Source organism: Plecotus auritus (assembly GCF_963455305.1).
Source record: "Plecotus auritus genome assembly, chromosome: 2".
Lineage (NCBI taxonomy): Eukaryota > Metazoa > Chordata > Mammalia > Chiroptera > Vespertilionidae > Plecotus > Plecotus auritus.
The window spans coordinates 24,005,347-24,214,473 of record NC_137771.1 but is presented as its reverse complement, the minus strand read 5'-3'; the positions used below and the strand labels follow the sequence as shown (position 1 = coordinate 24,214,473).

Here is a 209,127-nt window from a genome sequence, read left to right as displayed (position 1 = left end):
GCTCCGAGCCCATACAGCGTGTTTATTTTATACAGCGAGAAAAACAGGAAGTTTTACTAAAAGTCAAGACAAAGGAGATTATTCGCATTCTAGGGTGGGCCTGGGTCATATCCCCGGCACCTGGGCAGAAATGAAGGTCAAGCTGACAACACTTCTGCCTTTTGGCTGAATTTCAGCTGACAATTTTTTTTAATATATTTTATTGATTTTTTACAGAGAGGAAGGGAGAGGGAGAGTTAGAAACATCGATGAGAGAGAAACATCCATCAGCTGCCTCCTGCACGCCCCCTACTGGGGATGTGCCTGCAACCCAGGTACATGCCCTTGACCGGAATCGAACCTGGGACCTTTCAGTCCGCAGGCCGACGCTCTATCCACTGAGCCACACAGTTAGGGCTTCAGCTGACAATTTAAAGAAATGCACATGTGCCTTCCCAGGCACTCTCTACAGTCCTTGTGTTGGCTTTCCCTTCTTACCTGTTTCATTCTCCCTCCTCCCTTGCTCTGTTCCTGGGATCTTCCTAAAATAAATTGCCCGTATGCAAGCCTCATCTCAGGCTCCTCTGTGTGTGTGGGACTGGGGGAGGGGACCGGGGGGGGGAGAGGGGGAGAAACCCAGGTAAGGAAGAAGGGAAGGGGGAAATGCTGTTCCTTGCTGCTCCTTTCCCTGCTCTCTCCCGGAAGGCAATACAATAATAACAGTGCCTGTCACTTACAGTCATTTCCCATGTGCCAGGGCTCCTTCTCACAGCCCTGTGGAGTAGTATAGGCCGTTACCTCCATTTTACAGACAAAGAAACTGAGGCTCACAGAGGTCCAGTAACCTAGCCAAAGCCACACTGCGGCAGAAAAGCATTAAGCTCCGCTCTGACTCCAGAGTCCAAGGCCTTAACCGTGCCCCTCTGCTTCCAGGTAAACAGCAAGCTGGCACGATGGTGGTGGGGCTGGGAACCTGGAGCCTGGCCAGAGCTGCTCTGATCATCCTACTGCTCCCCAGAAGTGAGTGTGGCCGGGTGGGTGCTGTGGTGAGAGGGAGCTGCAGGGAGAGATTTCAGGGTTGGAGGAGAGAAGCATGTTCCTGCACTGCCACACGGCCCCTGGGGATCCTAGAGAATCCCAAGAGAATGAGACTGGGCCACAGATGTGGGGTAGCTGGGCTCCCATCACAGACTTCTGCAAGCCGCCCCCCAGGAGGAATGGTGAGGGGACCTGAGCTGGTCAGCCTGGAAAAGGCGGGGGGTGGGGGGGTGGGGGTGGCAGATCTTTCTGCTAATCTCTGCCAGGCTGTCAGAGGAACCTCTGGCTTCTGTGCCGTCTTCACGGGCAACAAAGGGATCAGGTAGGTTTCATCCTGAAATAAGGAAGCCCAGGCAGAGCCCTCCTACTACAGAAACTCTGTCTTGAGAGGTGAAGACCCTCCCATCTCTGGGGGCGTCCAAGTTGAGGCCAGGATTGACAGGGATGCTGCAAACTTCATCTGACAGTAACATTCAGGCTTTGTAGGCCATGGGCAGTCTCTGCTGCATGTTCTTATTTGGTTTTGGTTTTGTTTGTTTTTAACCCTTTAAAAATGTAAGAACCCTTCTTAGCTGGCAGGCCATACACAAACAGGGGACCCTGGCCCTGCTGTAGAAGACGTAACATCAGGTGGTGCCTTGAAGTAAACAGTTTTGCAAGGCTCCTTCCAGTCTGAAATTCTGAGTCCGCGAAGTGCTAGGAGTCCCACAAACTTGCTCTGTGACCCTGGACAAATTGTTCCTCCTCTTAGGGCCTCGACATCCCCATCAGGAAAATGGGCCGAAGGACACCTGAGAGAGGAGAGAAGGCATGGTGGGCAAAGCACAGCGCTTTATTCTATACATGTTCACCTGGGGCTACTCTGCTAGGCGCTGGGAACACAGCAGTGAGCAAAACAGCGAGGTCTCTGGCCTCACGGAACCGCGGGTCTAGCTGGGGGGACAGACAAGCAAATAATCACATGGCTATAATTATGAAGGACAATAAGAGCTTTGGGAAAGTTCAGGGGGCTTGGCCTGGTCTGGTTACATCCAAGATGCCTAAAAGTTAACCAGGTGAAAGAGAAGTGAGAGGAAAAGAGCAACAGCAGGTGCAAAGATGCTGAGATTGGAGAGAGCCTGGGCGTTTTCAAGGAATTGCAAGAAGCCAGGGTGACTGCAGCTGAGAGAGGGCGGTCTGAGCTGGAAGTGGGAGGATTAGGCGGAGCCAGGCCTCGCGGGCTGTGAGAGGCTCTGTCACTGTTCTAAGTGCCTTACACACGTGATCACACCTAATGCTTCCGTAGAAGCAGTAGGACCAGGCTCTAAACCTAGGCAGTCTAATTCCAACAGCCTTGCTCCTACCTGTAAACCGTACTGCCTTTCCGAGCAACAACGTGCCACGGCAGTGCTGAGATCGAGGTGCGGAAACAATCCGAACTGAATTCTGAAAAGCAGGCTGCGGGGCTCTTATCATTCTAATCACTGCTTCCCCCCACCTCCCCCCCCCCGCCTTGGGGCGGGTGGTGTGCCGCTGCAGGCCTGCAGGAGCTAACTGCACAACTCTCCCAAGTTCCCATTCAGGAGTTTCAGGGATGTCACACTGGTAGCTTGCCACCAGCCATGGTGGGAATATTCCACCAGGGAAAGCAGCCTGTACTACAAATCAGGATGGGTTTTTCCCTGCACAGCCGGTTGATAAACTTTTATGCACACACCACTGTCTCTGTCTCCTCCCCAAGAGCCTCTCACAGTCCCAAACACAGCACCCCACTCCAGCTCCCACATCTTGGGATGGGGGAGGCCCTGAGTCTAAGAGTACAACGGCCTAGCGTATAGCCTGGCTCTGCCAGGCAGAGGAATCACTCATGGCCCATTCTCTTCCATCCCAGGCCTGGAGGAGTGCGGGCGCATCAGCGTCTCAGCCCCCATTGTCCACCTGGGAGATGCCATCACGGCCTCCTGCATCATCAACAGGACCTGCAGCCACCTGGATCCAGAGTCACAGATTGTGTGGAAATTGGGAACAGAGCTTCATCCCGGGGGGAGGCAGCAGCGCTTGCCGGATGGGACCCAGGAATCCACCATCACCTTGCCCCACCTCAACGACCCTCGGGCCCTTCTCTCCTGCTATCTGCGCTGGGGCAACAGCCTGCAGATCCTGGACCAGGCTGAGCTGCAGGCAGGCTGTAAGTCTCCTGCTCTGCCTCCAATGCCCCCCGCCCCCCGACAATACTAATAAGAACTACTCTTCCTGGAGCTCTTGCTCAATAGCACTTTATGGGCTCCATATTAGGTCATTTTCCCTACCAGTGGATAGTGCTGTTTGGCTCCATTTTACAGATGAGAAAACTGAGGTTCAGAGAGGGTAAGTAACGTGCTGAATGAAGGTCACAAACTAATAAGGATGGAGCGAAGATTTATACCAGGCAGTGTGACCTGAGAACCAGTGTAGTAACTGCTATTCTATATGGCCGCCGAGTAAGCCCAACTCCCCAGCCACAGGAGGGTGTGCCCAGAGAAGACATTCTCTACCAGCTGGAATTGCTCCCAGCTTCTCCCCCACCCCAGTCTCAGCCTTCTGCACAAGCTGCAAAGAATGGAGTTTGTGCCAAGCCAATGCATAAGAAAAAAACAAACAAAGACAGACCAAGGTTCTTGTGTAAGAATCAATAATAGTGCTCTGAGCACTTTACATAGGTAAGTCATTCCGCCCTCACAGTAACCTAGGGGGCAGGTACATTACCATTACCCCCATTTTACAGATGAGGAAACAGAGCTGTTAAGTGACTTCAAGATCACACAGCTAATCAGTGGCAGAACCAGAGTGAAACCAGACACTGCCTGTCACTGTGAAAGGGGGTGGAGTTGAGGGGTTTGAGGCTCTGTGAAGCCTGTCCCTGTGCATGCCTGCAACTCAGTGCCCGCCCCCCGCCCTTGCTGCACGGAGACAGGCGAATAAACAAAGTGGCCCCAGAGTAGGGAATGACCCAGCGCAGGGAAACAAGCCGGTTGGTCCCAGTGGGAGCTTTCTGAGTGTCCTACCCAAAGCCCTCACTCTCCCCACCCTGTGCACAGATCCTCCCGCCACACCCCACAACCTGTCCTGCCTCATGAACCTCACCACCGAGAGCCTCACCTGCCAGTGGGAGCCAGGACCTCACACCCACCTGACTACCAACTTCACCCTAAAAAGCTTCAAGTGAGTAGGGTCTCTATTCCAGCCCCATTCCAGGGGTGGGGCATAGGTAGGACGGTGGGGTGGGGGAGACAGAGACAAAGACGGGAGGGAGAAGGGAGCCTTGCTTTCTTCCTCTGCTTGACACCAAGCCTGGCCTATTGGCAGGAGCCGGGGCAACTGCCAGGACCAGGAGGAAGCCATCCCCGACTGCGTGCCTGAGGACGGGCAGAGCCGCTGCTCCATCCCACGCAAACACCTGCGGCTCTACCAGAGTATGGGCATCTGGGTGCAGGCAGAGAACGTGCTGGGGACCAGTGTGTCCCCGAAGCTGTGCCTGGATCCCATGGACGTTGGTGGGTGATGCCCTGGGTATGGGGGAGGGAAGAGGCTCCCACAAAGGGTAGACCCAGAGAGGCACAGAGAGGGAAACACAGACCCAGAGACAGACAGACAGACAGACAGACAGACAGACAGACAGACAGACAGACACTGGAAGACCTAGGGATGGAGGAAGAGAAGAGAGACGGAGGCCAAGTGGGATGCAGTTGGAGACAGAGCTGTGGAGACACACACATGGAAGAAACACAGACACAACGAGACACATTCATTCCTTCGGCAGATTTCTTGAAGTGCCCACTAGGTGCTAGGCACTGTTCTGGGCGCCAGGGATGCAGCAGTGAACAAAAGAGCAAAATCCCTGCCCTGGAACCTTACCTTCTAGTGGGCAGAATAAATAAAACAGACTGGCAGCTGGTGATAGTGTGATGGGGACATGGAAGCGGAGGAGGGTGTGAGAGCTGGGGGTGGGGAGCAGTTGCTATTTCAGTAAGGTGGTCAGGAAGGCCTCACTGAGAAGGTGACATTTGAAAAGATCCTTGAGGGAAATGAAGGAGCAAGACACTGAGTCTGTGGAGGGAACGTGTTCCAAGAACAACCAGTGCACCCTGGGGTGAGAGTATGAAACAGACCCAGAGAGAAACAGACACATACACAGAGACAGACCCACAGAAACACGGTAACAAAGAGATGAAGAGAAAGAGCAAGAAAGAAAGACACAAGACCCCACGGATGGAGACCCAGGGAGGAAAATGGAACCACAGACAGGGAGAAGAGGGAGCTAAGGCAGGGCCTATCAGATGGGGGAGGGAAAGGGTCTGACAACCCATCTCCCTGCAGTAAAACTGGAGCCCCCCACCCTGTGGGCCCTGGACCCCAGCCCTGAGGTGGCCCCACCCCAGCCAGGCTGCCTACAGTTACACTGGGAGTCATGGAAGCCAACCCTGTACATAGACCAGAAGTGTGAGCTGCGCCACCAGCCACAGCCTGGAGGAGCCAGCTGGACCCTGGTGAGGTGGAGGGCAACCTCAAGAGCCTGGGGTGGGGGTGGCCCTGAAGGGCACAGGAATCCAGGCTCAGAGCCACGCCTTCCTCCTCCAGGTGGGCCCCCTGCCCTCCAAGACCCTTCAGCATGAGCTCTGCGGTCTCCTCCCATCCACAGCCTACACCCTGCAGATGCGCTGTACCCGCTGGCCCCTGCCTGGCCACTGGAGTGACTGGAGCCCTGGCCTGGAGCTGACCAGCGCGCAACGGGGTAAACTGGTGGTGAGGAGCTGGGAGCAGCCGTCAGGACCCAAACCCACCTCCAAAGCCCTCCCTGACCAGCACCCCCTCCTCTCACTCCATCCACAGCCCCCAATGTCAGACTGGACACATGGTGGCGGCAGAGGCAGCTGGACCACAGGACAGTGGACATGCAGCTATTCTGGAAGGTGACCCTCTGAAGCCACCCCTGAGGCTTCCTTCAACCCACACTGACCCCTGTGAGCTGGGGCTCAGGACTCCACCAGCTCTGGGTGGCTTGGATGCATTTGTGTGTGATTTGCATGCCCTTTGCATGTGCCTTGGAGGCTTCTGAAGAAGTCTCTGTTAGCAGACCCCGAAGAATCTACCTGGCACATACTAAGGCAGGACTCACCTATGGCAAAGGGTTGGCTCCACGGATAGTTAAGTGCCTGCTGCACACACCAACTTGCTTCTTCCTTCTCTCCCTCCTAGGACCTGGCACAGGGCAACAGAGGGAAACAGGGAGGAAGGGAGGAAGGCTGGCCTTCCGGGGGGTGCTCAGCTCCTGTGGTCCATCCACCCCATCAAGAAGCTCTCCCCCTATCTTTTTCCTCCTATGCCCACCACAGCCAATGCCCCTGGAGGAAGACAGCGGGCAGATCCAGGGGTACCTGGTCTCCTGGAGACCCTCAGGCCAGGCTGGAGCAGTCCCACCCCTCTGCAACACCACCGAGCTAAACTGCACCTTCCACTTGCCTCCAGAAGTCCGGGAGGTGGTCCTTGTGGCCTATAACACCGCCGGGACCTCCCACCCCACCCCAGTGGTCTTCTTGGAGAGCACAGGTAAAGGGGGCTGGCAGCTAGTAGAGCATGGTGGTTAAGCATGTACATTTGAAGGCTCAACTGCCTGGGTTCAAATCTAGTCCTGGCACTTGCTAACGGTGTGACCTGGGCAAGTTACTTAACCTCCCTGGCCTCTGTTTACTCATCCAGCAAATGGGGATGATACAGCACCTACCTCAAAGGGTTGTTGTGAAGATTACGAGTTAAGACATGTGCCTGGCACATAGTAACTGTTCAGTATGTGTTAGCTATTATTATCATGAGCCAGAACCAGGTTAAGTGATGGTGGTGCCTACACACACACACACACACACACACACACACACACACACACACACACACAGTCCATTCTGCCTAGGAAGATGATAGAGAAAGCCCTACATTTTTCCAACTGGAACACGGTCCCTGAATTAATTGGCCATTCTCCAGGGACCAGCCACCACCACCCCCAGATTCCCCTGAACATGGGTCCTCACAGGTGTGACTAACAGTAACAATAGCTAATATTCCCACTGTCTAGCTGCATACCTCAGATGTTACTTCACCTCTCGGTGTCTGTTTTCTCATTGATAAAATGGGGACAGTAGTAGTGCCCCCGTCATGGGACTGTTAGCAGACACCATGGTCTTAGGCTCTGTCGCGACCCACAGGTTGAGAACCGCTAGCAGGGTCACCTAAGACCATCGGAAAACACAGATATTTACATTACGATTCATAACAGTAGCAAAACTACAGTTATGAAGTAGCAACGAAAATAATTTTATGGTTGGGGGTCACCACAACATGAGGAACTGTATTAAAGGGTCGCGGCATTAGAAAGGTTGAGAACCACTGCTAAGGGAAGGACTTTTATCATCATTTCCATTTCACAGATGAGGAAACTGAGGCTCAGATATTGACTTGTAAGTAGCAAAGCCAGGATTTGGACCCAGGCTTCTGGCTCTAGGACCTGCATTCTTTTCACCTTCATCCCATCTTCTCCTACTCTGTCTCCAGGCCCACCCCTGGGCAGACTCCATACCATGGCCCGAGACCCTCACAGTCTCTGGGTGGGCTGGGAACCCCCCAGCCCTCCACCTCAGGGCTATGTGATTGAATGGGGCCCGGGTCCCCCCAGCCCCAGTGGCAGCCATATGACTTGGAAAATGGAGCATAATGGAAGCATTGCAGGGACCCTGCTACAAGGTGAGGCAGGCCTGGGGGAGTGGGCAGGTGGGCAGGGCTGGGAGATGGGGAGGCAGTGGGCCAGGGGCGACCTGAACCACCCTGGACAAATAGATTCCCAAGTCTTTCTTGATCCTTCACTGGTCTCACCTCATATCCTCCGAATCAGGAAGTTCCTCTTATAGTCTAACTGGATCCTCTCTTGCTACAGCTCTGACTCTGCCACCTTTCTAGCTCTCTCTTCCACTTTTTTCCCCTTACCCCTACCAAATGATCTGAAGAAGAGGCTAGGCCCAGGTTAGCCCCAACTAGAGGTCTGGGGTTAGCTCCTGATCATCAGCAGAGGTTGCCCCTAACCAGGGTGCCTCCCCATTTTCTCTCCACAGAGAACATCCGGCCCTTTCAGCTCTACGAGATCACTGTGACCACCCTCTACCAAGACACCATGGGACCCTCCCAGCGCATCTACGCCTACTCCCAAGAGATGGGTTCGTCAGCCACCAGGCCCTTCTCAGAATCTCCCCTTCTCTATCTCAAGGCCTGCCTAGGTCCCACCCACCAGGAGCAGGAGGAAGCATTTCCTTCTTCCCTGACCTCTGGCCCAAGGAGGGTTCCCCCAGTCCTAAGATCACCCCTGGCTTACACTGGACCCCTGCGGCTACAAAGAAGTCTGGTGGTGGGGTGATAGAAATCAGGCAGTGAGTTTGGCGGAATTCAGGGAGCAAGTCTGGCAAAACTCAATTGTCCTGACAGAAATAAGGTGTCACATGTGATAGAAATAGAGAGAGGGCCTGGCATAGATTCAGAGAGTGAGCAGCAGAAATCGAATAGTGAGTAGGACAAAATCAGGCCTGGTAGAAATCAGGGAGTGAGGCTTTGGAGTCAGAGAGAACCAGGTTCAGATCCTGACTTGGCCACTTATTAGCAGTAGATGGGATTTGGTCCAAGTTCCTGAGAAAATGAAGCTTGGATGGGCATCCCCTCGGACTCTGGTGTCATCCACGTCGCAGTATGTCCCAGTTCTTGGGTCTGAGGAGCCACGAGAAGTCCAGCTGGGCTCTCCACCCTGCCCCTGTCAAACTGCACCTCTCTCTTCCGGCAGCCCCCTCCTACACCCCAGAGCTGCATCTAAAGCACATTGGCAAGACCTGGGCCCAGCTGGAGTGGGTGCCCCCAGCCCCTGAGCTGGGGAGGAGCCCTCTTTCCCACTACACCATCTTCTGGACCAATGCTCAGGGCCAGTCCTTCTGTGAGTCTATCCTCAGCCCCAGAATGCCCGGGAGGGAGCAGCCTTAGAGGGAGCCTCGGCATCAGGGTGACCATTCTTCTCTGTTCCCAGCCACCATCCTTAATGCTTCCTCCCATGAGTTTGTCCTCCCTGGCCTGGAGCCTGCCAGCTTGTACCACGTCCACCTCATGGCTGCCAGCCAGGTGGGGGCCACCAACAGTACCAGCCTCACCCTGATGACCTTAGCCCCAGGTAAGGGGAGGAAGGGGCTGGCCAGACAAGGCTGTTGGGAGGGTGCCTCAGACAAAAGCTCTCCATTTTCAGAGTAGAGGAGACTTGCCTGGATCTCCTCCAAGTCCGAGGGAGGAGACCAAGCCCTACCCGTGAATCCTAATCTGAGAGAGGAGGACCAGCCTTATGCGCATGCACTCTAATCTCTCCTGGCTTTCCCCTCACCCCAGGGGAGTTCGAGCTGCACATCTTCCTGGGCCTGTTCGGCCTCCTGCTCTCGCTCATCTGCCTCTGTGGGGCTACCCGGTTCTGCTGCAGACCCAGGTGAATCCAGAGATCTCACACCCAGATACCCCTCCCCACAAGGAACTGCAGGCCCACCCCAGCCTTTCAGGCCTCAGGGCCCATGTCTGGGAGTCAGGCCCTCCCCCTTCTCCTCTCTACACTAAGCAGCCATGCCTTCAGCTGCGGGGGGGTGGGTGGGAGACCGGCTGGAAAGATGGGAGGGCATGCCTGGCCCTACCTTTACCTGCCCCCTTCTCCAGCAGGAAGAATTCCCTCTGGCCAAGTGTCCCAGACCCAGCCCACAGCAGCCTGGGCTCCTGGGTGCCTAGCATCCCTGCGGAGGTGAGAACCCTGGAGGAGGAGGGACATGGGACTGGAGGTGTGGGCCCATGTTCAAAGTGAAGAGCTGCCCCTCTGAGGATGAGTACTCAGGCCTTCCCTTCACTTCCTAGCAAGATCCACTCCCTTTGGAGTAAAGCAGACCTGAGTTTACCCAGTTTATCCCAGCTCTACCCACTTCAAAACCTCAGACAACCCACTGTGAAATGAGACTAATCCCACACAGAACTGTTGGAGAGATTCACCAAGATGAGTCTGAACAGCACTTAGCGCATAACATGAACCTATGAGGTGCTTTGCAGGTGCAAGTCTTTGAGTTTCAACAGCCACAGGAAGGTCCCCACACTGACCCAACTCAGGAAGGGACAGCGGCTGGGGCAGACATCTGAGATGAATCATGCCCTCACCCCATGTCCTGTGTCCAGGAGATCTTCCAGCTGCCCAGCCTTTGGGACACCAGCATGCCACCCATCACCAAGATCACGGTGCTGGAGGAAGAAGAGAAGAAGCCAGGGCCCTGGGAGTCCCATGAGAGCTCAGGAACCTGTGGCCTTCCCTCCCTGGTCCAGGCCTATGTGCTCCAGGGAGACCCAAGAGCATCTACTATCCAGCCCCAGTCCCAGCCAGGCAACAGTGACCAGGTCCTTTACGGGCAGGTGATGGGCAGCCCCACCGGCTCGGGACCAGTGGACTACATCCGCTGCGACTCCACTCAGCCCCTCTTGGGGGGCCTTACCCCGAGCCCCAAGTCCTATGAGAACCTCTGGTTCCAGACCAGCCCACTAAGGTCCCCAGAGCCTCTAGTCCCCCACCAGGAGGATGACTGCGTCTTTGGGCCACTGCTTGACTTCCCCCTCCTGCAGGGGCTCCAGGTCCATGGGGTAGAAGGGCTGGGGGGCTTCTAGGGCTTCCTGGGATGCCCCAGCTGGGTCTGCCTCTTGAAAGGCTTGGGCCATCAGAGAGGAGGCGAGGGTCAGAAAGCCGGTCACTAAAAAACCACCCTGCTCCAGGAAAGGCAGAAAGGCTCCCTGTTTCCCACTGTCTGAGGCCCCCAGCATCCCTCCCCATTGCCCAGTACCCAGGGGCTGGGCCTCCCACTTTAAAGCCCTCCCGGCCTGTCCACTCTAGTGCCTTTTGTGCCTCTTTCCTGTCATTTCAGTCTCTTAAACTGGTTTATGGTTCCGTTTGATTTAGTTTTATTTTAAGAAACTCTTGTGTGTGCCTGAGTCTCTGTTCTTTTTCTTTTCAGGGCCCTGGCAGTTGGGGGCGGGGGTCTGTACCTCTCAGAATTGTTGGTTGGTTGATTTTTCCCTTCATTCATTCAACCAAAATCCTACTGGCAAGCAGAGACTCAAAAATGCCTTGGCTTAGTCCATTCTCAGGGAGCTCCATTTCAGTGGAGAGTTGAAAACTGACCACTAGGACATAGTGGCCAGGGTTACCTGGAGGGAGTCACAGAGTACAACATAGGGTTACAGACCTCAGAAAAAAGTAACTTCTGTTGGGGAAATATAATTCAAAACAAAGTCTCCCAACCTAGAAAAACTTCTCTACAAAGGCAGAAAATGAAGAAGCCAGTTTTCTTACTGAATGAGCATTAAACCAGAATGTGATGTGCACCACAGTCAATTAGCTAAAGGGCTTGCAAAGACAAGAAGCAATCATACTCTTGCCCGGATGGTGTTGCTCAGTGTGTGAGCGTTGACCCATGAACCAGGAGGTCACAGTTGATTCCGGGTCAGGGCACATCCCCAGTGTGGGGCGGGCAGGAGTCAGCCGATCAATGACTCTCATCATTGATGTTTCTATCTTTCTCTCCCTCTCCCTTCCTCTCTGAAATCAATAAAAAAAGAAAGAAAACGTTTTAAAAAATCGTACTCTTTTATATAGCCAAGTGGATCTGGCTTAATGCATATATTTTCTCAAGATAAACAATAACTAGTTCTTAAGCAAGAGGACTTGACAGCACCATTTGTCACACAGGGGTCATTCTAAAGTCACCTGATAAATGGGGTAGTCACCTGTATTTGCTAACTGCATTTATCCAAAAGAAAAATAAATTTCTCATATCTTTATGAGAGGACGTAGGTTTGCAACTTGGAGCTAGGCACTAGCTGAAGTTAGGCTCCTAGCCTGCCTCCCACAGAAACTGGCGGGAGATAGGAGCACTATCCTCCTTAATGACTGCATTTCAAAGAGATGGCTCCGAGGTCCTAGAGAAAGGCATGCCCGGGTTGTAAAACTGGCAAGAGGCTTACTTAGCTTTTTATAAAATGTACACACATTTCAAAAGGGCAGAAAGAATTCACAATTAACAAGTATTCTTTTCTCCTTTTTGCAACAGGGAGAATTAAATTTTATTTCCCCTACTTTTAATTTGGATTTGTCCTTACATTTCACAAGTATTATCACTGCTACTACTTATTGGATGTTCACTATATACCAGGTGCTTCGCACACAACTGCCTCAATTAATTCTCTAACAACCTAAAAGACAGATACTGCTATTGCCACCCTCCTTGGATGGATGAGTACACCGTGGCCCAGAAAGGCTGGGTGACTTGTCCACGGAATCACATGGTGAGTAAAGGGCTGAGGTAGGATTCCAGCCCAGAGTCTGATTCCAAAGTCAGCGACCTTAACCACCAGGCTACGAAGCTGCCAGAGAGGAGGCTGAAACCCAGGGCCTCATCCTGGACTTGGGGGGTGGGGGGGCGGGGGTTGAATACTAGGAGAGAAGGCTGCAACAGACCCCACGGAAGCCCCCAAAATAATCGGGGCCGAGATCAGAAAGCAGAGTGGGATTAAGGGCGGGGTGCGTGCCCGAGAAAAAGTGGCATCTTAGAGTGTATATGGCACCGCACACGACTAACGCGGTCAGGCAACCACCAAGTCCCCCATCTCAAGCGACCACTAACTGGACTTCTCCGCTCGCGCCAGCCCTACGTCATCACCGAGTCCCGCCTCTGCAATCAGCCACTCGGTCCTCCTCTGCTCCGGTCTCGCGGCTGCACTCGATTGGTCGAGCCTGAGCCAGCATGGCGGCGCCCATGTAACCCGCCCTGCACCGCGAAGGCCACGGCGCTGCCGCCCGCTGGGGTCAAAAGATACCATGCTGAGGGCGGCGCGGAGGATACTGAGTGCCATCCGGACCCAGGCCCCAGTCCTCGGGCTGCCAGGGGGAGGGTGCGCCCGGCTTCCTTCCGACCCCCGGGTCCTCCCCTCCCCTCCCCGCGGTGAGGAGCTGAGAAACGGGACTGCAGGAGTAGGGAAAGGGTTCGGCGGAAGTGGAGGAGGGTAGGGGGGAGAGAAAGGGTGGTGGGTAGGGAAAGATTGAGACGAAGTGGGAGAGACACAGGCCGCGGGATGCAGGAGAAATGGGACGGCGTTTTGGCGTGGGGGTGCAAGCCATGGAGGAAGGGCCATAGAAAGGAATCGAGGCTGGACTATTAAGGCGATGGCCTCAGCCCTCTCTTCTGCACAGGTCTCCTCCCGGCCGCCCGCGGATATGCCATCCAGAAACGAGGTAGGAGCTCTCGGATGGGACTCGGGCAGAACTTGGGGCGGAAGAGAGAGTGCCCAGGTTTGGGGTGGCGGAGAGGCTGGAGGCGGCTAGGTAGCCACGAGGTGGTAGCCCGAGGTCCTAAAACAACCGCGTCCACCTTGTCAGCCTGAAGCCCGCGTGCGGGGCGGGGGCAGGAACCTCCCGCCTGGGTGAGAGTGGAAGTGAGCCAGGCAGGGGGAGCCTTCCCAGGCCTACCTAGGATGCAGCACCTTGCCCTCCTGAGGTTCAGGGGGTATGGTTTCCCCTCCGAGGCAGTCTGCACATTGATTGGTGAAGAGCTCTCTTACTAAGTTAATGATACTAGGCAATCACTTCCTCTCTGTCTCATTCTAAAATGAGTGTAGGAGTATCTATTTGAGCGGATCGTTGTTAGGACTCGATGATAACACATGAAAAGCATCCTTAGTACTGTGTGCAATAACGGTAGCATGTACTTGTATTTATTGCTATTCTTTGCATAGCGCAGAGTAGGGTCTGACTGGAGGGGACAGGTTGTTCTCCCCCATAGCTCTCCCTCACCTCCAAGCGAAGACACCAGGGCTGCACACACTAGGGCTGAGGGTTTCCTGTATTTGGTGCTTACAAGTGTCCTAAAGCTAGGGTTTCCTCCTCAACCCCCTTTCTTCATTCATGCAGTCAGCGGGCAGTTGTTTTGTTGAGTGCCTGTTCTGTGCTGGGCTATGGATCAGTCTGGGGGTGGGGGTTCAAAGGAAGTCACATTCAGTCCGCATCCTATTGGGGATGTGATGACCGTAGAGCCAGACAGGTGTGAGAGGTGACAATACAGGGTGTTGGGAAAGGCCATCTACTCCCAGCGTGAAATATCGGGGCAGGTGCCCAGGGAGTTTGCAGAGGAGAAACCAAGCCCACAGATATCCATGCCTTGCTGGAGACCCTGGGTGTCTCTGATAGAGTTGGTGAGAAGAGTGAAGTCTGGGAGAATGGGCAGTAAGAGTTAACTCTGGTTTTCCATCCCTCCACTTGACAGTCCCGCCCAGCCAAGATGATGACCCGCCCCCTTCCACGCTCCTCAAAGATTACCAGAACGTCCCTGGAATTGAAAAGTAAGCAGGAAAAAAGTCTCTTTGGTGAAGCAGGGGGCCCTGGGAGGATTGGCGAGGAGAGGGGGAAGATAGTGGCTTCGAGTCCCAGCCTAATATATCTGAAGCTTGATTATAGAATAGGGCCGAGAACTGTAGCAGCCCAAGCATGGTGAGGGTGAGTGGGCAGCAGGGACAGGTGGAGCTTTTGGGGCTTAACTGATTACTTTTTTTGTGCTCTGGGTGAAGACGCTATCTATTAGATACCAAGGAGGCAACATGCCTCAGGTTTTTTAGAAATCTCTCATGTCTTGATCCTCCCAAAAGTGTCGTTATAGATTATCAAGCTGCCCAATGTCATACAACTCCGATGGGACAGAGCTAGGGTTTGAATCCTGAGCCAAACGACACCAAGGCCGGGATCCTTTTGCTCGGCCCCTGTTGTAAGGTCGTAGCTGGGCAGTCCCTCCTGCCCCTCCCACTGTGCAGTGTGATTTGAGAAAGAAACAATGATTATAGAATTCAAGGGTCTCAAAACAGATTGAACCATATTCTAGCTAAATGGATATCCTTTCACCCTCCCGATGACGATCCTGGAACACTTGAGCTGACAGCCTCAATTTTCTGTAGCTCATTCCATGTTCTCAGCCCAGCAGATCAGATGCATGTTGACTTCTAATCTGTGGGAAATGGCTCCCGACTTCCAGAGAGACACATTTGTTGTAAAAGAAGTTTTTAATCATCCATGCTTTGCCAACTAAAATGAAAACAGCATTGCTTCCCTTTTCCCCTCTACCCCAACATCTTTCTCTCATTGCTATGACTTTTCCACAGGGTTGATGATGTCGTGAAAAGACTCTTGTCTTTGGAAATGGGGAATCAGGTGAGTGGCCTGTGCCAAACCTTGGCCTCCCTCGGTCCTCTCCTCTGGCACTCCCTCCTATCCTGGTAACAGCTCCCATCCCATCCATGCTTTTCAAGTAGCAGCACTTACACCAATGTCATTCTGTGTCTGCTTATTAATACCTCGAGACTGAGCGTCTCAAGGGCAGTGACAGTCTTGTTCCCCATTACACCCCTAGCACCTGACAAACAGTAGGTGCTCAATAAAGATCTGATGTCTGAATGAATGAGCAAGCTTTAGGGACATTCATCAAACAAGCCATTTCTCCTGTCAGTAGCCTTGGCCTTGGGCTCACCTGGATGTGAATAGCCATGTGGTTGGCCAGAGGCTAGGTCCTGGTAGCAGAGTGAAGTCAGGCCCTGAGCTTTATGGCCTCGTTGCTATGACTGAAGCCCATGGCCTTGGGGGTGTGAGGACCAGTTCTTATGATGGGGCAGCAGACTTCATAGATTCTCTCTATCTTCAACAGAAGGAGAAGCTAAAAATCAAGAAAGAACAATTGATGAACAAGGTTGTGGCAAACCCCGAGGACACCAGCTCCCTGGAGGCTCGAAGTTGGTTAGGGGGCTCTTGGGGAGCGGGGGTAAAGGGTGGGGGAGCTGCTAGCTGGTACTTGATCCAGGGCCCTCATCTGCAAGTACATAGGGATTAGATGTGGCTTATTAAAGGAGAGACAGGAAGAACCATGGGTAATGAAAACTGGACTTTGTATCCTGAGCTGTGTGATGTTGGAGTCAGTGCCCAGGTCCTGCCTCATAGCTCTGTGTGAGCTCAGGCAAGATTCCTCAGGAACCCAAGTTTGTCTCTCTCTCTCTCCACTCTGCAGCTAAGGTGGTGTGAAGGGACCGTGTGGTCAGAGCCAAGGTTCCCACTGCCCTGAGTACTCCAGAACTCAATGTGTGCACAGAAAGGGCCTACCATAGTTACAGCCTCTCCTTGGGACCACCTTCTGCTTTTGCCTTTGCCCATCTTTGCAGGAATCAAACAAGAGGATACCTGAGGAAGGATATTCTGGGGCTTTAGGAGATGAGTTGGTGAGAAGAGTGAAGTCTGGGAGAATGGGCAATAAGATACTTGATAATTCTGAAAACTCATTAGTTAAAAACATAGGTAAGGGTGGTAGCTGGAAGGGCTCTGAGGCAAGGAGTAGACCCTTGACAGTTCGGGAATGTCATCGTATTGCATTGGCTAGGACCTCCAGTGCAATGTCAAATCATTAGCCATGATAGCATGCATCCTAAACTAATTCCTGAATTTAATAGGAATGCTCTAAAGTTTTACTGTAAAAATGCTTGAGATGTTAAAAGTCAGTGCTTTGGGAATTACAGAGAGCTGTACAAAAGCCTTGGTGATTGTTATTCCTTGAGGTCTTAATACATAACCCAGGCCCCAGGCCCGGGCCGTTCCTTCCTCTGTGCCCAGCTCTCATCCTCTGTGGTTTGTGGTTTCAGTTGTTGCCTTGACTGTGAAGATCCGCAATTATGAAGAACACATGCAGAAACATCGAAAGGTAAGCCTTGAGCATCGCTCACAGCTAAACACCAGCAACTGGGCCAGAGGAGTCTAAGAGGTAAAGGGCTCTGGGTCCTAAGAGTCAGCTTAATATGCCAGGAGGCTATAGCACCAGAGTGCCCACTCCTCAGTGAGGAAAACATTTCCTTTCTGCCTCCAGTAGAGAAATGGAAGCCTTTCAGGGCTGTGCTGCATGTCACCAATGGTCAAAAACACAAACTTTAGAGCATGGTCACAGTGTCTGGCACCTAGTGGATGCTCAGTAACTATTTGTTGAATGCATGAATAGGGTTAAATTGCTCTGGGTTCAAATCCAAGCTCTGCCACTTCCACTTAACTAGTTAGGTGATTCTAGGAAAGTTATTTTACATGTCTGAACCTCAGTTCTGTCCATAAAATGGGGATCATAATATCTACTGACAGGATTACAAGGACTATCGATAATAATAAAAGGGTAATATGCTAATTAGACTAGGTGTCTTCTGGACGTCATTCCAGACATCCTTCCTGACCAAGCCAGGGCCAGAGGAAAGCCAGCCCGGGTCCCAGGTGCCTGCTGGTGGCCGGAGGAGGGAAGCCCAGGTCCCAGGTGCTGGAGGGAAGCTGGTGCAGGCAGCCAGAGGAAGGAAGGCCTACTCTTGCACGAATTTTCATGCATCGGGCCTCTAGTATGACATAAAAGCAGCCAACATGATGCAAATAAAGTATTTAGGCTTCTTCCTAAATATTTTACATGCATTAGCTCATTTAACCTTTATATCCATCTTTCTATCCCATTTTACAGAGGAATAATCTAGGCCTGGAGTGGTTAAGTTATTCTCAAGGCACAGCACTAGGAAATGAGTGCTAGGACTTGAAAGTAAGTCATCTGATTCCAGGGCCCATATTCTTAACCATTATGCCATATCTCAGCACAATGTCGGGCATGGAGCTGCTGTAATTAGGCAGTTGCTAGTATTCTTAATAAACACAGCTTGTGAATACAGACTGGTCCAGCTCCAGGCTGGCATCTCAATGTTCTCTGGAAGCTGGTTGAGCCTGTTCCTTGGAGGTCAGAGTTTTGTTCTAGAGTGTGGAACACCAAGTTTTCTCATGGAGCAGTACCTGGCTGTGGGTAGGGGTCTCCAAGAGAGTGAAAGTTCTTCCCTCCTCTCCACTCCATCTGAAAGTTTGCTGAGTTGTGGAGAGGCTGAGTGAGTAGTGTAAAGTAGAGAAAGAGCATGAGATTTAGAGTGAGACGAGTATACCAATATTCAAGACCTGATAACATTGTTGAGCCTTTATTTTCCCATCTGTAAAATGGGAATAACAATAACAATACCTACCTCAGAGTTGCACTAGTATTTGCAGGAGATTGTTGGGAGACTTCAGTGAGGTAATGAAATTACTATATGAGTGGTGTGCCACTCATATAGTATTATATAAATAAGTGCACCACTTATTTATATAATACTGAAAGGGATACCAACCTTCTTACAGGACAAAGCTCTCAAGCGCTATCTGATGATGAGCATTGACCAGAGGCAAAAGATGCTCAAAAACCTCCGTAAGACCAACTACAATGTCTTTGAGAAGACGTGCAAGGACCTGGGGATTGAGTACATCTTCCCCCCTATGTACTATCGAAAAGCCCACCGCCGCTGGGCAACCAAGAAGGCTTTGTGCATTCGGGTATGAGTCCAAATTGCTGCTTTGGTTGGTCCGTTCTGGGACTGTGTTGGAAAAAGCAGAAAGGAGGGGTTGTCTCTTTCTGATAAAGGCATGGAACTGGCGTCAAGGCCTTAACCCCATGGAGAAGGTTGTGTTGACCAGCTGGGAGAGTCAGTTCCCAGCCCATTTGCTCCCAGTCAGAGGTTTTACACAGAATTACAAAGTCTTTTCTTTGTAATTTCCAGGTTTACCAGGAGACTCAAAAGCGAAAGAAGCAAAAAAGGGCCTTAAAAGCAGCAGCAGCAGCCCGGAAACAACGCCTGATGAACCTAATAAGCTCTGCCAAAGCTGAACCAGAGGCAATCAAGGAAAACCAATAAATTTTGTTCAAGTTTTATCTTTCTGTCTTGAAAAATAATAGAAGGTGGGGCTCTTTGTGGCCTGAGGAGGAGTTCATTCATTGTCATTCAGCTCTAGGATCCAAGGGTTGTCTGAGGCAGAATTCCTGCCCTCGCACATCAGGCAGGACACAACTCTCATAGCATCTCACACATGCACAACTCCTTGCCATCCAGGTGGTATTTCAGTGGAGATAAGACCACAGCAGCACAGAGGAAGCATGATGGCTGGCTTCTGGGTGAGAAGGCCAGGGAAGTGTAGATGACTATAGAAAGGTAGTTGGAGACAGTGGAGTGCCCTGAAGGCCATCTTACCAAATAGCAGGAAGACGCTGAAGGGATATGTCATGTTGAAAGTGGTGTCTTCTGAAATTTAGCCTAGCAGCCAGTATGGCTGGAGGAGAGAAAGGAGCAGTAATATGGAGGAACTTAGCAATGCAGACAGAGAAAGAAATAGAGGAAAATAGGAGAAAGATTTTGGTGGAAAAAGCAGAACTTGGTGACTGATAATAGGACCCAGGGCGATAGAGTTGGAAGCCAAGGCTCAGGTTTCAAGTCCGAATGACTGGAGGGAAAAATGATTAGGTCTTACAAATATTGAAATTTTACAAAAATGGTTGCTCATCAACTTAAAAATGTGCCGCAGATGAAGGAAAGGTGATCCTGGAACGCAAGATGGGGGTGAAGGATGGGAAGCTGCTTAGCAGCAGAAAGGAGGGGCGCTTGGGAGTCCCCAGCACATCCTCCAGGAGCGCGCCTGGTTTGCTTCAGGGGATATAGACCAGTGGGGCTCCACTCCAAGAGGCACTAGGGAGGAAATGCAAATAATTCAAGGACTTCTGATCCTTGCCCCATCTAAAAGAAGAGTTAGTTACCATTAGTGCTTTCATGGCACTTGACAAGATCTCATTGATTCTACAGCAACCCGATGAGCTGGGTGTCCTTTCCAATTTAAGAAAAAGGAAGCTCCGCCTCTAAATGGCTGCGCGGTCGCACTCTCGGCTCGGAGAATGCTCTAAAGATTCGCCTGGGTTGTCCTCGTTCTCGGGCACCTGCGCACGCGGCCGGGCTGGATGAGGGGTGTCACATTCCTCGGCGCCAGCCCCTGTCGCCCACTAGCCTTGCCCGGCCCTAGCCCCTCCGCGCAGCTTCCGAACGTCAAAACCAGCGCTCCCGGCCGGGGCCCGCCTCCGGCTCGGACCAATCCACCTCGTAGGTCTCGGGCACCCAGCCCAATAAGCGTCCTCCCCCGGGCGCCTCCCAACAAAGGGCCTGCTGATTGGCTAGTTTTGCCGTCCGCGGCGTTGCCCTAACAACCAGGTTAAGAAGACGCGGTGGTCGGGCCTCCAGGTCTCTGGCTACCCAGCTTTGAGTCTCTTCGCCAGCTCTACGTGCTTTCGGCATCATGTCGGTGCGGACACTACCGCTGCTCTTCTTGAACTTGGGCGGGGAGATGCTTTACATCCTGGACCAGCGGCTGCGGGCCCAGAACATCCCGGGAGACAAGGCCCGCAGAGGTGAGAGACTCCCGGCCTGCACAGCCAGCCCCATTATAGACTGACCAACACGCCTGCACACTGCACTCTTATAACCCGGGACCCTTCTCACTACGTCCACAGGCCCATCCAGTCAGGGCCCCTCAGGAGTCAAATTCCCCAAAAGTTCTTTTCACAGCAAAGGGATTTAATACCCTCATAGGATATTATTACGGTACCTCATGCCCCATCCCCCAATTCCCTCCTCCCCTCAAATTGGCGAGGTGATTTCCCAATCTCTCTTGACAACCGGTCCCTCCCAAATACCTGGTGTCATGCTCTTTGCTAGTCCAAGCATCCTCTTACCCTGCATGGGACAGGTTTTGACTCCACTCCTCTGTGTGGTATCCTTCTTTATAAACTGGAAGCCAGTCTTACTAATTTCAGAAGCTATTTCTAGAAAGGTGAGGTCCTGAGATAACATAGATAAATTAGAAAACATAAGAAAAGTATAATTCTTTCCCATCCCAACTGTTGGAAAAGAATACAATTGTGTAAATAATTATATGACAGTTTCTAACATGTAAAATCTGTCTCCCATATACACCCCATCTAATCCCCAGAGAAATGGCCACCCAGAACTCTCTGCCATCCTTTTTCTCTGCCTCTTTTCCTCCCTTCTCAACCAACAATTGCTTTCACCAACTTTCCTAGGATTACATATTATATTTCAAGGTAGAGGAAGAAAAGTTGATATAAAGGTAACTGACATGGTCACAATTAAAACATTTATTCCCTTCAACAGTATCTGTATGCTCAGTTGACGTTAAGCATACATATTCAGATATTCACTATTGGGTCTGTACAATTGAGTCCAAGTCCATTCATAAAGAGATAAAAAGAGCTCCCTATAGCACACCCCCTCCATCCATTTCATACCCTGTTGCCAGTGAGCTTTTTGAAATGTAAATCTGTCCATAGTCCCAGCTACTTAAAATGCTTTGTCAGCTTTCCACTGCTGTCTGAGCAGAGGCCAAGTCCTTGGCAGGACATTTCAGGACCCTTCCTGATCTGATTTCTGTCCACCTCTGAAGTCCCACCTTCCACCACTGCCTGCCTGCCTCCTACTTTGTATATTAATACCAAACTGCTTGTAGGTCTCCATTTAAAGCATGTTCATTTCTGTTTCCATGCTAATAATCTCCATTCTAACCCCAAATCTCCCACTTCTGTGCTAGTAACTCTCTTTTGTCTTGCATTATTCTGCTTAAGATTTCTTTTCTTTCCCACATGGGAAAGAGCCTGCACATACTCCCATAGCACCCGTACGTGTCTCTCTACCTTATCACTGAGCATTTTACCCTGTATTGGTCTATGTATGTGTCTCCCCCACATGATTGTCTTATTCATCTTTGTACTCCAGCCCCTAGTATACCTAGACCAGAATAAATTGGTGCTCAGTAAATGTTGAACTGATTATTTAAATTCATTGTTTTGTGTAACATTGCCACTTCTTCTTCTAGAAGGTTCCGTTTTCCTTGGCGCCTATGTTGTGTGATTTCATTTCGGCGAAGGCATTAGTGAGCTCACAGTCAGTTCTTAGATGGGTAGTCTACATCTTGGAAGGCAGTGTAAATTAGCAATTAAGAGCATGCTCTCTGGAGTCATATAGATATGAGTCCCAATTCCAGCTTTGCCATTTAACTAGTTGTACGACCTTAGAATGTACCCTGTTCCTTTTTCCATAAAATGGTAATAATAATACATAGTATATAGCAAGTCATAAGGATTGAATGAAATAATGTATGTATTTAATATATTTAGCATAAGAAATAGCAGATGTTGGGTTTCAAGAGGAGGTCTGGGCAAGACCTTGTGAATACTGGGGGACTGGCTTATTTGTCTTCAGGAGATGTAGTCCTTAGGGGTTCTCTAGATATAGCTTAATGGAGTGTCAGCCATCTTTGGTCATTCACATTCATAGACTAATTCCTTCCACAGTTGGGATGAGTGTCAGAATACACGTGAGATGCTGAGTGGAGCATGATCCAGCCCTTCTGCACATTCACTGGAGGTAGTGCTTTTGATCAGTCTGGTTCAGTAATTGATTCTAAGAACTAGAGAACATAGCTTCTTCATGACAACAGCAACAAACATTAAGCACTTACCATGAACCGAGGACTTCCCTGAATACCTTAATCCCCACAACTATCCTATCATGTAGGTAATACTACTATCCCCATTTTACAGATGGGGACACTAAGGCTAATTTGCCCGGAGTTACATAGCTGGTAAGAGGAAGAGTAAAGAATTTGAACCGAGGCCATCGGGCTCTAGAGCTCATACTCTTAGGCACTGCACTATACTCCCATATCTGATGGTTACTGTACCAGAATCTTTGTGGGGGTTGGAAGGTCAGGGGGAAAGGGAGAGGTTTTGGAAAAATATATATATCCAATATACCAACTGATTTTTTAAAAGAAATGATAAAAAGTATCATGGTTGGCTGATGGAGACTTGTAGAAGATAGAGTGAAAAAGCAGGATTGAGAGTTTGGGATTCAAAGTTGAGAAACACTAATCCATGCCACTATAGAGATGGTGTAGCTACAGGAAGCAGGAGCCGCTGTGACAGATGCCTGTGCATAGAGACCCATAAAACACCCGACACAGTAAACTAGACTTCGTTGAAGCTTTGAATTGAAACCATATTTCTTCTAGATGTTTTCATTATCTTACACAGCTAAGTGGTCTCCTGGAGACCATCCTGCTCCCACAGGCCAGTACAGATAGTGCAGTTTTCCCCCACAACTCAGCCTCTGGCTTTAGCATTCAACAGAAAGGAAGTGCTCTCTCTATGGAGCAACTTCTGAGTGTTGCCTGTTGAAAGTTGTCCCACATTTTAAGCAATAGTGAGAATAATAAAACCTGCCTTTGCCTCATTCCCATCCTCTTAAAAATACTCATAAATAAGACCCAATTACATTTTGTTTACATTCCTCATCTTACAGAAGGGGAAACGGAGGCATAGAGCCATTCATTGATTTTTCCAGTACGTGAAGATCACAGTGTAGTACTGAGCAACCAAATGGTTGAGGTTCTGTTTTTATTCTTCTAGTTCCAGTTGAACAGGCAGCTCTGGATAGCCTTGGGCATGCCTCCCACTCAAAATATAACTAAAATGGGATTGTCACAAGCAAGTCTTCTGGAGAAATGATGGAAAAATAGGACATTGTTTAACTTCCCCTGGATCTTCAAGTGGACAGGAGCCAGGAGCACACAGCACGGCAGAGACCTCTGCTGGAGCTGAGCTTCATTGCCGGTGGGAATGCCTCCTACCCCTGGGCATGCACTTGCCAGCTTCACTTTGTCAGCAGCCGTAGTCACTGTCCCTTGGAGTAGGTGAGCCCCTTGCAGCATCACTGTTCCCAAACACACCTTCACGAGGGTCGCAACTCCACCTTTCTGAATTCCCACAAGCCTCTTAGGCAAGACCACCTGTAAAATAAATGCCACAGCAAGATAGCAGATGTGGGCATTATGCTACAGAAGCTGGTATCTGCTTTAAGAAGGCCTTACTCTGGGTGCTGCTTCCCCAGTGTTTTCTCTCCAAACACTTGTGACGGTGAATTTTCCCAGAGGAGTCTGATCTTACAAAGGGAGCCCTTTGCAGCCAATCAGGGCTCAGTACTGGCTGTGCTTCCAGACTGGTCTCTTAGGAACTATTGGTATTGTGCATTGAAGACACATGTATTTTTTTTATTATAACTGCAAAAATAACCTTTGAAACAATCTAGTGGCAGATGTTTTCAAGGGGGACTATTAGTTATAAAATGTTTTTTAAATGTGGGTGTGTGTAGAATTCTGTTTAGCTGGCAGTGGTTTTTCTAGATTGAAATCTCCCCAAAATATATAGAAAGGGGGGAAAAAAGTCATCTTTCATTCTTTATGGGTAGTGTCCAGTGTCCTTCAGTAGAGAAAGAGGAACTAAAAGAGAAGCCAGCTAAGTGCTTGATGTTTCATATTTCATCCTCACAACAACCCTATGAGGTAGGTTCTGTTATGATCCCATTTTACAGATGAAGAAACTAAAGTTAAACAAGTTGCTTGAAATTATATAGCTAGTAAATGGTAGAGCCAGGTCTCAACCCATAAAGGTTCTTAGCTCTTACAGATGTCTCTAGACAAGTACATTTTTCCTTATTTGCTTTCCTTTTGATGTCCCCTGATTGCTTTTGTCCTCAAGGCTTTTCTTTACAGTGGCCCCATCATTACTCCCCTCTTTTACCCTGGAAGTCACACATCTATGTATAAAAAGTAAGTCAGAAACAAATAGACATTTTTTTTCTTTTTAATGCACATCTCATGTTTTCTAATTTGAGCAGTTCCGTATGTACTCTAGACAGGGAAATCTTCCTTAATAAAAAAGGAACTCCTTTGTCTTCCTGTTCTTAGAATTACTCTTCCTCGTGGAAGTCAGTGTTTTTTGAAAGCCTTATTTTGAATAATATGTATTCTCGTGGCATTAGAGAGGACATCTGCTTGAGCCCTTCAAGACAAACCCCAGGGTAGCTAGTCAATCTGAGTTTCCCCTCCTCCTAGGCCACTCTCTGTAAGATAGAGCCTCTGTGGCTTTTTTGGAACTTCTTTCTCCATCATCCTTTTAAAAGTTTCACATGGAAGGTAGAGTATTCACATTAGACATTGATGCAAACATGACAAAGTTTCATAGACCAGATAGACCATTGGAATTGGTATTTTTAAAGCCTCCTTGAAAATGATGTTTTTGCTTCATGAACTGGTGTTTTCTTTTTGTATGCTTCATGTAGATGAATGGACAGAGGTGGACAGAAAACGAGGTATGCTATCTTTGGGTTGCATGTATTCAGTCTGCATCCACAGTTCAGCCAGTCCTTTATCAGTGGGGTTTAAAGTGGGACCACTCTCAATATTTTAAAGAAAATAGTCATGAGTTTCTCTTTAGCTAAGACATTGGTTATGTATTTGAACCTTTTATGTAAAGACAGCATGTAAGATGAAAACCAAGCAAACTTAGGCACAAGGCCATATTGCACCTGAGGTACCTTTTCTCTCTTCATCTTCTAAGTTTTGTGGGGACAACTGGGGCAGTAGTTACACTTCTGGGTAGGTTGTCCTGTAGTGTAGTCCTTAAAGCAATTCTGTGATAGTATCATGTTACCAAAGAATTGTGGTTCAACATGAGTGACCTGCCTTGAACCATTCTCCTTAGCACACAGAGGTATCTGTTGAGCAACTGAGGAAAATGGAAGCATGTGGCTGCATGGCTGCCAGGGTTGTGGGCAGAAGGCATGATATCACGCATGCAGTATGGCCCTATCATGCCAGATATTCAGTTTCCCCTTCACCTACAACCAGCAGCAAACCTGGAAAAGTTGCCAGTTCCTCAGAGCAAAGCCTTAGCCTTTCTCCTCTTTAAGTGTCAGGAGTAGCTCTCATCATTCGACATTTGGGTGCAATTTATGCATGTCATCAGCCATCGTCCTCAGTAGTCTAAATGCTCTCACCACACCGAGTATGCTGAGGAGATAACATAAAAGATTTAAGAGGAAGGGAAGTAGAATCAAACAGCCCCATTCTAATTTCAACTCCAGCACTAGCTGTGTGACCTTGGACTTTAACCTCTCTATAAGACTCAGTTTTCCTCCTTGATAGAGTAAGGATAATAATCCAGAGTTGTCTTGGGGGTGGTTAAATGAGATAATGCATGGAAGCTTCTAAGCCCAGTGCCTGGAACATGGTAAGGATTTGAAGCCTCGTAACCATCCAGAAGTAATAGCTTCTCTCTTTTACCCTAGGTTCCAAATGGCATGTTCCCATAAACAACAGAGGTTTCCGTTAACAGAGATTTATTAAATACTCCGTTGCTTTCATCAGGCCAGGCTCAAAGAAAAGCCCAATAGGAGTGGTTGATATGCTTTTATCATATTTCACAACCATCTTTGGCCACTTCTCTTGAGCAGGTTTTTGCCCACCCCTTGATGTGTGGCAGAATTTCAGATGAGAAGTGTGGATTTTGAGGGCTTTTTGCATACATAACTGAATCACTGGAGCTTATTTTAACTTAAACATTCCAAAATAGTGAGCAGAAACGAATTTCATAATCTAAACTCAGAATGCACCTGTGAAAAGTCACTTCACTCCCTGGCCTTAGTCTTTTCCTAATGAAGCCTGGCTCCTAGAACGTTCCGGCCTCATGAAATGATGCAAAGCTCATGTGACTGCTAAACACTCACACTGAAATAGACTGACAGGTGTGGTTAGACCCATTTCTCAGGTTTAACTGAAATCTGACCTGGACTGCTTCTCCAAATGAAGGACAACATGTCCTTCCTCTGCGCCCTGGTGTTTACCTCAGCGTCTGGTACGTAGTAGGCCTGCCTCATCCAAGTGCGAGGTGAAACGTTGTGAGATGTAGGCTTGTTCCCCCATATTCTTCTGTGGCCCCCACATTCTTTCCAAAGAATTGTATGAGAGGGGGACCCTGGGTTCTGGGGCCCAACCATAGAACTGCCGTTTTCTCCTTGGGGACATTTGTGGTCACTGCTCTGCCCACAGGGAGAGGGCCTGCTGTACTCTCTCTCCAGCCAGTGAACTTCCTGGACATTCCTGTGCAAAGAGCCGTGGTGACATACAGCTTATTCCCTTCCCAGAGGGAAAGGCCTCGTTTTGCTTTGCCAGAGTGGCCCCAACCTCCTCGAGACTTTCTTTGTTCTAGCACTGACTTATTTGGGGGTAAGCTATTTTCCTAGATCCTGCTAAGAGCTGAAAGACAGCAACACTTAGCACCGAGGTGAATGGCAGCTGTCTGTAAGCATTAACACAGCCAGAGTGGGTGTGATTCTTTGCCTTGAATTCTTCCTCTTTGGCACTCCTCCCTGGCCCACAGAAATCTGTGGAAAGTTCAGACTCTCTCCTTGGAGGCCTTATGTGTGGGTTTTCAGTTGCACCTGTTTCCTTGCAAATCCTGTATTTCATATAGGCTGTAGTAAGGAAGAGTTTAGGAAATCCCGTTTACGGTACCGCAGGTCCTTGCTTGTTTAGGTCAAAGGTCAAAGGACTTGGAGGCAAGTCCGGAAGAGTTATGTCTCCAAGCTGTCCACACTGGGGACATGTTAGCGTGCATTAAGGGCAAGCTGCGGTGGGTTGAAATGGTCAGAGGTGAGGGATACCCTGTTTTGGAATGGATGTGGTTCTTCCTCACTAATGGGAAGGAGTCCAGAATCAAGTCCAAAGGGCAAGTGTGAGTTCAACACGTCAGTAAGAAGTGTTAGTTCTTTTGTGTCAAGGTCCTTTCCCCCCTCTCCCCTTCCTCCTCTCTCTGTAGTTCTTCCATTTAAGATTTAAATACATATAGAATTGTATACCTGAAACCTTTATCATGTTATTAACCGAAGTTACCCCAATAAATTCAAAAATCAAAAATAAAGATTTAAATACAACCAGCCCTGAGCTTCCCCTGCCCACCCCCAAAAAATGCTCTTTGACATGTTTAAAAATGCTGGCCTGAGCCTTCAGGGTACTCCTATCAGTTACTTAAAGGTAGAGAGGGTGCCTGAAATCACAACCTCGCTGCTCTACCTTGCCTTTACTCTCTTAGATATATGGCCACAGCCAATGCCTGGTGTGTCCTTTTGTGGCAAAAGAAAGAGGCATTTGTATCTTTCAGTAATAATCACTCATGATTAATAATTGATTTTGTGTAATTATTTTAAGTAACCAGTTTTCTTTCAAATTTTAATTTCTATGAATGTATATTTTTTAGGCAAGAATATACATGGTTTCATTAAGAATAATCTGTGTTGAGCCATCCTTGTTTCTATTTCTTGTACCAGAGGGTTTTCCTAGCCCTCAACTAATGATATTTGAGTAGCAAAAAATGTCTTACTGAATGAGTGAATGAAGGACTAGATTTATAGACACTTTGGTTTGCACACATCTTAGGACCTTTTATTCTCACTAGATGAAAGTTTTCCATTTGAGCAATAGTCTGAGACATAGCACTACAGTGTAATATCAATATTAGAAATCAAATGTAAAAATTAAGACATTCTAAAATGGTACTTATATGAAGTACATGTCTTGTAGAAACATTAGAAACATTTTAATTTCTAACCAGTGGGTAGACTTGTCAATTTTCATAACATGTTTTGCCAAAAATAGTCAACTTACCATTATTGGTCCCATTTTTATAAAATTTAATTTTAAGTAAAAATGTTGTAAGTTTGCTAAACAAACAACAAGAGTGATGTTGTTTCTCGCATTAAGGAAGAGATCTAACCTAAAATGTTTATAGGAATATTTTTTAAAGAAAGAAGAAACATTTCCCCTATCACCAAGTGAGAGAAGTATGTAAAGTGATTTATAACCTCTCACGACACATTTGTACATTGTCACATTTATGTTTGCCCTGAGATGGCCTCATCAGGCACTCTGGACCCTGCCTTCTATTGGAACATCTGTGTGCTTTCTCCCCAGGGAGCAGATCTCACCAAGCACATCAGCATCCCACTCTGAGTAGGCTGGCTCCTCCCTCCCATTTGTACACAGAGAGCATCTCCTGAATTAAGCTTCCTCCAGTACCTTGCTTAGCTGTGTATTCTCTCTTGTCGCTACAGTTCTTCATGACATCGTCTTAACCATGTTCAACAAAAGCTTTATAGAGGAATTGTTAAAACCCCAAGAGCTCTACTCCAAGAAGGCCCTCAGGACCATCTATGACCGCCTGGCTCATGCCTCCATTATGAGACTGAACCAGGCCAGCATGGATAAGGTGAGCAAACAGTTGCCTCCACCCCCTTGATTGCATGTCTTGTATCTTTGGTGGATGATTGTAGACTGGAATCAAATGAGATGATGTACACAATGGTGCCTGGTAAAAAAAAAAAATGGCCTTGTAAATATTCGTTGTTGAGTTTCAGAGTTGGAAAGGACCTCAGACATCATCCACACCCGTCCCTCTATAGTTTATGTCACTCCACCTGCCCAAAGAGAGTGCTGGTCTTCATGCCCATATTTATGAACACCCAACCCTAAAAACTTTAGTTCTGCTTCGTTCTTGACAAATCTCAGCTCTGACAACCAGGAAGTTTTTGAAGCAAATTCAAAACTGCTCAGCCTTTACTTACAACAGGGACATATATATCTTTTTGGGGAACAAATTATTAGGGCATTCTGATTTTTTTAAGTTAAGCCTATACATTTTTAAAATATGTTTTTATTGATTTGAAATAGAGAGACAAATATCAATGTGAGAGAGAAACATCGATTGGCTGCCTCCCACACAAACCCCAGCCCGGGATTGAACCAAGCCTACATAGATTGGGGTTGGCAACCTGCACATGTGCCCTGACCAGGAATCGAACCAGCAATCCTTTGGTGCATGGACGACGCTCCAACTAACTGAGCCACCCAGCCAAGACAAAAACCCTTTATTCGTTAATGTCTTTTCCGCAGCTAGTTTTGTAATATCTTTTTGCCATTTTTAAATTAAGGCATAATTCATATGACATAAAATTCACCCTTTCATAGTGTACAATTCAGTGGTTTTTAGTATACTCATAATGTTGTATAACCATCACCACTATCTAATTAGAGAACATTTCCATCAGTCAGTAGTAATGTCTTTTGTTTCATTTCTGATTTTAGTAATTTTAGTTTTCTCTCTTATTTTCTTGGTCAATCTAAGTAAATAATTGTCAGTTATTTAGCTAAAGGTTTGTTGATCTTTTCGAAGAACCAACTTTTGGTTTCATTGATTTTTATCTACTGTTTTTCAACTCTTCATTTCACTGATTTCAGCTCCAAGCTTTCTTATCCTTCCGTCTCCTTGGTTTGAATTTAGTTTGACCTTCTTTTTCTAGTTTCTTAAGGTGAGAGGTTAGGTGTTGATTGGAGAAATGCAGTCATCTACTGCTGTAAATGTCCCTCTGAGCGCTTCGTTAGCTGCATTCGAGACTATTTTTTATGGATGCAAAAACTCAGGCTCAGAGAGATGGGAGGACTTCACCAAGCCCATTCACCTAGTCAGTGGCAGTGGAGGGCTTGATTTCGGGATTTTGCTCTCCAACTCCAGCACCCAGTGCAGGGCCCCACAGCTGCCAATATTGTTTTAAACATGTTCCATCAGCAATAAGCTGACCAGAAATCCTGGTTTGCCCAGGAATGTCCTGGTCTAACCCTGTTGTTCTGGCTTAATTATTAATATCACCCCCCTTTTACTCTCAAAAGTATCTTGGTTTGCTCGGCTGGTGTGGCTCAGTTGGTTGAGCATCATCCCATACAATGAGAGGTCGCCAATTCGATTCTCAGTCAGGGCACATGCCTGGGTTGCAGGCTCGATCCCCAGTATGGGATGTGCAGGAGGCAGCCAATCGATAATTCTCTCTCATCGATGTTTCTGTCTCTCCCTCTCCCTCTTTCTATAAAATTAATGAAAACATATATTTTTTTAAATAACTTGGTTTGAGGGATAACTGATATCGTCACCTGAGCTGTATGATATACCCAATACTGGTTTTCAGTAAGTGCTTGACTGCTTCATTGTGTGAAGGTTCTGACATCTGCTTTTATGATCCCATTTATTTTGTCCGTGTATGGGTCAGCAGCTCTATGACCTGATGACTATGGCTTTGAAATATCAAGTACTGCTGTGTCCCCGTCCCAAGGATGTGTTGCTGGTTACTTTCAACCATTTAGATACCATCAAGGGATTAATCCAAGACAACCCAGCCCTCCTGCATCTAGTGGATGAGACTCTCCGGCAGCTGATTGAAGTAAGACACCATCAGTTTATCACCTCGGAGCCCCATACTTGCTCTCATTCCTCTGTTAAGAACGGAACGAGCCAAAACCGGTTTGGCTCAGTGGATAGAGTGTCAGCCTGCGGACTGAAAGGTCCCAGGTTCGATTCTGGTCAAGGGCATGTAACTTGGTTGCGGGCACATCCCCAGTCGGAGGTGTGCAAGAGGCAGCTGATCGATGTTTCTGACTATCTATCCCTCTTCCTTCCTCTCTGTAAAAAATCAATAAAATATATTAAAAAAAAAAAAAAGAACGGAATGATTCTATGGCAGAGAGAACAGGATGAGGAATGGCAAAGCCTGCCACTCTCCCAGAAAACTCTAAAAATCTCCCAAGTATCCATTTTGGTCATACAAGAGGCATTATCATCTTAGGACCTCTTAACGGTTGCCTTCAAAATTGGGAAAGCAATGATCCAGAGCCTAGCATTTTCTCCTAACTTTTCAGAAAGGGGGTTGGTGGTGGATGTTCTGCTAAATCTTGGGGAACGGCTTCTCTGGGTCTGTGGGGGACAGGAGAGGTGGTGTGCCCTGCTGGGTGTGGCATGATGGGGTCTGTGAGGGGGCAGTGCTGGCTCTCCTGCTGCCCTTCTCGCCCCAGCAGCCGAGTCCTCACCTTGCTATGGCTCCCATCCCTGAGCACCCACCTACCCCTACCTGTCTGCACTTCCCACTTCTGAAAGTGAATCGCTTCTTGCTGCTTTGCCTCTGCAGGTATACGGGCGTCTCTCTGCAGGGGAGTTCCAGCTGATCCGGCAGACGCTCCTCACCTTCTTCCAGGACCTGCACATCCGGGTGAGTGACGGCAGGCCCAGGAGCACCCTGCCACTGCTGTCCTAGGGAAATGGGGTGCCACACAGACAGGCAGACAAGGGCTGAGCTTGCCCAGTTAGTGGTGTCCTCAGTGTTTGGCTCCATAATGAGCAACTTTCTTTTCTTTTTTTAAAAATATAATTTTTAATTGTTCAAAGTATTACATATGTCTCCTTTTTTCCCCCATTGACGCCCTCCAGCCCATCTCCACCCCAGGACCTCACGCCCATTTTCTGTGTCCATGGGCCATGCATATATGCATACAAGGACCTTGGTTGATTACCTCCCACCCTCCCCGCCTTCCCTCTGAGGTTCTGCACTCTGTTCCATGTTTCGAGTCTCTGGATCCACTCCATTCATCAGTTTATTTTGTTACTTAGATTCCACATATGAGTGAGATCATGTGATACTTGTCTTTCTCTGACTGACTTATTTCACTTAGCATGGTACTCTCCAGGTCCCTCCATGCTGTCTCAAATGATCCACTTTCTGATGCAAATCTCAGCAGTTTTTAAATGGACCAAGGAAGACAATGAGACTGCCACTCCTTCCCAGTTACCTGTGTTCCTTGGTTTCTTCCCTTCTCCAGAGGACATGTGCCCTCAAGGCCCCCAGCCTGATGTGAATTGCACAGCCTCCCCCAGACCTGTCGTCATAGTGACTCTCCAGTATCTGAGGCTGTGAGAGACTGCCCTCCTCCAGGAAGCTCTCACCTTCCTGGTGTCGGGCACCATGCCATCCTGGCCTTCCCTTACCCTTTCCATCTCTGTGCCTCTCACCCCTTCCTCTCCCTCTTCCTGTCTCCAAACCTTCTCCCCTCCACCCGCCCCCTGCTCTTTTGGAATCGCTTCCCTCCCCACTTTCCAGCCCTTTCACCCAGAGTCTAACCTCCAGCCCACCCTTGCCCCAGCCCTGCCATCTAGACCAGCATCTCCACCTGAAACTCTCCACGGGGATGCCCACCGGTGCCTACAATTTCGTGTCTGTACCTAAACTCACCTCCAAAATTCAAGTCCTGCCTCAACTTCCTGATTTCTTTTGAGAGCAACGTCATTCCTTCACTCACTTCTCTCAGAACCAGAGCGCCACCTGTGATTCCCCTTCTCTGGTCTGTTTTCCTTTTTTTCTTTTCTTTTTTTTGTTAATCCTTACCCAAGGACATTTTTTCCCATTGATTTCTAGAGAGAGTGGAAGGGAGGAAAAGAAGGAAGGAAAGAGACAGACAGACAGACATCAATTGGTTGCCTCCGGTACACACCCCAACCAGGGCTGGGATCAAACCTGCAACCCAGGTACGAGCCCTTGACTGGGAATAGAACCCGAGACTCTTAGGTGTGCAGGCTGACGCTCTGACCACTGAGCAGCACCGGCCAGGGTTCCCCTCTCTGCTCTTCATCTAACTGCCTCTGAGGCCCCTAGAGTCTGCCTTTTCAATGTCCACGCCCTCTTTCCATTTCTGTTGCCACCAGCCTGGCCAGGCCCTCATCCTTCTTGTTGGCTGCTGCCTCCCAGTTGATGCTGCCTCCTCCTGTCATGTCTGCTCCAGACAACTGTACACCCTAACTTTTAAAAACCTATTTCTGAGCTTCTGAATGCGGGGCCTGTCTCTCTTGGACAGGACTTTGTTCCTTCCCATCATTTAACACACTGATGTGGGGAAGATGGCTGATATGGCAAAAGGATCCCGGGGTCTGGAGTCCAACGCTCTCGTGTTTGAGTCAGCACAGCTCCATGGCCTCGGGCACATCACTTCTCCTGATGACATGATGATGGTGACCATTTAGCATTTGTTGAGAGGATTAACTGACACAGCGCATGTAACGTATATGTATTTGCCAACATATGCATAGTATAGAGTGCTTCTGGAAGGATGGGCAAGAAACTGGTCACAGTGGGTGCCCTGGGGGTACAAGAGAGACTTAGGTTCCATTGTATTCCCTTTGAACCTTTGAATTTTGTCCATATGCATGTGTAACATACCCACAAAACAGAATTCACAGAAAAAGAAGAACTAGAATATGTCTAGCCCCTGATTGTTATTTCCCTTCCATGGACTGGGGAAAACAAATAGATTTCAACTCTGAGGCCAATTTTATTATTAATCCTCATGAAAAATTATATTTGCTATGGATGGAGCAATAATAGCATCAATATAAATTAAGATCTCTAATAGTCATTGATTAAAATAAAAAATAGGAAAGTACAAATATGATTAAGTTTTGCATTGCTTTAAACTATTGGAAACTCTGCATCATGTTATCAAGACTGCACGCTTGGACGTTATTTTATGCTCTGTAGTAACATAGCAGCCATAATGACTTCTCAAGTCTGACAAGATCAAATTAATTATAATGAAAAGACACTCTTAATAATATGTCTATAACAAAAATATTAAAATATATTAAACCACAAAATATATTAAGCTTTAATTGCTAAAATGGGCAAGTAATGAAACATCAGAACATTCATCAAGAGAAATAGGATTCCCACCTCCTGGCAGAATTCAGCCACTGATCTGTAGCATTTGGCTGGTTTTCCAAGTCTGGTCTTGAATGGTATTTAGCTCGGCTGCAATTTGTGATTGCCTATACAGATCTTCTCTGTTTTCAGCAGTCTTGATAGTCTTTAGATTTGCTAGCAAAACCAACTAACTAAATGAAGAAAACACAGCTCTGATCTATCATTTCCTTGTTCATTGTTTAACCAAAACTCCTCCTCTGATCACCAAAGCTTTCTGCATTATCATGAGTCACTGGAGTGCTCTAATGCAGCCCAGGCCCTGCCCTGTCCTGCTCTCGGGCCTGGCCAGAGAGCCTGCCCAAAGACCACTTCCGTTTGGAATCCTGAGCAACCCCTCTCAGCCCTCCAGAACTCCTCCAGAGTTACCTCCTACAGGATGGGCCCCTCAGGTCACCCACCCTCTCCCGCACTCTCGTTCCCATTCACACATCTTTCCACCGTGCACTTTCCTTGTGTTCTTCTGTTGTTGGAAAACATCGTTGCCTCATCCTGGAATGTTCCTTATATTTCCACTCCACTATCCACTCCACTTGGAAATGTTTCATGCCTGGAAAACCAGTCTAACAAATATTTCCTAAGTGCCTACTCTATGCCAGGCAGTTTTCAGTGTTGGAAATAAGTAAGTGAGCAAGAAGGAGGCCTTGCCTTAAGGGGGTTCTCTGCTAGCAGGGAGAGACAGAGAGGACAAGTCAATAATATTCTGGTTCTGACCACTTCTAGGAAGACGGCAACATAGGATAAAGTCATAGAGGGCAACTGGGGTGGGATGTTGATCAGACCAGCACTGTGCAATAGAGCCTTCTGTTGTGATGGAAAAGCCCTCTATCCCTGTTGTGCAGTATGGTTGCCTTTAGCCACATAGGTCTGGTGTGACTGAGAAACTGAATTTTCAATTTAATTTTAATTGTAATAACCACACTTGACTAGTAGTTACTATACTGGATAGCACATCCTTAGATGATAGAATCAATTACAGCCTTTCAGAGAACAGACTTTTTTTAAAAATATATTTTTATTGATTTCAGAGAGGAAAGGAGAGGGAGAGAGAGATAGAAACATCAATGATGAGAGAGAATCATTAATCGGCTGCCTCTTGCACACCCCCCACTGGAGATGGAGCCCACAACCCTGGCATGTGCCCTTGAGTGGAATTGAACCCGGGACCCTTCAGTCCACAGGACAATGCTCTATCCACTGAGCCAAACCAACTAAATGTGAACATGTCTCACTGTCCACAGGACAATGCTCTATCCACTGAGCCAAACCAACTAGGGCTGAGAACAAACATTTTAATTGAGACTGTGACTAACAACAGAGATCTCAGGAAAGGGCATCTAAATGGAGTGACAGCAAGTACGAAGGCCCTTGGATGGAAAAAAGCATCAAGTGTGCCTTGGACAAAGAGGAAGCCAGCATGATCGAAGCTTGTAAAGGCCAGAATGATGGTCCAAGTTTACAACCTGTGCAGCACCGCACTGACTCGTCATAGAAGATGCCAGTTATATACAAACTGGTCCCTACAGTTGACTTACCTTTAGACCCTAGTAAGGAGTTTATTCTAAGAGTGAAGAAAAGATTTGAAGCATTTTAGGGTGATCTGATTCGTGTTCTGGAAGATGAACTACATGAGATCAGGGCAGAAGTAAGACAGCAGTTGGAAAAGTGTGCGGAAATTAGGTAAAAAATGAAAGTTCTTGGATTGGGTGCTACCAGTAAAGACAGTGAGACATGTTCACATTTAGGATACACTAGTACCTTCAGAGCAAGAGGAATAAGACTTACTAAGAGATCAGATGCATGTAGGGGGGATAAATTGTGATAGAGACTTGATTTGGAGTGGTGAACACACCATACAGTGTAGAGATGATGTATAGTAGAATTGTGCACCTGAAACCTGTATAATTTTGTTAACCAGTGCCACCCCATAAATTCAATAAAGGCTCTGAGAGAGAGGGGGGCGGGAGGTCAGATGTGGGGAATGAGAGAAAGAAGAATAAAGAATGAATACTAAGCTTTTGTCCTGAGCAACTGTCATGCCTATTAGGCATCCAAGTAGCAATATCAAATAGGCAGTTGGTTATGCTGCAAGCAATTGAGCTCGGCTGGAGCATGGGGTCACGGAGGAGCATGGCTGTGGAGAAGATCGGGGGCCAACTGGAAGGTATATAACATACCAAAAACCCAGAGCCGAGGAGTGGCCCAGCTAAGATGTACCCTAGACAGTCCATTGTCACAGCCTAAACTGGCAGCTTACAAATTCTTTTTTTTTTTTTAATATATTTTATTGATATTTCACAGAGAGGAAGGGAGAGGGATAGAGAGCTAGAAACATCAATGAGAGAGAAACATCGATCAGCTGCCTCCTGCACACCCCCCACCGGGGATGTGCCCGCAACCAAGATACATGCCCTTGACCGGAATCGAACCCGGGACCTTTCAGTCCGCAGGCCGACGCTCTATCCACTGAGCCAAACCGGTTTCGGCAGCTTACAAATTCTTGTCACTTTGCATTTTCTTTTCTTTTTTTATTTTAATTTAATTTATTGTTCAGATTATTAAAATTGTTCCTCTTTTTTCCCCCATAGCTCCCCTCCACCCGGTTCCCACCCCACCCTCTGCCCTTTCCCCCCACCACCGCACTGTCCTCATCCATAGGTGTACAATTTTTGTCCAGTCTCTTCCCGCACCCCACACACCCCTTTCACCCCAAGAATTGTCAGTCCACTCCCTTTCTATGCCCCTGATTCTATTATATTCACCAGTTTATTCTGTTCATCAGATTTTTTTTATTCACTTGATTTTTAGATTCACTTGTTGATAGATATGTATTTGTTGTTCATAATTTTTATCTTTACCTTTTTCTTCTTCTTCCTCTAGTTAAAGAATACCTTTCAGCATTTCATATAATACTGGTTTGGTGGTGATGAACTCCTTTAGCTTTTTCTTATCTGTGAAGCTCCTTATCTGCCCTTCAATTCTGAATGATAGCTTTGCTGGGTAGAGTAATCTTGGTTGTAGGTTCTTGCTATTCATCACTTTGAATATTTCTTGCCACTCCCGTCTGGCCTGCATAGTTTCTGTTGAGAAATCAGCTGACAGTCATATGGGTGCTCCTTTGTAGGTAACTAACTGTTTTTATCTTGCTGCTTTTAAGATTCTCTCTTTGTCTTTTGCTCTTGGCATTTTAATTATGATGTGTCTTGGTGTGGTCTTCTTTGGATTCCTTTTGTTTGGGGTTCTCTGCGCTTGCTGGACTTGTAAGTCTGTTTCTTTCACCAGGTGGGGGAAGTTTTCAGTCATTATTTCTTCAAATAGGTTTTCAGTATCTTGCTCTCTCTCTTCTTCTGGCACCCCCATAATTCTGATGTTGGTACGCTTGAAGTTGTCCCAGAGGCTCCTTACACTGTCTTCATATTTTTGGATTCTTTTTTCTTTTTGCTTTTCCGGTTGGGTGTTTTTTGCTTCTTTGTATTTCAAATCTTTGACTTGATTCTTGCGATCCTCTAGTCTGCTGTTAGATCTCTGTATAATATTTTTTTATTTCAGTCAGTGTATGTTTAATTTCTAGTTGGTCCTTTTTCATATCCTCAAGGGTCTCACTAAATTTATCGGCCTTTTCTAGAAAATTCTTGAAAAACCTTATAACCGTGGTTTTGAACTCTATATCCAGTCTTTTGCTTTCCTCCATTTCTTCCATTTGTGACCTGTTTCTTTGTCTCTGCATTTTGGCTGCTTCCCTGAGTTAATAGAGTGGCTTTGTGTGCTAGGTGTCCTATAGGGCCCAGTGGCTCAGCCTCCCCAGTCACTTGAGTTGGACACTCTTGGTGCACCCCTTTGTGGGCTGTGTGCACAGTCTTGTTGTAGTTAAGCCTTGATTGTTGTTGGTATCACTGGGAGGAATTGACCTCCAGGCCAGTTGGCTGTGAGGATCAGCTGTGTCTACGATGGGAGAACTTCTGTGCTGGAGACACTCTTATGAGACAGGACTTGCAAAAGCCTCTGTGCTCAGCTTGGATGGGGCGGAGTCTCAGGGCAGAACAGACAGCATTGGCTTCCCATCAGCCCTGCCCTAATAGGCCCCTGTGTCTCAGTGTCCCATGGTGGTAATTGCTGCAAGCACCTCTGAGAGAAAGCCGCCCTCGAGTTCTGCCCACTGCCAGACAGTCCAGTTTCTCCCCGAATGAGTCTGGGTCCCCAGAGTCTCGCCTGGAACTGGAGTTCAGAGCAGTCGGGAGCTTGTGTCTCCCTCCTGCTTGAGAAAGCCAGCTGCGTACTCAGTTGCCCACCCTCTCCACGCACGCATCTCGGTACCTCTGCCTTCTGCAGTTCCTCTGAGTCTCAGTGTACTTTTCTCTTTCCTGACAGTCCCGTTTCTCCCCATATGAGTCTGAGTCCCCAGAGTCTCACCTGGAACTGGAGTTCAGCGCAGTCGGGAGCTTTTGTCTCCCTCCCGCTTGAGAAAGCCAGCCGCGCACTCAGTTGCCAGTCCTCTTCACGCGCGCACGGCGCCTGTCTCAGTACCTCTGCCTCCTGCAGCTCCTCTGAGTCTCAGTGTGCTTTCCTCTTTCCTTCTAGTTGTAGAAATTCCACTCAGCCAGCTTCCCTGTGGTTCTGGATGATGTCCATTTTGTCTTTTAGTTGTAGTTTTGAAATTGTGCGAGGCAGCAGTTTAGGTGTTTACCTATGCCGCCATCTTGGTTTCTCCTCCCACTTTGCATTTTCACTGCCTGGCATACAATATCCTTGATGATATTACAAATATAGTCTCAGAGTGTGAAAGGACTTTCAAGTTCATCTTATTTCACAGATAAGGAAGCTAAGATCCAACAAAATTAACTGCAAAATGTTTATGGGATTTAGTCTGACCAAGACCTCAATACAGAGTGCACAAACCCAGGAGTAGAAATAAGCATATATGGTGTTTTCAGACACATAAAAGACCTTCAAACCATTGCCAGCTGGATTCTCCCTCTCCAGCCTCTTCTCGTCAATCCAGCACGGGCTAAGAGTTTGTGCTCCAGAGTCAGATACACAAGGGCCGGCTTAAATCCTCAACTCTGCCCCATGAGCTGGCTGACCTTGAGTAAGTGTCTTAATCTCTGAGCTGCCGATTCCTCGTCTGTAAAATGGTGATAATGAGGTTCTTACAGCTCGAGCCTCACAGCTATATGGAAAGTTAACAGGGAACCAAGGAATGGGCGTGGAATTTGGAGTCAGCCTTGGTTTTGAATCCTTGCCCTGTCTCTTATTGTTCTCTTTGGGCAAGTCACTTTACTCTGTGACCCTCGGCTTTCTCATCTTGAAAACAGGGGTAAGCCAGACCCTGTGGCACAGTGGTTGAGCATTGGCCCATGCACCAAGAGGTCACTGGTCCGATTCCCAGTCAGGGCACATGCACAGGTTGTGGGTTGTAGGCTCGATCTGGGGGGGTGGGGGAGGGGCGCGTGTAAGAGGCAGTCAATCGGTGTTTCTCTCATCGATGTTTCTATCTCTCTCTGTCTCTTTCTTCTCTCTCTAAAAATCAGTGAAAACATATTTTAAAATAATAATTGCTAAAAAGGGGGAGAGGGAGTAATGCACCTCACCTAGATTTTCTGTGAGGCTCAAACGAAGTTTTGTTTGTAAAAACACTGTAACTCTGCAGATGTTAGCTATGGTGAGTTTTCCTCTTATGGTTATAACTCACTAGGTAACATCCCCAACGCACTGCACACTTTCCATCCTCACAGTGCTCATGTCTATGAAGATATACCAGGAAAAATGACAATACGTGTATTTTTTTTCCAGGTGTCCATATTTCTAAAGGACAAAGTTCAGAATTCTAATGGTCGCTTTGTGTTGCCAGTGTCTGGGCCTGTTCCCTGGGGAACTGAAGTTCCCGGACTCATCAGGTGAATTCTCAGTAGTAATTGTCAGACCATTGTCTGGGGTTCTGTGAAACCAGTATGTGGGCCTCCACACAGAATGCAGCTCGGTGGGCCCTTCCTTTCCTCAGTAAAGCACGGGAGTTAGGGGGTCAGGTTCTAGTCCCAGCTCTGCCACTTGGCAGACACTCACGGCAAACCACCCCACCCTCCAGCATTCATTTCCTCATCTATTAAATGGGCTCATCATTTGTCTTCCCAGACCCGAGGATGAATAAGATAATGATGCTCTCACATGCTTACATAGCACCTGGCACATAATAAATATTATTGCATCAATATTATTACCACAACCGGCACCTTTATCTTGAAAGAGCCCATGAACTCCTTTTTGTCCCACAGTACAAAGAATAAAGCCGCCTCCAGGACTACCCAGGCGTGGAGAACATCCCATCATGTCATACTTTGTATTGCAGAATGTTCAACAACAAAGGCGAAGAAGTGAGGAGGGTGGAATTCCCGCATGGTGGAAACTATGTCACTGCGCCAAAGGAAGGTTCTTTTGAAGTTTATGGAGACCGAGTCCTGAAACTAGGAACGAATATGTAAGCAAATCCTCCCTCCCTGAATGAGTTCAAGTCCAAGGGAGTCACCTTATTTAGAAAGCCAACCTGACTTCTATCGTGAAATCCTGCTGACAATTGCAGTGATTTCCCCTCAGACACAATGCATGCCGCGCCCTCCCACTTTCACAGGGCACCTAAGATTTCCAGACATCAGGTTTAAAAGATAAATAATTTTAAGCCCTAGCTGGTTTGGCTCAGTGGGCAGAGCATCAGCCTGTGGACTGAAGGGTCCCGGGTTTGATTCTGGTCAAGGGCACATGCCCAGGTTGCATGCTTGATCCCCAATGGGGGCATGCAGGAGGCAGCCGATCAGCGATTTTCATCAGTGATGTTTCTCTCTCTCTCTCTCTCTCTCTCTCTCTCTCTCTCTCTCTCTCCTTTCCTCTCTGAAATCAATAAAAAATATTTTTTTAAAAAGATAAATAATTTAAGTGGCCCTGGAGATTCAGAAAGGCGAGGTACTTCCACACAGCTTCCCAGGTATTTTTTTTTTGGGGGGGGGGAGTAAAATTTGAGCAGTTGACAAGCACTTACTTGTATTCTGTACTCCCAGCACCTTTCTGGATACTTTTAAACATCTCAAAATAAAAGCCGCGAGCTAGCCCAGCTGGCGTGGCTCAGTGATTGAGCATCCACCTCTGAACCAGGAGGCCACGGTTTGAGTCCCAGTCAGGGCACATGCCTGGGTTGCAGGCTCAATCCCCAGTGTGTGGCGTGCAGGAGGCAGCTGATCAATGATTCTCTCTCATCCTTGATGTTTCTATCTCTCTCCCTTCCTCTCTGAAATCAATAAAAATTTTATTAAAAAAAAAAAAGCCATGAGCTATACTTAGGGGTTAGAAGGAAGTCAGTTTAAAGGGATAAACAACATTTTCACAGTTTTCTGTTGACAACCAGGTACAGTGTGAACCGGCCTATGGAAACCCATACATCTGGAACATCAAAGAACTTAGCTTCACAGACACAGGTGAACCTCTGCCTCCTGTATTTATTTATCTTCTGAGCTTACTTCTAGATACAAAAGTCCGGATGGGGAGAAGGGTGGGAACTCGATTTCAAAGCTAGCCAACATTTCCCTCATTGTTTGCAATCTTCTCGATTCAGCCTTATAAGTACACAGGTTTTTAATTGTAGTTTCCCATGGAGACCTCCAGTGATCTGACTAATTAGGTAATTTTAGGCTTGGCTCAATCACCATAATTAAGTGGAACCACACAGCAGGACATGTGAAATTAGCATCAAACCAGTGCCATCAGGTCCAGGGCTGCTGACTTCAGCACCTGTGTGCACCCCGACCATTAAAATGTCCCTTTTCAGTGCTCCCCTTTATAGTGAAAGCTAAGTTCAACATGGGTTTTTAGGTTCTCTGAATTCCATCTTTACAAATTCTCAATGAACTACCTACCAGCTAGCTACAGGACAAATCATGGAATATTCCGTTATTTGGAAAACATTCGTTGAACTACTTCCATGGGCTGGGTACCCAGGGACACAAAGCTGGCTTAGATGGGGTCTCATCCTGAAGGGGCGTATATTGCTGGGAAGACAGCGATAGAACAAGTAACTTTCACTCAGTGGAGGTTCTGAACGAAGTGCTGTGTGTTCTGTCCAGTGGGCTGGGATCAGGGGACCGGAATCAGGAAAGCTGTTCAGAAGGAGTGACATTCAAGTGGAGCTCTAGAAAGGATAAGATACTCAGCAGCCGGAAGGAGAAATGGGCGTGCAGACCAGGTGACAGTTTGGGCAAAGTCACCAAGGGGCAGGAGAGCATAGTGTTGGGGGAGCAGGGAGGCAGCATCTCTCCCACATGACTAGATCACGGCCTAATTGAGGCAGGTGGCCAGAGGTTCAGCTGTACAGGGACACCTGTACGGGGCCTGATTAGGAAGGAGCGTAAACAATTGGGACTTTGTTATTTAGGCAGGAGACGGAAGGGTTTATTTCGAGCAAGGAAGAGGTGAGAGGAGAACTGTGTTTTAGATAACTGGCGGCAGAGTGCCAGAAGAGGCAGAGCGGGGAAAGGCTGGGTTAGAGAGCCATGTTAGAAGGGGGAAGGTCGAAGAGGGCAAGCCTGAGAGGAGGGAATGGATGCAGGGTGTGTTCACCATGGTCACCACCAGAGGGCAGCGTGGTAGCTCCTAGGCAATGAGTGCCTTGGGACCTGGGGCCCTCAGTTTGAGGGAACCAGACTGACTGGAGAGGAAGCAGTGTTCTTCAAAGAGGGAGGTAGTTTGAGGACAATGGGATCCCTGGGGCCTTCCACTCATCCTGAAAGCGTGAAAGTGTCTGGTTTGCTGCCCTGCTAGAGTCCCTCTGCTTCTGACGCAGATTGTTCCTCTGTTGGTGAAGCCTGTTTTCTATGCTTTATTTGGACCCAGTTCTTCCCAGAAATAATGTAAATAGTTATTGCTTTGCCTTGGTTTATAATACCACCCTGGGTCTCTGGGTCTCAGCAGGAAACATGATCACTTTCATGTGGCTAAAAATCATGACATTTTTTTCTGCAGCAAAGCATTGCTCCAAACCCTCTTGCTAAAGAAGAGCTGAATTTCTTGGCCAAGCTGATGGGAGGAATGGAGATTAAGAAACCCAGCGGCCCTGAGCCAGGATTCCGGTTGAATCTCTTTACCACCGACGAAGAGGAAGAGTATGTTTTAAATCTGTTTCTTTAAAGACTTATTTATATAAAAATCCTGAGTGTGCTAAGCCAAAAAAGTGACCACTCATAAACCAGTGACACTTATAAATACAAGTGTAAAGACCACAAATGACATGCCGGCAAATTCAATAACCTGGTTAAAGAAAAGCCTCCCCTCCCCCCACCGCCGAAACCGGTTTGGCTCAGTGGATAGAGCATCGGCCTGCGGACTGAAGGGTCCCTGGTTTGATTCCGGTCAAGGGCATGTACCTTGGTTGCGGGCACATCCCCATTGGGAGGTGTGCAGGAGGCAGCTGATCGATGTTTCTCTCTCATCGATGTTTCTAGCTCTCTATCCCTCTCCCTTCCTCTCTGTAAAAAATCAATAAAATGTATTTAAAAGAAGAAGAGCCCCCCAGTGTGAAACAGCCGGAACCTGCTGGATTCGTTCACAGCACAGCTGAACAAGAAGTATTAGAAGTCAAGCCCTAGCCAGTTTGGCTCAGTGGATAGAGTGTCGGCCTGCGGACTGAAGGGTCCCAGGTTTTTTTCCAGCCAAGGGCACATGCCCGGGTTGTGGGCTCGATCCCCAATAGGGGGCGTGCAGGAGGCAGCCGATCAATGATTCTCTCTCATCATTGATGTTTCTATCTCTCTCTCTCTCTCCCTTCCTCTCTGAAATCAATAAAGAAGTATATTTTTTTAAAAAAAGTATTAGAAGTCAAGATAATCAAGTCGAGGAACGTCTGTTTAGAAGCCAGAGGAGGGAGGTCAAAGAATGCTATCTTTGAGATTAGATGGCCTCCCCACAACCAGTAGTGGTAGTAATTGACTGAGATTTATAGCGCTTTACAGTTTACAGAGCACTTTTGCATTCATTATCTCATGTGATCCTCCTCACAACCAAATATTTGGGGGTGGGGATGGGGGTGCCTTCTATTTCCCTATCCATTGAACTGACTTCTTTTGTGTATGTCTGTATGGTAGGTACTATGGTAAGTGCTGGGGACACAAAGATGGAGCATGTGACCTAGGGCCTGTCCTCGGGAGCTCCCTGCGCAGTAGGAGAATGAATGTGTACATAGGCCATGTCAGTGCCGGGTCATAAGTGTGATTGAAAGAGTTGGCATCTGAGCTGGGTCTTGGAATTTGCCAAGTAGAGGAAGGGAGAACCATTCTTGGCAGAGTTTAGTATTTGCAAAGGCACAGAGACATAAAAGAATGTGACTTTCTGGAGTGCGGGGGCATTGGTTGGGCATATAGGAAACAAAGTTGAAGGGAAATGGCAGGAGATGAGGCAGGAAAAAAAATAGATTGCCAAATTATCAAGTGCCAGTTTGTCACGCTGGCAGGGAGAGAACTCTAACCTTTGACCTATTTCTCTACCATCTCATACAGAAAAGCAGCGCTAACCAGGCCAGAAGAGTTATCCCATGAAGTTGTCAACATACAAGCTACTCAGGTGTGTCCGGGGGACTCCACACCAAACCTTATTCCCCTCCTCACCCTGTAATAACCTTGACCTTCCAAGGCCATACCTTCTCTAGTCAGTGTGATGAGCTGAAATGCATCACAGCGGTGGGATAACAATGAAATACCAACTGCATGTCTCATTTCTCAAACAGGACCAGCAAAGGAACCAAGAGCTGGCTCGGATCATGGGGGAGTTTGAGGTCATGGACCAGCCAAGGTGGAGTGCCAGCAAGGGGGATGACTTGCTGGCCATGATGGACGAGTTATAGCGGTGCGGACCAGGCACACCCCTCCGCTGCGGGAGAGGCTGCCTGATGCGGACCCTGGAGGATGCAAAAGGATGCTGCTAGTTTCCTGCTGAGTGAAGAAGCCATTACCTCTTGTTCCTATTCATGTTGGAATGGACTGCTCAAGTCTCTCAGGAAGCACACTCTCTGGAAGGCTCGCACATACACATCTGTTCCCGTTTTCCTTCTGGTTTAATGACAACCATGCAAGCATCCTGGGCCACAGGTTCAAGCCTCGGAGTTGGTAAGGGGCGCTTCCTGCTTTCCTGTGGGGACCTACAGCTCACAGATGCCTGTGAATCGTCACCAAACTTCAGAGCTTTCTAGAATGGATCCTGCCTTGTGAGTCTGAAATAAGTGGAAAAGGCAGTTGCCTCATGCAGTTGGGGCCCAGTTTAGACAGCTCTCCTCTCCCTGCACCCTGGGAACTGTAACCTCAGGGGCAGGGGAAGCAAGGCCGTGTGACGGGAGCATGCATCTGGGTCCCACACAGAGCACGTGGGCACCCGCAGTTCTCTGCACAGCTCTCCATCCATACGTGGCGGGGGCTTCTCCCTTATGGAGATGCGCACCAAGGAAATAGTGCTGCATCCCCAGAGCCTTCCTCGGCCACTTAGTGTCCTTGCCTCCTAAAGACACCCAGCATGGTGTGCCAGGACACCGTCTCCTCTGCCTCTCCACCGTGGCCAAACAGAGCCTTAAGTTGGATTCATGGGAGGCGCACGTGGTGAGTCATTTTACCTTCCGTGTCCCAGATGAGCTACTTCCCTGGGCACAATGCCAAGTGTAATTGGGATCCACATAAAATATCAGACTGGGGCTGCCTTCGTTGTTTCAGGAAGGCCTGGGACTGAGTAACTGGTGGGCTCAGGGCCAACTAATGTGCAGAGGTCAAGGTCCATCAGCCCTGTGGAAGGAATATCCAGAATGGCAGAGGGTAGGAGAGAAACGGAGCTGCAACGGTCATCACCTGAGATTGGACCAACCACAGGGAACACTCAGGCCCTCGCACCCTGGCAAGAGGGGAGGCACACACTTCTGGAATATGAGGGCCAGGGAAGCTGTCCCTTAGCTTGCCTAGTGTTTGGTCACAAACAGGTAAATCACCAAATAAATGTAATTTGCCGCCTGCCCGTGAAAGTTACACTTCCTTGCCTACAAAGACGCCCCGAAAGGTCCTTTGGGGAGGAGAGACGTTTGCTGTAAAACACCTGTTACAGGCTTGCAAACTCCTTTAGTCTCTTTCAAGCACTCTGGGTGCTGAATGAAAGGGAAGCTTCTGTCCAGTTCTGGGTCTGGCTCCACCGCGCTGCCACAAACCTGAACTTCACTGTCTGCTCTGAGCATGTCCCGGGACCTTGGAGGTTGGCCACAAGCTGCTGAGAAGCAGTAGCCTCCTCCCTCCACCTACTGCAGAGCAATGCCCAGGGTTTCAAATGTATCTGTCCTCTCGGTAAATCAACAAGATACGGATCTCTGGTAAGGCAGCCTGGTGATGAGGCAATCTGAGTTTCATGTCTCCAGACTCGCACAAATATTGAGACAAACAAGTTGAAGGGCATGGTGGTTCAGGGCAACCAGAAAAAGCAGGGGAGTCGGGAGGAGGCAAAGAAGAAAGGAGATGGGGAAACGGGCAAGTGTGCGAACTGAGGACCAACAACACATCAGTGTTGGTTTAAAACGAGGCCACGGGGAACAAGGGTGTCACACACAGTGCCCAGTGCACTTCAAGGGGAGGCATGCTGTGGTCAAGGCAGGACACTGGGTTCAGGTTCCATTCCTGCCCCTAATTCACTAGGCAGTGACCCTCCCGAGCCTCAGTGCCCCATCCGTAAGAATGAGAAGGAACTAGTTCACAGGCTGAAGCAGGCTCACCCACGTAAGTCATTGACTTTAGTTTCCTAGGGCCTGGCCCAGGTGGGACCTGGGAATTGGAATGTTTACCCGTGCTGGCCCCAGCTCCGTGCTTCGGGGTTTTGTCTGCTCTCTCTCAGCTCCTCTGTGCCTAATCTCTTCCCAACTAAGTTTCAAACTGTGGCGCTCCGTGTGGGATTGCCCTACAGATTAGCAGGCAAAACTCTAGAAAAGCCTTCGGAATAACAGTTCTTTAATGACTCCCAGAAGAAAGATGTAATAAAAATTGAGACTGAAGAGGGAAGACAAAAGGGGGCAAAGTGTGTGTAGCCCTCAGTTGTAAGAGGCAAGTCACCCCATGTAGCCCACATGGGCATCTAACAATTTTTAAAGTGAACTCCCTTTTTGCGTTATACGGATCTAGATGCTGGTGGGCAAGGAACGAACCTCAGCACAGTCACCAGACCCTGGAGACCCCACGTCCAACCAGGATCAGGCTCCCTCACCCACTTCATCTGGTTTATCACCATGGTTTGCATCCCATGAGACCAACTCGAGCCACAGGAAACCGCAGAAAGAGAAAAGCAAATTTTAGAAAAGATTGATCGCCATAACTAATCATAAAGACCCAAATGAAAATCTGAAAACGAATACTACCATTACCTACCCCTAACGCCCTTTACATAATGCCCTGGATAACGCCTCCTCAGGTGCTAACTTCCTGGACAGCTGATCACAGAGTTCACAGGGAGCGGCCCGGAAGCCCCTCCGCAGCTGAGGCTTCCCTGCACAGATTCAGCATTTGGTGAGAAGTAACTTCTCAGATCCTAACTCGCCCCTTTTCAAATGAGAATGTCAAGATGCATTCCAAGGACCAAGGGAATTACTGTGGGTTATTTGATTACCTTAACCATCCCCCTCATCCTCCCCCACCGCCCCCTCCCCCCGACACACACTACATTCTTTTTGTTTCTGGGGAGTGGTGCCTCTGCTGACAAAAATAACATTACCTTCTCTGTTAGTTCCCCAAACTGCATGGACCCGCACCTCGAGCACAGCCCGGAAGAGAAGGGGCCGAGCCCAGGGCTCCTAACTCCTGGACGTGCATGGTTGTCTCAGATGGCTCTCCCTCCCCTTTATAAAACCCCCTCACTTCCTTCCCAAGTGCTGGGCCTCCGCGGTCTCAGGTTTTCCCTCTGGGGAGTCATGGTGTCCGCAGAGAACGTTGGACCCAGGTGTCTGGATATCCCAAAGACCTGTCGGGTTCAATTATCATTGAGAAGATAACACTTGTTTTGCGTGATCTCCCTCATCTCTCTGCCTCAGCATAATGTTTTTTACACTCTTCCCCTCCTCAGTCACGCCAGCCTTCTTTCTGCACCTCAGATATGGACCCAGTGGCTCCCCTCCTCCCACCCTGCCCTCACCCACACCTTCACCCTCTGCTTCTCCAGGGCCGCTCCTCTCCATCCTCACTCTCTGGCTGCTCAGTGTTCCTCTCCCTCCACTCACCAGCACTCCAGGCGTCCTTGCTCCCTCCCCCTCCCTCCCTCCTACACCCTAGAGCTCCTGTCACCACACAGACCCCAATTCTGTTGTCTCCAGGCCCTGGCTCTACTAGACCCCACAGCCTTTTCTCCTCCCACTCTCCTTGGCTTTTGTAAGGCCCTAGGCCTGCCAAACACCCTTGTCTTCCTAAAACCCTCTCACCTTCGCCCTAGAGCCTCTAATCATACCACTTTCTGAATACACTTCCCCTCCCTTCCTCGGTGGCTTCTGAATGAGGGTTGCCCTGTATGATACATTTTTAAAAGGCTGGGTCATTTGCCAGATGACCTTTATTTCATCCCTGGCTTTCTTCCTGTTCCTAACCCTGATCTCAGCTCTCACTCTCACTCCATTTCTCTCCCTCACCCTCCCCCTCCCTCTGACCCCACTACTACCCAGATGTTTTATGTGCCCCCTCAGGGCTTAGTTTGCATTTTTCTGCAAATTGTTTTGCATCCCTTCTCCCCCCACCCCCCCACCCCCGCCCCTCCGCAGAGAGGCCATTACTTTCAGCCATTACTACTGACTCACAAATCCCTGCACCCCCTCACCTGGGCTGCAGGCTCACTTTCCCTGGGATGTCCCATATCACCTCACACATCAGTGTCATCTTTATTTAGTACATTTACTTCACTTTCAAAAGGCATGAAAGAACCTAAATATGATAGGAAATACCACAGTTTTCCATTGAAAAGAACTGAAAGTGATGGATACCAAAGACTTCATAACAATGGAGTCAGTAACCCAGCGAAGAAATGAGTTGCTGGTCCCTGGAGTGGATCAGGTAGTGGTATCACGGGTGCTGTGGAGGGGATTTGGGCGCTGGGTGGCAAGTTGAAGCAGGAGACCTGGGAGCCTCCCTAATTCAGGATCCTGACCATTGGAAACGGAAGCACCACTGAGTTCCTATAAAGGGAATGAGAAATTCAGTCTCCCGAAGTGAACTTAGTTCAGGTGGGCCTTGTCCTGGTCTGGGTGGCCAGTTACAAAAAATTGAAACCAATTCTGGCTACTTAAGTAGAGAAGAAGTTTACTGAAAAGGGATCAGGCAGCCCACAGAGTTGCTGGGAAGACTGGAGAACCATGAGAAAATGGCCAGAAACCAGGGAATGGTAGGCAGGTGGGGAAGGACTCCAGCACGAGCAGCCCCCCTTCCCGGGATGAGGCCCTGAATGACTCAGACACCAGGACAGAGCCTAAACAGTCCCTGCTGGTTTGTGCCATGTGCTCCAGATTTAAAGTCAGATAATGTCTGAGTTTAGGTCACATGGCCTTGTTCACAAGAATCAGAGACAATGTCTTACCTTTATTTTATTTTTATTTTTTTTATTTATTATTTTTTTTTATATTTTATTGATTTTCTACAGAGAGGAAGGGAGAGGGACAGAGAGCCAGAAACATCGATGAGAGAGAAACATCGATCAGCTGCCTCCTGCACACCCCCCACTGAGGATGCGCCCGCAACCAAGGCACATGCCCCTGACCAGAATCGAACCCGGGACCCTTCAGTCCGCAGGCCAACGCTCTATCCACTGAGCCAAACCGGTTTCGGCAATGTCTTACCTTTAGATCATCTGTAGTGGGAAGCCGATTCTCACCTGCCACCAAAATTCACAGAATGTCAGATTTCCTCAAACATGGGGAAAGGAATCCAGTGGCTGAGTAGCCAAAAAACGAGGTCTCCTCCACAGGCATGACCCCCACCCCAACCCTCTCACTCCTATCAATGGGCCACCATCTCCTTGGATACCCAGTGTTACCATTTAAATAATTGATCCCTTCTCCTACCACCCACACTGATTAGCTGTTTTCAGGGTCTTTAACATTCATCCCTTTTTTCCATTCCCACTGCTGTCTTCATTCAGATCCCTATCTTCTCTCCACATTCATAAAACCAAGGTTCCTCATGCAACTGTGGTTTGTAGTATGAAGCACATCTGTGTGGCTTCCTAAGGCTTCTGTGTCCCAACACCCAGGACACCAATAGGGGAGGTAAGATTTATGCAAATAACTATTAAGAATCTGCATGCAAAAAGCAAACAGATAGCAAGCAATAAACTCTAGGGATCATAGAAGAGATATCACTCCCAACTGGAGTAAGCAGTGAAGACTTCAGAAAAGCAAAGCAATTGAGACAGGTGGTCTTTGAAGGAGGGATTGGACTTAAGATCCAAAGATAAATGAGAGAGGACTCGAGGCAGATGGAGGAGGCAGGACAGCAAAGGCAGAGACAAAGTGTAGGGTCTGTCTGGGGGTTGCTGAGTGGCTGAGTCTGACTAGAGTAGGACAGTGGGTCTCAGATTTTTTTTTTTTTTAAATATATTTTATTGATTTTTTACAGAGAGGAAGGGAGAGGGAGAGAAAGTTAGAAACATCGATAAGAGAGAAACATCAATTAGCTGCCTATTGCACACCTCCTACTGGGGATGTGCCTGCAACCAAGGTACATGCCCCTGACCGGAATCGAACCTGGGACCCTTCAGTCCGCAGGCCAACGCTCTATCCCCTGAGCCAAACCGGTTAGGGCGGGTCTCAGATTTTTGTGCATACTGTTAGATGTGCAGATTCCCTGGCCTCCACTTCTGATTCTGTAGGTCCGGCGTTTGGTTTAATAGGTTTTCCAGGTAACAGTGAGGCAACTGGTTCCCAGACCACACTTTAAGAAACATCGGTTAAACTCGGCTGGTATGGCTCAGTGGTTGAATCGACCTATGAACCAGGAAGTCACAGTTCGATTCCTGGTCAGGGCACATGCCCGGGTTGCAGGCTGGATCCTCAGTAGGGGTCATGCAGGAGGCAGCTAATCGATGTCTCTCGTCTCATCAATGTTTCTCTCTCACTCCTTCTCCCTTCCTCTCTCTAATATCAATAAAAACATAATTTAAAAAGAAAAAGAAAAACACTGATTGTAGAGTTTGTGCAGAGAACCTGAAGCAGATCCAGCTGCAAGGTAGGGTGGAATCAAATCATGGAAAGCCTTACATGTCAGTATCAGAAGCTTTATTCTGCCAGATGATAAATGATAAGATCATACCTATGTACTTTGAATCTGTTGGCAAAGGCTCATGAGACACAAAGGCCAGTAAGATGGTTTTTATAATGATCAAATAAGGGAAAAAGGATCTCAACTAGTATGGTGGCAGTCAGAATAAAAGGCAGGTAAAGGGTGGGAGACAGGCTTCAAAGAATCTGCAGGGTTCAGTGGCTATAACAGGTGTGGGGGAATCAAGAACTGATAGAAGTTGCCAAGTTTATTCAAGGTGCCCAACATTGATAGCTGAAAAACGGTGGTAACAACCATAAAGATAAAAAAAAAATCCAGAGCAGCAAGCGATTTGGGAAGGCCTTGGTGAATTTGCCTGTAGACATGCTGAGTTTCAAGTACCAGTAAGACATATGGGAATAAGTAACAGACAGATGGAAAGTGGCGCTCTGTGGAGCAGTCTGGGCTGGAGACCTAGACAAGGGACTCAGCATGTAGTAATAAATGGCATGGAGATATATGTGCCCATGAAGACATCTGGGCTGGGAATACAGCCCCAGAGAAAGCATATTTGGGAGCAGGAGAATGAAGTGGAGGGGAGTGGGGTAAAGAAAGAAAGAAATGGAGAAGAAACCATCAGGAAATGTGGAGGCAGGGGTGGTGGGGGGCAGAATGATACAATGTCCCAGAAAAAAAAAATCAAAGAGGAGGAGGATGGGCAATATGGTCAAGCAATGGGGAGGATCATGGAAATAAGAGCTAAGAAAGAAGCTAACAGTTTTATGAACACAGAATCATTAGTAATCTTTGCCAGAGAAATTAGTGGAATCTTGGTAACAGAAGCCAGATTACACTGAGTTGAGAAAGTATGTGAAAATCTTCAGACTAGACCTAACTGGTTTGGCTCAGTGGATAGAGCGTCGGCCTGCAGACTCAAGGGTCCCAGGTTCGATTCCGGGCAAGGGCATGTACCTTGGTTGTGCACACATCCTCAGGAGGGGATGTGCAGGAGGCAGCTGATCGATGTTTCTCTTTCATCAATGTTTCAAACTCTCTATTCCTCTTCCTTCCTCTCTGTAAGAAAATCAATAAAATATACATTTTTTTAAAATCCTCAGACTAAAGCAGCAATTCTCAAACTTTTCCATGTCAGAAACCCTTTCTAATCTTAAAATATATTGGAAACTCCAAAAACCTTCACTCAGTTTAAAATAACAATAAGAAACTCATTTTCACATTTTATACTAAAAATAACTATATTTTCTCCAAAAAAATTGAGTGAGAAGTGACATTGTTTTATATATTTTGCAAATCTCTTTAATGTCTGTCATATGGTAGAAGACAGCTAGAGTCTCATATGTGCTTCAGCACTTTTTTTTCCAAACAAACTTGAAAAAAATATTTCATGATATATAGAACTAAAATGAATCCATGCAGATTTTTTAAAATTACAACTATTTTACCCCTTTTGTCTTTTTCATTAATATATTTTCTAATATATATTTTAAATTATAATGCCTTCAAGATATATAGCATATAAAGCAAGATCATTTTTATCAATAATTTCTCTTAGCCCTAGCTGGTTTGGCTCAGTGGATAGAGCGTTGGCCTGTGGACTGAAGGGTCCCAGGTTCGATTCCGGTCAAGGGCACATGCCGGGGTTGCGGATTTGATCCCCAGTAGAGAATATGCAGGAGGCAGCCAATCAATGGTTCTCTCTCATAATTGATGTTTCTATCTTCCTCACCCTTCCTCTCTGAAATCAATAAAAATATATTTAAAAAAAAGTAATAATTTCTCTTGGGGGAAGGTAAAAAATCTTAAGTTATAACCCTACAGAGAAGCAAAGTAAACTATGAAGCAAAGAATAATCACAAAGTTCTCAAAGTAGGAATGTGTGACTTAAAAACAGGGGCCCAGCCGGCCAGCGTGGCTCAGTGGTTGAGCATCGATCTATGAACCAGGAGGTCACAATCCAATTCCCAGTCAGGGAACATGCCTGGGTTTCGGGCTCCATCCCCAAAAGGGGGTGCGCAGGAAGCAGCCGACAGGAGGCAGTGAATTGATGTTTCTATCTCTCTATCCCTTTCTCTTCCTCTCTCTCTAAAATCTATTCCACTACAAACTGGGAACAAAGTCTAACTTGTTCCTCATTAAATGTGTCACAGACACACTAATAAATGTCAATGAAGTGATAAAATGCTAAATTTGGTCTTATCTTCCACATAAATTAAGATGGAAGGGGAGGCACTGGTCAAAAGTACTTAAAACTTATTTTTTCCTAGAGATTACTTAAACACCACTTTTAGCATTTTGCACTAATTTACACAGGGCACATTACCATTTACTATGTAACATTAAATTTCCAGTTAAGAAAACAGTCAACAATGAGATTAGAAGCAGGGGGGAAAGCCAACCTGCTTAGGAGGATAACTGAAGGGAAAGACAGAAGGAGGGAGGATCCTTTATGATATAGTTTAGGCACTATACTGATTCTGGAACAATCTACCTCCAGATCCTTACCATGAGAGATAATTAAATGCCTTTAGGTTGGTTTGTTGTTGTTTATAACCAAAAAGGAAGAAGGAGGAGGAGGAGGGGGAGGAGAAGGAGAAGAAGAAAGTAACTGGCCATAAACTTTTATATGACTAGAGGCCCAGTGCACGAAATTCGTACATGGGTAGGGTCGCGAGGCCTGGCCAGCGATCAGGGCCGATCTGTGGGGTGACCAGCAGGGTGATCAGGAGGCCCCCATTGGCACCCACCTTGGACAGCCTGGCGCTGCCCGCTCGCCAGCCCTGCCCCCCGCCACTGGTCACCTCCCTCTGCGGGGCGACTGGCAGGGCGATCGGGGAGGCCCCCACTGGCACCCGCCGTCGCTGGCCTGGGGCCTGCAGGCTGGGAGAAGCTCCTGTGTTGAGCATCTCCCCCCTGGTGGTCAGTGCATGTCATAGCAACTGGTCGTTCTGCCTGTCATTCCACCATTCGATTTGCATATTAGGCTTTTATTATTTAGGATTGATTTTTTTTCTTGATTTTTATTATTTTTAAAAATATATTTTATTGATTTCAAAGAGTAAGGGAGAGGGAGAAAGAGATGGGAACATCAATGATGAGAGAGACTCATTGACTGCCTGCCTCCTGCATGCCCCCACTGGGGATTGAGCCTGCAACCTGGGCATGTGCCCTGACTGGGAATCAAACCATGACCTCCTGGTTGCTAGGTTGAGGTTCAACCACTGAGCCACGCCAGCCAGGAATATATAAGATTCATTTTTAAAATATTTCTTTTCTTGGAACAAAAATGGTTAAAAACTTGAGTTTTCTAAAGAGACTTGTATGAATATAGAGCTGGGAAGATACACAAAGCTGAAGTATCTGGAATCATTTTGCTGCCTGTAGTCTTCAGAAAGATCACAAAGTGCTCAAAAATTCTTTGACCTTTTCAACCAGACTGTTTGTCTTTAACGTCTTCATTAACATCCAGTGTTAAGACAGGCATTTCTGTAGATCAAAGCTGCCTTTCAGCATTCTGTGCAGCTACCAGCTTCCATGCTTATGGTGAAGCTTCTGTATGAGAGTGAAAGAATCAAACAAGCCTAACTCATTGAGTTTCTCCTATGTGCCAGGTGCTGTCACACATTAATGAAGGCCACTCAAACCTTACAATTCTCTGAAATCAACATTAATTTTTTTCCTAATGAGAAAGTTGGGGCTGAGAGAAGACAGAAACTTTTCCAAGGCTATACAGAGTGACCTTTCAAAAATGTAAATCAGGTCATGTCACTCCCCTTTGATAGCCTATCATTGCACTTCTAGTAACAGATGAAGAAAGCGGGGCACAAAGAGAATAATTAACTTGTCTGAAGTCCATTTGCAAAGAGCACATTTGAACCCTGGCACTGCCTCCAGAACCTACACGCCTAACCAAGAAAGCCAAACTCCTTACCTTGGCTTACAAATCCTGAATACCTGGCTTACAAATCCTGAATACCTGGCTTACAAATCCTGAATACCTGGCTCTTGTCTTCCTCTGTGATCTCTTGTCACACCGCTCTCCCCAGTCTTACTGGCCTTTCCGTTTTTCCAAGTTGACAAGCTCATTTCCACCAGGTCTTCACACAAACCATTTCCTCTGCAGTGCTCCTCTGCTAGTTTTCACCAGGTTGACTTTATGTCATTCATCTCAGTTCAGATGTCACCTTATTAGGACATCCCTGATCATTCAATAAAAGGCCACCTAATCTCTATCACATTACCCTATTTCAATGCTCTGAAGGACTTTTATCATAATGTTCTGTTTTCTAATTGACATCCCTCCCTGCCCCCGCCAGTAGATTTAAGAGTCAACATATCAGGAAGCTTGTCTCTTTTGTCACCGCTATGGACAGAGCCTTGGAAGGAGCCTTACACAATGAATATTAGTTGGATGGATGAATGAATGAATGAATGAATGAATGAATGAATGAATGAATGAATGACTCCAATGAGAAAGAGAAGGAGACCTTTCAATGAGGTATGCCGGGGGTTGCAAAAGCGCGAGTCGCGCGGCGCTCGCGGGGCATTCTGGGGATTGTATTTCAGGCTCGGCCCGCGGTGGCGCGGACCTGCGCACTGAGCGCTATCTATGCTCCCTGAAGCCAGAGCGGCCTGGTTGTTGCTATGGTTTCTAAATCCCGCAGCTGGAGTAAGGCCGCCCAGCTAGGCGCCCGCTAGCTTCCGCTTGCGTCCGGGGAACCCGGGGGCGGGGCCGGGGGGGAGGGTATACGGAACCGCGGAGGGCCGTGGGGAGCAGCGGAAGCAACGTCTTGCCGATTTGCGGAGCGTAGCTCATCTCCCCAGTCCACTCCCAAGGCTCTGTGAGTAAAGGCTCTTCACCATCCCCATTTATCAGTGGGCTAACTGGCTTGAAACTAAGTGGCTTGAGAGAGGTCTCCCTTCCAGAAAGCGGCTGAGCCCGTCTTAGAGCCCATGTCTGACTGCAGTCACTGTGCAGCCCGGGCGTGTGTGCTTGGGCGCATGCTCCTGGCGAAGCTGGTGGGATGCTAGACCCTTCCCGCCCAGCTCCAAGCCTACCTCATCTGCGGCGTGGGCTCGCTTGCCACACCGTGCCACCCTGTCAGCCCTGTCGGGATTCTGAACGAGGTCTTAAAGTTCCAGCACCTTCCACTCAGAGTCTGAATGTAAGGATAAGTAAGGCAAAGTTACATTAATAAAATATCAGGGCATGTTGAAAGCAAAGTCAAGTACATTCAATATGGTGAGATTCTGTTAGCCTCACTTAGCCTGTGGTTTAATAGATGTGGGATCAGCCCTAGCCGGTTTGGTTCAGTCGATAGAGCTAGAGCGTCTGCCTGCAGACCAGAGGGCTTTAGATTCTGGGCAAGGGCACTTCCTTGGTTGTAGGTTTTTCCCGGGTCAGGGCGCTTGCAGGAGGCAACCAATCAATGTGTTTCTCTCATATCAAAGTTTCTCTTTCCCTCTCTCTTCCACTCTCTCTAAAAGATCAATGGAAAAATAGCCTTGGGTGAGGATTAACAACAACAACAAAAAAATAGATGTGGAAACAGTGTTCAGAGACATTAAATAAGAGTCCTAGGTTTACAGAGTTTGTGGGTGGAGTGGAGATTCCTACCTAGGTTTCTCTGCCTTCAAAACCTGTGCTTTATATGCACTTTTTTTAAATTAATGAGCTAAATTTCTACTTACATGGCAGCTGCATTATGTAGACCTGAGGACCTCTTAGAAATGCACATTCTTGGGCCCCACCTCAGACCCTCTGAGCTAGAAATTGGGAGTGGGGCCCAGCAATATGTTTGAATAAGTCCTCCAGGTGATTCTGATGATTGAGAACTACTGGTGATTTCACCCAGGGTTCATGTTAAAATGCATGTCAAAAGGTCTTGGGAGAGACTGGAGATTCTGCATTTCTAACAAATGTCTGGGTAATGCTGAAACTGCTGGTCCATGGACCCGTGTTTTGAATAGCAAGAGTATAAACTACATCTTAGAGCAGTGGTTTTTAAACTTGGATGCACATTAGAATTACCTGGGGAGCTTTTAAAAGATAGGATACCGGGGTCCCACCCCTGACCAAATGAATCAGAACCTCTGGGGTGTAGCGGCTAGGAAAAACCCACTGGGTGATTCTAAGCTATGGTGAGGGTTCAGAACCCCTGGTGTGTTTTGGAATAGGGTAGCTATGGATTTGAATCCTAGCACCTCCATTTATCAACTGTTTGACCTTGGGTAAGTGACTCAACCTCTCCTGGCCACATTTCCCTTGTTTATAAAATGAATATAAGTAATCCTTGGCTTGCAAGGTGGTGAGAGGATTCTCTGAGGTGTGTACATGAAGCACCTGGCTCATAAGGGTGCTCTAGACTCAAAAATTGGGAAGGTGGGCAAACTTGGGGAAATCTGTGCTGGGGATTTTATACTATAACCTGATGGAGGTGAGTTGGCAAATGCACTCCCCTAGCCTGCTAAAGCTCGCATCTGTGTGCTCCTCCCTCAAGCAGCCAGCAGTGTGGGAAAATGGCAGTGAGCCACTCGATGAAGGAACGGACGATCTCCGAGAACAGCCTGATCATCCTGCTGCAGGGCCTCCAGGGCCAGGTAACCACTGTGGACCTGCGGGATGAGAGCGTGGCCCATGGACGCATAGACAACGTTGATGCTTTCATGAACATCCGCCTAGCCAACGTCACCTACACGGACCGTTGGGGGCGTCAGGCTGAGCTGGATGACCTCTTTGTAACAGGCCGTAACGTCCGCTATGTCCACATCCCAGATGACGTGAACATCACCGAGACCATTGAGCGGCAGCTGCAGATCATCCATCGTGTGCGCAACTTTGGCAGCCTGGGGCAGGGCCGGCGGGAATTTCCCACCAAAAAGCATAAATGAGCCTGTCCCTTCGGCAAGCCCTAGTCACCACTCAGGTTCCTCCAGAGTTCTTCTGAGCCAACTGCCTGCCATCTATCCCTGCCCAGAACCTGGGAAGGGAGTAGGGCCAGCCCAGAAACTGGTATCTGGCAGACAACACCTATCACAGCTGCCTTTCACAGTGTTACACCTCCCAGACTCACCCTGGGATCCACAATCCTATTTATCTGTGGCCTTGGGGTAGATGACAATCCCCCCTTTTGACCATTTGCATCTGAGTCGATGATTTACTGATTCAGGGAATCTGTCCGATTGTTTTCAACCCTCTCCCAGTGAGGATTATTAAATGTGCTCAACCTCAGCCACCCTAAGTGTCCCCATTTTTCTTGCAATTGTGTCTTTTTTCTTATAAAATTAAACTTAGACAAAAACAAGTGTGTGCCTCATGCATTTCTTGATGAGTATGGGCTCCCTGTTGGTCCTGTGTCCTAGAGTAGTGGTAGGCAAACTCATTAGTCAACAGAGCGGCAAACCGCGGCTCGCAAGCCACATGTAGCTCGTGAACCGCAGTTTGCCGACCACTGGTCCTAGGGTGCTGGGTCTCAAACTTGGCTGCACATTGGAATCACCTGTCCCACCTTCATCTATTCGGATTTCATTGGTATCGGGGATGGCCTGGGCATGGGATTTTTGTAAGTTTCTCACACAGTACTAATAGTCAGCAAAGTCTGAGAGTTGTGATAGGAGAGTCCCTCAGTCTGGTTAGATAGAAATTGGCTTTTCTGTTCAGATTCCCTGCTGAGGGGGCTGTTAGTCTCATTGCTGTTTCCTGAGGTGGAGTAGATGGAGTAATCCTGAGCCTTCCCCTGCAGTGTGGGAACTCATCCAACAACAGCACAAAATCAGGCTCCAATTCTCAGAGTCTTTGGGTCTTCAGGGAAGAAGGGTTCTGGAAATTAGAATCCAAGTCTTTGTTGTCACTGCTTTGCAACCATACCAGCCCTCCCACAGGCAATCAACCATCTCAGTAAAAGCAGCTCTGTCCTGTGGCACTAGCAGGTTTGTCTTCATCAAACAAACATCAGTGCAGCCGCTGTGGGCCAGGCCTTATGCTGAGTACACATTGACAGTAAGATGTGGTCCTTTCAGGAGAGGGGCTCATAATCTAACCAGAGGCCCAGTGCACGGATTCATGATCGGGTGGGGTCCCTCGGCCTGACCTGCGCCTTCTCACAATCCGGGACCCCTTTGGAGGATGTTGGAGACCCGGTGCACGGATTCGGCCCAATCCCTACAGGCCAGGCCGAGGGACCCCACTGGTGCACAAATCTGAGATTCATCAGTCTGTTCCATGTTTCCATGCCTGTATGTTGAGCGTCTGCCCCCTGGTAGTCAGTGTGTGTCATAGCTACCGGTCAAACAGTCACTTAGGCTTTTATATATATAGATGGAAGAGGTGGTCAAGAACCACAGAACTGAAATCCAGTCTGAGTTGAGTTAGGCAGGGCCCTTCACCTTAAGATGCTGTTATTTCTTGAGGGAGATTTGATAGGAGTGTTCATTTGGGCACTAGCAGCCCAAGGTCACTGCATGCCCTTCCAGCACAGTCTTGGTCAAAGTGTTGTCCTTGGACTACCTCATCAGAACCACACACACACATACCACTACCACCACTTTTCTTGGAATTGGTTGAATTCTAGGGCACTTCCTTTCAAGATGCCAAAGCATGGGAAAGGTAGTCTGATCTGGTGGTCACACCGTCACATTAGCATCCACTGAGATGGCCCGTGTTGTTCTGGCCTTTTGTTTTCAATGCACTCAGGTTGCATAGGTCCACGAGGGTTCTGTTGTGGTGTTTGGTCACCAGCCCACTCAGGTTGCTGTTGAGTTGCTCCTCCCCGACCAAAAGACCTCCTGACTTCCCCTCCAAGTGTAACCCATCTCCGTCTCAATGTGCAGATTTTTATCCTACTTTTCCCAGGCCAGCCAGGCCTAAATTCTTTTTTTCTTTCTTTATTGATTAAGGTATTACATATGTGTCCTTATCCCCCCTCCCCCAGGCCTAAATTCTTAAGGTCTCGGGTTAGTTAGGCCCTGTGTGCCCAAATGCAACATACAGCTGTTTCTTGACAGGGTTTTGTTACTTCTTGGCACTCCACCAGGAAAAGGGGCACAACTTTTCCTGCTTTCCAGTCCCTGAGGCCTAGCTGATCCCCTCCAGCTACAAGGCTGAGGAGAATCTTTATTCTCAGGGACTACTGCCCCCAAGTCAGTCTCCCAGAGCCCCTGTTACACGGTTTTCTAAATTTGTATCTGCTCAGAAATTCTTCCCATTCCTCCCTGAAGGCTAGGCCTTTAGAATTCAGAAGCTAAAAATGAACTCTGCATTCTGTTGTATCAGTTGTTTCCTGACGTAAGGAATGCAGATTAACCTAGCTATCTGCATAAAGGCAAGGCCCAGGGACACCGAGGGAAAGATAAAAGACATATTTCAAATGTCATCACCCCATCGGAGTTTGGGTTTTGTGAGACTCATGTTGTAGCTTTTGTGCAAGCCCGCATGTACATCAATGTGGGGGGCCTCATCGATGACAGTCCTCAGGAATTGTGAGCGTTCAGGTGGTACAGCATGTCCCCTCCCTCTCCTCCTGTTCCTGGAGAGAAGAGTACAGGGGTCTCTCTCTTTCATTGGCAGGAGGGGACAATTACCATGGCTCAGAGGAGAGCTGGGTGGGCAGGCAGCTTGACATTCACATCTCCCTGATACAACAGCTCTAGCTCAGCTGGAGGGGACTTGAAGGAGAACATCCAGTTCAGTGAGTTCCAGTCTGGCATCCCTGGCTGAAGGATCCCTGAGGGCAGTAGGGGTCCCCTGAGTTCTTATCAATGTTCCAGAGGGACCCAGAGAAACAGTACAGAGTAAGTGAAAAGTAACCAAGCTAGCTTGGTCTCTGCTTTGGGCTGGAATTCCACCAACAATATGGTGGTCACCTGGCTTGCTCCTCATGATCACAAACTCTCCTGGCTGTGACACGAGGCTCTAATTAATAAAAAGGGAGAAATGGCTTGCTGCAGGTTGTACAGGAGACAAAATCTTGCCAAAAGTGAGGCTCTTGTGGAGAGAAAATACTAAAAGAAGCTTTGAAGTGAGAAGGTTGGAAACCACTGATCCTGTCTGACTCTGTCATTTGTGTGTGTGTGTGATAGATGCTCAATATAGCTTTACTTTACATATTTTCTCAACCTAAACTTTAACAGTACCCAGGAACAAGTACTACAGAAGGAAACAGTTTTAAAAGATTAACTGCATGCCCAGCCAGTATAGCTCAGTTGTTACTAGTAAGCGCCGACCCATGAATCAGGAGGTCACGGTTTGATTCTCAGTCAGGGCACATGCCTGTGTTTCAGATCCCCAGTGTGTGCAGGAGGCAGCCCATCAATATCTCTCCTCTCCTTTCCTCTCTGAAAACAATAAAATAAATATTTATTTTTTAAAAAGAATGAGACTGATTGTTGTTGTACTTTGAACCTAGCAAATGCAGTTAATTTTGCTTTATGTTATTTTTAATTGATTTCAGAGAGAAGAAGGGAGAGGGAGAGAGGGACAGAAACATCAATAATGAGAATCATCGATCAGCTGCCTCTTGCACACCCCCTACTGGGGATCGAGCGGGCAACCCAGGCATGTGCCCTGACTGGGAATAAAACTGTGACCTCCTGAGGCACACCAGCCGGGCCATTCACGTTCTTGAGACTCCACTGTGTTAACTCTGACCCTGTTACCCACAGTTGCAGGTAGGTACCTCATTTTTGTATTTCCTGTGGGTAACCCTGTCATTTCATAGTTGAAGAAACAGGCCTAGTTTCCTCAGGGGAGGGGACTCTCCTCAGCTCCCATGATTAAGTTAATGGCAGAATGCCAAGATGATCATCATAAGTAGCTATGGATTGTTGAGTCTCACTGTGTGCCAGGCCCTGTGCCAGGGCCCTATGTGCTACGGGAGAGCAGAGCTGTATGTAGTCTGTTTGGTCCCACTGGATCACCAGTATCTGGCTCAGTGCTTTGTACCTAGCAGGCCCCCCACAAATCTTTGTGGAATGAAAGAATCATCTCATCACATCATTATAACAACCCTGGAGGTATATATTAATAGCCCCATTTTACAGATGAGAAAACAGACCCAGAGAGTTAAGTGACTTGCTCAAAGTCGAAGAGCTAGTGAACAGCAAAGCGGGGATTTGAACTCAGGTCTGTATGACTCAAACGCCATGATACTACACTACATTATTCTGCTCCCCAGCACCCCTGACATCACACAGATGACAGAGTAAGATAAGCAGTGCCCTGCTCATCTCAGTGCTGGATCCCAGTCACTCAAAACTTGCCATACCCAGGCCTTGGGGCTTGGCCACAAAGAGAAGCCAGAAGCCAGCCAGTAAGAAGGATTTGCTGGGTTTAAGAAGGCTGAGTAAGCTCGTCGGGGTTGAAGGTCTCCTCCTCTCCTTCTGCGATAGGCAGACCTGCCTATACCTCATCAAACAACCATCTCATGCTATTGTCACAGGCATCACTTTGTTTTGGCAGTATTGTCTACCAGTATGCCCAGAGTTGGAGAGTATGTCACCATGGTTGTGTGTGTGTGTGTGTGTGTGTGTGTGTGAGACACAACAGTCTCATGATGGTGTCCTTTCATTTCCTCTGGCTGGCACCTTTAGTTTCTATTCACGACCTCTTCTCCTCCCCACTTTCTCTTCCTCCTTCTCTCCTTTGTTAAAATCCTATATTTTGAATCAGCTGAAAGTCTCCTGGGGGTGGGGGGTGGGGAGTGGGGGGGTGTCAGCTCCTAGTGATTCATTAGCTGATAATTAGAGCTCTGGAAAACCCAAAACTCATTCCTGTCAGAGTCAGGGCTTCCGGAATCCCTAGGCTTTTCCCTTTGTCAGAGAGGAGAGCTTTGGGGGCAGGGGCTGGCTTCTTTGTGCCTGACTTCCTGTCATCCACTTCATCAGAGCTCTGTAACTGAGGTGCGGGTAAAGCACTCTTACTCGCCAGGTCCTGTGAGAAGCTGTTTCCACACACTGAATGCTCACAGTGATCCCCTGAAGTGTTATCCCTATTTTGACAGGTGGAGAAGGTTGGGGAACTTACACTCATCAGTCAGCTTGTAAGGAGTGAAGTAAGAATTCAAATCCAATCTTTTCACAATCTGCCAGAGTTGGTTCAGACCACAGCCCTGCCATTATAAGCTGTGTGTCTTTGAACAGGTTATTTCCCATCTCAGAGATCTAGATTCTTCATCTGTAAATAGACTCCTAACCTGATGTCTCTAAAGTGCTCCACACGGGTTGTGACCCCCAGTGGGAGCTGTTTTGATGACTGTTGTTATTCAGCCCCATCTGCTCAGTGAACACCAGGCATTCAGATAGACACAGGAGGAGGCAGATTCATACACCAACTCTCATGTCCTGGCACTGCCTGTATAGAGATGACAAATGCACATACAGGTAAGTGCCTGGCCACATGCCCTCGTAAAACCCAGCAGTGCACACAGGTTTGGACACGTGTGCCCACACATGGATGCAGAGTGACCCAAGGGACAGCTGGCAAGACACCCAGGAATCAGGCAGTCATATGCAGCAAGCTCCCCAGCTCGCACCTCTGAAACAAAGAAGTGACGGCCATGGTCGCGGGTGCTGCTGCCACTGAGCCCTTTTAGTTGCTTCTGCATGCCAGGGGAGGGAAGCCAGGCTCTCAGAGGGCCCCAGTGAGTCACCAGCCTGATGCAATCAATCCCTTTAAAGGGCTCATCTGCTGGTGTAAGAAGCTGATTCATGGAGGGCGTGGTTGCTGGAGGAGGAGGAGAAAGGGACCGAAACTGCAACAGGAGGGGCTGAGGTTAGATGACTGGAATCATTAATAGAACTGTTCACTGTAAACCTCCCTGGTCAAGACTTCAGGGATCTTCAGGTTGAAGCGGGTTTCAACAAAAGCGAGGGGCCCAGAGGAAAAGGAATTGTGAGGGCTTCGACAGGAATTCCTGTCATTTATTGAATCTAATCGCAGCGCTCTCCGCACAGAACTCCAGAAACCGAGAAATGGGGATCTAGGAAGAACCATTTTTCTGATAAATACACTACAACTGGCCGATCTTCCAACTACTGGAGACTTCTCCAAACCTGGCAGGGCGACACTGTAGGGCACGCGAGGTGCGGTGGAGTCGGGGCGGGGGCGGTGCCTCAGGCCGAGCCTCTCCGCAGACTTAGATAAGCGGTAAGTACCGCCCCTTTAGCATCTCAGCCTCCAATCGTTTCACAGGTCTCGGCCGGACCCCACCCCGAACCAATCCTCATTTGGAATCTGGCCTCTAGCCTGAAGGCTTCCGCCCATCGTCAAGATGGTGGCCAATCCCAATGCTGTGAGGCCGAAGACACGGCCGAGGGGCGGGGCCCGGAGAGGGGGCGGGGCTGCGGTTAGGGCAGGGAGGAGGGGGCTGTGCGTCACTTCCGTTGTCAGGTGGCGGCGCCGCAGCCATGGAGCGAGGCGGCGGCGGTGGCGGCGGCGGCGGCTCGGGCTGCTGCGCTGGGAGGCGGCGGTGAGCGGATCCCACGCCCCCGGCCCGGCCCCGGCCCGGCCCCCCGCGACGGAGCTCCGAGCAGTCCCGGCTCCGGGCTACGGACTATGGGCGAGCAGCGCTGAGCAGCGGGGGAAGGTGAGGGCGGGGGTCCGGGAGCGGGGATCCGGGCGGAGGGTGCGGGTTTTCTGGGCGGGCCTCAGCGGCTGTGGTGATGGGACTGTGGTGACAGCCCGAGGCCGTCTGGCTGTGACAGAAATGGCAACAGAGAATGCCCCCCCTTCTGCTGGGGTCTGCCCTTCCCGGGCTGCGGGGGCGGGAGCTGCTGCGCGCCGGGTCCGGGGGCCTCGGGGACCCTAGTCCTGCGGAAGCCCTGGGAGGTGGACACTGCCAGCCTTGCCCGGAGTCACTCCGCCCGCAAGTGAAGGCACCGGCGTTTTAACCAGCCAGGTTTCCCCTAAGAGATCCCTCTGCCTCTCCATGCTTCGCTCCCGATCCGAGAGTGACTTGAAAGTTAGGACGAGTCCCCAGGGTGAGCCAGCCAGGGCTTCCTCCGGCAGCCCTCACCCGTTGGCACGGGCACCATCACTACTGGGGAATTTTCGCTTCCCCGGGCGGCGTTCAGGTGCGGGTCAGAGCTACCTGCTTGCTAGTGCTATGTTTTGATCGGCCTTTTTCAAGGAGAGTGCTGTGGTCAGTCTTTCACCTGTCTTGTCGGGTCAGGCCCGCCCATTCCCACGCCACTTGGCCTCACCTTCCAGCCAGTAGGTGGGGGCGTTGGGTTTCTCTGCGCACCCCCACTCCGTAGGTTTGATGCCGGTTTGTTGGCGGAAGGAAGAGATGACAGCCGCCTTCTGTGGCAGGATAGACTTTGCTCTGTTTTAAGTCACGGGAGGAAACCGGTTGGCTTTGCTCGGTTTTGAGAGCAGTGGAGAAGAGGGTAGTCACTCTGGGTTGGGCTCCTTTCCCTCTTGGCTTAGCTTTCATGAGATAAGGAAGAGCAGAATATTGTTTGTAAACAGTGCTTCTGAGCTGCTTCAGTGCTCTGATGGCCCTGCTGTGCCAGTTGTTTGTGGGTTAGATCTAGACAGTCTGGAGATAGCCCTCATTCATTCATTCATTCATTCATTCATTCCCACATGACAACAACAGTATCCTTGCCTGGAGAGGCAAGTAACCTATATTATAGTGGTTAAAAGTGGGCTTTGGAAGCCCTGGCCAGGTAGCTCAGTTGATTAGAGTGTCCTCATTATATGCCATGGTTGTGGGTTCAAACTCCAGTCAGGTACATACAAGGAGCAACCAAGGAATGAATAAATAACTGGGACAACAAATAGATGTTTATCTCTCTTAAAAAAAATCAATCAATACCTTTTTTTTTTTTTTTTTTTTTTTTTTTTTTTTTTAAAGAGATGGCTTTGGAGCCAGATTTCCTGAATTCAAATTCTGGCTCTGCAGCTTTCTAGCTGTGCGACCTTGGGCATGTTGTTTAACCTCTCTGTGCCTCATCTCTAAAACGGGTGATAACACAGAGTTGTTAGGAAGATTTAAAAATTTAATACATGTAAAACACATAGAACCACCATCTACCACATAAGAGTTCAGTAAATGTTAGCTATTATTCTTATATGAAGAAGCCTATGATCTGGTAAAGGGAGACTGCCCTATAGACAGATAGTTGAATGTGGTTTGAAAAAGCTAGTAGCAGCAGGAACAAGAGGCTTTGTGGGAGTCCAGCAGAGGAAGCTGCTAGCTCAGCCTGGGTAGGGGGAGAGTCTTGGGAAGGTTTGGCCAAAGTGATTATGTGGGAGCTGTATCTAGAAGGATGGGAAGTCCTAGCCAGGTGAGAGTGAAGAAGCAAGGTGTCCTACTTAGAGAGAGACCAGTACACTCATAGTTTATTCCAGAAACCTTAGACTGTTCCATATGGTGGCATGAAAGTCAACATGGTGCAAGGTAAAGCAGTATAGGTTGACAAGGGAACACCATGTTAACAATTTGGGACTTTGTGCCAAGGGCCATGGTGAGCCTGTGAGAAAGTTTTAAGCAAAGGAGTGTCATAATTGGATCTAGTTTTAGAACTGTCTCCTTTGAGTCCCAGCGGAAGAGGAAGGAGGAGGAGAGACTAAAGGACTGCAGACCTCTTCAGAGGCCATTGCAGGCCTCTAAGAGTGGAGTCTTGGTGCTAGGGTGGTGGGTCTTTGCTGAGAAAGCACTGTATGCTACCAGTGGCAGCTGACAAGCTCCCTTCACTGCCCTGGACTGCTCTGCTAATACCACATGCTCTGGTACATGTGGCCCTCTCTTCCTGGGATTGCAGGTTGCTTGAGCAGCTAGAGAGGTAAGCTGCCCTCTCAGAAGGCCAGTTGTAGGGGGTCCTGCATTTGCTCCATTGTGCCTTTAATTTGACGTTTTGGGAAGGCAGCAGTTTGTAGTGGTTAAGAGCCTACTTGGCTCTGCAGTCATATCTGGGTTCTAATTCCAGCCCTGCCAGTCACTAGAGGGTTACTTATTCTCTCCATGCCTGGCTTTCTCATCTGTGAAATAGGGACAGTCCTCAGAGCCCCTCCCTAGTAGGGCAGTTGTGAGGGTTAGTAAGATGTGGCAGGTTGCGCATTTAACACACACCAAGTGTTAGCTGTTATTACAAGCTGCAGAAAAGAACTTCCAAGAACTAGTCAATGCAATTAGTGGCAACTAGAACTGTGTCCCATTGAGCTGTCAGAAGTGTCCTAAGGCATCACAAAATCACAGACTTTTATTGTACTTCTTCTGAACAGAAAATCTGTGGGGAGTTTACCCAATCTGTATAGGAGCCATTCGAATGATTCAGCTTGGCTCTTTAAAAGAACCATTTTTTAAAATAGAAATAGGAATGCTGAGAAAAAGTATTTAGAATTTCTTCCATGTGTGTCCTTATTAGTGACCTAGTCTGGTATCTGAATTAATATCAGCAGGAAACATATTGCTGTGTGTGATGGCTCAAAATCCAGAACTTGAGTTCCACACACACAAAGCTCCCATGTGTTGCTGAGGATGTGCTAGGTATAGGGTGGAGGGGTGATGGGGGCAGAAGGAGAGCAGAGCGGTAGGCAGCAGGGACAGGGCAAGCTCCTAACCAATTATCACTTGCATAGAGCTTGGCAAGTCTCTCACAGAAGTCTGTGCAGCATATAGTGGGAACCCAGAGGAAAGACTGATTCCCCTGGAAGATGAGGAGATTGGGGAGAACTTTGGAGAGCCCTTAGAGCTTAAACTGGATCTTGAAGGGTGAGCAGAGTTTTCTGAGGGTGCATGAAGCACTCCAAGCAGGGGAGCAGCAGGGCACAGGCCTGGCTATGTGCTGGTGTGTGTCCACTTTAGGAACCACAGAGGTTCAAGCACAGGGTGTGAAGGCACCTGGCTGTAGGACATGCTGTAGGAGTAGGCACCAGGGCTAAACTGCTTGAACTAATTATTCTTTTGGTGATGGGATGCTTTAAGTGGAGGAAACATTAGACTTGCATCTTCCCAAGAGCTGCCTGGCTGTGGGTAGAGGATGGATTGGGGAGAAAGCAAGTCTGGAGTACCCATAAGAGGTTGTTGCAATATTCAAAGCAAGGATTAGTGTGGGGCTGGATCAGAGGCAATTGGGATGGAGAAGAAGGACAAAGAGGGCTGTTTGGGGGGAAATCAACTAGACTCTGGGAGTATTTGGAAGTGATGATTAAGGGAGGAGCAATGGTGACAGGTGACTCAGAGGTTCCTGGCTTGGGTGACAGAGTGAATAATACTGTAGAGATAGGATGGCTGGGAGAAGACAATGACCAGTGAAATCTGCCAGCTCTATTCAGTAAGCCCTGCGCACACTCTCACGGGACAGTTGTGAAGTCTTTGGCACCCTGTCTGGCTTTGGGCCAGGCTTCCCTCTGGTTTGGCGTGAGTCAGTGCCTGAGAGAAGGGCAGCTTCCCTTCTTTCACCTTCCCTCCATGCCGATTTGCCTGGGGAGGTGAACTCTTCAATGTTTCAGAAACTCAAGTGGCTGAGTCTAAAAAGCTCCCATAATTTCTTCTGCCTTCAAATGGCCCTTCAGTCTGACGCCATCCAGAAAATTCAGCAAAGGACAGTCTGATGAGGTCTTGCACAGCAGCTACCCCCAGGAGGATGGCTTTCCCTGCTCCCTGGAGATCTTATCCAGAAAGAGACCCTGAGATTGCATTTACTCCAGAGGCTGGGTCAGCGGACTCAGTCCCTCTTTTCAAGAAGGAGAGGTATCAGCCAGAGGCTCCCTGGGACTCACTCAACCATAAGGGAAGTGTCCTTATCCCCCTGAGCTCAAGGGGAGTGTAGAGCTAGACTTGAATGGAATTGGGCTCTGGAGAAGGATGTGCTGGTCTGCAAGGCTTCAAACAGGCCCTTTGGAATTGTGGAGCTCTCCACAGAATTTCTCCTTGCATTTGTGGCGTGGAAAAGAAAGTGGCCTGAATAGGAGCATATCTTTCTCCTCCATCTGCTCAGGTGAGACTGTGGCTTTGAAGGTCACCTGGCCCACAGCAGCGCTGCATAACCTCTGGGATCTGTAATCAATATCCCTAAAAGGAGAAAGGATGCTATTGCTTGCTTTGATTTGCTTACTATGTTAGAGGTGGTGCCGCTTTGGTACATGCACGTCTGGATCATTTGAGGCTACATTGTGTCTTCATCTGTGTGTCATTTATTCAACAGGCTCTCTGCTGATGTACTTAGGTTATTTTCTGTCTTTTGCTCTCCAAACAAAGCTGAAGTAACTCTCTGTATACATGTGATCTTGCCCAGCTTAAATATCTGCAGGATAAATTCTAGAAGAGGGGTTGCTACTTCAAAGAGGTCTCACAATCCGGGACCCCTCAGGGGATGTCGGAGAGCCAGTTTGGGCCCGATCCCCACAGGTCAGGCCAAGGGACCTCACTCGTGCACGAATCCATGCACTGAACCTCTAGTATGCACATAAGATCTTTGGTTAATCTCTTCCCGCCCTCTCCCCTGCCCCGCTTCCCTCTGAAATTCATAGGTCTGTTCTATGTTTCCATGCCTATGGTTTCCACTCCTGCGTTGAGTGTCTGCCCCCTGGTGGTCAGTATGTGTCACAGCTACTGGGCTGTTAGCTGGTTGGCCGGTCACTTAGGCTTTTATATATATAGGCTATTAATAGAATTTCTAGTCACCCTCCCCCCCATTTTTAAAGGATTTTTAAGAATTTATTTGAGCCCTGACTGGTTTGGCTCAGTGGATAGAGCGTTGGCCTGCGGACTGAAGGTATGTACCTTGGTTGCGGGCACATCCCCAGTAGCGGCTGTGCAGGAGGCAGCTCATCGATGTTTCTCTGTCATCAGAGTTTCTAACTCTGTATCCTTCTCTCTTCCTCTCTGTAAAAAATCAATAAAATATATTTTTTTAAAAAAAGAATTTATTTGAGCCAAAATAACAATTGCCAGGAAGCAAAATCTCAGTGGGTTGAGAAAATGCTCCCTGGGCCCCTTTTAATAAGCTGAAGCAGCCTGCTTTTCCCCCAGAAAGCAAAAGTAAACTTTTGGGGTTGAGGGCCTCCTTCCTAAGGGGGCTACAGCCCAGTGATAGTCATTCCCTTTTGGCTAATGGCTGTCTGTCCTGGGTGTGAGTCTAGACTCCCTAATATAGCAGTATACAGGCCTGATTGATTCAAAGAAACTCTAATTGTCGGAAAGCATAGAGGTAGCAAAAATGAGGTCTCTTGTCATTCAGAATGAAGCTGTCCCCTCTGAATATGTTGATACACTGCTGTCTTCTTGGCAAAAGAGATAGAGGATCTCTAGCCTTTAGGGAGTCCCTGACCCCAGGTACCAGATGGAAGAGAAAGTGGCCTGGACATTGCCATGGGAAGTGTCAAGAACAGGACTGGTGTTCTTTTGTCATTTGTTTTTGGGTTCAGGGCAGAGCTGGTTTGAAGTGTGATCAGGGAACAGCAGGTGCTTTGGGAAGAGGCTCGGTTGAGTTCATCCCCTTGGGAGACCTTTGGAGTGCTGTAGCCCAAAATTCTGTGGGGCTTTTGGAGCCCCACTGCTGGCATCTGCCAACTCTGGGGGCAAGAGTCCTACTCCGTTTTGCAGTTGATAATGAGCTCCTGGCATTACTGTGTTTGTGGCAAGTTCCACAGGGTGTGCTCTGTTCTGACTCCACTCTCAAGGTGGTCTCTCCTGAAGGAACAAAGGAAAACAGCCAAAAAGGAAGGATCCCCACCATCTTCCAGGTCCTTGGCTAAGTACTCTGCAGTACATATTGAATTCTTCTCACATTTAAGGAAGAAGGAGTTATTTCTGTTACAGAGGACAACCCCCAGGCTCAAAGGGGTTAAATAACCTGTACACTGTTACACAGCCAACAAGGAAGAGCCAGCCCACACTTGTGTGACTCTGGAACTCATGCCATCCCATTCCTTCATCCTAGCCAGACTCTGGTCCCAGGGAGCCAGCCACATGGAACCTGGACTCAGAGAGCCGTAGAGCTGGAAAGGACCTTGACAAAGCTGAAGGAATCCCTTCTTTGTCAGAAAATGGAAACCGCCAATGCCTGGAAACAATCCCCCCTCCCACCCCTCCCACCCTCGAGACACACACACACACACCCACCCACACACCCACCTGCCTGGCCCTTTGACTAGTGGATTAGGAGACTTTCAACCATGTCAACCAGCAGTTCTGCCACTTGCTAGTTGAGTGACCTTGAACAAGTCACTTCCTATCTCCAGCCCCAGTTTCCTCCTCTATAAAATGGACATAATGCTTCTTACTGCTAAGGTAGTAATGAGGATTAGACACGAGTGTTACTGTCTATAGCAGGTTCAGCTAGTGTCTGGCCTGCAGTCAGCACCCAGGGGTTAGCACTAGTGAGAGGCCCAGATGAGCTCTTCGCTGGCAGGTCTGTAACTGTCCCAAAAGCTGTGTCATGAGCCAGCTTCCAGGTATCCTGTTTAAACTGTTTGGTGGTCCTCCCAGCCTTTTTGGATACCAGGTGGCAAGCAGGAAGTTCCTTATGTTTGCAAGTTACCTGGGAGAGCTTAAGTGTACCAGCAGTGGTGATTTTGTCCCTCCCACCCCCCATTCTCCTGATGTAGCCTGGGGTCAGCACACAGACCTGTACATTTAGGGCACTTACACTCATACTCATGTTCTCGGGCCATACTCCCTCTGTGTGCCTTCTCGGAGGCCCCGCCTCCCCTGATTCCATTACTGCTCTTAACAGTTTTAATGGATTCAGAAAATTTTTAGAGTTTTATAGTAGTCTATGGTAAAATAGTTATGGAAGCATATAAAAGAACACTCTCCCTCCTCTCCTTAAGCCCCTAGTACTGTGTGGAAGTATCCATTGTTAAGTTTCTTCTAGAAATTTCCTATGTATATTCAGAGGTGTATATAATCTTTATTTTAATCAAATGGGATTGTATTATACAAATAGTTCTGTATTTTGCTTTTTAAAAATGTGGTGTGTCATAGACATCTTTATCAGCAGGTGTGGCTTTAGTCTTAAAGACTACATAGTATTCCATTGTCTGGATGGAACACGATGTAGTGAACCAGTCCCTTCTTGGTGGACCTGTCTGAAGGTGTGTGTGTGTGTGTGTGTGTGTGTGTGTGTGTGTGTGTGTGTTTGTCTTTTGTGATTTTTTTTACTGCTACACATGAAGACCCTGGAGCAATTAATCTTTGTGAATTGGTGTGAGTATATTTGTAGGATAAATCCCTAGAACTGGCAGTGCTGGGCCCCAGGCATGTGCATTTTCTTTTACTTTGTTGGCTGTTATTTCATGCATGTCTTCTGCACACCTATTGGGCCTGTGCAGGATTCTCAGGTGGACAAGGCCCCAGGCCTTGCCTGTGTCACCCTCTCGAGAGACACAGGCAAGCAGACATACAAGGAGCATTTGCTTGCCAGTGTCTGTCCCTGGAGGCTTGCGGCCCTTGGGATTGGCCATGGCTGGCCTCCCAGGGGCGAGCAGGTGAAGCCCTCGTGTCGGCCCACCCCTCTGAATGGCCCACTGAGGGGCACTCTGATGGCCAGGCCTGCCGTCTGCCTCTGTAATCCTGCCCTCTGAGCAGCCACTGCTAGCAGTATTCAGTAAAACCACAGTAAGTGAACTGTATTGTTCATTGTCAAAATTGTGGAGTTTAATTGAATTTAATTTTTGATAGAGGCAGTTAAGGAAAGGCAGTTTGCTGGCCCCAGTCCTAATTGCCTTTCTCACCAGATGATTGTAGTGATTTCTGCTATTAAAAACAGTAGAAAAAGAGAGAATCGTTGCACCTAGGCCAGGCCTGGGCTCTCCCGTATGTCTCTCTGGAAATCTGGGGTAGAAGGAAACTTAGCATTTGTCGAGTGCCTCCCACACTCTGGCTCCCAGCAGTCCTCAGGGAACCTGTGTGAATCATCACTGTCTCTCTCTCTAGGTGGGAAACAGGAGCAGAGAAACACGTGTCCAGGTCACACAGTGGACACAAAGGTGGCCCTCAGACTCAGCCAGCCCTCCTTTAGTCGCTTGCTACGTACTCCTGCCTGATTTGGACCATTGTGAGTGGCAAGAACCTGAAGTCCACATGGGACCCTGTGGCAGGCCTTCTTGCTGGGCTTTGTCACTGCACAAAGTAATAAGTGATGGTTTGAGTTGAGGGACCTCCCTGTCATCTGTTCATGCCAGGGTCCCCTAGTTGTAGGGAGGCTGGCATGCTGGTGAGGGCTCTCAGTGACTCAGTCTGCCATCACTGCTCATGGCAGAAGCCCCCCTCCCCTGCAGAGCCAAGAGGCCGCCAGGAATGTCTCCCAAGACAGTGTTCTTCGCTGTATCCCCAGGCTGCTTTGCTGGAGGGGGAGATACCAGGGCAGCACAGCTTAGAAAGAGCTATTAAGTCTGTTCCTTCCTCCTCTGACGAGTTATTTGTTGTCACATCAGCTGCTTCCGGAGGCCCTTGGGAGGGGTGAGCTGGTGATGCTGCCCTGGATTCTGCTCTGGTGGCTTTTTGAGTGGCGGCTGGTTGAGGTCCTGTGACCCATCTGCAAGAACTGGTTTCTTATGCTGTTTATCTTTTCCCCAGAGGGGTCTACGGGTCCACCTCTGTGTGCACAGCCCTGGAGCCTTTTCTCCAGAATCACTCTGAGACACGTTCTCCTGGACAGGGGCCTTTAGCCTCCAGTCTGTCCCCCCAGCCTTCATGGAACTCACAGAGGAGCCCAGTGAGGATTTCTCGGGGCAGTGGGGTAAAGACGGACATCACTGATTACGGTGTCTCCTTGTGTGCGTAACCTTGCCTCCTGGAGGAGACTAGAGCTGGACCGTGAGCAGCAGACATTGGGCTTCTTGTGAGTGGCGGGGTCTTCAGGCCCCTGCAGGCCCCCAGGACTGCTGAACTCAGCATGCTGTAGTCCTATGAGGAAAGGCAGTGACCGAGGACTGGGGGAGCAGCTGGGCACAGAGCCCTCTTTCTGACTGCCCCTCCCACTTCCCACTGGCTGAGTCATTTCCTCTCTGGCTGCTGCAGGTACTCACCCCCAGGCCCGAGAGCAGGGCTTCAGGGGGTGGGGTTCACCCTGAGCAACAAGAAGGAACTCTAGTTGAACGCAGCAGTGCACTCCGTACCCCTGAGGCAGTGAAGCACGGTTGAAGAATGATGTGATGTTATATATTCTTGACAAATTAGAGCTATACATATCCTGCATTTTAAAAAGGAACAAAATCATCACACTGTTTTGGAACAGTGACGATGACAGCACAGGCATGAATCTTTGTCATCAGGGAGTCCTGGCTGTAGCCTAGGGACTACTAATCCGCCTCCTCACCCCCAACATCCATCCTGAGCGCAGAAGCAAATGGCTTCCAGGGACTTCCTAGGGAGATTGCTTATAGCCTTCAGGCTGCCTAGGAAAAGGTTCATGCCTGCTTCAGAAATGGCTGTCACTCAAACTCAAAAGAAAAAGCCCTCAGACAGAGCCCCCTTCCAGGCAGCTAGCGGGAATAGAGAACAGACCGCAGACAGCCTCCTCCAGGCAGGTGAGCAGGGCCAGGATCTCTGGGCTTTGACTTGTCATCAGTAAAAGGGGGGAATCTTTCCCTCATAAAGTTGTGAGAATTGAAGAAAATCTCAGGAACACTAAGAACAGTTCTTGGCAAGCAGTAGACGCCCATTAAATGATAGTTTAAAAGGTATTTGCTTGGAGAGACTTGTCACCAGGAAGGTTACTCAGCATGGAACAGGGAATGCTCACCTTTCATCCAGCATAGCCCTCGAGACCACCACCCACAACATCCTGTCTGATCCTTCAGTCATCCCACTTTAGAGATGAGGAAACTGAGGCCCACAGAGTGGAGGTGACTCTCACAGAGGATTGGTGACTGTTTCAGGGTCACAAAGCAAGTGAATGAGGCAAATTGAAATTTGAAACCGGGCCTACCTGACCCCAAAATCCAACTTGCTTTCCCGTCTGGCATGTGAGTAACTGGTCCATCATCTGAAACACTTGGTTCTGTCAATTCCTCTTGGTTCTCTGGGCTGGCTTTGTCGACGGAGAATAGGCCTGTAGGGAAGTTGGTGGCGCTGGTAGAAGCACCTATGTGTGAATATCGAGGTGCGGTGGGGGTGACTCCCAGAGTGTGTGAGTCAGGGGGGTGTGTAGGACACTGCCCTGTTGGCTGGTGGGAGGATGTGTCATTAACCCTGCCTTGGACTCAGCCCTTTTCTCCAGGGGGGCCCTGAAATGCACCTCCTCCAGGGACAAGCATGACCCCTCTCTCCCTGCTCACCTGCAGTTTTCTGGCTTGACAGCTCCCTGATTCCAGGAGAATAATTGCTTATAAGGAAGTCCAGAGGGTGCTGTCCTCTCTGGTTGGCATGCTAGAACCACAGCGGACATCAGGTGGAGAAAGCAGCTAAGGAAGCAGTGTGGTCATGTAGAAATATGTGGGACTCAAGAGTTGGAAAACCTGTGTTCACATAGGTGAACTCTTTCAACAACTAGCCAGGAGACTAAGCAGGTCTCTCAGTATTTCTGAGCTTCATTTTCTTTTTCTAGAACATATATTCTGGGGGCAGGGGCCAGTCAGTTACAATAGTGTATCTGAAAGTGCTTTGTAAGCTTTTAAAGCCTTGTACAAAGTTAGTTAATGTCAGGTGGGGCTTCCCAGTAGGTTGAGCCCAAAATTCACCATCCAGAAAGGGGCGTAGGAAGTTTTCGAGGAAACTGTTTTCCCTCTCGTGTGGAGGGGTCTGGTCTATAAAGCATGGATCCACAGATCATCTTAGTTGGATCGTGTATTCAGGTTTCACCCTGCTCACCTCAAGTCTCATCATTCATTGCAGGTACAGTCAGCTAAACACAAGGCTGGGCCAGAAGTTCTCTCTTCTGGGGGAAGTAAGAGTGGTAGGAATTTTTCTGACCAACAGAAGAGCCTTCACACTGCAAACCTGGAGTGGCCAGGAGGACTGTCACTGGTGGAAGGGGCAGTCCAGGCTGTCACTCTCGCGCTCCACATCTTACTGTGGGAAAGCAGATCTTTTAGCTGAATTCAGCAAAAAGGGGGCTGGTCTGTCCTTCTGCCTGTGAGGGGGTGGGCCCAACTGTAGGCATGCTGTGAATGGGCTTCATTCCTCAGCACTGTCTAAGCACAGCCTCTGGCCATCAGCCAGCCTAGAAAGCCTTGCCTCAGGCACTCAGACATTTCTGACACGAGACTTTTCCTGGACAGACTCTTCCCAGCACTACTACAGCCCAGTTGCCTACCACTATGTCGTCCCCCGACCCACCATCTCTCTGATCCTGGATTCTGTCTCCTACCATGAGCTGGTAGGCCATCCATGCTTTCTTCTGGGTCCCACTCCAACCCCTGACTTCTAGTTGGGTAATCTCAAGCTCTGTCCTCTGCCCCATATGGGCTTTAGTGCCTTCTGGGTATACAAACAGTTCTGCACCCTTCGTTTTCTCATTCAGCAGTTTTCCAGGTACTGGGCGAGGTGCAGAGAAGCAGAGATGAATTGGGGTTGCTCCCAAAGGGTTGCACACAACCTGGGGTAGGGGCAATCAGGAAGGTAATCCAGTGGTACAGCACAGCAGGAGGGGACAGGTAGGCTCAGGTGCCCTGGGAGCTGGAGGAGTTGAGGACTTGGTGCAAAAGGTGACAAGTGAGGACTAAGGGAGAAAGACAAACCAGACAGAAAGAATAGGGCAGGCAAGCCTGTTCATTGCACACTCAAGGAATTGTGTCATTTGGTGCAACTGGATGTAGGAAGCATATAAGGGCAGTGACGCTGGACAGGTAGCCTGGGTCTAGCCAGGCTCACTGAGGAATTTGTTTCTTCCTGAAGACCACGGGAATATTGGAAGACCCCCACAGCAGAGACAGACAGATACTGCAGCCCCAGGTCCCCAAGCAGGGGACCAAGTGCAGCCTGCTGGAATCTGTTTGTCCAGCCCCAGTTACATAGGCAGCTGAGGTGGGGCCTTCTAATGGAGTCATCCCTGCATCTTTCCTGATCAGCATCCTGGAGAGCAGTGCCCCATCCTGGTGCCAAGAGAAACCCTTTGAAGATGAGCTGCAGAAAGACGCCACCAGGTGGCAGACCTGGAGATTGCACAAAGGCATTTCCCCCACCCCCATCCCCATTCCTTTAGCACAGTGTTTGGGGTGGGGAAGAAAGGGGGTCAGGACAGAACTTCTGTTCATGCCGGGCTGGCTCTGCCCAACAAGTATGAGATTCCAAGTTCTGCCACTGTGGGCTGTGTACCCACCAGAAATCCCTTTGAACCTGTGAATCTGGACAGCATATTCCTCCAGGGTCTGGGGAGCTTTTTCAGCAGGTTGCACTTTCTCCTTTGTCTCCAGGCACCTGAAATGAAAGTAAATTACATCATGACCCTTCACCCCCATACACTAGCATCTGTTGCCTAAAAAACAAAGACCATCTCCTACATCCTGTGCTATTCCACAATACAATTTTCAAATTCAGGAAATTTAACATTGACACAATACTGTTATCTAATACACAGTTCATATTCAAATTTCTCCAGTTGCCTCATCATATTCTTTTTTTAAATTTTTAAAAATTTGAGAGAGAGAGAGAGAGAGAGAGAAACATCAATTTGTTGTTCTACTTATTTATGCATTCATTGGTTGATTCTTATATGTGTCCTGATCCGGGATCAAACCCACAAACTTGGGCTACTGAGTCATATTATTTATAATTCCCTCCGCCCCACTCCCACCCCAGGATGACCCATCACATTGACTTGTCATATGTCTTTAGTCTCCTTTAATCTCAAATAGTTCTTCCGCCTTTTAAAAACCTACCCACCATTGATGTTTTTGAAGCGTATAGGCCTGTTTTGTTGAATGTCCTTCAATTTGGGTTTGACTCATGATCAGATGTGGTTTATGCATTTTTGGTTAAAAAAAGTAACATAAATGATGTATCTTTCTAAGTGCATCATATTAGGAGTAACATGATGTCAGTTCTGCTATTGGTGGTATTAACTTTGACCATTTGGTTAAGGTTGCAGCTTGCTTTTTTATTAATTTATTTACACACAGTGACTTTCACAGATCTTTTAATTGTACCATTCAGTAATTTTGACAAGTGCAGAAAATGACAAAAGTTATGTCCTTAGATAGTATAAGTTTTATGGCCCAGTATATGTGCTCTGTCCCACTCCCCCAGTCCCGTTCCAGGAGATCTTGGACTAGAGCAGGGGTGGGCAAACTTTTTGACTTGAGGGCCACAATGGGTTCTTAAACTGGACCGGAGGGCCGGAACAAAAGCATGGATGGAGTGTTTGTGTGAACTAATATAAATTCAAAGTAAAGGAGCGGAGGGGAGAGCAAGAGAACCGGATAGAACAGCCGGATCCGGCCCGCGGGCCGTAGTTTGCCCACGGCTGGTCTAGAGGCACTAGGTCTTAATTCCATCACTGGATCATAATGAAGGACCCATTTGAGATGGCCTCATCCTCCTGGGGTCCCTTACTGTGCCCAAGTTGATAATTGCCAGCTGGTACTCCAGCCTTTGCTTTCCCCATAGACCAATGAACAAAACAAGACGATGAGGTGAGGTATGCCTCTGCCCAAAAGAGTAGGTGTTCCCCTTGGCCCACAAGGCAACTGTATTCTGCCCTCTGCTACAGAATGCACTGGCCCTGCCCACAGCGCTCTACTCCTCCACAGTGCACCTAATGCCCAGGCCTCTCCTTTCCCCCACACTGAGTTGAGGATGTCACTCAGGCTGGCCATCAGACCCCCGGCCTGTAGTCTCAGGCTAGCAGACAGCAGGTTTAAGGTCTCTTCAGCCTTTAATCTGGTTACCTTCCGTCTGCTCCCCACCTTCCTAACTCAGTACTTAACTATCCCCTTCTCTTTGGGCAGGAGAAATTTAAAGCTACTGTGTGTTTGTGTGTGTGTGTGTGTGTTTTAATTTCTTTTTTTATTATTAATTTCTTTATTGATTAAGGTATCACATATTTGTCCTCATCCCCCCATTCCCATCCCAAACCCCTCCCCACGCATGCCCCCACCCCCCTGTTGTCCGTGACCACTGATTAGGCTTATATGCATGCATACAAGTCCTTTGGTTGATCTCTCCCCCTTACCACCACCCTCCCCTACCTTCCCTCTAAAGCTACTGTGTTTTAAGCGAACAGCACAATTCAAATGCTTACAATGTGCCAGTAGGTACTCTGCTGAGCCTGTTGTGTGGACTATCTCACTCCATCCTTAGACCAACCTTGGAAGGTAGATATTGCACACCATTTTGCAGATACAGAACAAATAATTTTTCCAAGATCTCATCACTACTAAGTAATGGTGCTAGGCTTTGAACCCAGGTTTTGGCTCATCCAACCCTTGCTCTGACTCAGAGGTTCCCAACCAGTTGGCTTATGGAGGTCAAGATAGTGATCCCTTCAGCCTGAGCTATAGGAGGGGCCACCCACAGGACAGCTGGAACCCCCAGTCCTTTCACCCCCATGTGCTATACGAGTTTCTCTTGGTTTGACAGGTAGAAGACCAACACACGTTGCTCTAACCACTTTGCTCTGCTGCCCTGGTGTCCTGTGAGCAGAGACTCTCTCTGGCCTCCTCCTGGGAGCTGCTGTGGGTTTAGACACGCAGCCGCTTTACCTGTGGCAAATAGGATTGAGGCTAGGGATGGGTGGGAGTTCTGTGTGCATTTCCAGGTGCCAGGTGGGCTGGACAGAAGTATGGGGCCCTGCTTCAGCAGGCACTGCCCCAGGTACAGTCCAAAGGACAGAAGTCTGTACAGCTCAGGAGCTTTTTGTTTGTTTGTTTTATTTTGACGGACCCAGGAGACATGGGAGTAGGGATAGGGGCTGCTGACAGGAACGGCTTGAACATTGACGGCTTTGGCTCAGCCTGATCCTGCAGTGTAGGCACAGTCCTTTGGCTCCTAGCAGGAGCACAAAAAGAGGCTGCTGACAAATTGTGGATACCAGCTGCTGTTGTCACACATGCACACACAGCAAATGCCGCACTGGGCCGAGGTCACAGGGACTGCCCTTGCACTCCGCCTTTACCGTTTGGTTTGCAAGGTCACACATCTCTCCAGGAACCCAGAGCAAGAAGCCTAGGATGAGGTTGAGTGCAGAACTTTCTGCACATGGGAGCAGCTTTGGGGTGACATGACCTTAGCCCCAAACTGACAAGGTAGGGTAGGCCTCCCCTCTTTTGGGCATGCCATGATGGCTGTCACAGAGTTTATTCTAAGGCCCACAATTTGCTCCCTAGGCTGGGCCAAGCAAACAATACCCCCCTGCCTCCCCCCTCCCCCAGCTCCCACTATTCAGACTGAGGAGCACAACCTGCAGGAGGCAGGGCTGCTACGCTGGGTTCTCTTTCAGTGCCTCCTTCCCAGCCTCCACCCCTCAGCCCCATTGCTGCCTCCCTGAGCTTCCTGTTGAGTCCAGGTTCTAAGGGAACCAGCCATCATATGGGAGGATACCACACGAATAGTTGACAGATTTAAAGCTCCAGAGACTTCCAAGCCCAGATTGCTAAGTTCCTGGGGAGCTGAGCAGTGCACCCAGGAAGCACCAGCAAATGGATACCCCTTAGCCAGGCTGGGCCAGGGCTCTTCACCCCACCTGAGGACCAGTGTCTCTGGAGGAGCCTGGCCCCAAGTCCTTCTGAGACCAGAGTAGCCAGAGCTTCCACATTGCAGATCTTGCTGTGAAGCCATAATACCCCCAGGAAGCATTGGTACCATTTGCAGGTGTGCCTCTGAAGGGGGACACATCAGGAGGATTTGAAAGTGGGGCACATCCTCCCTGTGCATCAGTGGAGGGGGGAGGCACGAGGGTCTGTCCTCAGTCTTTGCTCACCTCATTAGTGAGCCTGCAGCAGCTTCTGCTTTTCCAGGCGCCCCTCCTCACGCTGCTTCCTTTGCATCCGCCAGCTCTGTGTGGCAAGAAGGGATGCTCAGGAAGGGAAGCAGCCTTGCTACCCCTCCCCTGCCAGCAGCATCTTTTTCCTCTCCCTGCCCGTCTGCTCCCAACCTTCTGTCTGCCTACATTTTGGAGCAGTTCCCATGCCATTTGCTTGAGTTGAATCTTGAGTGGGGTGGGTGGGGTCAGGCTGAGCCCACTCATTGTCTGTGCTGCAGCTGCTCGCAGCAAACTGTTGTCTAGTCTAGACCATGCCTGTGCGTAGGCGCCTCAGCAGCGTCTATACAGATATGATGAGGCCTCTGAGGTGCTCTCCAGGGAACCAGGGAAAGTGGGGAGGCTTAGTGCTCCGTTAGAAAGGGGACAGGGCCACAATGGCGTGAAACCAGCTTATCTACCAGGACAGCTCAGGGCTGCTGACCTGTGAGAACCACCCACACCTGGAGGGAAGACATCCAGCCATCGTGGGGTATCTGCGGGGCCAGGCACTTGGGATCCAAGGGTGTGTTTTTTTCTTATGAAATTTTTTGTCTAGTGGTGGGGGTAAGACATTAAGCATATAAACACACAAATAAATATATAACCATAAAATATGGAAAGTGCTACAAGTGAAAATTACAGGATGCCAAGTGAGACTAGCTGGGACCCACTGGTGGTGGGGCTGTCCAGGAAGGCTTCTCTACGGAAGTGATACTTAAATTGAGAAGGATGCATAGAAGTTAGCCAGGCAAAGGACAGGATCACTGTTCTAGACACATGTGCCCAGCTATGAAGTCTAGAAGCTGTTTTATTTTTCCCTGCTTTTGTGTGAATGATTTTGGATTTGTTTCCAGCATGAGCTTTGGGAGAAGTCAAGGCTGAGCCTAGCCTGGTGGCTTCTCCATCTGTGGACTGTCAGGGCCTGCTGCGTTACATGGTCCCAGCTTCTCTCATAATGAAACCCTGGGGCTGCTCCTCAGTGACACAGCTCTGAAACAAACGGGCTTGATGGGAAGCCAACCTGAGAGGAGCGGGAAGTACATTAGGCCATCTCTCCTACTTCAGCTCACTGCTGGAGTCGGTCTCCTGGGATTTAGAAGAAGGACCAGAATGACAGCATGTAAAGAGTTAAAGTAACCTGACTAGTGGATCCACACCTGTTCTCAGATTAGAGACTGTCTTCTAGGAATAACAGCAAAAACAAGCTAAAGGAAAAGAGAACTGTTTAATTACATAGACATTTAACCTTTTTTTTTTTTCATTTTAAAAAGTTAAAAGATTAAGAAAAACAACATCCTGTGCCAGTTATATTCTTTTTAAAAATTCTTTATTGTTTAAAGTATTTATTACATATGTCTCCTTCCCCCCCCCCATTGACCTCTCCCCTGTTGTTCCCAGTTATAGTCTTAATGTATAGTTTCTAAAAACTAGTGTAACTAATACACAGCAATAAAAAAAATAGAAAAATATGAACTGGAAATTCATAAAAAATAATACACGCAACCAGTAAGCATGTGAAATAAGTTCAACCTCATGAATAACTAAGGAATTATTAATTTAAACAATGATATACTTTTTATTGCCCATCAAATTGGCAGTCTTTAAAATAAGGACATAGTCCTGGGGCAGTTCCTGGGCCTTACTCACCCACACCGCTGATGGGATATAAATTGGCTCAGCCTCCCTGAGAGCAGCCTGGCAGTGTATGTGAAACACCTTTAAAACATGCTCCCCTTTTGACCCTGCAATTCCACTTCTTAGAGTTTATCTTGAGGGGGAGAGACAAGTATTCCAAGATGTAGGTGTATGGCTGTTAACAAAAATATTTAAAAATGGAAAGAGTAGATGTCCATGAATAGGGGTGTGGTCCAGTAAATCTTGATATATTCTTACCAAGGAGACTGTGCAGCTATTTCAAGTGATGCTACAGAAGAATATTGTCATGCGGGGATGTTAATATGGTGTTTTATTTTAGTTTGTTTACAGCTTTAATGAGTTTACATACCATAAAATACACCGTTGCAATGTATTTTAGGTAGGAGAAATGAAGCTTACAAATGGTATGGCAGAGTGGTCCAAACTTTTGTAATGAACACTGTAAGCACACACCTATACAAACATACCCAGGAAAGTCTGCTTGAATGTTAACAGCGATTACATCTGGGTGGTGAGGTCATGGGTATCTTACTTATTTTTGCATATCTGTATTTTCTAGTGTTCTGCAGGGAATGCCAATTACTTTTGTATGAAGAAAAAATTACAGAAGTTTAGGGCTGAGTGTTAAACCTCTAAAGTTTTCACTCCTGACATGGCCATCAGGTCCCCTAGATGTGGTCCTGGCCCCTCCTCTGGTCACCTCTCTTCACTCCCTGCTGCACAGTGTGTACTCCAGTGACACAAACTGCTTGGAGTTGGCTGCTTATGTGCCATTTCTTACCTTCGTACGTTTGCTCACCCAGGTTCCTCTGCCTGGCCCATTCCAGTACCACCTCCTCAGAGAAGTTTCCCCTGAGCCCCCTCACCTACCCCGGGCCAGAGCGTCTCCTTGGGATTGGGCAGCCAGCCTTCCCTGGGCATCCCTGTGGCCCTCTGCCCGCTCTGTGGAACATATTTGTGTGCATCTGTTTCCTCGCCTCACCTCCAGAACGTTGCCTTCCCAAGATGTTAACTATAGAGAGCTAGAAGGAGTGACTCCTTTTTTAAAATCCATTCTAGCCGGGCCAGTGAGGCTCAATGAGCGTCAACCTATGAACCAGGAGGTCATGGTTTGATTCCCAGTCAGGGCACATGCCCAGGTTGCGGGATCAATCCCCAGTGTGGGGCATGCAGGAGGCAGCTGATCAATGAGGTTCTCTCTCATAATTGATTCTATTTCTCCCTCTCCCTTGCTTTCTGAAATCAAAAAAAATACATATTTTAGAAACAAATTAAAAATCCATGTATAGAGGTGTACATCTTCTAGCATCTGGCTCCTGTGTCAACCTTTTGTTTTAACCCTGGAGGAGATAGGGATTACCAGGCAAATCATAGTGATCGTGACCTCCATTGGTGTTCTTTATCTGGCTCCTGAATGTACAGTATTTTTCTTAAAAGAAAGGAAGGTTAACCCTCTCCCGCCCCCGCCCCCGCCCCCATTGACAACTTTGGGATGTTCTTCCATCTGAGAGGACTTAAGGGTCAAGGGGAGTTGGAGAGAGGAGATTCTCAGTAGTAACCTGTATACTTTCTGGGCATAAGAACCCCTGGGCCTCATGTTCACCATTTCCCGGGGCCCACACCCCACCACACCGCAGAGGTCATAACATTGGGGGTGGAGTGGGACCCAGGAATCAGTACCTCAGGCCACTGGCTATAAGAAATTGGGGGGAAGGCCTTACTTTGGGAATAGTAAATTCCCAGCCAGCTCTCCTCTCTGTGGTGATCTCTTGGGGAACCCAATTTGCATCTGCACAAAGCCCGGTGTTCTCTTCTCTGCATTTTACCAGCCCCTTTGAGGCAAGCTGGCTGCCCACCTCTGTAACCAGTATACTCCCTCAAGCCCCTAATTAATCCCAAGTAAAGGAGCCCTGGTTCTTTGTCACCGGGAACCTTCAGTTCTCCTCTGGGAGGGGGAGGAGGTGGCAGCAGCAGCAGCAGCAGCAGCAGCTGTGTGACGCATCCCCAAGTCAGAGACTTGGAGGCTGGGTTAGCGTAAGGAAACGCGCTGGCTTCTCAGTGAGAGGGGCTCTTTCTGTCTTGTCTAGAGCTGAGGATGAAGCGGAGAGCATCAGACAGAGGGGCTGGGGAAACGTCGGCCAGGGCGAAGGCTCTAGGAAGTGGGATTTCTGGAAATAATGCGAAGAGAGCTGGACCGTTCATCCTGGGTAAGCCTCTCCTCTCTGGGTGAGCGGGTGCTGGGGCAGGGGCAGGGCACACTGGCATGCGCAGTCTGATCCGGGATGTACAGAGTGAAGTGACACACCCACCACAGTGTGGGATCCTGACCAACCCTTGGTCTGGCCCAGCCTCACCTCCTTAACTAGAGTCTGTTTATGCCAGTAGAAGATCCGGAGCTTGAGGTCACCCTGTACCAAGAGTTGTCACCTTTGTTGTAGAGGCACCAGCCTTAGATGAGTCTTAGCTGAGAGCTAGACTATATGTTCCCCTACGATGTCACCCACGGGAAACACACAAGCTGCATTGAATCCCAAGCGCCATCCAAGTCACTTTGTGGACCACTCTTGGAGAGTGCGATTAATTTCACAAAGTGTTCAATATAGTCCCTAAAACTTACTGTAAAGTTGGCACAGAAATCCTTTAGAATTGGGTATTCCCAGTGGTCCAGAGGAGCAGCTGAGCCTTTTGCATGATGTTAGAGGTCCAGCAAGTCCCAGTTGTTTATGCTCAGGGTTGCAGGTGGGGTGGGCTCTGGGGACCCTGACTCCCTAGCAGCCAGAGGCTGGGTGTGAGTTTTGCTAGGGGAACAGCATCTGGACTTATGGATACAGGAGAGTTCCAGCTGCAGTCATTCAGTGAGTCAGTGGTGCTCACTCTGGGCCAGACCTGTGCTGTTTGCAGGGGTGCAGCAGTGAATGTGACAGACCAGTCCCTGCCCTCACAGAACTTAGCACTCTAGTTGCAAAAAGAAACAGTAAACAACACACAAGATCATCACTGGGAGGCCCAGTTGGTGCCTTTAAGGAAGTAAACAAGGTGATGCGAGAGTAAGAAGGGCTGGGAGATAGTATAGATCAGGAAGATTCTGTATGAGGAGATGACATTGAGCTGACACCTGAGGATAAGAAGGAGCCAACCATGTGAAAAGCAGGGGTAAAGCATTCTAGACAGAAGGAATAGCAAATGCAAAAGCCCAGAGGCAGGAAAGGGCTTACTGTCTTAGGAATTAAGAAGCCAGTGTAGCTAGAGTGTGGTGAGTGGAGTGGGAAATACAACCAGTTAGAAAGATGGGTAGGAACCAAATCATGCAAGACCTTGGATGTCCAAAAAGGAGTTTTGATTGCATAGTAAAAGCTGTGGAGCACTGTGACAAGTTGTTAGCAGTGCAGTGACATGGTGACATCATCTGCTTTATGCCCTGAAAGCTCAGGCAGGGTGCTCTCACAGGACAACAAGCGGTATACTCTCTAGAAATACGAAGTTCCCCAAAGCTGGTCCTTGGACCCGGGCCAGGTGGCTCTGTCAGGCTACCGTGGGAACCTGTCAGAACTGTGGTTTCCTGGATTCTCACCCTGGAGTTGTTGATTCAGAGGGGCATGTTGCAGCCAGGAGCTCTTTTTGACACATGCTCCTCAGAGAGTCCAGCCTGCACCCACTGTTGCAAACCCCTCTTTTTTAGAATGGGACTATAAAAGCCAAGTGTACCTCAGGCAGATGCATACATACCCTCCATTTTTGGAGGGAAGACCATGAAAACTCCCCCAGGAGAGCTGTTGTGGGGTGAGTTCAGTGGTGCCCACTGAGGAGAACTAGCCAAAGACCCCGTGGTGATGGTGCCACTATAGATAGCCTTTTGAGCAGTAAGCCAGCTGCTCTCTGTGCCGCAGGTCCCCGTCTGGGCAACTCACCGGTGCCAAGCATTGTGCAGTGTCTGGCGAGGAAAGATGGCACAGATGACTTCTATCAGCTGAAGGTAAGTGAGGCACTGGCAGCCAGGGTACCGGAGACTCGGGCCATCCTGCCAGCTCCCTTTTCTCTCCCTTCGCACCTGCACCACTTGTGAGCAAGAGTGGCACCATTTCTTCCTGAGAAGCAATCAAGTTCACAGCCTCTCTCTGAACAACTCTTGATTAAACGAGCTTTATCTGTGCATAAATTACGTTGCCATCACATTAAGAAAAACTGTTGCACTTTGTAGGTGTGTGTGTGAGTTTGTGTGTGCAAGTATTGCATGGGAGAACGTGACTCCCTGCTTTTCCTGTTCTGGTCACTCTGCTCTGTAAAGTAAGGTTTTTTGGGTTGTTTTTCTTTTTTGTGTTTGTGTGCCTTCCTAAAGATCCTTACCCTTGAGGAGAGGGGGGACCAAGGAATAGAAAGCCAAGAGGAGAGGCAAGGCAAGATGCTGTTACACACCGAGTACTCTCTGCTCTCCCTCCTCCACACACAGGATGGCGTGGTTCACCACCACGGGCTCTTCCAGGTGAGTGGCTTCCTGTCCCCTCCTTTCCCTGACCCCTCTACCCTGGGCTGGCACTTGCTAGGGCCACACCTGTACTTGGAGCAGCTCACCCTTGTGACACCTGCGTGCTGGATACTCATGACTTTCTGGGCCGGGCGGACTAGAGCAGCAGTTGCCAACATTTCAGACCTCACGGGCCACCAGTGGTCTGCGGCCACCAGTGGTCTGCAGACCACCAGTTGGCGACCGCTGGGCTAGAGGTCAGACTGGGTCAGCCCCACAGTCCTGCTGTGATGATCACAGCCTAGCAGGAAGGCACACAGTTCGCATCTTCAGCCTTTCTTTGAAAAGCTGATTTTCTGAGAAAAGAAGAAAGCAGGAAGTCATTTAAAGACACAGGCTCTTTCTACTGTTTTGTCAGGATTTGGCCTGGCCAGGGTAGAAGGGAGGGCTGTGAGGAAGAATGGGCACTTTGAGCCACCTCAGTTGTTTTGGTGCCATCAGTCCTGTCTGCCCAGGCATTCCAGTTTGTTCAACAAGTGTCCCCGAGCCCGTGCTCCGATGTCCCAGGTCCCTCAGGAAAGGTGCTAATTAGCAATGTGTACCCTGAAAAGAGCCCTCAGGGTGGAACTGAAATTGTGTCTTCAGAAGTAGAGAAGCGGCTCAGATGCCCAGGAGGCCGCCTACTCAGGACTCAGCAGGGCCTCTGCAGTGCCCTTAGCCAGACACACTGGCCAGGGCCCCTTCTTGCTCCGATGGACCTGGTACAGGAGGGCAGCATGGTGGCAAGGGGTGGTGCACACAAGTTTTGGAGCCAGCAATCCTGGGGTCGGGTTGTATGACCTCGGGCAAGTCACTCAGGTCCCCTGGCCTCAGATTCCTCATCTCTGACCTGGGGATAATGACAATGATGCCCACCTTGTTCGGTGGTGGGAAGATGAATGAGTGTGCAAAGCACTGAGCTGCCCCATTTGCACTCTCATCGTGGCTGTTATTTCAGGCAATAAAAACTCCTTGTCGGCTTGATTTCCTGAAATAAAATAAATTAGAATGCCTCTCACCCGCACACATACACTCCACTAAGGTCTTCATTCTGAGGTGCACAATTACAGGTAACTCAGTATCATTAGGCAACTCTGAAAACTAGTGTTTCCCTTAAGCATGAAGTCGAACTGAGGGAGATTGTGATTTCTTAGTACTTCCTTTCTGCCAGCTTCCAAAGCTTGGCCTTGGCTCATATCATTGTAGACAAGGGAACCTGGGTGATTAGTGTTTCTAGAGTTATCTGCATGCCAGACCCTGTTGGGTCTCTGGGGAAGGGAGAACAAGAGGTGTGGATGTTCAGTCCTGGGAGCTCTCAGGGGCTGGATGACACCGAGGGCCTCCTCAAGCTGGTAGGATAAAGGTCCCCGTGTTGTACCTGTTTTTTTCTTACTTGAAATGCCTTTTCAGCAAGGGAGTGGGTCCAGAACTTGCAACCGCAAGTTGTGCAGTGTTGGTAGCAGGGCCCACCTACTGAGCCTGGCTGGGGATGGGGAGAGGGGTGTCTAGCACTCAGCCTGGTTGTCTTACTCCCAGGGACCTGTGAGGCAGGGTTTACCGGCTCCCATTTGCAGGTGAGGAACCAGAGACTGCCCCAGGTCCACAGCCATACTCTTACCCACTGTTCCGTGGCTGCCCATGAGTCCCTCTTTCATGTGAATCAGTAGTCTGGGACACACAAAACACTTCAAAGCCACCACTTGGACATTGGAAGGAAGTGTGCTGTGGTCGTTGCTGGGATCCCTGGAGTGCTGCGGAGGGGAGAGTGTCCAGGGTCCTGAGTTTACAGCCTGTACTCTGGTCTCAGGGGACCATTTGGCTTTAAATGCTCAGCCCTGATCCAAACCCTTAGTATTAGAGTCAAAGCATGAAGCTTGTACCTGAGCTACTGTAACCTCATCCCCTGCTCAGCTTGGCACTGGTACATGGGAAGCCAAGCATTGCCCCATGGTCCATGCTGCCCAGGCCTCAGGCCTTCATCGCCTGCACACATGCAGGCTTCTCCCAGGCTCCCTCACTGCTTTGTGTGTTTGGCTCCAGAGGAGAGTCCCAAAGCCCTGGCCCCAGCTCCATCAGCCCCCTTGCCTCCCAGGACCGTACCTGTGAAATCGTTGAGGACACAGAATCCAGCCGAATGGTTAAGAAGACGAAGAAGCGCATCTGCCTCGTTCTGGACTGCCTCTGTGCGCACGACTTCAGCGACAAGACCGCCGACCTGATCAATCTGCAGCACTACGTCATCAAGGAGAAGAGGCTCAGTGAGCGGGAGACCGTGGTCATCTTCTACGACGTGGTGCGCGTGGTAGAAGCCCTGCACCAGGTGAGGCTGCGCCCCTCTGCAGCCCCTCCTCGGGCCCGAGAGCATCCTGGGTCCACAAGCCACAGAAAGCCACCTTTCTTGCTGCTGCTGAGTGGAAGCAGCTCTGTCCCGCCCGCACCCAGGTGTGCTTTGCAGCTGGAATATTTGGAAGTGTGCAGAAGGAAAATGGCCAGATGACATGTATGCCTGGGGAGGCACGGTGCTGCAGGCTTCAGCCCACCATCCGGGGGGTTGGGAAGCGGGGGTGCTGCAATGGGCACAGAGCAGAACCCAGAGCAGGGATCCCTCTCGGGCGAGGAACTAAACATGAACCTCCCATCTTTGGTGATGATTGTGAGATATCCACTGGGGCCACAGCCTACCTCTGAGCTTTTCCTAGGATTAGGGGTGTCAGGTACTCCAGTGCCCAGGTTAGGAGAGCCTCTTGCAGGCTCACAGCTTCTGTAGGCCAAGCCTGCAGACTTGGGCTCCAGAGTCAGGAGAGTCAGGAGAGTTCATCTCTGACTCCGGCTCCAGGCAGATGCTTAGTTTTTTGTTGTTTTTTGTTGTTGCTTTTCATTAACATGTTTTTTTTTTTGTGTTTTTTTTTTAAATATATTTTATTAATTTTTTACAGAGAGGAAGAGAGAGGAGAGGGATAGAGAGCTAGAAACATCGATGAGAGAGAAACATCAATCAGCTGCCTCCTGCACACCTCCTACTGGGGATGTGCCCGCAACCAAGTTACATGCCCTTGACCGGAATCGAACCTGGGACCTTTCAGTCCGCAGGCCAATGCTCTATCCACTGAGCCAAACCGGTTTCAGCTTTTCATTAACATGTTTGATGGGGTGGAGAGAGGACTGGGTTTTCCCACTGGCTGCTGCCCTGAGGGGAGAAAGCTGGGAACTCATCCTGGGTGGGGCAGCGATTGCCTGGACTCACCTATTACCCCATCCATACACATGGCTGATGAGATCTTAGAATGGTCCTGGTCTGCCTGTGGCTTACAAATCAAGGCAGAGCCCTGGCTGGTTTAGCTCAGTGGATAGAGCGTCGGCCTGCGGACTGAAAGGTCCCAGGTTTGATTCCGGTCAAGGGCATGTACCTTGGTTGCAGGCACATCCCCAGTAGGAGGTGTGCAGGAGGCAGCTGATCGATGTTTCTTTCCCATCAGTGTTTCTAACTCTCTATCCCTCTCCCTTCCTCTCTGTAAAAAATCAATAAAGTATATATATTTTAAAAACAAAACAAAAAAAACAAATCAAGGCATAGCCTTAAAAGGCATGTCACAGAGTTTTATCCTACCTTCACGCACCTTCATGATGCAAACCATTTTGTTGTCTTCCAGAAAAACATTGTGCACAGAGACCTGAAGCTCGGGAACATGGTGCTCAATAAAAGGTGAGACCTGCTTTTCTTCCTTCATGAGGTAACCGTGGGGTTGGAGCAGGCTACATGCTACAGCTACCAGCTATCCCATGCCCTCAGGATTCCCGTGGGGATTCTGGCTTAAAACAGCCCACTTCTCCCAGGAATCCCAGTGGTGGAGGTGGGATGCCTGCTTCTATTTTCTTGCTGCATAGAATATGAGGAAGGATTCTTCAAGGCCGCAGACACAGCTCTGGGAAGGAGTGCAGAGATCCTCCCTGGTCCATTCGTTGGCCATGCCTGGTGGGTGCTCAGTAGGTGACTGTAAAAAGACACATGGGTGAAGGAATGACAGATGAGCAAAATAGGTCAAGGTCCCAGGAAGCAGACTCAGATGTGTGTGCAGTGTTACTGGGAGAGCTCTCAGGGAGGCGGGGCGGGATCGGGCAGAGGCAGACGCTGAACTCTGGTACAGTCCTGACATGGTCTCAGCCTGGAAAGCTTGAGAGCCAGGTAGCCCTTCAGATGTCCCAGATCAAGGCAAGGGGCACAGGGCCCTGCACCCACAGCCACTGAATGTGGCCCATGCCCGGGGTGGGCGTAAGCTTAGGCAGTCTCCTTTGGATAAGGGCACTTCCCCGAGAAGGACACAGCTACGAGTAGTCAGAAACCAACACTCCCAGCAGCTGGAGAGAGGGCCTTGATCTTGGAAGGGATCTGGTTGCTCACCCCGAGGGTGGCAGGAATGCACATTCAGGGCTCCTGCACTGTGACCACCCGGCGCCTCAAGCCTCTTAATCTCCGCCTCTCAGCTCTCTAGGCCCCTTCAGTCAGGGAAGGTAGTCCGAAGGTCACACCTCTCTTGAGTAATGCGTGTGTGTGTGTGTGTGTGTGTGTGTGTGTGTGTTTCCTCCAATTGCAGAGGACCAGTACCTCATTCAGACCCTTCGTCTTGGCTGTAGTCCTTTAATCCAGTGGTCGGCAAACCGCGGCTCGCGAGCCACATGCGGCTTGCGAGCCATGGTTTGCCGCTCTGTTGACTAATGAGTTTGCCGACCACTGCTTTAATCTGACAATCCCTTCTGTGCTGGGCAGACAGAGGTTCTGGCTACCTCTCCCTTGACTCCCAGCTGTTCTGGAAGAGGGCAGAGTGGTGTGGTGCAGAGAGACCCACACTGAGAGTCCAGAGCCCGCCCCTCTCCTCTCCAGACCTTGCTTTCATCCTTACAAAGTCAACCTGGAGGCGCTTCCACCCCTTCATGCCCCTCAGGCCAGGCCCTAACTCCAGCTGGAGAGGCAGGCGGACAAGCTGGAGGCCTTGCCCGGTCCTCACAGCACAGGGTGCTCCCGGGGGAGGAAACGGGAGAAGTGTTTGCCAAGCAGCACAGTGGCAAGTTCGCCCTGCTGTGGATGAAAGGCGCGGGTTGAAATCTGAAAGCCCCTTTTGGGGTTATGTGAGGTTTGCTGTGGGTTCCTCTTCCTCCTTTCTTTTTGGGTAGTCAAGTTGCACACCAAGTTCCTAGAAAAGGAGAATAACACTGTGGTAGCCCAAAGGGCCATAGCTAAAGAGTGACTCACTCAGAGCGGATCCTGCTGACACAGAGCTCCCTTCATCCCTCACTTCCCTCGCCCCTCTGCCAGGACTGACGAGCCTGGGGGGTCTGGACTCCCAGGGATCTGTGTACCACCCAGCCAACTTGGGAGGTGGTGGCCCGGCAGGGAGCGTCGCCAAGTTTCAGGAGGTCTTGGAGCTGACCATGTGGTTTCCTGTGGGAGAGGCTCCAGGGTCCTCAGCGGGCAGAGCAGTGCAAGCCAAGTGGACCCTGCTGCCCGCCCTGCAGAGTCTCTGGCGCGTTTTCCTCCAGCCTCCCACCCCGCCCCACACATACTAGTAGAGGGCTGGCAGAGGCATGTGGACTCCAGGGCCTGTGGACACAAAGTGGCACCTCTCTCCTGCCCCCTCAGACATGGTGCCTTTCCCAGGGTTCTCCTTTGGCAGCTTCTGCCCACTGTCGGGGGATGACATGCTCATCTGAGCTAGCAGTTAGTAATCAGTGACTGTTCGCCAGGCCCTGGGCCCAGTGCTTTTCCTGGGATTAAGTTCTCATCTTGTTAAACCCTAACACAGTCCTGGGAGTTAGGTGCTAATATCTTCCCTGTTTCACAGATGAGGAAATTGAGGTTTAGCAAGAGACTAAATAACATGCCCAGGACCACACAACCAGGAAGTGGCAAAGCCAGGAATGGACCCAGGATCTGACTCCCAAGCCCACCAAACTGCCCGCTGCGCTGTCCTCCCCCAGTGTCCCAAGCCTCAGAGAGTGCCGCAGGAGGCGCTGCAGCTGCCGAGCCATCTCTGAGCGGAGAGGAAACCCAGTGCCTCTGCTCTGGGGACCGTGCACTTGAGAGGCTGAGCAGTCCCATGTTCAGGACAGTGACATGGCGGTTCAGAGCGGGAGCGGTCCATGGCTTGATGTGCTGTGATCCCTGCCTGGACCCTTTGCCTGCTCTCTCGGGCTCCAGCTGCCCTAGGGCCACCAGTCCGACTTCTGTGGCATTTGACGGGCGGGCCTGTGTGGAGAGGAGAGTCGACATTTCCATTTGGAATGCAGAGCACAGACTGGCCTTTGTTTTGCACCAAGCCCCGTGCCAGCAGAATTCCCCAGAGAGCTGAAAGGCTCGGGAGCCTTTTGGACGCAGCTTCTGGGGAATTCCGCCCTCAGTCCCACACGACCTGCACTGAGCCGACTCTCCTCCATCCTCGAGAGGTGGCCCGCAGCCCCTCGTGTGCTTCCCTGCCAGCGACTGACATCGGAGCCGGGCAGTAGCCCCTGCTCGTCTGTGGGCAGAGAAGCACCCTTCCTCACTGGCCATCCCCTCTGGGGCAAAGAAGCCTTTCCTGGCCTCTTGGAAGGGGACTGCCCTCCATAACCCCCGCCTCCGTGTGATGTGAGGTGTCCTCTCTGGGCCATTTTGCTCACATTGTGAAGCTCCTAGAAAGGATCAGAGCCCAGAGCTGCTCTCAGCCACAACTCCAATGGGGGGATCCATGGCTTTCTAGGTCAGGGGAGAATCTGAAGGGCAAGGCGGGGAATGAGAAAGTTAGGGACTGGGGTTGTCCAGGACACAGTGGGCACCTGAGTATGTTAGTCTACAGGGCAGGCCCTAGGGTCAGACAGACCCGGGTTTAGATCCTGTTCACTGCACACTAGCTGTGTGACCCTGGACAAGTCCCTGCATTTCTCTGTGCCTTAGTTCCATTGTCGTTGAAATCCCTCCTAGGGGTGTGAGTGAAATCCCTCCTAGGGGTGTGAGTGAAATCCCTCCTAGGGGTGTGAATGAAAACAGTAATCACCAGGCACTGAGGCCAGTGATGCCGATTGATAATGACATGGGGGTGACCAGAGGGCTCAGCAAAAGGAGACAACAGTGGCACCTAAGGGTGGGCTCCACAGCTCTGCTGGCTTTTCCTCATGTGGAAATGTGGGAATTGAACTATCCCTGGTCACTCCCAATCTAGACGTGATGTGAGGTTGTTTGGGGACTCCCTGCAAATTGTTCCGAGCCAAAAGCTGTCCCCCCTGAGACTCAGCTAGGGCAGCAGGTTCAGGGGAGCCCCCCTTAAACACTCACCGGTCAGAATGACTCAGATCCCTGCCTGGACGGCTCAGCAGGTGGCAACCAAGAGTGCATGGCCAGAGTCAGCACCACGGGCACTCTGCACACAGCCCCGGGAAGGCAGCGAGGGCCTGGGGAGCAGAGAGGGTGTGGGCATGAGTCCTCTGCTCCCTGGACAGGAGGTGAGGGCAGCAGCGGTGCCATGGGAACCAAGGTGTGTTCACTCTCTGCCTCCCACTCCCAGGACGCATCGGATAACCATCACCAACTTCTGCCTCGGAAAGCACCTTGTGAGCGAGGGGGACCTGCTGAAGGACCAGAGGGGCAGCCCCGCCTACATCAGTCCTGACGTGCTCAGCGGTAGGTGCGGTGCGCAGGCTGTGGGCCCAGGCCAGCACACAGCCAGGCCAGCACACAGCCAGGCGCCGCAGCAATTCGCTCCTTCCGCAAACCCTATCTGTGGGCTTCCAATGGCTTTGGCCAGTACTGTCCTTGGGGCCTCATGGAGGAGGAAGACAGCAGTGGCCACACAGTGCACATTTAGTTACTCTCCGAGATTAGTGCTTGGCAGGGAAGATTTATGTGCGTGTAAATAAGGCACTTGAAGGACTTCCCCAAGGAAGTGACATTTGAAATGAGATGGGAAGGATAAGTGGGAATCCTGGGGAGTGTGGCTAGGTGGAGGCAGCACAGCACATTGGAGGAGAACCGACTGAAGGCCCCTGTGGCTGTTGCTCAGAAAGTGAGCCTGGCTCAAGGCCAGAGAGGTGGGCAGGGGCCAGACTATGAAAGGGCTGATGGAGGCCTTATTGAGAAACGTCATCCTTTATTTCAAGTGCAAAAGGAAGCCATTGAACAGGTCTTCACGAGGGTGCCAGGATGAGATTTGCATTTTAGACATCACTCCCTTGGTTCCGTCATTCATTCACTCGTCCTGCTGGTATTCCTTTTTACAGATGAGAAAACCAAGGCTCAGAGAGATTAAATCTCTGTCCAAAGTCACAGCTAATAGTAAACCCGGAGGCTGGATCCCAGGGCTGCCTCCTGCCCAGGCCCAGGCTCCTGTTTCACCAGAGGTTTTCTTTCCTTTTCCCGCTCATTCTTTACCAAATTGGGTCTCTCCTGCTGATCCCATAGGGGACCAAGGGCTTATATCAGCGGAGTCTCTCCCATGTGAAGAAGGTCCAGGGTTGGCCCCCGGGGTGTGTAACCACCAGCACACACAGGTGTACCCTCCTCGCAGTCGCAGAGTCGTCCTTGCCTTCCTGGGAAGCCGGCTACTGTAATTTACCATAAGCATCTGTAGTCCCCTTAGAGGCCTCCCCAGCCCAGGCTTTTGCTGGAATGCCAGGGCTACCCGTCTGTAGAGGGTAGTGGTACCATTCCCCAGACCTGGGGTGGGGGTTGGAATCCCTTCGGCCTCTGCTGGAGGACTCTCTGGGCAACCCCCAGTCCAGCTGGACACCCTCCATGAGAATCCCCAGAGCATCTCTATAGGTGAAAGGAGCCAGGAGGGAGAACCCGGTCTATGGGGTGTGCGGCCTGAGGGTGGCAGGGCTCTCTGGTCAGGACTGCCCTTAGCAATGCCAGGCTAAGGCGGCCTCCATGTGCAGTCACTGGCTGCTGCCCGTGGCTTCCCTCTCTGGTCCTTCCAGACTCATCCCCATCTTGCAGGATAAAACAGAGACACCCACTGCACCAGAAAGAGACCCAGACTGTGAGACCAGGGCCCAGGCTCTGACACTGGCATTGCCAATTAACAAGCTGTGTGACCTGGCCTTCACCCCCTCTCTGAGCCTCAGTCTCCTCATGGAAACAAACGGTCCTGCCTCCCACATTGTTCAGAGGATGAAGTGTGATGCTTAAGTACAAGCTTGCATGTGGGTTCTGCTCTCAGGTCTGCTGCTCCATTTACACTGAGTGGCCAGATTATTATGATCTCTGAACGCATAATAATCTGGCCACTCAGTGTATATCCTATTATATAATAAAAGGCTAATATGCAAATTGTCCCCTCGACCAGGAGTTCGACCAGCAGGCAGGCTGGCCAACCGCCCATGTCCCCTCCCCCTAGCCAGGCTGGTCGGACCCCATCCATACACAAATTCATGCACTGGGCCTCTAATATATATAGATATATCTATATATGTGTGTGTGTGTGTGTATACACACAGATACATATATATATATCACACATACACTGAGTGGCCAGATTATTATGCGTTCAGAGATCATAATAATCTGGCCACTCAGTGTATTCTGTGTGCCAAGCACAGCCTGGGCCTTGGGCATGGAGCTGAGTGAAGGCAGTCATGGCCTTGCCCTCGTAGAGTTTATGGTCTGGTTAATAATTGGGACCTTGTGAGAGTTACCTCTCTGGACCTCAACTTTCTCATCTGTAAAGTTAGGAAGCTAATAACACCTACTTCATTAGGTCCCTGTGGGATTAGATGAGGCCTTAACCTCGTGTCTGGCTCAGTAAACATTAGCTGGCATCATCGTTACTAAAGGAAAGCTTGAAGGTTAGTGTTTCCCCAGAAGCCAAAGCGCAGGGAAAGGTCGCCTGATGGTCAGAGCTTGTCTGCTGGAGGCGGCGCCCGGCTGTCATCTCTGTCCAGGGCAGAGCGGAAGTTCCTGCTCTTCCTGTGGGGCAGCTCGGGCTGGCACAGTTCCCCTCCCTCCTTGGCTGAGGCTGCATCTGGGCATCTTGGTGGGGACCACCTTGCTGCTGCTGCAGGAGAGGTAATACCTTCTGTGGAGCTGCACAGAGCTAAGCGCAGTGGCCCAGTGGACTCTGTTGGTTTCCCATGTGGTGGAGCAGGGCCTGGGGGCAAAGGTCAGGGCTGGAAAAGAGCAGGGCCGTGCTGCCTCGGGGAGAGAGCTGGGCAGAGGCTCATCTCCACACAACTGCCTGCTGCACCAGCCTCAGCGGCCTCATGGGGTCGATGTCTCTCTCCCCCACTTAGAGAAGAAGTCACAGGCTTGGTGAAGGGGGTCCACGGTACCTTCTGAAGCGCAGGCTGAGGTCTGACAGCGCCTCCATACACAGTCCCACCCCCTTAAGCTTCTTGACCTTCAGTGGGCCTGGGGGGCCCTTGGAACCAGTGTCCTCCACCCCAAAGGCATCTCCAGCCACCCAGGAGGCTTGGGGACCCAGCGGAGGTTGTCCTGGTGCCCAGCAGTGTCTCCTCCACACGGGAGGGCTGAATTGTGTCCAGGGAACCTGGTGCCGCGGAGCCTGCTGGGGTCCCAGGCACTGGCAGCAAGGGCTCTCTGAGGCTGGCGTTGTTCCCACATCCTAGGTGTGGAGGTCAGGCAGCGGCTGCACGTGTGGGGAGCTCTGCTGCTGAGGGTGGATGGACAGATTGCCCTGGCAATGGGAGAAGCAGGGCATTTCCATCAGCCATGTGACCCTGGACAGATCACATCTCTAGGCCTTGTTTACTCCGTGGACAAACAGAAAATATCTAACTCACAGAGCTGTGGCAGAGGTTTAATGAGATGGAAGTGTTTCTTCCAGTGTTAGCACCGAGAGTTGACCCAACTGGACAGCCATTCCCTTAGCCAGTGAGAGCCCATGCTGGGTGCTGGGTGCAGGGCTCAGCAGGGAGCGAAGCGGAGGCCCCTGCATGTGAAAACGTGCCTTCCCATGGGGAGACAGGGACAGACAAAGAAAGGGGTCCTTACAGTGCTCAGTGCTATGAGGGAATCATGATGGGAGTGGCTGACTGTCCAGAGCCGCGCAGCTCTGTTCCACACGCACATTGCCCGCCTGCTCTGTGCCACTCTGCCAGGAGCTGGGCCGAGAGCTGGCAGCCCGGCTGGTGCTTTGAGGAAGAGGCAGGAGGCACGCCCGAGGTGGGGTATCACCCTGCCGAGCTGGGTCTCCAGAGCAAGAGCTGAATCTGCCTAAAGAGACGGGACGGTGCGGGGCGGGGGAGGTGGAGACTGGGTAAGAGCTCGCTCTGGGAGGAAGGGTGACCAGAACTGAAGGTGGCAAGGTACAGGGGTCCCTGGATAGATTTCAGCAGGTAGCTGTAAGCAGTGGGAGGCCCAGGGCTGTCTCTTTCTGGGGTTTGTGCTAAGTGGGTGCATCTGTGTGCCCATAGGCCGGCCGTACCGGGGCAAGCCGAGTGACATGTGGGCACTGGGCGTGGTGCTGTTCACCATGCTCTACGGCCAGTTCCCCTTCTACGACAGCATCCCCCAGGAGCTCTTCCGTAAGATCAAGGCCGCCGAGTACACCATCCCTGAGTGAGTCCTGGTCCCTGGGGACGGGGGGAGGCTCTGCTGCTGAGACTCATGGGGCAGAGACAACGCAATGAGGCTTGGAGTCCTGGGTCCGAGAACCAGCCCAGCTCACTCACCTGAGCCTCCCCCTCTTCCCCTCCTGCATCAGGGATGGGCGGGTTTCTGAGAGCACCGTGTGTCTCATCCGGAAACTGCTGGTCCTCGACCCCCAGCAGCGCCTGGCTGCCGCCGACGTCCTGGAAGCCCTCAGTGCCATCATCGCTTCGTGGTGAGTGGACTGGTGCAGGGCTGGGTCCTGCCCATCCTGCCAGGAAAGAAGCTGGAGGTTGGGCCTGTTTCTCTGCCAGGCAGAGTCCAATTTCCAGATTTTCCCCGGGGGCAACATTTGGGAGGGTCCTGGCAGCACTTGGCTCTAGCACAGCCGTGGGCAAACTACGGCCCGCAGGCCGGATCCGGCTGTTTTATCTGGTTCTCTTGGTCTCCCCTCCGCTCCTTTACTTTGAATTTATATTAGTTCACACAAACACTCCATCCATGCTTTTGTTCCGGCCCTCCGGTCCAGTTTAAGAACCCATTGTGGCCCTCGAGTCAAAAAGTTTGCCCACCCCTGCACCTCCTGTCCGCCATCGATGCCAGGGATGGAGGGCATTATCTCACTAAGTTCTAACCACACACAGCCTGTAAGGTAGAAATTGTCCCCCATCATTGGATGAGAAAACGGAGGCTTGGAGAAGCAGAGTTGATCACATCAGGAAGGGGCTGAGTTGGGACCCAACCCGGGTCTTTTGACTCCAACCAAGTTTTAGAGCAGTGAGGACCGGGGAGCAGGGGCTGGGGGCTGCTTGGAGCCGAGCTGACGTGTGACGTGACTGCCTCCCCTGCAGGCAGTCCCTGTCGTCTCTGAGCGGGCCTCTGCAGGTGGTCCCTGACATCGACGACCAAATGGGCAATGCAGACAGCTCCCAGGAGGTGAGTTGGGAAGGGCAGACGGGCTGCTACCCAAGTCCTGGGGGACCAGCCTGCAAGGAAGGCAGGCCAGGCAGGGACAGAGGTGGCAGCTCCCAGCAGGCTGCAGGGCCTTCTCAGCTTTGTCCCCAGCTCTTAGAGTGGGAAAGGGAGACCTCAGTCCTCTCCCTGTGCTGCCTGGGGCCTGCCTCGTGTCCAGCTCAGTTGGTGGTTCTGTGGCCTGAGAAAGGGCAGTGAGGTGGAGGCCCCACAGCAGCCCAGCCTGGCCCTCCCTCTGCTTCCTCTTCCTGCCACGGGCTGGCCCTTTAAACAGTCACATTTCTCTGCCCCTCTGACTCACATGGTTCTCTCTCAGCCTTCCTGCTTTTCATTTTCCAAATGATTCATTTTCTCCCTGTTTTCTCTCTTCCTCTGTTCCCCACACTGGAGAAAGTGCTGGACCCAGAGTGAGGGCAGAGACCTGGGCGCAAGGCAGCAGCGACTGGGTGATCTTAGGGTGCCCCCTGGAGGACAGAGCTTGGCCAGGCCCTTGGGAGGGATGCACTGGGCAGGGAGCACCAGGAGGCACCAGCCTGGGGCCACGACAGAGCCTCCTGGCCCTGGGAAGAGAGCCCCAGGCTACCCCCCAGCTCCCACCGGCCCCAGGATGTTCAGCAGCTGAGAGGTCACTAGTGGCACATGAGGAATGCCCACACGCATGTCTCCTTCAGTCCTGTGTGGCCACGTTCTTATCCGCGTTTCACAAGTGGGAACTGAGGTTCAGAGAGGTAAATAGGTTTCCCAAAGGCACACAGCTTGGAAATAGTGGAGCTGAGCCTTGAACCCAAGTTGATTCCATAGCCCTGCTTTCCCCCTCAGCTGATTAACACCAGAACCTTCCACTTCAGTTGGTCCCTGTCTACCTGGGCCACTCCGGGGGCTCGGTGTGGGGCAGGATAAAGAAGCACAGCTGCCCCAGGCCTTTTTTTTTGTTAATCCTCATTGAGGGTATTTTTTTAGAGAGAGTGGAAGGGAGAAGGCGGCGGTGGGGGGGAGAAACATTGATATGAGAGAGACACAGATTGGTTGCCTCCTGCACATGCCTGGACCAGGGCTGGGGATCAAACCTACCACCCAGATATGTGCCCTTGACCGGAAATCGGACCCGCAACCCTACGGTGCAAAGGCTGATGCTCCAGCCACTGAGCAACACCGGCCAGCCCCAGGCTCTTGACAACCTCTCTGAGGGAAGATTATTGTCCACTTCACAGGCGAGGAAGCCGAAGTTTTGGAGTCAGTGAGGGGGATCTGGTTCAGATGCCAGGTCTGCTTCAGTTGGAATGACACCCAGGGTGGCCAGCAAGGCGAGGTCCAGGTCGGCTGGGGGCTTCAGGGGCCCACACACTGCCTCGGCTGGATGGGGTCCAAGGGTGTGGGACCTGGGGACGGACCTCTGGAGCCAGGCGATCTAACACTCACTCCCTGCTCTTCGCTGTCCATCGCCCCACTCCTCTCTCCTGTCTGTCTCTCTGTGCCTCGCAGGCGAAGGTGACAGAGGAGTGCTCCCAGTACGAGTTTGAGAACTACATGCGGCAGCAGCTGCTGCTGGCCGAGGAGAAGAGCTCCATCCACGAGGCCCGGAGCTGGGTGCCCAAGCGGCAATTCGGCAGTGCACCACTGGTGCGCCGGCTGGGCCACGACGCGCAGCCCATGAACCCCTTGGACGCAGCCATCCTGGCACAGCGCTGCCTGCGGAAATAGCAGCCTCAGGCTGGGGCACCGGCACCACCCAACACCTCTTCCCGGCCCCCAGCCAGTGCCCTGCTTTGGGGCAGGGCCCTGGAGTGCTGAACTCTCTCCCTCCGGGCTGGCACAGGGCCGCCAGGGACAGCCCAGGTCACACATGGGGTCAGCAGAGGTACCACGAAGCTACCTTTTGGAATGATTGCTTGATTGTTTGGTTTTTTAATCAGAGAAGCCTAGATAACTAATCTGCTTTTAATCATGACGTTTTAATCTACCTCTGTCTCTCCAACCATGCTGTCTCTGGACTGAGTGAGAGGGAGGAGGAGGGAGCCCACCAGCCGCCGTCCCGGCAGCTGCTCCCCACAGTCCAATAAGCTGGAAGTGCAGCTCGCTGCTGGCTCTCCAAACGAATGCCCACTCCCCACCGCTCTCCCTGGCCCCTCCCACAGTCACTTTTCCTCCCTCCCCTCTGACCCCAGACCCCTCAGTCCAAGCTTGGAAAACCTTCACCTCATCTTAAGTGGAATTCAAATATATTTATTTTTATACTGAAACCAACTTCTCTCCCATCGTCAGGTGGCTCGGACCATGGTTACTCCCTGCCCCCAGCTGGCTAGACAGCAGGGCGTCCACAGCTCGCAGATGGGCCCTCCTCACCCCTGGGCTCAGAAGCCCCTTCTTGCCGGCCCCTCTCCACCTCCAGCCCACCAGTCCCTCCTCGCTTCTGGTGATGGGGAGGCCTTTCTCCACTTGGCTCTCTTTCTCCCATCAAAGTAGCTTCTCTGAGGTGCTGCACACTCGCATTAACCCTGGTTTCTTTCTCCACCCTCAGCGCGGTACCGAGGTAATGCCAACATAGATGTGAAAGAGGTGCCGGGGGCGGGCTGGGGAGGGTGTGCAGGGCTGTCCACGGACAGGTGCCCTGCTGGCACGCCCTCTCGCTCCCCACACCCCACTCTGTTCAGAGAATGGTGGGGACATCGCCCCTCCTGCCCTTGCCTCGTAACAGATGTGGTGTCGCCCAGCAGACTCCGGCCAGGGTCCTCCATGGGGCTGCAGGGCTCTTGGGAAGAATTGTGGGAACTGGGGGCCCTGTCTGGCTTGAGAACAGCCCTGCTGCCCTTTTTGAGCCGAGATTTTGAAGTGGATGCCTGTCTTGCCAGAAATGCTGTTCTCACCAGAATGCCCCCGTCCCATGCTCCCTCACTGGACTTGGCCCTGCCCAGTGCCAAGCAAAGACCTTCCCCGGCCTCCCCACCATCCCCCTTGGAAAGGCCAAGTGTTCCCCTCCAGGCAGCCCTGGCCCTTGGGCTCTTCCTGCCTGTCCTTGCTCCCCAGTGGGAAGTGCAAGGTCTGTGTGACCTTGTTTCCCAGTGTGAGCTGCCCTCTCCCAAAAGCTGACTCACTGTGAGTGACTTGGGCAAGTTCCCAAACCTCCTCGTGCCTCAGTTTCCCCATCTGGAAAAAATGGGGCCACCTCTTGCCAGCAGTAGCAGGGCCACCCATGCCCCTTCCCCCCATACCCCTCTCCCAGCACTTGGGCGTCTCGTGCCTCTGCCTCAGTGGGTCTGAGGGAGCCCGCCCGAGCCCAGCACTTACTCCCCGTGGGCACCAAGCTCTGCTCTCTCAGCTGCCGCTGCTGAGAGCCAGGGTGTCCTGCTGTGGGGTCGGGATGCCCTCTTTCTATATTTATTTCAAAAAGAAGTCTCCTAAGGGAGTAGAAATGCAGTCCAGCCCAGGGCTCCCGCCCCTGTGACTCCCTCCTGTGAGGGCTCAGCTGTGCCCTTGCCCAGCAGCCGGCCAGACCCTCTGGGCTGCTGGCCACGTGTGGTCTTTCTCCTCCTCTTCAAAGCAATATTTCTCCAGGTCTACAAAGCCCTATCAGACAGAGTTCAGCCACGTGGCTGATTACATTGCTAGCTAGCAAAGCAGACAAGAGGAGGTTGGGTCTGCCCTCACTGTCACACGCTGAGAGAAGTCCAATTGTAAAGAAACAAAACAGAAAAAGTCACAAAAAAAATTTGTATAAAGACATATTTTTGTACTACATGGGGACTCTTCCTGCATGTCAGCAATAAAACTTCCTGATCTGGAGCCACCGTGGCTGTACCGTCGTCTGCTGTTCTTGCCCTCACCTGCGTCTGTTTCCCCCGCCAGCCAGCCTTTCTCCCTCCATCCCAGCAGGTGGGGCAGGATTCCTGCAGCCCTTGGCTCTGCCACCAGGTGCACTGGATAGGCGCCCCCCTCCACCCCCTACCACCACCATGACAGCCACCTGGCCACAGGCCACACTGGCTTGAATGGGGGAAGGGCCAGAACTGCCCAGCATTCTCCCGACAGGCTGGTCCAGCCTCCCGCAAAGTGCCCAAGGGGAAGCTCCCTGCTTGGCCTGGCTCAGCCGGGACCTGTGCAGGAAGGAGGCGTGGCTGCTGCTTGCAGAGTATTGATCCTCTCCCTGCCAAACCCCCATCTGGGATGGGGAGGACTTAGCCAGACAGAGACCACCCATGTGCTCCCATGCCCATCCAGGGCAGCTAGGGTAATAAGGACTAGGCCAAGCCCTTTCCTGAACCACCCGCTCCTTCCCCCCTCCCTCAGGAGCCAAGGGGCTTCCTTCCTCTCTTCTTTCCTTCCTTCCTTTGCTTAAATTTAGACTTTGCAGATTGAGCAGAGCATTGGCGCAGTGAAGCTAGAGGTAGTCTGGCCCCTCCCCAGGCCACCACTGGGCCCAGGCAGACTTACCTTTGTGTCCAGGATCCACACAGGCCCAGTCACAGGCCCAGGTCACAGCAGGAGCAGAGGTCCTTGCAGGAGAAGCCCCTTCCCAGTCAATGTCCACACAGCCAGAGGGGGGCACCTCTCCAAGATGTGAGAAGACCCTGCAAATACTTCAGAGCAGACCCCCAGGCCTCATCCATGCCTTCACTCACAGCCCCACACCCACCCCAGCATCCATGTGGCTCCCCATCTTCCTGTGCCCTCCTGCATGGATGGGAACTTTGCCCACTTCACCTGGCCCACATCTACCTGCCCTACATCTACCTGCCGAGCTGCCCTGGCCGCACCTCCCTCCCAGCCCAGCACTGCCAGCTGTCGCCCTGGCCTTGGCTCCATTTCAGCCTCCCTCCCATCCACACCTGATCAGCCTCCCTCCGTTCTGTACCTGGTATCTCCTAAGCTCCTACGCGTCAGGCTTACCTTCAGCAATACCCAGACGGCAGGCTGCATGAGGGCAGGGACTGTCTTTATATGTACATTTCTTTGTTGATTTCAGAGAGGAAGGGAGAGGGGGAGAGAGAGAGAAACATCAATGATGAGGGAGTCATTGATCGGCTGCCTCCTGCATACCCCCTACTGGAGATTGAGCCCACAACCCGGGCATGTGCTCTTGGCTGGAATCGAACCTGGGACCCTTCAGTCTGCAGGCCAACGCTCTACCCACTGAGCCAAACCCGCCAGGGCGGGCAGGCACTGTCTTGCTCACTCTTGTATCCCAGCACCTAGAAGGGCACGCAGCTCACACGCCAGAACCATGTGGTCAACAGCCTCGTATGCTCCTAAGAAGTCAAACAAACAGAAGCTTCTGCCAGTTGAAGCCACTGCCTGGTCTCCTGCCCTCAGGGGAAGCAGTTTCAGAGAGAAGCCAGCCGGCTGCCCTGGGAAAGGAAGTCAGGAGATGGCGTCTCTCTCCACAGCTGAGTTGTTCAGGCTCCCAAGCCAAGTCAGCTGTGATCTTTGGTCTCTCTCTCTCCCACACCCCCTGGCCTCCCTGCGACCACCCATCTGAGGTCTGAGCCCCTTCTCTCACTTCCTGTCCTCCCTGTTCCCTGTGGCAGCCCAGCCACCCAGCAGTCAGAGTGAGCCTTTAAACGGATTATTTCCCTCTCCTCTACTCACACCCCTCTGATGGCCTCTGCCCCGTGCCACCCAGAGGCCTGTCTGAGGCTTAGAAAGCTCTACACCACCAGGCTCTAACCTGGCCTCCTCCCTAACTTTTCAGCCCCTCACGTCTCACCCGGGACTCAGTCACATGGGCCTTCTTGCTGATTCTGACCAAGCCAAGCACAGCTTCCACCACAAGGCCTTTCATTGGCTAGTCTCTCTGGAAGGCTCTCCCCTGAGATTTGCATGGCTCCCTCCCTCACTTCCCTCTGCTCAAAATGTCAGCTCCTCAGAGATGCCTTCCTGGCCACGTCCACCTGCTCTGTAGCCCTTTACCCTCCTTTATTCCTCATTGTGCTCAGCATAGCCCAACATTGTATCATCTATTTGACTAGTGATTGTATGTCCCACCTGCTCGAATGTTGAGCTCCCGGCAGGCAGGAATCTTCTCTGTGTGTCCATGTGGGGCTGGGGGTTTTGGGGGCTGGCCGTCACTGTGACTTGGGGGGGCGGCTGCCACTGGCATTGAGAGGGTGGGGACCAGGGACTCCAGACAACCCTACAAGGAAGGCAGATTCTACCTCCTGCACGACATGGGTGAAAACTTGTTTATAATATCCAGAGCCAAGAATCTAACTCTACTTTACACATAAACACACAAAGGCCTCGTGTGTACATAACGTACACTGAATTCTCGAGGAATGCAACTACTGTGCAGAGTGGAAGAAGTCTGTACTTTATGTTGTTCAGAATTTTACCAAGAATTCTTCACCGTTTCAGACACTACCACCTCCACAGTGTCCCAGTAGGAGTGAATCTGCACTCAGAGCTGCCGCCTTCCCCGCAATTGATCACTTCGCAGATACATATCGTTACCCTGTATTTCTTTTATATTATGACATACATGTGTGTGTGCATTTTAAATTAGATGTGGAGGTGGGTATATTAGCCATAAATTTCATTCAGGAGCATAAAAGGGGCAGCACAAAGGATCGTGACAAGGCAGCACGGGCTGACGGTGGAGAACCGTGACCTGTGAAGATGGTTGGGAACAGGGCTCTGAGGTTCGAATTAAGGCCTCACCTCTTACACCCATGTGACCGCACATATATGCCTCAACCTCTCTGAACCCCACTTTCCTCGTCTGTAAAATGGAGTCACCCCACAAACTACCTGGTTCCTGGGAGGTTGTGAGGGCTTGGCAGCGCAGCAGTTAGCAGAGTGTCAGGTGCCAAGAGTTTCCTCAGTAGCCATTACTATTCTTCATTTTGTAAACTCTCAGGCTGCCCTCCTCCCAGCAGCTGTCCTGGGTGCTGGGGCGGCAGTCAGAGGATGGGCTGGTCGTAGGAGCCCTTGAATGAGTCCCTTTCTCTCCCCATCCAAGACCTAGGCAGCCTCTGACCCCCCAGTGGGGTGAGGCCCCAGTGTCAGGAACAGAGCAGCTGGGCCAGCAGTCGGCTTGGCATTAGGCCCTGAATATGCCGGCCCCCTGAGGCCCCACCCAGAGACTCCGGCTCTCTCAACCCCTGACCTCCCACCAAGACCTGTCTTTCCCATGATTCATCTGAGGATCACTCTCTGTGCCTCCCAAGGTGACAAATCTCTATTCTCACACCGACAAGAGGGCAGAGAGGCGGCCAGCAAGTGGGCAGGTGGGCAGCAGCAGGTCAGCCATAGGCCAACAGACAGGGCAATCAGCAGGCAGATAGAGGGGATGCGAGCCAGGCAGGCAGGTGACAGACATGCAGAGAGATCAGAAAGGTCCCGGTCAGCATGCCGGGAAAACAGGTGGCTGGGCAGACCTACAGACGGGCCAGCGGGCAGGGAGAGGCAGGCAGAAAAGCAGATAGGCAGGTGGCCAGGAGGACACGTGGACTGTGCAGATGGCCACACGGGCCAAAAACTGTGGGCATCTCCCCGTGGGTCCCTAGGAGCAGCCACAGCCTCTTCCAACCCTCCAGGGCAAGGCGGTCACTTCTCCCCCTGGCCTGGCTTGGCCACATGCATCCCCCTGCCATGTGTCCCTCCCTGGAGGGACCAGCCACCATCTCAGCCCCACTCTGCTCCAGCATGGCTACCTGCCTCACCGGGGCTGAGTCATACCTTACCACGCCAAACACATGCCACCACCAACCAGACACAGCTTTGCCTGTAGATAGTGATGCCCAGAGATCTGCACAGCACAGGGATACACAGAAACAGCTTAGCACAAACATACCCAAATCTCACAGCTGCCACTCACAGAGAGGCACAGAGGCACATGGAGACAGGCACGTGTATGTGCCACGCAAAGGCACACTGCCCCAACACCCAGGGTAGGTCACAAGCACAGCAGAAACACATTAATCTTCACATGGATGGTAGGCATTCAGCACATTGGTACAACCACGGACACCCACCAATATCCCAGCCAGGGGTCAGATTCTGGCCTCGCCTTCGCCTCTCCACCCAGTTTAACATGGCTGATGGCGTCCTGGTCCTGGCCAGGTCTTCTGCCCCCGTCACTCGTCTCTCCTGCCTGACTCCTCCTCCCCGGGACCCCTCAAGGCTGGAGCTTCCAGGGTTCAGGCTTCAGACCCCTTCTCTTCTCACCCACTCCCATGGTGTTCAATCCATCTTGGGTGTTAAGCTCGCAAACACATTTCCAGCCCAGACATAGGGCTTTACCTCCCTGCCTCACCCGGTATCTACTGGACATGTCAAATCTATCTAAAAAGAAACTCAGATTGCCCCACACCTGCTCCCACCTAAACTTTCCTCAGGTGTGTGGGCCCAATACCAAGCAGCTGTCCCATATTCCTCTTTCCTTGGCGTCCACATCCCATGCAGGACGTCCTGTTGACACTCCCTTCAAAACGCTGCCTGAATGGATCCTGTCTCCCTCCTCCACAGCCCATCCCGGTCCAAGCCCGCTGCCACCGCGGGCCTGGAGGGCTGCCAGCCTGCGCACAGCTCTGCTTCCATTCTCGCCTGTGTGGCTCATCCTCACTGAGCCTCTACAGGGATCTCTCCAAAGCGTGTCACCAAACCATGACACTCTCCTAACTCCAGGGGCTCCCCGTGACACGCACATCTAGCTCCTCCACAGGGTCCAGGGACCCTAAGACGTTCTACTTTAGGCCCTCGCCCTCCTTCCTGCCCCACACTCCGCCCCAGATCCTGCATGGCTGCCCCCACAGGATCTAGCTCTCACCTCAGATGTCCGCCTGGAGAGCTGCCCAGGAGTTCCCCATCACATGGCCCTGTTCCATCATCCTCCGAGCACTCAGCAGCACCGGCGTCTCTCCTTCATGTACTATCTGTCCACCTCAGTGTCAGCTACATGAGACAAAGGTTTGTGTCTGTCTGTTCACCACTGACCTCCCAATTGCTAGGAGATGCTCACAGGGCGCTCAGTTGGCATTTGTTGACTAGAGGCTTATGGATTTCTACACAGACATGCCCACCCCCACAAAAATGCTCAAGCAGATACAACATGAAAATAGACACACCAATATACAGATATAGGCAGAAATAGTGCCACATGCTCACAAAACAGACTACACAGTCACAGAGATACCCAGGAGTCCCTCTCCCACCCCCAGGGGAGCCAGTCCTAGTCCTTTCTCCACTTGATCTGCCCTCTGTATGAACCCAGTCTCAGGACTTGGAGTGGTGGGTCTTCAGCCTGGACAGAGAGGGGGTGGGGGGGGTCACTGGCCCACAGGCCTCAGGCAGCGCCTTCAGCTATGTCTGCAATTTCCTCTCCCCCCTTCCTTCCCTCCTCCTCTCTAAGGCTCCCGCCAAGAAGGCCTCCCCCTCACCCCAGCCCCAGCACAGGAAGGGGGGCCCAGAAGGGGGGGCTGGGAGTCTGGGCAGGAAGAAGACCTGGGCCCACACACTGATCACACCACACATTGCATGCACAAGCCCTGAGCCCATGTGGAAACGCATGTGCACGGGCAGGTTTAGCCAGAAGGAAAGGCATTTTCGCCACACACTCTGGTGCAGAACACAGGGGCCCTCAGAGGCCCCAGGCTGGGTTCTGCAAGGCTGGCCTTGCAGCCTGGCTTGAAGCCTGAGTCCAGCACTCATTAACCCTGCTGACCAGCGCTCAGCCAGCTGGACACACTCACCGCTGGGCCCTGGGAGGAGGGGAAGAGAGTCCCTTCCCTCCGGTGTGGCTTGAGGGTCTGGGGGAGCGCTGACAAAGCAGGCAGTCTTGCCTGGGTGAGGGAATCTCCTGGGAGGAAGAGCAAGGCAGAGGGACAGGGTTAGGAGCCCAGCCAGGCCCTAGGTCAGAGAACAGTGGGTTCAAATCCTGACCGTTTGGTAGTTTTTCAATCCGTGACTCAGTTTACTTATCTGCCAAGGGGGGATGACACCGCAGTACAGGATTATTAAGAAGGATTAAATAAAATAATACTGTAAAGGGTTTACTTAGCCCATTGCCTGGCACCTAGGCAGAACTCCATCCTCCTCGTTATTATTATTGTTGTTGTTATTAGTAGCCTGGGGGAGGGCCCCTGGAACCCGCCTCCCCTGCAGTTTCCTGAAGGGGTGGGGGGACAAGACGCCCCGGAGGCCTCGCTCCCCCTCCTCTCCCCTTCCTCTGTCGGCCCTTTCCCTCCCCGCCTCCCCCGCCCCGCCCCGCCCCGTCCCTCCTCTTTCCTCGGAGGAAACTTTCCGCCGGCTGGTCCATCGGCCCGTGTCCGGCCCGCGCTGCCGCGGCCTGGGAGCCAAGCGGACCGGACGGGGCGGGAGCGGCCGGGCCCCGGGTGTGTGCGGCCGCCGGAGGCGCAGGGGCCGGTCCCCAGAGAAACGGGGCACTAACGGTGAGTGAGCCCGGGCCTTTGGGCCGGCGGGTCCCCGGGGGGCGGGCGGGATGGGAAAGGGAGTCGGCCTCCCCTCCCGGGAGCTCGCCCTAGGAGGCGGAAGGCACCCGCGTTTCTCCTACATCTCGCTCTCAAGACAGCGAAACCGGACCTCTTTGGGGGACCTCAGGAGGGGCGGAGCCTCCCGCGGCCCACTCCCTGACCCCAGGTTGGAGGGGTGTCGGTGCGCGGGGGGAGGATCCTCGGACAGGGCCCAAGTCTGCGAGGAAGTCGGGACGCCGCGCTTTCCAGGGTGGAACCTGGGGCCGCTCTTCCAGGGAGAGGAGCTGCCCGAGGAGAGAGCGGGGTCAGGGTCAGCTTGCGGCTGGGGAGTAGGATCTGATCATACTCACCGCGCAGGCTGACAAGGGAGCTGCCCCCCGGAGCAGCATGGATGCCCCCCGAAGAGACATGGAGTTGCTCAGCAATAGCCTGGCAGCCTACGCACACATCCGCGGTGAGGGCGCCCGAGGCGTGCATCTCTCCCTGCCCCTCTGAGGCCCCACTACGCCCCTTCCCCCCCCCCCCCCCGTTCATTATAATCACCCTGCCCCCCCCCACAGCTAGTCACTTACAACCAATTACCCCAACCTCACTGTCTCCGTTGCCCGATGGCCTAATGTCCTTCCAATAGGAGGCACTGTCCTCGCCCCCAAACTTTAAACCTGGAGTCTTTTTAAGGTGGAGTGACTCCCATCCGCCGGGGCCCCTCCGTGACTTCTGCCCTCTGACCTCTAGCTAACCCGGAGAGCTTTGGCCTGTACTTCGTGCTGGGCGTCTGCTTCGGGCTGCTGCTCACCCTGTGCCTGCTGGTCATCACCATCTCCTGCGCGCCCCGCCCGCGGCCGCGGCTCCTTGCGCGGCGCCGGGACCCCCGGGGCGCCCTAGAGGACGACGACGACGAGGAAGACGAGGAGGACACCGTGACGCGGCTGGGCCCCGATGACACCCTGCCCAGCCCGGAGCTGTCCGCGGAGCCCGATGGGACCATGAGCATTAACGTCTTCACTTCGGCAGAGGAGCTGGAGCGCGCGCAGCGTTTGGAGGAGCGGGAACGGATCCTGCGGGAGATCTGGCGCACCGGGCAGCCGGACCTGCTGGGCACTGGCACGCTGGGGCCCAGCCCCACGGCCACGGGCACGCTGGGCCGCATGCACTATTACTGACCGGGCCCTGGGTACTGGACGCGCACACGAGCTCATAGCTGACGCAGGACCTTCCTGCGGCCCTGCCAGCGGTGCAGTGTCGGCCCCGCCCCCTCGGCTCCCACGGTGCTATTGGGCGTGAATCCCCACCCTCTGGGAGGCGCCCTCCCCGTCCTGCCTGAAGACCCTGGGGGGAGGGCAGGACACAGGGTCCCCACCCTCGCTCCAGGGGACGGTTAAGAGGTGAAGTGACCAATGAAAGCTGCATTCTTAGTGACTCAGTGTCCCTCTGTTACCCCAGCCTCCAACGTTCCGCAGGCTCCGGTCCTGCAGAGGGCCCCAGGGCTGAGAGCCGTCCCCACCACTCCGTCCTCAGCACACTTGCTTGCGTTCACTTCACGGACGGCAAAAACACACTTTCCACGTCACCAGTCTCACACAGAACAAGTATCACTCGAATTCCTTACTCACAAATGCACTCCTTACGCGCATGCTCCTGGGCACACGTCACCCCTGTCCCTACAAAAGCCCAGGGTTCATGCATCACTGCAGTCACACAAACACCAGGCCTGGGAGCCCGCCCTTGACGCTGAGGTGCCCCAGTCTAACCACGCGTGCCCGAGCTGTGCTGTGGAGTTCGTGTCTGAGCTGAGGTGCGTTTCTGTGAGTCCTTCTGAACTGACAGTGGGGCCAACTGGGAGGAGTCTGGATTGGAAAGCAGGGTTGCTGGCGCACAGCTGGATTCCGGAATCCGGCCGCAGGCAAAGCCTGACCCCGCCTGGGCCTGGGCCCCTCCTGCTTGCTGGCGTCCGAAGGAGACGCCCACCCAACCCCCCGCCATCCGGTGGGTAAAAATAGCCGTGCACAGACAGGCCTTGGGAACAGTAATGAGAGCCACATGTTGGCCAGATGTGCCAGGAAGAGACTGCCAGGAATGCAGAGCACTAGCCCCGCCCCACCGCGAAGGCCCCGCCCCCGCAAGGACCAGGCAGGCGCGGTGAGCGTACACAGCAAAGTTTACTTTCTTGGCTATCCCAAAGTTTTGTGCGAGGACGTCGGTGCCCGGAGGCAGACTTCCCTCCAGGCTCCGCCTTACTGCGGCTGCGTGGGGCTGGAGCTTGGGGTCAGGGATTCCTCGGTCCTCAGGTTCATCTGAACCTGGTGGGGAGACAGCGTCAGGGGAGGGCCCGCCACCAGCCCCCTTCCTGCGGGGATTCAGGGATTCGCACAGCACCCACCTCCAGCAGCCGGCGCCTCTCCCTCTCGCTCTTCAGTTCCTCCCAGATATCCATTAGCTTACTTCTGCAGACAAGAGAATGAGGGGAAGGGGTGGGTCAGCCCTGCCCTTCTCCTTCCCACACCCTCCGAATCCTCCCCGACTTACTCCAGCTGCTCCCCCATCAGCTCCAGGGCCTTCCTTAAAGACTCCACCTCCTCCTGTAGCTTCGTCACCTCCTCTTTGTCATTTTTGCTGACCGTGGGGTTTTGTGGGACCCGTGAAGGAAGGGTGGGAGTTCCTTGAGGGCCTGGAGTTGGCTTGGTAGGATGTGGATTCTTTTGAGCAGGGGCTACCTTTTTGGGGGGTGCCTCCTCTTTGGGGGTCGTTTCATCCTTCGCAGGAGTCTTCTCCTGGAGGGTGGTGGGCTCTTCCCAGGGTTGAACCAGATTTTCAAGGGGCCCTGGCGTAGCCTCCAATTGGAGTGCAGAGCTATCCCTCTTATCAAGGGGCTGTTCCTCTGGCTTATGGACCAAGGAAGACCTGCCCTTGGTATTGGACTTGGATGGGGCTGCTTCCGGAAAAGGATGGAGCTGAGTGTTGTCCCCAGAAGAGTTCTCTTCAGAGAGCATCTGCTCGAAAGTCAAGGCCTTTTCTAGGGACGAGGCCTCATCCCCAGAAGAAGCCAGCTTTGAGTAAAGGGCTTCATCTTCAGGTGGGATACCTAGAGCAGGGGCCTCATCCGCAGAAAAGACCCCTTCTGGACTGGGGGCCTTGCGTGGAGGCAGGGTCTTCTTTGGGGTGAGTGTCTTGCCCAGAGTAGCAGTTTTATTCACAGGAGGGGCCTTTGCTCGGCTTTTCCGCTCTTCCTCCTGTGGTGATGGGGATAAGGTCTCAGCTGAGGGCTCTCCTCGGCCTGGGATCCTTCACCCACACATGCCATACCCCTGGGAAGCAGACTGCTCAGCCTCCCATTCTGACATATTGCGGGCCTCTCACCTGAGTGTTTGCAGGTCGTTGCCGGGTAGCCTGGGTTCTGGACCGCTTTCTGCCAGTGTGGCCCGGACCCCCACCCAAGAGGCTGCCACTGGAGCCTATGAGAGCAGAATGTCAGGGGTCCAGGCGGAGTTGGACGCTGAGTCTCTCCCCATCTGTCACCCAATCCTCACCCAACTGAGAGAGGCAGCCAGACTTACCCAAGTCTCGGGAGGGGCGCTTCTGACCATCTCCACCAGGTGGCCTGCAACATATCCCATCAGACCCAGGGGTGTGACAGGCACAGCATTTCCTCTGCACCCTCATCCTTCCCCAGCCCCACCCTGCTCCTTACTTGGCTTTGCTGGGCCCGGTGTGGACTGTCACCAGCTTCTTGACTGCAGGGAGGGCTGTTTTGGGCATCATCTTTTTTGATTCCTTAACAGGAGCTGGGAGGGAAGGGGTGAGTGCAGCATTTGTTCTCACTCATCCATCCACCTGGGAGCCCCTGGCCCTGCCCTGTGCTGTGCACAGGGATCAGGGATAGGTGGTAAATCATGTGTGACTCCGCCTCTTGGGAGCTCTGGGGAAGCTGACCACCTTCATGCCACAGGGGCATAGGGAACTGTGGGAGCACCCCAAAGAGCGGTCAGGGAAGGCTTCGTGGGGGAGATGGCTCCAAATACTGGCAGTTTTTCAATCCATGCTTTTCTAAGCCCTGTCCCTGCTTAGTGTCATGACTGGTTCAGACTTCATTTCTGTCCTGGACCATGGCAAGACCTTCTAGTTCACCCTCCCTTAAACTTCTTTGTCTTTCCATCTCATTTACTCCCTAAGAAATCCCACCCAGTCTCACGGGCTTAATTATCAGCAATAAGCCAAGGACTCCAACATTTCCATTTCTAGTTCCTCCCTCTTCCCTGAACTCCACGCTCAGATCCGACTGTCCTCCCGTTATTTGCACTTGGAGAGCTAACTGGCCTCACACACTCAACATGTTCAAAACCTATCTCTTGCTTCCCAAACTCCTTGTTCCCTGAATCTGCCCCTTTCCCAGTGTTCCCCATCTCACCCAATCGCCCACTTGCTCATACGACAAAGTGAGGAGTGATCCTTGACCTCTTTTATACCTTTATGCTGCACACATCCAACCCTTCAGTAAATCCTGTCTGCTCTATCTTTTTTTTTTAAATATATTTTATTGATTTTTTTTTTTTACAGAGAGGAAGGGAGAGGGATAGAGAGTCAGAAACATCGATGAGAGAGAAACATTGATCAGCTGCCTCCTACACACCTCCCACTGGGGATGTGCCCGCAACCAAGGTACATGCCCTTGACCGGATTCGAACCTGGGACCCTTCAGTCCGCAGGCCGACGCTCTATCCACTGAGCCAAACCGGTTAGGGCTTTAAAACATGTCCTAAATCCACCTCTTTTCACTCCTCGGCCACTAGGCACTCCTAATCCAGTCACCACCATCTTCACCTGGACTATTCCAATGGCCTCCATCCTGGGCTTTGGCTGTACTCACCCTGCCTCTGGTACGTTCTTCCCCCAGCAGCTTGAGGGAGCTCATGTTCTACGGGGGAAGCAGACATAAACAAAAGAAGGAAAACATGCAGTGTGTTAGAGAGTAGAACATACTATTGAGGAAGAATAAGAATAATTTTAAATGGGGTGGTCAGAAAAGGCCACACTCAGGTGACATCAGCGTGAACACCTGAAGGCTGTCACACACATTGATATTCACATCCATAAGTACGCAAGCAGCCACCTGAAATTTTACCCACACATGCGTCATCACACAGATACATGCACAAATCCCCAGACGCCATGTTGCAATGGGCAACAGCATGGCTTCTATAACCAGACACCAGGCTTTGAATTCTTGCTCCATGACTTGCCAGTGATGAGAAAACCTAGGTAGGTAAGTTAACCTGTGGCCCAATGTCCTCATCCATAAAACATGGATGACCACAGCACACATCTTGTAGGGTTATTGTGAAGTCTGAGGGACTTAATCCATATAAAGTACTTAGAAGAATGTTTGGCATACAATCAAAGCTCGTAAAAATGTGTTTTTTTAGCCCTAGCTGGTTTGGCTTAGTGGATAGAGCATTGGCCTATGGACTGAAGGGTTTGATTCTGATCAAAGGCATATGCCTGGGTTGCAGGCTCGATCCCCAGTAGGGGGCATGCAGGAGGCAGCCAATTGATGATTCTCTCTCATCACTGATGTTTCTCTCTCTCTCCCGCTCTCCCTTCCTCTCTGAAATCAATAAAAATATATTAAAATATATATATTAAAAATGTGGGTTTTTTTAATCAGGGTGACATTGGTTAATAAAATTATATGGGTTTCAGGTGTCCAATGCTATAATACATCATCTGTATATCATCCGGTGTGCTCCCCATCCCAAGTCAAGTCTCCTTCCGTTAAAATGGTAACTTTGACTTCTGCTTCCTTGTAGAATGACTGATGAGGTGCCCTGTGGGGCTCTTCCACTAGATATAATTGCTATTATACCCTGCTTAGGATACAATTTTGGGGCACTGTTGGACTTAAAGGAGGTAGGAGAGGGACAGAGAAAGGGAGAAATTGGGGCCAGAAGTATAAGGCAGTCCTCTCTGAAAGAAGTCTTCCCCAACCAAGGCGTGCAAGACTCCCACAGACTGAGATCAAGTCACATGCTCCCACCAACGATCATAAAATATAAGACAGGCCAGTGAGAGCAGAGGCGGCCGACACAACACACAACACACCTGGAATTGTCAGGTGGAAAATACAGCACAACCCTGTATAACATATTTGAAGAAATACAGGATGAGCCTGCAACAAAGGAGCCATCAGGAGTAAACAGGCAGATGTGAGGAAAGGGAAAAAAAGAAGAAAGCTAAACTACTAGAGGTGAAAACAGCACTCCTGACATAAAATGCAATGTATAAATTAAACAGCGGATCAAACATAGCCAAAAAGCTAGAGAGAGAATTACTAAACTAGAAGTATAGTGAGACAAGAAGTGAAAAACTTGAAAGCAATGTTTGAAAAAATGGGTAATAGAAACAGGGCTTGACTATGGCTGAGTTAGTGGACAAATTTGCATCCCACACAGCTATAACACGACAAAAATGACAAAGCAACCATTTCAGTGCTCTGGAAATTGACCAAAGGCTGAAATAATCTGAGAAGCATTTATGCTTGGTGGGTTCTTGCCTACTCCTCCCCTCCACCAGACTCCTCCCCATTCCCCAGCCCACATTGACTTTTGAGTGTGGGGCAGATTGAGGATCAGAAGGTTCACTGTCATGGTTGAAGGGAACTCAATCCATTTGAGGTATAACACTGGATTTGGCATTGGTTTCATAGATATGATACTAAAACCACAAGCAACCAAGGAAAAAAATAGATAAATGGGACTTCATCAAAATTACACATTTTTGTGCATTAAAGGGCGCCATCGAAACAGTAAAGTTACCCTGGGCGGGTGGCTCAGTTGATTGGAACATCATCCCATGTGCCAAAAGGTTGCAGATTTGATTCCTGGTCAGGGCACATACCTAGGCTGAAGGTTCCATCAGTGGTCAGAGCGCATACAGGAGGCAACAGATCAATATTGAAGTTTCTCTTTCTCTCTCTCTCTCTCTCTCTCTCTCTCTCTCTCTCTCTCTCAAGTCAATTAAAATATAAGTAAATAAAAATGCTAAAGGGACTGCTGTAATGAGAAGAAGAAATAGAGAGAGAAACCTAGGCCTACAGAATTAAAACGGCAATAAAAGTAAGTACCTATCAATAATAACCCTAAATGTAAATGGATTAAATGTTCCAATCAAAAAGCATAGGGCAGCTAAATAGATACGAAAACACGACCCAACAATATGCTGTCTACAAGAGACCCACTTCAGAACAGAAGACACACACAAGATGAGAATGAAGGGATGGAAAAAATTTTTCATGCAAATGGAAAAGAAAAAAAAGCTGGAGTAGCAATACTCATATCCGACAAAATAATTTCAAAATGAAGGCCATCACAAGAGATAACAAAGGTCACTACATAATATTAAAGGGATCGATCCAACAAAAGGATATAACCCTGGTAAACATATATGTACCCAATATAGGAGCACCTAAATATATAAAAAAAACTTCTAGATGATTTTAACTGAGAGATCAACAACAATACAGTTATAGTAGGGGACTTGAATACCCCGCTGACTTCACTGGATAGATCCTCCAGACAAAAACTTAACAAGGAAACAGTGACTCTAAAGGACACACTGGACCAGATAGATCTAATTGACATTTACAGAACATTTCATCCCAAAGCTGCAGAATATACATTCTTCTCAAGTGCACATGGATCATTCACAAAGATAGACCACATGTTAGGACACAAAACAAGTCTTACAAGTTGAAGAAGATTGAAATCATATCAAGCATCTTCTCAGATCACAGTGGAATGAAATTAGATATCAACTACAGTTGCCCTAGCTGGTTTGTCTCAGTGGATAGAGCATCGGCCTATGGACCTAAGGGTCCTGGGTTTGATTCCGGTCAAGGGCACATACCTTGGTTGCAGGCTCCTCCCCAGTGCAGGCCCTGGTCAGGGCTTGTGCAGGAGGCAACCAATCGATGTGTTTCTCTCACATCGATGTTTCTCTCTATCTTTCCCTCTCTCTTCCACTCTCTCTAAAAATCTAAAAATCAATGGGGGGGTGGTGGATATCCTCGGGCGAGGATTAACAAAAAAAAGAAATCAGCTACAATAAAAACATCCAAAAACATTCAAACACATGGAGGTTAAATAGCATGTTATTAAACACTGAAAAAGATCTAAATACACTGATAGCTGCATTCTCAAGACATACAGAGAAACATGAACATATTGATACATACAAACATTGGTCTACATACATTCCTATCAGATCCTTAACTCACAAGTGTGTAGCTCCTAAGTGGGTGTACTAGACCACTGGGGAGCTGTGGGTGTTTATGGACTGATGGGTCTCCCAGACAATGCCCCTCCAATCCCCGGCCTCCAGGGCACCCACCTGAATCTTGCAATACCATTTTTCGTGGGAGCAGCTTCTTGATCTGTGCAAAAAAGAAGTATCAGAATCTAAAGAGAAGCCCCCACATTTCTAGGTCCACCCTCATTTAGGGGTGACCCTACAGCTGTGTCCAGTGAGCATCATGACCCCCAACTTTGTCCAGAGTAGCCTGCCTGCCCCCTGCCTCCCTCCACACACACACACCTGAGTGTCTAGCTCTGTACTCACTGGGGGTGGTGGGAGCACAAAGTTGTCTGGGAAAACTCCTCTTCTGCCTTGAGACTCTCCTTCCCACCAGCCCTCATCCTCTGTGATCTGGGAGAGAAAGATGCTGGGAACAGGTGTGCCAGGTCCTCAAGCTCCTTCCTCCCCAGGTCCCACCCCTTATCAGCACGCCCTTCCCTACACCCTCCCCTGCCTGTGCCTTTCATACCTTCCTCAGTACCTTCACCTCGTCCCCCCTCCGCAGTGCCAACTCATCTGGGGCCTCTGGCTGGTAGTCAAACAGGACCCTGTAGGTCTCAGGGTAGAAGACTAAGGGGAGGTCAGTCCTCTGAAGCCAAATCCCCTCCCCCAATCAGTCTTCAGATCCCTCCTCCATCAGCCTAGCTGGATCCTCTCTTCCGGAAGTGGAAGGGCTACCCAAGGGATTATTTGGCTGGGTGCTCACCTGTCCGCAGGTAGTCTGGAGGGTTGTCACAGGTCAGGCTGTTCATCTAGTGAGGGCAGGGAGAGGGAGGAACAAGCTGAACCGCCAATCCCCCCTCCCCAACCCTCGCCAATGCCCCATGAGGAACTCCCCAGCTCTTTACCCGCTCCACCCAATTTACCTTGGGAGGTTGCTGGGGATCAAGGCAGATTGAAGGCATGCCTGGGTTATCAAGGCCTGGTGAAGGAAAGGGAGGTTAGGGGGGTGTGTGTGTTAATTCATAGGTTAGGTCATAGAAGAGGTCAAAGGGGTCACAAGGTCAAGATGTGTGGATCACAGGCTTCAGCCACTGGGAAGGTCATGGGAGACTGCAGTCTGGTCACAGGGTTTCACGGGGTCACCGGGTCCAGGTCTCACTTGGGGGTCCACTGTCCAGCAACTCCACAAAGTTGGATGGAAAGGCTCCCAGCTGCCCATTCTTCTTTCCCAGCCACCAGCCGTCCTCAATCTGGGGAGGGGGAGAACGCAGAGGTTTCTGGTTTCTAGAAATCACTCTTGGTTCTGCCCTGATTCTGCCCGATGACCCCCTCCATCCTTGCTCCCTCACCATTCCCATCACCCACACCATCACTTCACCCACCTCCCCTCACCCGTGGGTGTGCTCCATCATCTCCCTCAAATCCTCTCATCACCTTATCCTCTCACCTCCTTTATCACTTCCACAATCTCCCCTGCTTGCAACTTCAACTCGTCTGCCTGCTCCGGGCTGTAGGTGAAGTTCACTTTGCACCATTTTTGGGAGCTCCGAGATTTGGCAGGGCGACCTGGGATGGGACGTGAATGAGAACGCTTAGGCCGAGTGCCCCAGTCCGCTGAGCTGGGGGAGGTGCGTACCTCCGGCCCTGCTCAGGGCGGAGCATTGTGCTTTAGAACCAATCACAGGCCATAGAGCGGCCAAGCAGCTCCGCCCACAGAGACGCCCGTCGGGCAAGAGTGGGCTGGCCCAACAGCTATGGCTCCGCGCTCGAGCCCGGCAGGCGCTTACCTTGGCTGCGCGCACAGCGTGGTCTCGGCGCCTCTCCCGCGCCGCGCAAAGTCTCCGGGATTTTCTGGAAATGAGGGCCCAGGAGAGGGGGCTCTCAGCTCCCGAGGGTGAGAGCTGAGATGCCCCGCCAAGTAGATCCCCAGGGCTCACCTGCACCAGGTGCTCCGGGAAGAAGCCACAGTGGCCCCCCAGCTCTCCGCGCAGCCAGCCCCGTGCGGGTCCCTTGCACACCTGTCGGACCACGTCCCCGGGCGCCAGACTCAGCTCACCCTCCTTCTGCGCACGGTATCCGGCCAGAACCAGCACCTCTGCGGGCGGAAGCGCGGCTCAGAAGGGCCCAGTCAAGGCCGCCTGGCCCTGGCGCGAGTCCGGGCTCCGTGTTGGGGAGAGCTGGGTAGTGGTGGAGGTTTTTGTTGCCATTTCCACACGGTTGTGTAGAGGACCCACCCCAAGCCTTCCGCACATACCCATCGCTTCCGGGACGCCCTCCAGAGCCGGGCAGGGAGGATAGAGCGATCCCGCGGGCAGCTGAGTACTGGGCTGGATAGGATGGGACGAGCTGCGAGACTGAAGCAAAAGAGGCGGAGACACAAGCGGATAGGATAGGTCTCGCTCCAGGTGCTGAGTGGGTGTGGGAGAGGGGGCGGCCCGGCTCAGCAGGTTTGGCCCCCAACCCAGGGATGAGGAATCCAAGGTCTCCGGCCAGTGCTGAGGTTACAGCTCCCCGACTTGCTCTTGCCTGCCTACGCGCCTAAATTTTCAGTCCAGCTGCCTCCGGTCCTCCTAACCTTAGCCCTGAGGCTCCCACCCACCTTTGGCAGAGCCTTCCTGGCCTATCCTCTCCCTACTGGCAAGCCTTTAGCTGCAGGGGAAAAGGTGGGGAGAGACACATACCTGGGTGGGGTTCCCCCTGCAGGCAGGAACCGCTCCTTGGCAGGAGCTGAGTGGAAGGGGTGGTTGTTCTAGTGCCCACAAAGCTACTGCTGGTATGCTCTGCTTTCCCAGGGAGGCGTATGGGCACCCGGCTAGTGCAGAGGAGGAAGAGCGCAGACTCTGTTTTCAGAAAACGCCTCCAGATTCTCCTTTCAGTGCTTCTGCTGGTTACAGCCAGCCCAGAGCTGGCAAGGGCTGAAAGGTAGGGTCCACCTAGTGCCCATCCCATGTGGGCTAGGCTCGCTTTCAGGTAATATATTTTAATGTATTTTTATTGATTTCAGAGAGGGAGAGGGATAAACATCAATGAGAATCATTGACTGCCTCCTGCATGTCCCCCACTGGGGACCGAGCCAAGCCAGACATGTGCTCTGACTGGGAATCGAACTGTGACCACCTGGTTCATAGGTCCACGCTCAACCACTGAGCCACACCAGCCAGGTGCTTTCATGCAACCTTGCTGCTCAGTGGAAAACACAAAAGGCCGCGTCTGTTATCCACACCCCTTGGCCCCCGCCCCACCACCTAGGAAGCCAAAGTCCTTGCTCATGCATGACACACCGCAGTGAAAAAATCTGGTTCTCCTGGGGCAAACTGCGGCTCGAGCCGCGGTTTGCCGCTCTGTTGACTGAGTTTGTCGTCCACTATCATATACTACCCTTTACCTCTTTGCACACAATTGCCTAATCCTCACAGCTTCCAACTACACGGTAACATTTAGTCTAGTCCAGTGGTCGGCAAACTCATTAGTCAACAGAGTGGCAAACCGCGGCTCGCGAGCCGCAGGTTGCCGACCACTGTCCTGGGGTGCCCAAGATACAGGATAAAGTAAAACCATTGGGATGAGAATGCAGTCATAAGCTCCTCCCCAGGACAAGTGAGTGTGAGACTGGTGAGGATCCGGCTGGGCAACAGTTTTGAGTCCAGCCCCCACAGACATTTTATCTTCCAGGTTCCCTATAGGAGATATCCGCCCCCACGCACACGCAAGCACACACACACCCCTCCAATAACCAGAGTCCAATTACATCTGCCACTTCATTTATTTATTTTTATTTGCAGGAGGAGTTGAAACAAATCTTTAAGGGGGGTTTCCCCTTAAACATGAATCAAGTAAAACCAACTTAACTATAGAAATGTAGCAAAGTAAGGGTAAAAGCAGCACAACAACCCAAGAGGCAAAGTTGGGGGGGCGGGGGGAGAGGTGGGTGCAGTCCGCATATACCATATGCATAAGTGCCATATGATTCACCTGCTCAGGACCGCCTCCCCAGAAGGCAAGCACAAGGACCCATTTTAAGAGGATGTTTCCCCCCCAAACATCTGAGAATGCTTCAACTTAAAGCTTAAGGTTAAAAAGGAAAAAAAAGAAAAAAAAAGAGAACCCCACAAACCACCCAGCCATACCACCTTCCTTAATCAATCATAGGAGTTTCTTTTCATTTTATAAAAAGATTAATAAAAAATATTGAAAAAATTATTTTCTCATCTTATATTTGTAAAGATAATAGAATTCAGAAGTTTCTTAGAAAACAGACCAGAAACCGTCACCCAGTTTCCACCACTGTTGCTGAGATCAGCAGGGCTAGAAAATTGGGACACCGGAGCTGCTGGTGGAGAATGGGAAGCCCAGCCCAGAAGAAATCAGAAAATATTGGGGGAGGGGCACGTGGGGTGTGGTTAGGAGCAATACCATGTGATACATGGCTACGCAGAAAAGGGGAACACAAGGTGGTCAGAAAGGCCTTGAACTCCTCCTCTACATACAAAACCAATTTTTACAAAGATCCAAGCAGTTGGTCCCAAACTGAGATGAACACTTCAATGTTTATTCACATGCTTTGTTTTCTCTTTTAAGAATCAGAATCAAAAGTTGTCCAAATTAAATCTTTCTGCTAATGTTACTATATATGCCTAAAAAAAAGAGGGCTTTAAAAACCAGGAAAAGAAATTAAAAATCATCAAATTAGTCCTCTTAGCTCCAAATGAAATGAAATTAAGAACAAAACTGGTTTCTAATAGGGAACAAACCAAAATCCAAGTATCGCTCTCCCCTCCCTGCCCCAGTCCCCACCCCACACACCAACAACAAATGAGAAACACAGCTAAAGCCCAATGTGCTGTGTTCTGCTCAAAAACTGGGCCTGACCCAGGCTCCATGGCCAGCCGCCTCTGTCCAGTGGGACACTGCGCCAGGGATGCTTTCAGCTACAGTAGCATTCTGCATGGCTGGTGGGGGGATTTCCAGAATCTTCTTGAGGCTCTTCTGTTTAGTTCTTCACCAGCCATTTCCTAGCGCCTGTCCCCCCTGGGTAGGAGCTCCCATCAGAACGGCCTCTACTCAGTGGTGGGTTGTAAATTGTCCTTCTCTTCTCGGTTCTCTGTCCCACTCTCATCATCTTCAATCTCCCCTTCTTCCCCACTGAACTTGTCATGGGCCCATTTGGGGCTGGTGCTGGATTTCCGGAACATGAACCTGCCTCGACCTCGGGGAAAGGCTCCTCGGCCCCGGCCCCGGCCTCCCCACTTCTCACTGCCTTCGCCTTCACGGTCGTCATGCTAAAAGGAAAGAAAACTCCATCAATGCCAGAGTTAGCAAGTAGCCAGAACCCTCCTCTGTACCTACCCCCAAATGTGACTTTCTCAAACAAACCTATGTCCAGACCTCCCTTTTGCTCCTTTTCTGTCCTCCTCCCTATTCCCCACTCCAAAGACACTACTGATTCAGATCCAACAGAATATTCAGTTGGGTACGCTGGAAATGCTAAGGCAGTACCTTGGGCTTTATAATAATGATGATGATAAAATCTTCACTGAGCTTTCAGAAAGACCTGTACATGCATTATCTCATTTAATCCTTATATCTACCCTATCATTATCACCCTCCACTATGCAAATGAGTAAACAGGCTTAGGAACTTAAACTCATTATTTATTTAGTACACCACCTCGAAAAGGATGAGTTTGAGAATGCCAATCACACCAAAATATGAAACTCTGTCTGATCTGGGTTGTCAGGTAGCTCACAGAAGAAGCAACCCTCAAATACACATAGCTATGCTACAGTTCTTCCCACCCCACTCCACCCTCAGTCCAGAACAGACAGCAAGACCAAGAGTATATTCATTGTTCAAGGTCTCAGACTTAGTGGCCAAGTTAGGACCAGAACCCAGTCTCCTGTCTTGTATCTCACATCTTTAGTTTTATGTAAGGAGGCAGTGTGGCAGAGTAGGAAAAACACAACCTACATCTCAAACAATCCTCCTCTGACCATTTCACCAGAGAGGAGGCATGAGAGAGAATTTTGAAAAGTAGGAGTCATTGCTAAGTCATCAGCCCCATGGCTTCAAAGAGTGTGAACCACCCACCCATGCAATAGGGGTAGGCTCCTGGGGATCAGCCAGCTGCTTCCTACCAGGGTTGCTTGTTTACCCGGCTAAATGCATCATGTGGGTGATGCTCCCTTAGGTGGCAAGTAGGGGCAGGAAAAAGGGCTCCCCCCATAGCAATCCCACTCTAGGACCTATCCTGGACCCAGTCAACAGTTCCCTGAATACAGACTCAAGGGTCCTTGAGGAATCTCAAAGCAGCTGCCAGCAGCCCTAGAAAAGGGAAGGTGGCTGTGCAGAGCCATCTACACAATAGCCTGTTTCCTAGCTGTGCAAATGACAACTCAGACCCATGCCTACCCTTCTCCTAGACGACAGAGACTCAGCTCCAGGTTTACCTTGATCACAACACTCAGAGGCACATCTCTCTGCTTGGATCTAAGCCCGCTATTGGCATAGCAAGGCCAAGAGAGTTGACTCACTAGCCAGTAATTCAGCCTAGAAGAGCGCTAACCTGAGGGAGGGGGGTGAGGTCCAGAAAGTGCCTGGTACCTGACAATGACCAACAGCTTGGATGAGACAAGCCCCAGTGGCATTTCATTTGGAGACAGAGATCCTGAGCTGTCTTCCCTGTCAATCGTGCACTGGCAAGTGACAGAGTGGAACTGTGGCTTAAGGGAAGGGTTACAGCTTTATTCCTGAGTAGAGACTTGAAGGGAAGCCGAGATTGGGGTGGGTGAGCAATAAAACAAGTCACAAACTAAAAAGGGAAGAGCAACCCTTCTTGTTTACCCTAGAATCCATATATGTCTCAGGTGATAAGCCCTTGAGGGGCCAGGGCTGCCTCTCTTAGAGAATACTCATCTTGCCAGCACTCTACTGCCCCCCCAAGGACACATCCCCCCAGTGCAAGATGCCTCCACACATATTCAATCAGTTCTGAACAGACCCAACGTACCAACGAAAGCCTTGGTATCAGCTATTATGTGTGCACCAAAGGGCCTGGCCCTTCCTGGTTATCCCGACACATACCAGGTAATACTTCTTGCTCTTGGGTGTGTACTCGGGGTCCCACTCCTCTTCCCGGCTTCTCTTTTGGAAATCATTGTTGCTGCTATTGTTGTTGTTACCAGAGTAGCTGCCTCTGCCCCAGCCTCTACCTCTGGCTCGAAATTGCTGTGGCATAAAGAGGGAAAAAGGAACAAAGGACCATGTCAGGAACAGAGAAAATCAGTGCCCTGCATTCAATATGCTGGTCCACTGGTTTCTAGCCAATTCCTTCCTGTTCACCTAAGGTCTATAGCCTAGATAGAGAACAATATGGCACCAGGGCCTCCAGGCACAGCAGGAGTCAAGATAAGTTGGGAAGTTCTGAGACTAGAAGTCCTAAGAGGCTTTCTAGTGTCTAGCTCAGCAATTATGATCAGTAAAGTAACTACAAGTAGAAAGGCTGGGTAATGGGGAACCACAGGTTCTGAGGTCTGTAGACTGGATTAAATTAAGGGCAACCAAACTGGTATTCTGATAAACACATAATTAGAATTGGTGGGAGCAGGAGGTGAGAGAGAAGGGGTGACAGCAGGGTCTTACAAAGGTCCCTCGAGCTCTGCCTCCTCTTTCATTTGGACCCACAAAGTCTTTGGTCCCCAGTCTTGATTTGTCAAAGCCGGTGGTGCTCTCCTCTCTCTCCTCTGTTTCTTCAGTGTACTCCTCCGCTTTGTAGGAGTGGGATGACTGGGAGGAAGAGGAGGATGACCTGGACCGGTCTCGTGTTCTCCGGTGCTTCCTATGAAAACATAAGAGCCAGAAAAAGCAATAAACCCCTTGGCTAGGGCCTCCTGGCTAAGAAGCACAGGGCAATCAGGAATGTGTCTGTGATGAAGGCATTGAAGATGAGTAACCTAAAAAACTCAATTCATCCCACCTACCCACCCAGGGTACCTGGGGAGGTCCCAATTCTGTCAGTCATGTTCACTAACACATCTATGCCTAAGCCTGTGATGAACATGGGACATATACATAAGGAACAAAACAGTCCATGGCCTCTGGCAGCTCAGTTTAATGCATATGCATGAAATAGAAAGGCAGAAGAAAACTAACCCTGTGCTGAGAGAGTCCCATGTATATGGTACTGGGACAGAGGCTTCATATATTAGCATCTGCCTGTGCTTTCTAGGACTTTATTTCTCATAGGAAGAACACTACCTATCTCTCGGGGTTGCTCTAAAGATCGAACACTTTACACTGACATAGCAAGCACACAGTAAATGGCAACTCTGATTATTCAATAGTATTCCCTCTTTTCCAGGTGACAGAGCGGAGCAGAACCTGGATTCAAACCTACTTCTAATTATACTACTGCTCCACATGCCATCTCACACTGAGCTCAAACAGGTTGTGTTATTAAGCACAAAATCTGGCAGAACCCTTCCCAGCGATTTCCCTACCTTCCCTTCATCTGGTGGAAATTACAGACTACAGCAAATTAGACTACTGCGATGAGTCACTGTCTATGTACTAAAAGTCAGGGCCAGCCCTGTGTCTAGGGGAGGTTGCCTCTAAGGTGGCAGAAAGGCCAGGCTCCCAGAGGTGGAAAAGGAGTTACAGGGAGAAGCCAGCCAAGTGTCAGTGGCCTATCATTGTCCTCCCTTCCCTCATCCTCCTCCATTAGGAAAAGCACCTTGCCCCACCCCCACCTTCTGCATGTGACAAACTCAAGAATTTAACTATTTGAATCCTATCAGCATTTACTCATGACAAGGGAAATCTTAAGTTATTGTCATAGGATTCATATAACTCAGAGGTAGAACTCTGACTTCTAGAAATCAAGGTTTCCAAAGGACTCCAAAAGCTCCAGATTTGAATCCTAGCACTGCCTCTCCATGTGTTCCAGGGGAAGAAATCAGTCAGTAATCCCAAACAAACCGAAACACTTGAGGTTCTGCTCCCTTTCTACCAGGGCAGCCCTGAGAACTACTGTTACCACTTCCATTTCCTATTGAGGAGTAGCAGGTCCTTTATCTATGGCAGCCCTGAAACTGCTGGGGCTCCTAATACACAAGTAACACACTGGACAGAGAAAAAGTAGAACAGAAGATCTTGAGTTTTGATGTCAGCTGGTACTTCTATGATCTTGGACAAATTGTCCTGAGCTTAGCTTCTTTACCTTCACACCAACTATCCATCTGTTCTCAAAGGACTTGATAATCAAATGGATACAAAAATGCTGGCCAGCTGAAGTTCAGAAACAGCAAAGGTGGCATTATTTCTTTTTTTTTTTTTTTAAATATATTTTATTGATATTTTACAGAGAGGAAGAGAGAGGGATAGAGAGTTAGAAACATCGATGAGAGAGAAACATCGATCAGCTGCCTCCTGCACACCTCCCACTGGGTATGTGCCCACAACCAAGGTACGTGCCCTTGACCGGAATCGAACCTGGGACCCTTCAGTCCGCAGGCCGACGCTCTATCCACTGAGCCAAACCGGCTTCGGCGGCATTATTTCTTATGGGAAGATCTGGGGCTTCAACTCAGCTACATTTAATGAGACAGGATTGATAAGTCATGGAACGGCCAGGCTGGCATGGCTCAGTGGTTGTGCATTGACCTATGAACCAGGAGGTCACAGTTCGATTGCTAGTCAGGGCACATGCCCAGGCTGCAGCAGGCTGGGGGCTGGATCCCCAGTAGAGGGCATGCAGGAGGCAGCCAATCGATGATTCTCTCATCACTGATGTTCCTATCTTTCTCTCCCTCTCCCTTCCTCTCTGAAATCAGTAAAAATGTATTTTTTAAAAAAAGTCATGGAAGTCAAGAAAATGCACATAGAAACAGGACCTTAGCATAAATGCTGCCCTATGAATTTCAACAATGCTACCTTTGTTTAAATAATAACCTTGCCCTGGACGGTTTTGCTCAGTGGATGGAGCGCCGGCCTACGGACTGGAGGGTCCCAGGTTTGATTCCGGCCAAGGGCACGTGCCCGGGTTGTGGGTTCAATCCCCAGTGGGAGGCGTGCAGGAGGCAGCCGATCAATGATTATCTCTCATCAGTGATATTTCTCTCTCTCTCTCTCCCCCTCTCCCTTCCTCTCTGAAATCAATAAAGAAATGTATTAAAAAAAAAAAAAAAAAAAAAAAAAAGAATAACCGCTCTTGGCCCTAGCTGGTTTGGCTCAGTGGATGGAGTGTCGGCCTGAGGACTGAAGGGTCCCAGCTTCGATCCCCAGTAAGGGCATGCAGAAGGCAGCTGATCAGTGATTCTCTCTCATCATTGATGTTTCTATCTCTCTCTCCCTCTCTGAAATCAATAAAAATATTTTTTAAATAATAAAAAAAATAAAAGCTTATCATTTTCAAAACAGAAAGAAAACAAATAACCTCTCTTGGAAATGTCTGCTTAGTTTAAAGAGCATTAAGATCAACAATCTTGTCCTATCTAGTTCTACAGTTTGTTTGACCAGTGTTGTTAACTGATAATGACTTTGACCCATTTCTAAAACATAACCTCCCCATGAAGATTTGTGATGAGAAAGAATATGTCTAAAACAGCTACAAAACGAATCCCCAAGTGATTTCCCACACTTCCAAAGCCAAATTAGCTGGCCATCTCCCAGCAGCAGGCCTTCTTTGGAGAAGGTTCATACCCACTTTGATAGGTTTGGTGTAGAGCCTAAAAAGGGGGCATATGAGACTCCACTCAGGAATCTGAATGGTGACAGGGGCTCACGTACTTCTGCTTCTTTGATCCTTTATGGGTTTTCTCTGTTTTCTCAGCTGATCTTTCCCTCGAGTGGCTTGAATCTCGGGAATCCACTGATTCTCTTGATTTACCTCGTTTAAGATCTCTCTCCTTATGTTTTTTACGACGTTCAATATCAAGGCGGAGATCAACAGGATCATCTTTATATTTTCCCTCAGCCTGGCAAAAGAAAATCAAAATGAAGGTTTTTGGGGTTCAGGACTGCCAACTCAACCACCCCATAAACTGTGGTTACTACTCCAATGGAGTGGTGCAGAGGGAGAACTGGGAGTGTGAGGCACCTCACCCAAGCTTGGGAGGGATGCAGATGTCCCAAGAAGTCACTTCTTAAGGATCCCTCCCTCAGATCCCAAACCAGTTCTCTAAAATAATAATGGTAGCCTTCTAAATATGCTCTATACTTGGGGGGATAAGGACATATAGTAATCAATAAAGAAATTTTTTTTAAAAGAAATCGAAATATGCTCTATATTGATCTTGCTTCGTTTCCTCCGCAGCCCCGTAATGATCTGGCTAGCCTACAAGTTGAGAAGGCCAAATCAGCTCTAGAAAGTGGTTGGTTAAGGCTGGCTCCTGCTTACTCACCAACAAGAGTAGAAATGCATGTGTACCCTTTTCCTACCTACAATGTAGCAGCCACCCCAAGCTTATCCTAGACTTAGAATCATGTCTGAGTACTGAGTCCAAAGACAGACAGTGGGAGCCTTAAACAGCCTGCCTAAATGGTTAGTTATACTGAGAATTTCTCTAGAGAAGAAGTATCAATAATGTAGGGAGTACCATAATTTCCATAAAGTGGCAAAACCAGGTCAAAGTTTATTTTTTTAAAAAAAGGAAAAATCTTCTAGGAAGTGTAACCACCAGGGCAGGGTAGCTGCAGAGACAATATGACCAGCACTCCAGGGGTCCCACAGTTCTCGGGAAACTTAGAGAGAGCAGAGATGCAAGGTGATTTCAAGAACATTATACACTAGGACTTGTCTCCTGTGACTAACATCTCCCTACAAGAGCAAGAACTGAGCAGTTCACTCTGTATTATAAACATTTCACTTACACTAAGCTTTTTGTTGAAATAAAAGTTTAATTTTAACAGGAGTGGTAGATATTAAGTTTATTTTATTTCCATTGATTTTTTTTTCTTTGGGGGGGGGGTCTCTGCACCCTCCAAAGACTAAAGAAAAATAAGACAAAAGCAGGCGCTGCTCCCTCAGGCGGTGCACTCAACATCTCTAATGAGCTGGCTTTGTGAAGCATAGATGAGATGTCTTCTGGGTTTCAAAACCTTGCTTTTCACATGTTAGTGTCAATCTGGTGGACACTTCAAGAAAAAGAAAAGGGGATGGGAGAGAAGAGAGACTGTGCAAGAGTGCCTCTCATCACATTCAACCAACAAGACAAATTTGTTTAGAAAACTTGAAGAGTAATTAAAATTTTTAGAAAGGTTTCAGCAGCATTGGAAGAGCCATCTTTGATTTTTAACTGTATATGTGAATGAAGGTCAATAAATACTAAGATTTTTTAAAGCCCCAAATCTAGTATTTCACATTAAAAAAGTGCATATAAGCTTTAATCTCTTAATAACAGAGTTTTTACGTGCACATCATTGCAAATGTAGCTGGGCTATCAAAGTAATGTTTAGCTTCAAAGTAACAGTAACCAACAGATGATAGATATGGTACAATGTTAGAAAAAACTGGACTAGCTGTTTAAAACAGTCTACTAAATTAAGATATGAATATTTCACTCTCCTCTGACATGCATGTCTTTTTTAAATCATGGTTGGAAATAGTGCATGTATATAGTTGATTTGATAATACTTACAAGCAGAAAAATATCACAAAAAGTTTCTTCTCTCATCATGGGCACTTGTTCCAAAACTCCTTTTTTTTTCTCAAGCTCACCTCAATAGACTTTGGGGTCATTTACCATATTCTAACCACTTCACAAAGGTTGTTGATACATTTAATAAAAATTAACCCTTTGTAGTTCATTTTTAGAATTATGCCCATCCTTAAAAGAAAAACACAAACTTAAGTAGAGAGTAATTTAAACAAACACATTTCTGTCAAGTTCATGCCCAACGCACTCATTTTGTCGGAATTACTGATCAAAGCAACAGTTCACCTTGTAGCCAGGTTCCCGGGGACTTTTCATTTCATCATGAGCCAATCCATGTTTCCTGAATGTACTGGGGGAAATGTCTATCCTCCTAAAATTGAAAACACAAAAAATTTTAAATATCCACAGTGTGACTATAATACAGGTAATATTTTAGTTTATAAGTTGGTAATGGAGTCATAGGCATTCCTTTTTATTGTTTCATAAGTTACATACATATTACTTATATTCTTTGCATTCTTACCCTCTCCCATAGGTGTGCACAAAGCACACAAAATCTAAAACTTCTCAAACTCAAACAGTAATGTTACATCAGAAAGGCAGACTCACAGACAAGCTTATGATTTCAAGTTCATATCAAGATTATCTATAGAGCCAAAACCGGTTTGGCTCAGTGGATAGAGCGTCAGCCTGCGGACTGAAGGGTCCCAGGTTCGATTCCGGTCAAGGGCATGTAACTTGGTTGCGGGCACATCCCCAGTGGGGGGTGTGCAGGAGGCAGCTGATCGATGTTTCTCTCTCATCGATATTTCTGACTATCTATCACTCTTCCTTTCTCTCTGTAAAAAATCAATAAAAATATATTTAAAAAAAAAAAAAAAAAAAAAGATTATCTATAGAGCCCTGGCCCGGAAGCTCAATTAGTTAGAGCATCATCCTGATAAGCCAAGGTCGTGAGTTTGATCCCTGGTCAGGGCATATACAAGAAGCAACCAACTGAATGCATAAATAAGTGAAAAAACAAATTAATGTTTCTCCCCACCCACTGCCTTTCCTCTCTAAAACCAATCAATCCATCAATAAGTTGTTTTTTTGTGGGGTTTTTTGAAGGACTATCTATATGTCCTACTAACGAGTTTCACCTTGGAAATTAGAATGTAATGGCCCATTATTCACCAATGAGATAGGTCTAGAGGAGAAACAATTGCCCGGCATAACCCTAAATCCAACCTACTGTTCAGACATGGTCCTACATACTATACAACACATTCAAGAGTTGACTATTCCTTTCCATTCACAACTACAAACACCCACTTCTTTCCTAGAATCTGCAGGATGTTACCTTAAATTCTACTGCTAATGTGGCAAAGATAGTTTAATACCTGATGATCAGTCTTTTATGACCACCTCCAATGTAAGGTTGAGGTCCTCACCTGTGTATCTCTGGGCTTTTCTTGTTCTTAGCTGCCTCTTGCTCAGTTCCTCTCTTTAGGTATTTAGTAAAGCGTTCATGCAATGTCATTCCTGAGGACCCGAAGTGATGTTCTGTGGGGATTCAAAGAAAAACACATTATGCCATCAAAGACAGACATAATATTCAACTCTTTTATAGGAACCTGCAGCTACAGAGATGTGACTAAAATACTCCAATCTATATAACAAACATACTGAAAAGAGAAAGGAAAAAAGGTTGGTTTGCACAATCCAATGTTGGGCACTAGAATACCACTGTAGCTCCCTTATCTTAAGACATGGATACAAAGAAACCTGGAGCTTACTGTCATTTGAATCATACCACCAACTCCTGCTTAAGTCTAAATTTCAGATGGAACCTATAACTGGCACAACCCAGCTTCCACATTACCTCTCTGCCATTCCCCAACCCGCCCACCTCCATTTGCCCTTATGGTGGAGAAGAAATTCACACACAGCATAAGGTCAACAAGAGGCTTCCACTTACTGGACAAGAGAAGACAGAGGTGTGGGTAAAACCACTTTTCATACTTCCTTTTTCAAGCGTTTTAAGCCTTCATGTGGAAGATTTTACCTATTCTCATGATCACAGACCACTACTAACAATTCAAAATGTTCAGCTCTGTAATTAAAAAACGGAAACTCCTCGCTGAAATGGATTTCCTTCCAGTCAGTCCCTGCTTCAAAGGCCCTTTCAATAAGATAAAGGGCCTGATAAGGCTCCCTTATTCACCTGCTCATCCTTCTGCTTGTAACAGAGGAAGTTAAGCTGTGGCAAGGGATCCTGAGCAGACTGGGCTTGGGACTTACCTTTAACGTGGTGAACAATGGTCACAATGTGCTGGGCAAACAGTTCCGAGGGGCTCCGCTGAGACTGAGCTGACTGTATGTGCTGGAAAATGGAACGAAATTCTTGTTCCTTTTTGTTGCTATGAACTAGATCCCGACAAAGCTTGCGCTCCTGAGCCAGTAATCCACTGGGTCTGGGGGGGGGGGGACACAAGGGGGCTCAATTTAACAAGATATACAGAAAGTCAGCACATTTAAACCCTAAAAATGCAATGTACTTGTTCAAAGAGTTTTAATTTTATCCATAAAGTTCTTTTTTAAATTCCCTACCAAATTTCAAAGTAACCTCAATGCACAACTATGAAAAAAGGCATCCAAAATCTATCACTTCCCTTTTCACTGGTAATCTTTAATAGAAAGGACGTGTTAAACCTCAGTGATTCTGTTTTTGGAGTCACTGCTAGCTTTACCATACACAACAAATGAGAATATATTTAAAAGATCAACTAGCTTGGCTAGCCAGAGCCATTCAGTGAGTTAACACAATGAAGCAGGAGTGAAATGTGGCTCCCGCTGACTTCCAACAGGCTACAGAGTTTTTACATTATCCCAAGTAAAAAATAGCCTGGCCTCGCCCTAGCTGGTCTGGCTCAGTGGGTAGAGCGTCAGCCTGCAAACTGAAAGGTCTCAGGTTCAATTCCAGTCAAGGGCACGTATCCGGGTTGTGGGTTCGATCCCCAGTGGGGGACTTACAGGAGGCAGCTGGTCCATGATTCTCTCTCATCATGGATGTGTCTATCTCTCTCTCCCTCTTCCTTCCTCTCTGAAATTCAATAAAAATATTTTTTAAAAAATCAACAACAACAACAACAAAAAATAGCCTGGCCTCTTCCTCCTCCAGAACGCAGCCAGACGTGACCTCTGAAAATGGTTGCTGTTCACTTGACCCAGAAATCCCCACCCCACAAATCATGCAAATCAAGAGGTTCAAATCTTCGTGTTCACTTTAAGAACACTTGTGAAACTGCCCAGGCCATCAAGAGTATGCATGTCCAAAAACCCACCAAGTATCTGAAGGATATCACTTTCCAGAAGCCATGTGTGTCATCCCGTCGTTATACTGTGGAGTTGATAGGTGTGCCCAGGTGAAACAGTGGGGCTGGACACAGGGTCGGTGGCCCAAAAAGAGTGCTGAATTTTTGCTGCATGTGCTAAAAAACGCAGAAAGCCTCTAATGCTGAGCTTAAGGGTTTAGATGTAGATTCTCTGGTCATTGAGCACATCCAGGTGAACAAAGCTCCCAAGATGTGTTGTGGAACATACAGAGCTCATGGGCATATTAACCCATACAGGAGCTCTCCTTGCCTCATTGAGAGGATCCTTATGGAAAATGTGCAGATTGTTTCTAAACCAGAAGAGGCTGCACAGAAGAAAAAGATATCCCAGAAGAAACCGAAGAAACAAAACTTATGGCCCGGGAGTAAATTCAACATAAAATAAATACTAATAAAAGTAAACAACAAAACCAGCCTTGCCATCACCACTCTAGGAATTCCTAAAGTTCTCCTCTTACCCACAGCCCCAACTTTAAAAACTGCCACATTATTTCTTGGTGAAAGCCTGTAATAATAGACTCTAAGAGCCTACTAAAAATGGAAAAATGGATCCTGGATGGCTGTACAAGGCCAAAGGCACCTTAAACAAATTCATGGGAGGGAAGGGGAGGGAACAAAACAAAACAGGATGAAGGCTGGGAAGGCGAGGAGGGGCTAGGGGCTGGATAGAGGGCCAGAAAACAGCAGAGGGGACCCAACACCAAAACCAGTCACTGAAGAAACACCCTTCACCACCCCTGTGATACTGACTTCAACACATAATAGCTCAGTGACACACACTCCCCACTGACAGGTGTGGACCCGAGGCTATCAGCTGTGAAACTTGGACAGTGGGAAAATACAAGAGGGGCCTGTCTTGGTTCCAGAATGTCCTCAGGAAGAGAGGTTAGGAGGCACCATTTAGGCCACTGATCAAGGACTAAACCTCACCTTGCAAGGTCCTCATCAAAAGAGTCCATCCGGACATTGACCTGGGCCTCTCGAGTAATAGAGAAGGAAGACTTCCCTGTGGAAAAGTCTCCTTTGGGTCCTAGCTTCTCCCGGCTCTCAGAGGTCTTTCTTGGGGGAGGTGATGAGCTTTTCTCCTGGACCGCTTTGTAAGCAGTCACTCGGAAATTCTTTTCAGGCACAAACCCCCTATGCCCACTTTCGGTTCTCTTGAGTCCTCCCCGATCCTCCTTTTTGGATCTCTCTGAGAAAGACTCCTCCTCCAGCTCCTCTGTTTTCCTTTGCTTTTCCTTCCCTGAAGGTGCATAAACCTCCCATTTGCCTGACTTCTCATCCTCCTGGTTTTTGTTTGCACCGGTTATGACTTTCGACATAAATTTGGGTTCATCATCAAACTCAGATTCCTTCCTTCCTTTGGCTTTGTCCTTATCTTGATCATCCATGTCCTCCTTGTGGAAATCAGCCATCTTCTTCTCAAAGTCATCTCGGAGCTTATATCTTTTAGGAGACTGGCTACCCCGAAAAGGCTTCTCAGAATCAGTTTTGGGAGCAAACATATCAGATTTTATTTTCGAATCACTCAAGCCTGTGTCAGAGAAGCTCCCTTTCTCTTTCATTTTCTCTTTATCAGCATTTGTTTGTTTCTGTTCCTTATCTTTTCCATTCTCTGTCTTCTGCTCATCTAGATACCTAGTTATAAAAACAAAAGGGAGACACACAAGAGGATTCTTAAGCAACCTGATCTAAAACAGCACCACTGGTCTTGGGTTTTTGAATCTCTGAATAAACATGTCTCGTGGATTCCAGTGTTACCAAAGGACTTCCTCCTTGGCTACTTTCTAGTAATTTAAGAGAAAAATACATGGTCCATGGAGTTGTGTCTTACAAAAGCAACCAAAAAGAAAATAACAAAGGTAATTTTTAGGATACTAAAAAACAAAAACCTACTTACCTGTTAAGTGGTCTAGGAAAAAAAAAATTAAGGTCTTATCCAACCTTCATTCAGTCACTTATAATCTGCTTTCAGCAAAATTAACATAGAATGTTCAACCTTGGACTGTTTTGCTTTTATACAACTCACATTTGGAAATATAAGTCTCAAAAGAGACTTCAAATTTGCTTCAAGTCACCTAGAAGATCTAAATATGAAATATACTGCAAACACAAATAAAAACAAAACATGTGTTAATTGAGAGCAGGGAGGGAAAAATCATCCTACTCTTTCTTATGGAAAAGCAGAGCTCATACCCAAGTCTTCTAAAGACATTCACAGTTCTGGCAAGGAACCAAACTTACATTTTAAAGTAGACTTACTTAAGGCTGGAAAGTAGATTCTCAACATCATCTCATTTGTACCATTAATGGAGAATATGGTAAAACAGAATCAAAGGACAGCAGGATATCAAAGAATAGTAAAAGAAAAAGGGAAATACCCCTTGCTCGGTAAATCCCTCTTGACAACCTGGTCCCAAGCCAACGTCCCTGTTATGTCTCTGCTGTCCCAATCCATCCAATCACACAAAGATTCAAGTTCCAACTCACCATGTCCCCCAGGGTATAAAGACGAAAGCATTGTCCCATCCTCTCCTAACATGCAGCCCAGTTGGCTTCTACTGGGAATACACCCACCTTGTGATTTTAAAACAAGGCCTTCCTGGACTAAGCCTTGGACTTTCCCATTCTGCACAGTCTCCTCAACTGGAGGGTGTGAGGGTGCAGCTCTTCACCATGATGGGCTGATGTAGATCAATCACAGTAGATGGTGGTTCTTAGCGGGTCTAACAGCTCCAATGGCCATTCATTTTGGCAAAGATCATATTTTTTTGATAGCTGACCCACAAATCTCTACTGTTCTCTGGCTTACATTGGTAGAATCCAAGGCAAATTTTTAAATGTGAAAACATCATTTCAGAGTAGTTTAAAGAAACTTTATGCTGCAATACAAATTCAGGAAGGTAGGAAAGCTAGAGTTAAGCTTAAGATGTCCTTAGGTGATGCTTTTCAATTTTGCTAATGAAAAGTTTAGGAAATGGGGATTATCTTTTTACCATTAATCACAGCTCTAAATTAGATTACATTACAATCAAGCTGCCAGCTGGTGAAATAAAAACACAACCAGGCCAGGAAAACAAGGTACTTGCCTCTTTGTATAGGCTGCTCCTCCTGAAGCAGCCTCCTCCTTCTGAGACGAGCCATATGTGGAGCCAGTGGCTGGTGGACTCTTACCCACAGGGCTCTTCTTGGATGGACTCAAGGACCCAGAGCCATGGTCAAACTGACCTTGGTGTGTCCCAGCTTGGTACCCAGAACCACTCTGCAGACCTGAGCCCAACTGGGATGTGCTGGAAAGTGGAGGGCTAGGCTTTGGCACAGGGCTAGGACGGGGAGACCGCCGCCTCACTACCACAGACTGGAGGGGGCTTTTCAGAGCAGGGCTCCGCTCCCGGGGACTCAGCTCAGAAACTGCCGATGCCCGTGATGCAGAACCAGCACTGTATGTGCTGGCATCTGCCCATGGCTTCGAGCTCTCAGATGCTTTTGTATCTTGAGAGGTGCCTCCAGAGAATGTCTGCTCCTTGGCCTCTTCTCCTTGGTTATCTCCAGCAGACTGAGATGGACGGCTATCCTTGGAAGAGGACTTTTTCTCCTTTGCAGACTTGCGCTTGGAAGATTCAACTCGGCTGTGGTTGGAGGAAGAACGAGAGGATGAGGAGCGCCTTGATCTGTCAGAGGAAGACTTATCGGAGTTTCTAGAATGGCTCCTGGATCTTGGTGAAGGAGACCTTCTCTTTGGGGACCGGGATCGGGACCGGCCCCGTCGAGGACTGTATGCCTGCCGATAATTCTGCCAATTTGAGCGGTAGTTTCCATAACCTCCTCGATTATACTGGCCCCATGGATAAAAGCCTCTGTTGCGCCCACGGAAATAATAGGGCCTTCTATAGCCTCTGTTGTGACCTCGGAAATCCCGATTCTGATATACTCTTGGGTGATTCCTCTCTCTGTTATGAGCTGGAGAATATGATCTGGAACGAGACCTAGAACTGAAAAGGGGATGAAGGGAGAAGAAATTTTTTTATTTTTATAAATCTTTACTGTTGAAAGTGTTACATACGTCCCCTTTTTTCTCCCATTGACTCCTTATAGTCTGCCCCTGCCCCTCACTCCAGGTATAGCACATTTAAGTAGAGCTATATTTCTGCAGTGAAAGAATAGCAAAATGTCCTTAAGGCAGTAAACTAAACAAAGGTCTTTTTAATATAGTGTACTAATTGCTTAGGGTTCTACAGCACAGGGGATTTTACAAGAGCCTACATCATTGGAAGCAAGGAAGAACTACAAGCTATGATATCCAGACAGTTAACTGTTAAGGTCCTTTGGCCCCAATACTGTTATAACACTCTAATCCCCATCCCATTCACCTCTGTCTGTGCAGGGCTTATTTCTTAGGTTCCACTAATGCCTGAAATTGTAAAAACACAGTAACAGGTCTAAATTAGAGCCACGTAACTAGGGACTTAGAAAAGCTTTGAACACAAAGCTTAAAAGATTTTTAACTGAAATCGTATCAGCAAGGCATATTAAGTATTAGTTTTTTACTGGGGACCTAGAAATGGTCTCACTATTTAGGTCAGTTTCTGTGGCTGAACTACAGGAGATTAACCGTGTGCCACAAGAGGGCACTACTGACTATAAGACACACAAGTGCACTGGAGATTAGCAGAGAAACTATAAAACAACCCTTCCTTACCATGCACATCTTTCAAGCCTAAGTTGTGTTATTGTTTAAAAATATAGAACTCTAGGAGAAACCAAGATGGCAGCATAGGTAAACACCTAAACCGCTGCCTCACACAATAATATCAAAACTACAATTAAAAGACAAAACAGACACCATCCAGAACCACAGGAAAGCTGGCTGAGTGGAAATACTACAACTAGAAGGAAAGAGGAAAGCACATTGAGACTCAGAGGAGCTGCAAAAGGCTGAGGTACGGAGACGCGCACGGACAGGACAGGCGGCTGAATGCACGGGTGGCTGAGTGCGCGGCTGGCTTTCTAAAGCGGGAGGGAGATGGAAGCTCCCGACTGCGCTGAACTCCAGTTCCAGGCGAGTTTCTGGGAACCCAGACTCATTCGGGGAGAAACTGGACTGTCTGGCAGCAGGCAAAACTTGAGGGCGGCTTTCTCGGAGAGGTGCCTGCAGCGATTGCCGAGGGACACTGAGACCCGGGGGCCTCATAGGGCAGGGCTGAAGGGAAACCAAGGCTGTCGGCTCCACCCTATCCAAGCTGAGCACAGAAGCTTTTGCAATTTTGCAAGTCTTTTCCCATAAGGGTGTCTCCAGCACAGTTCTCCTAGCATAGACACAGCTGATCCTCACAGCCAATTGGCCTGGAGGTCAATTCCTCCCAGTGATACCAACAACAATCAAGGCTTAACTACAACAAAGCTGTGTACACACTCCACAAAGGGGTGCACCAAGAGTGTCCACCTCAGGTAACTGGGGAGGCTGAGCCACTGTGCCCCATAGGACACCTACCACACAAAGCTCACCTACCACTCCACCAACTCAGGGAAGCAGCGAAAATGCGGAGACAAAGAGATCACAAATGAAAGAAATGGAGGAAAGCAAAAGACTGGATATAGAGTTTAAAACCACGGTTATAAGGTTTTTCAAGAATTTCCTAGAAAAGGCCGATAATTTAGCAAGACCCTCGAGGATATGAAAAAGGACCAACTAGAAATTAAGCATACACTGACTGAAATAAAAAATATTATACAGAGACCCAACAGCAGACTAGAGGACCACAAGAATCAAGTCAAAGATTTGAAATACAAAAAAAGCAAAAAACACTCAACTGGAAAAGCAAAAAGAAAAAAGAATCCAAAAATTTGAAGATAGTGTAAGGAGCCTCTGGGACAACCTCAAGCATACCAACATCCAAATTATGGGGGTGCCAGAAGAAGAAGAGAGAGAGCAAGATAGTGAAAACCTATTTAAAGAAATAATGACCGCCCTGACAGGTTTGGCTCAGTGGATAGAGCGTCGGCCTGCGGACTGAAGGGTCCCAGGTTCGATTCCGGTCAAGGGCATGTACCTTGGTTGCGGGCACATCCCCAGCAGGAGGTGTGCAGGAGGCAGCTGATCGATGTTTCTCTCTCATCGATGTTTCTAGCTCTCTATCCCTCTCTCTTCCTCTCTGTAAAAAATCAAAAAAATATTTAAAAAAAAAAAAAAAGAAATAATGACCGAAAACTTCCCCCACCTGGTAAAAGAAATAGACTTACAAGTCCAGAAAGCGCACAGAACCCCAAACAAAAGGAATCCAAAGAGGACCACACCAAGACACAACATAATTAAAATGCCAAGAGCAAAATCCAAAGAAAGAATATTAAAAGCAGCAAGAGAAAAACAGTTAATCACCTACAAGGGAGCACCCATACGATTGTCAGCTGATTTCTCAACAGAAACTATGCAGGCCAGACGGGAGTGGCAAGAAATATTCAAAGTGATGAATAGCAAGAACCTACAACCAAGATTACTCTACCCAGCAAAGCTATCATTCAGAATTGAAGGGCAGATAAAGAGCTTCACAGATAAGAAAAAGCTAAAGGAATTCATCACCACCAAACCAGTATTATATGAAATGCTGAAAGGTATTCTTTAAGAAGAGGAAGAAGAAGGAAAAGGTAAAGATAAAAATTATGAACAACAAATACATGTCTATCAACAAGTGAATCTAAAAATCAAGTGAATAAAAAATCTGATGAACAGAATAAACTGATGAATATAATAGAATCAGGGGCATAGAAAGTGTGTGGACTGACAATTTCCGGGGGGAAAGGGGTGTGGGGGTGCAGGAAAAGACTGGACAAAAAGGGTACACCTATGGATGAGGACAGTGGGGGGGGAGGTAAGGGCAGAGGGTGGGATGGGAACCAGGTGGAGGGGAGCTATGGGGGGGGGGGGGAAGAGGAACAATTGTAATAATCTGAACAATAAAGATTTATTAAATTAAAATATATATATATATAAATAACTCTAACTTGGCAAAGGTACATTTCCAGAATCACAGGTATTCAACAGTAACCTAACTTTGTAAAAATTGTATGTCCATGAATACCAGGCTTATTAATGACAGGGAGCTTTGAAACAAAGCTCCCTGTCATTGATCAAAAAACCAAAAACTGTATTTGTTGGTGTAAAAATCCACTGGGGTTCTTAGATAACATCTGTCTTGTCAACTATAATACAGATCATTAACCACTACTCATAAGTAGTTAGCTAGAAATATGTGAAATTGCTAGAAAATGCCTTCCAAAAATATTTCTTTACATATAGAATAAAAACCCTTCAGTTACTCAGCAAGCCTCATAGCAGGTCTGACTGGAAATCTATTGTTTTATAAATAACTCCATTTAGCAAATGTGACAGGTTTTAATAACAAAATGACATCTAAAGACAAAGTGGGCTTGGTTTTCTACTACTTATTACCTGCTGTGTTCAGGTTCTTTATCTACCCCAAGAACAAGAGCAACTGGCAAGATGCATGATAATGCTGGTCATTAATGGTTGCTATTTAAGTACAATTAAAAAAAAAAATTACCTTCCACACTTTTTATTCGAAACAGTACAATATAAGAAAAGAAGGAAAAGGCAGATGCAGGCTATGCAACTGAATGTGACCGGATTAAGTGGCTACACTTGAGGGAGGTGCTGTACCACCAAACTGAGGAGGGTTTAATTCACGTTGCCATCCTCAGAGGCTACTGTTGCTTCTGTCACCAATTACTAGTGAGGGCCCTGTGGCATACTGCATCCAAAACCCACAGTCACTGCACAGATGCAGGAACATGAGTCTCTGCAGACTGCAAATGAAGTTATTTACAAGAAGTCACTTAAAAGGATACAGTTTGTGAAATACAAGGAAACAATCAATGTTCTCCAATTCTACACAATTCAGCAATTAAATTAATTTAAAGGCATGGTTTCTCAAACTCTCTGGATGGGTAGTATAATTTCCTTGTAGAAGAAAAACAAAAAGGAAAAAAAAATCATGAAACAGATAAGCCAGAAGTAAGAACTGAATACCCATGGCTAATTTATCTCTTTCTAAAAAGAGAAGTCACACTAGAATCAAGTCTAAAAACATGTTTTCTAGTGGAGAAATTCCTCCAAAACAATAATTTTCTAGGTATAAGATAGCACATAAAGGGGCTCTAGACCTACCCCAGCACATACTGCCTGCCTATATTTTTCCTCATTTGCCAAGTTGATGACCATGCCATTGATTTGTAGAATAAGCAGAAGAGATCTGTCCAGACAGATCCTCCCAGTTCTATTTATCACAAATACCTCAGAGGTGGTTAACATTTTTCAATTTGACTTGTGTCGGTTCTATTTTGTCTTTGAGTTTTGGTTGTATAGCCTCTTATTTTTGAACCAATTACTTAGTTTCCATTTATTAAAGTTCTAACTTAAAATGTTACCTTTCAGAACCAAATAGGCTAAAACAGATTTAATCAGCCCAAATAAACTCTGGGTGCTAGGTAGGAGTTACTAAGAGTCTTTTGCTCAGTCCTAAGGCCTTGATGGTAACTTCCGAAGGTAGATATAAATTTATTTAGTGGGTTTTCCCTCTTCTTTTTTGGAGGGGTTGAGGTGAGATAGAATTTTATTCATATTGACTCTGACACAATTGGGCAACCGACAGACACTATTTAGTCTAGGGCTTGAACAAAGTTTGGGGGAAAATGCATGCCCAAAAAACATGAGAGGGAGAAAAGCTAAGAGTGGTTACCCTCAAGGTGTAATGTTATCTTTAAAAAGAAGGAAAAAAATCTAGTATTTATTTTGTTTGAGGGAAAAACTACAGATTTATAACTTCCTGTTCTATATTGTATTGGAGTCATCAATACTTATGCACACTTACTTTTTGTGCATCCTCTGGTCTGAAACTAATTTTTAGGTAGGCTTCTCACAGATTCCATTTAAGAAATTAACTTGTTCTTTTTTTTGGGGGGGGGGGGGGAATCCCACCAACCATTTGTTTAAGACTCTTATAGAAGTACTATGAAACCATCAAAAAATAAAACTTTTAATAGCACCTTTTCCTGAGGCTTATTTTAAATTTCATAATCAATTCATTTAAAAGTAAAGGATTATATAGACTTATCAGAAATAAACAGCAAGGGTCCCAAGTGAAAAAATTGAGAAATTATCTCTCTGCCTAATGCAATTCTGACAAAAAATGTAATTGTGCAAAAATTCCCCTTTTGGTTTAAATACATCAGTATTTTCCTAATGCACATACAGAAACTTGTATCTACTGAAAGGTTCTTATCTATTCACAAAAGAAAACTAAAACAGTTTTAAAGTCTGAAAAACCCAACTCACAACACATTAAGAGGAAAAGATGTTGGAGGTTTGGCATCCTATTTCAGGACATAGTTGAAATAGGGAAATCACACTCAAAGGTGTGAAAACTGACTGAATTAAAGAATAATGGTAATAAATTCAAAAGAACTACTTGCACATTTAGTAAGAAGACCAGGTGATGTCTACATAGTGATTTTTAGATTAGTTTTAAGATGTGTTTACTAAATAGATACAGTTTATTAGTAATTGGCACATCCAGTGTATACAAATGACTCCTGATACGTTTTTTAAGATTTAGTGAGTTAAGGCTTCTTTTCCTTGCAATGTTGATCATACTATTAATCCTCTTTGCTATCTTTTCTTTCCTGATGAAAATAAACTTTGGTCCAAGACTCCAAAAACACTTCAATGAAAAATCATCAGATGTAGAGATTTAAAGTAAGCAGCTCAAATAAATATAAAATGCTCTTTCTTCCAAAGTAGATGAGAAATAGTATGTGCTCTGGCAGAGGAGAAAAGGAATTAGGCAAACAATATGGCAAGAAGAGCTGATTTAGATTTGCAGCTTTTAAAGAAACCTGGAATAACTTACAGCTCAACCTCCCTCCACCTCAAGCCAAACCCTGTCCCCGCACCCCCACCATCTGACATTCACAGAAAGAATCTAACAAAAGATCTCCAAAAACCCATCTGGCCCGATACAAAGATTATCCCTAGACAATCACACCCGCTTACCTCAGCCTTCGCTTCCTTGAACGAGAGACAGATCGACTTCGGGATCGAGACTTCGAAAATGAACGAGAACGAGATCTTGATGCAGATCTTGAGCGAGAAGAACGAGATCCAGACTTGGATTTGTTTGTTTTTGACATCTCTGAAGAAAGGATCAGTCACTTTTCAATTACACCTAATGTAACAAAACAGATTCAAACAAATGAGTCCCTTTGCAAACCTGAACTTCTCTTAGAAACTGGTTTGTTTTTTTAAATGCAGATGAAATAACTGGTTCTCTCTCTCCACTTTCATCAAGAATTTGTGTTCTAAGCAGTACAATCCAAACAGACCCAAGCCACAGCAGCAGATGGAAAACCTGACATATAATACAAACTGGGTAACACTATAAAATACTGGCAAAAACGAGAAGAGCTAACAATATTTAGTGCACAGTCTTTTCGCAATAAGCAAACAAGCTTTGCCAACTAAGTGAGCTAACCTGAAATGACCTGAGACAGGCTTCCCAGTTCTAACAGAAGAAACCATATACAATGATATCTTGGTTATGGTCTATCTTGGAAATGGTACACATCTGACCATTTCTCTAATCCCCAGATCTTGAAGTCATGAGGCATAGCCTTAATATTTATTTCCAAGGAAAAGGTTTTAAAAGTGCAAGAGTGTTCTCAAATATTTTTATACCACAACATTTATGTACTATATCTTATAAAATACAGGATATTAATCCATAAGCATGGGACTAAAGTCATTTATAAAGTGATGGTCCATTACTTTCTTCTAGTTAGTATTACCTTTCTTTTAGGGTCATTTTCTCCCATAAAACACACACACACACACACCAAAATTGTCTTTTTCCTTTTCTTTCTCCTCTATAGGAATGAATAGAGAACATCAAAGATGCCCTGACTGCTGGGTTTGGTCAGTAAGGTGCACTGTCAAGCTAACTCACTTATTCTCTTTATATCCTACTAGAACTTTGGGCATCTTCCAAGTAGCAAAACACTAAAGTGCTAAAGCATGTGTCTACCAAAGACCAGGAAGAATAAGGGATCTGTCAAAGATCACAAAGCTAGTAAATAGCCAAACCAGGCCAAAACGCCAGGGCTTTTTCCATCACACCTCGCCATCTCACTGCTTAGCAAAAGCTTCTAAGTGATGCTGCTCCCAGCTTGTTAAGGGGAAAATAATAATAAACAAATATTTCGCCCTCCCCTACTCACATATTTTGTTACTCCGATCTCAGCTCAAAAGCTATCTGCACATAGGTTTGCCCTGGCCACCCAATCAAAAGTAGCCACCAGTCATTCTATAGGATCTAATCCCATACACCTTGATTTTTTTTTTTTTTCCTTCTGAGAACTCAATTCAGTACTTGAAAAATATCTTGCTTACTTTTTTGTTTTCTATCTTTACCCAACTAGAAGGTGAGCTTTCCACCAGCAGAAATCTCATCTTTCTTATTTACTTCATGCCCAGAACAGTGTTAAAATAAAAAATAAAAGGGGGGCCAGCTTTGAAATTTCCCTAAGCAGACAAAACCAGTTCCAACAAATAAAGCTTAATTTAGCTTATTTTGCAAGTCTACCTTGACATGTGCATGTCTTGCTTATGCCTCTGGAAATCATAAACAAAACGAAATGTTTCCCAATGTTAATAGGAAGTAATCACTGAAAATTCTATTATTATAATCAATCACTGTGAATCACAGTCACTGCTTTCTCACTATATAATAAGCTGCTTTATAACAACATAGACCTGAGCCTCCTTCCATGTTTTAGTTTGAGTTCTCCCAGTTTATGAACTGTGATTTTGGTGTGTGCACAATAAACTTTTACTAATAACTGCTTCAGTAATTCATTGGTTTTATTTCTGCTATTTATGAACTACTAGAGGCCCGATGAACAAAATTCATGCAAGCGTAGGCCCTCACAGCCCCGGCTTTGTAGGAAAGGTCATCCGGACGGTTGTTCTGCCGTTGGGTCTAATTAGCATATTAGCTCTTTATTATATAGGAGCATTAACAAATGCTCTAAAATGGTTTTTTATGAACTTATTTTATCCTCACTAGAGGATATTTTTCCCATTGATTTTTATTATTTATTTATTTATTTATTTATTTATTATATTGTTATTGATTTCAGAGAGGAAGGGAGAGGGAGAGATAGAAACATCAATGATGAAAGTCATGGATAGGCTGCCTCCTGCACGCCCCCTCCTGGGGATCAAGCCCGCAACCCAGGCATGTGCCCTTCACTGGAATCGAACCCAGTACTCTTCAGTCCACAGGCGCTCTATCCACTAAGCCAAACCAGCTAGGGCCCATTGATTTTTAGAGAGAGTAGAAGGGAGGAGGAGAAGAGAAGGAGGAAGGGAGAGTGAGAGAGAAAAACATCAATGTGAGAGAGATGCATTGACTAGTTGCATCCCTGCAAACCAGGTGCCCTTGACAGGGAATTGAACCTGAGAACACTTTGGTTCATGGGCAAGCACTCTAACCATTGAGCAACACCAGTCAGGGCACAAAGAGGGCATTATGATGTCCCATTTTACAGATTTAAACCAGCCAACCAGGCTTCAAGCTAGTGTTGGTTTTTTGTTTGTTTTAAAGCCAGTGTTCTCAACCACTATTATCCCACCTCTGTAGAGCAATGTCTGGCACACAGAAGTCATTCATAAATCTAAGTCTTTTCTCCGCTCTTACCAAGTTTAGGATCTGGTAAAGGGGCAAGAGTTAAACAAACTGAAAGATCATATTTGTTTCTAATTACTACATTCATAATTTTAATAACTTCTGGAAAGGCAAAAGTCCAGGAAGCTACTATAACTCCAGTTCATAGGAAACAACCATCATCTCACAGACATAATTTAGAGGTCTGAGAAAGTGCCAGGAAGCCAGAGACAAAGGGTGATGAGTAAGAGATTGTGCAATGAGGACACCAAAGACCTACAGTCTAGAATAGATACTGCCAAAGGATCAAACTGTTGTGTGCTCTACCAAGGTCAAAGATACTTCTATTTGGAACTGGCTTTTGGCAACAGTATCGTTATACAAAGCCAGGGTAGAGGAATAAGTTACTCGGGAATAGGAAGTGGAGATGTACATGAACAATTTACAGAAATTGAATATTGAAAATATATTTTGTTTTGCTAGTTGGCCTTCAGCATATTTTGGGATTTTCTCTCTGGGTTCACTCTTACTGAATGGCTTTCTTCTGTTACAAGTTTAGGGATAGTCTTGCCTAGCAACATCTCCGTCCAATCTTCAATTTTAGCTTGGGCCAGAAATAAAAATCCTTTTAGATCATTTACACAACAGGTGGACAATATCAGACTTTAGAAGAAAAAGAACAGGCAACAGTTAGTGAAAAAGGAAATACTCATTACAACCACCAGAAATTGGAAAATTAAGAAGCTCATTTTCATTCAGAGAAAAAGTTGTCAATTAAATACATACAAAGCCAAAGTTAACACGTCTACATATATTAAACTTACTAGAATTGACAAGTATACTGAAGAGTGGCAATACTGTGATACCATCCCCAATCCTACTCCTGCAGAACTTCTTTAATGTGAATTGAAACTAACAGTAAAAACATCACTATACCTTGAGAATTACATAGAATAACTTTGGATGATACAAACCACAGTTGGAAATAAATCAATGAAATACTTAACTCATTCAAGAGGACTCTATCTAGACCAGGCGTCCTCAAACTACAGCCCGCGGGCCACATGTAGCCCGCCAAGGACATTTATCCGGCCCACCGGGTGCCACTGCCTGTCCTGCTTAGCAGCCGACTCGTCCCGGGCCCGCAGTGCGCATAGGAATTTGTTCATAGTTTTCTTTTTAAACTATAGTCCGGCCCTCCAACGGTCTGAGGGACAGTGAACTGGCCCCCTGTTTAAAAAGATTGAGGACCCCTGAATTCTAGACAGTGGGTAAGCTAAAGTAGACTTGGTCCTTGCCTTCATGGAGCTTATAATCTAGACGCACTTAGACTAATAAGCAAGTAAGCAATATCATAGTTATAAATTCTGGTAAGTACTAGGAAGAAGACAAAGAAAATACTATGTTGGCATATACATATGATCTCTGAACGCATAATAATCTGGCCACTCGGTGTACTTATGTATAAAGGAAAGCTTGCAAATCTTGGTATGTGAAGGGACCTGGAGATAGTGGCCCCCAGCCTCTGGCTAGTAAGTCCTCTGCTTCTTTCTAACTACCCACAATGCAGTTCTTATACATGGAAAAACCTTATTTTAAAATCCCAACTCTGTGGTCAGTCTACACTGAGTGGCCAGATTATTATGCATTCAGAGATCATAATAATCTGGCCACTCAGTGTATATGCAGCGTGGAAGTTATTTAGATAGGATGGTCAAGAGATGGTATTTAAGCTGTCACCTGAAGAGCAAGTCACATGAAAAGAGAAGTGTCCAAAAGACATGTAGTTTCTTCTCTCAACAAATATACATATATATATAAAAGTATAATGTAGGGATGATCATAACTAAGGCCAGCTGATCAAATTACCAAAATTCATTCAAAACAACTCTCAATTCTATTTTGAAGACCTACAAACTTCATATATATACAGCTTTTCCTATTTCTAACATTTCTTCATTGTTGGTGCTCTAAAAATATGATGGGAAGTGAGATAAACAAATACTACCTTGGAAATCAATTTAGCGCCTCTTACATGTTACAAGTACATGTTATTTATTTAGTTTCTGTTCTAACTATAATTTCCCTAAAAGTAAGTTTTGCTTCTTCAACAATGCTGTTTGCTTCTTCCTGGCTGACCATGCTGTTTCATTTAGAATATTATGAAAAGGTGCAGTCCCTACAGAACTATGGCATAATATGACAGCTCATGGCTATGATATGTGCCTGGGGTAAAAACATGTCTCCTCAAACACACACTATTTTGGACAAAAAGATTCTCACACTTAAGGTAAGATAGCCATGTTCCTACATCAGCATTATGAAAGAATCCACCTAGTAACCAATACTATCTATTTGATAGGAATGATCAATACTTAATATCTATTGATAGCAATAATCAATACTTACTATTTATTATGTTAGAATGCAGAAATATAGTATTTCTGAACTACTTCCTGAACTCACAATTAAGAGCCTGGTATGATCCAAATATCTTCAACTTTCCAACGTTCTTCAGATATCATGGTTTCATATCTCACATTATTACCCTCTTCACCATGGAATCAATTTGTTTGTTCTCTTTCATTGGGATACACTTAATGTGATTCTCAAAATGTGACCTAATATAGAACTACTACAGGCCTGATGCATGAAAATTCATGTGGGGGGGGGGGGGGTCCTTCAGTCCGACCTGCCCCCTCTCACAGTACGAGAGCCCTCAGGGGTGGGAGGCGACCCGGCGATCAGGGGAAGGCGACACCCCCATCACACCTCTGCTGCTGCCACTGCCAGCAGAGCAAGCCTCAGCTGGCCCTGGTTACCTGCGCCTCAGGCTGGCCCTGGGCAGCTGGGGGGCTGAGGGCGGGTCCGGCTACACCGTGCGCCTGCCGCCGCCCCCCCCCACACACACACATATGCATGCGCGCGCACACACACACACACACCGGCGGGGCTGAAAGGACTGGGGGACTCCGGCAGGGCTGAGGGGACTGGGTACCATCTTGTGACTATGGGTGCCGCCATCTTTGTGACAGTGTGATGGTCAATTTGCATATTCCCTCTTTATTAGATAGGCTTTAGACCAGGGGTGGGCAAACTTTTTGACTCGAGGGCCACAATGGGTTCTTAAACTGGACAGGAGGGCCGGAACAAAAGCATGGATGGAGTGTTTGTGTGAACTAATATAAATTCAAAGTAAAGGAGTGGAGGGGAGAGCAAGAGAACCAGATAGAACAGCCGGATCCGGCCCGCGGGCCGTAGTTTGCTCAAGGCTGCTTTAGACACTATTAGTGTGTTTAAGATTTTTCTTTCTGGCAACCACATTACATGTTGACTCAGAGTAAGCTCTGAGTCACTAAACCCTCAAGTACTTTTTCATAAACCCTTCTTCAGCTGCAAGATGTCCTCCTCCTCCATCTTATATTTATACAACTGTTATTTTATCCATCACCTTTTTTATTTAAAACCCAAGTGTAGCCTTTTGAAATCATTTCAGATACAATTTTGTCACTTGGAGCAAGGGTTCGTTTTTAAACTATTCTGCAGAGCCACCTGAGAGGAGTTTCCCAACCCATCACCCTTTCAAAGACCAGCCCTCTCCACCTAAACCACTTGTCTAATTACCAAGCACATCAACAGTCCTTGAAAGAACATAGCTCTTGGGAGAACAGATGCATTTTACTTACAACAAAACACAACAAAGGTACTAAGATATATAATTACTTGGCTTTAATATCACTAAAAACACAGATCTTATTTTTCAACTCCAAGAAAAAGGAATATTGGCAGAGAAAGCCAAAGAAGTTTCTCTAAATCAAAACCCTCAACGATAGGAAAGAATTAAATTACTCCTCTCCCCTCTCACTCCAGATTAAGTTTCTTCTTAGTGTCCCTAGTGTTATGCCAGCATTGTGCTTGGCACATAGATGTCTGTTGAATTCTCCAGAACAAACGTCTTAGGAGTATTTACTACAGTTTGCCCCATGTTTGGAACCCTGTGGGTTATACTTGGTAGGACATTGGGTTCCTAAAACTAAGTAGTGCCAAATAAAGCCTCTCAATTGACCACCCAGGGCTTCCAACTGTGGCAGCCTAAATGGCCAGGTTATATAGAAACTACACAAGTATCCTTCAATCCCTAAATACTAGGCTCATATTCTAAAAGGTCTTCTCAGAAAATACTTAACTGTATTTTTTTAAAATATGTTTTCATTGACTCTAGAGTGAGGAAGGGAGAACAGAGATAGGAACATCGAGGAGAGAAAAACATTGATTGGCTGCCTCATGCATGCATGCCACAGGGGATTGAGCCCGCACCCAGGCATGTACCCTGACCAGGAATCACACCCGTAACCTCCTGGTTCATGGGTCGATGCTCATTTTTTTTTTAAATATATTTTTATTGATTTCAGAGAGGAAGGGAGAGGGAGAGAGAGAAACATCAATGATGAGAGAGAATCATTGATTGGCTGCCTCCTGCATGCCCCACAAGGGATCGAGCCTGCAACTCGGGCACATGCCCTGACCAGGAATCAAACGGTGACCTCTTGGTTCCTGGGTCGATGCTCAACCACTGAGCCACACCCGGCTGGGCTACCTGTTTATTTTTATAGAAAGACTAGAGGCCCGATGCATGAAATTCATGCAAGATTAGGCCCTTCCTTCTCCCGGCTGCTGGCACTGGCTTCCCTCACAGCCCCGGCTTCATCTGGAAAGTCGTCCAGAAGGATGCCTGGTCTAATTAGCATACTATGCTTTTATTATTATAGATGATTTGGTGGCTCCTCCTCCCAGGAGCACACCCACATTTTCCCCTTCCCCCTCCTTTTCCCTCACAGTCCTGCATCTCCTAAACTCTAAGGGTCCCCTAGTAGACTTGTAACCAGGGAAGCAACCCCCTGACCTTTTCTCCAAGGCCCCCTTTTCTTTAACTGCTCAGTGAGCCAAAGCAGCCCGCCTAGACCTGTGGTCGGCCAACTGCAGCTCGCGAGCCACATGCAGCTCTTTGGCCCCTTGAGTGTGGCTCTTCCACAAAATAGCACAGCCTGGGCGAGTCTATTTTGAAGAAGTGGCGTTAGAAGAAGTTTAAGTTTAAAAAATTTGGTTCTCGGGGACTCTTCCCCCTCCCCACGTGAGAGTCAGTTCAGGGACTCTTTTCCCCCTCCCTACTTGGGAGTCCATTCTGTGGGACTCTTCCCTCTCCCCACGTGGGAGTCTGTACATGTTCTTCAATAAATCTCCACCTTTGCTATACCCCCCCAAAAAATTGGGCTCTCAAAAGAAATTTCAATCGTTGTACTGTTGATATTTGGCTCTGTTTGACTAATGAGTTTGCCGACCACTGGCCTAGACTCATTTATTTCCTGTAACATTTCTAGAGAACCAAAGCAGCCCACCTAATCTCTCTCCTGTTGCTTCTTCTATCCTAAGCCCTTCCTTGTTCACTGTCTCCAGCTTTACTAAACGTGCTCTCAAAAATAAAAATAAAGACAAATAAAAATAAACTGAAAATAAAATAACATAAAACAGACCCACAGCCACCCTAACATGTAAAATAAACTCAAAACCAAGTCTTTTAAAGCTCTCTCAACCCATGAAAGGATATGGAAAATTGAGTTGGGCCAGGGAACTAATGCCTATGGTATAGTTTTGAGATCTTGATAACTCCTAAATGTTTTGTTTTGACTCAATTATTGGGGTGACATTGGTTAATAAAATATTTCAGGTGCACAGTTCTACAATACACCTGTATTGTGTGTTCACCATCCCAAATCTCCTTCACCATTTACCCCTCCTTACTCTCTTCCACCTCCCTACATCTAAATGTTTTGAATAGCTTCACTGCTGTTAATGCCTGTACAGGGCTTTGCTGGGCAAATCCCTCTTTTTATTTCCTTTTCTCATTCCAATTAATATCAAAACGTATTATCTCACAGAATACATTCAATTTCTTTAAGAGATTTCCTGTACCTTAAAGGGCATTTTCAGAGCATTTCTCATCGTGTTAACTCTCTCATTTCAATCTCCACATTACAATCAATTTAAGACCAAACAAAGTTCGAGGTATTCTGATGAACACCAGCCTCTTTTTCTATAGCAACATCTAATTCCCTGTAGCAATGAAGCATAGAAGTTATCTGATTTTCTTAGGTTATTAGACTGCATTAACATCACGAAACTTCCAAGGGATCAAGACAGAAAAGCCAAATGTTAATTCAAAGAAGTGGGAGTGTTACATTTAATGTTTGAGTTACAAGACTCAAATAAGACCTAAGCCTAAAGAATTTCAGGACAGGACAAATAAATATCACCCTTTAAAAGGAAGCTAATGGCCCTGGGCAGTTTGGTTCAGTGGCTAGAGCATCGGCCTGCACACTGAAGGGTCCTGGTTCAATTCCGGTCAAGGGCACATGCCCGGGTTGTGTGCTTGATCCCCAGTGGGAGGCGTGCAGAAGGCAGCCGATGAATGATTCTCTCTTATCACTGATGTTTCTCCCTCTCTCTCTCTCTCTCTCTCTCTCTCTCCTCTCTCTCTCTCTCTCTCTCTCTCTCTCTCCCCCTCTTCCTCTCTGAAATCAATAAAAATATCTTTTAAAATAATAATAATAATAAATAAAATAGAGAGAAACCAAGATGGCGGCATAGGTAAACACCTAAACTGCTGCCTAGCACAACAATTTCAAAACTACAACTAAAAGACAGAACAGACACCATCCAGAACCACAGGAAAGCAGGCTGAGTGAAAATTCTACAACTAGAAGGAAGGAGAAAGGCTCACAGAGAATTGGAGGTACGGCAAAGGGGCTTTGTGCGCGCAGAGAGGAAGGGCGGCTGAGAGCCTGGCTGACTTTCTCTGGCGGAAGGGGGAAGGAAGCCTCCGACCGCACTGAACCCCAGTTCTGACTGCACTGAACCCCAGTTCCGGGCGAACCCCTGGGGACCCACGCTCTTGTGGGGAGAGTCTGGACTCTCGGGCGGAGACTCGGGACCCGGGGAAGGTGGAGGACTGAAAGTGCGCACGCGCGCACGCGCTGGTGCTCACAAAGGCTGCGGGGGTTGCCACAGGCTTTCCCTAGTGGAGGGGAGTCAGAGGATTCTGACTGCACTGAGCCCCAGTTCTGACTGCAGTGAACCCCAGTTCCAGGCGAGCCCCTGGGGACCCACGCTCTTGTGGGGGGAGTCTGGACTCTCGGGCGGAGACTCGTGAGCCGGGGAAGGCGGAGGACTGAAAGCGTGCCCGCGCCGGTGCGCACAAGGGCTGCGGACGTTGCCGCGGGCTTTCCCTGGTGGAGGGGAATCAGAGGCTCCTGACGGCACTGTGCCCCAGTTCTGACTGCAGTGAACCCCGGTTCCAGGCGAGCCCCTGGGGACCCACGCTCTTGTGGGGGGAGTCTGGACTCTCAGGCGGAGACTCGAGCTGGGGAAGGCGGAGGACTGAAAGTGCACGTGCGCTCAGGGGCGGGGCTGACAGGAAGCCAAGACTGAGGCTCCACCCCATCCAAGCTGAACACAGAGGCTACTGCAGTTTGGCAAGTCTAATCCTATAGGGCTGTCTCCAGCACCGGGCTTCTCCCAGCATAGACACAGCTGATCCTTACAGCCAACTGACCCGGAGGTCAATTCTCCCCAGTGATACCAACAACAATAAAGACTTAATTACAACAAGGCTGTACACACAGTCCACAAAGGGGTGCACCAAGAGTGTCCACCTCAGGTTAACTGGGGAAGCAGACCCACTGGGCCATATTGGAAACCTAGCACAAATATCTACCTTACCAACTCAGGGAATCAGTAAAAATGCGGGGTCAAAGAATCAGATCACAAACTAAAGAAATGGAGGAAAACAAACGACTGGATATAGAATTCAAAACCACTGTTATAAGACTTTTTAAGAATATCCTAGAAAAGGCCGATAAATATAACGAGACCCTCGAAGATATGAAAAAGGACCAACTAGAAATTAAACATACACTGACTGAAATAAAAAATGTTATACAGAGACCCAGAAACAGAATAGAGGAACACAAGAATCAAGTCAAAGAAGTGAAATACAAAGAAGCAAAAAACACTCAACCGAAAAAGCAAAAAGCAAAAAAAAAAATCCAAAAAGTTGAAGATAATGTAAGAAGACTCTGGGACAACTTCAAGCGTACCAACATCAGAATTATGGGGGTGCCAGAAGAAGAGAGAGAGCAAGATACTGAAAACCTATTTGAAGAAATAATGACCGAAAACTTCCCCCACCTGGTGAAAGAAATAGACTTACAAGTCCAGGAAGCCCACAGAACCCCAAACAAAAGGAATCCAAAGAGGACCACACCAAGACACATCATAATTAAAATGCCAAGAGCAAAAGACAAAGAGAGAATCTTAAAAGCAGCAAGAGAAAAACAGTTAATTACCTACAAGGGAGCACCCATACGACTGTCAGCTGACTTCTCAACAGAAACTATGCAGGCCAGACGGGAGTGGCAAGAAATTTTCAATGTGATGAATAGCAAGAACCTACAACCAAGATTACTCTACCCAGCAAAGCTATCATTCAGAATTGAAGGGCAGATAAAGAGCTTCACAGATAAGAAAAAGCTAAAGGAGTTCATCACCACCAAACCAGTATTATATGAAATGCTGAAAGGTATTCTTAAAGAAGAGGAAGAAGAAAAAAGTAAAGATAAAAATTATGAACAACAAATACATATCTATCAACAAGCGAACCTAAAAATCAAGTGAATTAAAAACCTGAGGAGCAGAATAATCTGGTGAATATAATAGAATCAGGGGCATAGAAAGGGAGTGGACTGATAATTCTCAGGGGGAAAGGGGTATGGGGAGTTCATGAAGAGAATGGACAAAAATCATACACCTTTGGATGAGGACAGTGAGGGGGAGGTAAGGGCAGAAGGTGGGGTGGGAAAGGGGTGGAGGGGAGCTATGGGGGGAAAAAGGAGAAATAATTGTAATAATCTGAATAAAGATTTATTTAAAAAAAAAAAAAATAAATAAATAAATAAATAAAATAAAAGGGAAGCTAACGGTCAAAACAATGGAAAAGAACAATCACCTATGGAAATCTTCCCAAGAAATAACCCTACAAAAACAAACACAAAAACCTCAACGTAAGACAGAATCCTTTTGGGTCTCTAATTTATGATGTCAATACCATAAGATACACTAACTGTGTATCATCTATGACATGTGTTTATAAATATACAAGTTTTTGTGACAAATACTGAATATTGAAAGTGGGAAATTGCAATTCAGACAAAAAAAAATGCTATGGTTTAATGACCCATAATAATTACCTAAAGAAAAATATCTACCTTCAACCTAAAAGTTAACATAGTCAAGATTTTTTACCTGCTTCTGTTTGAGACAGGCTGGGGGTCTGGGGGTGACATTAATATCTACCAATGTAAAGTTTATAGAACATTTATGCTGACAATGGTGAAAAGGATTTTAAATTAGGACTCTCCTGAAAGGCCAGGATACATCATTTCCTCAAGTAGGATAATTTAGCTACCCTGATTTGATGGACTTACTTATGAACATCTAGCTCCTCTTGCTCTGTATCTTGAATATGTTCAAACACCTTCTTACTTGGAATCTGGACTCTGGATGGACTTGTCTACCAGAAAAGACTACCCTAGGCAAATACTGGCTTTCCTGGTAATCTATATCCATTAGAAATTGATTCCCTGCCACTTTATCAATAACAATTGCTAACACTAAGATGTGACAGACAAGGAGCTACAAACCTTCAGCATTATATCATTTATATACACAAACTTCATTAAGTACTATTTTCTGTACCTGTTCTACAAAAGAGGAAATGAGGACTTAGAGTTGGTAACTTGCCCCAAAGTTCTACAGCTGGTTAAGTTCAGAATTCAAACATAGACATTATGGCAGAGTAGCCATTACCTTATGGGCTACCCCTATGGTATACCCCACCCATCAGTCTCTTGTGAATTTGATCAGTTAAAAATAAAAATCAATCAATCTCAGAAGCATAATTATCTTGAACCAGGAGAGTTCAGATGCTTAACTAAAGCAGCCAACAGCTCTCTTCCCCAACCCTTAACTCTTAACTTATAACATACGCAAAAACTGAAAACAGGCTCTGCCTGAAATGTTTGAGAACTTTAAGTGCAAAACACATCCCTTGCCAAAGACAGCAGGAATGTTTCTGCTATAGATGATTTCAGAGAGCATAAACTAAGAATGCTATAGCCAATTGTAGAGAACAAAGAGCTTTGTGTAACAAGAGACTAGTAACAAGAAACATGAACATAACAACCAAGGGTAATAAAATGGTTCTTGCATGCCTGTGGCACCAGGCTTTTCAGTGCGGCATTGCTCTCAAGATAATTCAGAAAAACCCTAACTGGTTTGGCTCAGTGGATAGAGCGTCCGCCTGCAGACTCAAGGGTCCCAGGTTTGATTCCGGTCAAGGGCATGTACCTTGGTTGCAGGCATATCCCCAGTAGGGGGTGTGCAAGAGGCAGCTGAGTCGATGTTTCTCTCTCATCGATGTTTCTAACTCTCTACTCCTCTCTGTGAAAAATCAATAAAATGTTTTTTAAAAAAAAAGATAAATCAGAAAAGAGCAGAGAAAGTGTGAAAAATTAAAATAGTAAGCCTGGTTTCCATGCACACCCCCTCCCCCCACAGTGCTAGGCAACCACTAATCCATGTTCTGTCTTTACGTATTTGCCTATCCCTGATACTTCAGAGGTTTTGTGACTGGCCTCTTTCACATGGCATGTTCTCAAGATTCATCCATGTTGTAGCATGTTATGAGAACATTCCTTTTTCATACCACAATATAACCCACTTTATTTATTCATTCATCAGCTGATGGGCTATGGGATTGTTGCCACTTTTTTGCTATTATGCATAATGCTGCTATAAACATTCATGTACATGTTTTTGTGCAGAGATGTTTTTCTCTCTTGGGTACATACCTGGGTGTGGTACTGCTCAGTCATATGGTAACTCTATGCCTAACTTTGTGAGGAACTGCCAGACTATTATTCCCAAGCAGCTATACAATTTTACATTTCCACCAGAAGTGTATGAAGGTTCCCAATTCTCTACATCTCCAACACTTGTTATGTCTTTTCATTATAGCCATCTTAGGTGTAAAGTGGTATCTTACTGAGGTTTTGATTTTTATTTCTCTGACTAGGGATTTTGAACATCTTTTCGTGTGTGTGTTGGCTATTTGTGTAACTACTTTTGGATCCTTCATTTTTAAATTGAATTATTGGATTATTTGTCCTTTTATTGAGCTATAAAGTTCTTTATAAATTCTGGACATTAAGTTCCTTATTACATACATGCTTTGCAAAGTCTCTCCCATTCTTGTAGGATATCATTTTCTTTCTTTTTTTATTTTTTATTGATTTTGTAGAGAGGAAGGGAGAGGGAGAAAGTGAAACATCGATGTGAGAGTGAAACATTTGATTGGCTGCCTCCTGCAAGTGTGCCCTAACAGGGAGCTGAACCAGCAACCTTTCAGTGCACAACCAGCCAGGCCTGTCCTTTCATTTTCTTGATGTTGATCTTTGAAACAAAAGGGTTTTTAAATTTTATTTTATGAAGTCCAATTTATCTTATTTTTTCTTGTTTGTATTTGATGTCATGTCTAAGAAGGGTTTACACAAAGTCACAAAGATTTACTCATAAGTTGAAAACTAAGAGCTTTACACTTTTAGCTCTTACATTTAGATCCATGATCCATTTTGACTTAAATTTTGTGTTATAATGATAATGTGAGGTATGGGGTCAACTTCACTGTTTTGGATGTGGATGTGGATATCCACATGTCCCAGAACCATTTGTTGAAAAGACACTTCTTTCCCGACTGAAATGTCTTGACATCTTTGTCAAAAATCAGCTGACTATAAATGTGAGGGTTTATTTCTGCACTCTCACTTTATTCCATTGATCTGTCATGCACAGTCTTGATTACTATAGGTTTATAGTACATTTTGAATCAAAAAGTGTGTGTTCTCCAACTTCCTCCTTTTTCAAGACAGTTTTGGCTATCCTAGTTCCCTTAGAAATCTTGTGGTGAAAAAGACACAAATGACTAAGATAAAGAAAAATTAGGTGCACAAATTAACCAAGAAAGAAATTCACTATTCATAAAGGATTATAGACAAAGCAGTGGGCCCAATTTGTGCTCTGTATGCCTCTGGGTAGTTGGGGGGGCGGGGGGGGCCGGAAGGGGGGAGAGAGCTCAGGTGAAATATTAAACATTTTTATTACTGTTTTATGCTTTTCTCAGATTACCCTCTCCTGTGTAAGAGGAAGAGAAAACAGAATCAACAACAACTGTGCATATCTCTAGCATTAAAAAAAAAAAAAAAAATTATGCGGCTTAGTACTAAAATCCTCAAACTTTAAATACTGAATTAGACCTGGCCAGGTAGTTCAGTTTGTTAGAGTGTCATCCTGATATGCCAAGGTAGCAGGTTCGATCCCTAGTAAGGGCACATACAAAAATCAACAAATGAATGCATAAATAAGTGGAACAACAAATCAATGTTTCTCTCTTCCTCTCTAAAATAAAAAAAAATTTAAATAACAACAAATAATTAAATATTGAATTATATGGAATTTGGTAGAACTTGCTTTAAATATGTAACATGTAGGGATGTATATGAATGATTCAGTTTTGTTCCTTTTAAAAAATATATGCATATAAGTTATCCTAGGAAATAATTAGACCCTCCCCTAGAGATATAGGAGAGAAGCGTCTGGAGTGAACTGAGATTTAAACTGCTGACTATGCTATGCGGTTCATTCTGTTTCTCCAATGATGAATGTTTAATTGCATAGATGATCCTGAGCATAGTAGACGTCCACTGAGCAAATTCTCAGAAGATACAAGTTATCTGCACTGGGGATATTGTGATGAATGACTTCCAAATGAATGGCCCCTCAGGTTGCTGTTGATTTTCCCTGCTAATATCCAGCAGCAAAGGGATTTGTTCTTCAAAGGTCATGACCTCAGAATATGCCCTTCTCTTGCGTCTACACACCTCTTCAGTGTAGCACATGCCAACTTAGCCAGTAAAGGTATAAAACACTTTATTCTGTGTAGGAAGATCTGATTACTTATTACTAATATTAGGAAAACGGAATCAGTGGTAAAATCTGTTTGCTCTCAGAAAAGCTCAATCTCACTGTTGTTATAGCTAACATAGCTTATGGAGCTCACCTGCTGTATGCCAGGCAGTTTACATACACTTACTAATTTAATTCCCATGCTGGTCTTGTGAGGTATAGGTCCCTTTTTTGTAAGATTGGGAGAGTATCTTACTCAGTTAATGAATCGAAGAGCCAAGATTTGAACCCAGTTCTTTTTTGGTGGCAAAGCCACTACTACTTACAGAACCTGGTCCAGTATTATAAAGTGACTCAAATAAGGGTTCTGTATTTTTGGAACAGGGCATTTTAGGTTGAGTATTTGCTTCAGCATATTCCTTCACTTATACCCACTTTTATGCTCACATCTTGAAGTAACATATTATGAAAAACTCTGAATGAAAACTGAATTCTAGTCCGAGCTTTGTTGCTTACTGTGTGTTGGGATTTTGTGTTCCCTTCCAGCAAGCAGGGATTTCCCAGTTATCTGTCTACCTTGGTCTTCAAATCTGTGAGATATGGACACCATTACTCCTTTTTTAAAAATAAACTTTTTGGCCCTGGTGCCGTGGCTCCATGATTAACAAAAAATTCCCAGGATAGTATAAAATTCCTATATTAGTCTGCTAGGACTGCTGTAACAAAGTACCACAAACTAGATGGCTTAGGCAATAGCAATTTATTGATCCACTGATCTGGAGGATAGAAATTTTAAAAAATCAAGGCATTGGCACAATTGGTTCCTTCTGAGACCTGTGAGTTCCAGGCTTCTTTTTTGGCTTACAGTCATCTTTTCCTACGTCTCTTCACATCGTCTTCCCTCCATATACCTCTATGTCTAGATTTCCCCTTTTTATAGGGGCACCAGTCCTATCTGTGAAAAGACCCTATCTCCAAGTGATAGCACACTTTGAGGTACTTGGGGTTAGGACTTCAGCGTATAAATTTTGGGAGTGGGCAACACAGTTTAAAGTCCAGTGGTCGGCAAACATGTGGCTCGCGAGCCGCGGTTTGCCGCTCTGTTGACTAATGAGTTTGCCGACCACTGGTTTAAACCATTAATAGTTCCTATATTCCCTAGCCCGATTTCCCCTATTATTAACATCTTACATTTGTATAGCACACAATGATCCAATATTAATACATCATTAACTAAATTATTACCTTATTTTTAACACATAAGAAAACTTCAGTTCGAAGAGGGGCTGTGACTTAGAAAGTTCTCACTACTTTCTTTTTTATTTATTTATTTTTTTATTTTTAAATTGTTTGAAGTATTACAAATAGTAGTACATGTCTCCTTTTTTTTTTTCCCATTGACCTCCCCCGGGCCTCCCCTTCCCCCCAGTACATGCCTTTACCTGCCCCCCCGCCCAGTGTCTTTTATCCACTGGTTATGCTTATATGCATGCGTACAAGTCCTTCGGTTGATCTCTTACAGCCCCCCCCCAACCTCCTCTTCACTACTTTCTGACTTTACTCTCTGTAAAGCAAAAGAAAACTTCCAAAGTCACATTATGAGCCTGAAGAGATAATAAAAAAGATAATTTTCTACCTATAATTACAACAAGCTAGGCATTTACAGTCTTAGCACCTTTTATACTTACCACTGTCTCCACATAAACATTTTTTTTAAATATACTTTATTGATTTGTTACAGAGAGGAAGGGAGAGGGATAGAGAGCCAGAAACATCGATAAGAGAGAAACATCGATCAGCTGCCTCCTGCACACCCCCCACTGGGGATGTGCCCACAACCAAGGTACATGCCCTTGACCGAAATCGAACCCAGGACCCTTCAGTCCATAGGCCAACGCTCTATCCACTGAGCCAAACCGGCTTCGGCACCACATAAACATTTTCTACAGCCTCTAGCATGAGGCTCCTTTCTCAGCCTTCAGATCTCAGCTCATCACCTACTTGAAAGGTCTTCCTTTAATATATTATCTAGTGAAACCTCACTACTCCCCCACCTCCAAATTATCTTGTGGGCCTATTTCTTTCCTAGCATTTAGGAAAATCTGAAAGAATCTCCCCTGCCTCCCCAAACTAGAAAGCAAGCTCCTAAGAACAGGGGTACTGTCTGTCTTGCTCACTGCTGGTATCCCTAGCAGAGAACAAGCATAGTAACAAGTGCTCAAGTATCTACTGATTGGATCAAAAAACAAAAGCAGCCTTGAAAGACAAAGATAAGAACCTTAAGTGGTTAAAATCCAGTATTATGTTAACTGATTTCCTATGTAATGGTCTTCCTAATCTTTATTTTTAAATTTCCAACACTTAAATTTCTTGAAGAACTGCTGTATTTTTGTATGGATAAAAATGAGTATGAAAATAATAAATTACATTTTGTTTGCTTAGCTGAAGAGGGAAAAAAGGCTTGCAGCACTAATATTTAAAGATGAATAAGTTTACAATAATAAAAACAAATTAGCCGAAACCGGTTTGGCTCAGTGGATAGAGCGTCGGCCTGCGGACTGAAAGGTCCCAGGTTCGATTCCGGTCAAGGGCACGTACCTTGGTTGCGGGCACATCCCCAGTAGGAGGTGTGCAGGAGGCAGCTGATCGATGTTTCTCTCTCATCGATGTTTCTAACTCTCTATCCCTCTCCCTTCCTCTCTGTAAAATATCAATAAAATATATTAAAAAAAAAACAAAAAAACAAATTAGCACAAGATTAGACAAATACGTGAAACAAAATACAAAGTTTAGAAATATACCATATAATATACCCTTACAAAAGTGGTTTTCAAACCACTAGGAAAGAAAATAAATCAATAGTTGGGATAACTAACGACATGATACAAAAAGTTAGATTGCCTTCTTTCCATGAACAAAAATAAAATACCAGTTATAGTAAAGAAATGTAAAAAAAGCAAGCCTTCAAAAAAGAAAAATATCAGTGTCTATTTGTTGAGCCTAAGCCTATTAAAAAGTTTATCATTAATTTCCTGAGCGATAAAAGGTAATTGTATCCACCACACCACAAAAGAACAGGAACACAATATAAACCGCTCAATAGGAAAAATGAACAAATAGGTAATTCCTAGAAAAATAAAACCAAGCGGGTAGGCAAATAAATAAACATGCTCAAATTCATGACAGTCGTGGCAAAAGTGAAAAAGTGATGACATTTGCCCAATAGAACTCCAAAATATTTCATCATTTCAGTAAAGCAATCTGATGCTGTCTATTATATTAAAAACTACATATTAAAATAATAATAGACTAACCAGCCAGGCACCTCTCTAGGTCCTTTTCTTTTTTAAAAAATATTGTATTGATTTTTTACAGAGAGGAAGGGAGAGGGAGAGAGAGTTAGAAACATCGATGACCGAGAAACATCAATCAGCCGCCTCCCGCACACCCCCTACTGGGATGTGCCAGCAACCACGGTACATGCCCTTGACCAGAATCGAACCTGGGATCCTTGAGTCCGCAGGCCAACGCTCCATCCACCGAGCCAAATCGGCCAGGGTTCTAGGTCCTTTCATGTTCACTTAACTTACAACACTGCTATGAGGTAGATACTACTTACTATTACCCCCATTTTACATAAAACTATCCACAGTAATACAGTCTATGCTATTTCACCTCTCTGCTTTGTTCAGATAACAAAAAGGAGCTCTTAAAATTAAAAATATAAGAACAACCCTGGCTGGTTTGGCTCAGTGGATAGAGCATCGGCCTGCAGACTGAAGCGTCTCAAATTTGATTCCAGTCAAGGGCACATATACCTCAGTTGCGGGCACATCCCCAGTGGGGGGTGTGCAGGAGGCAGCTGATCAATGTTTCTCTCTCATCAATGTTTCTAACTCTCTATCCCTCTCCTTTCCTCTCTGTAAAAAAATCAATATATATAAAAGAAAATTGAAGCTTTAAAAAAAATTCCTAACTTAATTTTTACAATATCCTGTTGTACATAATATATATAATCCTATCTAATAAGAGTAATATGCAAATTGACCATCACTCCAACACACAAGATGGCTGCCCCCATGAGGACATAAGATGGCCACCACAAGATGGCCAGCAGAGGAGGGCAGTTGGGAGGGACCAGGCCTGCAAGGGAGGGCAGTTGGAGGCAATCAGGCCTGCAGGGGAGGACAGCTGAGGGTGACCAGGCCTGCAAGGGAAAACAGTTGGGGGCAATCGGGCCAGCAGAGGAGCAGTTAGGTGTCGATCAGGCTGACAGGGGAGTGGACAGGGGGTGATCAGGCCGGCAGGCATAAGTAGTTAGGGGCAATGAGGCAGGCAGGCAGGCGAGGGCTTGGGAGCCAGCAGACCTGGATTGTGAGAGGGATGTCCCAGATTGGAGAGGGAGCAGGCTGGGCTGAGGGACACACACCCTCCCCATGCACGAATTTCATGCACCAGGCCTCTAGTTTATATATATATAAAAAAGCCTCAGCAACCCAATGACCTGTCGCTATGATGAACACTGACCACCAGGGGGCAGACAATGCAGGAGCTGCCCCCTGGTGGTCAGTGTGCTCCCACAATGGGAGTGCCACTCAGCTGAAGGATTCGTCCCGGTAGCCCACCGACCCAGAGGCAGCCAGTCCCTCAGTAGTCCTGCAGGTCCAATCTCTCAAGAACGGGCCAGGCACCAACGGACCAGCGCCACCCCATCTGCACCACCCTGACAGCACTGCTGGCCTCCTGGAAGTTGGCCTCGGGCACCGCGACCGCTTCCCCTCCCTAGACACTCCACAAGGATGAAAGGATATAAAAGTGGCCGCCAGCCCTAGCTGATTTGGCTCAGTGGATAGAATGTCTGACTGTGGACCGAAGGGTCCCAGGTTCAATTCCAGTCAAGGGCACATGCCTGGGTTGCAAGCTCGATCCCCAGTTGGGGGTGTGCAGGAGGCAGCCAATCAATGATTCTTTCTCATCACTGATGTTTCTATCTCTCTCCCTCTCCCTTCCTCTCTGAAATCAGTAAAAATATATTTTAAAAAATAATAATAAAAATAAATTAATAAATAAAAGTGGCCATCATGTGGCTCCTGACAACTGGTGCGAATGTCAGCAGGGTGGATCCAGATCCCGGGCCGGCAAGGGTGCCCCACTGCCTGCCTGGAGGGCCGATTGCATCCCGGCCGCCCTCCACATCCCCTTCAGGACCCCACCCATGCACAAATTCATGCACCAGGCCTCTAGTTATTAATAACGAACTACAACGTTTGCTAATGACTGATTACTATAATCGTGTTGCGTTCATTTCCCTTACATGCAGGCACACCATTTCCCTCCATTAATACTACCAGCGAATATTTTAGCAGCCGATTTCCACATCATTAGTCTTGGACTGACTTGTTTGGTGTGAGCAAGAGGTAATATTTTGCTTTTAGAGAACAAGAAACATAGGTTTATTTGCGTTATGCATATTAATTTGTGTAGTTATTCAGTGTCCGGTAAGTAACTGTTCAAGAAAAAATATTAGCCCTAACTGGTTTGGCTCAGTGGATAGAGCGTCAGCCTGCGGACTCAAGGGTCCCAGGTTCGATTCCGGTCAAGGGCATGTACCTTGGTTGCAGGCACATCCCCAGTAGGGGGCGTGGAGGAGGCAGCTGATCGATGTTTCTCTCTCATTGATGTTTCTAACTCTCTATCCCTCTCCCTTCCTCTCTGTAAAAATATCAAAATATTTTTTAAAAAAGAAACAAATATTAATTTTTATTAAAATGTTCTATTATTTTATGTTAATGATGACTCTTTTATTTCAGCCCTTTGTATTCAGCATGTCTCTATTGAAATAAACCTACGTTTCTATGAAAATTGAAGCTTTTGTTTTTTTTGGAGCCCACATAAACTTAAATCTTATTTATTTGGCCCATGTTCGCCTTTTTGAGTTTGCCTGCTCAAAACTATAAACCTACTTTTGCCTTGCCTGTATACATAAATTTATTTATATCCACCACATAGTTATCTAAGACAGGGAAAAATGAGAGAGAAGCTTAAATGTCTACCAAAAAGAACTAGTTAAAATTATATGGCACATCAATGATGAAATGCCATCAGTCATTTAAACATAAAAACTTGGCCCTGGCCAGGTTGCTTGTGTGGCTGGAGCATCATCCTATACACCAAAAAGGTTGCAGGTTCAATTCCCAGACAGTGCAATCCCAATCTTGATTAAACACACACATATCCAAGTACCATATGCATGAAAAGAGACGATGCACCAAAACATTAACCATAATTACACATGTCAAGTTTATAGATGACCTTTCTTCAATATTTCCAAATGAATAAATGTGTAAAGAACTGAAAAGTTAGTTAAAATTAAAAAGTAACTGCATAGGCTAGGAGAGGTCAATGGGGGGGGGAAAGGAGACATATGTATTACTTTCAACAATAAAGAATTTTTTTTAAAAAAAATAAGTAACTACTGTCCAGTCAGGGCACATACTGGGGTTGCAGGCTAGATCCCCAGTATGGGGCATGTAGGAGGCAGCCAATGGATGATTCTCTCACATCACTGATATTTCTGTCTCTCTCTCCCTCTCCCTTCCTCTCTGAAATCAATATATATGTATATTAAAAAATATATATATATAACTGCTAAGCTGTTGGTTGAGCGCCCTCCCATGCACTGAAAGGTCAAGATTCAATTCCCTTGTCAGGGCACATGCTGATTCTACAACTTAAAAAGGAATCAAAGAGAGCTGGCTACTTTACCATCTTATTTCAGTTGGTTAAACTGACGAACACTGCTTAATAAAGTCCCATTAAGGACTCTTACGAATATACAACTCTTAAATAATATGACTGGCTTTAGAAGTCAGTGAAGTTATTAGTTCCTTTTACCACCATGCATTTACCTTATATGAACAATAATTCGACTTGCAATGGATCCCAAACAGACATTACCTCAAACAAACACGGGCAATGCTGCTGGCTTCTCCAATGTCCAAAGTCAGGATACAATTCTGGAATGAGAGGAAATAAGCAGTGATAAAATAGCTACACAATCCTTACAGATTGCATCTTGAAATTCAAACACTTGAAATCTATAAGCAAAAATTGTACTGTAGCCCTGAATTTCACTCCAAGTGAACACGGGCTTCACTCTAAGTATACTGACTGGCCTGAGAGTCTCTATCTGCCTGTCTCTCATACAGGTTTTAATCCATTCAACATCTTCCACTAAGGATACAGTACAGAAAGCCAAAACCTTCCTTCTATAACTTGATACTTTCATTGGCAACATTTCAGGTGTTACAGTTTGCATTATGCAAAGCTAATTAATTCACACACTCCATAATTCAACCTGGAAAATTACTTCTGAATAATTAGATATTTGAAACAAAAATACTTAACTGAGGTACGCTAAATTTAATAAGTATGTTTCAAATTAAAATAACTCCCTATCCTCATCCCTCAAACACAAAAAAAAGACCCTTCTGATCCAGTTGTTTAAATATTCCCAGACCTAAACATTACAAACATGGACATACATCAAAGCTTTGTAGGGAGTTATCAAACAAAAAATCCAAGATCAACAAGCTCATGTATGTGGTTAATGTCCTCACTCCTAGCTTATTAAAGCTTTATCATTCATTCACGTTACTATAAAGTAGAAAGGCACCGCAATTCCAATTATCTAAAGATGCAGGCTTGACATTAATTTTTTTTTCACTTAGTATTCACTCAAAGATACCCAACTTAGCTTTTTCTGAAACCTGTAGCTTACATACAGCTGAAACCTTGCCTATTTAGCCAGAAGAATGTGATGTATTTTCTTAAAGAAAGCATCTTCCAAACCCATTCCTACGAGGGTCTCCTCCCCCAGACAGCTGTCCCTGGCTTACCCAGGCTGGGTTAGGTACTGCTTCTCTGTGTTATCCTAGACATGTCTCTCCTTACACTCATCTCATTCAATCTGTTAATATGTCCATTTTCCTAACAGTGATACATCTGCTGATAACCCAAGCAATAAACTCTTGACCTATACCCGTGGTTGGCAAACTGCGGCTCGCGAGCCACATGCGGCTCTTTGGCCCCTTGAGTGTGGCTCTTCCACAAAATACCACGGCCTGAGTGAGTCTATTTTGAAGAAGTAGCGTTAGAAGAAGTTTAAAAAATTTGGCTCGCCGAAACCGGTTTGGCTCAGTGGATAGAGCGTCGGCCTGCAGACTGAAAGGTCCCAGGTTCGATTCCGGTCAAGGGCATGTACCTTGGTTGCGGGCACATCCCCAGTGGGAGGTGTGCAGGAGGCAGCTGATCGATGTTTCTCTCTCATCGATGTTTCTAGCTCTCTATCCCTCTCCCTTCCTCTCTGTAAAATATCAATAAAATATATTTAAAAAAAAAAACTGAAAAAAAAAAATTTGGCTCTCAAAAAAAATTTCAATCGTTGTACTGTTGATATTTGGCTCTGTTGACTAATGAGTCTGCTGACCACTGACCTATAGCAAAGGTAACCAGGTCATTTACATTACAAAGAGGCAACAAAAACCTACCCTTAAAACTAACAGGATAAAACTGTTCTATACAGATGAAATTATTACTCAGTCAGCCTGTTACCAAATTTGTGATAATGTTGGTCTATATTTTACTTAATTGATAAACAGTAAAAATATAGCACTTTCAAAAACTCATTCAAGCCAAAACCGGTTTGGCTCAGTGGATAGAGCGTCAGCCTGCGGACTGAAAGGTCCCAGGTTCGATTCCGGTCAAGGGCATGTAACTTGGTTGCGGGCACATCCCCAGTAGGAGGTGTGCAAGAGGCAGCTGATCGATGTTTCTCTCTCATCGATGTTTCTGACTATCTATCCCTCTTCCTTCCTCTCTGTAAAAAACCAATAAAATATATTTTAAAAAAAAAAAACTCATTCAAAATATTTTAGCATATTTATTTTCTTTTGCATGTATTCTTGCAGCTTATTAGTAGAATTCATCCTAGGTTACAGCATCCAAAACCTCTTTCCCTATTTCTAACTGCAGAGGCACAGGGACTCACATCAGTTTGAGGGAAATCCTGATGACAGTTATAGGACTGAGCACTGCTTACTCTACAACTCACTGAATTAAGGAACTATTCCAATTCACCCATCCTTAAAATTCTAACCAAACACACACAAATCTTCCATTTTAGTATCCCATCATGTTTCTTTCTTATTAACTTCTTCTTGGACATTGGCAAGAACTTTATCATCCCAACAAGTCTTCAATTTCCCATTGTCCCAATGGGTAGAGATACAAATGAGGCTCTGGCCCTTAGTTAATTCTGTAAAAGGAGACACATGAAGCCCTGAGTCATCCCTGCCACCACAGTGTTTATGCACCACCACCCCAACTTGTCCTGCCTGTGTCATTTGGACAGTCATAAGTATACTTCTCGGCCTCTATCTGCTGTTAACAGGGGAAATGCACGTGTGGTATACATATACTATTTTCTGATTATCTGAAACTGTTCCAAAATTAGGCATTTGTTTAAAAAGAAAAAAAGGCAAATGATTTTGAGTGGTGTTCTCTGGCTCTTGATGATTCGAAAGGTATTTTTGATACTGCTCAGTTGTTTATTGGAGACGTTAATACAGTTTGAGGTGACAGAAGAATTAGCCTCTATGTAGAGTCTGTGTGGAACAACAGGCAAGAATTTTTTCAAAGTTGAGAGCCCTAGCCGGGTTTGCTCAGTGGATAGAGCATCAGCCTGTGGACTGAAAGGTCCCGGGTTTGGTCAAGGGCATATGCCCGGAGTTGTGGGCTCGATCCCCAGTAAGGACTGTGCAGAAGGCAGATTCTCACTACTGATCTCTCTCTCTCTCCCTTCCTCTCTGAAATCAATAATATACATATATCTTAAAAAAAAATTGAGAAAACACTAATTCAATACAACCTGAACTTAAATCTGCTAAAATGTGTCAGAAATGATGGTGGTAAAAATGTGTGGAGAGGGCTTAGTTAGACAAATTTACAAATCTTGTTAAAATGCACAGTATTTAAAGCATATGATTATTCTGTACTATTTCTGTCAGCAGGTACTCTGCAAAAAAAATTTTAAGCTATCCTATATTGAGCCAGTTTTGTCAAGAGTGACTCATTCACTCTCAATTCAATTTTGTAGACTTTACCACCATCAGTCAATAGGTGAATCCTAAGCTGCTCTACCAAAGAGCATTTCGATTGGCTCAACAGCAGTAAAACTTTATTGTGATTCTTTTTTAGCTCTGGGCTGAATCTGAAATTTTTCTGAACAAAAAGAACAGCCCTTAAACACTATTATTGAATATTGAATGGCTATGGAAATTAGCTTAAGCTGCAGATTTGATGTCTGTAAATTCATTCAATTGAAAATTACGAAGCAAGCCCTAGCTGGTTTGGCTCAGTGGACAGAGCATGTCAACCTGAGGACTGAAGGGTCCCAGGTTCAATTCCAGTCAAGGGTACATGCCCGGGTTGCAGGCTCAATCCCCTGTGTGAAACGTGCACAAGGCAGCCAATCAATGACTCTCTATCACTGATGTTTCTATCTCTCTCTCCCTCTCCCTTCCTCTCTGCAATCAATTTTTAAAAAATATATTTAAAAAAAAGAAAATTACAAGGCAAAATAGCACTTCTTTGGAAAATACATATTGCAGAAAATAAATTTCAAAACTGTTTAAACACCCTTGTTTAAATCACAAGTAATGTCATTACTTTATTCACTCCCGTGCTATCAAATGTTAAAACAAGCAATGAGATCTCCATTCCCACACAAATTTGAAGCAAACATATTTTTAGCTCAAACTACAGTTCCAGAATATTTCCAACTTCAATGCAAGTATAAAGGAAATCTCTGTATTTCAAAATCCATCTAACTGTGCAACTTCTAATCTTCAATTGGAAATGACCAGCATGCAGTACGACAAGCTAAAAGGCAAATATCAAGAATCTAACAGAATTCTATAAATGCCTTCCAAGTGATGAATATACTATACTAAAATCATACTCAAAAAATCATATGCTCATGAATTAATATTAGTTTTTGGCAGTGCCTCTCTTTGTAAGAAGACATTTTCAAAGATGATACGTAAACTGTTGGTACAGACTTCAGCATTCACCTGAGTACAGTCAAACCTCTCAAACGTCTCCCATCTTGAACAATTCAAGTCTAGACCAAGTTGTTCACGGAAAGAATGTCTCTGTCGTCAAACAAAACTTCAGTTCTCGACCTAACAACCCTTTCATGCTGATACAATGAAACCTTGGTTCTCGAACTTAATTCACTCTGGAAGGCTGTTCAAGAAGCAATTTGTTCAAAAACTGAGTCATTTTTTCCCCATTAGAGATAATGTAAAATGAATTAATCCATTGCAGACTCCCAAATGATTCCTTTCTCAATTGCCTAGATCCTTGTTTCCTGAGTATTTTCACACCCTTAGCAACATCAGCACTCTTGACATCCTCTTCATTAAAGTTTTTAAATCGTGCTAATCGTCACCCTAGCTGGCTTGGCACAGTGGATACATCAGCCCATGGACTTAAGGGTTCCAGGTTCAATTCCAGGCCCAGGGCGGGCCCGTGTGGAAGGAAAGCAATCAATGTGCCTCTCTCAGATCGATGTTTCTCTCTATATATCTCTCCCCCTCCCTTCTACTCTCTCTAATAATCAATTTAAAAAATATCCTCAGGTGAGGATTAACAACAAAAAATAAAAATACTTTAAAGAAATAAATAAAAATTGTGCTAATCATCAATTGCACCATGACATACTTGGTAACCAGATCAGACAAAAACTTTGCAATTATTTTTTTTAATGTTTTTATTGATTTAAGAGAGAGAGGAAGGAGAGAAACATCTATTGGAGAGAGAAACATCAATTAGCTGCCTCCTGCATGCTCCCTATTGGGGAAGCCTGCAACCCAGGCATATACCCAGACAGGGAATCTTTGGTGCATGGGAGGAAACTCAAGCCACACCAGCCAGTGCTGCAATTATTTCTTTAAGCTCTATCATTGTTCTCACAACTTTCCTTTTCACTTTGCTGCTATCACTAACCTTCTTAGGACCCATGGTGACTTACTATACATATTTAATAATACTATGCAGCAAAAACAAAAAACATGAAAATAAACACAGCACAATTTCCTGAGATGTTAACAAGAGGTTTTATCAGTAAACTAACTCATACTGGAGCATTCTCTCCTTTGTTGCCTGACAGACACATGACTGATCATACAGGTATCAACATGAAAGGGTTATCGGGTCTCGAACCAAAGTTTTGTTCAATAACCAAGACATTTTTCTGTGAACAACTTGATAAAGAATTGAATTGTTCAAGATGGGAAAGGTGCCCTAACCGGTTTGGCTCAGTGGATAGAGTGCTGGCCTGCGGACTGAGGGGTCCCAGGTTTGATTCTGGTCAAGGGCATGTGCCTTGGTTGCGGGCACATCCCCGGTGGGGGGGGTGCAGGAGGCAGCTGATCGGTGTTTCTCTCTCATGAATGTTTCTAACTCTCTATCCCTCGCCCTTCCTCTCTGTAAAAAATCAATTAAAAATATATTTAAAAAAAAAAAAAGATGGGAAAGGTTTGAGAACCCAGGTTTGACTGTACTTAATTAAATCTCACTATCTCTGTTTCCTCATATGTAAAACTGGTTCCTACTACACAGGATTGCTATGAAAATTGAATAAATTAACATGTATGTAATGTTCTTGAAACTGAGCTTAGCATGTTAAGTACTTCATAAACATTATATTATCATTCAGGCCAATGTCAAAGTGACAGTTAAAAGACAAAGACTTCACCCAGAGAGAGAAACCAAGATGGCGACATAGGTAAACACCTAAACTGCTGCCTCGCACAACAATATCAAAATTCCAACTAAAAAAAAAAAACGGACACCATCCAGAACCACAGGAAAGCTGGCTGAGTGGAAATTCTACAAGTAGAAGGAAAGAGGAAAGCACATTGAGACTCAGAGGAGCTGTAAAAGGCTGAGGTACAGAGGCGCACACGCGGAGAGGACGGGTGGCTGAATGCGTGGCTGGCTTTCCCAAGCGGGAAGGAGACAGAAGCTCCCGACTGCACTGAACTCCAGTCTCGGGCGAGACTCAGGGAACCCACACTCATTCGGGGGGAATCTGGACTGTCAGGAAAAGAGAAAGCACACTGAGACTCAGGGGAGCTGCGGAAGGCAGAGGTCCGGTGGCTCGCGCGCGCAGAGAGGACTGATTGCTGAGTGCACGGGCGGCTGAGTGCGTGGCTGACTTTCTAAAGTTGGGAGGGAAACGGAAGCTCCTGACTGCGCTGAACTCCAGTGCCAGGAGAGTTTCTGGGAACCCAGACTCATTCAAGGAGAAACTGGACTGTCTGGCAGCAGGCAAAACTCGAGGGTGGCTTTCTCTCACAGGTGCTTGCAGCAATTACCGAGGGACACCGAGACCAAGGGGCCTCATAGGGCAGGGCTGACAGGAAGCCAAGGCTGTCTGCTCTGCCCTGAGACTCCGCCCCATCTAAGCTGAGCACAGAGGTTTTTGCAATTTTGCAAATCTTGTCTCATAAGGGTGTCTCCAACACAGAAGTTCTCCTAGCACAGACGCAGCTGATCCTCACAGCCAATTGGCCTGGAGGTCAATTCCTCCCAGTGATACCAACAACAATCAAGGCTTAACTACAAGGCTGTGTACACACTCCACAAAGGGGTGCACCAAGAGTGTCCACCTCAGGTAACTGGGGAGGCTGAGCCACTGTGCCCCATAGGACACCTACCACACAAAGCTACTCCACCAACTCAAGGAAGCAATGAAAATGCGGAGACAAAGAAACAGATCACAAATGAAAGAAATGGAGGAAAGCAAACGACTGGATATAGAGTTCAAAACCACGGTTTTAAGGTTTTTCAAGAATTTCCTAGTAAAGGCCGATAAATTTAGCGAGACCCTTGAGGATAAAAAAGGACCATCTAGAACAGGGGTGGGCCAACTTTTTGACTCGAGGGCCACAATGGGTTCTTAAACTGGACCAGAGGGCCGGAACAAAAGCATGGATGGCGTGTTTGTGTGAACTAATATAAATTCAAAGTAAAGGAGCGGAGGGGAGAGCAAGAGAACCCTCCACTCTTTCGGCTCCGCGGGCCAGATAGAACAGCCAAACGGGCCGGATCCGGCCCGCAGGCCGTAGTTTGCCCATGGCTGATCTAGAAAGTAAACATACACTGACTGAAATAAAAAATATTATACAGAGAACTAACAGCAGACTAGAGGACCGCAAGAACCAAGTCAAAGATTTGAAATACAAAGAAGCAAAAAACACTGAACCGGAAAAGCAAAAAAAAAAGAATCCAAAAATTTGAAGATAGAATAAGGAGCCTCTGGGACAACCTCAGGCGTACCAACATCCGAATTATGGGGGTGCCACAAGAAGAAGAGAGAGCAAGATACTGAAAACCTATTTGAAGAAATAATGACCAAAAACTTCCCCCACCTGGTGAAAGAAATAGACTTATAAGTCCAGGAAGAGCATAGAACCCCAAACAAAAAAAATCCAAAGAGGACCACACCAAGACACATCATAATTAAAATGCCAAGAGTGGCCCAGCCCGCATGGCTCCGTGGTTGAGCAACGACCTGGGAACCAGGAGGTCACAGGTTCAATTCCCCGTCAGGGTACACACCCCAGTTGTGGGCTCCATCCCCAGTGGGGGGCGTGCAGGAGGCAGCTGACCCATGATTCTCTCATCACTGATATCTATCTCTCTCTCTCTCTCTCCCTCCCTCCGTCCCCCTTTCCCTTCCTCTCAGAAATCAATAAAAATATTTTAAAAAATGCCAAGAGCAAAAGACAGAGAGAGAATATTAAAAGCAGCAAGAGAAAAACAGTTAGTTACCTACAAGGGAGCACCCATACGATTGTCAGCTGATTTCTCAACAGAAACTATGCAGGCCTGGAGGGAACCAAGATGGCGGCATAGGTAAACACCTAAACTGCTGCCTCTCACAACAATTTCAAAACTACAACTAAAAGACAAAACATCTATCACCCAGAACCACGGGAAAGCTGGCTGAGTGGAAGTTCTACAACTAGAAGGAAAGAGAAAAGAGCATTGAGACGTGCACAAGCGCTGAAAAGCTGAGGTACGGAGGCGCGCGAATCTGGCCAGCAGCAGGCGACTGGGTGTGCTGCTTTTTTCAACCCAAAGGGAGACAAGCACCCGATTACTCTGAACTCCAGTTTCTGGGGAGACGCTGGGGACCCAAACTCCTATGGGGAGAAGCTGGACTGTCTTCCATTGGGTCGGAAAGTGAGGGTGGCTTTCTTGCAGAGGTGCGCACAGCAATCATTATTTACTGCGCGGGACGCGGGGACTTGGAAACGCGGAGTCGCAGATATGGCTGACTGGCAGCCATCACTGTTTGCCACACCCTAACCTAGTGACTCCCTGAGACCCCACCCCGCACAATCTACAAACTCACCCAAGCTCCACACTGCGCCTTTTGCATATAAATAACCTGCCCTATCGCAGCTTAACCTAACAAACTGCAGCTCTGGTCAGACAGCTCCAAAACCTCCAAACCCCAAGCAAAGAGGAGAAAACTGTAGTTCTCGCTGTAGCGCCTGCTGGGTGGCCTCAGAAAGTAGCTGACCTGCACCCCACTGGAGATCCAAAAGCTAGCGTATCTAGTGGTCAGTGTGAGACGACATCAGATTTTAACTCCTCACATCCATAAGTGACACATTCAAGAGGCAGACTCAGTGAGCACCAAAGCCCCACTGAAGCAAGTCCTGCCCCATAAGCATGTCTCCAGCACAACAGTTCTTCCATAATAGACACAGCGGGTCCTCACAGCCAATTGGCCTGGAGGTCAATTCCTCCCAGTGTACCAACAGCAATCAAGGCTTAACTACACCAAGACTTTGCACTCACCCCACAAAGGGGTGCACCAAGAGTGTCCACCTCAGGTGATAGGCTGAACCACGGGTCACCTACCACAGACAACCACTCTATCAACACAGGGAAGCAACAAAATGCGGAGACAAAGAAACATGTCATGAATGAAAGAAATGGAGGAAAGCAAACTACTGGACAGAGTTCAAAACCACATTTATAAGATTACTCAAGAATCTTCTAAAAACCGCCGAGAAACTTGATGAGACCTCCGAGGAACTTAGTGAGACCTTCAAGGACTTTAATGAGAATGCCAAAAAAATGGAAAAGGACCGTTCTTCCATAATAGACACAGCGGGTCCTCACAGCCAATTGGCCTGGAGGTCAATTCCTCCCAGTGTACCAACAGCAATCAAGGCTTAACTACACCAAGACTTTGCACTCACCCCACAAAGGGGTGCACCAAGAGTGTCCACCTCAGGTGATAGGCTGAACCACTGGTCACCTACCACAGACAACCACTCTATCAACACAGGGAAGCAACAAAATGCGGAGACAAAGAAACATGTCATGAATGAAAGAAATGGAGGAAAGCAAACTACTGGACAGAGTTCAAAACCACATTTATAAGATTACTCAAGAATCTTCTAAAAACCGCCGAGAAACTTGATGAGACCTCCGAGGAACTTAGTGAGACCTTCAAGGACTTTAATGAGAATGCCAAAAAAATGGAAAAGGACCAGTCAGAAATTAAGCATACACTGTCTGAAATAAAAAAATACAGAAAATCAACTGTAGATCAAAGAAGCCCAAGAATCAAACCAAAGATCTGAAATATGAGGAAACAAAAAACACCCAACCAGAAAAACAAAAAGAAAAAAAAAATCCAAAAATATGAAGATAGTGTAAGGAGCCTCTGGGACAACTTTAAGCGTACCAACATCCGAATTTTTGGGATGCCAGAAGAAGAGAGAGAGCAAAATATTGAAAACCTATTAGAAGAAATAATGACAGAAAACTTTCCCGACCTGGTGAAAGAAATAGACTTACAAGTCCAGGAAGCACAGAGAACCCCAAACAAGAGGAATCAAAAGAGGACCACACCAAGACACATCATAATTAAAATGCCAAGGGCAAAAGACAAAGAATATTAAAAGCAGCAAGAGAAAAACAGTTAGTTACCTACAAGGGGGTACCCATACGACTGTCAGCTGATTTTCAACAGAAACTATGCAGGCCAGACGGGAGTGGCAAGAAATATTCAAAGTGATGAACAGCAAGAACCTACAACCAAGATTACTCTACCCAGCAAAGCTATCATTCAGAATTGAAGGTCAGATAAAGAGCTTCACAGATAAGAAAAAGCTAAAGGAGTTCATCACTGCCAAACCAGTATTACATGAAATGCTGAAAGGTATTCTTTAACTAGAGGAAGAAGAAGAAGGTAAAGATAAAAATTAAGAACAACAAATACATGTCTATCAACAAGTGAATCTAAAAATCAAGTGAATAAAAAATCTGATGAACAGAATAAACTGGTGAATATAATAGAATCAGGGGCATAGAAAGGGAGTGGACTGACAATTCTCGGGGGGGAAAGGGGTGTGGGGGGTGCAGGAATAGACTGGACAAAAATCGTACACCTATGGATGAGGACAGTGGGGGGAGGTAAGGGCAGAGGGTGGGGTGGGAACTGGGTGGAGGGGAGCTATGGGGGGAAAAAAGAGGAACAATTGTAATAATCTGAACAATAAAGACTTATTAAATTAAAAAAAATAAATAAAGACTTCACCCAGCTGGCATGGCTCAGTGCTTGAGCATCGACCTATGAACCAGGAGGTCACGGGTCGATTCCCAGTCAAGGCACATGCCCGCGTTTCGGGCTCCATCCCCAGTGGGGGACTTGCAGGAGGAAGCAGTGATTCTCTCTCATCATTGATGTTTCTCTTTCTCCCTTTCCCTTCCACTCTGAAATCAATTTAAAAAAAAAAAGACAAAGACTTCAACCAGCTGGTACAGGTAGTCAGTCATATGGTCATTTAAACAATTACCTTCTTTCTCTTAACAATTAAGAATTTGGTTTTATGGCAGAATCAGAATATATGATGCTTATTACATCTTCAAAACCTCTTCAGCAATATACTCTGGTAATAAACACAAACCTATACTTGACTGCAGGCTGAATGAGTCTGCCTCCTAAAAGATACCATTATTCTGTGCCACAGGTTCTCAGTTTACATGAGAAGGATCAACATGCCATCTGTGCATATGACAATTTCTACTTAGACCAGTGGTCGGCAAACTCATTAGTCAACAGAGCCAAATATCAACAATACAACAATTGAAATTTCTTTTGGGAGCCGAAAACCGACTTCTGCACATGGGCAACGAAGTCTCTCTCTCTTTTTTTTTTTTTTTTAATATATTTTATTGATTTCTTACAGAGAGGAAGGGAGAGGGATAGAGAGTCAGACACATCGATGAGAGAGAAACATCGATCAGCCGCCCCCTGCACACCTCCCACTGGGGATGTGCCCGCAACCAAGGTACATGCCCCTGACCGGAATCGAACCCGAGACCCTTCAGTCTGCAGGCCGACGCTCCATCCACTGAGCCAAACCGGTTTCGGCATGGGCCACGAAGTTTCAATGGCACTGTACGTGCGCGCCCGCACGTGGTATTTTGTGGAAGAGCCACATTCAAGGGGCCAAAGAGCTGCATGTGGCTCGCGAGCTGCAGTTTGCCGACCACTGACTTATTAGACTGATGATTTTTAAAATCATGCTCTCACACAATGCAGAGACACTCAGGACCAAATAACAATTCATTTGAGTCCTTCTAGTCATCCACCAGAGGATAAGACTATCTTATCTGAAACTGTAACAGCTATCTTCCCAGAATTTATCATCTATTTAATCACATTAGGAACTTTTATAAGCTACCACCATTTCCATACAACTTAAGCCTCTACTGCCTAGAAAACTATTGGTCCTACAATATTACTATGCTAATATTGGTAGTAATTACCAGATCAAATTCCTTTTTGTATTCCCAGCGTCTAGATACATGTTCGTTGAATGACAAATAAATGAATTATAGTTTCTTTTTGCTATCATAAAGTATACCTAACAGAAAATTTACCAGTTTAAACATATTTTTAACCCTCACTTGAGGACATGCTTAAAGGAGACGGGAGAGAGGGAGAGAAACATCAATTGGATGCCTCCCATGTGCCCCAACTGGGGACTGAACCTGAAACTTAGGTATATGCCCTGACCAGGAAACCTTTTGGCGCCTGGGATAATGCTTCAACCAACTGAGCCACACTGGCCAGGGCCATTTTAGCCATTCTTAAGTACATAGTTTAGTTCAGTGGCATTAAGTATATTCACACTTGCACAACCATCACCATCATCCATCTCCAGAATACTTTCATATTCCCAAACTGAAACTAGACACCCATTAAACAGTTATCGCCCACAACCACCATTCTACTGTGTCTCTATGTGACTACTCTAGTACCTCATATTAGTCATATCATACAATATTTGTCCTTTTATGTCTAGCTTATGTCACCTAGCATAATAATGTCAAGACTCATCTATGTTGTTGCATATGTAGTTTTAAAAAAGGAAAAAAAAATATACACAGCAAATACTTCAAACTGTACAAGAGCATATAACAAAGGGATCTCTTTCTTCCCTCCCTATCCCCAATTTCTAGTCCCCGTCGCTGGTTTTAATGTTTTATTTTAGAACACAGTTTATTTTGGAACAGTTACCAACCACTGGTTGCCCCTTAATATTCAGTTGGCCTGTAAGGACTGGCTATTCTCTCTTCTAAAAATACTAACATCAAAACCTGAAACAATATACATAGATTTTTAAACATTTTATAATTATTTCACTAAGTTAACATTCATTGAGTGCACTCTGAAAAATGTCTTTGTAAAGCAGTATGTTGAGGCAAGAAAGATTACAGGCTCTGGAGTCACAGAAAAACGAATTTAAAACATTTTGACTCTTGCCCTGGCCAGTGTGGCTCAGTTGGTTGAGTATTATCCCTGCACCCAAAGATTACCAGTGATTCCTAGTCAGGCATATGCCCAAATTGTGGGCTCATTCCCCAGTAGGGAGCATTCAGGAGGCAGCCAATGGATGTTTCTCTCTCCCTCTCCCTTCCTCTCTTTAAAATCAGTTTTTAAAGACATATTAAAAAACAAAACACATTTGTACTCTTTTAAGCCTGTTTCTCAATCTATAAAAAAGGAGTAACACTATCTCACAAGCTGTTGCAATGATTAAATGAGAACAACATCAAAATTTGAATACAGTTCCTAATAATATAGCAAGCACTAAAATAATAACTAATTGTTAATTTCCTTCACTGGGCACTGTTGAAAGCACAAAGATGAATCAGAAAACCTTCCAGGTACTTACAATGCAACAGAGGAGTTTATCTCTGCTCAGTAATATTCTGCTGAGAACCTGGTTAACACAACTTCTAGTCTACACTTATAACTTGTATGAATCTACTTCTAATCTCACTGAAATAGTTATCTGTAAAATAGAATTGTGACTTGAAGTGCTAGAAGAATAAAGAGAAAGTTCATTATCTTCAGATCATATATAGGGTGTATAACTTTGAGGGGTATACAATTGGCTTTAATCCAAGATCCAGAGCCCTGTGATTAAGAGACCATGATTCCACCCAATCTAGATGCAAACACATTGAACCAGGAGAACCAAGTTTTGAACAAATATGACTAGAATTATAGTCATAGAGAATTAAGAACTGGAAGCATTCCTAGGGATATTTCACACAAACCTAGTTTTGCAGGAGAAAAACAGCCCCCCAAAAAGGAAGGGGGGCCCTAGCCAGTTTGGCTCAGTGTGACAGAGCGTCAGCCTGCGGACTGAAGGGTCCCGGGTTTGATTCCGATCAAGGGCACATGCCTGGGTTGCAGGCTCCATCCCCAGTGGGAAACATGCAGGAGGCAGCCAGTCAGTGATTCTCTCTCATCATTGATGTTTCTCTCTCTCTCCCTCTCCCTTCCTCTCTGAAATCAATAAAATATTTTTTTTAAAAAAAAAAAAGGAGAGAGCTCCTGGCTGGGTAGCTCAGTTGGTTAGAGCAGTGGTCGGCAAACTCATTAGTCAACAGAGCGGCAAACCACGGCTCCGCAGTTTGCTGACTGCAGGGTTAGAGCATCATGCCTAAACACCAAGGTTGGATCCCTAGTCAGGGCACATACAAGAAGCAACCAATGAATGCATAAATAAGTGGAACAGGGGGGCAGATGGGGAGGATGGGGAAAAAGAATAAGTGTAACAACAAATCGATGTTTCTTTTCCCTTCCACTCTCTCTAAAAAATCAGTAAGTTTGATAAATAAAATAAACATTTAAACAAAAAAAGGAAGGAATTTGCCCAACAAGGCACTGACTCTGTATCCCAGTTCTTTCACATCATCATGCAACCTTTCACCTGTTAAAGAACCTTAAGCTACAAACTCCATCCAGTCAACTCCGATTTGACTTTTCTTGCCAGTTACGATCTAAGGAAAATGTTTTTAATGTCTCATGAAATCAGTGATAAACATTCCTAAATAATCTATTATTTGGCTAAAATGTGCTCTACTGCAAGCTACAGGGAATGCTAAATAAGAATAAATCTGCCCTGGCCCAGTGGCTCAGTTGGTTGGAGTATCCTCTTGTACACCAAAATAGTGGTGGGTTCGTTCTGGGTCAGGGCACATATCCAGGTTTCGGGTTCCATCCTCCAGTTGGGGTGCATGTGGGAGGCAATGATTGATGTTTCTCTCTCTCTTCCTTCCTCTCTAAAATACATTTTTAGAAAGAAATCTGTGAATACAATATGCTTTTTTTATTTATTTGAGAGAGGAATAGAGAAACATCAATGAGAGGAACATCAATTGGCTGCCTCCTGCACGCCCGCTACTGGGGATTCAGCTGCCACCTGGGCATATGCCCTGACCAGGAATCAAACCAGAGGCCTCTTGGTTCATGGGTTGATGGTCAAACACTGAGCAAGATGGCTGGGATAAAATAAAGTTTTAAAAATTGGGCTGTAGCCCTAGCTGGTTTGGCTCAGTGGATAGAGCGTCAGCCTGCGAAATGAAGGGTCCCAGGCTTGATTCCGGTCAAGGGCACAAGTCTAGGTTGCAGGCTTGCTCCCCAGTAGGGGATGTGCAAGAGGCAGCCAATCAATGATTCTCTCTCATCATTGATGTTTCTCTCTCTTTCCCTCTCCCTTCCTCTCTGAAATCAATAAAGATATTTTCTTAAAAAAAAAAAGACTGTAGCCCCACCCGTGTGGCTCAGTGGTTGAGTGTCCACCTATGAACCAGGAGGTGATAGGTATGATTCCTCCTCAGGACACATGCCCAGGTTTCAGGCTGAATACCCAGTGTGGGATGTGCAGGAGGCAGCCAATCAATGATTCCCTCTCATCACTGATGTTTCTCTCTCTCTCTCTCTCTCCCTCCCTGAAATCAATAGAAATATATTTTTAAAAATTGGACTGTAGTCTCCAAAACTGAAGAGCTTTCACTCTTGTAAAAGGTTTAAGAAAAAAAAAAAAAGATGGAATTGTACTGGACATAAAGGTTTTTTGTTAGTTTCTCATAGGAACTCCAACTCACCTTTTGTACAAAATACAAGCAAGCCTAAATAGCTGCCGAAAAATGTTTCTGATATTGCTACAGTGTGTACACTAGGTCATGAAACACATTTCCCAGTGAAGAACAAACTAAGCCCAATTTGCTCCACAAGTTGTTCAAGGCAGCAGCCGTTTTTGAATCTTTATAAGGTAGGTAACAGGACAGACTACTACAGACAGTATTTTTACTACAGACAGTATTTTCACAAAGAGAGGACCACCTGAAAGGGAAGGAAAATGATGGTGTGATACATGCCTTTCCACTCTGGACCCACAATCTAGAAATCATAAATGATGGTGACAATAATAATAGTGTTTAATACATATTAGGTAATGAGCTAAGCGGTTTTCAATTTAATCTATTTAACCTTCATAATAATCCTAGAAAGTGGCCACCGTTACTCACAGCTATTTTGCAGATAAGGAAACTGGGGCACTTGGAAGTGAAGCCCCCTGACCTAAAATCAAAAGCTTAGCAGGGCCAAATTTTGATTGCAGGCACGCTGAATCTAAGATATTTCTGTTAATGCTGCCACAGAAGCTTCACTGGCTCTCTCCCGCCAGGCTTTCCACACTCTCAAGAGGCTTTTCTTTCTATCCAATTAACCACCTCCCCGTAAACACTGTACTACCACTGATGGCTTCCAACTTCGGGGCGCCAGCGCTACTCGCCAGCTTCTGCCGCCATCCTTCTCCCCTAAGATTCACAAAGGCAAATGGAACAGCTGATAAAAGTTGGTTAGATGCTAAGGAAGGCAAAAAAAAAAAAAAATTGCCTCATGTAAGCAGAACACACGCAGATTATCACTGGAATGCAAGTCAAGTCGGCCTCACCTCCAGCTCGAGAGATTGAAATAAACGTGGGCGTACAAATGTTCCCGAGGCAGATAAATTTGGACCATGCCTCCTCTGGCCACGCGGCAAAAAGGACGGAAGAGGTACTAACATTTACTGAGTGCCAGCCACATGCGCCCTAGGGGAAGACAGAACCAGGCCAATGGAGACTATGGGGGGAGGGGGGGAGAGAAGGGCACTCAAGAGTTCCGGGAAAAGAAATCCAAATAATCTGGTTCATGCGACTGGGGGGGGGGGGGGGGGGGCCGCTCCCAGACAGCTTTCAAGGAGGAGAAAGAAAGGTAAAAGCTGCTCCGGAGAAAAGGCAGCCCTGAGCGTCGGGAACTAGGCCGGAGCGCAGGGGAGCCCAGTAGGGCGGGGAGGGGGAGGAGCCGAAGGACGCGGGCCCGCTCGGAGGCCAGGGGGTAGGCGCGGGGGAGCGGCTCCGAGCCAGGCGAGCCTGGGGACCCTGACCCAGCCACCGGAGTGAAAATATAAAAGATTAAATGACTGGAACCGGTCAGACGGCCCTACATCCCACCCGGGACCCTCACTCACCTGGGCCCACCGCAGCGATCGCAGCTGCAGCCTCGCAACGGCACAACCGGCCCAAACCTCGCCCCCGCCCGACAACGCGCCCGCGTCCCCGCTCTCCGACGGCGGCAGCGGCAGCGTCGCCTCGCTCCCTCCTGGGAAATGTAGTCGTAGACCCGCCTTTCCTCGCCCACTTGACGGTGCGCTGAACTACGTTTCCCACAAGGCAGATCAAGCGTTGGGCCCGCCGTTTGCGTCACGCGCCAGGTCGTCGTCGGTCACGTGGGTTGCCCCGTTCCATCCCCTCCCCCCGCCTGGGTGGCCTGGGGAAGAAGGGCGGAGGTGGACGGAAGGGGCGGAGGTGTTGCTGACGATACAGCCCGCACCATTTTGGAACCAGCTTGGAGGGAGGGCCGGACCCCACCCACCCGCGGCCTGCTTTCGCTGTTGAAAGTCTCAGAGCTGAGAATCCGGTCTCCTAGCTTTCATTCTATACCGGCTCCTTATCGCTTTGTGACCTTGAGCAAATAGTCTGCCTGCTCTGAGCCTCAGTTCCCTCCCCATGAAACGAAACTCGTAATTTCGACCCCACAGACTTGTTGTGAGGCTCTCACAAAGTAAGGCACGTGAGAGCGTCTAGTACCCTGAAAGCGCGATTCAAAATGGAGTTGTTTTTATTATGATAGTGACCTTCCGAGATCCAGGAGCTGGGATGGGCTTCATCTCCCGCCACCGCGCCCTCCCCCCATCCCCGCCTTCAATAACAATGGGAGCCCTGAAAGAGGTTTCCCGATAAAGTGGGGTCCTGTGAAGCTTCTCAAAATGGGTGCCAGAAGTTTCCCGGGGAGTGTAGCCTTGGAATCTACATTATAAAAAGACTTCTCCGGAAATAACAGGGTTTTGCACAGGCTGATTTGCGCTGGAGTTCCTGTCCTAGTGAACTCGAACTGTTAAAGACTGAGCTCAGATGTCACCTCTTCTGTGAAGCCTTAGAAGTTTACGAGCTCCTTCCCCTCTCTATACTCCTTCCTCCAGTACCTTTGCACTGCTCTGGTGTGGTGGTGCTTTTAGGGGTCCTGTATTATTCTACAGTATCGCCTGTGTTTGTCTTACCCACCAGATATGAGCTCTTTGAGAGCAGAGATCAGTTTTGATAGATTTCTGCATCCCCAAGGCAGAGTAAACAAAGTAAATATAAATAAATATTGAAGGAAACTACTGTTCTTTTGGGGGGAAAGCTCACCAGTCTCAACTCAAGTCTCAGACCCTGCCACATCCTCTCTTGCCCATCTGGCCTCAGCAACATTCCTTCCACACTGCTTACTCTTCCTTCTTTGAGCACTTCCTGTGGACTGCTTTCTGTGTGGTGCTTCTTGAAAGGTTCTGACTGAATTTAATTTTAAATTCACAGATTTTTCTGAGTGTCTAGTATATGCCATCCCCAGTACAAAATACTAGGAACAACAGAGGTAAACCAGATGGATACAAAAATACATAGTCATTCCACTTGGTTTCTAAAATACTCTGTGCTTGATCTCTTCTTACGTCTGTGGATGAAAAAGGGACCACATATTAAACCTGACAAGCTCAGGGAAAGCCAGGCAGGACCCCTGAAAGCACAACCACATCAGAGCAGGAGACCACAAATCCCCTCATTGTTATTGTTATCGTGTAATTGTTAACTATCCTGTACCCAGCAATGGAAAAGAAGTATGTGTCTATTAATTTTACTTTTTATCCAATCCCAGAGGTCCCCTCCCTTCTGCTTTCTCCTGCCTCCCTAATCTATCATCAGTGGGTTTCATGTAACCCCCTTAGGCCTCCTCTTTTGATTGTAATGTATAAAATAAGATGTATAACTTCCCTAACGGGTTTGGCTCAGTGGATAGAGCGTTGGCCTGGGGACTGAAGGGTCCCGGGTTCGATTCCGGTCAAGGGCATGTACCTTGGTTGCGGGCACATCCCCAGTAGGGGGCGTGCAGGAGGCAGCTGATGGATGCTTCATTCTCATCAATGTTTTTCTCTCTATCCCTCTCCCTTCCTCTCTGTAAAAAATCAATAAAATATATTTAAAAAATATTTAAAAAGATGTATAACTATCATTCTCCAGAGCATTTTCCTTAAGATTTTGCTTCCCAGCAATTGTCATCAGTTTGGCTCAAATAAAAAAAAATCTTACAGGTTTGGATGTTTCTTACATTGACACCTCCCACCTCTGCCCCTTCCCTGGCCCAGAAACTTACCCCACAGTTCCAGCTTCCTCCCTCTCCTCTCCTCATTCAGTCTTTCTCCCTGAGTTACATGGCATACTCAGGTGGTTTTTACACCTCTCCTATACATTTTCCTCCCTCTCTACATCTCAGCTTCCACTCAGTTCCAGATGTTTGGGAATCACCATACCCTGAGTTCCCACTGGTATCTCAAAACTAAACCTGCCCAAAACTCTTCTTCCTCCAATACAGCATTACCTAGTTCATTGTGGAGTTGTTTACATGTCTGTATTCTCCACTAACCTTTGAGCTCCTCTCAAGGAAAAGAACTCCTTATCCTCCATTCACTTATTGAGCACCTCCTATGGGCAAGACCCTGTCATCGAAGATAGGAGGAAAACAGTAAACAAGACAAATATGGTCCCTGCACAGAGCTTACTTCCAACTGGAGAGGCAACATTAAGAAGTCTATCATATGCATAATTAATTACTATTGTGATAGGTGCAACACAAGAAAGTATGTGGTATATACCCTATTGTTACCGTTGTAAGTAGCTAGTTATTAATAACAGGAAAGGAGCAAAAGGGAAGGCCAGACATAGTAAGCATGGCCATCTGGGCTGCTTCACCAGAAAGCTGCAATTTCATAATCCCCAGGGAAATCACTGTGTAAAAGGATTGGACAAGGTGAGATGGATATGGATGCATGTGCAGTGAAGTTAGGGTGTCATAGGAAACGTGCCCGCTGGACAACCATGGATTGGCTAGAGGGGGTGGAGCCAATGCAAACTCTCGAAAATTTGGGAACACATAATCCCCCAGACAAAGGAGCTCCTCAAGCTCTTGGCTCTCTTGTTCCTCTGGCTTTGCTCTTGTCCATGTTCCCTCCATAGCCTGATGCTGGACTGGACTATGCTCCAACATGGAATGGAAACCCTGAGCAACGCTTTAATCTTAGCCCTACTAACGGCACAGCTGGATTTCTTCCTTGGTGGGATGAAGGGAAATGGTACCTTGGAAACTCAGGGATATAATTTCACACAAATAAAAATCACTTGTTCGCTCTGGCTGGTTTGGCTCAGTGGGTAGAGCATTGGCCTGCGGACTGAAGGGTCCCAGGTTCAATTCCAGTAAAGGGCACATGCCCGGGTTGCAGGCTCGATCCCCAATGGGGGGCATGCAGGAGGCAGCCGATCAATGATTCTCTCTTATCATTGATGTTTCTATCTCTCTCTCTCTCTCCCTCCCCTTCCTCTCTGAAACCAATAAAAAAATATTTTTTAAAAAATCACTTGTTCTCCCATGCGAGTCTCAGAAAACCTTTTCTTGTGACATTACAAGAAGCCCATTTCCACTGGCAACAGATAGGGACAAGGAGCACTCCCCACCCATAACACTATGACAACTGACAACATAGAGCAGGGATAGCAAACTTCAGCATATGGGCTGATTCCAACCCGCCTCCTATACCATAGCCAGAAGCTAGGAATTGCTTTTACATTTTTAAAATATATATATTTATTGATTTCAAAGAGGAGGGAAGAGGGAGAGATAGAAACATCAATGATGAGAGAGAATCATTGATCGGCTGCTTCCTGCATGCCGCCCACTGGGGATCAAGCCCGCAACCTGAGCATGTGCCCTTGACTGGAATCGAACTCAGGACCTTTCAGTCCGCAGGCTGACGCTCTATCCACTGAGCCAAACCAGCTAGGGCGCTTTTACATTTTTAAATAGCTGGGGGGGAAGGAGGGGAGATCAAAAGAAGACTAATATTTCATGACATGTGAAAAATACATATGAAATTCAAAGTTCAGCATTCATAAATTCATTTATGTATTGTCTGTGGCTGCTATACATACAAAGCAGTTGTGATATTCTATGACAGGCAAAGCCTAAAATATTTACTATCTAAGCGTTGCAGAAAAAGTTTGCTGACTCTTGGCAAAGAATCTGGAGGTTTTGACTTAGGTTAGAAGGTCCGAGGAGGTTTCCCTGAGAAAGTGGCCCATAAACTTGTAGTTAATCAGACCAAAAATTGGGGAAGAGCATTCCAGGCAGAAGGAAGTACACATGGGAAGGCACTGTGGTCTGAAAAAACCTGGCACATCCTAATATTGTTAGACCTGTCATTGACTCTAGAATGTAAAGCTCATGAGCCTGGTGAGGTCATAAGGAGCCAGATCCTTCTGGGTCTGATAGTCCAGGTCTAGGATATTGGCTCTTACTCTGAGAGCAATGGGAAGCCATTGAAAATTTTATAAGTAGGAGAGGGATTCAGATTTTCTTTTTTTTTTTTTTTTTGGTATGTTTTTTTAAAGATATATTTTTATTGCCCTAGGAAAAAACACTTAAAAAACATTTTTTTTAAATATATTTTATTGATTTTTTACAGAGAGGAAGAGAGAGGGATAGAGAGTTAGAACATCCATCAGCTGCCTCCTGCATGCCCCCTACTGGGGATGTGCCCACAACCCAGGTACATGCCCTTGACCGGAATCGAACGTGGGACCCTTCAGTCCGCAGGCCAACGCTCTATCCACTGAGCCAAACTGGTCAGGGCTTAAAAAACATTTTAATAATGTACTAATGTCTTTAACCTGAAGTCAAAACTGGGTAAGGGTAATGCCTTACAGCAGTGGTCGACAAACTCATTAGTCAACAGAGTGGCAAACTGCGGCTCGCGAGCCGCAGTTTGCCGACCACTGCCCTAGCTGGTTTTGCTCAGTGAATAGAGCTTTAGCCTGTGGATTAAAGGGTCACGGGTTTGATTCCAGTCAAGGGCACATAGGTTGCAGGCTCCTCCCCGGCCTGGGCCCTGGTCAGGGCACGTGCAAGAGGCAACCAATCAATGTGTTTCTCTCACATAGATATTTCTCTCGGTCTTTTCCTCTCTCTTCCACTCTCTCTAAAATCAATGGGAAAATATCCTCGGGCGAGGATTTAAAAAAAAAGATATATTTGTATTGATTTCAGAGAAAAAGGGAGAGGGTGAGAGACATAGAAACATAAGTGACAAGAGAGAATCATTGATAGACTGCCTCCTGCACACACCCCCACTGGAGATCGAGCCCTGACTGGGAATGGAATCTTGACCTCCTGGTTCATAGGTTGACGCTCAACCACGAAGCCACAAGGACCAGCCAGATTTCCTTTTTTAAAGGATTATTCTGGCACAGTGTGAGAATGGATTAGGGCAAATCAGAGTAAAAGTGAAGAGATCAATTAGGAAATTATATTACAGTAGTTTCAAATGAGAAGACACAGTGGCTTGATCTAATGTGTCTTCAATGGGGATGAAGAAAAGTTGGCAGAGTCAAAAGATGCTCAAAAGATATCTAGGACATCAAATCTACTGGACTTGGTGATTGACAGGGTGAAAGAGTGGGGGGGAAGTCAAGGTTGACCCCCAGGTTTTTAGCTTGAGCTGCTATGTGGATGGAAGTACTATTACTGCCTCCCTCCCCTCCGTGCTTGTACAAATCTGCATACATTCATCACAAGGTACTGAAATCATCCATTATATTCCTTTGTCTCCCACAGAGAGCCATCTCTCAGATGGGAACAACTAACTTGTTTTTTTTGTGTGTGTTGTTGTTGTTTTTTTGTTTGTTTGTTTTTTGTTAATATATTTTACTGATTTTTTACAGAGAGGAAGGGAGAGGGACAGAGAGTTAGAAACATCGATGAGAGAGAAACATCCATCACCTGCCTCCTGCACACCCCCTACTGGGGATGTGCCCACAACCAAGGTACATGCCCTTGACCGGAATCGAACCTGGGACCTTTCAGACTGCAGGGTGACGCTCTATCCACTGAGCCAAACCCATTAGGGTATTCTTGACGGTACTCTGGGCTTCCTGCCTCCTCCTGACAGCTCATGCCCTTCCTCCCAGTTGCCCCACGTATCAAAGGCTTATCTCATCAGTTCAGGGTCCCCCTCTCTCAGGCGTACCCCAACTTCTCTTCTTTTTTTTCTTTTTTTGTTAATCTTCACCCCAGGATATTTTTTTCATTGATTTTTAGAGCAAGTGAAAGGGAGAGGAAGAGATAGAGGAAGAGAAAAACATCGATGTGAGAGAGACACATCCATTGGTTGCCTCCCACACATGCCCGACAGGGTCAGGGATCCAGCCTGCAAACCAGGTACATGCCCTTGACCGGAATCAAACCTGGGACCCTTCAGTCTGTGGGTTGATGTTCTATCCACTGAGCCAGACAGGCTAGGGCATCAACCTCTCTTCTGCGTTTGTCAGATTCTCCCATACATTGTTGTGGTTTCTGCATATCAATTCCTCCTCTAACCTAAAAACAAATAGAGTGGCCATCTATTGCTGTGCCTGCTCAGCATCCTTCCATTCCTCCTCCTCTGGACAATCCTTCAAAAAGCCTTCCATCCCCCACCCTGGCTCCAGAGTGATCAGGTGACTCTGGCTGATCAGCACATTTCATTACTTTGACTTCATTGATTGGCAGGTGACTCAAACCAGGCAAGCAGAGGGAATGAGCATCAGCCTGAGACCTGTGCTGGAACACTGAGGAAGGGACACTGTCTTCCTTCTGGGATTGTTACTGGTCACCTTTGCCACTCTTGGAGAGAGCCTTCCTGAAAATGAAGCCTAACACAGTTGGAAAGCAGAGCCATGAGCTGAGAAAGACATATTTCTGGTAATACCATTGAGCCCTTGGATTCAGCCATGCCTGAAGTCAGCAGCACCTCTGGACTTTTCCATGCATGAGCCAATAAATGAATTCATTTGAGTTGGGTTTCTGTCACTTCTAAGCTCAAGCCATGACTAGCAGAGAGAAGTGGTCGGAGCGATCTATGGTACACAAGAGGCTTTCAGGGCAGCAAGGAAGATGGGAAGGGGAATCAGAACAGCCTGAGACCAGCACCATGTGTGACCCTCTGAACTTGACGGACCCCGTGGGAAAGAGGAGCAGTTACTACTGCTATTGCTCAGACCATCCAAAGTACCTTTACCTCCCTCTCTGCTCTGCAGAAGAACCACACCAAACATTCTGGTCAAGGGTAACGGTTGGTCTGAACTCAGGAGAGGGTGGGGAAGGGGTGAGAGGTAAGTATCACTATCAAATCCTAATACTAGCATTTGTACCAGCTTCTGTTCATGGGTTCTTCTCACAGAACTGGACTGTGTATCATGTCCTGTGTCCTCTGTATTCCTCTGGCACAGAGACCGCCACAGTTCTCAACATAAATAATATCAATTACTCAGATCTTGATTGAATTCCTGCCCCATTCCTGAGATAGGAAGGGATACCAAATACACAGAGGAGATGCAGTATAATTTTCTGTTCTCAGGGGTCTCCAGTGACCAACAGCCTCAGAGGAGCAGGGAAAGCCTCCCAAAGAGGAAGCATTTCAGCTGGTTTGTGTGTTTTTTTCCCAAATATATTTTAATGATTTTTTTTTTTTACAGAGAGGAGGGGAAAGGGATAGAGAGTTAGAAACATCGATGAGAGAGAAACATCGATCAGCAGCCTCCTGCACACTCCCTACTGGGGATGTGCCCGCAACCAAGTTACATGCCCTTGACCGGAATCGAACCTGGGACCCTTGAGTCCGCAGGCCGACGCTCTATCCACTGAGCCAAACCGGTTAGGGCTCAGCTGGTCCTTGAAGGATGGGAGGGGTGTTGCCGAAAAGGGCAAAGGTGTGGAGTTATGACAGGTTCACTCAAGAGAATGTTGTGCTCCCCCAAGGAAACTTGTAAAGACTGTTCTGTATGACACCCCCACATACACATGCACACACACATGCACACATCTCTGAGCGAACCAGAGAGAAGGGTTTCGCTTCAATTCTCTTCAATCAGCTCATGTGGGCAGAGTAATGGAGACTGAGCACTCAATGCCAGACCCTTACAGAAGGAAAAGAGGCTCATGGAATAGGTCCTGTGGAAAAGCAGGATGTAACACTAACCACCCGTCACTACTCTTTCCCACCTTTGACTCTGAGCAAGTTCCTCTTGCAGTTGGGGCATCCCCCTTTGGGGTAGCTGTAAGTGTAACGTCAATGACCCCTCTTGGACTGAGTTATTCCCAGGAAAGTCCGAGTCAGACCTCAGAGGATCGACACAGGCCCCACTCCAGACCCTGCCTCCCCTGCCCCTGCCCCTTCTTGCATCAGAAGCAGAAGCCTGCCTGGACCTTGAGGATCTTACTCTCCCAAACAGAACAGGAGACTTATTCCTCGTTGGCACCTTTTACTTACTCCTAAGACCGGCTTCTTTGAAACAGCTGCCTTTTTATCTTTGGTTTAACTTAGTGTTTCTCAACCAGGGGTGATGTTATCCCACAGATGATACTGGACAATGTCTGGAAACATTTTTGGTTGTCACAACCGGGAGAGGAGGTTGGGGGGAAATGAGGAGGTGCTACTGACATCTGGTGGTCAGAGGCAAGGGATGCTGCTAAACATCCTACACTGAATAGGGTGGCAAAAAATAATCCGGCCCCACACAGCAGTAAGTGCCAAGGTTCAGAAACCCTTTATCTTGCTTAGAGAGAGAAAAATCAGTAACACCGAGCTTTAAAATATCCTTAATGTCTGACCAGCAATAACTAACACAAGGTTGTTGTCTTACAAACCAGCAATAAATTCATACTTGCTCTCCTTTCCCCAGCTCCTGTATGGGGAGATGGTGGAGGTGGTGGGGGTGGGGGGTGCTGCAGAGGTAGATTAGGGTTGGGTGGAGAAGAGAGATGAAGGTCACATAGGGAGAACACAAGCTTTAGAGTCACATCTGAGTTCACATTCCAGCCTTGACTACTTCTTTAGCTGTGTGCTTTCAGGCAAGTGACTCTCTGAGCCCGTTTTCTCATCTGTAAAGGAGGACCACTCCCACTTTCCAAGGTCCAGGCACTCAGCTAGTAGCATGACTTCATCCTGAGGCTGTGAGGGAGCCATCAGAGGACAGAAGATGTGAAGTGTGTCAGCTTTGAGTGGTTGCTGGGGCAGCCTGGAAGGAAGACTACTTATCCTCACAGTGTCTGTGTTAATTCCCTCCAGACAAGTCCGAAAGCCCTTCTTGAAGTCTAGCTGGAACCTCTCCTTTGCCTTTTGTTTAGTTCAGTGCCTCAGCAGGTTGTTGCCACCACAATGGTCTGACTATGCTGCTGAGAAACATATTGAGGTTATCATTTCTATTTTGGTCTCCTTGCTGTCGGTAGGTTTCCTCCTTTTTTGCCTGGGGTGAGGACTGAGGCTCTCGCAGGCTTTGGGGTTGCCAGGCCAAAAGCAGAGGTTGCCAGGCACCGAAAGACATCCCTCAGCTAGGGCTTTTGTTTACCGAGGCCAGGCTCTAGGAGACACGGAGCAGGGTTATTCCAGAGCACAGAGCTCCCAGGCTTGGGAGGGGCGGAAGTGGGCCCATCAAAGAAGGCTTGAAGAGTTTTCCCAAGGCTGAAGAAGTGGTGTCTTGGCTGCTGCTGTTGTCTTAACTTGAGTAATAGCAACTTTTCACCACTCCCACAGGGGTCTCCCAGGACCTTGGATGGGCCTGCATAGCTGCTGTTTGGGAGGAAGGAATGCTGTGTGAGTGTTGAGAGTGGTGGTTTGAGAGTCACAGCAAAAGAGCACTGTGGCCAAGCCACACAGGTCCATGAGGAAAGCTCAAAGTTGACTGATGATCAGAGTCCTCCCCTGGATGTTCTAGACTGGAGAAACCCTCAGGGGTTTCAGAGGTGGGGCATTATAAAATATTAAATTATGGCCCAGCCAGCGTGGCTCAGTGCTTGAGTGTCAACCTATGAACCAAGAGGTCACAGTTCAATTCCCAGTCAGGGCACATGCCTGGGTTGCGGGCTCGATCTCCAGTGTGGGGCATGCAGGAGGCAGCCGATCAATGATTCTCTCTCCTCATTGATGTTTCTCTCTCTCTCTCCCTCTCTGAAATCGATAAAAATATATATTTAAAATTTAAATTATGTAAATGTAAAACTAAATAAAGTATATTCAGAGCGCCGAAACCGGTTTGGCTCAGTGGATAGAGCGTCGGCCTGCGGACTAAAGGGTCCTGGGTTCGATTCCGGTCAAGGGCATGTACCTTGGTTGCGGGCACATCTCCAGTGGGAGGTGTGCAGGAGGCAGCTGATCAATGTTTCTCTCTCATCAATGTTTCTCTCTCATCAATGTTTCTAGCTCCCTATCCCTCTCCCTTCCTCTCTGTAAAATATCAATAAAATATATTTTTTAAAAAAGTATATTCAGAGGTAATAGCATTCAAAGTGCATCACTTCCAAATTATTTTACTATATTTTGCTATTATCTGTGCTCTTGGAAATACTACACGATAGTGCACTGCTGCCCTCCTCTTCCAGCGATACTATCAGTGAAGTCATGTTGGCAGTTTGAAATTGGCCCTGGGAATATTTACACCATAGAAATTGGCAAATGCTACAAATCAAGTTTCTTCCTAACATCCTCCCTCCCCCAAGCTGTTTGTAAACATTTATACCACTGGGTAGAGGATTCCAAAAATATGATTGTGATTGAATTTTGGCAGGTTTTGGAGCAGATAATGTGATTTAGAAAAATAAATAAATGAGATATGTCTTACAGGTGGATATTGTGGATAAAATGCATACTTACTACAAATACCTAGTCCAGAAATACTTGGGGGCTCATCTCTTCCTTCTCCGTTGGGGACAAGAGTGCTCACCACTGATATAGAGGATCCAAGATGGCGGCATAGGTAAACACCTAAACTGCTGCCTCTCGCAACAATTTCAAAACTACAACTAAAAGACAAAACGTCTATCACCCAGAACCACGGGAAAGCTGGCTGAGTGGAAGTTCTACAACTAGAAGGAAAGAGAAAAGAGCACTGAGACTTGCACAAGTGCTGAAAAGCTGAGGTACAGAGGGGAGCGAATTGGGCTGGCGGCAGGTGACTGGGTGCACTGCTTTTTCAACCCGAAGGGAGACAAGCTCCTGATTACTCCAAACTCCAGTTTCTGGGGATACGCTGGGGACCCAAACGCCTATAGGGAGAAGCTGGACTGTCTTCCATTGGGTCGGAAAGTGAGAGTGGCTTGCTTGCAGGACTGCGCGCAGGATTAATTGTTTACTGCACTGGGGCGCGAGATGGCGGGACCCAGAGCCGGCTTACTGGCAGCCATCGCTGTTTGCCACGCCCTAGCCTAGTGACACCCTGAGACCCCGCCCTGCACAACCTACAAACCCACCCAAGCTCCAAGCAACGTCTTAAGCATATGAATGGCCTGCCCTATCGCAGCTTAACCTAGCAAACTTGCAGCCCTGGTCAGACAGCTCCAAAACCTCCAAACCCCAAGCAAAGAGGAGAAAAACTGTAGTTCTCACTGTAGCGCCTGCTGGGTGGCCTCAGACAGTAGCTGACCTGCACCCCATTGGAGATCCAGAAGCCAGTGTACCTAGTGGTCAGTGTGAGACACCAGATTTCAACTCCTCACATCCATAAGTGACACATTCAAGAGGCAGACTCAGTGAGCACCAAAGCCCCACTGAAGCAAGTCCTGCCCCATAAGCGTGTCTCCAGCACAACAGTTCTTCCATAATAGACACAGTGGGTCCTCACAGCCAATTGGCCTGGAGGTCAATTCCTCCCAGTGTACCAACAGCAATCAAGGCTTAACTACACCAAGACTTTGCACTCACCCTACAAAGGGGTGCACCAAGAGTGTCCACCTCAGGTGATAGGCTGAACCACTGGTCACCTACCACAGAAAACCACTCTATCAACACAGGGAAGCAGCAAAATGCGGAGACAAAGAAACATGTCATGAATGAAAGAAATGGAGGAAAGCAAACTACTGGACATAGAGTTCAGAACCACATTTATAAGGTTACTCAAGAATCTTCTAAAAACCACCGGGAAACTTGATGAGACCTCCGAGGAACTTGGTGAGACCTTCAAGGACCTTAATGAGAATGCCAAAAAAATGGAAAAGGACCAGTCAGAAATTAAGCATACACTATCTGAAATAAAGAATATACAGAAATTCAACTGTAGATCAAAGGACCCCAAGAATCAAACCAAAGATCTGAAATATGAGGAAACAAAAAACACCCAACCAGAAAAACAAAAAGAAAAAAGAATCCAAAAATATGAAGATAGTATAAGGAGCCTCTGGGACAACTTTAAGCGTACCAACATCCGAATTTTTGGGGTGCCAGAAGAAGAGAGAGAGCAAAATATTGAAAACCTATTAGAAGAAATAATGACAGAAAACTTTCCCGACCTGGTGAAAGAAATAGACTTACAAGTCCAGGAAGCACACAGAACCCCATACAAGAGGAATCCAAAGAGGACCACACCAAGACACAACATAATTAAAATGCCAAGGGCTAAAGACAAAGAGAGAATCTTGAAAGCAGCAAGAGAAAAACGGTTAGTTACCTACAAGGGAGTACCCATACGACTGTCAGCTGATTTCTCAACAGAAACTATGCAGGCCAGAAGGGAGTGGCAAGAAATATTCAAAGTGATGAACAACAAGAACCTACAACCAAGATTACTCTACCCAGCAAAGCTATCATTCAGAGTTGAAGATCAGATAAAGAGCTTCACAGACAAGAAAAAGCTAAAGGAGTTCATCACTACCAAACCAGGATTACATGAAATGCTGAAGGGTATTCTTTAAGAACAGGAAGAAGAAGAAAAAGGTAAAGATAAAAATTATGAACAACAAAATGACATCAAATACATACCTACCAACAAGTGAATCTAAAAATCAAGTGAATAAAAAATCTGAAGAACAGAATGGACTGGTGAATATAATAGAATCAGGGGCATAGAAAGGGAGTGGACTGACAATTCTCAGGGGGAAAGGGGTGTGAGGCGTGCGGGAAGAGATTGGACAAAAATCTTACACCTATGGATGAAGACAGTGGCGGGGGGTAAGGGCATGGGGTGGGGAATCATGTGGAGGGGAGCTATGGGGGGGAAAAAAAGAGGAACACCTGTAATAATCTGAACAATAAAGATTTATTTAAAAAAAAAAAAAGAGTGCACACCCCTCACAAAGCACCCCTAAATACGCCTGTGGAGCCTTCTGGATGGAACAAGACCAGAAATATCATAAGGGCAGGGGCTCTGTTCACATGGCTTTAGCAGGCCCTCGGACCCCTTCTCAGTCTCAGCAACTTCCCCAGTTTCTCTGGCTTCCGGGGCCATGCTGGGGGCAAGGCGACGCACAAAGGCTGATGGGAGAACCAGGAGTTGCTTCTTCTCAGCACATGGATCTACTTGGGAGCCAGGAAGGTTGTCAGTTGGGGCCATTCCTTCCCAGCAAACATTTGGCAATGTCTACAGACATTTTCGTTTGTCACAACTTGAGGGAAAGGGTGCTACTGGCATCTGATGGGCAGAAGCTGCTAAACATCCTACAATGCCCAGAACAGTCCCTCTAGCCCCTTTACATTAAATAATTATCGTGCCCCCAAACATCAATAGTGCTGAGGTTGAGAAACCTTGGGGTAGGAGACACAGTGGGGAGAAGTTCTGAGGTCCTGGGAGAACCAAGTGGGGGTGGGGTCTAGGAAGAGACAAGGAAAACGTCTTCCTGCCTGGTAGCTACTGATCCCTTCCTCCCCCATGACACCCATTTCTCCGTGTGGGTCATTCAGTCTCTTATTCTGTGTCTTGCCTGCTTCTCCAATCTGTCTCTGGTGTTGTCCCAGTTTATCTCTTGTTTATCTCTTGGTCTCTTTTTCTCACTCTCAGTCATGCCACCGACTCTGGCTGGGTCCTTGTGTTCTGAGACATGAGACAAGCCTCTGGCATTCGTCCTCCCTCAGCCCACACTAATCACTCCAGCTGCCTTGGTCTGGGAACTGGGACAGGAGGCTGGTGAAGGGGGAGGGTACAAAACAGGGAGGGGGCCTAAAGGTTCCCATTCTCCCACCACCCATCCTGTCTTTGACTCTAGGGCCCTACCTGCCTGCCTCCCAGAGGCCTAGAGCTCCAGCCAGCTGTCTTTTTTTTGCCTCCAGGCCTGGGACCAACGTCAGCCTGCCTAAGTGGCCTTGCCCTGCCCATAGACCCCTCCCTCCCCACCCAGCTTCTTAAATTCCTCCTCTAGCCTAGTCCAGCAGCTGTTACAAAACAACTGGGGGCTGGGCAGCTCCTATCCGCAGTCCTGCCCTGGGCAGTAAGGGACACTAGGCTCATGACTGCTTTTGAGCCCAGAGCCCTCTGCCTAGTGACTAGTGGCCTCTGCCCTGGCCCTAGTCCAGCACTCAGAGCCAGGACATGGTCCTCTGTGCTTGGAACCCAGTGCTCAGCATCCAGGCTCAATTACCAATGCCCGTCACCAGGACCAGGACCCAGCCTTTAGTGCCTGCTGCCAGACCTGCCACCCTGCCCCTTGTGTCACCTCACCTGCAGTCTCGCAGGTGGCCTGGGCTGCTGTGTGCTGGGCTAGCAGCACCCACAAACGGGCAGGGGACCCTACAGAAAAGCCTGGTGGAAAATTTTATTTTTATTTATTTTTTAAATATATATTTTTATTTATTTCAGAGAGGAAAGGAGAGGGAGAGAGATAGAAACATCAATGATGAGAGAGAATCATTGGTTGGCTGCCTCTTGCATGCCCCCTGCTGGGGATCAAACCCGCAACCCTGGCATGTGCCCTGACCAGGAATCGAACCGTGACCTCCTGGTTCATAGGTCGATGCTCAGCCACTCAACCATGCCAGTAGGGCCTGGTGGAAATTTTTAAAACAAATGTGAGTGACTTTTAAAGTAAAAATCATTCAAATGAGGATTTAAAATAAAAATTGGGGAAAGGGCAAAGGAAGCTGCCAGATAAAACACAGGCTGCCCACTTACATTTGAATTTCAGGTAACAACAAAGATAATTTATTTTGTTTTTAATTTTATTTATTGATTTTTTTTTTTTTTTGAGAGAGAAACATTGATTTGCTGTACCACTTATTTATGCATTCATTGGTTGCTTCTTGTAGGTGCCCTGACCAGGGATGGAACCTGTAGCCTTGGCACCAACTGAGCTACCAGGACAAAGAATTTTTTTAAAAATATATTTTCTTGATTTTAGAGAGGAAGGGAGAGGGAGAGAGAGATAGAAACATCAATGATGAGAGAGAATCATTGATTGGCTGCCTCCTGCACGCCCCCTCCTGGGGATCAAGCTCACAACCCAGGCATGTGCCCTTGGCCAGAATCGAACCTGAGACCCTTCAGTCCGCAGGCCGACGCTCTATCCATTGAGCCAAACCAGCTAGGGCAAGGACAAAGAATTTTTAAATGTAAATATGCCCCATGCCATATTTGGAACATCCGTCTACTAAAAAATTACTTATTGTACTAAAAATTATTCACTGTTTATCTGAAATCTGGCTTTAACAGGGGTCATGTACTTTGATTTATAAAAGCCAGCAACCTAATCAGGGAATAAGCTTCACCCCCCAGCCTTCACCCCAGTTACCTTCTAGTACCTTTAGGTGAGTAAACAGTATTTCTAACACAGCTCACTTTTGGGTAGAAGGAAATTCAGGGGATTTTACTTTTATTTTTATTATTTCTACTTTTATGTATCTTCTCATTTTCTTTAAGGAGTCAGCATTCGTGTACCATTAAAAATCAAATATAGACTTTATATCTTGCCTAGATTTTGCAGCATACCCCTTTGTCCATTCTTGAAAATGATGTTTTGACTAAGTAATATGGTCACATAATTCAAAATTCCATGGGTACAAGTAAGCATGCAATGAAATGCCCCTCCTGCCCCTGTTCCTCCGACACCCAGCTCCCTTCCCCACTTCTGTCTCCTTCTAGAGACATTTTGTTGCCACAGCCTTAAAACTGTCTTCAGCCTTCGGCCTTGCCCACCTGCCTCTGGCTAGTGTTCTACTTCCAATCATGTTACCTCCTGACTTAGAACCCTTCTCTACCTGGCCAGTGTGGCTCAGTGGATTGAGCGCCATCCCTTGTACCAAGAAGTCACCGGTTCCATTCCTGGTAGGGCATATGCCCGGGTTGGGGGCTTGATCCCCAGTGTGGGGCGTGCAGGAGGCAGCCAATAGATGTTCCCATCTATTCCTCTCCCTTCTTCTCTCTCTAAAACCAATAGGAACATATTTTTTTTAAAAAATCAAAACGTTTCTGTGGTTTTCCATGCTGTTGGAGAAAGAACAAATTTCCCAGCTACCCAGGACAGACGGCGCTCAGGGCCTAATTCCTGTCCAGCTTCCGGGACACTTGGCAACCCCCCAGCCCGTCTCACATGGCGCCACAGAAACATGACCTGCCTATTAGTTCCCCTTACTCCCCCACCTGTTCTGGCTTCCATGCTCCTGCTCATGTTTCTCCCTGTCAGACATGTATTGCACGCAGACAGCATCTACTGTGTGCCAGGCGTGGGGGCTAGGACGGACACAGCGAGCAGACTGAATGGTCATGCTTTTGTGATTCCGGTTCTGGCAGAGGAGCATTTAATGGACAAATAGTTACAATGAAGCCTTTGTTGCCTTAGTGTAGGTACAGAGCTCCGGGTCAAAAAAGGCCTCTGGGAAGAGGTGATATTTAAGAGTTGAACAGTCATCACCCAGCCACTGGTTGGAGGTGGGGCAGGCAGGGGAGAGTGTCCAAGCTGAGGAAATAGTTCATGCAAAGTCCTGGAGACCAGAGAAGTCACAAATCCAGGGTGGTGGGCACACAGAGAAGAAAGGAGGGGAGTGAGAGCCACAGGGTGAGAAACCCCAGCAAGCCACTCTACAGAGTGCATTGTATCCTGAGGGCCGTGAGAAGGCCTGAGGGGGATTTAGCAGGAGAGTGTGTGGGCAGATTTGTGGCTAATGCGCAGACTAGATTGGAGAACACGTTGCTGCTCTTCCTGAGATGGAAGAAATGACCGCAGCCTGGGCTGGCGTGAGGGTACTGGGGACAAAGTCAAAGATATTTCTTTTTTTTTTTTTTTTAATATATTTTATTGATATTTTACAGAGAGGAAGGGAGAGGGATAGAGAGCTAGAAACATCGATGAGAGAGAAACATCGATCAGCTGCCTCCTGCACACCCCCCACCGGGGATGTGCCCTCAACCAAGGTACATGCCCTTGACCGGAATCGAACCCGGGACCCTTCAGTCCGCAGGCCGACGCTCTATCCGCTGAGCCAAACCAGTTTCGGCAAAGATATTTCTTTTTTAAAAAAATATATTTTATTGATTTTAGAGAGGAAGGGAGAGGGAGAGAGAGATAGAAACATCAATGATGAGAGAGAATCATTGATTGGCTGCCTCTTGCACGCCCCCTACTAGGGATCAAGCCCGCAACCCAGGCATGTGCCCTTGCCTGGAATCGAACCTGGGACCTTTCAGTCCGCAGACTGTTGCTCCATCCATTGAGCCAAACCAGCTAGGGCGATATTTCATTTTTTAAAAATATGTAATTTTATTGATTTCATAGAGGAAGAGAGGAGAGAGAGATAGAAACATCAATGATGAGAGAGAATCATGGATCAGCTGCCTCCTGCATGCACCCCACTGGGGTTAGAGCCCGCAAACCAGGCCCTGCCCGGGAATCTAACCGTGGCCTCCTGGTTCATAGGTCAACACTCAACCACTGAGCCACAGCGATGGGGCAAGTCAAAGATTTCAGAGGTGAGGTAGTGTGAGGAGTCACTTCCCAGGGATCTATCTGGCTTGGGAGACTGGTGGATCCTGATATTTTCTGGGATGGAATTTCTGAGTCCAGTTTGGACTTGATGAACTGGTGGTGCTTGCAAGATGTCAGGTAGACAGATATGCAGGCTGTCAACCTCAGGAAAGAGGCCTGGACCAGATTCTTATTTGGCACTATCAACTTAAAGATAACAATAAACGTGCTGCCTGGCTTTTACTGAGCACTTACTAAGTGTGCGGCACTTTTCTAAGTGCTTCACATACATTAACTTATTGATTCCTCACAACAACCCAACGAGGTGCCTTCATTTCAGAGCCAGGATTTGAGCCCTAGCTGCCCAGCTCCAGATTCCAAGCTCCTAAGCACACCATACAGTCTCGTACCTAAACTGTAGCTTAAGCCCCAGAAATGGAGATCAACCTCAGAATTGTGAGGAATACTAGCATCTAAAGCCAAGGCTGCAACCTGGTGGCTCAGGGCTGAATCTTCTTCTTGGAATGCTTAGTGTTTTAATTTTTAAAAATGAATTGCCATACAAAAATTAACTCAAAATGGATCAACGGCCTAAACAGAAAAGCTAAAACTATAAACTCTTAGAAGAAAACATAGGGGGAAAGCTTCATGGCATTGAATTTGGCAATGATTTCTTGGCTATGACACCAAAAGCACAAGCAACAAACAAAAAAATAGATAAATTGGATTTAATTAAAGTTAAACACTTTTGTGCATCACACACCATTAGCAGAGTGAAAAAAACAACCAATAGAATGGGAGAAAATATTTGTAAATCATATATCTAATAAGTGATTTATGTCTAGACTAGATAAAGAACCCTTAAAACTCAATAGCCCATTAATAAATGGGCAAAAGACTGGAATAGATATTTCTCCAAAGAAGATATACAAATGGCCCATAAGCAAATGAAAATATGCTCAACATCACTAATCATTAGGGAAATGTAAACCAAAATTACAATAAGATACCACTTTATACCCATTAGGATGGCTACTAGAAAAAAAAAAAGTGTTGGAGAAGATGTGGAAAAATTGGAATTCTTTTGCACTGTTGTTGGGAATGTAAATGGTATAGCACTTTGGAAAACAGTATAGTATGGCAATTCCTAAAAAAACTAAACAGTATGATCATATAATCCAGCAATTCACTTCTGGGTATTTACCCAAAAGAACTGAAAGCAGGAACTTGAACAGATATTTGTACACTCATGTTCATAGCAGCATTAGTCACAGTAGTCAAAGGTGGAACAAACCTAAATATCCATTGACAGATGAATGGATAAACAGAATGTGTTATTTACAAACAATGGAAGATTATTCAGCCTTAAGAAGAAATGGAATTCTGGCCCTTCACAACATGTATAATCCTTGAAGACAGTCACAAAAGGACAAATATTATACATTCCACTTATATGAGGTACATGAGTACTCAAATTCATAGAGACACAAAATAGAATGGTGGTTGCCAGGGTCTGGGTAAGGAGTTGGTAATAGTAAGTTAGTAAATTCAATAAAGACTAAATTTCCATTTGGGAAGGTAGTAAAGTTCTGGAGATTAATGGTGATGATGATTGCACCACAATTTGAATATACTTAATGCCATAGACCTGTACACTTTAAAAATGGTTTAAATGATAAACTATGTCATGTATTTTTTACCATAGTAAGAAAGTATGAAATAAAAGGATAACTTTTACTTTTAAAGATATTTATATCTTGAAAAACATGTTATGTTTGAATTAAATTTGCACATTCCAAACAAAAATTACACTTTACAGTTCCCACTGTTTTAAATTTTAAACCCAAATTTTGGTTATTAAGTTTTGTAAGCTTTAAATTAGCACAAGTGATCACATAGAATGATAGAATTGAAGTAACTTAAGTTCTGTTTCTTAGCCTTTGCAGTCATTGTGTCATTGTTGTTTATTCTGAAACTACTGTTTAAACTCAAGAATATGTAGTGTCATAGAGTTAGAGACACCAACTGAGCCCAGAGCAAGCTGGAGTGATTCCAAACTATTATGAAATTACTTTTTTTTTTCTTTTTGGTTAATCCTCACCTGAGAATATTTTTCCATTTTTTTAAAGAGAGTGGAAGGGAGAGAAATGTCGATGTAGACATATTGATTTGTTGCGTCCTGCACACCCCTGACTGGGGCTGGGGATTGAACCTGCAACACAGGTACATGCCCTAGACCTGAGACCCTTTGGTCCATGGGCCGACACTCTAACCACTGAGTCAAACCAACCAGGGCAAGAAATTACTTTCAAAATGAACATGTATATCTGAGTCTGTGCATGTGAAGAAGGGGTTAAGTGAGATTTCTCCTCATTAACTTCCATTGTGGAACATGTTTATTTTATTTATTTATTTTAAATATATTTTTATTGATTTCAGAGAGGGAGAGAGAGATAGAAACATCAATGATGAGAGAGAATCATTGATGGCTGCCTCCTGCATGCCCCCCTACCAGGGATCAAGCCTGCAACCCGGGCATGTGCCCTTGACTGGAATCAAACCTGGGACCCTTCAGTCTGCAGGCTGAATCTCTATCCACTGAGCCAAACCGGCTAAGGCCATAACGTTTATTTTAAAAGGTAAGTAATAAATTTGTGCTAATTTGAAACTTCTTTGCTAAAACTCAACAGTATCTGTAGCAGCAATTTAGAACTTAGACCAATAAAATATTTTTTTCAGGGAGAAATATTTTTTGATTGACATTGTTTAAAATTGCCAATGGATGGTGATAATAAAAAGCAACCCACTTCTAGTCATTTTTGTTATGGTGCTTAAATTCTTTACAGACAATGCACCTGTACTGCCCTTCACTTGGGGTAGACCCCTGCCATCATCCTACCTTGATAAGCCACTCCCAACAATATGGAATCCAATTCCACCTGTGGACCAATTACAACTGTGAACTGCTAGTATAGCTGAGTGCCGAGGGCTGCCCTTTGGAGTCATTCAAGTTCTCAGCCCTCAATTTCAAGGACTTCTCAGGTGTTGTTTCCCACAGGAAGCCTCCCTTGACATTCTCTACCTCCTTGAATCTGGATGAAATATTTCTCCTTTATGTCCCCGTAGTACCCTATGCCTGGTTCTGTCACGGAACTCTTAGATTGTATTATAATTGTCTCTCTTCAATTCTACGCTGAGCGCTCTAGGGATCAATCAGTGCTCAGGTTATGCATAACGTGGCCATCCCGAAGTGAAATGGTTTGGGAGGGGGCTGGTAGTAAGCACACAGGAGCTGGGCTGCACAGGAAGTCAGGGCCCCTTGAGGAGGAGAGAAGGCCTTGCAACTAACAAAACTCTTCTTCTAGGCATTAGCTTAAGAAACGGATCGCCCACTGGCCCTCATTTTCACTAGCTCACAGTCAGGGGCATTGCCCACAGCTACCGAGCGAGTGAGTCAAGCCTGGATGCGCACTTCCTGACCTCTCAGCAGGACCTCCATCACCCAGAGCCCGCGCCTGGACCCTGCCGCTCCGACCTCGCCCACCGGGCCATGTGCTCGTTTAACCACGAGGGGGCGCCGGACGCACGTTTCTGGGGAAGCCGGGCCGGGCTCGGGGGTGGGTGGAGTGACTGCTCTGAGCGAGGCCCACGGGACTCGCGCCGGCCGGTGGAGCTGGGGAGTCCGAGTAAAGAAAGGGTGTCTGGGGCGGGGGCAGGGGTATTGTAAGAGCCGCAGTTCAGGAGCGTTGGCGGCGGATGGAGGGAGGCGGAGGGAAGAGCAGTTGTTGCCGCCTCTGGCCCTGCCTTGTCTGGCCTGTTGGGGAAAGGGCAGAGATGAAGAAAGGGAGGGCTCTCCAGAGAGCAGGGCCGCTGCCTCCGCCTCCCTGCTCCTCAGTCTTGCCCAGAAACAGACCGGACATTCCTAAGTCTCCGGCGGAAAACCTGGAAATAGACCCGGAGGCCGCCTCCTGCAGCCCGGCCAGTTCTTCCCCGCCCAGCCCCTGGGCTTCCCGGAAGAGCCCTGCTGCGCCCAGGCCCAGCCCAGCCCTGAGCTCTGCTCCCGCCTAGAACTCCCCCTGCACTGTCCCTCCCTCCCAGCCTGGGACCAGCCCCCTGCCCTGAGCCATCGACCTTATCCAGCCACTTCTAGGTCAGGGTCATGATCTGTCAGTGTCCATATCGTTATTTGGCCACAAAAGCTGGGAATCATCCTTGACACCTTTCTTTTTCGTTCCCCATGTCCAATCCATGTCTTCACCTCCTCTTTCTACCTCTCGGTTTCCTTCCACCACTCACTGAACCAAGTGTCCATCATCTCTCGCCAGAACTGGTGCTCTTGTCTGGACTCCCTACTTCCAGGCTTCACCCCTTCTCCTCTTAATCCTTTCTCGGGGTGGTAGGTAGCCTTGATAATATTTTCCAACCCCGTCTTCACCCCCTTTTGACATCTTTCAATACCTTTCCAAACTCTGAGCATGGCCCACAGGGCCCTAAATGGCCTGGTCCTTTCTGCCTTTCTGGCACCACCTTCCTTCTCTCTATGCTCCAACTACACTATCTGTGCTCATCATGAGCCTTTGCAAATGCTGCTACCTTTCTGCCTTGGTAACTGACTCCTGCTCCTTCAGATCTCAGCTCTAGCATTGCTTTCTCAGGGACACCCTCCCTGGCCTCCCTGAGCAGGCCAGATCCCCTTATTGCTGACTCTCCTAGCACCCCATACTTCTCCTTTATGTATCTGTCATAGTTACCACCCCCGCCCAGGCCCACCCCCGCCTTCTGCAGTTTTGCTTTCCACAGTTTCAGTTAGTTACCTGCGGTCAACTGTGGTCCAAAAATATGAAGTGGGAAATTCCAGAAATAAACAATTCATGAGTTTTAAAATGCATGCCATTCTGAGTAGCATGATGAACTCTCGCCATCCTGCTTTGTCCGCATGGGATATGAATCCTCCCTTTGTCCAGTGTATCCACGCTGTATGTGCTACCCACTCATTAGTCACTTCGTAGCTGTCTCAGTTAGATCTACTGTCATGGTCTCACAGTGCTTGTGTTCAAGTAGCCTTTATTTTACTTAATGGCCCAAAAGCATGAGTAGTGATGCTGGCAATTTAGATATGCCAAAGAGAAGCTGTAAAGTGCTTCCTTTAAGTGAAAAGGTGAAAGTGTTTGATTTAATAAGGAAAGGAAAATAATCGTATGCTGAGGTTGCTGAGATCTACAGTAAGAACTAACCTGCCTGGGAATCTCTGAAGGAAAACGAAATTGGTGCTAGTTTGCTGACAAGAGACCATATTCACGATAATTATTCTATTTTATTAGTTATTGTTGTTAATCTCTTACTGTTCCTAGTTTATACTTTATCATAGGTGTATGTATAGGAAAAACATAGTATATACAGAGTTCAGTACTATCTGTGGTTTCAGGCATCCACTGGGGTCTTGGAATGTATCCCCTGCAGATAAGGGGGACTACTGTAATTATAATCGTCCATTTGTTTGTAATTTTATTTAATTAATGTTTGTTTCTTCCACTAGACTGTAAATTTCATGAGGGTAAGGACTACATCAATTTTTGCTCTCTTGTAAATCTCTAGCACCCATGTGCCTAACGCACAGTAGGTGCTCAGTATTTCTTGAATAAATAAATTAATGTTGCATGTTGCACACTTCGATGTTTCCTGAGCCCAAGCCTCTATCATCTCCTATCTGGACCTCAGCAATCACTTTTAACTGATCTCCCAGTTTACAGTCAAGTCCCTACTGGTTTCCTACCCAACAGCCAGAATGGTCTAATAAAGATGCCAATCTGACTCTGTCACCCTGCCCACCCCCTTTTTAATAGCCTTCAGTGGCTTCCCATGACTCTTGGAATAAACTCCAAACTAACTGACGCAGTCTTACAAGGCCTTGTATGGTCTGGCTCACCTCATGCCCAGCTTCAACTCCTCGATGAACCTTTCTTAATTCCTCGAATATTGAGAGCCTGTTTTCCCAGGCACTGAGGATTCAATGGTGAGTGAAAACACGCTCCTTCAGGTCTTACAGCCCTCCAGATCTTTGAACACAACTCCTTTCCATGCAGGACCTTTGCACATGCTTTCCCCTTGTCTGGAAAGTGCTTCTCTCTCCTTTCTCTGTCCTGACTTTGCCCCAGCAACCTATCAGATATCTGGTCAAACACCATTTATTCAGGGGTAGCTTATTTGACCCCCAACATAGTTAGTTCCCTGAGTTAGATGCTTTTACTGCTCCTTATAGTCCACCTCATAGCCCTGACCACATTTTTATTTTTATATGTTTGTGTGGTTATTTGGCGGATGCCCATCTTCCCCACCAGGGAGCTCCAGGAGCTTCCCGTCTGGTTTTCACTTCCCATCACATCTCTGTGGTGCTTAGCTGGTCCTCCACAATTTAT

General features: G+C 47.4%; 8 protein-coding genes and 1 pseudogene across 18 annotated transcripts in view; 7 read left to right on the top strand and 2 right to left on the bottom strand.

Moving 5' to 3' along the window:
- Positions 1 to 11,695, top strand: part of CSF3R (colony stimulating factor 3 receptor) — a 14,443-nt gene extending 2,748 nt beyond the window's left edge. For 2 of the 5 annotated variants that reach the window (XM_080654578.1, XM_080654579.1), the window contains 15 exons: positions 913 to 999; positions 2,888 to 3,184; positions 4,074 to 4,197; positions 4,342 to 4,529; positions 5,353 to 5,522; positions 5,614 to 5,767; positions 5,866 to 5,945; positions 6,369 to 6,582; positions 7,579 to 7,767; positions 8,133 to 8,234; positions 8,849 to 8,995; positions 9,086 to 9,226; positions 9,436 to 9,529; positions 9,751 to 9,832; positions 10,255 to 11,695. In XM_080654578.1, the coding sequence (XP_080510704.1) occupies positions 933 to 999; positions 2,888 to 3,184; positions 4,074 to 4,197; positions 4,342 to 4,529; positions 5,353 to 5,522; positions 5,614 to 5,767; positions 5,866 to 5,945; positions 6,369 to 6,582; positions 7,579 to 7,767; positions 8,133 to 8,234; positions 8,849 to 8,995; positions 9,086 to 9,226; positions 9,436 to 9,529; positions 9,751 to 9,832; positions 10,255 to 10,734 (2,529 nt within the window). In that variant the 5' untranslated portion in view covers positions 913 to 932 and the 3' untranslated portion in view covers positions 10,735 to 11,695. Of the gene's footprint in view, positions 1 to 912; positions 1,000 to 2,887; positions 3,185 to 3,260; positions 3,364 to 4,073; positions 4,198 to 4,341; positions 4,530 to 5,352; positions 5,523 to 5,613; positions 5,768 to 5,865; positions 5,946 to 6,368; positions 6,583 to 7,578; positions 7,768 to 8,132; positions 8,235 to 8,848; positions 8,996 to 9,085; positions 9,227 to 9,435; positions 9,530 to 9,750; positions 9,833 to 10,254 lie in introns of those variants that run through there. The other 3 variants (XM_080654580.1, XM_080654582.1, XM_080654581.1) reach the window with 3 other exon arrangements.
- A 939-nt stretch (positions 11,696 to 12,634) lies between these two features.
- On the top strand, positions 12,635 to 18,946 carry MRPS15 (mitochondrial ribosomal protein S15). Its single transcript, XM_080654577.1, has 8 exons — positions 12,635 to 13,064; positions 13,313 to 13,354; positions 14,382 to 14,457; positions 15,268 to 15,316; positions 15,807 to 15,891; positions 16,789 to 16,847; positions 18,329 to 18,520; positions 18,745 to 18,946. The coding sequence occupies exons 1-8, from the start codon at positions 12,941 to 12,943 to the stop codon at positions 18,877 to 18,879; spliced, it is 762 nt and encodes a 253-aa protein (XP_080510703.1). The 5' UTR covers positions 12,635 to 12,940; the 3' UTR covers positions 18,880 to 18,946.
- Positions 18,947 to 20,188: 1,242 nt separating this feature from the next.
- OSCP1 (organic solute carrier partner 1) lies at positions 20,189 to 46,564 on the top strand. 4 transcript variants are annotated; one of them, XM_080654255.1, is made up of 11 exons: positions 20,209 to 20,414; positions 25,201 to 25,230; positions 29,029 to 29,183; positions 31,018 to 31,185; positions 31,927 to 32,007; positions 40,333 to 40,436; positions 40,886 to 41,014; positions 41,933 to 42,002; positions 43,543 to 43,682; positions 45,072 to 45,135; positions 45,299 to 46,564. In XM_080654255.1, the coding sequence occupies exons 1-11, from the start codon at positions 20,303 to 20,305 to the stop codon at positions 45,413 to 45,415; spliced, it is 1,170 nt and encodes a 389-aa protein (XP_080510381.1). In that variant the 5' UTR covers positions 20,209 to 20,302; the 3' UTR covers positions 45,416 to 46,564. The 4 variants fall into 4 exon arrangements, with proteins under 4 accessions (XP_080510383.1, XP_080510381.1, XP_080510380.1 ...); XM_080654254.1 differs by having other exon boundaries at positions 20,224 to 20,414; positions 31,015 to 31,185; XM_080654257.1 differs by lacking the exon at positions 25,201 to 25,230 and having other exon boundaries at positions 20,189 to 20,414.
- A 9,896-nt stretch (positions 46,565 to 56,460) lies between these two features.
- On the top strand, positions 56,461 to 59,132 carry LSM10 (LSM10, U7 small nuclear RNA associated). Of its 3 annotated transcripts, none has more exons than XM_080655229.1 (2): positions 56,461 to 56,677; positions 58,340 to 59,132. In XM_080655229.1, the coding sequence occupies exon 2, from the start codon at positions 58,356 to 58,358 to the stop codon at positions 58,725 to 58,727; it is 372 nt and encodes a 123-aa protein (XP_080511355.1). In that variant the 5' UTR covers positions 56,461 to 56,677; positions 58,340 to 58,355; the 3' UTR covers positions 58,728 to 59,132. The 3 variants fall into 3 exon arrangements, with proteins under 3 accessions (XP_080511355.1, XP_080511357.1, XP_080511356.1); XM_080655231.1 differs by having other exon boundaries at positions 58,337 to 59,132; XM_080655230.1 differs by having other exon boundaries at positions 56,583 to 57,001; positions 58,337 to 59,132.
- A 6,047-nt stretch (positions 59,133 to 65,179) lies between these two features.
- STK40 (serine/threonine kinase 40) lies at positions 65,180 to 104,172 on the top strand. Its single transcript, XM_080654619.1, has 11 exons — positions 65,180 to 65,416; positions 85,427 to 85,546; positions 87,227 to 87,312; positions 87,676 to 87,819; positions 89,933 to 90,160; positions 91,491 to 91,543; positions 95,373 to 95,488; positions 99,238 to 99,382; positions 99,528 to 99,647; positions 100,264 to 100,348; positions 101,867 to 104,172. The coding sequence occupies exons 2-11, from the start codon at positions 85,435 to 85,437 to the stop codon at positions 102,083 to 102,085; spliced, it is 1,308 nt and encodes a 435-aa protein (XP_080510745.1). The 5' UTR covers positions 65,180 to 65,416; positions 85,427 to 85,434; the 3' UTR covers positions 102,086 to 104,172.
- Positions 104,173 to 110,604: 6,432 nt separating this feature from the next.
- Positions 110,605 to 112,228, top strand: EVA1B (eva-1 homolog B). The gene is made up of 3 exons (XM_080654618.1): positions 110,605 to 110,766; positions 111,166 to 111,262; positions 111,544 to 112,228. The coding sequence occupies exons 2-3, from the start codon at positions 111,196 to 111,198 to the stop codon at positions 111,969 to 111,971; spliced, it is 495 nt and encodes a 164-aa protein (XP_080510744.1). The 5' UTR covers positions 110,605 to 110,766; positions 111,166 to 111,195; the 3' UTR covers positions 111,972 to 112,228.
- A 720-nt stretch (positions 112,229 to 112,948) lies between these two features.
- Positions 112,949 to 121,447, bottom strand: SH3D21 (SH3 domain containing 21). The gene is made up of 17 exons (XM_080654796.1): positions 121,352 to 121,447; positions 121,035 to 121,192; positions 120,885 to 120,948; positions 120,545 to 120,663; positions 120,257 to 120,347; positions 120,021 to 120,076; positions 119,861 to 119,906; positions 119,624 to 119,724; positions 119,419 to 119,505; positions 119,191 to 119,233; positions 115,673 to 115,720; positions 114,497 to 114,590; positions 114,363 to 114,406; positions 114,166 to 114,260; positions 113,335 to 114,038; positions 113,189 to 113,252; positions 112,949 to 113,108 (listed from the first exon to the last, which is right to left on the bottom strand). Exons 1-17 carry the CDS (start codon positions 121,353 to 121,355, stop codon positions 113,043 to 113,045), a joined length of 1,884 nt encoding a protein of 627 aa, XP_080510922.1. The 5' UTR covers positions 121,356 to 121,447; the 3' UTR covers positions 112,949 to 113,042.
- Positions 121,448 to 122,843: 1,396 nt separating this feature from the next.
- On the bottom strand, positions 122,844 to 185,027 carry THRAP3 (thyroid hormone receptor associated protein 3). The gene is made up of 12 exons (XM_080658362.1): positions 184,905 to 185,027; positions 167,890 to 167,948; positions 145,191 to 145,362; positions 138,214 to 139,116; positions 136,055 to 136,762; positions 134,031 to 134,203; positions 133,181 to 133,292; positions 132,033 to 132,117; positions 129,880 to 130,067; positions 126,736 to 126,931; positions 126,178 to 126,321; positions 122,844 to 124,376 (listed from the first exon to the last, which is right to left on the bottom strand). Exons 3-12 carry the CDS (start codon positions 145,325 to 145,327, stop codon positions 124,155 to 124,157), a joined length of 2,868 nt encoding a protein of 955 aa, XP_080514488.1. The 5' UTR covers positions 145,328 to 145,362; positions 167,890 to 167,948; positions 184,905 to 185,027; the 3' UTR covers positions 122,844 to 124,154.
- Positions 134,809 to 135,493, top strand: LOC308243133 (large ribosomal subunit protein uL22-like; annotated as a pseudogene). The gene has a single exon. The product of its transcript is annotated as a large ribosomal subunit protein uL22-like (transcript).
- Positions 185,028 to 209,127: the final 24,100 nt, after the last annotated feature.

Coding starts and splice junctions, on each gene's coding strand:
- MRPS15 (XM_080654577.1), top strand. CDS start 12,941: ATGCTGAGGGCGGCGCGGAGGATACTGAGTGCCATCCGGACCCAGGCC. Junction 13,065..13,312: donor CCTCCCCTCCCCTCCCCGCG/GTGAGGAGCTGA, acceptor TCTTCTGCACAG/GTCTCCTCCCGGCCGCCCGC. Junction 14,458..15,267: donor AACGTCCCTGGAATTGAAAA/GTAAGCAGGAAA, acceptor ACTTTTCCACAG/GGTTGATGATGTCGTGAAAA.
- OSCP1 (XM_080654254.1), top strand. CDS start 20,303: ATGTCGGTGCGGACACTACCGCTGCTCTTCTTGAACTTGGGCGGGGAG. Junction 40,437..40,885: donor GAAGTTCCCGGACTCATCAG/GTGAATTCTCAG, acceptor TTTGTATTGCAG/AATGTTCAACAACAAAGGCG. Junction 45,136..45,298: donor TCAACATACAAGCTACTCAG/GTGTGTCCGGGG, acceptor TTTCTCAAACAG/GACCAGCAAAGGAACCAAGA.
- LSM10 (XM_080655229.1), top strand. CDS start 58,356: ATGGCAGTGAGCCACTCGATGAAGGAACGGACGATCTCCGAGAACAGC.
- STK40 (XM_080654619.1), top strand. CDS start 85,435: ATGAAGCGGAGAGCATCAGACAGAGGGGCTGGGGAAACGTCGGCCAGG. Junction 90,161..91,490: donor TGGTAGAAGCCCTGCACCAG/GTGAGGCTGCGC, acceptor GTTGTCTTCCAG/AAAAACATTGTGCACAGAGA. Junction 99,648..100,263: donor AGTGCCATCATCGCTTCGTG/GTGAGTGGACTG, acceptor CCTCCCCTGCAG/GCAGTCCCTGTCGTCTCTGA.
- EVA1B (XM_080654618.1), top strand. CDS start 111,196: ATGGATGCCCCCCGAAGAGACATGGAGTTGCTCAGCAATAGCCTGGCA. Junction 111,263..111,543: donor AGCCTACGCACACATCCGCG/GTGAGGGCGCCC, acceptor TCTGACCTCTAG/CTAACCCGGAGAGCTTTGGC.
- SH3D21 (XM_080654796.1), bottom strand. Junction 119,725..119,860: donor TCCAGACTACCTGCGGACAG/GTGAGCACCCAG, acceptor ACCTCCCCTTAG/TCTTCTACCCTGAGACCTAC. Junction 114,261..114,362: donor GCGCCCCTCCCGAGACTTGG/GTAAGTCTGGCT, acceptor CTGCTCTCATAG/GCTCCAGTGGCAGCCTCTTG.
- THRAP3 (XM_080658362.1), bottom strand. CDS start 145,327: ATGTCAAAAACAAACAAATCCAAGTCTGGATCTCGTTCTTCTCGCTCA. Junction 134,204..136,054: donor TTTGATGAGGACCTTGCAAG/GTGAGGTTTAGT, acceptor CCCCCCCCCCAG/ACCCAGTGGATTACTGGCTC. Junction 126,322..126,735: donor GCAGAGCTCGAGGGACCTTT/GTAAGACCCTGC, acceptor TTTATGCCACAG/CAATTTCGAGCCAGAGGTAG.